The sequence below is a fragment of the Natator depressus genome, chromosome 7 (genome assembly GCF_965152275.1).
Source record: "Natator depressus isolate rNatDep1 chromosome 7, rNatDep2.hap1, whole genome shotgun sequence".
In the NCBI taxonomy this organism is placed as follows: domain Eukaryota; kingdom Metazoa; phylum Chordata; order Testudines; family Cheloniidae; genus Natator; species Natator depressus.
The window spans coordinates 53,862,504-54,134,384 of record NC_134240.1 but is presented as its reverse complement, the minus strand read 5'-3'; the positions used below and the strand labels follow the sequence as shown (position 1 = coordinate 54,134,384).

Genomic DNA, 271,881 nt, shown 5'->3' with positions numbered 1-271,881 from the left:
CCTGGAACTGTCAGTGAATCCCAGCTGGTCACCAGGATGGCATTGGCTGCTGCTTCCCTCCCTTGTTCAAAAGGCCTGGGGTAGCAGTGCCTGAACCAAAGGGTTGTGACTAGATTGTGGCACTAATGCTTGGTATCAAAACCAGCTAGACCTGTGTCCTAATTGCCACTCACCCAACAGTGGGTCCTGTATGATGCAGTGCTCTGCATTGATCCTCCTGATCTCTGAGTGGCTCACACTGCCCCTCATGTGATGTTGGTACCTCTTTTGGTGCTTCCCCATCAGGTGAGTGGCTTTCCAATCGCGAGGGAAACCCCCTTTTTCTTATGGGGGAGGGGAGAAGGTAGAAAACTGTCTTCACAATGTGCTCTCATTGAAATACACTGGTTCCCTCTGCCTCTCCTGTAATAGACAGGATGCTCTACAATGTACAGAGATCTTCACTAAGGCTGTTTGTATTTGAGGGCTGATCTATGCTAGGCTTATTCCCTGCTAATGAAACCCCACTGCCAACTGGTGCAGCTCCAACAGGGGGTGCTCTAGTGTAGACAGTGCAGGTGGCCAATGGTGTCCCTGCTCTGAGCAGTGAGATCCTCTCACAGGCTTCAATGAGAGGGTGGCTACGGTGCTGGTGCTAGTGGTACCACCTGCAGAGCTGCAATGCAGAGCATGGCTTGAGTGACTTGCTCTCTCTTCCAGGGTTCCCCCAGCCCAGAACGGGGAGTGGAGTTCTCGTCCCAATTTCGAAGAAGGTGAGAGTTCACAAGTCATAGTCCGTCAAACATGCCCACCTCTGGGATGTCAGTAACTACGTCTGGTAGTACTAGGGACTCCATGCAGCCTCCCCAGAGTTCAGCTACTAAGAGCCCAAAAAGCTGTCTCTGCTGTGCAAGACCAGAGCTGGACTCTGTTTCAACTGCAGTGAAGAAATTCGTTCTTTTTCAGTCACTTCTCCTGCAACTCTACAAATAGCATAATGGGGACAGCTGCTGGGATGTCCTTGGTAGCCATGGGTAATGCTGAGAGCCCGTAACCTCTCCTGATGCTGTTCTAACAGGCCTGAATGTGCTGACTCTTCCTCAGAACAGCAATTACATGCTGGAGGTCGGGAGTGAAGGGATGGATGCCGCAGCGCAGAAGACTCTGTGGGAAGGGAAGGTGCTCAGGTGCCATGACGGGTAGGAGTCAAATGCTAGCAGTGGCTCCAGACAGACCCTTAGTGCACTGAACCGGGATCTGATGTTCTCCTCCTTTCTCCATCTACTCTCTGGCCTGGGCCTCTGCCTTTCCATAGGGTGACTGGACACATCAAATAGACTTGGCCAAGTTGATTGATTTGTGGCTTCTGCACACACCAGCTGAGACCCTGACTGGGGAAACACCTTCCTCTTCAACTCGGGCTGGGCCTGAGGAGTGCCCAGAAAACCGCCAGGCCAACTGGGAGGAGATGTGCAAACCTACAGCTAGAGAGGGAAGCCACTTGTGTGTTTCTATAGCACTTAGTGTCCCTGGGTTAAAGTCTGCAGTCTATTTCTTTAAATACATAGATCAGGGTTGGAATTGAGCAGGGAGGTCTGGAGCAGAAGTTGGTGCTGCAGGCACTTTATGCTTTCTCAGAGGGGTCAGCAGAATCTGACATGGGTCTCAGCCTCATTCTCTCTGTGACTCTTCACTAACGCCAGCTTGTCTCCATCCAGCTCTGGATGCTCCAAGCCCCAGTCTCCGCAGTGCTGTCCAGAGCCCAGACAGGCTAGCCTGTGCTTCTCCACTCATCAACCAAAGAGACTGCGAAGGGCTAGGCTGCTGCTACAACCCCAGTGACAGGATGAATCTCTATTACTATGGCAACACAGGTGAGTTGGTGTGCAAGCCCTTATACAGACGGTGGCTGTGAAGAGCTTGCTGGCACTTGGGTGCTCGGAGGGGTGCATGGGGCTTACCACTTCACTCGTAAGAGCTGGGTGACTGCAAAACCAACTTCACACTCCACCCTGCCTGAAATGGCAAGGGCTGACTGCCACTCAATGCAGAGGCCATGACCCTTTCCCAGCTACATGGACAACTACTGTGTTGGCCTAACTGGGACTCTGTCCCTCTCCTGAGTCCTCAGGGTTGGAAGAATGAGAGATCCTGGCTCCTTAGCCTCTGGTCTGGGTTCCTAATGCAATGGGGTTCCTATCTGGGGAGCCTGATCCAGCTAGGGGCTCAGCCTGGCTCTCCCAGTGACCTGGCTGGAAATGAGGGGACTCCAGATGAGGTGCAGAGACTGGAAGGTGTCCCTCTCCAGTGAGGAGTTCTCATCCTTGGGCAGTGGAGAGGAAGTACTATCCCATTCAAATGGGCACTAGAACTTGAGTCTCTTCTCCAGTGTCCTGAGATTGGCTAGCTCAGATGACAGGTCAGGATCACCTTCCCCTTTACTCCCTTGCAATGACAGCACAGTGCACTCCAGATGGCCGGTTCATCATTGTGGTCTCTTGAGCTGTGACTCTGCCACCCCTGATCCTGGACTTGGTGTGTCTGGCCAGTGGACACAGTGCTGGCTGTGTCCCTGTGGGGCAGAACAACGCCTTTGTCCTGTTCCGGTTCCCACTCTCTGCCTGTGGCACCACTTTCCAGGGAAGTGGCACGTGCTACTTAGCAGTCTGGGTTCCAGGATGGGAGCCAAGGCACCTGCTTGTCAGTGCCCAGCTGCTTTGTGGGATGAATGCTTAACAGGCTTTCGGACCTGAGTCAAAACTGACCCTTATTGGTTTGGTCAATCTGCCGGTATCTGACTTCTTGCAGATGGCTGGAGACCAGGGTGTGTGCCACCAGCTCATTCTCATAGACAGGGATGTGAGAACCTGGAGTCAGGGCTCTGTCACTTCGGACAGCACCTTCAGGTAACCTGGTGGAGGTCTGGATCCTGCAGAGAACTGACCCAAATCTGGTTCTGCACCACTGATGGGCCACTTCCAGTGCCAACCCCCAGCAGCAGCTGCAGTGGCCGATCCTGGTGGACAGGTAAGTGACTGGGGGTCCAGCTGAGGGTCTCAATTTGGGCCTGGGGTGTGCAGGACACCTTCTTACAGCTGCTCCTCCCCATTCCCAGGTGCCTGTACACAGACAACTACCGCACCCAGCTGGTGCCTGTGGGAACCGCCTCGGGGCTGCAGTTCCCCTCTCACCACCAGCGCTTCGTTGTCAGCAACTTCACCTTCGTGGAGTCTGCCTTCCAGCGGGTGCTCACAGGGCCAGTATGGCTTCTGAACAATACAGGGTCCTTCCACCTATCCCCTCCAGCCCCTGAGCTAGGGAGGGAAACTGGCTCTAAAAAGCCAAGCTTGACTGCCAGCAACTAGAGGAAGAACCATTCTCTTGCTTGCCGCAGTGGATACCTGGGTAACTCCCAGAAATCCGTAGGATGGGCCCTACCTTGGAGATAGCCCTGCACATCAAGCATTGTGCCTGTCTCTGTTCTAAGACCTCAGGCACATGGCATGCTGTGGGAGTCTCATGATGCACCATCCCACTTGGACAGAGGGGAGACTGCAGTGCGTCATGGGAGAGCCAGGAGAGCTCAGCCCACAGGAGGAAGGTGTTTGAGCTATGACTCCCATGAGGCAATGCAGCACCACAGGAAAATACAGCTTCTGTTTGAATCGAAGCAATCTCCTGATTCACTTTTCCAGCACAAATCTCCAATTTTGCAGGAATTGCCCTTCTTGTCCCCAGTGCTGCTCCGGGCCAGCTCTGATACTCCCAGCCTAACCTGCTGTTTCAGCCCAGCCCCCGATATTGCTCGTGTCCAGTCTCCCCATCCCTTTGAATGGGTTTAGGTCTCATTTATCTGCAGGGTGAGATTCCTCCAGTTCTGCCATGAGGCCAAGTCCTGCTCGGGTGAGACCCCAACTCTGTGCTGCTTCCTTGCCTACAAGGGGGGGAGGGGATGGGGACCCTGCAATGCATTGACCTTACTGCTCTGACCCCTGCAAGGCACTCAGCATAGCCGTAATAGGGCTTCCTCCAACTCCTGAATGCACACATGGGTGCCTACACCTTTTGGGGCTCCTGGCGCATGGATACAAAGGCAACCTCCAACCCTGCTACACTTGCCCCAAGGTGGTTGCTTCTGAACTTCAAGAGCTCCAGGCCCTAACCCATGCCCTCTCCTCTAGGTGTACCTGCACTGCACCACTTCCATGTGCTGGCCCTGTAGCCTGTGAGTGTCCTGGCCCCTCTGCCTCCCCTTCTCTCTGTGGGATGGGATAAGAGGGCCTGGCAGGAATCAGCTGTCTCTCTGGAACTGGGTCTGAGAAACCTGGGAGTAGGGTCCTCCTCTTCTCCTTCCTGCCATGAAACTGTGGCTTCTGGGCACAGACTTCCTCTAATACTGGGGGTAACATCGTTCTTGCAGTGAGCAGCTCCATCTCCCAGAGCCTCTTTGAGAAGTCCAAATTCAGCCTCATCCCAAGGGAAAAGGACATGTACTCCTCAATCCCTGAACAATGTGGAGTGTCCTGGCTATGGAAGGTGGGGAGTGCTAGGCAATGTGGGTCTCCTGAAGCAGAGACCTGGTGGTGTGGGAGTACAGGTTTCTTGTCTGTGCCTTGCAATTAAACTCTTGCTGGCCTTATGGGGGGCAGGAGGAGCTCCAAGCAGCACTCTCAGGATGGGCTCTCCCCCACCACCAGCCGGGGGGCTGATATATTCCTCCAGGACTGGATCAGGAGAAGCTGCTGTGGATGGATAGGGTGAGTATCTGAGCCTTGGTGTAACTGTAGTCTGAAGCTGACCTTGTCCCTGAGCCTGGTGTGAGCTGCCCAGTGGTAGAAATTCCCTTCAAGGGAACCGTACATGCTGCTGGGCAATCGAACAAGGGCACTAAGCCAGGGCAACAACTTGTGTACTGGCTGACTCCGCATTTCAGGCTGCGTTCTGGGTGTTGTGGTCACATCTGAAATAGCGTCTGCTGCCTCATCTACAGCTGCCACATTCTCCAGCCCCTGGGCAGGGTGGGAGTCTGCCATGAGCAGGAAAGGGCTGGCAGTGGGAGAGAGAGGATTCCTGTTCCTCCTACCCCTCCCTGGGCCGTGCAGCCTGGGTGTATGGCTAATAACTGCTTTGTCTCCGTCCTGCACGCTTGTCTCGGAGCACCCTGGACTGCAGCTTGGGCCAGCGCAGCAGTCGGGCGTGGGGGCGGGCCTGTCCATGTCACTCCTGGTAACTGCATGGTGGAGATGGAGGAGAAATGCAGCTTGTGAAACCAGAATCGTGAATTAAAACCATTCCAGACATACTGTTTCTCTGGCTCTTCTCTGCCCAGCTCTGCAGTCTCCCCGTGAGAAGGGGAGAACGAACCTGAGATGGGTGTGGGTGGAGCAATGGGCAAAATCCTTGCTAGACACGTTTATGGAAGCTTTCCCTCTACTCCCCTGGCCTCTGCCACAACTCCTGGTTCCCTTGGCATAGTCTGCCCTGTCTCTTCACCTCGATTGCTGGCTATGGCTAAGTGGAAGCTGTTTGTCATGGTGAGCATGTGACAGGTTGGGTCACAGAACCCCCTTGGGACTGCCACCTGATGTGCTGGGACTACCTCCAAGCCAGTTTTCCCTTGCAGCTTGGGACTTCAGTACCTTGCCTGGTTGTGCCAGACATGCTAGCCTGCTACAAACACAGACCCAGGTCTGAACCAGGTCCCCCAAAAGTTGCAGGCTTAACTGAAAACAGCTTAAGAAGTGCTCCTGCCCCTGCTACCCAGTTCCCAATGGGATCTAAACCCCAAATACATCTGTTTTATTCTATATAAAGCTTACACGGAGTAACCTCATAAATTGTTCGCTTTCTATAACACTGACTGAAATATGCACAGCGGTTTGCTCCCCCAGGAATTAATTGCTTGCTCTGGGTTAATAAGTAAAAAAGTGATTTTATTAAATATAAAAGGTAGGATTTAAGTGGCTCTAAGTAATAGAGAGAACAAAGTGAATTACCAAGCAAAATAAAACTCACACGTCTAAGCCTAACGGTAAGAAACTAAATGCAGGTAAATCTCACCCTCAGAGATGTTCCAATGAGCTTCTTTTACAGACTAGGCTTCCTCCTAGTCTGGGTCCAGCAATCACTCACACCCTTGTAGTTACTGTCCTTTGTTCCAGTTTCTTTCAGGCATCTCTTTGGGGTGGAAAGGCTATTTCTTGAGCCACCTGAAGACAAAATGGAGGGGTTTCCCAGGGACTTATATAGTCTCTCTTATGGGTGGAAACCCCTTGTATTTTCCTATGCAGAATCAGAGCTACAAGATGGAGTTTTGGAGTCACATGGGCAAGTCACATGTCCATGTATGACTCAGTTGTTTACAGGCCAATGCCATTGCTTACATGTTAGTTTGACTGTTCCCAGGAAAGCTCAGATATGGATCTCAAAGACCATTTTCAACTTGATTGGGCATTTCCTGAGAATAGTCCTTTCTCAAGAAGCTGACCAAATGCTTCACTGAGGCTACTTAAAATCAAACAAGTACACAGCCAATATTCATAAGTTCGAATACAAACATGATACATGCATACAAATAGGATGAATATATCCAGTAGATCATAACCTTTGCAGAGATATGCTACATGGCATATCTAGCATAAAACATATTCCAGTTATGTCATATTTACACTCAGAAGCATATTTCTATAAAGCATTATGGGGTGCAACGTCACAGAGCAGTTATGGGTTTGAACTCAAGCCTGCTCAGCCTGTGGAGGGAGGCCTAGTGAAGCACCATATGTCTGCTCCTGCCTCAGTGATAGCACCAGGGAAAGGGCTTGCCACTCCTGCCTGTTGCCTTAATGGAGGTGGGCCCAACCCTGCCTACTCCTTGTCTGACCAGCTGTGCAGGAATGGACAATTGTGACCGCCCAGCCAGAAACCAGATGCTTTGCTCATCTGGCAGCAGCACCAAGGAACTTAGCTTATTTTGAGACTTACAGCATATGGAGCACCAGTGCTGTACCTCATCTCAGTGTGATCACTAGTCTTCCTGCTAGACAGGCTTGAATGGGGCTAGTTAGCTTGGTCAACTAGTATCTCTGTATGATCCAAATGCCACCACCCTGGCAAGCTCAGGACTCCCTCCATGCTTCTCCTGTGCTTGGCCAACTCAACCAGTGGAGGATACTAAAGCAAAATACAGGCAGGAACTGTATAAAACCAACTGCTGGTTGAGGAAACTGTTAACTAATCCCAGCGCTCCTCTCTCATGTTTGCTACTGGATCCTGGCTGACCAGCAGGAAGGCAGTGGCTGGTGAGAGAATTAATAGCTGCCCTGGGGAAGTGACATACTCCAGAGTGAGGAGAAGGCTATAGAATTGGCAAGGGGGACAGAGAGCCCAAAGAGCAAGGGAATCTTGTGTTTGTACAAAGGTCAATAACATCTTCTGTACCGGTCTTGGGGGAGATCCTGGCTGAGCTACAGCTTCCCCAGAAAAGCAGGAGAGATGTGCAGAATTAGTCAGCAGAGCTCCAGCAGCCCTGCTGTGATCTCCACTACCCACTTTCTGGAGTCCAGGGTAGAACCTCTGTTCACACAGAGACCTGTTCCAGCATAACCCATAGCTGGTGTTAGGGTATTTTGGGATGAGGGAGAACTATGTTCAAGTCCCTGCTCTGCTGGAGTCAGAGCCTTGACCCTGGATCTCCCCCATCCCTCCTGAGTGCCCCAACCTCTGGGCTGGTGCAATCTGTAGTGCTTTTTCTTTACTGAAAACTTTCGGAAGATCTGTTTTGCCTTAATGCAACCTAGGTCCACTGGAATAGCAGCATGTGTGCATAGCTGAGACAGTTTAAAACAGCCAAGTCAGTTGTGACCAGCTCTGCCTTTAGTGAATGCTGGCCTGATGTTTTCCATTCTAGGGCTCTGTTTTCAGTTGCTCTGAGCCATTTGGGCTGAAGTTTTCCACCTCAGGTGTCTGCCTCGGGCTGAATTTTTTTTAAAGGAAAGTTTCACCTAAAACGGAGCAGCTGTTTGCAAGAATTAATTGGGGGGCGGGGAAGAGAATAGGTTTTGCCCCATTAGAGAGAAAATAGCTGCTTCATTGAGAAGTTCTAGAACCCTCCTGGTGGGGAGCTGGGAGCTGAAACATCCCAGAGTGGCTGTTTTTGATGTTTGGGCTGTACCTCTTGCTGGTCCTGAGAAGCTTCTCCCACATGGAGCCAAGTCACGAGCCTTTGAAAAAATCAGTTTGCTCAGGCTCAGTGGAGGTTTGTTTGGAGCTAAATTCTCCAGTTTCCGTCTCCACTGAGCAGCACTTTCCCTTAAATTTTTTCTGCTGGTCGGGAGGGGACATTGTGGTGTTGAGCACCAAAACTGAGAGCAAGGCACCTGTCTCTCCTGTGATCTCAATGCCCCCTGCTTGGGCCAGGCTGCACCGAGGAGGAGTAAAGGGCCTGACCCACACACAGAGGATGGGGGGAAAATGGAAAGGGACAAGATAGACACAGAGCTGGGAGGGCAGAAGCCATGGTCGGGGTGGGATAGGAGGAGGGGCAGGAGCTAGTGTGGGTGACTACAGGGCCCCAAATGCTATGGTAATATAAATAAGAGCAGTTGAGGGGGTAGAGACTAGGAGGGAGCCCAATGGCAGAAAGGAAAATGACTACTAGAATCACTCCCTAACTGATCCTGGAAAAGAACCCAGGAGTCCTGCGCCACACCAGTCCTTGGCTGTCAGCAAATAGCTCTGAAACCTGCTGGCAAAGCATGCATCTCTCCTCCGTTTCAGCCATGTAGAGTACATCTATGCAGACAGCGGCAACCCATGGCACTGAGTCTCCAAGCCCAGGCTGAAAGATTTGGGCTCATGCTACCACAGCAAAAACAATTGTGTCAAGAGCACTTTTAAGTGGGGGCTTGGCTGGAGCTCATGCCCTGAAACATACCCCACTCCCTAGGCTTCAGAGCCCGAGCCACAATGTCTACCCAGCTACGTTTAGTGCAGTAGCCCAAGTCTGTTGATATGGGCTCGCAGGCTTGGTGCTGCGGGCTGTGCAGACATACCCATAGAGCAGAGGTGGGCAAACTACGGCCCACCAGCCAATTTAATCTGGCCCTTGAGCTCCCACTGGGGAGCGGGGTGTGGGGCTTGCCCCGCTCCTGAGCGCCATCTGGGGAGTGGGGTTGGGGGGAGGCCACTCCATGAGCGCTAGCTGCAGCTCTGCGCAGTTCCTGGAAGCAGCAGCATGTCACCTTTCTGGCTTCTACGTGTAGGGGCAGCCAGGGGACTCTGCACACTGCCCCTGCCCCAAGCACTGTCCCCGCAGCTCCCTTTGGGTGGGAACTGCGGCCAATGGGAGCTGCAGGGGCGGCGCCTGTGGATGGGGCAGTGCCTGGCTGCGGCTCCGCATAGGAGCTGGAGGGGAGACATGCCACCTGGAGCCTGCACCCTGAGTCTCTCCCATGCCCCAACCCCCTGCCCCAGCCCTGATTCCCCTCCCGCAATCCAAACCCCTCATCCCCAGCCCCACCCCAGAGCCTGCACCCCCAGCCAGAGCCCTCACCCCCCTGTGCTCCAATCCCCTGCCCCAGCCCAGAGCCCCCTCCCACACTCTGAACCCTTTGGTCCCAGCCTGGAGCACCCTCCTGTACCCCAAACCCCTCATCCTCAGCCCCACCCCAGAGCCTGCACCCCCAGCTGGAGCCTTCACCCTCTCCTGCACCCCAACCCCAATTTCGTGAGCATTCATGGCCTGCCATACAATTTCCATACCCAGATGTGGCTCTCGGGCCAAAAAGTTTGCCCGCCCCTGCCATAGAGGCTAACAGCCTAGTACTCCTACCAGTTATTCCTCTAGTTCAATGATAGAGGGCTGTGCTGTAACTCTAAAGGACCCCCCTCCTGATGAATGAAGTTGGGATCCATACAGCTCCATGGGATGAAAATTGTTTTCCATTTGTATTTTGAAACTGTCAGGAAAGCACAAGCTTTAGGCACATCCCATACACCCCTCCCTCGACCCAAGCTGCTATGGCAGGTCCAGTTCCTGCATTTGTTCAAAGGAAATAGAGATGAGTTTGGGGTCCCCAAGACTCAATAGACTTGGATAGTCCTGGGTCCCTGCTGGGTTGGGAAGCAACGGTGCAAAGAGAAACCAAACCTAGCTTCCCGCTAGAACTGGATTCTCTGGGCTTGACTCTCCACTGGCCTGCGCCTCATTTACAGCAGAGGGGGTAAAACACTTCCCTTCTGCTTTGGTAACTATGGCAATGGAGACTCAGGCCCTCCCCCTCTCACCGCTCCCTCTGCAAGGGCCTGATGCAGGGAACCTGGCCGTCCTCCAGCCCAAGCCAGCCCAGTGTGTGAACTGAGCGGAGGCCGGCTAGGACTGTGCCCGAGGAACCTCACTGTTCCAGCAGGAGTCTGGTGCTATGGCAGCCCCAAAGAGTGAGTCCAGAGCTGGCCTGGTGGCAGATGCCCTGGCAGCTGCAGATGCCCCCATCATGCAGCAGAGAGCCCTTGGCAAGGGGCCAGGCTGATCCCTCAGCAGAGCGAGGCCCAACACCAGCATTTGGAGAGGAAGGAAGGTCTGAACCCTCCCGGGGTTCCAATGGGAAGGAATAAACTGACCTCCCCTCAGTAACATGCCATGAACACAGACCCATCTTCTGCTTCCTCCTGAGAAGGGCCAGGAAGCTCCATCCCACGCCCAAGGTTTCTCCTTCCTGGGGCAGGGTATGGCCAGACCTCAGGGGAGGGGCTGGGCTCTTCTCCCTTGGCCCTGCAGGAATGGCCACCTGGGCTCTGGCCAATCCCAGCTGCCTGCAGGGTACAAAGGAGGCAGACTGGGGGCAGATGCCTTATGGGTCACTGGCAGGAGAGCAGCATGGCTGGGGTGTGGTGTGGGCTCTATGGGGGAGTGCTGTGCTTCTGGCTGCTGTACTGCCCCTTTGCTCTGGCTCTGGGAGCCCTGGGGGAGCCTAAGGAGCTGGTCTGTGGCCAGAGAAGCTTGCAGTTCATGCTGCATCCTGGCCAGGCTGGGGTGGACTCCCTGGCACTGACTGCTTGGGGTAAGTGAGGCCAGCCCTGTGTGCCCCTCCCTGGGTGTCTGGAGGGAGCCCAGTGTGTGGCTCCAGGGAGAGGGGGAAGGGACTAATTCTGTCCCAGGGATCCTTCTGCTTGTCCAAGCCCTGGCCAGCAGCTGGCTGAGTCCTAGGGAGCCTGAGCAATGGCTGAACTGAGCTGGGCAGGGCTTCTGGGCTGGCCTGGCTTGACCTGGGCAGCCCTTCTGCCCCCCTGCAGCCAGGAGCTTGTCCCTTCTGTGCAGGGAGGCAGTAGCTCCTTCCCCTGCACTGGCTGCTGATCTCCTTGTTCCTCCCTAGATACGGCTGGGAAGCTGCATGCTCTGCAGAATGACTCCAGCTGTGGGGTCTGGGTCTCCCAGGCTGCAGATGGCTCCAGGACAGTTGGTGCCTCCTATGCTGGCTGTTATGTCTCTGAATGGGTGAGTGACCTTCTGGCACCTGCCTTGGGTTCTGTGCTTGCTGCTCTGCCAGCCCTGATGTCTGTGGGTCTCTCTCCCCAGGATGGCGGTCACCTGATGGTGGTTGGTGTTGAGGGGATGGCTGCTGGTGGGCGCAGGGCCCTGCATGAGGAGAAGGTGCTCAGGTGCCCCAGGAGCCTGCCAGGTGAGGGCCTAGTGTCTTATGCTGAATGCCCCAGCCTGTGGCTGTGAATGATCTTGTGGAGATGGCTGCTCTCCTCCAGTTACACAAAGGGAGGCCTGTGTCTCCCTCTTCTCCTCCCTGGGGTCAGGTGGCCACTGTGGGGCCAGTGACAGCCCTTCTTTGCAGGCTGAGCAAGACAATGCCCCTGGCAGAGAGCACTCCCTGCTGCTTGGCTGCTCTCTCACATAGGAGAGCCTGGCATTCATGGTCTTTGTATTGCATTAGCCCCTAAGGGCTCCAGGCAGGGCCTGGGGATGGTGACAGGTGCTGAAGGCTTCCCTAGAGGCCATGTCTCCACGAGGCCATTACCCAAACTGTTCCTGGATTAAACGGTGAGTCTCTGGGCTGAGAGGGCACAGACCAGGTTCCCCCTGGATGGTGCAGATTGAAGCCCCTCAGCAGAGTGTGAGCTGGCAGCAGGATGTCTGTCCTGCAGAACGCCTGGGGCCCTGAGGGAGCCTCAAAGCTCCTGGCCAGGCCAGGAGGGAGCATGCTCTGTAGTCCAGTCTCTTGCCCCACCTAGTCTCTGTTCCTTACTGCTTCCCACCTGTCTCACCCCAGCCCTGGATGCTCCAAGCCCCGATGTCTGTGCTGCCATCCAGAGCCAGGACAGGCTGCCCTGTGGCTCCCCACCCATCGCCCGGGGAGTCTGTGAAGAACAAGGCTGTTGTTACAACCCCAGTGATAGGGTGAAGCCTTGTTACTATGGCAACACAGGTGAGTTTCTGTGCACATGAATTGTCCAGAGCTGACTAATGGTCCCTCGTGTGGGTGTGGGGGGCAGTGGCTGAGATACCTGGCATCAAAGCTGAGTGGGGTTTCCACATACCCAGTCCTGCAGACAGCTGGGTGCTGGGCTAGTTAGTGTGATATCAAGGCCACGTGCAATGCTTTCCATCCAGCCTCAGGCTGAGTGCTTCAGCCGTGACCAATAACAGACCCAGCCCCTTGCTCTGGAATCCACAGCACATGCCTTGTGGCCATTACAGCTCCACCATGAGCTATATTGCCAGGGTCCCTTGCAGTGCCAGCCTGTGCCCTGGAGGGGTGCAGTAGAACATGGTGGGTTCTTATCCAGCTCCGGGACAAGCTGCTGGCTTCTGCTCTAGTGTCCTGGGACTGGCTAACCCAGGTAGGAAGGTGGCCCTGACTTGTCCCCGGCTCCTTTCCAGTGACAGCGCAGTGCACTCCAGATGGCCAGTTCTCCCTCGTGGTCTCTCGGGCTGTGACTCTGCCCCCCCTGATCCTGGACTCGGTGCATCTGGCCAATGGGCGTGGTGCTGGCTGTGTCCCTGTGGGGCAGAACAACGCCTTTGTCCTGTTCCGGTTCCCACTCTCTGCCTGTGGCACCACTTTCCGGGTAAGAGTTGAGCTGGGGGAGGCCAGGATGGGGTCACTCAGCAATAGAAGGGGATTCACTTTTTACTTATTAATTAACTCAGAGTGTGTTAATACCAGCTGTGCATATTTTTTATTAGTGTTAGAGGGCAAACAACGTATAAGTTTACTCTGTATAAGCTTTATACAGGGTAAAATGAATTTATTTGGGGTTTAAACCCCATTGAAAGCTGGGGATTTGAGTGTTAAAAGCAATTTTAAGCTGCTTTGAGTTAAGTTTGTAACTCATTACATGGCATATGTAGCATAAAACATATTCCAGTTATATATACAGAAGCATATTTCTATAAAGCCTTATGGGGGCACCATAACAGCTGCACGTTGTCAGTGAATGCCACCTGACTAGGTTCAGTGGTGGCCTAGAAGAACTGCATCACGCCACTGAAGATGCCAATTCTTGGCTAGACGACCATGCACATGCCAAATAAAATAAGTGATTGCTCTCTCCTTGCAGATGGTTGGAGACCAGGGTGTGTATGAGACTGAGCTGGTGGCAGACAGGGATGTGAAAACCTGGACTCTGGGCTCCATCACCAGGGATAGCACCTTCAGGTAACTCCTGGGGCTGGTATCTCTACCCTGAATCTCTAGAGCTGCCTCTGTCATGTCAGGCAATAGCATGGGAGTGGTTCAGGGCCAGCTGTTCCTCCAGCCAGCTGTTACATGGCAGTGCCAGACTGCAGTGACTCTCTTCCCCAGAACCCTGGGCTCTCTCCACTCATTGGGGAAGATTGGCCATGAGGAGTGAGGTGAATGGGGCTGAGCATGAAGCAAGTCAATAAAGGGGATATTGGTTTGTAACCCTTTCCTGGGCTGGGGTGTCGGGAGGAAATGGAGTGAACTCACCAGCCAGCATGTCCCTCTGCAGCCAGGCCTGGCATTGTAGCAACTCCACATTCAGCCTCTGCTCAGGACTCCCACCCTCTGGTTGGGTCCCTCCTATTCACTCATTCTGGTGTAGGAATCCAATATGCTCAAGTATCTGACCCTGTGTTGGGTCACTTGCCCCAGCCTAGGTTCTGTAGTCACTGACTCTGCTCCCTGTGGGAGGTTTTCCTATCCCCTCTCCTGGGGATGGGAGGGGAACCAGGCCCACCCTCTGCTCTAGCTTCCAGCCCAGGAACTCTGGGATCAAGCAGCTATCACTGTCTCTTCTTACAAGATCTTCCACTTCCTACCTCTGCCTGCCCACAGGTGCCTTTCCCAGGACTTCATCGTCCACTCCTCTTTGGAAGTCTGATTCCTTGTGAGGCTTCCTGCTGGAAGCCTCCTTTTGGCAGTTTCTAGCCGTCCCCTGGCACCTGCCTGGAACCCTGGCTGCTCTGTCCGTTTGGGGCTAATCCTAAAATAGAACTCCCTATGGCAGCTCTCCTCAGTCCTTCCCTATTGCCCTGCAGTCCCTCATCTATAGGAACCACCCACTGGGTTCTCCCTAGATGGGACTAATTCTTAATTGCCTTGCCTCCAGGTGCCCCATATGGGGCAACTCAGCTCCCCTGAACCCTGTCCCTCCCACTGTGGGGTTCATACCCCCCTCTGGTGCCCTTCCCCTCAATGCCATCTCTGCAATGCATGCCTGGCCTTGATCATCTCATCTTCTTGGCACTCTCACCACCAGGTTACACGTCCGCTGCAGCTACTCCATCAGTGGGAACTTCCTCCCCTTGAGTGTCCAGGTCTTCACCCTGCCCCCGCCCCCCGCTGTGTCCCAGCCTGGCCCCCTGATGCTGGAGCTGCGCATTGCCACAGGTAGGAGAGCTCCTTGGAGAGTGACGTGGTGGAGCAGGGGCTCATTCTTACCTCTTGGTGTGGGAATCTGGTCTCTGGCTTAGCTGCCCCTCCAGGCCAGATGAGGCCTTAAGACCCTGTGGAATGGATCTAGGGAGGATGGGGGAGATAAGGCTGTGACTTGACTGTCCTTTGCACTTTGATTTTAGGATTCAATTACAGCTCACTTCTGGCTGAGAGGTTATCTGTCCTCAGTGTATAGAAAGGCAGCCCTGCTCCTGCATTGTGGGCTAGATCTAGCACAGTGGGAATGCTTACCCCTGAACTGGGAGTCAGGACCCCCTGAACAGCTTGTGGGTATTGGCCCCATATGATGCACTAAGCTTCTCTACCTGCAGTGACCCTCTCTGTGCTTATCTGTTCCAGAGCAGAATTACGGCTCCTACTACGCAGACCAAGATTACCCTGTGGTGAAGGTTCTGCGGGACCCCATCTACGTGGAGGTCCGGATCCTGCAGAGAACTGACCCAGATCTGGTTCTGGTCCTGCACGACTGCTGGGCCACCCCCAGCACCAACCCCCAGCAGCAGCCGCAGTGGCCGATCCTGGTGGATGGGTGAGTGACTGGGGGTCCAGGGTAAGGGGTCTCTATTTTGGCCTGGGGAGTGCAGGGCACCTTCTGACAACTGCTCCCCTCATTCCCAGGTGCCCGTACACAGGAGACAACTACCGCACCCAGCTGGTGCCTGTGGGAGCCGCCTCGGGGCTGCAGTTCCCATCTCACCACCAGCGCTTCATCGTCAGAACCTTCACCTTCGTGGAGTCTGCCTCCCAGCGGGTGCTCACAGGGCCGGTATGACCTCCCTTCTATTCCAGTAGGGCCAATTGGTCTCTGTGATCAATACACTCTAGCATTTGGCATGTTTGCACAATGTCTGTCATAGTGGTCCTGCTCCTCAAGCCTTTTCCCCCTTCCATGTTGCTCGTCTCATTCCCTAATGAGACAAGATCATGAGTCAAAGTGTAGGGCAAACCTTAGGCTGGTTAAGATTCTTCATCTCCCTGACCTCCATGGTGGTCCTCACTGCCCAGCCTCTCCAGTGCTCCTACACTAACAGGCCACCCACCCCACAGGTTCAGGACCCTGTAAGGTGGAGTGTAGCTTCACTCCCCTGTAAGCAAAGGCAGGGACATGTCAAGAAGGGCCTGTCCAACCTGAGCCATCATCTCTCTCCCCACTCCTAGGTGTACCTGCATTGCAGCGCCTCAGTGTGTCAGCCCTCCAGGCTGGAGCCCTGCACCCTCTCCTGCCCTGCTGGAGCCCGTGAGTTTCTTCCCATCCTCCTTGCTTGGGCTGTGGTGAAGAGGGAGCCGGTGGGGTGGCTGCCAGGATTCATGGATGTATCTGATCAGCCATGAGCACAAACCCATCAGGCCTGGTGACAGCTGGGCTTCCTGCTCATCAAAAGGGAGTAGTTTCCAACTCACCCTGCTGCTGCTTGCACAGCAAGGTCACCTCTCTGAACAAACCAATGAGGAGTTCTCCACTCCATTTGGAAAGGGAGCTCACTTCCCCTCCTGCTCCAGTGGGTGTGGCTGACAATGCAGCTATCTTTCTCTAGTGCCATGTCAGGGCAATGCCAGATGCTGCAGGGAGCTGGGCTGATGCTCTGCTGCAGCAGATGCCCCACTGACTGGCTTTCCTCAGACATGGGGTGATGGAAGCATAGGTGCTCCTTGGTTAACAAGACTTCCAGACTTGTCTGCTCTGCAGCTAAACAGCTGTTGTCTGTCATAGGGGGCAGGAGGAGCTCTGAGCAGCACCTTCAAGATGGGCTCTCCCACATCACCAGCCAGGGGCCTGTGTTTCTCCTCCAGGCCAGGCTGAAGAGGGAAGTGTCTTCAGAACTTGGTGAGTCTGGCCTAGTATCCTTCTTTGTAGAAGCCTTAGAGCCTAACCTGTTGCCTGAAACTAACTTCTCCACTGTGGGGGAGCTCCCTATGGCAGGGACCTCTTGTTCAAAGACCATTCAGTCTAGGCCACCCTGGGGTGACCCTACAGTGGTAGGGCACCAAACCAATGAGGCTAATTCAGTCATTGACCTGCCCATGGCCAGTTGTAAGGATGACCAGGGAATTCACTCCTGTCTCGATTACATCTCCAACCTGACTGGCTTACCTGGGTTTACAGCCCTATGGCATGGGGTAGTCCTATTTAACTGCTGATCCTCATCCCACTGTGTCCAAATGGACTTTGAGGGAGGGCAGCCTCAACTCATCACTGGGCATGCATCCCTCTGACTGTCCTAACCTGAATAACTCTTCTAGAGGCATCCTGCTTAAGCCTGCAGAGAACGCCCAACCCTGTGTTCTGAGCACACTGGTATCACATTGCCACCAGAAAAGGCTGGGGCCCATGACAGCATGGCCTAGAGAGACAGGACTGCAGAGGCATGCAGAGCTGCTACTGACTCTCCTACTGGAGGAACCACTGGCTGCACTAACCCATCCAATCTGCAGCAAACATGGCCTGTTGGCAAGGGGCTAGGACAATAGCCCATTCTGTCCTCAAGATGGGAAGGACTCTGGATTTATGAGAGAACTGGTCTAGGTACAGCATATGCTGGTAACTACTGTATAATAGGCTGAGCCTATGACTAGGAAAGCTGGAGGAGGAAATAATGGGTGGAGCAGGATGGGGGTCTGATCAGGGCTCTAAAGGCATACTTGCTCCAGACTGAACTTCCTTTCTTTGAATAGGATCTCCAAGGAACAGTGGAGCAGCCTGGATCTTGGCCTTAGCTGGGGTGATGCTGATGGGGGCACTGTGTGTGATGCTCATGGCCATCATGCAGGGCAGATGGAGAAACACAGCCTGTGAGATCTGTGTGATACAATAAACACTATTGCAAGCATGCTTTCTCTGTGCTTCCTGGGAGGGACAGTGTGGCCTGGCCCTGGGGGAGGCAGGGGAAACCACTTGCAGGTTTGGCACAAGTGGAGTGATGGTACTGGAATGCAGAGTCCATCTATGTCCCCTAGGCAGAGCTACCATCCTGTCCTTCTACCACCTGTGTCTGTAGTGGGTGCTAACTGGGAGCAGGACACTGACTAGCAAGACAGCTGTTTGGGGGGGGGAGCTAGCTAGTGTTATGTGCTTCTCTTCAGCTGCCCCCTCTGAGCACACAGCAGGTGTGACCTGGAAGTCTCAAAGCCAAACAGCTGAGCACCAATAGACTCAAGATAGCTGAGGGGAAAAACCCTCTAACTTTGCTCAGCTAACTGATTTTAATGATTGGAAGAGTACTGCTACCCATGTCTTTGCTTCATTGGGGTAGTGCATAAGAACAGCCGTACTAGGTCAGACCAAAGTTCATCTAGCCCAATATCCTGTCTTCCAACCAGGGCCAATGCCAGGTGCCCCAGAGGGAATGAACAGAGCAGGTAATCAAGCAATCCATCCCCTGTTGCCCATTCCTAGCTTCTGGCAAACAGGTTAGGGACACAATCCTGGCTATTGTCCATTTGATGGACATAGCAGTGTGTGGTCTTCCTTTTTGTTTTTAAATCTGCTGCCTAGTCATTTAGTGACCACTAGCTCTTGTGTTATGAGAAGGAGTAAATAACATTTCCTTATGTACTTTCTCCACACTGGTCATGATTTTATAGACCTCTATCATATTCTTCCCTTTCCCCCCTCTTGTCTTTTTCCAAGCTGGGAAGTCCCAGTCTTATTTTTCTCCTCACCTGAAAGCTGTTCCATACCCCTAATCATTTTTGTTGCCCTTCTCTGCATCTTTTCCAATTCTAAGCTTTTTGTTTGGGGGGGAGGGGGAGGGTAGGGCAACCACATTTGTGCACCGTATTCATAGAATAGGGTTGGAAGGGATCTCAGGAGCTCATCCAGTCCAACCCCCTGCTCAAAGCAGGACCAACCCCAACTAAATCATCCCAGCCAGGGCTTTGTCAAGCAGGGCCTGTCATAAATATAAGGGAAGGGTAAACACCTTTAAAATCCCTCCTGGCCAAAGGAAAGCCCTTTCACCTGTAAAGGGTTAAGGAGCTAGGATAACCTTGCTGGCACCTGACCAAAATCTCCAATGAGGAGACAAGATACTTTCAAAGCTGGAGGGGGGGGAGGAAAAAAGAGTCTGGGTCTGCCTGTATGATTTTGCTGGGGACAGAACAGGAATGGAGTCTTAGAACTTAGTAACATAGAATATCAGGGTTGGAAGGGACCTCAGGAGGTCATCCAATCCAACCCCCTGCTCAAAGCAGGGCAAATCCCTAAATGGCCCCCTCAAGGATTGAACTCACAACCCTGGGTTTAGCAGGCCAATGCTCAAACCACTGAGCTATCCCTCCAGTAAGCTACCTAGATATGCATTAGATTATGATTTCTTTAAATAGCTGAGAAAATAAGCTGTGCTGAATAGAATGGATATTCCTGTTTGTCTTTTTGTAACTTAAGGTTTTGCCTAGAGGGATTCTCTGTTTTGAATCTGTTTACCATCCTGATTTTACAGAGGTGATTCTTTTTACTTTTTAAGAAACTGAATGCTTTTTCATTAAGATCCAAGGGTTTGGGTTTGTGGTCACCTATGCAAATGGAGGATTTTTATCAAACCTTCCCCAGGAAGGGGGGTGCAAGGTTTTGGTGAGGATTTTGGGGGGGGGGGAAAGACATTTCCAAACAACTTTCCCAGTAACCGGTTAAACATTTTGGTGATGGCAGCAAAAGCCCAAGGGTAAAATAGTTTACCTCGGAAGTTTTAACCTAAGCTGGTAAAAGTAAGCTTAGGAGGTTTTCATGGAGGTCCCCACATCTGTACCCTAGAGTTCAGAGTGGGGAAGGAACCTTGACAGGGCTGTAAAAACCTCTACAGATAAAGATTCCACCACATCCCTAGGTAATCCAGTCCAGTGCTTCACCATTCTCCTGGTGAAATAGTTTTTCCTGATATCCAACTTAGACCTCCCCCACTGCAACTTGAGACCATTGCTCCTTGTTCTGTCATCTGCTACCACTAGCCTGAGTTTCCAGGTGTGGGGATTTTTTGTTTTTTAAATAAAATTTATCTTTAAGAACAGGATGGGATTTTTGCGTCCTAAGAGGCTTGTGCACATGTTTAATTAGCTAGTGGCAACAGCTGATCTCCTTTTGTGTTTTTTTTCTTTCTTAGCTCTTCCTGGAGTGGGGGTGAAAGGGCATGAGGGTACCACACAGAAGGAATTCCCAAGTGTGCCTTCCTGGATCCTCAGGGGTTTTGTATTTGAGTGGTGGCAACATCTACCCATCCAAGGTCAGAGAAAAGCTGTAACCTTGGGAGTTTAATACAAGCCTGGAGTGGCCAGTATTCTTCTTCTTTTTTTAAGAATCCTTAAGGGCCCCCACGTTCTGCACTCAAAGTGCCAGAGTAGGGAATCTACCTTAACAGCATGGGATTCTTCCATCCTAAGCGCAGGACTCTGCACTTGTCCTTTATTGAACCTCCTCGGATTTCTTTTGGCCTAATCGGCCAGTTTTGTCTCTTACTCTGGACCCTATCTCTACCCTCCAGCATATCTACCTCTCCCCCAGCTTAGTGTCATCTGTGAACTTGCTCAGGGTGCAATCCATCTCCTCATCCAGATCATTAATCAGTGACTGTACCAAGATGTGTGTACCATAGATTTATATAGAGGCAAAGATATTTTCCTTATCTACCCTTTCTTAAGGATTCCTAACATTGTGTGCTTTTTCTTGACTACTGCTGCACATGGAGTGGAAGTTTTCAGAGACCTACCCATAATGACTCCGTTTTGAAAATAGACCATTTAGTCCTACATCAGAAGCAGGAAGCCTGCTACACAATCAGTGGGGCTACTAGACAATCAAGATCCTAAAGGAGCACTCAAGGACAATAAGGCCATTGCGGAGAAACTAAATGAATTCTTTGCATCAATCTTCATGGCTGAGGATGTGAGGGAGATTTCCCGAACCTGAGCCAGTCTTTTTAGGTGACAAATCCAAGGAACTGTCCCAGGTTGAGGTCATGAACTCTGGTTCGTTGGTCAATTTGTTCCTAAACCACCTCTAATCAGCCATAGTGGAAGGAGTAACTAAACATGGGCTTCTTCCTGCTTATCTCAGAATGTGAGCTACTTACTTAGCCTGCAAACGGGGCCTGGATAGCAGTGCCAACAGAGAACAGGCACAGGGATCCAGTTACAGGGAGAACAGGCAATCTTGGGGGAGGGAGCCACAGAGCTGCTTGGCAGTAGCTGATATTTTCTAAGAAGAATGCTTTTGTTTAGGTTTTTAAAAAACCAATGTTCTGTCCAAGTACTCTAAAAAAAGAGTGAGGTCTTAAGAGGGGAAGCTTCCTGCACCTCATGCCTCCTGACCTGGGGAATTGCATGGAAAAGCAGGAGTGGGGGCACTAGGCTGGGTATCAGCTGGTATTAGTTGGCACAGTGCCACTGCAGTCAATGTAGCTAGGTGGGCTAATACCGCTTGGGTTGTGAACCACTCTGTCTAATGGGCCCCACCTCATCTGCCTGCTGCATCATGAACTTGCATTTTCAAAATGATTTAAGCACTTGTGCTCCTATGTCATGACACTCTTGAGAAGCCTACTCCAGCTTACAATGCCAGGCAGCCATCCCTCAACTGCAGGAGCGGAGATCTCATCAACACTTTGCAGAGTGGGCAAGGATGGACGCTGGGCCACTCACTGGTGGGTAAGATGAGCTAGTTCATCCCTTTTAAAGTATTTGCAAACTAGCCAAATGGTTTGTCTAATTAGCAATGTGAGTGACTGACTGGATGAATGAGATGCCCACCTACTGTGTTGCAAAACCGCAGCCAAGGGAACAGGCTTGGCAGAATCAGTGGGGAAAGGAAACTCAGTTGAGCTTGGCTCTAGTGTGGCACAGTGAAGAGACATGAGGGGTGGAGGGAAAGAACCTCTCCTGATTTTTCTTTTCCATTTTCCCAACAAGGGGATGTTGTCGGGAGGTGGGGGAGTCAGATGGGGGCAGTACACCTGTCAAACCGTAACTAAGGTGCCCTGAGGGAAGCTCAGGGAGGACAGAAACCTCCCATGGAGCAGAAGGGCAAAATTCAGACCATGAGGGTGGGCCCCTCTGACTTTTAGAGGGTTTAAGCCAGAGGTGTCAGAAAAGTTACCACAGGGATATCTGGCTTGCAACAGCTAAGCATTCAGCATGACATCACTTTCTGATCCTTTGTCAGCTCTTCCTATCAGCGTGAAGTGGAATTTACCAAACAGTGGATTGTTCACCCCCAATAGGGAACATGAGCTGGGTTTAGACGGACGCAGGTTAGTATGACCCTACTGATGTGATGTCGCAATAGTAATCCTGCTCTGTGTGAAGGGCATTGCGAACTCAGGCACTTGGTGTACGTGCTTGGCAGGAGAGTCAAGGGGGCGATGCTACCATCTGGGGGATTATGACTAAGGGCCTCTGTCAGAATCCCCCTTAAATGTAACAATACAGCAGCAGGGTCTCGATTGGCCCTGGATAGCCAGCTGCCTCCTCTGGGGGAGTAGAGCCAGTGCGAAGAGTGGTGTTAGGATTGGGGCCTAGACAGAAGGAAGCTGCCTCTCTCCTGTAGCACACCATGTGTTCATGGGGAACCTGCTGCTAAATCACTCACAGGCATTGTGGTTCTGGGCCAGGGCTTCATATGTAGCAGCAGCTACCTCACTGACCTCTCTTGAAATTCATCCCTTGACCCAAGCTTTGGTCTTCTTTCCCAGCACCTTGAGCAGAGGAGGGGGCTGCAGGGAGGTGGGGAAAGGTCCACTCAAAGCAGTTCTCACCATGGGCTCCTAGAGCAGGTGAACAGGGCAACCCCACAGGTAGGGTGACCAGACAGAAGGTGGGGTGTAATAGGAGCCTATATAAGAGCCCCAAATATCGGGACTGTCCCTATAAAATCAGGACATTTGGTCACCCTACTCACAGGGCACATGTATTCTTTCTCTTTCTCCCCCCACATCTACAGAACACCTGTTGAAAACAAAGTCTAAGGCAGGAGGAAATCAAGGCATGCAATACAAGCCCTTCCCTGTTGCCTTGCGGGGGTGTGGGGGTGGTGCTGGTGGAGATTACATCCAGTGATTATTTTGTGGGATTTGCTTTGTCTTTTTCTCTCTTTATTTTCCTCCTCCTTATCCCTTTCGTGGTGTATTTATCTTCCAGGAAGCTTGGGTGTTCCGTTGATCAGCTCAATCTCTCTGGAACTAGTCCTGACTGGTTGAAGGATTTAGGGAAATCTTTAATCTCTTTTTAGGCAATTCTGTGGCTTCATTCACCGCCCACTTTGGGAATTGCAGCTTCTTATCCACTGGGAGCAAAATAACTCCCCTCCCTAATTCTGACAGGTTTGTTTTGATAGCCTAGTGACCAGTGTTTTTAAAATCCCCTTTGTATGGCTCCCGCTACCATTGCTGTCTGCATATACACAGTTAAAGAGCCAGCAGGTGCCACTCAAGACTAGGTAACATAGCTTCTCCTTTAGCAGGACCCATGAAACTTGTTGCACACTTCAAGGCAGAGTTGTGCAAATTAGGTTTGGGGTATTTTGGTTCAGTGGCTGAACGGAAGAATCAGCGCAGGGCGTCATTGTGGGCTGACCCAAAATGAGAATTTTTTCAGCAAAACAAAAAAGTAAAATTCTGTTCCAGGTTCAACAGTGTTTTATTTGACTGGAAATGGAACCCCTTTATTTAGCTGTTGAGGCTTCTTACCTTGTGGGCGGGAGGGGCAGTCAAATGAAAGTGAAAGGTGTCATTTAAAAATATGTAACCCAAACCTTGTATTTCTAGGAATTGCTTTTTTTTCTGGCCGACCCCACTCGAGGAATTCAGCTTGAATTTGCGAGATATTTCAGCCAACCTACATATGCCATTTTGGAGGGGAGAGGGGGAACTTTATCCAGCTCTACAGCCGAGAGCTGCTAGAGGAAGCTATTCACAGTGCCCCTGTGGGTAGGGGTGAAAGTAGGATCAGCCCTGCAGTGAGGGGCAGAGGCCCATACGTAAAGCACAGGGCCAAGGCAGAAGTACAGGGACAGCTCTGTGCTGCAACAGTCCTTCAGCAGCCAAGGACCAACTGTCCTTAAGGGATGCCTACGTGAGTTCTAGCAGGGGCATTCCTCTATCTGCATGCTCTACTTATGTGCCTCCAGCTATGGGGATTGCTAAACATAGGCTGGGTTACACAGAAAGAGGGGAATAACAGAATATCTAGCTGTGTTCCTGCTCCCCTGTAAGCATCCCTGCTAGTGCCCTCCCCATCCGTCCCTCTGCTACCCTACCCTTGCTCATTTCAGAAAGGGCTGAGCTCCTGCTGGCACCAATATGATCACTGCTGAAAATCCAGCCTGGGCGGGCATCCGGAATCGGCAGCACTGCTGCAAAGTTGCGGCTGTAGCTTCCCTGTGCCCATCTGTGCTGTGGAGTATGGTGTGTGAAGTGCTGGGGGGCACATTGGCTGAAAGGTGCTACCCCTGTGCAAGTTTACTCTAATCTGTCCTTCCATTGCCAATCCCTGGGACACTGGCTCTTTCACAATCACTTCAAGTATCCCTTTAAAGGCCTGTGCCTGAGGTACGGTGCAAGTACCTAAGCACAGGCCAGGAACCCCTACAGTGTAATGGTGGCTCTGATAGTGATTTTCCCTACAGTCCTGGGCAAGTCACTTTGCTGCTTTCCACCTCATTCACGCCCTGTACAAAATGGGGAGGATAATCCTGAGCTCACTCCCAGATACTGGGGATGATTCATGAGGGAATGGGTGGAGAGCTATAAAACACCATGCAGGACACTGCTGAGACTATGGGATTGTGTTGGGTTACAGGGAAATCCCATAGCCAACAGCTCTCTAGCTAAGTAATGATCTGCACAGAGACCCTCAGGGGCTGAAAAATCTTAGTAGTGTCTGCAGAATGGCTTCCCTGAAGAACTACAACGAACCCAGCATATCTCCAAGATCTAACTGCCTACGCACTCAACCCAGCAGAATTTGTAAACTCCTCTGGAACAGCTCTAAGCAGTGACTCTGGATAAATTATACTTTGTAAGTTGTCATTCCCTCTGAGCTCACGTCTTCCCTTCCCACTTGCCACCCATGCCGTGCTGGGACTTGTTCTCCCAGGGAGCTCCTCTGGAGGGAGGTGTGGATGCCTGACACTGAACACGTCTAGTCAGGCTGGAGTTAGAAACACCTCAATTCCTCCATGGTGGCCCTGCAGCCATGGGACAGCATGGCAGGTTGTGTGGTTTGGTGTCAGCCAGGGCTGCTGCTTCAGCAAGCCCTAGGTGCAGCATCTCTAGGGCCAGGGAAGGCCCCTCTCTCTTCTTCTCTACCAGCCTCTTTCTCTCTTCCCCCACCGGGGCAGATCCCTCGCTTCCGCCTCTCCCCATGACTCCAGCTGGGATGGGTGTACAGCATTGCTTTACCAGAACGGAAGAGAGAATCCGAGTACAATTGCATAAGAGCATAACCTGTGAAATAGACCTGTCAGATTAATTTCATGCTTCCCCTCTCCTGCACCCAACTGGTGCAGGAGGCAGCTTCATGGACACCGCCCTGGCAGTTTGCAGGCGATCCGGACGGCCTGGGGCCTATGACTCACTGTGGGGAGGATGTGCTGATGCTGCAAGTGCAAATGCAATGGTGGCCAAAAGCGCTTTTGCAAGTTGACCCCCTGTGAGACCCAACCCGTCCCACGGGGCTTCAGCCAATGCTCCCCCACAGCCCTGCGCACCATCACTGGGCTGTCAGGGGAAAGGCCGCTCTGATCTCAGAGTGGAGAGAGAACCGGGGGCTGGTGGAAATGTGCTTAGGCGCCATCGCTGGGAGCAGATTGCCCATAACCAGGCACTACAGGGGGTCTTGCCCCTTCCTTTAGAGCAGCTGGCACCGGCCACTCGTGGTGGCAGGACACTAGACGGACTGGACCCAGGCTCTGATCCATCTGGGCAGTTCATGTGCTCCTAGTCGCATGGAGCCCCCTTCTGCCTACCCCTTCCTGGAGTTCTGTTTAGACCCCTTGAAATCTATGGGCCCACATGGAGGGAGGCGCTGCTCAGCCAGACTGCAGGGGCAGCCCCCACCCTAAGAGATAGTCTGGGCCTGTGTTGGGCTGCTCCCTTCTCTGCCTGCCCAGCCCCTGGCTTGGGGGGCGGCTCTCCGCCCTGTGAGCATCTTCCTGGAGCTGCAGGCCCCTGCCCGGGAGCAGTCCAGGCAATGCTGGTTTCCAGTGAAGGCTGGAGGCGGCTGCTGGTGGTTGCCCAGGCAGAGCTGGGCCCTTGGCAGCAGCCTGATGTGTGTGCTGGGGGTAGAAAGACACCGGACAGATGGACAGAGCCAGGCTCTACAATGAGCGCACTGTTCCCCCTCGGATTCATGTGCCCGAGTCAAAAGACAGCCTCACTGCTCTGCGGGGCCGGGCAAAGCGGCCAAGGGTGGGCTGTGAGTTCATCCTTAACGAGAGCAGAAATGCAGTGTCAACAATGCCACCCATTGTACAGCTCTGTTTGTCCACCATGGCTGGGTTATTTCTGCTCCCAGAACGGGGCTGGGAGCAGGGCTAGAGGGGGTGGGGGGGCTTGGAAGTGAGTCAGGCAGCAGGGACTGGAGTGAGCCAGGGGAAAGCAGAGAGATAAAGGTCCTTTCTGATAACCCACCTGTTAGCTCTGCACTTTATAGACGCTGAAAAGATAACAGGGTAGATTGTGGGGACTTTAGCCACATCGAGCACGTTGGCTAGGTACAGCCTGGCACCTGGGTCAGAGCTACTCTCCCAGGGCCCTGCAATGTGGGACTGATGATTTCATCCTCTCAGAGTCACCCCTTATCTAGCTGCAAACCTGACAGGTCTCCACCAGAGAACTGTAGAGCCTTAGCTGCATCCCAAGCCAGTTTGCGGCCTTGGGATCCTGCAGAGGAGTGGGGAGGCTGGGGGAGACGGGAACCAGCTCCTGCCCCTGCACCGGCCCTGCAAAGCCCCTCACAGGCAGCCTCTGCTCGGGGAGCTTCCATTAAGGGGGGTCCCTGGGGACGGTGTCCGCTGGGGAAGCCCTGGTAACACAACTCCAGTGCTGCCATGCTGCCAGAGAGAAGCTGGCTCATGGGAGCCCAGTGGATCTATGGCACTCAGGGCATTAATAGGGCAGCTGTTTGTTCTGTCTAGTGGGGAAGTACGGGAGAGAGTGGCAAAAGCTGTGTTGCCAACTCCTGCGATTTGATAGGAAATCTCATGATATTTGGTGTTTCTCTTAAAGGCCCAGCCCCTGGAGTCAGGAGATCCTGGAGAATCTCAGCTCTCATTAAAAAGTCAGTTTCTAACCCTCATGGCGGAATCTGGAAAATGGGACCCGAGTCCAGCCCAAAGACTCAAAACCCAGAAAGCCCATGAAAAGCCCCCAGCATTGTATTGTGTTTAATAAGCTCATGATATTGTGGGATCTGGCTCATGACGTGTGAATGGGTGGGTTGGCCATACTAGTGGATGTGCATCTATGTCCCTGGAGATACATTCACGGTGTGTGCATAGGTATCTATTGCTCGTGGAATGGACATTTTATTGAGTGACAGTATTGAGTAGTGCATGAAACATCCGACAGGGAGCCAGGAACTTCTGGGTTCTGAGGCCAGTTCTGTCACTGACTGACTGTGCAGCCTTGGGCAAATCACTTCACCGCTCAGTTTCCCCACCTATGTAACAAGGCACTAGGAATAGGCTGTATACAGTGAATAACTGTGCAAAGAAATCAACCCCTAAAAACCAGATAGCCAATAAACTCTAAACTGCCTGTAAGTGGCAATGGTGAGAGACCCAAAGGGCATTCAAATGCTGTGGAAATGGCTGGGCATAGCATGGATAGACAGGATACAACAGAAGGTGTTTCCTTCTTATTTTTACCTTAAAAATACCAGAAAGGTCAAATCAGATCTCCTTGCTTTTCCAGGAGGACTTCTGAGAGTTTTTAGATGTTGTGAGCACTGACACCTCACAAGGGGTGAGGCTGTTGAATCTTTAACCAGGACTTTTCTTCCCAGTGTTCATTAGCCATCAAAGTTATTAACAAAGAGCTTTAAACACCCTGATTAAAAGTCTCTTCCCCTACCTCTCCCCTCCCCACCCCCCCAGCTCAGCTTTCACTCTCTTGCCTCCTGGGATGTCACAACTTCACTAGTTCTCCCTGCACCACAGAGTGTTCCAGGCTAGATGAGATCAGAAATTCTCATTAAAAAAACAATACACTCTTCTCTCTGGTCTTGTCCCCCATCACAATGAAAGGAAAAAGGACACAGGCCCAATTCTTTCCCCCTTTGCTGGTCACTTTTCAATGTAAAGCCAGAGGAGCAAAAAAGTGTCTGCTTTCTGAGGACAAGTATGAGATTTCTTTGAAAAAAAAATGAAAAGTTTTCAGCCAAAAAATTTCAAAAGTTTTTTTTTTTGGTGCGGGGGGGCAGGAGTTGACAAAAAGTTGACATTTTTCAGTAGAAGCCCCCTCCTCCCAAGTTTTCTGACTCTTTCTATTCTGCACCCAACATCTCCCCCCTCCCCCCCAGCTAGGGAGAGTCCTCTGAGAAGTGAGGTAGCTGCTGGATGCTGAGCACATTTGAAAATCTGGTACTGTGAGCCCCAGCACCCTGGAAGGGTTAGCAGGAATGTGATCACATTTCAGTGACCACTGTTTCCTCCTCATAACACCAGGAGATCACACAGGGCAGGGAGAGCCCCCCCACCTTCTCCCCCCAGCCTGTGTTGGCAACATGGCTGAGATGGAAGCTGCAGCTGCAGGCAGATCTGCACTACTGAACCTAGGACAAGCCAAGAATCAGTGGCACAGAGGGGATTAAGTGGCACCACATGTCCTCCAGTCAGAAGGATGCTTCCGCGCTTTTTATAATTTCATGTGACTAAGAGAAAGAATTTCAACTTTTGTCCATGTTAAGCAAATAATCCAGGTTTAATATCTTATTGCTCAACCATTTATCACGAACTCATATGGAACTCCTGACCCCAAATTCACCTCAGCTATGATGGAATTAATAGGGCTGTGGTACTGATTTACACTTTGCTCAATCACCTGCAGCCTTACAATAATTATCTTGATCCTGCTCTTATATACTGTTCTGAAAACCCCTCCTATATACAGTAGACCAGTGGTTCTCAAACTTCTTTTTTCCACAGACCACTTGAAAATTGCTGAGAGTCTCGGCGGACCACTTAACGATCTTTCCAAATGTTGTTTGTACCATTAGCTAACTATTGTAAAGTGCTTTGGATAAAAGTGCTATATAAAAAAAATGTAATAATAATGAACTTTTTTTGTTCTACAAATAAAAGCACACAACTCATATTTTGATATCAGTAGTTTTACCTTTCTAATGCGATGGATGCGCCCTCTCTCCCACACCACAGCAGTCCCCAAGCTGGGGCTGGGAAGGAGAGGGGGTCTCTCCCCCGCCACAGCAGCCAGAGAGCTGAGTCTGGGAAGAAGAGCCGTCCCTGGAGCTGGAAAAAGTCACCTTTCTCTGGCCGCCGCAGCCCTGTACATCCTAAACTCCCCCCACCCCGTCTTCTCTTGGTGGGATAACTCACATGACTGGAGTACAGTCATGGATGGTTATAAACTGTTCAGGAAGGACAGGCAGGGCAGAAAAGGTGGGGGAGTAGCACTGTATGTAAGGGAGCAGTATGACTGCTCAGAGCTCCGGTACGAAACTGTGGTAAAACCTGAGTGTCTCTGGATTAAGTTTAGAAGTGTGTGCAACAAGAGTGATGTAGTGGTGGGAGTCTGCTATAGACCACCGGACCAGGGGGATGAGGTGGATGAGGCTTTCTTCCGGCAACTCACGGAAGCTACTAGATCGCATGCCCTGATTCTCATGGGTGACTTTAATTTTCCTGATATCTGCTGGGAGAGCAATACAGCGGTGCATAGACAATCCAGGAAGTTTTTGGAAAGCGTAGGGGACAATTTCCTGGCGCAAGTGCTAGGGGAGCCAACTAGGGGGGGCGCTTTTCTTGACCTGCTGCTCACAAACCGGGTAGAATTAGTGGGGGAAGCAAAAGTGGATGGGAATCTGGGAGGCAGTGACCATGAGTTGGTTGAGTTCAGGATCCTGACGCAGGGAAGAAATACGGACCCTGGACTTCAGGAAAGCAGACTTCGACTCCCTCAGGGAACAGATGGCCAGGATCCCCTGGGGGACTAACATGAAGGGGAAGGGAGTCCAGGAGAGCTGGCTGTATTTCAAGGAATCCCTGTTGAGGTTACAGGGACAAACCATCCCGATGAGTCGAAAGAATAGTAAACATGGCAAGCGACCAGCTTGGCTTAATGGTGAAATCCTAGCGGATCTTAAACATAAAAAAGAAGCTTACAAGAAGTGGAAGGTTGGACATATGACCAGGGAAGAGTATAAAAATATTGCTCGGGCATGTAGGAAAGATATAAGGAGGGCCAAATTGCACCTGGAGCTGCAGCTAGCAAGAGATGTCAAGAGTAACAAGAAGGGTTTCTTCAGGTATGTTGGCAACAAGAAGAAAGCCAAGGAAAGTGTGGGCCCCTTACTGAATGAGGGAGGCAACCTAGTGACAGAGGATGTGGAAAAAGCTAATGTACTCAATGCTTTTTTTGCCTCTGTTTTCACTAACAAGGTCAGCTCCCAGACTGCTGCGCTGAGCATCACAGAATGGGGAAGAGATGGCCAGCCCTCTGTGGAGATAGAGGTGGTTAGGGACTATTTAGAAAAGCTGGATGTGCACAAGTCCATGGGCCCGGACGAGTTACATCTGAGAGTGCTGAAGGAATTGGCGGCTGTGATTGCAGAGCCCTTGGCCATTATCTTTGAAAACTCGTGGCGAACGGGGGAAGTCCCGGATGACTGGAAAAAGGCTAATGTAGTGCCAATCTTTAAAAAAGGGAAGAAGGAGGATCCTGGGAACTACAGGCCAGTCAGCCTCACCTCAGTCCCTGGAAAAATCATGGAGCAGGTCCTAAAAGAATCAATCCTGAAGCACTTACATGAGAGGAAAGTGATCAGGAACAGTCAGCATGGATTCACCAAGGGAAGGTCATGCCTGACTAATCTAATCGCCTTTTATGATGAGATTACTGGTTCTGTGGATGAAGGGAAAGCAGTGGATGTATTGTTTCTTGACTTTAGCAAAGCTTTTGACACGGTCTCCCACAGTATTCTTGTCAGCAAGTTAAGGAAGTATGGGCTAGATGAATGCACTATAAGGTGGGTAGAAAGCTGGCTAGATTGTCGGGCTCAACGGGTAGTGATCAATGGCTCCATGTCTAGTTGGCAGCCGGTGTCAAGTGGAGTGCCCCAGGGGTCGGTCCTGGGGCCGGTTTTGTTCAATATCTTCATAAATGATCTGGAGGATGGTGTGGATTGCACTCTCAGCAAATTTGCAGATGATACTAAACTGGGAGGAGTGGTAGATACGCTGGAGGGGAGGGATAGGATACAGAAGGACCTAGACAAATTGGAGGATTGGGCCAAAAGAAATCTGATGAGGTTCAATAAGGATAAGTGCAGGGTCCTGCACTTAGGATGGAAGAATCCAATGCACCGCTACAGACTAGGGACCGAATGGCTAGGCAGCAGTTCTGCGGAAAAGGACCTAGGGGTGACAGTGGACGAGAAGCTGGATATGAGTCAACAGTGTGCCCTTGTTGCCAAGAAGGCCAATGGCATTTTGGGATGTATAAGTAGGGGCATAGCGAGCAGATCGAGGGATGTGATCGTTCCCCTCTATTCGACACTGGTGAGGCCTCATCTGGAGTACTGTGTCCAGTTTTGGGCCCCACACTACAAGAAGGATGTGGATAAATTGGAGAGAGTCCAGCGAAGGGCAACAAAAATGATTAGGGGTCTAGAGCACATGACTTATGAAGAGAGGCTGAGGGAGCTGGAATTGTTTAGTCTGCAGAAGAGAAGAATGAGGGGGGATTTGATAGCTGCTTTCAACTACCTGAAAGGGGGTTCCAAAGAGGATGGCTCTAGACTGTTCTCAATGGTAGCAGATGACAGAACGAGGAGTAATGGTCTCAAGTTGCAATGGGGGAGGTTTAGATTGGATATTAGGAAAAACTTTTTCACTAAGAGGGTGGTGAAAAACTGGAATGCGTTACCTAGGGAGGTGGTAGAATCTCCTTCCTTAGAGGTTTTTAAGGTCAGGCTTGACAAAGCCCTGGCTGGGATGATTTAACTGGGAATTGGTCCTGCTTCGAGCAGGGGGTTGGACTAGATGACCTTCTGGGGTCCCTTCCAACCCTGATATTCTATGATTCTATGATTCTATGATTCTCACCCACCTATCCCCTATTCCCCCCCAAGGCCACCTCACCTTACATGTGCATCTTCTCCAGGGTCCCAGCACCTAATGAGTGGAGCCAAGTCTGCGCAGCTCCACTAATTAGGTGGGTGGCCCTTCATTGTTTTGTGGACGGCCGCCCAGGTGCACACCTTAGAGCAGGGGTGGGCAAACTTTTTAGCCTGAGGGCCACATCTGGGTGGGGAAATTCAATACAGTGCCATGCATGTAGGGCTGGGGCAGGGGGTTGGGGTGTGAGAGGGAGTGCAGGGTGTGGGAGAGGTTGCGGTGTGCAGGAAGGGGCTCAGGGCAAGGGGTTGGGGTGGAGGAGGGGTGCGGGGTGTATGAGGGGGCTCAGGGCAGGGGGTTGGGGGGCGGCAGGCTTCTCAGGGCAGGGGGTTGGGGGCTCAGGGCAGGGGATTGGGGTGTGGGGTGCAGGAGGGGTTCGGGGCGCAGGCTCCGGCCCAGCACCACTTACCTGGAGTGGCTCCGGGGTGGCAGCGGTACGCACCGGGGTCAAGGCAGGCTCCCTGCCTGCCCTGGCCCCACGCTGCTCCCGGAAGCGGCCGGCACCACGTCCCTGTGGCCCCTGGGGGATGGGGGGCAGAGGGCTCTGTGCACTTTCCTCGCCTGTGGGTACCTCCTTCAAAGCTCCCTTTGGCTGCGGTTTCCCCTTCCCGGCCAATGGGAGCTACGCGGGGCTGCAGGGATGTGGTGCTGGCCACTTCCCAGAGCAGTGCAGGGCCCAGGGCGCCACAGGGGTGGCAATCCCGCAGGCCAGATCCAAAGCCGTAGTTTGCCCACCCCTGCCTTAGAGGGAACTAACTGCAGACAGCCTGAATGGAGCTTGTGGACTACTGGTGGTCCACAGACCACAGTTTGAGAACCTCTGCAGTAGACTAATCTGGTTTGTTTAAAATAAAGATGGTTATGGGGCCAGATTCTGAACTGGTGTAATCAACATAGTTCAATTGAAGTCAATGGAGCCACATCAGTTTATATCAGCTGAGGAGTTGGCCTATGATCTGCAGTGTTGTTTCTCGGCTCGGGAAACCAAACCAGACTCAAAATTTCATTGACTTCATTGTAAATCTCTTCAATGCCCACAGAAGTCAATTAAAATATTTGTACTGACAGCTTTCTTTTGGAGAGGTCATATACTTTTACTAATGTAACCTTGATACCTCATCATAAGCTATCAGTGCTGAAACAACATTTCTAAAACATATCACCTTCTGAATGATTCATAGACCCGAAAACCTAGACAATCCAATGACAGAGTTCTTTCTTTTCAGATAATAATCTACAGAAAGAGGAGGAGTGCTGCATTATGGACCTGAACCAATGACCATTCAAGTCAATGGAAAGAAACCCATTAACTTCAGTGAGCATCAAGCTGGGTCCCAAATGGGTAGACAACATAGCATTAGCCATAGTACTGACACAAGGGTGGCCCTTTGCAATTCCCTACACAGGGGTTCTCAAACTGGGGGTTGGGACCCCTTGTGGGGTTGCGAGGTTATTACGGGGAGGGGTCGCGAGCTGTCAGCCTCCACTCCAAACCCCACTTTGCCTCCAGCATTTCTAATGGTGTTAAAAATATAAAAAAGTGTTTTTAATTTATAAGGGGGGGTTGCACTCAGAGGCTTGCTGTGTGAAAGGGGTCACCAGTCCAAAAGTTTGAAAGAACCACTGGTCTACACAATTACCCGGTGAGCACCCTTTACTTAGACATTAATTACATCATCTTTTTAGACAAGACCATGGTAATTGTCAGGAGTGAGCTCTTCCACCTATTGAGATCCGGGAGGTGGGCGGGCGGGCAGCTGAAGACCCCGCCCCCAGCCTAAGGCGAGGAGCGACTCTGCAGGTGCGAAGGCATCACGAGCAATTCTCCAGCCGCCTCCTTAGGAGCCAGCTGCAGGGCTGGACACTGATCTGTTAACGTCATAGGAAAACAACAGCCCTAAGACACGCTGCGGGGGTGGCTGCAAGCCCAGGGCACAGAGAGCTGAAATATCTCAGGCTGGGGAGCCGCAGCCTGCCGAGCCAAGGCGGGGAGACACCGCCGGATCGTTTCCCTGGGAGGGGCCCGGGTCCCGTGTCAGCCGCGGGGGCGGTGCAGCGCAGAGCGCCGCTGTCCGCACGGCTCCGGCAGGGGCGGTCGCAGCGCTTTGCGGGCAAACCCGGACAGGTCTGCGGATGGCTGCGCGTTTGGCTCCAGAGGAGGGAAGCTCGGCTCTGGCGTCTCCCCGCAGCCCCGGGCCGGTCCCCTCAGTAAGCGAGGTGTGCGCAACCGCGGGTGTGCGGGGGGCCTGATGGGCTGGGGGCGCCGCCTGGCACGGCGGGTGCTGCTCAGACCCTGTTTTCAATTGCTTTGAACGTTGCCGGGCGGTGGCCGCTTGGGCTGGAATCTCCCGTGCCAGGGGGCGGGCTCGGGCTGAACTCTTCGGGAAAACGCCCCAGCTGTTCGTGAGAACGAGCCTCGGGCAAGTCGGGCTGTTTCGCCCGGGGAACAGCTCACAGGCTGAGCCCCTCTCTTTGAGCCAGGTGCCCGAGCACCCCCGGGCCGGGAGCAGCGATTGGCATGGGGGCGCCGCTGTGTCGGGGACAGGCCTTTTCTCCGGCGCCCTGAAACCCCCCCCCCCGCCCCAAAATCTGACCCCGTGAGGAGGAGGCGCTGGAAAAACCTGCAGTTACCATATACCGGGGAGCGACTACGCAGCTCTGTTTCCGGGAGATGCCTGCACTGGGCATGCTCTGGCCGGGGCAGAGTCAGGCTTCTGCTATTGCGGTTCCCGGCTCGGGGCCAGGAGGCGGGGGTCTGGCTCTCCCGTGCTCTCGGGGACCCTTCTGCTGGGCCCAGCCCCGGGCAGCGCGGCGGAGGCAGCTGCCTGATTCCGAAGCAGAGAGCACACGAGCTGGGGCTGGGGCTGGCTGGGCAAGGAGCTGGAAGCAGAGGAGATTGGGACTGTTTCAGCAAAAGGACTGAGACTGGGGGGCCGGCCGGGGAGGGGGAGGTGGGAGACTGAGATCCGATGAGGAACTGGGGGAGACCGGGGCTGGCTGGGCAAGGAGGCTGGAACTGGGAGCCACTGGGGTGAGGAGAATGAGGGAGGGGCCTGATAAGGAGCCAGGGTGCACAAGGAGAACTGGGCCTGACCAAGGAGCTGATGTGGGGAGGGGAAGGGGTGCACTGAGATTAGACGTGGAGCCCAGGGAAGGAGACTGTGAGACCGAGGGGACAGGAGCGTGGGCATGAGGTGACTGGAGCCCTAGGTGGGGGCGGGAGAAACAGGTCAGACAAGGATCTGGGAAGGGGGAATTGGAACTGGCTGGCTAAAGAGATGGGGACAGGGAGTCTAGGACTGCATGGACAAGTAGACTGGGATGAGAAGCCTGTGGAGTGGAAATCAGGACTGGCGAGTGTTGAGGGGTGGGGCACAAAACTGGGACAGGGATAAATTGGAGGGTATGCAGAGGTGAAAGTAAGCCGGTATGCCCCAGTACGGCGTACCGGTAAGAGCCGGTGCGCTGTTCCAGGACCAGCTTTCCGAGAGGGCAATTTAAAGCCCTGGGGTAGTGGCGGTGGGGCTGCGGCAGGGATTTAAAGGGCCCCGGAGCTCCAGCTACCCCCCCCCCCCGGGGCCCTTTAAATCCCCACCAGAGCCCCGCCACTACCCCAGGGCTCAGGCAGCAGGGCTCAGGTTGGCATTTAAAGGGCCCTGGAGCTCCAGCCGCTACCCGCCCTGGGCCCTTTAAATCCCCGCCTGAGCCCTGCTGCCTGAGCCCTGGGTTAGGGGTGGGGGGGCTCTGGCGGAGATTTAAAGAGCCCTGGAGCTCCAGCCACCGCTACTGCCCCGGCCCTTTAAATCCCTGCCGGAGCCCTGCTGCCAAAGCCCTGGGGTAGGGGGTCTCTGGCGGGCATTTTAAAGGGCCGGGGCAGTAGCAGCGGCTGGAGCCCTGGGGCTCTTTAAATCCCCGATGGAGCCTGGCCACCGCTACCCCAGGGCTTGAGCAGCAGGGCCCAGGCGGGGATTTAAAGGGCTCGGGGCTCCGGCAGCTGCTACCACAGCGGAGCCCCAGGCTCTTTAAAGCTCTGCCAGAGTCCAGAGCCCTGGGGTAGCGGTGGCAGCTGGGAGCCCTCAGGGCTCCTCAGTGATTTAAAGGGCCCGGGGCTCCGCTGCGGTAGCAGCAGCTGGAGCCCGGGGCCCTTTAAATCGCCCCCAAGCCCCGGGGCTCCCAGCCATCTCTGCAGCTGGTAGCTCGGGGGTGATTTAAAGGGCCCCGGGCTCCCAGCCACCACTACCGCAGCTGGAGCTCTGGCCCTTTAAATCTTGATTTAAAGAGCCTGGGGATTTGAAGCCATGCCTCTTCTGGTTGAGGCCACGCCCCCTGCTCAGGACTCCCTTGTACCGGTAAGTCCTCTAACTTACTTTCACCCCTGAGGGTATGGGACTGAAGGGGTTAAGTATGGAGGAAAGACAGTGGGGTCTGTGCTCACTAGAGCACACACCTCTCCAGAGCCTGGAATGGAACCTAGTGTCCCTGCGTCTCACGATTCTTCTGCAGTCAGCAAATATCTCTGGAAGCCACTGGCAGTGGGTGTGTCCCATTCTCTCCTCTAGTGCTAGTCCTCGTAGAGCATGACAACCTACTACTGCTATCGGCTCATTAGGTCAGGTGACAAAGGGCTGTGTGGTGGATCTAAAGATTCCAGTGTTGCTGATGTGAGTGTCAATAGGATGCCACGTGATGGAAATTCTGATTTTTTTTTTCCAGTTTGCTTTTTTAAAAACCTATGAAATTGCAACCTTAATGCTGTTCTTTTAATGTAGTCGTTGTGTGTAAAGTCAAGCATGCAAAAGTTAGGAAATACCAGGACGAAGGTTGCCTGTGCAACTAGAAGAGAGAATGGAGGGAAGAGACAGAGCCCCTTTCTTGAATGCAAAGAAGACAGATCTCCAACCCCACAGCTGTCTGGATCCACTTAAAGCGACAGGATATTTTTTGGCCAGGCTCTTCCTTGTACCAGGGAACGTGTTTAATTCCAAATGGCCGTGGGAGTCGGCAGGGTTTGTAGGGTATGTCCGAGTGAGGTTCTCAGCTGCTAGTCATTGCAGGAAGGTATTCCTGAGCCTCTGGATCCTGCCCCGGGAAAGGAGGAGTTGGTGGTCATGTAAGTTGCATGGTCTGATTTTAATTCCTCCCTCAAGAAATTGCATCACAGTGGCCCCAGCGGGCCAGCTTCTATTGCCCTGCCACCAAAGATACAAAATAGCCTTCTCAGCTGCAGCACTCGGGCGTCCTTGGTATCTGCAAAGATATTGGGCTGGAACCTGCCATTGTGATTGGGTAGTGGCCTTACACCTAGTTTGTACGGGTAGAAATGATTGTGCTTGGTGGAGGGCAGCAGAGGCCCATTGGGGCTGATTCTCAGGAGCGTTGAGCACCCACAACTCAAGTTGGCAGTGGTCACACCTGGCTGAGAGGAGGATCGGTTACTCCAGATTTAATGAAAGGATCCTGCCTAGTGAGGTCACTCATGCGTGATCCTTTCATTCTTCACATGCTCTACCCCTCTGTACTAGCAAAAGTGCCAATCACACGTGCATGATGAATGTTGTGTCACGGTTGCATCAGGGGAACTGGGAGCCAGGACTCCTAAGGTCTATTATTAACTGTGCCACTGACTCACTGTGTGACCTCAGGCAAGTCTCTTTGTCTCTCTGTGCCTCGATTTCCCTTCTCTGAATGTGGAGGATAATGATACTGACCAGCAGCCATGAAGTGTGAACTCAAAAGTTCTAACTGGGAGCACTCAACACTATCCTTATCCTCCGCACTCCTCGCCCAGCGATCTCAAAGCACTAATTCAGAGATTCTAGGTCCAAAGAAGGTTTGGGTTGGACATTAGGAAAAACTTCCTAACTGTCAGAGTGGTTAGGCACTGGAATGAATTGCCTAGAGAGGTTGTGGAATCTCCATTGTTGGCGATTTTTAAGAGCAGGTTAGACAAACACCTATCAGGGATGGTCTAGATAATACTTAATTCTGTCATGAGTGCAGGGGACTGGACTAGATGACCTCTTGAGGTCCCTTCCAGTCCTATGATTCTGTGAGTTTGTGATTGTAATCCTCTAGTCTGACCACCTGTTTAACACAGGCCAGAGAACTTCCCCAAAACAATTCCTAGAGCAAAGCTTTTAGAAAAACAGCTGGTCTTGATTTAAAAATTGTCAGTGATGGAGAATCCACCACAAACCTAGGTAAATTGTTCTAATGGTTGATTATCCTCACTGTTAAATAGTTACACCTTATTTCTAATCTGAATTTGTCTAGTTTCAATTTCCAGTCACTGGATCATGTTCTTCCTTTCTTTGCTAGACTGAAGAGCCCATTATCAAATATTTATTCCCCATATAGGTAAGCTAAATAGATTGGGCTTCTTGAGGAATGTTTTCTAATCCTTTACTCATTTTTGTGGCTCTTCTCTGAACCTCTCTAATTTATCAACATCCTTTTTGAATTGTTGGCACCAGAACTGGACACGGTATTCCAGCAGTGGTCCCACCAAGGCCAAATACAAAGGTAAAATAACCTCTCTGCTCCCACTCAAGATTCCCCTGTTTACGTGTCCCAGGATTACATTGGCTCTCTTGGCCACAGCGTCCCACTGGGAGCTCATGTTCAGCTGACTCTCCACCATGCCCCCAAATCTTTTTCAGAGTCGCTGCTTCCCAGGCTAGTATCTCCCATCCTGTAATTATGGCCTCTATTCTTTGTTCCCAGATGTATACATTTACATTTAGCCATATTAAAATGCATATTTGCTTACGCCCAGTTTACCAGGTGACCCAGATTGCTCTGAGTCAGTGACCTTTTCTCTTCGTTATTTACCACTCCCCCAATTTTTGTGTCATCTGCAGACTTTCAGTTATGATTTTATGTTTTCTTCTAGGTGATTGATAAAAATGTTAAATAGCATAGGGTCAAGAACTGATCCGTGCAGGACCCCACTGAAAACAGGCAGGACCCCACTGAAAACAGATCTCAAAATGTAGCTGTAAATGGGGAATCATCAGATGGCACATATTAAATGGATTAAAAACTGGCTATGTTAATTTTATATTGTTTTTAATCAAAATGGTGTGCTGTACCAAATCAAATGCCTTGCAGAAGTCTAAGTATATTACATCAACACTATTAACTTGTAGTCTCATCAAAAAAAAGATATCAAGTTTGACTGGCTCTGTTTTCCATAAACCTATGGTGTTTTGCATTAATAACATTACCCTCCTTTAATTCTTTATTAATCAAATTCCATGCCAGCTGCTCCATTATCTTACCCAGTATTGAAGTAAGGCTGACAGACCTCTAATCACCTGGGTCATTCCGTTTACCCTTTTTAAAAATTGGCATATTAGCTTTCTTCCAGTCTTCTGGAACTTCACCAGTGTTCCAAGACTTATTAAAAATCAATAATAATGGTTCAGCGAGTTCTTCAGCCAGCTGTTCATAAAATTCTTGGATGAAAGTCATCTGGACTTGCTGATTTAAATGGAGGGTACTAAAGTTACACATTTTTAACATCTTTCAGGGATACTAGAGGAATGGAAAGAATGTTATCACCATATGATGAGACTATATCTGTTTTTTCCTCAAATACAGAAGAGAAATATTTATTGAAGACTTCTGCCTTTTCGGCATTATTATAGATAATTCTACCATTTCCATCTGGTAATGGATCAATACTATTCTCAGGATTCTCTTTGTTCCTACTGTATTTTAAAAACTCCTTTTTATTGTCCTCACTCTGTTAGCCATAGATGTCTCCTTGTGTCCTTTGCTTCCCTTATGAATTTTCTAGAATTCCTAATTTCTGATTTATACTCTTTAGTACCAACTTCCACTCTATATATAAATACACACTAACTCCTCTCTTAACGTCGTCCTGGTTAACGTTGTTTGTTCCGTTGCTGATCAATTAGAGAACTTGCTCATTTAAGGTTGTGCAGTGCTCCCTTATAACATTGTTTGGCAGCGGCCTGCTTTGTCCACTGCTTGCAGGAAGAGCAGTTCATTGGAGCTAGCTGGTGGGGGCTTGAAACCAGGGTGGACCGGCAGCCCCCCGCCCCCGTCAGGTCCCCTAAGTTTCCCTGTGCAGCAGCCACCCAGCAATTGCCAGGCAGTTCAGCTGTCCCTCCCCCCACTGATGTATGCTGCTCCTGCCCTCTGCCTTGGAGCTGCTCCTGGGAGCCTCCCGCTTGCTGTGCGGTGCGGGGGATACTAATGTCAGACTGTCCTCCTCCCCCCTCTCCTGTACCCCACCTCCACAGAGCGTGGAGGGACAGGACAGGGTTCAGGATGGAGGGAGCTTGCTGGCAGCAGCTGCTGTCTCAACTTGCTGATCTACTTAGAGGCAGTGTACTTAGAGTGGGGTCAGCGTACTTAAAGGGGCAATGCGCATCTCTCGCGCGCGCACACACGGTGTGCGTCTCTGTCTCTCTTCCCTCCATTCGTACTGCTTTGCAGAGTACGAGGCTACACTAACAACAATGTGTTAACCCTTGAGGGCTCAACTGAGTGCTAGTTCATCATTTAGCAGTAAGGCATCCCTTGGGAAATATCCTACCCTCTGACTTCACCACCTCAACCAAGCTTCACAATCATCATTGCTGTGTACAGTATTAAATTGCTTGTTTATAACCTAACCTCCCCTCCCCCATTTATATTAATTCTTATGGGGAAATTGGATTTTCTTAACATCTTTTTGCTTAAAGTAGCATTTTTTCAGGAACATAACTACAACATTAAGCGAGGCGTTAGTGTGTGTGTGTGTATGTATACATAGTTGCCTTTACTTTCTCTCTAAACCAAGTTGGTTTACTAATATCAGCCAGTATCAGCCTCCCCACTCAACAGAGAAGGAAAGTAAGGCCGAGAGAGGTGAAAAGGCACCACAAATGGGTTGTGAGGCTTAACCCAGTAATGTCTGAACTGCCCTGAGATCCTCCATTGGAAGGGGCTGTAGAAAGACAATGGATTGGTATTAGGAGCAGCCCCAGGAACAAAGTGCAAATCTCATTCCCTCTGTTGCTGGTTTGCACGATGTAACTTATCAGTGGCTGAAAGAAACGAGCCCAGCCCAAGCTTTTGGGGACCCTTGAGTGATGGATATAAAACACCCATTGACAAAGCCAAATGAGAGCGATGATTCCCTGCACACCGCAAATGACCCTGCGGCTGCTCGAACACCAGCCTCAAGGGGATCTCTACTGATGGTGTGTGGGGGGGGGTGTCTTTAAACACATTCACTCCTACTCTCCATGCCCCCCAAAGCTCCAGGGCTGAGATCCACCCCTGTGCAGGGTGCTAGAGATCCTGAGCAGTGCTTAGGGGTGAAATGGTTTCTGTGCCTCACACTGACCCGGGGTGTGGGGTGGGTTTGCGCCACAGGAGAACAACATGCGATTGGCTGGGTGCTGCTGGGCCTGTCCAGAGAACCCCAGACTGAGTCCTGCTACCACTCAGAGGCAGCTTTCTTTAGTGACCTTCTCTTCCCCCCACACCCTGCTCACAATATGATGCAGGGAGGGCCGGGGGGCTGTGATGGAGAGGCAGTGTCTGAGAGAGACTGCCAGCCCTGGCTCGTGGAGCCTGCTCCTAATGCCCCTCCCCCTTAGGCGATGGGTGTGATGGTGGATCAGCAGCCCAGAGCCAGCCCCTTCTGATCCTTGTGGTGGGGACCAGATTGTAACCATCACAATGTTGTTTGTTTTAAATGTCCCCTCCAAACTCCAGCTCTCCAAGGATCTCCCCTCCTTCACTGCCACTGCCAGGGTGACGAGGAATGGGGGAGCAGGCATGGAGAAGGCCCTGTCCAACCAAGAGGACTTGGGAGGAGGCCGGGGCATGACGGACGATCTCTTCGATGAGAGCTACTGTGAGAAGGAGGGCCCCAAGCCTGCCAGGAGATACGTCTGGAGGAACATCATCCTCATGAGCCTGCTGCATTTAGGGGCCTTGTACGGGTTGTGGCTGATACCTGCAGCAAAGCCTGTCACCTTGGTATGGGGTAAGCAGAGGCTGTGACAGATTAGGGAATAAGTTTGTGTTTAATTATTAATTCCATTTGTGTGTAATTGTAACCATCACTGTGGATTTAATTATAGAATCATAAAATGTAGGGCTGGAAGGAATCCCCAGATGTCATCTAGTCCAGTCCTGTCCCCAATCCCTCTGCTGAGGCAGAAGCAAGTAACCCTAGACCAGCCCTGACAAGTGTTTGTCAAGCCTGCTCTTAAAAACCTGCAATGACTGGGATTCCACAATCTCCACTGATGATTTTATTGCAGTATTTAACTATCCTTACAGTTTTTCCTAACCTCTAATCTAAATCTCCCTTGCTGCAGATTCAGCCCATTACTTCTTGTCCTGCCTTCAGTGGACAGGGAGAACATTGATCACCCTCCTCTTTTATACAAGTCCTTAACATATTGGAAGACTGTTATCAGGTCCTCTCAAGTCTCTCTCTTTTTTTTTTAAGACTGAACATTCCCAGTTTTTTTTAACCTTTCCTTATAGGTCATTTTTTCTAAAACTTATTATTTTTGTTGCTCTTCTCTGGACTCTCTGCAATTTGTCTACATCTTTTCTAAAGTGTGGTGCCAAAAACTGGCCACAATACTCCAGCTGAGGCCTCACCAGAGCCAAGTAGAGTGAGACAATTCCCTCCTGTGTCCTACATACCACACTCCTGTTAATACGCCCCAGAAAGACATTTACCTTTTTCGCAACAGCGTCGCGTTGTTGGCTTATTCAGTTTGTGATGCACAAGAAGCACCAGTTTCAGCAGTATGACCACCACGCCAGTTATTCTCCATGTTGTAGTTGATTTTTTCCATCCTAGGTGTAGTACTTTGCACTTGTCTTTATTGAATTTCATCTTGTTGATTTCAGACCAATTTATCAAGGCCATTTTGAATTCTAATTCTGTCCTCCAAAGTGCAGCAACTCCTCCCAGCTTTGGGTCATCTGCAGATTTTATAAGCGGACTCTCCACTCCATTATCCAAGTCATTAATGAAAATATCGAATGGTACCAGACCCAAGACTGACCCCTGTGGGACCCCATTAGATGTGAATTCTAGTTTGACAGTAAATCATTGATAACTGCTCTTGGAGTATGTGTGGGGGTTGGTTTTTTTTTGTCTTTTTTGTTTTTTTAACCAGTTATGGACCCACCATGTAGTATGTTCATCTAGACCACGTTTCCCTAGTTGGGACTGTGTCTGAAGCCTTACTAAAATAAAGATATCACATCTATTGCTTTCCCCCATCCATTAGGCCACCCACCCTGTCAAAGAAGGAAATTAGGTTGGTTTGGCACGATCTGTTCTTGAAAAATCCACGTTGGTTATTACTTATCACCCTGTTATCTTGTAGGTGCTTGCATGTTGAATAATTTATTCCATTATCTTTCCAGATATCCAAGTTAGGCTGACTGGTGTATAATTCCCTGGGTTCTCTTTGTTCTCCATTTTATAGATAGGTACTCTGGGTGCCCGTCTCCATTCCTCTGGGACCTCACCCATCCTCCGGGAGTTCTTAATGGCTCTGAGATTGGTTCAACTAGTTCTTAAGTGCCCTAGTTCAACATGTTAAGTGCCCTGCCAACATGACTACATCTAGTTTATCCAAATATTCTTTAACCCGTTCTTTCCCTAGTCTGGCTTGTGTTCCTTTTTCTTCGTTATTAATATTAATTGTGTTAAGCATCTGGTCCCAATTAACCTTTTTACTGAACACTGAGGCAGAACAGGTATTAAACACCTTGGTCTTCTTGGTGCTGTCCATTTTAACTGTCCTTCCGCACTAACAGTGGACATACACTTGCCGCCTTTTCTCTTGTTACTCATGTATTTGTAGAACCTCTTCTTGCTGCCTTTTATGTCCCTTGCTAGCTGTAGTGGTGATTTTTGTTCCGACATGCTGGTGCTGTCCTTTTGTGCCGCTCCTGAGCAATTTGTCAGTGTTTCTCCTTTTTGTAGGATTCTATCTTGATTTTTCAGGTCACTGAAGAGCTCCCGTTGCAGCCATCTTGGCCTCTTAGTATTCTTCCTCTCTTTTCCACTGGTCACAAGCTCCTGAAGGGAAGAACTACTGGTGCAGAACCAAGTCGGATCTGTTGCATGGCCGATGGACAGGGTGCTGTAACCCCAGGCCCAGTCTAAGAGTGGGGGAATTGTATGATTCCACCCCAGGAAAGGTGAAGGCCTGAGGTGGTGCTCTCAGGCCAGGAAGAGGTCAGAGCATGCAGCCAGCCCGGTAAATGTGACTTATTGGGGGAAGCCTGCTGGGATGATTGTGACAGTGGTGAATTTCCAATAAGTGACAACAGCGGTAAAAACAAGTATTGTAGAAGGAAAAAGCAAGAGAAAAAGGGGCTTGTGTTTGGGTTGGGAAGAGATTAGGGAAGGGAAGAATGAGTTCTGAATGGCTTGGGGCAGATCAGTTAATCAAGTTGAGCAGAGAGGACACTAAACTCAAAAGAGCTAGGAAGGTCAGAGCTGGTGTCTTTGCTGTATGACGATGACTGGAGGCAGAATGGGGCACCAGCACCAGCCCAGGACCTAGACGAGGGTTCCTGTTCTCTTGCAGCCCAGAATGGCCCAACTCTCAGACCAACAGCGGCGGGGGTGGAGGAGGTGCAGCTGGAGGAGGAGAAGCTGCAGCTTGAAAGAGAAAAGCTGCCCTTGGAGGCCAAGCAACTTGCTGACTGATATCAGGCCAGAGCAGAGCAGGAGAAGCAGCACCAGCATGAGCAGGCGGAACAAGAACCACAGAGAGAGCACGAATTGGACCTTGCACAAGTGAGGAGCCAGGGACCAAGGGATCCAGTAAGTGGGGCTAGAACCAGGAATGCCAGCTCTGCAGGGGGCATAGCTGCTGAACTGTTTCCCCAGTTTAAGGGGGTGGGATATCAATGCCTGTCTCTTGTGATTTTGAATCTAGGCCCCCCTGAAGATTGGCGTAGAGGCCTCCAGCAAAAGGGATGCTGCAGTCTCTGGGGATCATGACCAAATTATAGAGGCCTTGCTCCTTACACTTCAGCTGGCTCCCAGGCTTATGGGTGGGGCCCTACCAAATTCACAGGCATGGAAAAACGCATCATAGACTGTGAAATCTGGTCTTTTGTGTGCTTTTACCCTATACTATACAGATTTCATGGCGGGACACTAGCGTTTCTCAAACTGGGAGTCCTGACCCAAGAGAGGGTTGGCAGGGGAGTGAGATTTGCAAGGTTAATTTAGGGGGGTCATGGTATTGCCACTCTTATTTCTGCGCTGCCTTCAGAGCTGGGTGGCTGAAGAGCAGCAGCTGCTGGCCAGGTGCCCAGTTCTGAAGGCAGTGCCCTGCCAGCAGCAGCGTGGAAGTGAGGGTGGAAATACCACACCTTTCTACCCTTACTTCTGCGCTGCTGCTGGCGGCGGCTCTGCCTTCAGAACTGGGCTCCTGGCTAGCAGCTGCCACTCTGCAGGCAGCGCCACCGCCAGCAGCAGCGCAGAAGTAAGGGTGGCTGTACCACCCCCCCCCCCCCACAATAACCTTGTGACAAACCCCCACAGCTCCTTTTTGGGTCAGGACCCCTACAATTACAACACTGTGAAATTTCAGATTTACACTTCTGAAATCATGAAATGTACTATTTTTAAAATCCTAGGACTATGAAATTGACCAAAATGGGCCGTGAATTTGTTAGGGCCCTACTTATGGGAAAATATTGTGGAAGGAAAAAGGGGATAATTTATATGGAGGTGGCAGCTAGCCGGGGAACCTCTGCAAGTGGGCGAAGGCTGGGACCTTGCTGCCTTAGAAGAGCTGTATGAGAGACGTAGGTTGGAACGGTTTTATGATCTGTGTCCCCGTGACCTTAGAATATGCTTATGGATCAGAAGCCATGAAGACGTGCTTCAACTTCTTGTTGCTCTAAAGTCCTTTTTCTCTCATGTTGTGCTTTGTTCCTGTTGCTAAGATTAAACAACACTTTGGTTTAAGAAGGCTGTCTGGTCACTGTGTTCACCACTGGACACAGCTCCCGAAGGAAAGAACCGCAGGTCTGCCTGGTTGGACCTGCTGGGTAGGCATGGTTAATCCACAGAGTACCGTAGACCAGAGTCTGGTCTGAGGGTGGGGGAATCGCAGGATTCCATCCCAGAAAAAGTAAGGGCACAAGGCCTAGTGTCCGAGGGGGTGAACTCTGACTTCTGTCTGAGGTGCAGTTGTGACACCCCCTCTTCTTGCGTCCAGGGTTCCTGTGTTTCCTGCTGAGTGCTCTGGGGATAACGGCGGGAGCACATCGCATCTGGAGCCATCGGTCCTACAAAGCCAGTTTGCCCCTCAGGATCTTTCTGGCCATAGCCAACTCCATGGCTTTTCAGGTAGGAACCCCTTTTGCCTCTTCCCAGGTTCCTCAGCCTTGGAGGGAAGCAGCGAGACCCCAGCTGCAGCCACACATGCAACAGAGAAGCAGGGGAAAGTCACATTCCCTTATTCTACCATGTCTCCTGTAGAAACATTTCCCTCTGAGAGCTGCATCTCCTAAGCTGTGTTTGAGTCTACATCCTCCATCGGAGGGGGAGACTCGCTGCTGCTGGGATAGGGGAGGGTTATTGGGAGTGCACCCATGCAACTCTGCATACGGCCCCTGTGTATGCTGACTGCAGGAGGCACTGAGGATACTTGGTACCTCCCAGTGGTGGGCTGTAAAGGAGTCAAGGTACCCCAGTGGTTGGAACTGAGGCCTGGCACCCATATCCTTCTCTACCACTAACCTGTTGTGTGTCCTGCAGGTAAATCACTTCCTCTCACTGCAAGAAGGATGGTCTTGTGGTTAAGGCGCTAGATGGGGATGCAGGAGACTTGGGTTCAATTTTTGTCTCTGCCACAGATTCCCTGTGTGACCTTGGCAAGTCTCTATGGGCCTCACTCTTCCCATCTGTAAAACAGGAATGATAACATTACTTGCCTGCCGCAGAGAGGTGGTCAGGAGAAATCCCCCATATTATTGAGATTAAGTTGGTACTCAGACTCTGCAGTGACAGGTGCCATAAATGTGCCTGGATAATGCCTCTGTTTCCCTGCTACAGGATGGGTTGAAATTAAACCAGCTTTTCAGAAGTGCATTGGGATCTCTGTATGAGAGGCAATGTACATGGGAACCATTTTCACTAGTGGTGTTGGTCAAAATAAACATTTTGAATGAAATCATGAACATTTCACCATTTTCAAAGCTGGTTTAGAAATGGACCCATCTTTTGGCTTAAACATAATCTCCTGAGAGAGGTTTATAAATAGAGGGGTTTTTTTTCTGTTTTTGAACATTTTCAAAATTGAAATCTTTCCATTTTGAAAGGAAAAAATGCTGTTTGATTTTAAAAAACAAATCCCACCCTGATGTTAAGCTGACCAATCGGAGTGATTTGCAGTGGTGGTATAGCTGTGTTAGTCCCAGGATATTGGAGAGACAAGGTTGGTGAGGTAATATCTTTTACTGTACCAACTCCTGCTGGGGTGAGAGAGAGAGAGAAGCTTTTGAGCTACACAAAGCAGAAGGTCTGAAGAAGAGCTCTGGGTAGAGTGAAAGCTTGTCTCTTTCACCAGCAAAAGTTGGTGCAATAAAGATTGCGTATTGGATATTACTTCACACACCTTGTCTCTCCAGTCTGTTAGCAGTGCAGCTGAGGAGGGGCAAACCAAATTCTGAAAATGATCAGTTTAAAAAAAAATTTTTTTCAATAAAGGTGGAAGGTTCTGGTGAAAAATGCCAAATACTGTTAAAACAAAACCAAATTTAAATTTAAAAATGTGGTCTAGCTCTAATCCTTGCTGACCCAGTGAGTCATCCAGCCATGTTCATTCCAGAATGACATCTACGAGTGGGCCCGAGATCACCGTGTCCACCACAAGTTCTCTGAGACCGACGCGGACCCTCATAACGCCACACGGGGCTTCTTCTTTTCCCACGTTGGCTGGCTGCTGGTGCGCAAACACCCCGACGTCATCGAGAAGGGCCGGAAGCTGGACCTGTCTGACCTGAAAGCCGACAAGGTGGTGATGTTCCAAAGGAGGTGAGCCGGGTGTGGCCAAGCTGGGGAAGAAAATAGGATGATTGTGGCGCAAGGTGAGGGGCAGGTGTTGTGACCAGTGTATCACTGGGGAACCAAAGGGGCTCTGAGGCATGGCGTCCGGATACGGGAATCTCTCGCAGGGGTAGTCAATAGGTGGACCTGGGCCAAATCCGGACTGCCAGACATGTTTGAATGGGCCTCAAAATCTTTTATTTACTTATCATTATTTTTGTGTATTCTCTGGAATCTGGACCTTGACAAAAAATAATTGACTACCCCTGCTCCAGAGCAAAACTAACCCTCTTGTGAGTCACCTTGGATCCTTTCTGCAGGTGACCAGCCCCAAATGAAGTCAATGGGATGGTTCAGGTGTGTTCCTCATGGATTTCTTCCCAGGTTCGCAAACAAGTTCCATCCAGCACAGCAGTGGGATATATTACACATTTTTCCTTTTTCCTTCTATTTCTATGGGAGAGGAGGAAGTGAGGTCAGAAAAGGCAGGGCTGCTGCCTCGCTGGGAACATCGCTGGCACAGAGGGCCCAGTGCCAACCTCTTGTGTAAAACGTGTCCCACTGCTGCGGCCTTAGCAGGGGTAAAGAGTCTCTCTCTCTCTCACCCCCCCCCCCCCCGTGCAATCTCTCACTTGCTGGGATTGGGTTTCCCTCCTTCTATCCCCTCCCCTCCTGCGCACACACACAGCCTGGTTCCCCGGGGCAGCCGAGCACCAGGCCTCCCCCAGTGTGAGTGACAGGTCCCCTGACGGACAGAGGAGAGGAGTCTGCTGCAGCCCCCAGGGAGGGAGCCAAAGCTCCAGCTGCAGCAGCGTATGCCCTGAGAGCTGGAGGTCCCTGGTTAAATCCCAGATGCCTCCGCCAAGATGGCAGCTGTCGCGCTCCCCCCAGTACAAATGTGACCTGGCAGAAATAATGATAAATGGAGCCCCAGGAAGCCTGGCAGCTCTGCTTCATGGCACCTGTATTCTGTTCCCAGATCATCTGCTGAGTCCTTCTTCTTACCCCCGCCAGCGGGTGTGTGGCTCTTATTGTGTGCCCAGCCTATCCCCTTTATTCTTCTGTGCCCACTTTGTCACTGCCCTTGTTTTTCCTTTTTCTCCAGGGGGAAAACCAGCAGAGGTGGGCTGGTTTTGCACTATTTTCTTTGGATAGTTAAAACTAGCACCTCTCCTCAGCCCTGGTAGATGACCTGAACTGCCCTCACCCCTCAACGCCCCTCCGTGGGATGCGCCCGCCCACTAACTCTCTCTCCCCATTATCTCTTTCCTGGCAGGTTTTACAAGCTTTCTGTGGTGGTCATGTGCTTCCTGTTCCCCACCCTAGTGCCCTGGTGCTTCTGGGGGGAATCTCTCCGCAACAGCTTCTTCCTCCCCGCCATCCTGCGCTACGTGCTGGTGCTCAACGCCACCTGGCTCGTGAACAGCGCTGCACATATGTTTGGCAACCGGCCCTACGATCGAAACATCAACCCCCGGGAGAACCGCTTGGTCACGTTTGGAGCCTTAGGTACGTTGGTGGCACCTTTTAATTCCAAACCACTCCACAAACTGACTGTGAGTGAGACAGGCAGAGATCACTGCACCTGCCACTGAAACGCAGCTGTGTCTGGGGAGGAACACAGCAGCTGTTCAGTAGTGCATAGCAACAGGGCACGAGAGTCTGGGAGAGAAGGGAAGAGGAATAACATCCATTTATAAAACTGTGGGATGGGGGAGATTTTAGGTACATAATATAAAATGGACCAGATCCTCAGCTGGTGTAAATCTGCATTGCTTTGAAGTCCATACAGCTATCCTGATTTACATCAGGATCTGACCCTATGAATTTAGGCAGGCCACTGGGGTTAACACCCAATGTTTCTGCATTCGCGTACAGGAAAGCCAGAAGCATGTAGACTCCAGCTGGGTGATCTCGCCCATGCACCTGCAGACCTGCACGTTTACTGGAGTGTCTCATGCTCTAATCAATAGGTACATAGGGCAGTGGGGTTATCTTCTCCAGTGTCTTGCATGTAGCACCTTCTTGTCTCGGCAATGAGATTTATTTGCCCTTCCTGAAGCTCTCACCGCCTGTTTGTTATCATGAGTTGCCCCCTGCTCTCTCTCTCTCTCTCCACCTCTGGGAAATGATGCTTCTGAAATAGCTGGACACAGGGGAGGCCCAGGCACAAGCAGAAGTGCCGGAAATACCCTGAGTTTTTCTCACCCAATTTGGGAGCCTCAAACGGCCAACTGAGCCCTGGCTGGACCCGTGCTGAGGTTCACCACCGGTCATGTGTTCTCCCTTCCAGCCTGCCATGGCCTCAGCACATGCCCTGTACTAACCTTAGCACCATCCTGGTCCTCCTCTGGTGTTGGACTCCGTGCAGAGGAGACGGGCCTGGTGGGCGATGTTACACATGGGCAAGTGGGGCAGAGGGAGTCTGAGCTGGTGTAACTTGCACACCAAATGTTGGAAGAGAGGAGAGCAGCAGGACAGCCAGCCACCAGGGGCTGCTCAGCCTCTACTCCCCCCTGCCTTTCTCTGCCCTCTCAGGGTGCTGTGTGCCTGGTTCCTAGTGTTGTCCCCTTGTGACTGGCCATTTGTAGACGGGTCCCATTGACAGGGCTGGTATTTTCTGACATTCTCCCCGCCTTGGCCTCTCACCGGTGCATCATCACCAGTCTGTCAATTAGGGTGTGCGCACGTGGCCAGAGTTTCCACCACCACCTTGTTGCACCCTGCTCAGAGCAGGGTCAGTGGCCCAGCGGTAGCAGTGCTCGGGCTCACCCCACGCTGGCACTTCCACTGATGGAACTGGGCCAGGGATAGACCAACACTGGGAGACTTTCTAGAAACCCTCCATGTAGACACAGCCTCGGCACGCTAAGCCTGAGCAGCTCCCAGCGAAGTCAATGGGCTGCAAGTGGAGGAGGATCGGGGGCTGTCCCTGCCCTAAGGGGAGCACAGTCTGCATTTGGCACAGATGGCCCATTCTGGGGACATGGTGCTCGAGCCTGGGGACGGGGGTTCTAGAGCGTGACAGTTTCAAACCCAGGTTCCGGTGCATTTACAGTGTCTTGTCCCTGCTCTTCCATTCCAGGCGAAGGCTTCCACAATTACCACCACACCTTCCCCTACGATTACTCCACCAGCGAGTTCGGCTGGCATTACAACTTCACCACGGCCTTCATCGATCTCATGTGCCTCCTGGGGCTGGCCAGCGATCGCAAGAAGGTCTCCAAGGAGACCATCCTGGCTCGGAAAACTCGGACTGGCGATGGGAGCCACAATGGCTGAGGGCCCATTTTTCCCCTGCATTTTATTTTCCCCCCCGAGTGAGCTGGTCAGAGTTTTATGTTCTATTTACTAACCATTGAATAATGCTACCAGGTTGCTTCAGATGATGATGATGATGATGATTTTAACCCCTTCCTGCACAGTGTGTTTTAAATGTATTTAAAACCTATAACTTGTCTTTCTAGTGCTCGACAGCTTCCTCCCTCTCTTCTCTCTCTCCCTTCTTTTTGTTCTTCGTTTGTTTCTCTCTGGCAGGATCTCTGTCTTTCCCTCTAACTCTTCCATCCTGCATTCTCTCCTTGTCTCTCACTCTCCTTGGCAGGGAGCTGGTCAAAAGCCCGTCCGGGGCAGATTGTGCCACTGGCTGGACAGAGGGAGTGGAGGGGGGGTCTGTACCAGCTGGCTGAAGAGTTGAGCCAAAGTCAGGGACTCTTTCCCTTGAAATCCCCCTTTCTTGCCTCTGGTTCTCCTGCCCTCCCAGAGCTACTGATTCAGGGCAGATGAACAGACTGCTGATGTGGCCACATCCAAGCAAATTGATCCTGTGCATGACCAGCTAGAAAGCGGGGATGATGCTATGTCAGAGACCTAGGGGAGCCTTGTGTCTGTGCAGATGGGCTTCCTGCAGCCAATTAACAAGTACCTGATAGAAACCGACACCAAAGCAGGGGACACTGAGAGGGTTAAAGCCTGAGAAAGTTGCAGGATCCCAGCCCAGTGTCTGTGAGGCCCCTTCTCAGAACAGCCCCCCTGCAGCTGGGGGTGGAGCTACATCTACTGGGCAGATCTAGGCTGGGGATGGGACTGAATTGCCCCACTGTGTCAGGAGTAGGAAAGCATGTTAGGAGGCTCATGATCAACTCCCCAGCCTCTCCCAAAGCAAATCAGAGATGCCCTGGGGACAATGGCTGCCTGTTGCACACACTGCCGTGGGAAGTGCTGGTGCAGCCGCTGCTGCTGGCGGCCGTTCCCATAACTCCCCCAGACACACAGTGGTAGAGCAGGGTGCTGGCTGCTGGGCCGTACGTAATTCATCCCCTGCAGACAGGGCCTTCCCTCCGGCGAGGGGGTCCGCTGCACAGTGCCTGGGCACAGAAGGTGCCTGTTTCACTCCTTGGCAGCACTGACAGCAGAGGCTAATGAGGGGAGGGTTAAAACCCTTGTGTGTTTCACCCCATAGCACTTCCAGATGCTGCAGACAGGCTTGGCAGGGCGAGGCCCCATTCCCATCAGCCACTCACCAGATAGTGCTGCAGTGCTGGGTGAAAGCTCACGAGATGCCCAGGCTGATGGATCCTGGGGCAGAGCTGGGAAGGACTGGGCCAGGGTGGAGGAAAGATGCTGAGATGCTCCTTCCCCTGCCTCAGCAGTGCTGCATATCCTCAAGGGCAGGCTCCAGCCTTCCCACGCCGGCCAAGGTGAGCACAGCACTGCTGATGTCGCAAAACTCTTGCTGTCAGCCAAGAATCATAAAATATCAGGGTTGGAAGGGACCTCAGGAGGTCATCTAGGTCCAACCCCCTGCTCAAAGCAGGACCAATCCCCAACTAAAGAAGTCGTTCCTGGCCTTGTTCCTGTGCATTGCCGTGACCAGAACTGTCCAGCTTTGCAACCCAATGGAGCAGCCTGCCCTCTGACTGGGCTAGTGAGATGCTTGTTCCACCAGCAGATAAGCCAGTCGGGAAGCTTTTAATTCCTGGGCTCTAAACCCGGGAGGTGGGTGGGTGGGGATTCCCCACGGCTGAGATTTATAACTGCCCAGAGGGTGACTGTGGATAGTTTTATCCAACTGGATGCAAAGATACCTGCATATCATAATCCTGGGCCAGATCCATTCCTGGTCCAAACCCCACTGACTGGAGTCTACACCCTGGGTGAATTTGGCCTCCCCTAATAGTTCTTCCCTTACCTCATGATCTGGACGTGTTGTGTGATGCAACTTACCATTCAGATACATGACACAACATGGTATGGCATCCACCATCCTCCTGGGAGAAAAGCAAGGGGTTGATTCGGGCATTGCCTCTAGATCCCAAGAGTACTGATCAGAGCCAAAAATCCTGACACCCTGGGGAAGTGGAGTGGAAGTAACCAAACAGCACTGGTGTTTGCCCAGTCACTTTGGCATACGTCTCTGGGTGCCTTAAGACTTTTTCTTTAATACGCATAAAAGTATTGACAGCTATTTGCAGGATGTTTTCCGTTCTATGATTTATAGAAATTTGATTTAATTACTTAATTGCCGTCATCAAATTGTGGGTGCAGGTGATTTTGAATGTATTGAGTTAGAATTTGTTAGATTAAGGAACAGATGCATCATTTTAAAGGTAACCTTGTTTGCTTTGTATTTCTTTCTTTGGTGGCATGTTTGTATCCAAGTGTGTTCTCTGTGAGTTTAGTTAAAGTGAGTCAGAGTGAGAGGTGGACGTAGACAAAGCTCCAGCGTGTCTAGTGGCTAGAGCAGCAGGCCTCCTGAGCTCGATTCCCAGCTTTGCCACTGACTCACTGTGAGATCTAGGGTCAGTCAGTTAACTTCTCCATGCCTCAGTTTCCCTCTCTATAAAATAGAGATAGCACCCTACCTCACAGGGGTGTTGTGAGGTGTAATTAATACTTCTAAAGCACTGAGAGATCAGGGTGTGGAAGGCCCAATATACCCACTAGTGGTGGCGGTGGTAGTAAATGACTGGATTGCAAACAGTGTTCTCAGCCCCTCTGGTATCCTGGAGACGGGACGTGCGAGTGTTGGATAAGTAGTGAAGGATTGGAAGGTTGAATCTGTGCATTGTCTAAGCTCTGTTGCTATTGAAATGTGAGAGAGAACTTTCCGGGTCAGTTTCTGCATTCTAAGATCTCCATGTTTTGTCTACTGTAAAACTTCTTGAAATTTCTACTAATTTGGAATCAGACGGCTGGTTGTACTGATCTGAACTGCTATTTGTTCATAATAAAAGTTTACTTTAAAACTCGGCTGCCTGACTACAAAGGGCTGGGCGGGCTGGAGTCTTCAGAGGCTGCTGTTCCTCCAGATATTTATTTCCTCCTATGGGGGGTACAGGGAAAGGGAACCTCTTTTTAAATGTGGTGATTTGAGCTGGTTTTAGTGGCACTCGCTCTGGCTTTGCCAGAATTAAATTCCCTTCCTTTATCAGAGGCACACCCTTCCATTTTGAGGGACACTTTTCTAACCATTTCTGTATTAGCTCACTCTTTACTTGCATGTTCTGTAATACTTGCAATCCTTTCTGGTTATTTTTCAGTTTTTTTTCTAGTTTTACTTGTGCCGGGCTGGTTTCTACCACAGGCATAAATTCCCATAATGTTCCAGTAAGTGCTGCTGCTTTGGCGAATTTGTCTGCCTGTTCATTTCCCCTTTGTAATGGGTCTTTCCCTTTATGCACTTTTATTTTGACCATCCTGACCTTGCTAAATTCTACTACCAATCTTTTTATCTGCTGCCAAAGGATTCTGTGTTTAATTTCAAATCCATCAGATCCTTCCAATGCCCATGGATACTAAATCCTTTAGTCTTTTTGGGGGCTCACTAACTTTTGCCAAGAATTTATGGTGGGATATGGAGAGAAGGCAGGTACCTTGTATGAGGTGCTTAAAAGACCACAATGAACCTGAACAGAAGTAGCTGCTACTACAGGGGTAGGCAACCTATGGCACGCCAGCTGATTTTCAGCGGCACTCACACTGCCCAGGTCCTGGCTGCTGGCCTGGGGTACCAGCTGCCGGCCCCCTGCCAGCTAGGGTTCCATCCTCTGGCCCTGCTCAGCCCACTGCCAGCTCTGGGTCCCGACCACCGGACCAGGGGGCTCTGCTGCCAGCCTGGGGTCCTGGCCGTCGGCACGGGGCTCTGCAGCCACCCCCCAGCTATGGCCCACTGGCCCCAGCCTGGGGTAGTGCGGGGTGCAGACAGGGGCAAGAGGGGGCAGAGCTCAGCACCCCCACCTTAAAAATTGTTCCAGCGCCACTATACTGGGATATTTTTAAGTCCTGATTTGCTGCTTACATCACTATCACGCCATGTGGAACAGCACACTGCGTTTGACGTTGAGATTAGAATATACATGCAAGAACTGGAATCAGGATTTTCTGACATTTCCAGCGATTTGGCCCAATGCTTTCTTTTTTAATTAAACCTGAAAAGTTCAACGAAAGTGACTTGGATTGGTCTGTATTTCAGTGGATGTGTGCTGAAGATTTCGAAATGCAGCTGATTCAGTTAAAAAGCTCAGAATTGTGGGCATCAAAGTTTGGAGATCTGCAGAGTGCACTTCAAGCTACTGAGAGAGATCATGGGGCCTCTATTCTGACCTGCTGGATGTCCCTGCCAGTGATATTTAACTGTTTGAAGAAAATTGTATTTGCAATGCTTTCAGCATTTGGATCCACATACCTGTGTGAACTGGTATTTTCACACATGAAATCTGTCCTCTGTCCCTCTCAGAGCCAGTTAACAACTGATCGATCAGAAGCCTGTGTGCAGCTCAAAGTATCAAATACATGCCAGAAAACTCAGCAAGGAAAAGCAAGGATCACACTAAACTGATAAGCTCCATTTTAAAATTAAATTAAAATGCAGATCTTAAACATTTTAAAAACCTTTATTTACTTTACATACAACAATAGTTATATATCATAGACTTACAGAAAGATCTTCTAAAAACTTTAAAATGTATTACTGGCACGCGAAACCTTAAATTAGAGTGAATAAATGAAGACTTGGCACACCACTTCTGAAAGGTTGCCGACCCCTCAGCTAGTACATGGGGGAAGGCCTTCTTTGGCTGCCCCCAACAATGAGTTCCCCTTTATGTTGTATCCTAGTGTTAAATTTCTGTATTGTTAGTGTGATCACTCAAGATACTGATGCTGAGGAAAGACCTGTCACATACCTGTGTGTGTGTGGTGCCCATACTGAGGCATAATATTTTCCCTTTTATCACAATGGAGCCCTGGTCCTTTCAAGTTGTTTTCTAATTGTTGAGTTTTATGGGCGTTTTTTTAATAGTTCCAATCCACTTTTGAGTTATTTGTGGTGTGACATTCAGGGTGAATCGAGGAATTGGTGAGGTGCTATGCTCCATTTCCAATTCTGGGTTCCTGCTCTTTACTCAGTGTTCCTTTTTTAACAGGAATTGATTTAGGTTTTGGTGAAGGGTTTGTTGGTTTGGTTTTAAACCTGGTTCTTATTATAAGGTGCTGGTTGCAGTACAGTAGCCCCTGCCCATGAGCTATTGGATGGTGGCAGATATGGATCATTCCACATGGCCCCAGTGCAGCATCCATTCCAATTATTCCATGTGCCATCTTTTAACTGGGCTAGGTCCACCTGTTTCCATTTTTGTCCCCATCCTTCAGGCACTATAAAAACATTTGAAGTCTGGTGGTAGGTAATGGGGGATGGCACCTCTTTCTTTTTCCAATTTTTTATTCTCCTGCTTTATCTGTTTGAGCATATCATGTATCTGGACTGCCTGCTGCCCTGCTCAAAGAGCTTGGGCTTTCTAGTGCTTGACAGCCTGGGATGCTTCTTCCAAAGCATGGGTTACCACTTCTACTTCCCTGGGGCTTTTTTATTATTTGCCTGGCCAGTATTGGGGCATGTTTAAGACATCTTACTGCTATGGCCATTAATTGCAAGATTCTACACTATTTACTTTTTGTTACTGTTTTTCAAAGTTTCAGTTTCTGCCATTGCTTTACATATTCCAGTCCATATTCCCACACTGGATTCAGTGCTGGCAATGGGTCTGGTGCTGGTTGTTCCGCCAGTTCCGGTTCTGGGACTGACTCTGTCTGGGTCTCTGGGACTGGGTCCACTACTGCTGTTGCAGACATGGACCCGGACCCCAGGCCAATCACCTCTGACCGGGTCCTGGTAGAAGTTTCCGGAACAGAGCTGGGCGTGACGGCTTGCTTAGCCTGGCTGCGGGTGACCATTCCCACTCTCTTGGCTAGCTTCACATGATTGGCCAAGTCTTCCCCCCAACAGCATGGGGATAGGATAATCATCATAGACTGAAAAAGTCCACATTCCTGACCAGCCCTTGTATGGGACAGGCAACTTGGCTGTAGGCAAATTGAAAGAGTTGGACTTGAAGGGTTGAATTGTCACTTGGAGCTCTGGGCCGATTAAATTGGGGTCCACTAAGGAAGCATGGATAGCCAACACTTGTGCTCTGGTGTCCCTCCCCGCGGTGACAATCTTCCCGCCCACACTGTTACCCTCAGAGCTGAGGGTATCTGGGAGGTATCTGGGACTGAGGACCTCTGGTGTGATTCTGGTGCAATGAACTGTAATCTGTTGGAGTTCTTGGGGCAGTTGGCCTTCACATGCCCCGGCTCGTTTCATTTAAAACATCGTCCAGCTGACAGATCACTGGGGTGAGGTGGGTTGCTGGAGAACAGTGTGGCGGGACGATAAGGTGTCTGGACTATTCCTTGGTGTGTAGTTGGGGCCTTGGGCTGCCCTCGGTAGTAGGGTGTGGTCTGAGGGTGTCCCTTCTAGTATCCGCTCCAACTGCAACCAGGGTTGTTCCTCCCTCCACCCATTTTGTTCTGGCTTGCCCCACCTCTCTGGCAGTCTGGGACTGCTCATTTTGATCAGCATAAGAAGCAAGACTTTCTGCTGAGTCAGTTTCCTTATTCCATAAACACTGTTTTATTTCCTTCTTGGACATATTCAGGAATTGCTCCTGAGCTATCAAATCACACATTCTGTTAAAGTTAGTGACACCCCTTCCTTGGACCCATTTATCTAACAGATCCTTCATCTGGTTTAGATAAGCCACATTACTTAGTCCAGGCCCTCTCTTAAGGGTTTGAAACTTTACTCTGTATGTTTCAGATGTAATTTGAAATTGCTTTAAAACCAAATCCTTGAAATTATTATAGTCAGAAGCCTCATCAATAGGCACTTATTGAATATGTCCAGAGCTCTTCCAGTCAATTTTGCGACCAATATGGTCATCTTGTGAGCTTCAGGAATTTTATGGAGAGTGTACGGTCTCTCAAAGGTGAGGAAAATATTCAGCAATATCACTGGATTCATCATACTGTGGACATAGTCACTTCCATTTGTGGATTGTTGGGGAAGGATTGTTAGGATTATCCAGTAGATTCCTCTCAGCCCTTACCTTCATCTCCTGTTCATGCTTCCTCTCTTTTTTCCTCCATTTCTTTTTCCTTTGCCTTCATAGCTCTCCTGTGAGCAGCCTCTTGGTTCTTTTCTGCTTCTATAGCTCTCTTGTGGGCAGCCTCTTGGTTTTTTTCTGCCTCTTTCGCTGCCTCTATTTCTTTGTCCTTTGCCTCCATAGCTCTTCTGTGGGCAGCCTCTAGGGCTTTTTCTGCCTCTTTCATTGCCTCCAGTCTGGTTAACTCCAATTTGTGTTGTGCCTTGGTTTCTGTCATGTTTGCCTCTCTGTTTTTAATTAACTTTACACCTGAGAGTTAGAAATAAAATAAACAAACAAAAAACTTGGCTTGTCAAACAAAATAGATTGTGCTGTAACCGGATACCTGTGTTCTCTGATAGTGGTTGTCAGCCTACAGAAAAATCCTTAAAAAAACAAAACAAAAAAAAAAACCTAACACCTTTGTCTCCAGGCAAATAGAAAACCCCTCTAGTTGCTCTTAAGTTTAAAAAAAAAAAAAAAAGTCTTCAGGTTTGTGAAGACTTGTGAATTTCCCTGCAGGAGGTTAACTACCCTGCCTTTAGGTAGAGAAAACTCCAGCTCACAAAAGACAATTCCCTTTTGTCTCTGCTCTGGCCCCCAAGCCGAGACAAAAAAAAAAACCCAACTAATTGCTTTCAGCTGAAAACCTGCTTTCCAGCAGCCCAAAGGGGGGGGGGATTCCTTTTTAAAATCTGTGCTGCTTGTTCAAAAAATCTCAAATTGATCTCAAAATGATTTCAAATTAATCCCACCACTCTGCCACCATGTCAAGGTTCCTTCCCCACTCTGAACTCTAGGGTACAGATGTGGGGACCTGCATGAAAACCCCCTAAGCTTATTTTTACCAGCTTAGGTTAAAACTTCCCCAAGGTACAAACTATTTTACCTTTTGCCCTTGGACTTTAATACTGCCACCACCAAGCATCTAACACATACATAACAGGGAAAGAGCCTGCTTGGAAACATCTTTCCCCAAAAAATCCTCCTCAAACCCTACACCCCCTTTCCTGGGGAAGGCTTGATAAAAATCCTCACCAATTTGCATAGGTGAACACAGACCCAAACCCTTGGATCTTAAGAACAATGAAAAAGCAATCAGGTTCTTAAAAGAAGAATTTTAATTGAAGAAGAAAAGTAAAAGAATCACTTCTGTAAAATCAGGATGGTAAATACCTTACAGGGTAATCAGATTCAAAACATAGAGAATCCCTCTAGGCAAAACCTTAAGTTACAAAAACAGGAATATACATTCTATTCAGCACAACTTATTTTATCAGCCATTTAAACAAAACAGAATCTAACACATATCTAACTAGATTACTTCCTAAGACTCCATTCCTTTTCTGTTCCTGGCACCAAAAAAAAAAAAAAAAAAAAAGACAGACAGAGACAACCCTTTGTCCCCCACCCCTTGAAAGTATCTTGTCTCCGCATTGGTCATTTTGGTCAGGTGCCAGCAAGGTTGTCTTAGCTTCTTAACCCTTTACAGGTGAAAGGGTTTGTCCTCTGGCCAGGAGGGATTTAAAGGTGTTTACCCTTCCCTTCATATTTATGACAAGCCCTTATCATCCAACCCATTAACTCAGGCTGATTATTAACACCAGAGCTATTGTTTGTTGCTCATATCTAAGTGCTTTGCTCCATAATTAGGACAATTTGAGTTCAAAAATCTAAATGCCAGCATGAAATGCTGAAACTCTGCAACCATGATAGGTTTAGGAGGGTGGGAACTCTAGTAGTTAGAGCAGGTGGCTGGGAGTCAAAACTCCTGGGTTCTTTTCTCATCACAGCTACTCGCTCTCTGAGTATATCACTTAAGCCAAAATTTTCAAAAATGTACTGGGATTTTAGGTCCCTCTCTTTTGGCTTTCCCAGCCTTAGCCCCCCAAATGCCCAATGCTGGACATTTTCTAAACAATCGGGCCCAATGTGTCTCAAATTGGGAACTCAGAAATCAGAGACTGCTCTTGAAAATTTTGGCTTTAACTCCTGGTGCCTTGGTTTCCCCATCTGAATCCTGGGGAGGTAGCTTTGAAATGGTTCATGTTTGAGCTCCCCAGAGGGAAAGTGTAAATTTGCCCTAAGTGTTATTTGAAAACATCATCCACTTCTTGAGTAGCTGCAGCAGCCTGATGAACCATTGCCCAATGTCACAGAATAGACAATAGAACCCTAGTCTCATCGCATTGCAGTAATGGGGCCTCTCTAGTCTTAGTTCTAATCACAGGCCAGGGAATATATGTTGGACTAGCCCAGAATCCTGTTGGTTTGAAGATGCCACTTTCATCTGACCATATCACCCACTCTAGGCTCACCACTCCATCTGTGAGGGGGTGTACAGAGCCCACACCAGTCAGGAAAGGGTTCCTTGGGAGGGGCCAATCAGGCCCGCCCTGCAACACCTGAAGCAGGTATCAGGCTTAGAGGAAGGGGTTAAAAAGAGACAGCCCAGCTCACCTGGGGCATGGCTGGGCTAGGAAGTGGCAGAGGCTGCTGCCTAGCAGAGCCCCCTTGCAGAAAGGTAGGCCTGGTAGATACTTGCTTGTGTGGCTGCCAGTGACTGACCCAGGCTTGTAGGAACCCAACCTGGGCAGAAGCATTTGTTTTCTTGGTGCTCTGCTCAGCCTGGGGTTATGTGGGGGGAGAGTCTCTGGAGGATTGAGGCCAGGAGGGGTGGAACTGTTATGACTGAGCAGAAGGCTATGTCCCCTCAGTGTAGAATTTACTGGAGGCTGGGCAAATCAGCTGAAGGGAAACTGAGGAAGAGCCACTGCCAATTTGTACCATGACACAGGGAGTGCATGGCCACACCATCTCTCCTTGTTCATTCTAAAACTCCAAGCTACCTAAGCAGCTCCAGACACCAAGTAATCAAGCTGTCTGGTGTGCTGTGGAATAAAGATTTGATCAGCCATCCTGTGGAGTGCTTCACGTAAGTCACCCCTGGCCACTTATGCCTAATGAGCCCACCTTATTTTATATATTTATGAGATCCTTCTAGCCTCCCCTATTCCAATCTGGCAGATCCATGTGCAGGAGGGGGGATTCCTGTGAAGAGAAGAGATGGGTTTGTGGCTGAGGTGCCAGCCTGCATCTCCGATCTGCTCAATTCCTGGCTCTGCCGCAGACTGACTGTTTCTGTTCCCTAGCTCCAGCCCTGAGAGAGTCCAAACAGCAAAGACATGATAAATCTTCATGTCAGCTACCTTTATTTCCTTCTTCCAGAATTCAAACTGATGGGACAAGACCTTCTGCACATAGCCTGTGCAGGGGCAATTAGCAAAGCCTTTGTATCATGATGTTCCACAATGGCCCACTTAATTTTGATAGTCCTTCTTTGTGGGAGGGGGAACCATGCCTCCTGCCTGGGTTCACAGGTTCAGAGCAGGCATTTTTACAGTTATAAAACAAAATGTTCATATCTCCTTATAGCATGCGACACAGACATTACAAGTAAGAGTAATGCATGCAGCAACTTACAAGCATTTTATTGAGACTAATACATACCCCAGCCCCAAGTCAAACACCCATCTTGAACAATAGGAGCATACAGGTGAGCTGGTCTGGTTTCCAGCTATGAATTTGTCAGTGCTCAGCTGATGCCTACAGCCTTGGCAAGAGCTGGCACCTGGTCTGCCAGCATCACACCTAGCACAGTGAGGACTTGGTTGAGGTCTCCATGCGCTGCTGTAATACAAATAACTGTAGTGGGAACGTTTTGCATTATCTGCTCTGCCCTGAGGCCCAATTGTGCCTGCTCCCTGAGTGATGAAGAATGAGGGCATGTCCATCTTTCCCTTCAGCACTTGCTTAGGAGCAGAGCGTGCTGGGAGCGCTTGTGCTCATGGGTCCCTACACCATCCACCCATAGCCCTGGAGCAACCCTGGTGGAACCAGCCAGCGAGACAGGAACGGTGAAACTGAATCGCCCTTTCCCTTGAGACACCCCCCTCACAGCGGGGCTTTGCCCATTCTCCCTTGAGGGATTCAAACCAGTTCCAATTACTAGTATAAATATTTAATGCGTTTGAATCATTGGTGGGCTGAGTTATAGGAGATTTTTGTGCCTACTTTATTCTGCTAGCAGGCGTATTGCTGCTCCCTCCTCTGCCTCCCATAGCAGGGATTGCCCATTGCCTCCTGTGTCTGGACCAGGCGTTTTGACTCTCCTGACTTTCCTCTGCCCCTTTGGATCAGCATTTCCAATTCTCAGGGTTTTATCATGATTCTGATGGTGAACAGGACTATAGGAGAGAATCTTGACTTGGCAGTTTTTTTAACAAAGTCTCTTTTCCCTTGTGATTGCAAAAAAAAGCTTGAAAACATGACCTGTAAACACCCAAACTCCCCAAGGCAAAGACAGTGAACCCAGCAGTTGTTATTTGCTACACTCTCAAGTTTTAAGCCAACATCATGATTCCTTGGGGCCAGATTCAGGAGTTTTAATCGCTTGGCCTTGGCCACACTGTTAGCTACATCCCTGTACAGTAACTCCTCACTTAAAGTTGCCCTGGTTAACGTTGTTACGTTGCTGATCAGTTAGGGAACATGCTCATTTAAAGTTGTGCGATGCTCCCTTAGAATGTCGTTTGGCAGCTGCCTGCTTTGTCCACTGCTTGCAGGAAGAGCACCCTGTTGCAACTAGCTGGTGGGGGCTTGGAACCAGGGTGGACCGGCAGCCCCCCTATCATCTCCCCGCTTCCCTAAGTTCCCTGTGCGGCAGCCGCCCAGCAGGCTATCAATTGCCGGCAGTTCAGCTGTCCCTCCCCCCACTGCCATGTGTTGCTCCTGCCCTCTGCCTCTTGCTTGCTGTGCAGAGGGGGTTAATGTCAGGGTGTCCCCCTTCCCCCCTGCACCCCGCTTACCCCATATCTCCATAGAGCGGCGGGGGGGCAAGACAGGGCTCAGGGCGGAGGGAGCTTGCTGGCAGCAGCTGCTGTCTTAACTTGCTGATCTACTTAAAAAGGCAATGTACTTAGAGTGGTGTCAGCATACTTAAAGGGGCAATGCGCATCGCTCTCTCTCTCACACACACACGGTGTGTGGCTCTGTCTCTCTCTGCCATGCTGTCCCCCCTCCCTCCATCCATGCTGCCTTGTAGAGTGTGAGGCTACATTAACAACGTGTTAACCCTTGAGGGCTCAGGCGAGTGCTACTTCATCATTTAGCAGTAAGGCATCCCCCTGGGAAATATCCTACCTTCTGCCACCCTCTGACTTCACCACCTCAACCAAGCTTCACAATCATCAGTGCTGTGTACAGTATTAAATTGTTTGTTTAAAACTTATACTGTGTGTGTGTGTATGTGTGTATATATAATATAGTCTTTTGTCTGGTGAAAAAATTTTCCCTGGAACCTAACCCCCCCTATTTACATTAATTCTTATTGGGAAATTGGATTCGCTTTACATTGTTTTGCTTAAAGTCGCATTTTTCAGGAACATAACTACAACGTTAAGCGAGGAGTTACTGTAAGTGGTTTCCTTCCCAAATTAATACAGACAGACAATATATGAAACAATACAAAGTGAGGGCCTGATCCTGAAGATACTAACAAGCTGTGTGAGGACTGCTCGTGGTATATCCTAGTAGTGCATATTTGCAGTCAGGCACAGCATTTCCCGAGCAGCCCCTACGTTGCCATGCTTTACAGAGTTAAATACTAGCATTGCAGAGATGAAATGCAAATACCTCAAGAAGGCAAGAGAAATTCAGAGGCATGGCAAAGGGATGCTTTCAGACTAAACAGAGGAGGTGGGGAGATGTAGGATGGTTGTTCCAGATGGCAGGCACTGCAGGGGAGAAGGCTCCTGCACCAGCGTTGGGGATGTCGCATGAAGGGGCTCAGGCTCTGCTACAGAGCAAAGTACCGAACAGGTACATGCATAGCTCGTCTCATGCCCTGTAGCTGCACTGGGGTTCCTTTCCATGCATTATGTAGCTGCAATGTACTGTATCTGGTGCCTTTAATGTATAATGCTGTGCTACTTATATCAAGACATCCAGGCCTGATCCTGCAGCCCATAGTCAGATGACTAGTTCCCTTGACTTTAATGGGCCCTCTCATCCCAGGAGGGACTGAAGGATTGGGCCCTCCAACGACAATATAATCCCAGTGTAACTACAGAGTGGATTGGGTAGTGGCCGAGAGTGAGGGGACAAGTGCCAGGGAAGAAGGACAGGCTAGTGGTTCACTAGATGGAGACTCTGGAGACCTGAGTTCAATTCCTGGCTCAGCCACGGACTCCCTATGTGACCTTGGGCATGTCACTTAATCTATCCTATGCCTCAGTTTCCCCATTGTAAATCAGGGCCAATACGTCCCTGCCCTCCAGGGGAGCTGTGCAGATAAATCCAGTGGATGGCTGTGAAGGGGCCTACTTACTGCTGTCATGAGGGCTTGATAAATGGAAGCAGGGTTAGGTTAACTTAGAACCTGAGTGGGTTTGAAATTAGGCTCCAAAAGGGCAGCCCGTCTTCCAGGCTCCTGACACCTAGTTTCCAGCTCAGCTCCCACGTCCCACCTGCTGTTAGGTGTTGATTGTTAGGTTGGGGCGTCTCTTTGTCTTGCTGTTGATTTGAGTCGGTTTGAGTCAGTTCTTTAATGATTCTTAGGGTGAACATACGTCCGGTTTTGGCCGGGACAGTCCCTTTTTTAAGCCCTGTCCCGGGCATCCTGACTTTTTTGGCAAAACTGGGGATTTGTTGGCAAGAGCAAACAGGACAAATGCACAGTTTTGCAAAAAAATTGGGGTGCAACCCCTAGCAGGGTGCGGAGGAACCTGTGGCGGGGAGGCAGGGAGGGGGCATGTCAACACCTGCCCTGCATGGGAGTGGGAGCTTGGGAGAGCAGCTCGGGCTGGGCCAATCCTGCACAGGCAGGGAGACCTCAGGCCAGCTCATTTGCATGGGAGGCAGGGAGGGCTCGGGCTGGCCCAGTGAGGTGTCCTGTTTTCCCTTTGGGAAAATATGGTTACCCGATTCTATTCATTCCACCCCAGCAAGAGCTCTCTCTCACGCGCACACACACACACACCCCCCCGTCTCCTGTGCTGTTCCAGAAGAACGGTTAACCCTTTTTCACCCGCTAGGTAGCAATGCAACATAGAGAGGGAAACAGAGCGAAGCCTAGGATTCATAAAAAGATTACAGAAAATTCCCCCTTTGTCACAGCAACAACCCAGAAGAGTCAATGAAAAAACATAAAAGACAAACACTAAACATTGAAACCACTTGGAAGTGAAAAGGAACAACAGACAGCGAGGGGATTGCCCTGTCTGTGAATAATAACAAAAGATTGATTCACCATATTGCAGGGTGCAAAGACGCTCTGCATCCATTCACTGAGGCAGTGCCTTAAAACAGTAGGGGGTGCTTCATGACAGACTGGCTCCTGGAGGCTAGCTAGTGCTGCAAAAGACTGAACTTTGCGGGTGAGGATGTACTTTATTAGCAAGGAAAGGTAACTATTGACAAGTGCAGGCCTTAGTTCACGTTCTCTGATTTTGGTCTGTGTCTCACCATTTGTTTCCATCACTCACACTTGTTTCTACTTGAAATGCTTCTTTTGTTAAATACATTTCCTTTTGTTTTACTGTAACCAAACTCACGGGCTGTGTGTGACACAGGAGCAGCAGGCTATGGTGAGACTCGGGAACTGGGCACACTTCCTTTGGCACAGAGGATCTGGAATTTCTATGGGCATCCAATGATCAGGGAGGACACTTTAAAAGGACTTGGGGGTTGGGGTGCATCTGTCGTCTGACGGAGGAGAGTACTTGTGTGGCTGACAGGCTGGCTGTGCTGGGGAGCAAACAACCAGCTAGCACAGGCCAGACTCCCGCATGGTGGAGGAAGGTGGCAACAAGGTGATTACAGCTTTGGGTGTCCTGAGACGCGTCACACCCTTTATAATCTTCTAGAGTGTAGGGCCAAAACTGTTATCCAGCCCCTGTGCTTCAGGGAAAAAGCTGATCACTTCCTGGATCAGGAAGTAATTACTTTCCTCTCCACCCCAGCATTGCATAATTGAGCAGGAGCTTTCAGAGGCTGCTTTATAGTCCTGTGAAGCATCTGGTGTTGGTCACTACAAGACAAGGGATTGTGATGCTTGCGGACCAGGTGCCAGCTCATGCCAAGCCCCCTAGGCCTCGAATGAACACTGACAAACACCTGTGTGTTAGTATTGTTAAAATAGGTAGCAGGGTTAGATAAATGTATTTAGACTTTATAGGATGCTTGTAAGTTGCTGCCTGTATTAGGCTATGTCTACACTGCCAAGTTTTTTTGCCAAAAGTTATGCCACTTTAATTAAAACACTGTTGCACGTCCACACTAGCTCCTTGTGTCGGCAGAGTGCATCCACACTAGCAGCTCTTGTATCGACTCAGAGAGCAGTGCACTGTGCGTAGCTATCCCATTGTGCAACTGGCTGCAGGGTGCTTTGGGAAGGGTTTGCAATGCCTCATTGGGCAGGTACAGTGTCACATGATGCAGGTTTCCTACTCCCATTGTTCCATGGGCACCCTACTAGATTGCCAGCTGCTTTTCAACTGAAGTGTGCAGGGGGAGTGTGTGAGACAGGGAGTGTGTGTATGGAGGGAGAGAGACAGACAGTGTGCATTGGGGGACAGTGAGTGTGTCGGCATGCTGTCTTCTAAGTTCAGATAGCTGCAGAAAGCAACCTGGCCTGAGGCAGGGGCCAGTGAGAGGGAAGCCAAGCATGGGAGAAGCATTACCAACTGTGAAATACTAGTTTGCCACAGTAGGTGTTATTTCCTGCCCAACAAAAGAAGGCCCATAGATACCAGACAAATCATTGTGGAACATCAGAGAACAAAAGACTTTGTTGATTGCCTCCTGCCCACCCCCAAGAAGAGGAGATGTGGGACTGAATTCATCCCAACAGCTGAACTTGCAACTCAAAGAATAAGGGAGGGAAAGAATAAAAGGCCCTAACAAGGAGAAACAGTATTTTTTATGCTGGTTGGACTCTGAGGGGCAAGGATGACTAAGCATAAACAAAAGATCCCCAGTGCTTGGCGTGGGTTAGCCTTAAAGGACACAGAGAGTTTGCTTATCATAGAAGCTTCTATTACCTATCAAAACTTCAAATGAACTCATTTTGCATACTTATGTTTACCTGGTTTAACCTTGTAAATAACTCTAATTCCTTTTCTTAGTTTATTATAGGATTGGCTACAAGCGTTGTCTTTGGTGTGAGATCTAAGGTGTGATTGTGGTATGTGGCTGGTCCTTTGGGACTGGGAGTAACCTGAATATTGATGGTCCCTTACACCAAAGATCACAGCTATCACAAAGACAGACTCACCTGGGTGGCGAGACAGATTGGACTACCCAAGGAGACTGTCTGTGACTCCATGTTAAGGCTGTTATAGTGCCTGAGGGGTTCACATTTGATAACTGGTATGGTTGGTGAAATCTACGTATAGAACTCACAACCAACTTAGGCCTTGTGTCCTGCTACATAACAGCCTGCCCTGAGGTTGGTACACATGTGTGACACGTAGCCAGAAAGGGTTAAACATCCTGCAAAATAAATTACTCAAATTCAACCCTTAAAGACATGTGGGGAGATAATGTTTGTGTTTTTGTGTATTTACATCTATATGGGTAGTGGTCGACAATGTAATCAACAGTCCCTGTCTATGCTGTATTCTGATAATTCAGAGATCAAAACAACATCCTAGCATTTAAATGAATTGTAAACACGGGATATCTCTGTATTCATCTCTCTTTGAAATGCATAGCAAATCACCTGTGAATGGTGAAGGAACAAGCAAATTGCCTTATGTTAATTTGTATAGCTAAGTACCGGTGATGGACCTCCTTCAAAGTCATTCTAATTACCTTTTGTTCCCCAAGGGACTCCAAATTGTCAAAGAAGACATGCAACTGTATAAAAGATCCTTGGGTCCTGATCTTGTTCATCCCAGATCTGCTTGATGCTTCATCAGGGGAAGCTTAAGCCACCAGACTGGGATCCCAGTGCTGACTGGTCCGCCCTGAATATGATATTGGACATTGGACTGTAACCATGAACTATTTCTGAAAGAACTCTTTGCAACTACAAAGCTCACCATATCCGTTATGTATCTGAACCTCAAGAATTAAGCTCATGTCTGTATGTATATTAATCTTTTAACCATACTCTCTGTCATAAATATAAAGGGAAGGGTAAACACCTTTAAAATCCCTCCTGGCCAGAGGAAAAACCCTTTCACTTGTAAAGGGTTAAGAAGCTAAGATAACCTCGCTGGCACCTGACCAAAATGACCAATGAGGAGACAAGATATTTTCAAAGCTGGAGAGGGGGGAGAAACAAAGGCTCTCTCTGTCTGTGTGATGCTTTTGCCGGGAACAGAAAAGGAATGGAGTCTTAGAACTTAGTAAGTAATCTAGCTAGATATGCGTTAGATTCTGTTTTGTTTAAATGGCTGATAAAATAGCTGTGCTGAATGGAATGTATATTCCTGTTTTTGTGTCTTTTTGTAACTTAAGGTTTTGCCTAGAGGGATTCTCTATGTTTTGAATCTGATTACCCTGTAAGGTATTTACCATCCTGATTTTACAGAAGTGATTCTTTTACTTTTTTTCTTCAATTAAAATTCTTCTTTTAAGAACCTGATTGCTTTTTCATTGTTCTTAAGATCCAAGGGTTTGGGTCTGTGTTCACCTATGCAAATTGGTGAGGATTTTTATCAAGCTTTCCCCAGGAAAGGGGGTGTAGGGTTTGGGGAGGATTTTTGGGGGAAAGACATTTCCAAGCGGGCTCTTTCCCGGTTATATATCTGTTAGACGCTTGGTGGTGGCAGTAATAAAGTCCAAGGGCAAAAGGTAAAATAGTTTGTACCTTGGGGAGGTTTTAACCTAAGCTGGTAAAAATAAGCTTAGGGGGCTTTCATGCAGGTCCCCACATCTGTACCCTAGAGTTCAGAGTGGGGAAGGAACCTTGACACTCTCTCTCTCTTTTTCTTTTTAATAAATTTTAGTTTAGTTCATAAGAATTGGCTGTAGCGTGTGTTTGGGTAAGATCTGGAATATTCATTAACCTGGGAGGTAATTGGTAGAACCTTTTCTTTTATATGATGAAAAAAGATTTACAGGAATCTTCATCATATTTAACTTGGGTACCTGGATGGAGGCCTGAGGCTGGGTACTTTAAGGGACCTGTATTATTGACTCCTGAATAACCAGTGAGGTAATTAAGAAGCTGTTTTATGCTGGATTGGTAAATCTAAGTATTAAATTATCCACCAGCTTTGGGATTTGTCTGACCCATTCTTTGCAGTTCACCCTAATTGAGTGACCTCAGCTGGCCCCCGCTGGGACCCTGGTCACACTGTGCTTTGAGCCACTGCAGGACAGCTTGCCATGGATAATGCAGGGAATGGACTGGCCTGGTGACGTCTAAGAAGTCACAAGGGGTTTAGGTAGAAAGTTCTCTGTGGCCATATCACTGCACTTGCCCCACAGTAGCCAGCAGGAATTGGAATGGTAAAGCCTATTGCTTTGGTAATTAAATTAAATGCAATGTAAAGAAATTTAAGAGGGTAAGAAGGAGCTTGAATAAGGTGACAAAAAAACACACTCACGCTCCACAAACAAGACAGGGCTTGGGTATGCCAGGGTTTTCCTTCTCTTGCTTTACAGAACCTTCTCCACCTTGTGCCTGTCTCTTACTGAAAGTAGATGCCCCAGCTCCTCAGCAATCACGCTCCCACCCCACCCCCACCAGAACCAAAGCATTCCATGCATTGACAGTCACTCAGAATGGGCCATGTGGCTGGTAGATAGGGCACCGGGTTGTGAGTCCAAGATCTAGGTTCTTATCCTGCTTCTGCCCTGAGCTGCTCTGGGACCCCGGATAAGTCACTTGACCTCTCTGTTTCTCCTGACATTCTCGATTGAGCTGTTTGGGCCAAGGCCTCTCTCTTAACCTCTGTGTGTGTACAGCACCTTGCACAGCGGGGCCCTGAGCTTGGTTTGGGGCCCAAGGTGCTCCTGCCATACAAATCATAATATACTGGGGGGTACCCACCTGAGGTGCCAGCGGTTTGGGGGCCCGTTGTGCCCAGAAACACTGGAGGGTCGATGTAGAATGGCCCAACTGCTGAGATCGCAGGGCAGAGCAGGGAAAGATGAGATGAGGGATCCTTTGACTGAGGCAGCAAGTTCGTTTTCACCCAGGCTGGGTGGCTGACTTGTTTCAGGGAGAGGCAAGAGTGGGGGAAGGGAGAGGAGGGTCCCAACGTTGCAGCAGCTACCATGACGTAGGGTTACTGAGCTCCCTTCGCCTAGGATACCTGCAGCCCTTGGGCTGGTGAGGAAAGTGTCTGGTGTTGGCAGAGACAAGAGGCCCACACAGTTAGAAACCCTGGATTAGCTGTTGTGGCTCCGATCACTGTTTGCTGATCAAACCCCTCGCCACCAACACGCTTGGGATCCAGCTGGTGCTGACAACGGAGCAGAGGCTCTGTCTGTCTGGGCATGTGGGTGCCAACGGCCTCTAGCATCAGACCTGCCACTGCCTCCGTTTCCCGCCTTCCTCCACCAAGGACACTGCTACAAACTGCTTTCAAATTACTCTCCCCTTCTGCGGGCTGAGTTATTAACCTCAACCAGCGGTTCAGCTTTGAGCTAGAACCTCTCAGGCTCCCTCTCCCAGCTCAGCACTCCATTACGCCCCACCCCCACCCCCCGCAGGCTGAGCAGCCCCTCTATAGGCCTTGCTCCTGCTCCTCACTGCAGGTAGCTCCAGCTAGGCCTTTCCCTGTTGCTGGCAGGGAGAGCTTCTTCCCCAGGCCGCCAGGACCCTGGGGCCCCTCGGGATCTCCTGCAAGTGCCCTACTGGATGTCTTTTCTCAGCCGCCCCGAGCCCTCCACCAGATGCTGGGCCCCTCCAGAGATTTCACCCATTGGCCTTTCCCAGCCCCTAGGCTCCCTCTCTCCCACATAACTGGCTGCCTCTTATTGGAAGCCCCGCTCCCAGGCTACCATGATTCTTCAAGGTGCTGCTGAGGCAGTGTTCGGGCTGCTCAGCAGGTCACAGGACTGGGCTTTAGATAGGAGCCGCTCACAGTGGCAGATCACTGAGCTATTAATCCAATTCCCTATTACTGCACAACAGATACACAAAGGTTAGAGGGACCTCTCTGGTTCCTTTTACCTGAGTCATGGGGGCTCTAGGAACAGCTTCAGGGACCACCTTTGGTCTGGTTTTGTACAGCACCTAGCCCAATAATAATACCTGGCTCTCAGTAGATCTCAAAGTGCTTTACAAAGGAGGTGAATATCAGCACCCTCATTTGGAGAAACTGAGGCACAGAGTGGGAAAGTGATTTACCTGAGTCACCCAGCAGACCAGTGGCAGAGCTGAGAATAGTCCTGAGGTCTCCTGAGTCCCAGTCCTGGGTCATGCTACAGCAATACAAATAGTAAATAATAATAATAACACAATGAAAACAAAGGCAGCTATAATGCCACTGTTCTGGAGGCTAGAGTATGAGAATCGGAGCAGAAGGGATAGTACCTAAAGCAGAGATGTTCAGAAGGGACAGGGAAATGGACTAGCCAGAACAGATTTCACAGAAAGTAAATGAACTCAGAAAAACCTCAAAAACAAATTCATTCCCTTTTCACACTTCTGAAAATAGCTGAATTACACCCCACAGAAAAACCCCAACACAAGCCAGGTCATGGCTCTTTGCTCAAACACCAGGTTGGCTCTGAGGTGAAAATGAGTCCATTTCTACCCAGAATTGAGCCCTACTGCATTTTTTGGGCAACATATGTGAAATTGTCAACACTTCTTAGGCCTGTGGAGAAAAAAACTCAGCTTGTATGGAAAAGACACGCATAGTTCAACATTCCAAATGTTTTCACCGTGAAAATAGCCACAAGTTTCACCACACAGGACAATTTCTGGTCTGTAAAATGGCCTGGCGTTAAATGAGGACTCTTTCCAGGAGACACCGCTTTCACATAGCTGTAAGAAATGCTATCAGAGCATCACTGTACAGGAACAGAATTTAGCAGCCTGGGTGAATTTCCCTCTGTGCAGCGAGCACGCAAGGCTTATGTTCTATCCTTAGGGCGTCAGTGGCCTTTAGCGCTTGTGCTGACCTTCTGCATAGTGGCAAAGTAACCCTTGCAAAGGCAACTGGGGCTTAAGCAATAAGACTCAGTTGATTACACTGAGGTTTGGAGCAGACCCTCTCCAACCTGCCTGCACACCTCTCTGACTGACAGTCAGGGCAGTTCTTGCTGGGCTGGAAAACACCCTGTCTGAGAGCGTTGGACCTCAGTAAGGCCTTTCCTGGAATGATCAAACCCGGAGCTGTGGTGAACGTGCATCAGGCTGGCATCAGGCAGTGCTAGGCTAGTACCCAACACCAGGTCTTGGCCAATCTTGCTTATTATTCATGGAACAACAGCTTCCCTGGGCTCTCTGTACAGCTCAACAGGAGATCAAGGATTCGAAGACAGAATGTTCCACAGCAGACATCATTTGTGGCTCTTGTTTAAGATTTCGGAGGGGCACTGGCTCTGACTTTGCCAGCAGTGCTATTTGTAGAGTGTATTTCATAATGAACGTTCACTTTGGTGTCTTCTTCTCACCCTGTGACCCAAACACCAGTCAAAGTCCTCACCAGCTGGGTTTGTTGGAGATTACTGGACTGAATATTTGGTAGAAAAGACCGACTGACTCATCAATCCCGGCTGGTGTGAATGACAGTGGTGAGCCCTTAAACTTTCGTTCATGGTATCACGAGACTCCCATATTAACAAAAGCTCTATCACATGGAGTTAAAAGCACAATATTAACTCTGTATATATGCTAGTGTGTTCTGTTGAACAGGCTATTGTACATGTGTCACAGCTGCCTTTTGCTGGACAGAATACAGGCTACTCAACCATGTGTCAGATGCCCTATTTGAGGCCAGTGCTCTTGGAATAGGAGGATCTGAGCTATTTTCCCATTGCTGTCATGAAGTTCGAGAGGCCAAGTGGTGACACTCAGTGGTTGTCTGGGTGACTATGGATTTTATTAGGGTATGTAGCACTCGCTGAATTCCAGTGGATCGCAAAGCCCTTCCCAGGCTACGGTCTGCTGCACACCACTGAACGCAGCCACTCCCTCAATGAAGAGCAGCAGTCAAAGAGCACATTCAGGCAGAAGGGCAGATCTTAACCAATGACAGCAGGGCAAAGGCCTTGTCTTTCAGGAAGTGTCGTGGGATCTTTCATGTCGATGCCGAGCAGCCAGGATCCCTGCGCAGTGAGCTCCTTGGAGCTCAGTGGGCTCCAATTCTCTTCCCATTGTTGCCAACTCTTGCAATGTTATCGCAAATCTTGTGACATTTGGTGTTTCTCTTAAAGTTCCAGCTTCTCGAATCCTGCAATTAGGTGGGAATCTCAGTTGTCATACAAAAAATAAGATTCTAGCTTTGCTGATTGCAGAGAAAAGGAACCAAATGCATCTGAGAGGCTCAGAAACCAAAGGACATAAGACGAATCCAACATTTATTACTTTTAAAATCTTATGATTTGGAGGGGCTTAAATCCTGATGTTTGATGAAGGGGCTGGCCCTACTGCTCGGCCCTGGGAGGGGTGATGCAGGAAGAACTGCACTGATGTTGCACCAGTGCAAGTGGAAAATGAGATCCGAGTGTATTGACTGTGCGGGGATGAAGGACTGTGTCAAACCTGCTGGGATTTGAATCTGGGGCTGGACCTTGTGCTGCATGTCTGGGAAGCCGGAATCCATGCAGGAAATGTGATCTTGAAAGGCCAGTAAGTGATTGTGTTCCCAGTCCTCCCACCCACTAAAGCCTGTGGGTTTAGGACCATCTCTTCTGCCCTCAGGGGTCCCCCAGCTTGGAGATACATGTTTTCAAGAGTACCTGTGTTACTAGGGTTGGTCACCATCAGCAGAATCAAAGCTGGGGCCTCTGGTTCTAATAGCATGGGCCTCTACTGCCTGAGCTAAAGGGCCCACTTCTGTTAGCCAAGGCTGTTCCAGGCTCATCAGCCCCACTGCGGCCCTGCCACCCCAAAATGGGACTAAGTGCCATCCTGTGTGAGTGCGGGTTACACTTGCTAATTCCGAGTGCCTCTGGTGGGCTCCCACCTGGATACAAGCCAGGATGTCAGGAGCCCTGAGCATCTGCAACACCCAGGGCCTTCAGCGGGCTCCTCAGAAAGTTTTGGCCAGAGAGCATGGTGGCAGCTAGGAGCAGCACAGGCCTGGCGCGCCCTCTGGTGGCTGCAATAGCAATCAGCGTGATGGTAAACATAACACTCCTGTAAAGGCCAGTTCCTATAGAACAGTGGTTCTCAACCAAGGGAGTGTGTATCCCTGGGGGTCTTCAGAGGTCTTCCAGGGAGTACATCAGCTCATCTAGGTATTTGCCTAGTTTTACAACAGGCTATAGGAAAAGCACTAGCCAAGTCAGCACAAACTGAAATTCCATACAGACAATGACTTGTTGATACTGCTCTATATACTATACCAGGGGTAGGCAACCTATGGCACGCATGCTGAAGGTGGCATGCGAGTTGATTTTCAGTGGCACTCACACTGCCCGGGTCCTGGCCACCGGTCCCGGGGGCTCTGCATTTTAATTTAATTTTAGATGAAGCTTCTAAAACATTTTAAAAACCTTATTTACTTTACATACAACAATAGTTTAGTTATATATTATAGACTTATAGAAAGAGACCTCACCCCCTCCCACACCCAAACTCCCTCCGAGAGCCCACACCCCCTCACCCACCCCCACCCCAACCCCCTTGCCGCAGCCCACAGCCCGACCCCTCACCTTCTCCCGCACCCAAACTCCCTCCAAGAGCCCACACCTCCTCCTGCACCCCAACCCCCTGCCCCATCCCTGAGCCCCCTCCTGCTCTCTGAACCCCTCGGCCCAAGAGCCTGCACCCCCTCCCGCATGCCAACCACCTGCCGCAGCCCGTCGAAAGTGAATGAGGGTGGTGGAGAGCGAGCAACAGAGGGAAGGGGGGCTGGAGTGAGTGGGGGGTGGGGGCTTGGAGAAGGGCAGGGTAGGGGCATTGGCTTGGGGAAGGGGCAGGGCAGGGGGCGGGGCAATGGTGTCTGGGTTTGTGCGATTAGACAGTTGGCAACCCTACTCCAGACCCTTCCCGCTTCCCTCCCTGGGCCCCAGGTCCACCAGCAAGCACAGCAGGAAGGGTTTAGAGCCGGACTCTTCTCAGGTGGCCCCAGGCCCAGTGTCCAGAGTCCTCTCGGGACCCAAATTGGGAGCAAGTCCCATGGCAGGCCTATGCAGCCACAGGAGGTTCAGTGCCCATCATACTGTATCTTACCTGTAATGGATTTTTCTCTAGATTGGAAACAGGTTAGACCTGGCATCAGTATCATGATGCTCACCAACCACGTGGGTCTCAGTGGGAACTGCAGGTGCTGGGCACCTCTTAGGACCAAGGCCTTTAGTGTACATGCAAACAAATGCTCTATTTGGGGTTGATTTGCTGGTATGTGATTAATCTACAAGGTTTATCTCCGTAGGCCTCACTTGTCTGAACCCTACTGTGCAGCCATCAGAGCCAGGACAGGCTGTTCTGTGTTTCCTGGGAGGAGTGGGAAGGGCCAACCTGTTGCTATATCCCCAGTGACAGGGTGAATCCTGGTTACTATGGCAACACTGGTGAGTCTGAGCATGCTAAAGCCAGTGACTCTAATAACCACATCCCTTGCAGCCTCTGGCCAGCTGGACTTCAGCTAGGTCTTTGCCTGTTGTGGGAGCAGCTAGGGACCCCAAATTCAGTCCCCAGACAGCCCTATCCAAGGACATCATTGCCTGTGGACAGCATCGGTTTCTATCTAAAACCATGCACGTCTACTACTGGAGCTAAAGAGGCAGTGAGTCCAGAGGCAGTGGTGGACTTACAGACCTGCCTATAGGCTCCAGAGGGGGCAGAGCCACACAATTAGTTCTGTTACGCACATGTCCTGTCCCTGCTGTTAACGTTACTCCACCCCACCATGTCAACATCTCCTCCTCTTCCCATCCTCTCACACCTTGTGGAAACTCAAACTCCTACATGCTCCCCACTGCATACCTGAGGCCTGCATGCCTCGCGTCCTCCCCTGACCAGCCCCTGCCTGGCTGCTATACTTCTTTCTGCGTGGCTTCCCCAGGCATCTACTCGCTTCCCAGTTTTGAAAACACTACATATCACACACACACACACCGTGTGAAGTTCAGGTGCTAATACAATTCTTGTGACCTGTCGCTTTGTCCCTACCTCGTCAGGCATTAACTGTCTCTTCGCGCTTTGGCCTCATCTAGACTGTTAACTGTTCTGGGCAAAAGCGCCATTGCTGTAAAACACCCTACCTAATCCTGGCACTGCACCCACCAAATGGTGACTCGTGGTGCCCTTGGAAATATTCCAGTCCACATGTAGCCTAGGGTCCTGCTCCCTTTCTGCATTGAGTATGGTATGACCCTGGATGGCGAGACTGGCAAAGGCTCTGTACACCATATAAACCTCACTCCAGCTGAGGACCCCTCATCTCCAGACTTAAGTGCTGTCACCTGCCTTTCAGTGACAGCACAGTGCACTCCAGACAGCCAGTGCTCCCTCATGGTCTCTCGGGCTGTGACTCTGCCCCCCCCCCCCCCGATCCTGGACTCGGTGCATCTGGCCAATGGGCACGGTGCTGGCTGTGTCCCTGTGGGGCAGAACAACGCCTTTGTGCTGTTCCGCTTCCCACTCTCTTCCTGGACACCACTTTCCAGGTAAGAGGCGGAATTGATCCTGGATTCCAAGACCTGGAGGCACCAAGGTGATCATCTAGTCTGAGCTGTCTAACACAGGCCAGAGTCATTGGATCATGTTAGATTATATTAAAAGCCTGGGGGTATTTACACTTTATCTTCCTCTTTTGCTCTCTGCAGGGTCTTTGTATGTGCCTGTGACATTAGGAATGTCTTCACTGGGCTCACAGAAATTAGAGTTGGAAAAGGCATTATCTATTATCCTGTTCAGTGAAGGATTTTCCTCAGTGTATTCAGGGAGATTTTTCCAGTTCACTCTTAAATGATTCAGGAGCCGGGGGTTTCACCATTGTTCTTTGAGATAAGTCCACATTCTGATAAATGTCCTTGAGACTCAGACAGTTTAGATATTCAGTCTAAAGTTTGCTTTGTGGCTACCTTCAACTCATGGAAATGAAGAAGAATATGGAGAACCCAGCTTTTACTCTGTCCTTTCTTGTACAGATCTCCATTGGCTTGGGAGTCTTCTCTGTGTTGGGACCTGAAGATTAGTAACACTACTACTATTTCTTTGCTATGAAATGTGTATTAGCGCGCACAGTCTCAATCCCTTCCCCAAGGAGCTCGGCCTGCACAAGACAGGACCCAGGGACAGTTCCACAGAGGGGATGGTTCTGGGAGACTCTGTGAAGGAGGTGGGCTAGAGGGAGGGATCTGAAGAGGGAGGGCATTTGCCAGATTATCACAGGGAGAGTGTTGCAGGCATAGAGGATAGTGTGACAAGAAGCACAATGCCCAGAGCCGGAGGATACATGGCCTGGGAGAAGTGTATCTTATTTAATATACCTCTCAAACACCTTGACTGAAAGCAAAGCTGTCTCCAGGAGGTGAGGGTAATTTAGATTGGTTGCTCCTTAAGAGGAAAGCACATTGACTCCATTATCTCTGTAATTAAGCCCTTTAGGATTAAAGACTGTAAATAACTGGATGTGGCCTTAATTCCACTGCAGACTGAAGGGGAAGATTTGCTTAATGTCCTCTTACATATAGCAGGGGTGTCCATTTAACATGCCAGCATATCATGGCTGAGATCTCTGAGCCTCCCCATTGGTGACCGGACACTAGAGCAAAAAGAGCCAGTTAAATCCCTGATTGGATGGCTTGTGTCCTACAGGCTGCCCTTGAGCTTCTCAGGACATGCAGGAACCAGGTGAGCTAGAAGGGGGCTTCTCCTGGGCTCAAGCTGATTTCCTGTGCTAGAACTGTCTCAGCTGGAGGTCATTCCCTGGGTGTCTTCAGACAGAGCAGTCATCAGTTGGCCCGTTATTAATTTGCCCATACTCTATAACTGTGCCTGTAGAGTTCCAGTACAGTGTCAGGTTAAAAAACGGAATTGTACCCATTACATTAACAAATGTATCAGTTTCCTGTGCTCTGTCCATCCCTGCAGGACAAAGTTGTCTCTACAGAGGTGTCCCGACAGTTTGTCATCTAAATTTGTACTATCTAGATTGAATAAAAGCTCATATTGCTTTAAAATGTTTCTGGGGGAGACTGCCGAGCCAAATGGCTCAACCTTAATATTGCGCATTGCATGACAGTTAACTTTTGCTGTTAATATTCACTGATAGTTTTCTGTAGTGGCTCTTCCATGTAATGATCACTTCTCTCCACTAGATGGCTCTGTTCTAGGTATCTTAAGTAGCCTGTCTAGTGACACCAAACTTGTAGTATCCAATTTTAGTCATCCGCCACCAGCTTAGCCATTGCAACCCTGCTTTATGATGAACCTATGTTGTTAAGGACACAGAATATCAGCTGATTTGATATGGGACCAGATCTCACATGGTGCTGAGCTGTTCCTGTGATGGGGCTGCAGGTCTTCTGGTCCCGCTGCAGGACTTGTGGGACTTGGGGGCAGGAGATGCTCTGTAGCTGTCAGGGCCAGCCCTCGGTTTGTAAACCCTGACTTGCTTTGGTACAACAGGCAGTTCTACCCCTCTCCCCTCATTGGCCTCTCCTTAAAGCCTCAGGGCCCACACCTGTTCCTACTGCCATCTGTGGGAGCAGGATTGAGCCCATGTTCAGAGACTTTCTCTCCTTCCTCCATTCCCACTTCCCAATTGCCTTAACTGTAAACTTAGCATCTCCTCCAGTGTTTTCTATGCCTGCAAACTCCCTGTCAATGCTGCTGCAGCATTTCTCGTGCACACCCCTGGCATGACTCCACCTCTGCTGCGTCCTCCACGCTGGCATTCTCTCCTCTCACTCGGACTACTGCAGTTCACCACTGCTCTCCAAATGGGGCAGGCACCAGGAGGGCCTCAGCCTGTGCCAGGGATTAGGGGTCATAGAAGAATAATGGGGATGGAGACAGTTGCTTGACCCCTCCCCCCAGCCGACCCTCCCAATGCAGCTCTGCAGCTGAGGCTGTGTCTAAAGCAGCCAGTGGTCCTTGAAAAATCACCGGCCCTCTCTCCTCAATCTCCCAATAGTCCCTATGCTAGCTGATCACAGAAGCAGCTCATGTTTACAGTGTTGCAGGGTAAGATGCCAGCTTCTTTCCTTAATTCCCATGCTATAGAGCTAATCTGCAGGAGCAGGTGTAAGTAACCTGGCTCCACAGAGCCACCAAAGGATGCAGCCACCCCAAGCAGCATGTAGCCTTCTAGCCTGTGGGGAACAGAGAAGGGCAGCCACAAAACCTGACAGGGACAAAAAGAGGAAGGGGAAAAAAAGACAGAATGAGAGAAAGCAGATGCAGGGGGGGAGGTAGCATCTGTCCGCCACATGGTGGGAGAGGACATAATGGGGGGGGGGGGGGAGGTTGCCAATCTGTTAATCTATTGCAAGAGAAAGAGGATGCACTAGAAAGAAGTTGAGTGCCAACACCTTCCTTCAAGACCCCTCCCAGCCTTCGGGGTTCCCACAGATGTGGGGTGCTGCTGATTGCCTTCTGACACAAATACAGAAAATCTACTGTGGGAATGTTAACTGGGAATGTTCTGATTTTTGTACAGTTAAAGTCTCAGCATGGCACTAACGTAGCCTTGAGTGTGTCATTATACAAACGTAGTAAGATGCAGGGGTTTGAATAATCAGCTCCTCGGCCTTTAGCTTTTAGCCACGGTGAAATCAGAAACCATTTCAGGTCAGCAGAAAAATCCAGCTGCAGTTTATCTGCTACTGGATTCTGGAAAACTTATAATTAACAAAATGTTCGCCACAGGGAGGTGCATCAACAAACACAAGGAAGTGCCAAGCCCACTGCTGACAAAACTTCCATTGACTTCTCTGGGAATTCTGCCTGCCCAGGGTTTGACCCAGCAGCAGCAGCAGCTAGACCAGATGCAAACAAATATGGTTAAGTTTTATGTACAGAATACATGAGCCCCATGCCAGCGCCTGTGCAAAACAGCCCTTTCTACCATGTAAAATGAGAATACGGAAAGATGCACATCTCATGGAGTAGTGTAGCTGACCTAGTAAAATTGGATGAATGCTTAGAGTGTGCATGCCCCACAAATTGTGTTCAGTAGCCTGTCTGGTTTGGATCTTGACAAATAGATATGAAAAAGAAAAAGCTGAACAAGTCCTATCAGCTGCTAGGAGGTGCCATTGGAACCAGGGAAAGCACCTTCTGAATAACAGATTTAAGAGACAGCCTGGAGAAACTATCACCTCTATGCCTTGGGGAACTCCAGGATTGTTTGACAAAAATATGGGGATGCATCTATAGATACAATCTAAGCACCACTTGCCCATCTTGTGGTGAGAGAAATGGAGCAGCCATCAGGAGCAGCATGCAAGCCCGCAGTATATTCTGTCCAAGTTCTGACTCATGAGCTGTAATACCCTTTTCAGTGCCATATTTTATTAGTTAAGTAAAAATCAATACAAATGCATTTTTAAAAGCCCACCTAAACTAACATGTCAGCTAGAAAGAGGACTCCTGCTATGCGATCACTTGCTTGGCAAAGAACCAAGACTGGGTTTCTGTGCCCAGTATGAATGGACTCTAGGTGCAAGCCCCTGGCAGGAAAAGAACCAGAAGTTGAATGGAAGAAGAACAAAAACCAGCTGAAACTGACTGGCTTCAGGCACTGAACTTAATTTCAATTTTCCTGAGGTGCTAGTACAGCCAGTGCCATGTCTCTCCCAGAAGAGGGAGCCTTTGTCTTTTCACACCGCTAGAACCAACCAAAACGGACTATTTGCTTTGGGGATTCAGCCAGGTGCACACAGACACTTGGGGCTTTATCCTGGGAGGTGCTGAGCTGAGTAGTGTCAACTCCTGCTTGCTGAGGGCACTTAGCTCCTTGCAGGATTGAGCTTTTAGTAACTGCCAAAAGCAAGTGAAATCTCCAAAGAAGAAAATTTGTTCTGCTGGTTTTATTTACACCAGTCAGGTGCAGCTTGTGTGAGAAAGTAGCTGTTCTCATGGGAACGATTGCTAACTGAGCACTGAAGCCATCAAAAACCTCAGAGTGCAGGTTCCATTCCACCATGCTGCAGAGCCAAAACACGGACAAAAGCTGGCCCATGCCAATACAAAAGCCCTTCATCTGGAGCCGTAATCCTTGCACAAGTGTAAACTTCTTTCCTCTTGATGAGCACAGTTCAGGGCTCCACTGTACCTGTGTATATAGATTGTCCTACTCCCAGCAATACACGCACACACATCTGTGAACATATCAAAAGCTCCTTCACATCTGTGTGAGCAGAACTAGGGTCCCACTTCACCCATATGCACTTCTGTGATTTGCAAATACTCCAGAAACAATTTCCCGGTCTGGTGAGACCTTATTCCGTGGCTATGAGACAGCTTTTGTGAGAGCTGGTGTTCCATACCAAAGGGACACTTAACATTGAAATAATACGCTCTTCTCTGGCATAGAAGTGCCTTTAAATATTTTGAGGCATTTTGATTGAGCAAATATTTGTGTTCCAGCAGAGTCAGGTGCCTGTTCCTTCTAGCCTTCACTGGGAGGAAGTCCTTGTCACTGCAGAGGTCACAGTGGTGGCTTTTTAATGGGGATCCCAACCCAGACTGACAGATCCTGGATGTAATGTTTTTAACCTGTCAAGAACTATCTTTTTTTTCCTTCTGCAGTTTATTTTTATTAACAAGATGCAAAATATGCCCAGAAGGAGATTTAGGAAGAAATAAAATCTGCAGGCCACTCCACAAAAAAGTGCACCAGGAGCCTGGCTAGGAGCCCAAGGCCAGTTGATGGAAATCTGGTGAGAGTTGGAAGCCTCAGTGCCTTAGAGTTAGGACAGCTAGTCACTATTTGTGTCTGAGCAGGGACACTGAGTTCTAAGCCTTGCTCTGCCACTGCCTTGCTCTGTGGCCTTGGGCAGGTTCCTGCACTTTGCTCTGCCTCACAAACTACCCTTCTCCCATGGGTGTGGTGGGATTAACAGTGGATGTTTGTGAAGCGCTATATTATCATTACTTAGGAACATTAAAGTCAACGAAATGTACCTTTCCCAGTCTGCTTGACTCGTACCTGTCACATAGGTGAATAACTGAACCCCTGATAAACTGGAGAGTCTAGTTCATGGAGAACTGTAATCCCAGCTACCCTTTTGCTGCATTTGTTGTCTTAGCCTCTGTTTGTAAACAGTCGCAGGGCCTGTCTCTCAGATTGTTCTCCGGAGCCAAATATTCATTTGATGTTTAACAGGATGTATGTGTTAATTAATTAATTTATTTTACTCAGGGTAGGAAATTGCTGCCAATGTTCTTTGAAGAGTCATGCACACTGTGTCTCTCCTCGCATAAACACTCAGGCAGCTTTGGTTAACGTGTTTATTTTTTTTAACAATGCATAAATGTTAATCTGGCTATCTCACAGAGGAAGGGCTATGCCAGCTCCTTTAGACATGACCTTGACATTTTAAAACCAACTCAGTGTTTATACAGAGGAGATGCAGTTCTGGACCACAGGGATTGGAAACAAAAACCAAGATCTTCCATTAATGGAATTTTAGAGTTTAGGGCTGGTGAAAGGTGCTGGCTGGATAGCCTTGGAGAGTGATGGACTATTGGCCTCTACATTTATTCATCTGCAGATAGTGCATGGGCAGTGGTAGTGTCAATATTTCCACATGTGCCCCACTGCCTGTTGTATCTTGGCCCTGATCTGGAGGGACCACTTTTGCCCAGTCCTTGGCTCTCTGCTGAAGCTGCCAGCAGGGGCCCACCAGCTGTGGCAGTGGTGTTTGATGTGGAAGTGGACTGATACAATGAAATGCATTTCATGTAGCACAATGAACAATAAGTTGTCGTGGCCTTTCAGCCACTGCTGAAGTGGGTCAGGTTTGAATCACGGTCCCAGAGGAAAAAGACTCCATATTTATAGCTGTCAAAGGATTATTCCATTTCATGCGTTATATTGGCCTCCTCTGAACACTCCAATTAAGGTTTAGAAAGGGGTTTCTGTTCAAAACCTATGTTTCAGTTAATAACTTTGGCAAAAATAATCCTTTTTTCTCTGAAACTTCTCAAGCTTGATGAAATTCCATTAAGCTAGTTTAGAGTTGGAAGACAGTAAAAACCTATGACTTTTTTCATGTAAGTTATTTAAAAAAAAAATCTTAAATAACTCAATTGCAGTTTAAAATCCCATCGTGGGTATGGGGAATTGGAAATGAATGCAATTAATATTTATTCATGTCTGTTATATATCTGCAAAGCTGTTCACAGCATTTTATAAAACAGATTAAGATGGAGTCTCTGCCCTGAAGAGACAGTAAGATAAGGCCCTGATCCTGCAGTGAGCTCTAGGTGGGCAGATCCTGAGCCCCCAGGGATCTCTACTGACTATGCTGAGGCTCGGCACAAACTCAGGAGTCTGCTTGAACAAAACTCACTGCAGGATTGGGGCTCCAGGGCCCTATCCTGCAAGACGCAGAGGCTCAGATCCTCAAATGATACGTAGGTGCCTAATTCCCATTGAAATAGGCATCCACATACCTTGAAGGATCTGAGCCAGAATGCCTTCAACAGCTGCCTAAGCCAGCAGGAGCTGAGGTCACTGAGCACCTCCCAGAAAGCATTGATCTTGGCACCGGTTTGTACCATAAGTGAAGATGACAATAGGAGGAAGGGGTCAGAGATGGGTTGAGTGAGAGATCTATGGAGCAATATATCTTTAAATATGGGGTTGAATCCAGCCGATAGTGACCCAAACCATATGTTGGTTGTTCAGTGGCCTAAGTGAAATTAGCTGTTTCTCCATGGTTAGGTGTCCACATTACAAAACTTACCACATCTGGCACTAAGTGGAACCCTTTTTATCAATATCTGTTCTTCAGAAGATAGAGTGAGCACACACTGTTAATCATTGACATAACAGCCAATGCATTGGCTTAATCTTGGTACAACAAACAACACGAATCTCAAAATAGGCACTGAACGTTCCATCATGATGGCCGTTTTAAGATGAGTGTTCAGAACGTTTCATGCCAGTATTTCATCACCACTGTACCCTCATCTAGCTGCCATCCAATGGCAAGAGACTTCAGTGTCAGGGCCAAGGCCAGATTTTGGGGCCTTCCACTCCAGAAACACGGACCCTTTCCACTTGACCTAACATAGTAGGAGTATCTGCCTCACACTTGCCCAGCCACGGGATGAGACGGCACCAATCTGAGACTGTGTCCAGTTGAGGGTAATTTTAACACCCACCCCCACAAACTGCAGTGTTATCAGATGAGTTATGATTGGTGTTTGCAGTGTGATATTGTCTTCATTTTATATTCATGTAAATGGTGGCAATGTTTCCTGCTGCTGACTTGATTAACAATTGATACTGACTGTGTTTGTGGATGAGAGAACAGAGGAAGAAGGACTGGAAGCTTGATATCTTTCTAAGAATGAGGAACTTCCACTGGGAATGAGCACTGCTGTAGTCCAGCTGTGCTACGCCTCCTCAGTGTTTTATATAGCTCCTGTTTAAAGTTACCATATAATAAATCAATCAGCTAGGGGAGTGGGATCAATCAGCTAGGGGAGTAGCCAGTGGCTACTGCAGCTTAGGATGCAGGGAGAGAGTAGCGGACAGTCCCTTCCTTAGCAAGGCTGAAAGCTTAAGACAGGGTGCCACGAAGGCTACTCCTGCTGACAGTTAAAGTAGCCTCTCCTGTAGCTCTGTCATGTACCAGTGTGGGAGCCAGATATGGCTGGCTCATACTGTGGAAGGGCTAGATTCCTCCCAAGACAAGAAACATGTCATGAGACTGTCAGGGAGACTCTCACAGCTTTGCTGGTGCCAGCCATGCTTGTATCAGGAATCGAGACCAGACTTTCTGCCTGCCCCAAATGCCCATAAATGACTGTACCTAGGGTAGGGGCGCCACTTCAGATGGGGAGTGCAGGGGCAACTTTAACCATGATTCCAAGGCTACTTAGGCACTTGTAAACTCTAGTTTTCTGGCAGATAACTTAGCAATTAGCTGACAGGAGCCCTGGATCTAATTCCTGTCTAAAAGAAAGAAAATTAAATACATTTTAGACCCACTGAGCTCTAATACTAACATGTTCTGACATCTTGTGGCAAGTCATTTAAGGGACACTGGTTGGGTTTAAAATTGTAATGTATATTCTTACTTTTTTACTGACTCTGTGGAGAGAGAGAGAGACCCCCATCAGGACTCCTGGGTTCTATCTCAGCTCTGGGAGGGGAGTGGGGCTCTAGTGGGTTACAGCAGGGTTCTATTAAAGAACATCAGAATGGCCATACTGCGTAAAACCAATGGTCCATCTACTCCAGTTTCCTGTCTTCCAACAGTGGCCAATGCCAGGTGCTTCAGAGGGAATGAACAGAACAGGTGATCATCAAGTGATTCATCCCCTGTCGTTCACTCCCAGCTTCTGGCAAACAGACACTAGGTACACCATCTCTGCCCATCCTGGCTAATGGCCATTGATGGACCTATCCTCCATGAAGTTATCTAGTTCTTACTGGAACCCTGTTATAGTTTTGGCCTTCACAACTTCCCCTGGCAAAGAGTTCCACAGGTTGACTCTGAAGAAATACTTGCTTTTGTTTTTTTTAAATCTGATGCCTATTAATTTCATTGAGTGACTCCTAGTTCTTGTGTTATGCGAAGGAGTAAATAACACTTCCTTTCAATTTTTCCCCACCATTCATGATTTTATACTCCTCTATTATATCCCCCTTAGTCATCTCTTTTCCAAGCTGAAAAGTCCCAGTCTTTTTAATCTCTCCTCATATGGAAGCTCTTCCATACCCCTAAGCATTTCTGTTGCCCTTTTCTGAACCTTTTCCAAATCCAATATATCTTTTTTGAGATGGGGTGACCACAGCTGTATCCAGTCAATGTTCCCTCTAATTTTTGACAGGACATGTGCACAAAAAATTTCTTCTGTGCAAATTTTTGACAGGCCATGTGTGCAAAAAATTTCTTCTGTGCAAATTGTTGTGCTTCTGTGCAAATTTTTGTGCGCATGGTGTTTTGCTGTGTGCATGGGGTTTAGGATCTGTGTGCACGTGCACACACGCACAGCTTAGAGGAAACAGTGCATCCAGTATTCAAGATGTGGGCGTACCAGGGATTTATATAGAGGCAATATGATATTTTCTGTCTTATTATTTATCCCTTGCTTAATGATTCCCAACATTCTGTTCACTTTTTTGACTGCTGCTACACATTGAGTGGGTGTTTTCAGAGAACTATCCACAATGACGCCAAGATCTTTTTTGATGGGTAATAGCTTATTTAGACCCCATCATTTTGTATGTATAGTTGGGATTATGTTTTCCAATGTGCATTACTTTGCATTTATCAACATTGAATTTCATCTGTCATTGTGTTGCCCAGTCACCCAGTTTTGTGAGATCCCTTTGTAACTTTTCACAGTCTGCTGTGGACTTAACTATCGTGAGTAATTTTGTATCATTTGCAAATTTTGCCACCTCACTGTTTACCCCTTTTTCTAGATCATTTATCAATATGTTGAATAGAACTAGTCCCAGAACAGACCTCTGGGGGACACCACTATTTACCCCTCTCCATTCTCACCATTTATTCCTACCCTTTGTTTCCTATCTTTTAACTGGAGTTCCTGACAATGCTTTCAGGATCATCTAAGGAACCTTAATTTACTTTAAATGAACTCCCTGCTCCAAAGGCTGTACTGCTCCCAGCTTCCAAACTCACTGCATATCACACTCAAGCTGTGTTGCAGTTAAAAGCTCCATCTGGGGCTAGGATGTGCACTGTGAGTAGACCTCAGGTATGAAACTTGGGGGGGCTGCCCCCCCAAATGGTGCCCCTGGCCTCAGGTCCCTGGATATGTGCTGCCTGAGGTCCCACATAGGAGCACTGCTCAGAGGGTGAATTCAGCAGGCTTGTGGCAGCGCAGGGAGCCAAAACTCATTGTGAAGACAGCCATCTCATATGCCAGAATCCAAGCTTCACTTAAGAAATCCAAAGTCTCAAGCCCTTAGGGGTGAGAAGAAAACCAAATTTCTCTTCTTCTAAGAGCCCTGTATTCCAGTCCTTGTAAAAAGAGTCCTGCAAGTCAGCAGGGCAAGGGGGAGATCCAGCACCCAGTGGGCAACTCAGTAGCTAAACGGAGACCCACAGCAGCCAGAGGTGGAAAGACTCCTGAGAGTAGCTGTTAGTCCCCTCCCCATTTCTTTGAGCCCCTTCCAGTGCTTTGCAACACCGTGGTATAGGCATATAAAACAGGGGATGCTGATCAGACATGCCTGTTTTCCTTCTCCCACAACATGAGAACTAATGAGGATTCAGTAACGTTAAAACAGAACACATTTATAGTGTTAACAGATCGTAGTTTGTATGAACCATATAATTAACGTGCTATGGGATATTATTGACTTAAATATCTTTAGTAAGAATCAAGAAAGGATTAGGCATTGACGTGAAACAGAATGGCATCTGCACTGATACAAGATAGGATTAAAATTACAAATGCTACCAATCCTCATGCTTCAGGGCATATTCTGATTAACAGCTGGGGAGGGGACAGGAGGAAATACCCCTCCAAGATACAATATTGCACAAATGTGTAGGTGTGTTGTGTGGGTCTCTTGTTTGTTTGATTTTTCCCCCCTTCACATTTATCATCTAGAATAAGTCTCTAATGGAGACTAGGTACTGAATTAGATGGACTGTTGATTGGTATGTTCTAATATGGTTATTTCTATGATTGCCTCTTTCCAGCTCTCCAGAATCTAGTGAGTTTTTCATGTAAAAATTTTAAACTCATCTGTTTAAAGGTTCCTCTATTTCCTTGCTCACTTCCTTTTGTGCTTGGGGATGTGTGTTACCCACACCTGTGAGTCACTTAGATTTACCCAGGTGAAGATTGTCAGAAGTGAGTAGTGATTTTGGCTGCCTCACGTTTTGGGTATCCAGCCTGACACACCTTAAAGGAAACTGATTTTTCTGCTGGGTTCTCAGCATTTTCTGAAAGTCAAGTTTGGCACCAGAAATGATTAGTTAAGTCTCAAAATCTGCTCTCTATATATTTAGAATCAGTTTTGTTCTGTACATGCTACCTTCTGCCTCATCTGTCATTCCTGGGGAGCTGTGCCTGATTAAGACAGCCCTCCACACTCTTCCTCTGCAAAGACAGATGCAAACTCACTACTTTTCATGCCTCAGTAGATGCTCTTAGCACTCATTTGTAAGATGGCTCAGTATTTTGTATCTCCTCTCTCTGGTTTTATTACAGCGGTACCAAGAGAGCCTACCAAGAGCAGAGCCCCACTGTGTTCGGTGTTGTACAACAGGCCCTGCCCGAAAGAATTTGCTTTCTAAATAGACAGACAACAGGAGGGAGGAGAAACAGAGGCACAGAGAAATTCACCATGGTCAGACCAGGAGTCTGTAGCAGAGCATGAATAGAACCCTGAGTACCTCTCCAGTACTCAGACCGATACACTAAAACACATGTATTTTAAAAACTTTCACTGGTTTTTAGATTTTTTTTAATTGGTTGCTTATCTCTTTTTTTTCTTGGCTCCCCCTAATTTCCCCCCATTTGTTTCTCTCTCTCCATCTTCAGCCTTCCCAGTTTCTTTATCATTGTTAGTGTCATCTGTTCATCTCTTACACAGCTTGGCACCACCCTGCTTGGCACGTTAGTACCTATTGCCCTTTTTGCTTGTTTAATATTACTGGAAAGATTGCTGTGTGCAGCTTCCCTGACAGCTAAATATTGTACTTTCCCATTTTCCACTGTGAGTTGAATTCCAGCCAATTTCCTTTCACTTGTTTTGTAGCCCTGCACTTTGCTTTCCTAAGGTCCAGTGCTTTTATGTTCCTGCCCTTCCCACAGATACTCATCAACATTCCAAACCTAACATTAGGGTCTGGGGGTACCTGGGGCCTGAGCCAAAACACATTAAAATCAATGGAAAGGCTCCCATTGGTTCCAGTGGGCTTTACATAAGGACATAGATTATTTACTTTTTTTTTGTTTGTTTGATCATATCTAACTCAGTGCCAGTTATTAAACCCAGATTAATCCCTGACCTGGCTGACGGTGAAGTATAAGGAAGCAAACCTGTACTACCTCCAGGAACATGTCCTCCTTAGAGTTCCCTCTATTGTTTTCCTAGTTGGTGGGCCAAACTCTGCCCTCCAAGCCAGTGTAAATCTGGAGTACTCCACTACAGGCAATGCACTGTCTCCAGATTTTATATGGGGGTAACTGAGAACAGGATATGGCCCAGTATCTGGTAGTTGAAATCCCCCATGACCACTGAGCAGCCTTTTCAAAAGCCTCCTTTATCTCTACAAATATTTTCTAGTCTCTACAACATAATTCTGTCCAGGCACCATCCAAGCTTCCCCTTTACTGCAGTGTTATCCTTTACCTTGATGCAAGTAGACTCTGCTATGTCAGCCAGAACACTAATATTTCTTTCTGTTGACACAATACTCTCTTATCCATATTGCTTCCCCTCCTCCTGCTTCATTTTGCCTAGATTCCTTCTGAAAACTCTATACCCATAATTTAGTCTGCCACTCGGTACTTGGTTTAATTAAGTCTGTCACCCAATTTATACAGCACTTCTTTCTTAATGCAAACTTCAAAATCAGGAATCTGGTATCTGCTTGGGCAGTGTAGAACACACGTTCAGCTTTTCATTCCACATTTGCTGCCTCCTTTTGTTGTCTCTACTCCCCACTTTTTCTTGTAGCATTTGTGGACACCAAACATCCTCCTTTGTACCTCTCCCCTCGCTATTGTTCATCACCTAGTTTTGTGGGATCAGCACAGCACTCAGTCACTGATTCCCTATTAACTAGATAAGCTTGATCCAAAGCCCATTGAAGTCTATGGAAAAGTTCCCATTGACTTCACTGCAGGCCTTGGATCAGGCCCAACAACGCTCATATAATTAAAAGAAAATGACATTTCCCCTCCCTTGTTTAAAGACACGATTAGTTGTGTGTGATCCCTGGAGTCTGGTATCTCTTCTGTCCCCTTCAAACTACCCTTGGTCATTACAGAAGGTTTGCTGGTTTCTAGTATGTCCTTTGCTGTCAATGGTTGTCCCTTTCTTTATTGAACGGTTGCTATGTATGGGGTTTTTCAGCTCTGGATATTGCCTAGGAAGTGAAGTTCAGCCTGGTTGCTGGTGCATGTGTCCCAGTGTTGGTCTTAGCGAACCTGGCAGGCACTTAGCTGACCAGGAGGTGAAAGATGCAGGTTAGCAGTCTCTTCGCACTCTCATTGATACTCTCATCCCTTCCTTCCAAACTCTCGATAGGTAGGGTCAGAGACAGGGTTTAAAATGGACTCTAACATAGTGCTAGGTCATGAGCTGATAATGGATTTTCAACAAAATCTAGACTGGCAGTTCTCTGGGGTAAGGACTGTCTCTGTGTTTGTTGGTATAGTGCCTAATACAAAGGGATGCTAATACCTCTCTGGGGTCCTCACATGCTACTGCAATAGAAATAATGACATTCTTTAGAACAACACCATTTTCCAACTTGAAGGGAGAGCTTTCTGGCTTTTTAAAAAACTTTTTCATTCTTTATATTTATTTCCATCTCTCCGCCCCCACCCACCCCCTTTTTTTTGTTGCTCTGTATCTCTTGTTCTTTTTCCCTTTTTGGTTATCCTTTCCTCTCTCCCTCTTCTGTCTGTATCGTCCTTCCCCTGAGGATACAGGGGTCCCCATCTCACTTGATCTCTCTTCCCTGCTTGTTCTATCTCTGAACCCAGGCAGGACCCCACCTCTGTTTAGTATTTATTTTGGCTGCATCTGTGACTCAGCACAACATGGCCCACTTTAAGTTCATAAGGTGCTAAGAATTAGGAATCTTTCTCCATCTCTGTCTCTTTTCCCATCTCTCTACCTTTCCTTCACAGTAAGGAAAAAAGAAGCAAGAAGCCTTACTTTGATGTTGGACCCCTCCATCCCTGCATGCTGCTAACTGTCGTGCTGCCCCTCTGCCCAGATCCCACCTGCATTGTTTGGATCTCCTTTGTACATTGTTGGGCTACCACGCTCAGATTTGCTGGCTTAATACATGGTTTGGGGTGTTTTTTCTGCTGCTGTATCCATTTGTGGTGTTTTGTGCCCCTTTTTCCTAAATCCTCTTTCTTCTTCCTGCAGGACCCCAGGACCAACACAAAAGCCCAAATTCTCTCCTCCTGGCCATTCTTGCAGTACAAAGTGGTATGACCAGGCCATAAGTGTCTATCCTAAAATTTGCTTGATGTACAGGAGCTACAAAGTGGCATAACCGTCTCCTCTGCCAACTGCCTCCAAATGCCCTGATGCGGGGACAGGGTCAAGTGTGCCTGTACTACAGCAATTCACAACTGGCATTAGGTCCCATCTAAATTAATACAAGAGACCCGAGCTAGCTGACATAAGTTAAAGCAGCCCCTGAGTTGCTCCAACTTACGTCAAGTGCTGGGTTCAGCATATTTGCACTACGGGAATCAAGTGCTTCTTGCTGGCCCACCTCTTCTGGTCTGAGTGTATATGATGAAATTTAGGCCACAGAAACCCATTCCTGGGTGTGCATCTGCTTGATCCATAGGTGCTGGAACTAGGGGTGTTGCTGCACCCCCTGGCTTGAAGTGGTTTCCATCATATACAGGGTCTACCAGTGGTGGATGAATGAGGCCATAACAGCAACTTCCATTCAACACTAACGGACCTGATACTAGGCAGTCTCAGTTAGGGGCACTGGCTGGTAAGATAATTTGTGGGTCTCTAAATGATTGTTTTGTCAGCAGGTTTCCAGCACGGTCAGCATGGGCACAATAGGAGGTGTGGCATGCTGTGGTTTCTGACTCACCTTTCCGCTGTGTTGTTTTTTTTGTAACATTGTTGTATTGTCCTGTTTTCGCTGCCTGTTTTCCACATTTGCCCTTGCTCTATTTCAATCATTTATGTGGCCTATGCTTCGAAGGCTCAGACGGACTGTATAAGCCCCATACAGACAGACAACTGTTCACTGCTGTTATCCGTTCTTGTTACTTTGCTGAATGATAGAAGAGGGCTTCCTTGCTGGTCCTTTCACATACAGTAATAATACCTAGCACTTCTATAGTGCTTTCAATCTTCAAATCAGTTTAATACTAATGCTTGATACTGCTCGGGAGAGTTGGTCTCCCTGTGTCTGTAACATGCTCCTTTTCCTGGCTCTTTGGAGAGGCTAAAGAACATTTGCCCTCTTCAGCTAGCCCTGCCACTGCCCCAAAACACAATTTCCAAACTAGACTCGGTTTGTCATAAATCAAAGAATAATTTACTGGCAATCACTCAGAGAATCCTTAAACAGGAGAGTTGAAAATAAACTTGTCTATAAAGTTGCTATGGAAAGCATCTCCTGAATGGCACAAACTGCAGAGACAGAATGGAGTCTGGTTTACTTTCCTGGAGAGCGCAAGGCTGGTGCTTTGGTGGGTACCAAGTGGGACCAAGCCGTGTGTATGTGTGTGTGTGTGTGTGTGTACACCAAGTGGGACCAAGGCGTGTGTGTGTACCAAGTGGGACCAAGGCACACACGTGTGTGTGTGTGTGTGTGTGTGTGTGTGAGAGAGAGAGAGAACATGCAGGGTAAGGCTCCATCAGTTTTAAGGCTTGCATGTGTTACTATTCTGCCATTTCACCAGCTGGTTATTTTCCTCAGTTTAGATTTCTGCATGTAACCAACAAGACAAAGCACCCTCTGGCGAACGTTTTTTTCCTCTCTCCAGCATGTGTCTATGAATGCTGGGGTAGCTGCTCAGGATGTACCTATTTTCCAGCTCACATCAGCACTCCCAGTTTCTCTTATCAGAGTGTAGTTCCTTCTCCTTGGTGTCTGCAGCTGGCAATGTAAAGGTGCAGCCCCCCTTTTTAGATGCATGTTCTCCACCTCGCAGGGCATGCAAGGGGTTAGCCCCAATTCACAGGAGATCGGTCAGCCTGCAGTTACCACCTTCTATGTGCAGGCAAGGGTTAAGGGTTAGTTTGCTCCCTCTTAACTCCCCCTTCCTCCCCCGCGATTGGCCCATGGAGAGGGGAAGGGAGAGACTGCAGTTTTCCTCCTCCCCTCTTCGTATGGTGGGGTCAGACTGCACTAGTTCCTTCTCTTGGTGCACGCAAGGGTTAATCTCCTGTAGCCTTATTTATCCGCGCGGGGCTCTCAGCTCGCCCTAGTGCACGCTCCCTGCGCAGCGATCTCAGGCTGCAGCCCTCCCCTTTTCGGTGCATGCAGGAAGTTTATCCGGCCTCACTTCTACCCGCCCCTGTGCCTAGGAGCAACAAGGGGTCAGACCCGTCCCCGGCCCCGTGCAGCCTGCGGGGAGCTCTCGGGCTGGTTTCCTCCTCGCTACCGCTCCCTCCCTTATGTCTCCCCGGCCCCCAGTAGCCGCCCCACCCACGCTCGTGGGACTCTTGCTGAGTTGGGGGTGCTCTGGCTGTGAGTCGGGGGCGCACGCGAGGGGCTCCCGCGCCCCGGTTACTCCGCTGCGTCTCCTCCTGCTCCGTGCTGGGGGGGGTCTGGCTGTAGCCCCGCGCAGACAGGCAAGGGGGGGGCTCTCCAGCTGCAGCCTGCACGGGGCTCGGCGGCTCGCGTGCGCCCCCGGGCCCAGCACCGCCCCACTTGCCCCGAGCGCCAGGGCGCGGCCCCACCCTGGGGCCGGGCGGAGGCAGGGGGCGGGCGGGGGGTGTCTCCCAGTAAGATCTCGCGGTGCTGGCGGGGCTCAGCCTCCTTCTCCTCCCTGGCGAGCAGTGACTGTGCAGGGCGGCGCGGGGAGCCAGGCAGCAGCCGGAGGAGGCTGCCCCGAGGACAGCGCGATCCGCCCGCGCCGGCCGGCAGCAGCCCGCGCCTCGCCCAGCCCCATGCCCGAGTGGCGCTGAGCCCAGCCCAGCATGGCCACCACCGCCCCGTGCACCCGCTTCACCGACGACTACCAGCTCTACGAGGAGCTCGGCAAGTACGGAGCCCGCCCGGCCCTGCGCCCCGGGGACCTCCGGCTGCGTCCCCCCCCCAGCCTAGGAGCCCCCGCCCGCTTGCCTCTTCCCCCACCCCCCAGCCCTGCCCCGGAGCCGCTGCGGCACCCTGGCTGTCCCGCTCCACCTTCCTGTGCCAGACTGGGTGCTGCTGAGCTCCCGGGCTCCTCCCGTTGCCCTGGCCCTGGGACCAGCAACTGGCGTCCTCTACACCCGAGGATCCTGCCACCGCCGCCCCTACAGTGGGACCGGGAGGGGTCTGCTGCACCCTAGGGCCTCCCGCGTTCCCTTCGTCCCCATTCTGCATGGAGAATGGGTGCTACTGCCCCCCAGGGTTACTCCCATCCCAACCCCATGTGTAGTTGCAAGCCAGGGTGCCCCCCATCCCTGCACCATGTGAGGCTGTGCACCCCAGGACTTACTTCCCATCTCTTAGCTCTGCTCTTGAACTGCTTGGGGCTGCTACACCCTGCTCCCCCAAACCATCCTGGTGATAGCCATAACCCGGGACACTCACCCAAGCTGCCCCTGCTATCGCTCCAGCTTCCTCCTGAGATACTCCCCCAGCCCTGCAAGGACCAGGTTCTGCGGCTGTATAGGGGATCTCCCCTCCCCAGTATTGGGATCAGGCACTGCTGCACCCAAGTCTTCCCCCCCACCCCCCCAACACTTAGACCTGCAGTGGGATCTTGTGGGGACGTGGAGGTGATGCAGCAGTATACAGGATGGGATCATTGGGTGTTGATGCATCCCTGAGTACTGCTGCATCTTTCCCTCTCCTTCCCTGCACCAATCTCTGGGCACTGCTGCATCTCTTTACCCCATCCCCACATGGATTCCTAGGCTGCTGCTGCAGCCTGTTTCTCAGCACCCAGCCCTGGGCCAAGGAATGGTGCTTGCAGTGTTTCTGGTTGGTTTATGTGGAGAGGTTGGGGGTGGGAGCAGAAGCTGAGGAGGGGTCAGGACTCTGGAGTGTAAGGAGGGGCCCAGCTGCCTAGAGCCAGATCCTCTCTGATGGATTAAGTTTTCCATTGGGCTGCTGCTGTTTTGTTTCTAGTTCCACTGTACAGACTTCTCTGGGGACTGGTGGGACCTAGTTCCCCACTCAGAGGCTTGGATACTTCCCTGTCAACTTCCCCTTATTCACACTTCTGACCTCCCTGAGTTTTTCTTCCATCAAGCCCGTTCTCTTATCTCTCTCCCCACCATTTTTTCTGTTGGGACCACTTTCCAGGTTTTTTCCTCTTCCCCACAACCTCTTAGGGCTTGGGCTGTCTTTCCTTACACCTTTTTTTCTTACGCTATCTCCCTTTTCTTCTAAGAATCCTTCCCCTTTCTGTTCTGCCGCTCAGTGCAGTTCTCCCTACAGCCCGTCGCAGCAATAATAATTCATATTTATAAAATGTTAACTTACAAACAACAGTTAGCCTGCCAGTCCCCCTGCACCTCTGGGAAGAGGTGTTTATCTCTAGTTCACAGATAAGGAAATGGGTGTAGCAGAGCTAGTGGCTCATCCAAAGTGCTGTGGTGATTCAGTGGCCCAGCTGGGACAAGAATCCAGGAGAACTGATTCCTAGTTGTCTTCTCCAGCCACTAGACCATTATGGGATGGACTTCTTGGCAATGTTTCCAACCTTCTGGGCTACTCCTCTTTCACTCTTCAGCCCCTGTATGTTATGTGTCTGCACTCTTCTCCCCTCCCCACCATGGTGTACTGTTTGTGCTTTCCTGCTTAAGGCCCCTAGGAGGCCTCAGCCAGGCATTTGGGTATACACTTTTCCTCTGGCGTTATTTGCTGACTTGACATGTCTAGGTTAGGGGTGGAAGTCGTTCCAGTTGCATTATTATTTTCAGTTTCACAGCCCCCGCTATCTTTCTTCTAGGGGAGCCTTTTCTGTGGTCCGCCGATGTGTGAAGAAAAGTTCATCCCAGGAATATGCTGCAAAAATCATCAACACCAAAAAGCTGTCAGCCAGAGGTTAGTATCCAGATCTGTCCTTCATCCCATTGCCTTTCTCTACGAACAGGAGAAACATGATTGGAACTTTAGTTGCAGCAAGTTTATGGGCTTTGTAGGTGCTTGTCTTGTAGTTTTGAAGTAATAAGTAGTGATGCAAATGGTAGACTGAAGAAGTGTTGCAAGGATCTCAAGTTCTAGGAGTACTTCCTGTTATCTTTTCTCTTTTTGAGGACCTACTGTGTCCTCTGTGTGCCAGCATTGCTGGAGGTCTTCTGTGCTTTGGGGTATAGTCTTGTTGGATAAAGGATCTTTCTAGTTTCAGGATGTCATCATAGATGGTGTATTCCTCTTGTAGCTAATCCTATGTCTAATATGCTCATATTTGAACTGGATGGAAGGGTTCTCTATAGCTTCTAAAAGAAGCAAATTAAATTTCTGTTGTTCTCCGCTGCCACCTAACTCCGAAAGCCTCTCTTCAAAACCTGTACGTGTCAACTGAGCTCAGAATAGTGGTACAGAAAGGAACAGAGAATCTGTCTTCCCAAATTTATTTGCTGAACTTTTCTTGTGATTTGTCCTGGTTCATTTCACAAGGAAGGCTCTGTATGTATGAAGAGTGAGGTGGCTTCCACTGTGGAGGGACATGGGCAGGAGCTGAAATCGATTGGAAAAAAAACTGAATTGGGTTGCAGTAGGAGGAACTATAAAGAGAGATGTAACTGGCTGAGATCTCCAAGGGAATGAATGTGGAAGAGGAGGCTAAGAGAAGACTTAATGCACTTAGTATTTGTCACTTTTGTCAAAACTGAATGGCCTATGTCCCTGATGAGCTAGATGATCAGCCGGAGGCTGAGAACCAGGTAGTATATTGACCAGCAACTGAAAGGGTGACACCAAAGAAGCAGAAGTGACACCAAAGAGGCGATGAACATAGCTCAGGCTGTCTGACTCCTAAAAAAGAGAAAAGGACGATACACTATCTCCCCAGTGCCAGGGTGTGAAATGTGATGACAAGAGCAAAGTATAGCCTGCAGAGAGGCAGTGAATGTTCACCTAGTGTAGTTCATGTGAAAGCTAATGACAGGCACAAAGGGAGAATCTGTGGATCAAGAATGACTTTAGAACCCTGGGAAGAGTGCTGGAGACTGAAGTCAACATAGGTGATGTTTTGTCTTTCTAGTAACTAGTGCAAGTAAAGTCAAGAGTGATACTGGAGACCAGCTGATGGATCTGTGGATGGCCTAGAAGGGGAAGGCTGTCGATGTACAGGACGGATGCAAATGTCTGTGAAATCTCCACTGAAGCACACGGAATCCCAGTTCTGTGGGTTCAAAATTGGCAGGGCTAGTTACGCAGACTTTAAACTGACTAAGAAATGGGTAATTGGGAGCGTTTGCTTAATGAAAGGAGAATATGATGTAGTGGACATAACTGAAACCTAATAATGCAGAGAACCATCCCATCAGCATTAGTTGGTATAATCCTCTTTGTATGCGGGACAGGGTAATACTCTAAATTAACAAAACCAGCAAGAAACAATTTTCCCATTAACAGAATGGTAGCGAAATAATCTGGTAAGGTTGCAAGAAATGGCGAAGCTGTAGGGCTAGAGGAAAATGAGAACAAAAAATTCCTAAACCAGTTACCGTGGAGTCCAAAATCTCCAGATAATGTGGTCATGTAGGATTTCAAGTACTCAGACAGCTGTTGAGTTACAAATACAAAAAGTGTGGAACATCACTTCTCAGATTAACTAAAGGATAAATAAATGAGCCGGGAAGAGGAGAAATCCTCCTTGATCTGCTTCTTACCAGTAGGAAGTCCTTGATTGAAAACATAAGTGGTGTTGGACACTTCTGTGCTAGTGATTGTGAGCTCTGTTAATTCAAGGTATTGATGAATAGGTTCATAGAACACAGCTGTCCAAAGGTATCTGACTTGGAGAGAGCAAATGTGGGGAGAATTATGAAACTGGCTGAAAGAGAGAAATATTGGGAGGAAGAAGTTGTGGCTGATCAGGCTTCTTGAGGTCCTGCTGAAATATCTGATGGCCACAAGGAACTTGTATTGGAAACGAAGTGGGGAAAGACAAGGCAACAAAGAATTAATGATAGTCAAAAGGGTTGGTGGGAATAGAGGCTCAGATACGGTGGGGCTGGGCGCCATGTAAGAACCTAGATGGATAAACACTGTAACGGCTCTTCAAACTAGAAATGTTAGAGAGATGTTAGGGCTGTTAGCCAATGATAAGGGAGATGAAATCAACAACTGTAAAACGGCGGAGCTGATGAGCAGTTCTTTTTAAAAAGCTGTCTGTTATGGCAGCAGGACCGTGAGTGAATTCTGCAATAGCCTGGGTGTACCTTGCGTGCTACTTCCCATTCCCATGTTAGCTCTTGTCTCATTGGGAGCACACACCCATCTAGCTTCTGCACATATTGGGGTATCCCCCCATTGCCCCACTCCCAGTACCCTCCTCAGACTTCTGTAAGGCGTTTGACTTGGTCCCACACAACACTTTAATTAAAAAAAACTCTAATGATATGAAATTAACACGGTACATGTTAAATAGATTAAAAACTGGATAATTGATAGGTTTCTAAACGTAATTGTAAATGGGGAATCCTTATTGAGTGGGTGTGTTTTTCAAGTGGGGTCTTGCAGGGATCTGTTCTTGGCCATATGCTGTTTAACATTTTTTATCAGTCATGCGGAAGAAAACCTAACATCCCTGATGAAGTTTGCAGACAACACACAGATTAGAAGAGTGATAAATAATGAAGAGGACGGGGTCACCGATACAGAGCGATCTGGATTGCTTGGAAAGCTGGGTGCAAGCAAACAATGTTCGTTTTAATATGGTTAAAAGCAAATGTATAAATCTAGGACCAAAGAATGCAGGCCATGCTTATAGAATGGCAGAAGCAGTGACTCTGAAAAAGATTTGGGGTCATGGTGGATAATCCCAGCGTGATGCTGTGCCCAAAAAAGGGGGTTCTCAAAGTGGGTTGCAAGGTGACAGCCCGAGTCCCTGTTAAATTAAATTAACACCACCCCCCCCATTTTTAATTGAAAAGGGTGGTCGCACACAGAGGCTTGCTGTTTGAAAAGGTCACCAATACAAAAAGTTTGAGAACAACTGAGAGCTAATGTAATCCTCTGATGCGGAAACGGGGATCTTGAGCAGGAGCAGAGAGGTTATTGTAGCTCTGTATTTGGCACTGGTGGGATCGCTGCTGGAATACAGCGTCAAGTTCTGGTGCCCACAATTCCAGGGCATTGATAAATTGGAGAGTATTCAGAAAAGAGCCACAAGCATGATTAAAGGATTGGAAAACTTGCTTTATAGTAATAGTGACAGACCCAAGGCGCTCAAGCTATTTAGCTTAACAAAGAGAAAGTTAAAAGGTGATTTGATTACAATCTATAAGTACCTACATGGGGAACAAATATTTGACAGTGGGCTTTTCCGTCTAGCAGAGAAAGTATAACACGATCTAGTGGCTGGAAATGGAAGCTAGGCAAATTCAGCCTGGAAATAAGGTACACATTTTTAACAATGAGGGTAATTAACTATTGGCACAATTTACCAAGGGGCGTGGTGGATTCTCCATCACTGACAATTTTAAAATCCAGCTTGGATATTTTTCTAAAAGATCTGCTCTAGGAATGGTCCCTTCTGGCCTTGGAATCTAGACATTAGCTTAGCTTCTGCCTTCCACACAGGTCAGCCCAAACCTCCTGACCTGCCTCTTGCACTGGAGGAGGGTCCCCCTTGCCTTGGCTTCTGCATTTCAGAGCTCTCATATTCAGGGGAACCACACACCCCTCACCCCGAATAGCATTGCTAAATTGAACATTTAAAATCTGCTGCTAGCAGGATTTGAACCTGTGTTTACCCAGGGTAGTTACTACTGCTTCAACGAGAGGTGCCACACCATTGGCTAAGAGTATAACTCATGCTCCCTTCACAGGGGTTGACCTGCTAGTATGCTTCCCATGAGGACAATCATAGACTATTAGGGTTGGAAGAGACCTCAGGAGGTCATCTAGTCCAATCCCCTACTCAAAGCAGGACCAACACCAACTATATCATCCCAGCCAGGGCTTTGTAAAGCTGGACCTTAAAAACCTCTAAGGATGGAGATTCCACCACCTCCCTAGGTAACCCATTCCAGTCCTCATCTTCTAGTGAAATAGTGTTTTCTAATATCGAACCTAGATCTCCCCCACTGCAACTTGAGACCATTGCTCCTTGTTCTGTCGTCTGCCACCACTGAGAACAGCCGAGCTCCATCCCAGGGCTTACTAAGGGCAAGGAGCTCTGACCTGCTTCCATGCTGGCTTTATGGGAAGAGGTACTTCCAAAGGAGTCTTCCTCAAGAAAAGCAAAGCAGTGGAGTGTGACTGACTTGGAAGTGATGGAGATCGTGATGTGTAGCTGAAAAGCAGGGAAGGGAATGCTTAGGGAAAATTTAAATGTAATATGAGAGAAATCAGTGAATCCTAACGCCTCTGTTAATGAGCTTAATGAACTGCAAACCGTTGTTTTTATCTTGAAAGTCACGAACTGAAGGGGAACCGGCGGGTTAGAAATAACCCTACGTGGCACCCATACAGTGTTTACCACCCTAAAAGCGTAGAAAGCAAATACTGTCCTGATTTTTTTTTTTTTTTTTTAAAAGGGAAGTCCTGGCAATCACGGTCAAATAAACTCATTCCTTTATAAAATAATGGGACAAATATGAAGGGACAGATCTGTAAGCACCTCAACACAACCCTAAACCAACTTCCTGGCATTATAAAGAATAAACTTTGTCAGACAAATCTGATCTAAATGCAGAGTCAGTGGACGCATTAGACATCATAGTTGGAATCCATTAAGCTACTTGGTATTTGTGTTACGGTGGACTGTAGGAGGCAGGGCCCACTGTGCTAAGCACTGTATAGCAGAATGACAGTCCCTCCCCCACACAGCTTGCAGTCAAAGTCAGGGGTTCTCAAACTGGGGGTCATGACCCCTCAGGGGCTTGCGAGGTTATTATGTGGGGTGTTGCGAGCTGTCACTTCCACCTCAAAATCCCGCTTCACCTCCAGTTTAGTGTTAAATGTGTTTTTACTTTATAAGGGGGGGTTGTACTCATAGGCTTGCTGTGTGAAAAGGATCACCAGTGCAAAAGTTTGAGAACCACTGGTCTAAGTACAAGACAATAGCCAATGCTGGGAGCGGGATACAGTGCTTCAGCCACCTGAAATTCAGGTTGGCTTGGATTCAGTCTGTCACATGGCCTGAGAACTGGCTGGAAGGTCTAAAGGGTAATGATAAACAGCCATGTCTTGACTCGTGGGGAGGTGTGTTGTTGGAGCTGCCGAGATAGTTGTTAGGCCTTATTTTGACTTTAGATCTGTAGAGTGGCTTGGAAGATACCCGTGAAGTAGGAGTGAGTGAATTGCTTAAGGTGAGCCAATGGGTCTGACTAGCAGTAATTGCTTCAGAGGAAAGAATCAAGGAAAATTTAGTTTTACTATTGGAGGGAGGCAGAGACTAGAGATTATTCTGTAGGGAATCCATCTCCTGAGGGGAACGATGGAAGCCCCATCAATAGCTTCTTTTCAGATTAGGCTGCACAGATTCCTCCAGAATAAATGGTATGAAACAGTCCTACATTGGAAAGGGGTGGACAGGACTCTGCTGTGGTTCTTTCATCCCACCAGGCCCATCTGTACTCTTAACTGTCAGGGAGGTTTCTGGGGCAGTTCACAAACAGTAATGGGAGCAGGAGAGGATTTTCTGCTGTTGGCCTTTGCGGCTGTTGTATTTGCCGCTGAATCTTTGGAACGTGACATCCCCAAGGACACAACGAAAAGGGCAGCTTTCTGCCCTCTGCATGAAGGAGGACATTCTTTTAGGCCTGATCTTTGTTTCTGAATCAGCACCTATAATAGGGTAAATGTCTTTTTTGAGATGTGAGGTGGCACCTAATTTGGAACACAGGCACTGCTCACCCCTGACTGGGTGCTGGAGCTGAAGTGTAGCCTGGGGTTTATTGCCAGGATGTGGCCCTTGTGGGGTTCAAAGCAGCAGAAGTTCTGCAACTCTTGAAAGGCTCCCTGGAGGGTCCTGGCAATCACGCCTGCTCTCTCTCTCCTGCCCTCCTGCCACTGGAAACAGGAGATGATGCTCACCCTGTCTTGGGGAGATTCTCTGCTGCACCCAGGCTTGTAGTCTGCCTCATTTGTTGCTCCTGGGTGCGCCAAGGAGGCAGTCTGACAGTTGTCCCTCTCGGGGGTCTGGATGGTATGAAGGCTGGGGATTGCTCTCCCAGCCTGCCTTTGGCTCCGAGAAGCTCATCACCTTGGACTGAGTCCTGTCCCCTGTAGCTCAGTCACAGAAGGGGCTCAGTTCCATGAGGGCTGTGGGTGGGGTTTCACAGTAGCAGTTTCCTGGCCTTGCGAGGCTCGGGTACCAGGTGAGTGCAGAGTGTGCAAGTGCTGACCTCCAGTTGAGCATGGACTGCTTTCAAGGTATTCAACCTCAGTCTGGCAATCCTCAGAGCAGCCCAGGCTCCTCTGTAGCTACAGCATGCCCAGCTGAACTGGGTGCAGGCATCAGTAGTGCACTGCAGCCCAGTGCGTAGGCTCCTCATTAAGGCAAGGAGAGCCCACAACACCACTCGCAGGAGCTTGAAGCACAGATTCTGGGGTGTGTACAAGTGCCTGTGTGTGTGTTTCCTTGCGGAGACAATGCATCAGACCCTGCCTGTCAGGCTGCACTTGGAACATCAGGATGTGTTAGATGGAATCTGGTGGTCTGGGCAGGGAGTGGGCCTTGCTGCTAACTTCTCCCATCCCAGCCCCTTCCTCCTCCTCTGTTAGCTGTCTGAACGGCGGCATGCATAGGAGCGTGTGAGAAATAGACTGCAGTGAGAATTTGGGATTTTTGCTGGCCCTGTGTGTGTGTGTGTGTGTGTGTATGAGACATGGGAAGTGACACTGTATAGGTTTCTGGGCCACTCATTTATTGTCTGATGTGGATAATGTTCAAATGTAAGGGGTGGGAGGGTGGGGTGGCGTTAATAAGGGGGGGCCCTGAAAAATATTTCAAGGGCCCATTTTCTCCATTAAATGTATCGATTGCCACTGGCTAGACTTCTCCATTCTGAATTTTAATACACATGCATGGAGCAGGAAAGTAAGAAGCCGGGGGAACGGGGGGGGGGTATTAATACGCTGACGTCATAAACTGCAGCCTTGCACCTCGTGCTAGCTGCCTTTCTCTCTACCTCTCCCTCCTCCCCCCGGTCTGTGCTCACCTCTTCATCTTGCAGTGTCACTTTTTAGAACACTGTTTTGAATCATGATTATTTATCACTGCAGGAAACTTACTTGGAGAAGGGGGGTGTGCATGTGGGGAGAGAGAGAAAGAGAGACCCTGACCTTGAAGAGATGGGGGAAGGGACTGATGGCCGCATTTCACTTTCACCAACAGCATTAATTGCTCTCAGTGTGGCAGGAGGGCCAGCAGTGGGGGGTGCTGCTTGTGCTGTGGTTTGCAATAGCCGGAAGCTGGTTGCCTGACATGGGTTTCAGTGCTATGGCCAGGGTTACCCCAGGTTGCCTCTCGGTTTACGCTGTATATTTTATAAAGGAGCTGGAGCGGGGCAGGCAGGATTTCAGCTTGCTGTCTGTCTGTCCTCTTTGGTCCCACGGGGTGTTAAATTACCGGCATCAACAATGGGGAGGGGGAAGGGAGGAGAGGCAGGCACACAGATTGAGCAGGCGTTCCTGGTGTGGAATTGTGGCCCCTGCAGAGGCCTGGGAAGGGGGACTAGGGTTTTTTCCTTTCCTGTTCTTAAGACTGGGTTTGTGCACGGCCCACATGTGATGAGACTAATTCTTGCCAGTGTCCCAGAGGTCCTGGGCTCTGCAGCACTAACCCTACTGGAGAGCCTGGTTTGACACATGTCCTGGTGTTCCTTAGGCTGAGCAGGTAAGGGTGGGGGTTTTGGAGCACACTGTGGATTCTTGGGACAGGGAGCATTAACTGTGCTTCTTGTGTGAAAGATGCTGTGCAAAATCAAGTTGCACGTAGCACTTGTGTTGAATTTGGGTGAGTGTGGAAATTTCCCTGCTGCGGATAGATTTAATCTCCCTCTCTGGATATAGCTAAAACTATCCCTGCCAGAGAGAACGCTTATCCCTGGATCATAAAAACACTTCTGAAGAGGGAATTTTTTCCCCTCTTCTACCAAATGGCAGGTTATTATCACAGATGTTCTCAAGGAAGGATTGTACTAGCCTCCTCCCCTCCCCCCATAGGATTTTATTTCCCCAACCCCTGCAAATTAAAGCACTGGCTGTGGGTATTATTGCATATGCAATAACTTGTCAAAGACGCTCTATAAAAGGGGAAACATACAAATATAAAACCTAGGTTAATTTTGTCCATTTTCCCCCCTCCAACCCCTTCACCTGCCCACAGTCTGTTTAGGCATCTTCCCCCTTTCTCAGGTTCTCATGGTTGTCACACATAGTGTGTTTTTCCTTGTGTAAGAGTTAACTTACCAAACATCTTAATGATCATTTGTAAGCTGTAAAAGGAAGGGAGGACACGGGAGTGAAGTAAAACAGCTGGTTTTCAGAGCAGCCTGTAGCTGGGGAGCTGCTGGCCAGAGAGGTGCTTGGGCGCAGGATCACTGGCATGGGAAGGTAATGTGGGATGTTGTAGGAAGCAGTTTGCTGCTCCTTGCCTCGTTCTGCCCACTTGCAAAGCAGCTGGCTGTGGAAGGTAGGAGGGAAGAGAAGCAGCCAGAATGAACTGGTTTGTGATGGGCGAACACACTTGCTCACTTGAGTTTCTGCCCATGGAAGAAGAGAGGAAGTGTAACTCTGCAAGTCATACAACTCTTGTTCCTGCCAGCCATTACCACAACACTAAGCTTAATGCTTCAGGCCATGGGGTTCTGTGAGACAGGTTGACCTCAGATTCTCTTCCATCCTTTCTTAAATTAAATATCTGTTGAAATACCGCCACATACTGCAGTAATGGCTCCCCAAACTCTCTAATGACAGGTTTCAGAGTAACAGCTGTGTTAGTCTGTATTTGCAAAAAGAAAAGGAGGACTTGTGGCACCTTAGAGACTAACCAATTTATTTGAGCATAAGCTTTTGTGAGCTACAGCTCACTTCATCGGATGCATCCGATGAAGTGAGCTGTAGCTCACGAAAGCTTATGCTCAAATAAATTGGTTAGTCTCTAAGGTGCCACAAGTCCTCCTTTTCTTTTTTCCAAACTCTCTAGTGTCATTGCTTATATGCTCATTGAATATTGCAGTAGAGTATTTCCTAGGAAAAGGAGTTGGTAGAGTGGAAAATCTTCAGCAATAAGCATCTTGATTATTGAAAGACTAGTAGGGCATGAGCTTCGAGTCCCTCTTGAGGGAGTTGCTGGACCCTAATCCTGAGGTTTTGTGCTCTGGTGGCCTTTTGCACCTGCTGCCTCAGGTTTCAGTCGTAGTTCCTACTTGGACGCCAAGGTCCTTGTTGGGTGAGTGTTCAGTGTGTCCATCAGTGGCAGATAATTTAATAGTAAAGTAATTGATCGTAACAGTTTGTTCTAGTGTATGCCTTTTAAAAATTTATGCCCCCCCACCCCCCCCTCTGATTGCGTTGCAGAGTTGCTGTTATGTGTAATTCTGAAGTAGGGGGAAGCTGGTGGTTGGTGCACATGGCTGGCTCCAGAGAACTGCAAGCCTAATTTAGAGCTGTCTGGAGAGCTGATTAATGTTGGATATAGTCTGCCAGATCTAGCCTGTTTTGTTACCAGGGGGCAGGAAGTTAAGAGATGCCTGTGGCTCGCTGTGTATGCTTGAAACTCTGTTCTAGCTCATACTGGCAGGGTAGAGTCTGGAGGAGAATTCTCTCTCTCTGAGACAGGAGTTGAGTAAATACACTGACCTTTTGAGGAACATGTGTTCATGTGCCCAGGTGTGATACTGGAGCCTCAGTATTTGTGTGTTAAGCTCTTGAGAGCCGGAGCTACCAATGTCCTAAGTAATGAGCCTGTTGTTTTGGTGGCTCAGTACCAGGTTCCTGCTCTGGGGGTAAGTCCTGTTCCAGACACGCACCGTTCTTTAAGGCCTAGTCTGCACTGTGGCAGGAATCATACTATCAAGGACCATGCACCGATCTGGTGGTTATGCTCCATTTCCCTGATCAGCTGGGCTACTGGTCTCTTTCTGAGAATCCTGTTAAACAAACTGTGCTGTAGGCCAGCCCCTCTTCGCCACCCCACATGCTTTCAAGCAGAGTTGCAACACAGCTCTTCAAGTACACAACCCTTTCTGCACTGATAAGCCCTGGGAGCAACAACTACAGTTAAAAGAAAAGGAGTACTTGTGGCACCTTAGAGACTAACCAATTTATTTGAGCATAAGCTTTCGTGAGCTACAGCTCACTTCATCGGATGCATAAAGTGGAAAATACAGTGAGAATGTTTTTATACACACAGACCATGAAAAAATGGGTGTTTATCACTACAAAAGGTTTTCTCTCTCCCCACCACACTCTTCTGCTGGTAATAGCTTATCTAAAGTGATCACTCTCCTTACAGTGTGTATGATAATCAAGGTGGGCCATTTCCAGCACAAATCCAGGGTTTAACAAGAACATTTGTTAGGTTTCAGAGTAGCAGCCGTGCTAGTCTGTATTCGCAAAAAGAAAAGGAGTACTAGTGGCACCTTAGAGACTAACCAATTTATTTGAGCATAAGCTTTCGTGATGAAGTGAGCTGTAGCTCACGAAAGCTTATGCTCATATAAATTGGTTAGTCTCTAAGGTGCCACTAGTAGTCCTTTTCTTTTTAGTTAAAATGTTGTTATTGCTAGCATGGTTCAATGCTTGGGGCCTAAGGCCTTGTCTACGTTGTAGTTTTGTCGACAAAAGTCAGCTTTTGTTAACAAGACAGCGGAGTGCACACACTGAAATGGTCCTCCCACCGGTGCAACTCCCCTGCTATGCCAACAATAAAACCGCCTCAACGAGGCGACGCAGTGTCTGTGCCGTAATTAACGTGGTGGGTAACCTAACATAGGCCAATTTATCTTTGTAGTATACAAATGGGAGTTCTGGTCTGCTGGGGAAGGAGTGGGTGGGGAGTTGGAATAAAGACCTGGTTGCCTGAACAAAAGTGGGGGAATGGTGGCTGGACAGACTGGCTCAGTGGTGGGCACAGGGATTCAGACAATAAGTGCCAGAAGAGGTCTAGGGATGGCATTGAACCTGCAGTTGTGGAGCTGTTGGATTAGCTTTTGGGGGTATTGCTGTGATGGAGGGTGGGGACAGGGATTGACAGATTAACCAGATGCCTGCCAACCATAGGATTCAAACTACTCACTGGAGGGAGGGGGATCTGCCAGCAAAGCCAAGAGAGAGCACTGCTTTGAGAAGCCCAGCTGCCCCACTCTTCAGCTGCTGGGATTCCTAGCCAGGTGCTGTCTCTGGACTCCACATGTGAGCTCCATTTGCCAGATCTGGCCCTGGAGAGTAGGGGTCTGACAGACTTCAAGTTCTACTTGCTCCTTAGCTCCAGAAGAGTCTCTCCTTTCCCAGAGCCTTTTGGGTGCGTCAAGTTTGCAGTGAGAAGGGGCGGGGGGAAGAGGTCTCTGCTACTCTTCTCCTCTCAGCCTCTTTGCTTTGGTGTGTGTGGGGGTCCTCTCTCTTCCCCACCAGGAATAGCTCCAGTTGTCTACCTTGTACTCAGGGCTTTCCTTGGAAATTGGTGTGATTCTTGAGTTTCACTGGTGCCCACAGGGTTCAGAAGAGCAGGCACAAAGCTAACCAGCCTGGAAAAGTTCTGAGCTTCAGCTGAGGCAGCAGCTTGAGCTGTCTGCCTGCAGATGCTGCATCAGCTTAATCCCGGTTTGTCCCCAAAAGGCTTTCTTCACAATACAAGCTAGAAATTTACTTCGCTTTTTAAATGAGAGCATGAGCAGTTTCTATAGAAACTGTGGTACAGGTCTCCCCACTCATGAGGGGGTTTTCCGCCCCTTTAGGATGCCCTGACTTGAGGATGAGAATCATAAAGTTCAGAGACCTTCTGGTGAGAGCTAGGGACATGGGGAGAGGGGTCAGGGAAACATGCTCTCCCCCCCCCCTTCACCTCCATTTCTCTTTCTGCAAGATGCAGGGGAGCTGATGCTTGCAGTCCTTAGCAACGGACTGTCCTGTGGAGGCTGCCCTGCAGCAGCAGAGCAGGAAGTGTTGCTTTCCCCTCTTACTCCAACCCCCTTCTAGCTGTGGTTTGCAGTATGGGGTTTCTTGACAGGTGATGCTTGTGGAGGGGGAGGAGTCATTGCTTGGAGATGGTGGCTGTTATGGAGGGCAGGGTTCTCCCAATCCCAGGAGATCTCTAAGAAAAAGGGGAGCAGCTGTTCAACACCCCTGGGTAGAGTCAGAGGTGCTGGATGGAGTGGGGAGTGAACAGAGAGGTTCTTAAAGATAATCTGAGAAAGCACTTGTTCCCCCTCTTCTCCCAGGTGGGACTGAACACACTTTAGACCAAGGAGAGGACTTTCCCCTGACTGGTCTCATGCAGCGGAGCCTGGATTATTTCCTGTCACTGCAGTTCTGTTTTTAATGCGCCTTACATTCCAGAGGGGTTTGCAATGGGCGGCTGAGCTTCTAATTGAGGGATCTCCTTATCTGTGCAGCAGAATGTGGTATGGGTGTAAAGTTCTCCCTCATCACGGAGATGATGCGTGTGTTCAACCTTCTGGCTCGCTTGCTGCCTGGGACTTGATGTCATGCACCTGATCTGAAGTATGAAGCATGACTGCAGAAGGGATGGTTGTTCAGAGCCAGCTTTGCTGGGATATGCCTGTTAGAGGCATGTCGCAAATAGCATGCATCCCGTGGAAGCTCTCCTGGGAAAAGCAGTTTGTTAAACCTTCTCTTGTATTGGTCTCCTGTGCTTGCCAAACATGTTTTAGCATTTCTGCTACAGCACTGAAAATTCGAGTACAATTTTCAGTGCTGGAGAGCACTGGCCATCCTTGCCCCCAACATATGTTTGATCTAGGTTTTCAGCTAGCGTGGGCAGTGTCAGCTAAGTCCAGTGCTAATTCTAACGTATGGCTTACCCTGTGTGTGGGGTCCGCTGTGCGTTGTTAGTCTGGGATAACTCAGCTGACCCTCTCCTCCGCCCGCCCAGAACAACAGCGTTCATGGTGGGCGGAGGAGCATGGCAGCCATGTTTGACACCCATTGTCAAATACTGCTGAGAGATGTAGGTGACTCTGGTGGCTGGTCACATCTTGAGCTGCTGCAGAGCAGGTGACCCAGCTTTCTGGACACGTGTTGCCTCCTTAGCTCTTTGTGGCTGTGTGGTACACTTAACTTGGGCTGGTGCCTTTACCATGAAATGGGCTGCTTATCTACGGCACCAGATAAACGTGGAGAGGTTTCTAGGCTTGCAGATGACTTGTTTCATAACTTCCTCTGTCTCCTTTGAGCATTTGGCTGAATACCTCTGCTTTGGAAGTTCACTTTTCATGTACAGAAATACTCTTGCTCTGTGTTGGCATTAAATTCAAGTGTCCTCCACACCTTTAACTTCTCTGGAGAGAGGGAGGGTCCTGGCTTGGAGAGGGACTGAGAGGAGAGCGCAATTGAATGATTAGAACATGGGAGTTTGCCTTCCTCCTGCATCTCTGACTTCCTGGTTGCTGCTTTGCAGTGACTTGGAGCTTTCTGCTGACTTGTCTCTCTGCTGGCACCTAAGTAAATGGATTTGGGTACTAGTAAAGTGCTCCTTGTGGCCTTTGATCTGGCCCAGATGGGTTTCTTCCAGCTGAGGGATGAAATGAAGCAGCGTGGTGGAAACTCAAGAGACACTGGATGCTGTGGGCCTGGTTCCCCTTCTTGTTTAAGAAAACAGGGGTGACTGCGCAGAATTCAGTGGCATTAAACCAGTGCAAAGATATGTGGGAGGAGGATCAGGCCCTAAATGTCTGTATAGGAAAGCGTGACTCTCTCCAGAGTGGGGTAGGGGCTCCCTTGATAGAGGGGCACATTCTGAACTGAACAAATGTGGAGCATGAATTTTCTGAGTGAGAGTGTGGGTCCCTCTAGGTCAGTGGTGCCCAAACTTTAACAGCTCGCGAACCCCTTTCGCTAAATTGTGAAATCTCATGAACCCCCTCCTAAAAATGAATATTTTTCCACGGATTTAAGTTAAAATTTCCTCCACACTCCTTGGGGCTCCTGCTGCTGGATCCCATTGACCACCCTGGTCAACTGAGCTCGGGCTGCAGGTCCTGCTAACCACCGGCGCTCAGGCTGCCAGCCCCAACTGCCCGGCCCCGCTCTCCCTGGGTCTCAGGTTGTCAGCCCCATGCGGAGTGTTGGGGTTTGGGTGGCCAGCTCCCCCGTTGATGGGGGCAGGGCTCGGGCTGCCAGCCCCAACTGCCTGGCCCCGCTCTCCCTGGGGCTTGGGCTGTCTGCCCTGCAACTGGGTCCCACCTGCTGTCTCCAATGCCCGGGGTCCTCTGGCCGCCACTAGTGAAATTTTTCTGGCGAACCCCCTGTAACGTTCTGCGAACCCCAGTTTGGGAACCACTGCTCTGGGTGATTGTGGGTCCCTGCTTAGCCAGTAGCTTTTACCATCTCCTCTGTCAAGCTAGTGGTTGATACGTAATTCCCTCAGCCAAGCCTAGCTCTAATTCATTCAATGGGAGCATGCTCCTGGGGCCTGAAATGAGCTCACTTGGTTGAAGGTGTCTGTATCTAGTTAAGTGCTTCAGGACCCTCTGCTGTTGAAGTGGCAGTGGGCTTGAGGCAGAGGTTGAAGTCCTGGAACAAACAGGTCACTGTGCTTATTCAAGAGAGGCAGCCCACGTATCTGCATCTGTTTCTGAATAGCTCTGTGCCCTGCTGTCTCAGTTGCAGTGTGTCCACTTTAAGAGGGTTCATCTGCAATGCAGCTGTTAGCAGTGAAGTTCTGTAAATCAAGAGGGAGTGAGCACAAGCGAGTCCAGCGCCCACAGTTGCTGTTGGGTCCTTGTTGTGGCAGAGGGAAACTCCTTCAAAGAGAGAGAGAGAGAAGGAGAACGATGCAGATAATAGAAGCACTGAAGGAGGCTTCTATTATGTGCACCAGCCGCTTAGGGGCTGCATGAAAAGCACAATGGGTAACAGCCATGGAACTAGAAAATCCTGTCATGTTCTTCTCCTCTTGCCCCTCCCCCCCCCAATAGTCTAACCAGGTGTTTGCTTTGAACTGACATGTCTTGCTGTCTTTATTGCCTGCCCCCACCCCTTTCTCACACAGGATGTCCTGTTACAGCAAAGGGCCTGGGAGCTTCCGTGTGGAACTCTGATCCCAAACTTGGAAATTCAAGCCAGGCTGCAAGTCTCTAATCTTTCCATCTGCTCCACCATGCGCTGCACAGTCTAGCCGGAGAGTGGGGTGCTGCTGAAGTGGGGACTGTGCTAGGGACCTGGCAGGCAGGATTGAGGTGCTGCTGCTATGCAGGAGCTCTGGGGTGGGAATTGTGTGTCCAGCAAGCAGGGTGCTGCTCATGGCTCCTGGGGAATGAGGTGTGTAGGGCATGGCTGTAGCATTGTAGCTGTGGGGGCTGCACATCCAGTGGGCAGGATGCAGTGGCAGCAGGGAGCTCTTGGACCTCAGCCCAACAGGCGGGGCACTGGTCTGGGGCACGTGCCCAGGAGGCGCACTCAGTATTCAGTTTCCTGCTTAATTCCTTTCCCCATTTGGCACACACAAGGAACTGAGTTACTGAAAGACTTGCCCAGCGGATCAGCGTGGGCTGGTATAACATTCGGAGTGAACTCCCTGGTCTTCCAACCGGAGGCTGGCTGCCTTGCATGTTTGAGGAGGAAAGTGCTCCATGGTTTCTGGACTCAAGGGTGTGTCAGTTCAGAGCAAATGCACCTTTATTCCACCTCGGTGTCCACCAAGGGGACCCACCCTCAGGCTTCTGGCTCTCCAGCTGTTCTCTCCAGGGCGGAGACAGGCATCTCTCTCTCTCTCTCTCTCCTGATCAGGGTATTTCCAGGCTGCACAGCTCCCTGCCTACCCAATGACGTCTCCAGTAAGCTAGACTGCCTAAGCAGGCCAACATCTGCACTTTGCTTTCTCTCCAAAGGCTGTGAACAGTGTACTGCTACAGTTACCACCCAGCTCTTTCTAGGCAAGCACTTATTCTTAAGGTGAAAGCATCACAGAGAAACCAAATTAAAAGAACCTACGCACGTGCTAACAAGCTTACCAGAGGTCACCCCAACTCCAGCCTCAGGCTCTGGTGAGTGTCAGTCCTTCAAAACTCACAGCTGGGCTTTCCCCAGGTTACCAGTTCATCACTATGTAGGTTCAGAACCACTGTGAATAGCTCAGTCTTTCCTTATTCAGCTTCGGCCTTAGATCTTGGCCTCACGGAACAGGTAACCAGCAGACAAAGGCCCCTCCTCAGGGTGTAGCTTCAAAAGGGTGGGTGTTTTTGCATGACTGGAGATGGGGAATTTACATTCACCTCCCCCTACGTATTTCCCAGGAAATTCACTTCACACATATTGTCACCAGGGTCCATTCTAGTCTGGCATGTTGTTCAATATAGTCCTGTATTCATCCAGGCCTTACATCACCTCTCCTCCCAGATAGGTTATGTCCAATCCCAGCCCACAGCAATACATATATTTTGCCTTAAATACAATGGACTCCAAATAAACTTAATTCCTAAGGATATTGTTGTATCTGCCAGAGGGGTTGGGGCTGTTGCTACTTTTAGACTGGACCTGCCTGGAGAGGGAAGAGTTGGGGAACAAGTATGTGCTTCCTTTGACTCTGTCCACTTGACGTGCAGCCAGGGTTGGTTGATTTAAATCACCGATTTTAATTACGATTGAAATCAGCAAGGAGGAAATCTGGATTTAAATTATAGATTTTAATCAAATTTTGCATTTTAATTTTCAGTTATTTTCCTAAGGTTACGTGGTAAACATTAAAGCATGTTATTTACAACAAAATATAGCCTTTCTGCTAAAGTTGATGCTGCTTTTTGCTGACCAAGAGGATGCACTATATCTATATATGTTTCTTTAAGCAGTTATATAGCTTAACTTGTATTTATTCAGATTCTTAATTTTTACATTAGTATTTTAGAAAATGGTGTCTGCATTTCTTATTTACTAGATTAATTTTTTACTTGTGATTTGTGTCACATACTCTTTGGATGGAAATTCAAATAGTGTACAGTATTTTAATTTTTTTATTAAATAAAACTTCCTTAAAAGTGTTGGATATATAAGAAAAGAAACTGTTTATCAAAACATGTTTTGCATTGGAACGTAACTGATTTATTAAACAAAGGAAGCATTATCTGTAGATAACGAATTGAACTGATTTGTTCCTGGTCACAATGTCCTTCAGGAATTTATAACTAATAGATCTTATTCTCACACCTAGTTTTTATTCATAGATTGGAAGAGAAAAACAAGCTTTCCTGTTTTGCAACTCCCAGTTGGTTATTTAACTTTGAATGAACTAGTCATTGAACTGAACTAGCTGAATAAACTGACATGAAGAAAGTATTCTCTCTGCACCTGCAGCAGAGGCTGCTGCTGTCAAAAGCTGGTTCAGCACTTCAGTAAACTCTGGCTCCAGGTGCTTGTCTGGTGACTTCCACCAGTTCAGTTTTTGACTTTCTTTAAAACTTGGCAGCAAACATGTACTACTTAATATTATTGTTTTTTAATTTAATTTAAATAATTTTAATACGTTTAGGCCTGAATGCAGGTTATAGATTTCAAATTGGATTTTAAACAGTTTTATTTTTAATAATAAATGTGGATTGAATTTAAATAAAAATAATCCGTTTCTTGTTTCTTAAAAAAAGTCGATATTTTTCCCCTATCGGTGCAACATTCCCTTGCCTGTGCCCTTCCCACCCCCGTCCTATGGTTAGAAGTGTTTCTGGGAAGGTTTGTTCTGGGTTTTCTTCCTCTGCTTTCTAACCTCCCTCGTGCACTTTTCCTCTAATTAAGTACGAGCATTGGCAATGCAGGAGGGTGTGTTTTGTAAAAGGCCACCCGATCTCCATCCTTTTCCCCCATTAGGCAAACTCTTACTCCTCCCTTTGCCTTCATCATGGGCTTTCATCCTCTTTCTGTTCTTGTCCTGACTGAATTGCTCTGACCATGTATGAACCGTGCCCCTCCTCCTTTGCTGGCGGGCTAACTTGCTGCAAGAAGCTATTTTTAGGGTCTGCTTCCTGGGATATTCTACCCACGTCTGGTTATGGTGATAAAAATGTCACTGAGGCACAAGATGAAAGGGCTTCAAGCCCATCACGAACATCCCTGCTTCTCTGTTGTAATGGTGAATGGCGGGGACTACTCCACTGCCGCCTCCCCCCTCCCATGAATAGGGAGACAATCACTAGGACCCCATAATGCATGCCCCTGTGCACAGACTTTCAGTAGCATCCTGAATTTCTAGGGAAATGCATTACAGTGTGCTGTATTGCATCTGAACCTGTAGAGCAGGGGTAGGCAAACATTTTGGCCTGAGGGCCACATCGGGGTGCGAAACTGTATGGAGGGCCAGGTAGGGAAGGCTGTGCCTCCCCAAACAGCCTGGCCCCTGCCCCCTATCCACCCCCTCCCACTTCCTGCCCCCTGACTGCCCCCCTCAGAATCCCGGCCCATCCAACCTCCCCCTGCTCCTTGTCCACTGACACCCCTCCCAGGACCCCCTGCCCCAACTGCCCCGCCCGGGATCCTACCCCCTATCCAGCCCCCCCAACAGGCCCCCAGGACTCCTACGCCCTATCCAACCCCCCCTGTTCCCTGACTGCCCCCCGGGACTCCCTGCTGAACTGCTCCACTGCTGCGCCGCTGCTGCCCCCTTACCATGCTGTTCAGAGCGGCAGGAGCTCACAGCCCCGCTGCCCGTGTGGCTGCAGGCGAGGGGGGACAGTGGGGGAGGGGCTGGAGCTAGCCTCCCTGGCCCGGAGCTCAAGGGCCGGGCAGGATCTGGCCTGCGGGCCATAGTTTGCCCACCTCGGTTGTAGAGGGAAATGAAAGGCTTGCCATGGTTCTTTTGGCGTTTCTTCCCATCATTCTTCAGGGTTGGTGGAGGGCAACCAGTTTCCGTGCGCTGGGAAGTCAGCGCTTCAGAGTGGTATTCAAGGTTGTCCCAGATTGGCAATTGGCTTCCTTTGCCGGGTGAATTTGGCAGCAATACAGTGAAATTTAAGGTGGAGGCTAGCCTACAAAAGAAGATGCTTTTGAAAAATGTGTTGGCATGTGGCATAGGGCTTGACATTTGTAAGAATCCCTTGGGAGGTTGTGGTCAACCTGTGCTGCTGCGCAAGGGTGACCATGACCAGATGACATTGTCTTAAAGGCATCAACACCTAGTATAGGCACGCTATACCTAGTTTTAAGTCATCCTTAATGAAAACTTGTTAGTTAACCCTTTTTTCTCTGTGCTTTCCCCTGGTCTAGATGAGGCAGAAATGTTTCCAGTGCATGTAAGTGCAGTTGGTAAGGGCTGTGTTGCTCTCTGTGTCCATGGCTTGTCTGTTGGGATGAGACTACTACTCTGTAATCCTTGGAAGTGAGATGCAGCTATTTTTCTTTTCCTTCACTTGTTCTTGACCATTGGCTGGACTGCCCATCTTTCTAATCTCTGCTTTATGGTGTCCTTTGTTGTTTAATATAACATGCATTTTTGGGGGGTTGGTGTGGGTGACATTAAATTACAGTTGATCTGAGGCTTGAGCCTTCTCTCATGCACTCGAATTCCTAGGGAATATGATCTGTACTTACAGGGGTATCTGCTTAATTTAAAACCATCCCATTTCTGCTCAGGGAAATTAGGCCACATTGTCAACTTTTAAGACTTTCTTTAATTGCCCTGATCCCCTGAGACTTCTCTCTGTCCGTTTCTCCTCCTCCTCCAGATCATGCTCCTGCAGGGTTTTCCTTCCCTTTCAGCAAGTGGATGTTTAACAGTTGGCTATAGAAGTGCTTCATCTGTGCACTGGTCCCAAGGAGGGTACATGTCTAACTTACCCTTCCAGTTTCTTTTTAGTTCGCACCCCTTGAAATATTGAAGAGAGGGAGCTTTTCTGTTGGCTCTGTCTCCTTGTAGAAGTTTTTATAGGGGATGTGGTGAGCACTGGCTGTATGTTATGTTGACCACATCTCTGCTCACCCCATCCAGCAAAGCATGTTCTGCTGCATCTTGAGTGTGTTTAGAACATGCAAGGGTTCTCTGCTTTTGTTTCCTTTGAATCCCACTCCCACCGCTTGTCCAGAGCTGCATCTCCTTCGGATAAACAGTAACTCTGAGACTGAAAAATGTCAGGGTCTTTTGGAAAAGAACTCTCATAGCCCCTCCTCTGTGAGATAGCCAGGTTAACACTTACGCATTGTTAAAGATACTTTGATGGAGCCGGGAGTATCTACCCAAGGTTTTGTGATGGATTCGGGATGGCTCTGGAGAGATGCTATCACAGGGTGGCTGGCTCCTTAAAGGGAGATGGGTCACAGTTCACCTGTGACAAGGTTCACTCACATCCCCAGGTGGGGGAAATAAAGGCCATGTAATGAAGGACAGGTGTCCTTCGTGGGAAAGCACAAAATTAGACAGGCTCCTGCAGGGAAGGAAGACCCTGTCACCAGGTAGCCAGAGCCAAAAGGCTGAGCTCCAATCCAGTAAAGCCTTGGGGATAGTGGTTGAATCAGAGGAGGGAAGATAGGTCTCTCAGGAAGGAAGGGTTCGGCCCAGTTTAAAACTGGTGTAAAGGCTTTGATTGTTTTTTACTCTTGGGAGAGACCATTGAGTTCTGTTCATGACAGACTTTGTTGCCAGCCTGAGTGGAACTGGTGAAGGGTGAATCAAAGGGACCAGGGAGGAGATCAGCCCAAGATCTGCGGCCTAGAGAAGTAGTTTTCAACCTTTCCAGGCTGCTGTCCCCCTCTCAGGAGGCTGATTTGTCTTGTTTCTCCTCACTTAAAAGCTACTTGCTTACAAAATCAGACATAAAAATACAAAAGTGTCACAGCACTCTATTACTGACAGCGTGCTGACTTTCTCATTTTTCCCATATAATTATAAAATAAATTGACTGGACTATAAATAGTGTACTTACATTTCAGTGTGATACTTGAGCCTGTCTTTCACATATGAGCCTTGTCTGAAGTCAAAGCCCCACCTCCCGGGGCTGAAGCATGTAAATTAGCAATTGCCCTGCTTGCCACCCCCCAATGTTGGCCCTGCACTGGCAACCCCCCCAAATACATCCCATGACCTGCCTGGGGGCTGCAATCTCCAGGTTGATAAACACTCATCTAGATGAGTTGAGTACCCCTTGAAGACCTCTTGAGTACCCCCAGGGGTACATGTGCCCCTGGTTGAGAACCACTGGTTTACAGGACCACTGGAGACTCTGTGCAAGATTAAATAAATGGGACCACACCCAGAAGGGGTAATCTTGTTTGAAATCATAGAATCATAGAATATCAGGGTTGGAAGGGACCCCAGAAGGTCATCTAGTCCAACCCCCTGCTCGAAGCAGGACCAATTCCCAGTTAAATCATCCCAGCCAGGGCTTTGTCAAGCCTGACCTTAAAAACCTCTAAGGAAGGAGATTCTACCACCTCCCTAGGTAACGCATTCCAGTGTTTCACCACCCTCTTAGTGAAAAAGTTTTTCCTAATATCCAATCTAAACCTCCCCCATTGCAACTTGAGACCATTACTCCTCGTTCTGTCATCTGCTACCACTGAGAACAGTCTAGATCCATCCTCTTTGGAACCCCCTTTCAGGTAGTTGAAAGCAGCTATCAAATCCCCCCTCATTCTTCTCTTCCGCAGACTAAACAATCCCAGCTCCCTCAGCCTCTCTTCATAAGTCATGTGCTCTAGACCCCTAATCATTTTTGTTGCCCTTCGCTGGACTCTCTCCAATTTATCCACATCCTTCTTGTAGTGTGGGGCCCAAAACTGGACACAGTACTCCAGATGAGGCCTCACCAGTGTCGAATAGAGGGGAACGATCACATCCCTCGATCTGCTCGCTATGCCCCTACTTATACATCCCAAAATGCCATTGGCCTTCTTGGCAACAAGGGCACACTGTTGACTCATATCCAGCTTCTTGTCCACAATACTGTGGATTGTGCAGTTCTTAGAGGATCCTGATGGTGGGGACGAAACAGAGGCAGGGCATTGCAGAGCAACCTTTGCCCATAAGGAGATGCTCGGGAGGCAGCTGCCTTGTTCCGGATATCAATATTTAGTTTCTGGATCATTTGTTCTCTCTCAATCGTGATTTCCTTCAGCATTTCCGTGCCCTCCCCCCGAGATGTCTGCTTCTGGCACTGGCCTCTCCCCTTTAGAACACCGAGACATGAGTCCATATCACTTCTTAGCAGTGTCTGTTCTGTCAATAGCTCACTTTCACTGACTACTTAATGCTTGTGCCTTTCATCCAAAGAGCTCAGAACTGCTTAAGAACGCTTTATCCTCCCAGTACTGCTGTTGGGTAGGCTAGTGTTAGCCGCCTTATTTTATAGATGGGAAAACTGAGACGTGTAGCAGTTCTCAGTGACATGCCTGAGCACTCACAGCAACTCATGGACGTTAAAGAATCCAGGACCAGTTTCTCAATATGAAACTGATAAGAAAAATTAAGATTGTAAGGAAAATGGCATCTGGTTAAGAACATATGTAAGTGTGTACGGGGGGTGGAGGAGGGGAGGGCAGTGTAATCTTGTAGCCGGAGCAGGGGAATATTGCTCCATCCTCTTCCTATGCCCTTGCTGGGTTATTTCTCATCACATAAGCATTTGGAATTCCTTTTATTACCCTATTACTGGGATGGCTTACACCTCACACATGTAGCTTTAGACTCTCTTCCACACTCCTCTCTCCCAGATGACAAGAGGCAACACAAGAACAGATTGTTTCTCTCAATATCTTTGAATGTGTGAGGAGTAAAAAGCATGTGGATACGCTGGACCCATGGGATATGAAGGGTTACTGAAGGGGATAAAAGAGACAGCATAGACGCATCAGTCATCACTACAGAGGCTGAGAAGGAAATACCTACCCAGGGCCTACTTTACACGGGTAGTCGAAGGGGACGCCCTGTCTGATGCAAATCATTTTTAAAAAATGGTGGGACAGCTAGCTGAAGGAACTGAAATGCAGTAAATCACCCAGACAGGGAAACATTCATCTGTGAAATCTGAAGGAACTGAACTGCTAGCTATAAGCTTATTTGTCACTAATACAAGCTACTGTACTTGAGTGGGACAGCCATATTCCCCATCCGTATACTCAAAAGAGCTCAGAGGCGTTATAAGCATAGCTTTACCTCAGAACCAGGAAAAGTAGCTGAATCAGTCACAGAAACTTTGACAGCATAGTCAGGGAAACTGGGTTTTATTCCTTCCTTGCTGTGTCTTTGGGCAAATCACTTTGGCCACATCTACACTACAGGGACTACAGTGGTCTAGTTATGGAACTGTAGCTATGCCAGCGTAACCCTGTAGTGTAGACACAACCTACAGTGACAAGGGGTTTTTCTGTTGCTGTAGGAATTCCACCTCTCTGAGCAGTGGTAGCTAGGTCAACAAGTATTCTTCCTTCGACGTAGCTGTGCTTACACCGGGGTGTAGGTCGGCATAGCTGCAGCACTCACGGGGTGGATTTTTCACACTACTGAGCACTGGAGTTGTGTCAGCCTAAATGGAGGGGTAGATCATGCCTTGGTCTAAGGCCTTGTCTACGCTACGAAATTAGGTCGAATTTATAGAAGTCGATTTTGTAGAAAGCGTTTTTATACAGTCGATTGTGTTTGTCCCCACACAAATGCTCTAAGTGCATGTAGTCGGCGGAGTGTATCCACAGTACCGAGGCAACCGTCGACTTCCGGAGCATTGCACTGTGGGTAGCTATCCCCCAGTTCCCACAGTCTCTGCCGCCCATTTGAATTCTGGGTAGAAATCCCAATGCCTGATGGGGCTAAAACATCGTCGCGGGTGGTTCTGGGTACATATAGTCAGGTCCGTCTTTCCTCCCTCCCTCGGTGAAAGCAACGGCAGACAATTGTTTCTTGCTTTTTTTCCTGAGTTACCTGTGCAGACGCCATACCTCGGCAAGCATGGAGCCCGCTCAGCTAACCGTCACCGTATGTCTCCTGGGTGCTGGCAGACGCTGTACTGCATTGCTACACAGCAGCAGCTTATTGTCTTTTGGCAGCAGACAGTGCAGTATGACTGGTAGCTGTCGTTGACGTATTCCAGGGTGCTCTTTTAACAGACCTCGATGAGGTCAGGGGCGCCTGGGCAAACACGGGAGTGACTCAGCCAGGTCATTACCCTTTTAAGTTTCTTCTCACGGCGATTCAGTCCTACCGGCAGTCCTACTGCGCCGTCTTTTAATGAGCAGCCAGGAGATGACGATGGCCAGCAGTCATACTGCACCGTCTTCTGCCGAGCACTCAGGAGATGACAATGGCTAGCGGTCATACTGCACAGTCTGCTGCCAGCAAGATGTATAAAGATAGATGAAGTGGATCAAAACAAGAAATAGACCAGATTTGTTTTGTATTCATTTTCTCCTCCCTCCCTCCGTGAAATCAATGGCCTGCTAAACCCAGTTTTGAGTTCTATCCTTAAGGGGGCCATTCTGTTTCTCGCAAAGCCACCCCTTTTGTTGATTTTAATTCCCTGTAAGCCATGTTGTTGTTCGCCCCTCCCTCCGTCAGAGCAACGGCAAACAATCGTTGTGCGCCCTTTTCCTTGGATTGCCCGAGCAGATGCCATAGCACAGTAAGCATGGAGTCTGTTCAGCTCACCGCAGCAGTTATGACCATTGTAAACACCTCGCGCATTATTGTGCAGTTAATGCAGAACCAGCACCTGAAAAACCAGGTGAGGAGGCGACGGAAGCGCAGTGATGAGGTTATGAACACGCCTTTCTCTAAAACCGCCTTTCCCGCAATTTTGAGATCATGGTGTTAATGGGGCAGGCTCATGCCGTGGAACGCTGATTCTGGGCCTGGGAAACAGGCACAGAGTGGTGGGACTGCACAGTGTTGCAGGTCTGGGATGATTCCCAGTGGCTCCAAAACTTTCACATGCGTAAGGGCACTTTCATGGAACTTTGTGACTTGCTTTCCCCTGCCCTGAAGTGCAAGAATACCAAGATGAGAGCAGCCCTCACAGTTCATAAGTGAGTGGCAATAGCCCTGTGGAAACTTGCAATGCCAGACAGCTACCGGGTCAGTCGGGAATCAGTTTGGAATGGGCAGATCTACTGTGCGGGTTGCTGCGATGCAAATAGCCAACACAATCATTGAGCTGCTTCTATCAAAGGTGGTGACTCTGGGAAATGTGTAGGTTATAGTGGATGGCTTTGCTGCAATGGGGTTCCCTAACTGTGGTGGGGCTATAAACAGAACCCAGAATCCCTATCTTGGGACCGGACCACCAGGGGAGCCAGTACATAAATCGCAAGGGGTACTTTTCAGTGGTGCTGCAAGCATTGGTGGATCACAAGGGACGTATCACCAACATCAACGTGGGATGGCCGGGAAAGGTTCATGACACTCGCGTCTTCAGGAACTCTGGTCTGTTTAAACGGCTGCAGGAAGGGATTTACTTCCCAGACCAGAAAATAACTGTTGGGGATGTTGAAATGCATATAGTTATCCTTGGGGACCCAGCCTACCCCTTAATGCCCTGGCTCATGAAGCCGTACACAGGTACCCTGGACAGTAGTAAGGAGCTGTTCAATTATAGGCTGAGCAAGTGCAGAATGATGGTAGGGTGTGCATTTGGAAGTTTAAAGGGTCGCTGGCGCAGTTTACTGACTCGCTCAGACCTCAGCAAAACCATTATTCCTATTGTTATTGCTGCTTACTGTGTGCTCCACAATCTCTATGAGAGTAAGGGGGAGACGTTTATGGCAGGGTGGGAGGTTGATGCAAATCGCCTGGCCACTGAATACGAGCAGCCAGACACCAGGGCAGTTAGAAGAGCACAGCAGGAAGCACTGCGCATCAGAGAAGCTTTGAAAACCAGTTTCATGACTGGCCAGGGTACTGTGTGACTCTTCTGTTTGTTTCTCCTTGATTAAAACCCACCCCCTTGTTTGCCTCTAAATTCCCTGTAAGCCACCCGCCCTGCCCCCCTTTGGTCACAGCTTGCTTGCAAAGGAAATAAAGTCACTATCGTTTAAAAAACATGTATTCCTTATTAATTGATTATAAAAATAGGGAGATAACTCACAAGGTAGCCCGGGTGGGGTGTGGGAGGAGGGAAGGAAAAGGCCACTTTAAAACTTGTTGAATGACAGCCTTCTGTTGCTTGGGCTGTCCACTGGGGTGGAATGGTTGGGTGCCTGGAGGGAGGGGGGCCCCCCCGGCGTTTTTGGGCATCTGGGTGAGGAGGCTATGGAACTTGGGGAGGAGGGAGGGCGGTTAAGCAGGGGCTGCAGCGGCAGTCTGTGATCCTGCTGCCATTCCTGAACCTTCACCTGATGCCGGAGCATGTTCGTTTGATCCCGCAGTAGCCCCAGTGTTGCCTCATGCCTCCTCTGATCTTCCTGCCACCACCTCTCCTCACGTTCATCAGCCACTGTCCTGTACTCTGCTATTGTGTCCCTCCACACAGCTCTGTCAGTGCCGGACGACTGCATGAGCTCAGAGAACATTTCATCGTGTGTGCGTTTTTTTTTCTCCACCTTATCTGAGATAGCCTTTGGGACGAAGGAGGGCTGCTTGGAACATTTGCAGCTGCTGGAGGGGAAAAAAGGGAGTGAAGTATTTAAAAAGATACATTTTACAGAACAATGGCTATACTCTTTCATGGTGAACAACACTATTCATATTACATAGCACATGTGAATTTGGTACAAGGTCGCATTTTGCATCTTATATTGAGTGCTTGTGGCTTTGGTGTTAGAGATCACACATGCGGTGCCGGGCAACAGAATTTGGCTTGCTGGTGGCCATGGTAAGCCATAGTCTTTCAGCTTCTGCAACCTTCATAATGGCAGCGCCCTCTTTTCCCATACCAAGCAAAGCCCGTTGAGTTGGCCATTTAGTGCTGCAGTTTTTCTGTTAACGTGCAGCAGCAGAAACCAAACTAACCCCCTCCCCCCATCCAATTCTCTGGGATGATTGCTTTTCCCCTCCCCCCACCGCCTGGCTGGTATCAGGGAAGATCCCCGCTAGCCAAACGCGAACAGCTCAGCGCCAATGCCACCCCCACCGCGTGGCTAACTGCGGGGAGGATTTCTTTTCAGCCACAGGCAAACAGCCCAGTAGGAACGGGCACCTCTGAATGTCCCCTTAATCAAATTCCCCTATTTCAACCAGGTTACCATGAACGATATCACTCTCCTGAGGATAACACAGAGAGATAAAGAACGGATGTTGCTTGAATGCCAGCAAACACCGGGACCATACGCTGCCAGGCTTTGTCATGCAATGATACCAGATTACTTGCTGCTAGCACGGCGTGGTAAAGTGTCCTACCCTGGAGGACGGAATAAGGCTGCTCTCCCCAGAAACCTTCTGCAAGGGCTTTTAGAGTACCTCCAGGGGAACTTCATGGAGATGTCCCTGGAGGATTTCCGCTCCATCCCCAGACAAGTTAACAGACTTTTCCAGTAGCAGTACTGGCCACGAATGCATCCCAAGTCCTCAGGGCTACTTAATCATTAAAAAATGCTTGCTTTTATAACATGTATTGTATTTAAAAAGGTACACTCACCAGAGGTCCCTTCTCCCGCTTCGTTGGTTTGGGAGGGTATTTCAGTCAGGGTGATAAAAAGATCCTGGCTGTTGGGGAGAACGGTGTGCTGTGTGCTCTCCCCAAGCTCGTCGTCGTCCTCCTCTCCTCCTCCTCCTCCTCTTCCCCATCTGCAAAATCCTCAGGCATGGCGGAGAGTACCTCATCATCGGAGTCCACGGACGGGGTGGGGTAGTGGTGGCGGCCCCCCCTAGAATTGCATGCAACTCAGCGTAGAAGCGACATGTCTGGGGCTCTGTCCCAGAGCGTCCGTTTGATTCTTTGATTTTCTGGTATGCTTGTCTGAGCTCAAGTTTCACGCGGCACTGTGTTATGTCCCTGATGTAGCCTCTGTCCCTCATGGCCTCTGAGATTTTTTGAAATGTTTTGGCATTTCATCTTTTGGAACGTAGTTCTGATAGGACGGATTCCTCTTCCTATACAGCGATCAGATCCAGTACCTCCCGTTCGGTCCATCCTGGAGCTCTTTTTCGATTCTGGGACTGCATGGTTACCTGTGCTGATGAGCTTGCCTGGCCAAACAGGAAATGAGATTCAAAAGTTCCCGGGGCTTTTCCTGTACACCTGGCCAGTGCATCAGAGTTCAGAGTGTTGTCCAGAGCGGTCACAATGGTTCACTGTGGAATAGCTCCCGGAGGCCAATACCTTCGAATTGTGTCCACATTAACCCTAATTCGAAACGGCAATGTCGATTTCAGCGCTAATCCCCTCGTTGGGGAGGAGTACAGAAATTTGGTTTTAAGAGCCCTTTATGTCGAAAAAATGGCTTCGTTGTGTGGACGGGTGCAGGGTTAATTCGGATTTAACGCTGCTAAATCGACATAAACTTGTAGTGTAGACCAGGCCTTAGTGTGCCTCTATTGCCTGTCTGTAAAATGGAGATAATACTTCCCTATCTCCCAGGGGTGGTTGAAAAGATTTACTTTATGGAAAACTCATTTGAGATCCCAGCAAGTAGCTGTATACTACTAGAAATCACCTTGATCTTATGATACTAACAAACTAGCATGGCTTAAAGGTAAGTCATTCCTTTCCAACTTTGTAATCGTTAACAGAATTGTGGCTCTACTTTATGTGGATTTCTAATAAAATTCTTTCCAAGTAGCTGTTATGAGAGTCTAGTAACCACATGTGAGAAGTCCTGTTGTAAGTTAAAAACTAGTCCGGTGGGAAATGAAAAGTGGGAGGAAATGGCCAGTACTTGGATGGAAAGTAGTAAAGGGCCTCAGGGATCAGTATTTGGGAGCTTTGTTCAGCATGTTAATGATCTGGAAGATAGGATGAGTAGCAAAGGTAGGTGAAATTTGTTGGTTCCACAGTTACTTAGGATAGCTGGAAATTTTGAGGAACTGCAGAGGGACCTAGCAAAACTGGACAACAAGATATGAGGTAACAATCAACAATTTAACTACCAGTGGGTTATGAATTAGTTCTGATTTCTCAAGGAAAAGATCTAGGCCTTGTTGGAGCTCAGTGAATCTGCTCATTATGTGTGGGCTGTCAAAACCCCAAGAATAAGATGCTAAGTGTTACTGGGATGGGGATAGAAAACAATGAAGAAAATATTCTAAAGCCATCATGCACTTTGTTATGTGTGCCTTGGATGCTGCATTCAGTTGGGATTATCTGTTCTAAAACTCCCCATAGAGGGCAGTGGAAAGGCAATAGAAAAAGTAATGTAGAGGTGTTGAGGGTGCTTCCATGAGAGGGAGTTGAATGGAAGGGAGAACAGTAAGAGAAGATGTGACTGAAATTAAGCGTGTTGTGAAAGCCAATTAGTGTTCCATTTTGGCTTGTCCCATAAAGAGTGTGACACCTAATAAAATTTAACTCTTCTATACAGCCAACTTGTAGAACTTGCTGTCAGTCTTTTTGAGGCAGATTCCTTGGATCAGGAAGAAGGATGAGATGCGTCTGTATAACTAAAGTTAATGTGTGCAGCAAAGCAAGTAGAAATGGCAAGGGCTCTCAGTCCTCTCCCTTTGGGTCATAGTGTTGAGGCCAGGAAGAAATCCCCTTTTTACCCTGTGCCATGGTATGTTACCCATTGTGGCTTGTCTGGTTTTTCCTTTGCTTTAAACATCAGGCTCTAGCCCAGAGGTGGGCAAACTACAGCCTGTGGGCCACATCCGATCCGCGGGCCCCTCCTGCCCGGCCCCTGAGCTCCTGTCCTGGGAGACTAGCCCCCGGCCCCTGCGCTGCTGTTCCCCCTCCCTCGCAGCCTCACCTCACTGCGCTGCCGGCGCCATGGGGCTGCGAGCTCCTGGGGCAGGGCAGTGCAGCTGCAGAGCCCGGCCTGACCCGGCGCTCTGCTGCACGGTGTGTGGCTGGCTCCAGCTGGGCAGCGCAGCTGCCTGTCCTGGTGCAGCCGTGTCGCCAGCCACCGGTGCTCCAGGCAGCGCGGTAAGGGGGCAGGGAGCGGGGGGGTGTTGGATAGAGGGCAGGGGAGTTTGGGGTGGTGGTCAGGGGGTGGGAGTGTGGATGGGGTCGGGGCGGTCAGAGGGTGGGGAACAGGGGGGTTGAATGGGGGGAGTCAGAGGCAGGGGTTCCGTGGACGGTCCGGGGACAGGGAGAAGGGGTGGTTGGATGGGGCAGGGGTCTTGGGGGGGCAGTCAGGAATGAGAGAAGGGGTTGGATGGGGCTGCAGGGGACAGGGAGCAGGGTGGGGGAATGGGGCAGGGGTTCCGGTGGCCGTCTGGGAACTGGGGGGTTGGACAGAGGGGGTAGCCTCTGTCAGAGGCACAATCCTAGGCTTAGTAGGCCCTCGGGTCGGTCACTGAGCTCATGTTTACTTCCAAAGCTTTGCCAGCTTTTTCACCTGTGAATGGGAAGTTGCATTTGTCTTCACCTGGCTTTGAGCTTCATTTATTTAATCTCCAGCAGTCTGTAAAGTGCACATGACCCTATTAGGCTAATGCACACGTGTGGGGTTACAGTACACTTACTGACCATTGCTTTTTGGGCTCCAGGCTGAGAGGAATATCTTTCCACCTGGAGACTCCTTTTTTGTAATCACAGGAGCACTCACTCATAGATTCATAGATATTAAGGTCAGAAGGGACCATTATGATCATCTAGTCTGACCTCCTGCACAATGCAGGCCAGAGAATCTCACCCACCCACTCCTGCGATAAACCTCTCACCTATGTCTGAGCTATTGAAGTCCTCAAATCATGGTTTAAAGACTTCAAGGTGCAGAGAATCCTCCATCAAGTGACCCGTGCCCCATACTACAGAGGAAGGCGGAAAAACCCCCAGGGCCTCTTCCAATCTGCCCTGGAGGAAAATTCCTTCCTGACCCCAAATATGGCAATCAGCTGAACCCTGAGCATATGGGCAAGATTCACCAGCCAGATACCCAGGAAAGAATTCTCTGTAGTAACTCAGATCCCACCCCATCTAACATCCCATCACAGGGCATTGGGCCTATTTACCATGAATATTTAAAGATCGGTTAATTGCCAAAATCATGTTATCCCATCATACCATCTCCTCCATAAATTTACCGAGTTTAATCTTGAATCCAGATAGGTCTTTTACCCCCACTGCTTGCCTTGGAAGGCTATTCCAGAACTTCACTCCTCTGATGGTTAGAAATCTTCGTCTAATTTCAAGTCTCAACTTCCTGATGGCCAGTTTATATCCATTTGTTCTTGTGTCCACATTGGTACTGAGCTTAAATAATTCCTCATGCACTAGAAGCTTGAAACTTCAGATTGCCACATTAGAAAAGGATTAATTTTGTTATGGTAATTTAAAGTAACTATCCCTTAATTACTCACCAGTCTGCTCTGTTTTCAGAGTTGTCTGTTGACTTTAGTAACAAGGGGGTTTTTTTGGTTTAGTTTTGCTGGTGGTTTACTGCATGACAAGACTTCTAGGACAGTGTGAGCAGGCATCTGTAGTGGAATGCCAGTCGTCAACAACTATTAGTCAAGTTCCAAACTCAGAATCTGATTTTGGTGGTTATGTATAAGCCAAAAAGAACCCAGCTTGTTTGTCTGCTCGTTCCCAGGGGGATTTTGCAGAGCTAACACTTAGGAAAACTCTCTCTAGCTAGATACTGAGCAGGTTTGACTTGGGGCATACATAGGAACCCACTGTGCCATTTTTGTAGTCACTTCAGGGTATGCCTACATGTGGAGAAACTGTGGTTCTTATTGTCATAGAAGTCTCTTCCCAGCATGGGAAGGTGCTCTCTCCCTGTGAAGGAAGAAGTGAAAAGCAATATTCCCAGGATAAATGTTTGTACAGTAGCTGGACATGATAAATGGATCCAAGTAATTATTACGCTGTGAATATGAACAATGTTCTAGATAATGTGAGCTGTGCTGAAATCAGCAACCTAACCTGTTTTCAGCCATAGGACTAGGAATCCAGTTAGTTTTAATTAGTTTCAGTCTGAAGCATTAAGAGTGCACTGCACAGCTTTTCTGTAAATAAAATAAGACCCCGAATCACTAGCCAGTTCAATATGCAAGCTAAAATTACAAATACAACTAACTATTTAAAAAAATACAGCACCGCCCCCGTTACTCTGCAGTCTCTCTGGGACACCTGAAACCTCTGGATAATTTGGGGAGCCAGCCCAGCTCCTGGATTCTTAAGTGCTGACTTTAAGCATTAGCTGGGGTGACTCCTGTGACTGTAGAGAGCCTGCCAGATTCCCAGGGCCCAGACGCTCTGCAGGACTGAAGTGCTTGCACAGCTTACCACTACAGCGCTCCGCTCAGACCTTCAGCAGAGTGTGTGTTATCCAGGCTCTGTCTGTTTGAAAATGGGCTCCTCCTCTTATTTGCCTGCCAACCCTTGAATTCAAAGGTCTGTGTGCAACTATCAGAAGTGAGTCCCTTGGAAGTTTTTGAACATGTGTCATAGAAGAAAGGTAAAGAAGAAAGTGGTGATTCTGAAATAACTTCAATACGTGAAATATTTAAGCCCACACAGGTATTACTTAATTGCTGATTGGAGACCTTAAACTGTCCCTTTTTAAAAGCCTTTCGGTTACATTGAGTAACTGTGCTGTGGACATGCACAAAATGCAAATAGCACTTGTTCTTCAATTATCAGCCTCTGTCCTCCCATAAAGTCAGTTCTCTCCTTTCTCCTGCCCTTGCTACGGTAAGGGCATTGCATTTGTGCAGTGTCAACTGCATTCAGTAATGGTCATGTGCTTAAGCGCCTCTTGTTAATGAACAGTAATGAAAAATGGGAGTCCTTAAACTGTAGATTTAGTCAGAAAAGTGACTCCCTAAGAATGACATTGTAGGGCTCCGTATTTATTGTCCGACCCCTACTGATCTAACTTGTCAGGGGAAAAAGCCAGTTTTTGACGTGTATACGAATTGCTCTGCAGCAAATGCTATTTGTGATCTGCAAATCCAGCTCTGCTCTCCTGGGCTCCCACTTCACCGGTAGTGAAAAGTTTTGCCTTTAGAACCCAGCTGACAGTCTTGCTGTGTGAAGCAAAATATGCTCGAGCTCCCTTTCCTGTAGCTGTGTTGGTTCTGCAGGACTCCCTGTAGTAAAAGCTAGCTTTCATCAGTAGCGTGAACAGATCTGACTCAGCAACACAGAGCAGTGGTAAGAAGGTGCTGTTTTTACATAATTGCTCATCTGACTACACTCGCGTTTTAATGTGTTGCCACCTCCACATGGTGTGCCGCGTTCGTTGGGAGGGATGTGTGTTACTCGTCAATGAATGAATAGCTCTGCCTGAGGAAAGAGGAGGATTGGCAACCTGTGCTGTACTATACTTCTTAAAAATAGAACATTCCTACTGAGGTATCGCAGAGACAGCTGCACAGATTAGTCTAGTCATGCAGATAATAGTACCGTGTGAGGGCTTCGATACGCCACAGGGAGAGTCTGGAGAGGTGGGAGCACTCCTTTCTACTTTCTCACCCTCCTTCTCTTTGCACTGTGCCCAGATATCCTCTCCAATCTTCCGTGGCCCTTTCTAGACATTGCAGCCTTTTGTGTCACGCTGCAGGCCTGGAATAGCTTCTCCTTTAATAACGAAGCTTTTGAGGAGGATAGATGGAGCTTGTTCTTTCTCTTGTTCCTCTGTCTGGTAGTGTGCTGTATGCCACTCACTGTACCTCTAGATCATAAGCTCCTTAGAACCTGGGGTCAATCTCTATTTGCCCCACCTAGCCTGGTGTAGGGTCCTGTGTATGTTGGAGCTGTTCTAACAAGTGTAGTAATGAGGGTGGCCAAGGGAACAATCCCCAAGTTCTAGAGGGAGTCTGGGGGTCGCTGGGAGGCTCTAGGATGGAGAGTGAGTGTTTAGAGTGAAAGGTGTATTTGGTTCTCCCATTTGGGGGCATAAGCTGGCTCTGCTAGTGAGGGTTCGGAAGGAATGTCCTTCCTCCTACCCCAAACACAACCACATCTGTTGGACTAGTTGTGTTACGTGCACTTCACTTTTCATTGAAGCAAAAGCTATTAGCCACTGCCTGTGGCAAGATGCTGCAGTAGGCAGAGCAGTGGGAAGCTTTATGGCAGCTCCTGCCTCTCTCCTCATTTGGTGTGAGGAGCAGGTAGCCGTTTGCTCCTAATGAAAGACGGACGGTGTCAGACCCCTGCATGGGGATGGAAGAAACCTGAGACACATGAATCCTGACAAACTGTGCCTGTGGGTTAATAAGACTTTGAAACCAGTTCCTGAGGCAATTCCAGAGCCTGCTGCAGTGTTATCCCAGCCCTGCTGGCTTCCCAACTTGCAGCCTTGATAGTGACATTGGGGTGAGGGGGGGCTTTTCTCCCTGAGTTTGCTTTATAAAATCCCACCTGAATTGCGCTCTCCACTTCCCCTCCACAACACAGCCGAAGTCCTCTCATCCTGGCATCCATCTCTTCAGAACTTGTGTGGGTTACTTGGGAAACAGCTGGTGGGGTTGCTGCCTGGTGCTTCCACCATCCCCTGGACCTCTCTGCTGTCTCCTGCAGTGCAGTGTTTCCGTTAACCTGGAAATGAAAGGAAGGATTTTAAGTTTCCAGGGCCCAACCTGTACGTGTGGGCAGAGCGGACTTTCTATGACTTGCTCATCAGTCTAGCTCAGGGGCTGGCAAACTACGGACCGCGGGCCAGATCTGGCCCCTCAGGGCTTTGGATCTAGCCCACGGGATTGCCACCACCATGGTGCCATGGCCCCTGCACCGCTCCCGGAAGCGGCCAGCAGCACATCCCTGCGGGGGAGGGCAGGGCAGAGGGCTCTGCGCGCTGCCCTCACCTGTGGGTTCCACACCCGAACCTCCTATTGGCCGTGGTTTCCCCGTTCCCGGCCATTGGGAGCTTCGGGTATGGAACCCATAGGTGAGGGCTGCGTGTGGAGCCCTTTGCCCCCCCAGCGCCTGCAGGGATGTGGTGCCGGCCGCTTCCGAGAGCGGCCCGCCTTAGTGGCGTGGCGCCGCTGCCACCCCGGAGCCACTCCAGGTAAGCAGTGCTGGGCCAGAGCCTGCACCCCAACCCCCTGCCCTGCCCTAGCCCTACATTCATGGCCCTGCATGCAATTTCCCCACCCAGATGTGGCCCTCGGGCCAAAAAGTTTGCCCACCCCAGTCTAGGTCCCGGGGGATTGCAAAAGATTGATTGGCTCTGCCAAAGTGTTTCAAGCACGGTGAAGTTCCAAGGTACTGGAACATTAAAATATCACTCTGATTGCCATTTTACTTTTTCTGCCCCTTCAGTTCCAACGTGATTTGAGCACTTAATAAATCACTAATTAAAGAGCAATACATCATAGCATGTGAAAAACAGTTCTGCAAGTTTCAGGCTGCATGGAGCATTGGCCTTGTCCTGTTCTTCGGACAGCAACTGCTAAACTTAAATGGAAAATTGTGGGAAAGCAAATATGACAGCTATCAGTCTGACACAGTTTTAAAGTCTGATCTCTTGGACTTGATATGCATAGGTGCTAATACTGTGTGTCATTGGTCCAGGCTTTCCTGAGAAGATTAAAGGCCAGGTCTAGGAGTTCTGTTACATGCCTGACTCTGTGATTGAGTCCCTGGATGGCCTTGGGCGGGAGTACTGTCATGTTTGTAAAGCACTCTGAGATTTTCAGGTGGAACGCACTGCAGAAATGTATATTTATCAAATGTTTCTTTCTAGCCCTTCTGTTTCTGAAGTTCTGATCTGCTTCTCAGATCTTGGTCTATCAGTTTTGGCACTGGTTCAGGGACTGAATAAAGCCAAGTCTTGGACTAGTGTAACTTTAGATTCCTCACAATGGATTGTGTTGTATCACTACACCACCTGGCTAGCTTTTTAAATGTGAGAGCTGAAAATAATAACCTTTCTATTGCCCCCTCTAACACTGACACTCTTGGCCAAAATGTGAAATAAAGAAGTGAAATGTTGTAAGTACATTGACTAGCATCGAATGGTGATTTACCAGTAATAAACAGCTGTGCTATGTTCTAGACCATGCTCGAGGAAATTTTCTGTATATATAGACAGTCTTTGAAACAAGACTCTCCTCTTCTTGGACCCGTTGCGTCTTCCATATGGGGCCCAAGGGCTTTGGAACGTATAACTTCTCAGTGTTGTGTGCATGTACAATTGCCTTTTATGGAAGGAGGGAGAAGTATTTGCACACAGGACACCGCAATCCTACTCTAGGGACTGTGGATCCATCAGAGAGAGGCACAGCTGCCTGAGCAGAAAACACGTCTGTGGTTTGAAGTCTCTCCTTTATGTACGGAAATTAGAAACTGATGGATGCCTGAAGTGTGCAGCCAGATTGGCTGGTGGTTTCAGCTATACCGAAACCAGAGCAAAGCTCTCTGGTGAATTATAGTATGTTTCCCCCGTGGAGCTGAAGGGCAGCAAGAGTATAGAGCCGGAAGTGGCCTGTTGTGTGGAGAAGGAAGTGGCTGGCTGTCAAAGAGGAAATGAACCCCTGTATTAATGTTGTCCAGGACGCTGGTGTGGAGATCAGAAGAAACTAGCCCTTAGAGCAAAATATTCTGTGGCCTGTTAGTTGGGTGGCACAGTAAGCGTGGCTAATCACAGAATCATAGAATATCAGGGTTGGAAGGGACCTCAGGAGGTCATCTAGTCCAATCCCCTGCTCAAAGCAGGACCAATCCCCAATTTTTGCCCCAGATCCCTAAATGGCCCCCTCAAGGATTGAACTCACAACCCTGGGTTTAGCAGGCCAATGCTCAAACCGCTGAAATGTTTCCTCCACTGCTTTTGTGCACACAGTTTGACTGGATCTTACTTAAGTGGTGCCACTATCCTGAGTGCACAGAACCAGGTTTTTGTGAGTTGGGCCCATGAGAATCTTCCAAATCAGAGGATGTTTTTATTCTGTTTCCTCAATTTGTCTTGTGTGAAAATTTGTTTATACTGCAACTAGAAACTTGCTGCAGAATCTTCCTGGGATTTGACTTAAGCATTTTAATATTTACAATAAACACAAAACAAAAATGTCTTGCAAAGTCAAAAGCTTTAAAGTCAGGAAATGCCAGAAGTTGGGAAATCCCAAATTCTGTCACTAGCATAGGCAATTCCGAACACCCAACCCTGTGGTCCGCTCTCTAGACTACACTGTCTTATGACCAGATGCACTGAGCAGTCACAGCTTTAGTTGCAGTTATGAGTGCCCAGCACTTCTGACCATCAGGCCTCAGGCATCCAGTGTGTGACTGTGGATGAGACTGTCATAATGCATCTACACAAGAGATAGAATTAAGAGTGCACAGGCAGCATTATACTTAGCATATCCTAGATTTCAAGTGTTTAACCAACCTAAACGTACTTAACATTGTTTTTTGTATGTAATTTAAAATCGCAGGAAAAAGGTTAAAAACAAACTCAGTGTGCAAATACATGGTCCCAGGGAAGCCTTTTTTTCTCCAACTGTTCATTAAATGTCAGTAGAGTTTGAACCCTGCCTCTTCAGCCAGACATCTACCACTTGAGCTACAGGAATAACTAGCTTGGCTGGCAGCAGCAGGCCTTCACCCCCTTCAGCGAACTAGCCACTAAAGGAGGATGCATAACACACTGAGAGAATGGGTTACCCTGTGCACAAGTAGCTCTGTGTAACAGATAGCATAGGAAAGGACAAAGCTATGGTAAGTTCTTTGAGATGCAGTAGGGCTAAATGGATGGGATTGGGTCTGCTGTAGAGAGCTGGATTCTAATTCCAGTTTGTGTAACCTCTCACTGGGGGGGGGTCTGAGGCCTGATTTAAGAGCTATAAAGAGTAAAAAAAAATCAACACCAGTCATTAGAAGCGAATCTAGAATTCACGCTTTCTTGGTTCCCACTGCCATTATTTTGTCTCTCCTCCCACGCTTCTCATCCCGCACCCCTGGGGCATTTGGGCCGAGAACCCTCTTGCCCTGTGCTGTAGTCTGATGGCCCATCTTCCCCCTTAACCCAAAAAACAGATACATGCCGAGTCCTGGATGAGTCTGGCCCAATTCATCCTCTGCATGCCTGGCCTGGTACACCTGCTCCAGCAGCAGGGGCCCAACTCTAGCAAGGCAAAAACCCTGAACAGTCTCTCAATATAGAGCGGTAACACCACAACCTACAGAAAAGAAATGGTAAAGTTTCAGGAGTTTCTAATTCGGTTGAATCTGAATGGGATTGTACCACACCAGCAAAAGGCACTTTCCTGATCCCAGGGCTCTTCCCCAAAGCCCTGCTACATGTAATAGAGGTTTCTGTGTCGCAGCACGTAGTTTCACGAATCCTTTATACTGGAAAGAGTTGGAGGACTTAAATATCGGGGTCGGGGTCAGTGTAGGCTCCCACATTAGTATTCAAATGAAAAGGGTAAATGTGTCGAAACAGCAAAGAATTCCCTGTTTTGAGTCTAGTCTTTTATTGGGATGTGGTGGGGAGGGAGGAAAAACTGCAGAGTGGTAAATCAGAGCCATTATGCTTACCTGCCACCCTAGTGTCTGCAGCAGACAGATGCCCCAGTCTCTGATGCTTAAAACAGGAAACCAGATTGTTGGAAATTGTGGGGGGAGTTGGGCCTGTTTCTGGCTCTGCCACAGGTTTTCTGTGTGGCCTTGGGCAACTCATTGTTTCATTAATTTTGGGTGCTCTACTTGCACCTAAGGCCTGATTCTTTTTCTAGAGGTGTTGAGCCCCTGTACCTCCAGTTAGTCCATTGGAACTGTTTGGGCGCTCAGCACTTACAGAAATCTGGGCCCAGGAGCATCAGATTGTGCTTTCCAAGTAAATGGATGCTTTTGGGCCTCACTTTCCCCTTCTGTAAACTGGCCTCTTTGTCACTGGGGTATTGAGATTAAATTAAGTAATTTATGGAGCGCTTGTGAGATCCTCAGACGGAAGGTGTCATAGGATGGGCTGGATGTTTACATATGGAATAAGAAGCACTTACACACTCTTCCCCCTCCAGGAGGCAGAAAGTCCAGGGATTTTTCAGAATACTGTACTGGGTGTCATAACAAACCTGACTGTATTACCTTTCCTCCCCCCCCCCCCCTTCTGTAAATACTTCTCAAAGGCCAGCAATTAAGGGAAACGAAATGAATTTGTTCAGATTACAGGGAAGACGCTGCTATTTTCCATGTGACTTCTTAGGGTATGTCTATATTGCACTCACAGAGCAGCTCATACAGAGATACCCGAGTTAGCTTTACTCCAGCTAGCTTGGATACCGAACAGCGAAGCTATGGTAGCACAGGTGAGTAATTAGCTAGCATTCCAGACGGGCTTTGTATAACGCGCAATGCCACGGTCTCACTGCTCCAGTCCTTGAGCTAGTTAAAGTTAGCTTGGGTCTGTCTGCCCTTGTGCCCCGGGATTGCACTGTAGCCATACCTATAGTGTATTAGCCTTGCTAATAGTGATACCGTCTACTGCAGGGCAACTCCAGTCTCAGTTGAGGTAGCTATGCAGGGGCAACATAGTGTGCCTACAGAGCTGCAGTCGAGCAGAATGACAGTCATTGAGTGGTGGGAGCAAATTGCTGGAGCTGGGAATTTCTCTAACATCTTACCTTTACTAGCACGTTTCCTCTTGTAAGATCCCAAAGCACTTCACAAACTAAATAGACCATGCATGTAGCACCAGTGATAGGAGCTGTCTTTGGGAAGGAGCACAGAGCAATGCTGCGTGACAGGTACGGGCTGGAAGTGGCGAGGTTTGGAGAAAAGTCAATTGGCATGTTGGAATCAGAAATGGGATGCTGGAACATAAAACCAAAGGACTCAATAAGGCCCCGTTACTTCCTCTTTTTCAGAAATTGGAGGAGTGACGGCAGATAGTTGGGTTAATCTGCTACAATAAATTTAAATTACAAAATTAAAGTTGCTGGTCTAGGATGGGCTGTTTATTCCTGCCCAGGTCTGGGTCAAACTGTACCCACCATCTTAGCCTGCCTTAATCATCATGGGAGCATGTGGCATCACTAGAGCGGAGTGGTGTTCAAGCAAGCCTTATCCAGTGCAAAGGCGCAAATATAGTGCATTTGCATCATGAGGACAGCCAGCAGGCCTAAAATAAACGCAGCCTCCTGGGTCAGGAGCTGGCTCAGACATGGCAAATAGACATCATGGTGATAGGAAGTAGAGGACACTAGAAAAACTCATAGGAGCTCCAGCCTTGCTTATCTGCAAAGGGCATCCATCCCCATTCCCTGACTTCTAAGGTGGTGTGCAGCCTCAGGGTTCTTCGTAGCGACTCCTGGACATCCAAACTGGTCCAAAATGCTACCTTGCGTCTGTGACAGGCTAGGAGACTGCATCCCTCCCATCAAATGCAGCCCTAGCAACAGTGATCCATGCACTTATCCTCTCCAGCTAAACTCCTGCAGCATTCCCTACCTGGTACTGGCCAGGAAGGCCACACAAGCTATAGCTAGCCTGTCGTGCTGCTGCTTGCTTGCTACTTAAGACTGATGGTGCATGTCACCGCAAGGCTCTGTTCTCTGTGCTGGCTCCTGGTCCTTACCTGTGGAACCCTCAGTGACCATTTCTTGCTCTAAGACCCACTGTGAAATAGCCCTTTTTAACAGACCAGCTGGAGGGAGAGACTTCTGTGGGACCTGTTTCCACTTTCACTGCTCCTTCAGTAAATCCTGCATGACTAATGTCAGCTTTCCTGCATTTGCATTTCCCCTTGTACTAAGGAGGGCTGTGCGCTGGGCTGGTTAATTTGTCTCTACTGCCAGTACCTAATCTTGTATTTTCTAAATCAGTCACTCCTTCAGTTGTTGCTCCCCCACCAAAGCTTCCATCTTTGTTAGTCATGGAGTCCAGTCGAGTGTCATTCTAATTGGTGCGGGACTCCACCTGCCCTTGTAGGGTGAAGGACTGGGAGCTCTAACAGGTCCTTTTCATTTCCAAATTCTGATCTGATAAATTCCTTAAGATCCTGGCCTGTTAATTCTCCTAACCAGCTAGAAGTAGTTAGAAAATCAGTGTGAGTTATAAGTAAGATGAGAGACTAGCAATGTAGGATATGTAAAAGGGGGATCATTGTTTAGGCTCAGGAGTGAGGATACTGTATTCTTGGCTGTACTTGTCATGTGGCAGCAGACAACCTGATAAGGGGTGTGTGAACCCTGTCTGACTGTTCATAGGTACTATCTCTGGTACACTCGGACTATCAGCTGCTATGCATATACTGGGGTAACTTTTGTATTGGAATCACTTATCTTGTGGCTGGCTGACTAGCCCATGTCTAAAGCAGTGAATCCATGCTACATCTCCCTCACATTACTCCAGCTCTCATGCTACATCCTTGGTGTAGGGGACTGAATTTGGGCACAGGAACTAGGGGTTCTTGAGTTTTAATCCTAGCTTTGCCATTTGCTCATTGCGGTTTTAGACCATATAGTACAGAGAGCCAAAAAGTCAGAATTTCCCCAAACGCATCCGAAGAATAATTATCCAAAACATTCCCAGACCCAGTCTAGTGTGGTTTGGAGGCCCCTGCATGGGACGTATTCTGTTTAATTAGGAAGTCGACTGTGTTTTATTGTGCATACAAACTCCATGGCTCTGTTGTTTCCATTTCTATTGATAGAGCCCTATAGCCTCAACGCTGATTGATAGATAGCTGGTACCCAGCTGTTACATTAAGGGCCACACTTTCCCTCTGGTACATGAGATTTGGGGAACCATAGCATGAACTGTGAGGAACCGTTCTTCCTTGCCAGCACCCCCCCACACCCACAACCCATACCTCTCAAGTTCCTGCTGTTTGGGAAATCACTATAGTGAATAATAGTGAAGTGTCTCGTAATTACCAGGGATCCTCCTGTGACCGCCAGGGGTCGGGCCCTATGGTCTGGATTCACCATGGTACAGGCATGTCAAAAGGAGAATGTCTCTTACACAGACACGCCACCTCTAGAAAGTGGAGGCTGAGCTGAGCATGGTTGGGGCCTTGTTCTTCTTTAGCTTAATAGATGATCAAATGTGGAATCAGCATCCATATCTCTACTGGGGAATTTGTACCTTGTATGGGAGGAGTTGATTTGATCTGGTAGGTCCTATTTGTGTGAGCTTCACTTCCGTTGCTGGACTGCTGCTGCAGATACCAGCTGCAAAATTTGGGTCTGGTGCGAAGGGTCTGTTTCCCTAAGGGAGTGGCAGTGGTGGAGCAGGAGACTACAGAGGCTCTGGGCTGTTGGAGTGGTGAGAGCTGTCAGGTATCTCTTGCCCCCTTGGAGAGAGGTTTTGCCACGGGCCTAAAGCTGAGCCTCAGGAGCTGGGAGCAGGTTTCTTTGTGACCCCTCAGTGTAATCGCACACACAGGAAGTCACTGGTTGTGCCTGAGCTCTTATTTTTAGTCCTGATGCTGCCATCAGTCTGTGGCCATTAGCCAGTAAGAGACTTAACCGAAGAGATAAACACGTTAATCTCTCTACGCCTTCCCCCTAATCTGCTGCAACTGCTTCTCTGTGCATCTCGACATGCAGCTCTCCCAGGCCCTGGGGCTGGCCTGGGCCCCCTGGCACAATGTCATTCAAGTCTCTTCTCAGCAAAGTTGCTGGAGCCCTCAAATGTGTGATTTGTAGTGTTCAAGGGGGAATATTTGCCCCCTTATTCTGTCCTCCACGCTAGCAGCAGGAAGATCAGCCTGCTTTCCCCCCATTTGGCAGGGAGCAGCCTGAACTCTCCCCTTGCTTTATCTCCCTTTTCCATGGAGAAATCCCATACAACTTAATGGGGCTGGAACAGAAACCTATGGAATGTAATGGAAGATGGTTACCCCTTTCTATTGGATTTAAAGCATCCTGTAGAATTCTACAGCAGGGAAATCACTCTCTTTGAAATTCTGTAGGACTTTCTGATAAAAAATGTTTCATTCCCCTCCCACTTCACCAGCTGCTTTCCTGGGAGGATGGGGGGCAAGACTGATTAGAGCATCCGTCCCCTAAGTGGCCATTGAGCACGAGTGGAGGATCATTTTCCAGACCCTGGGATTCTGGCTGTCTTTCCTCCCCCACACCTTTCTGATTGCATGCCCAGGTGTGACTTCGTGGAGCCTTTTGCCCAGGGTTATATCACATGGATTTTGGAGAGGAAGTGCATTCCACCTGGCTTTCCTCTGGTTGTGGGGGCAGATGAGTTTTAAAGGCTGTGTGTGTTCGGAGTTTGGTTTTGTTTTATTGGCGGGGGATGAGGGAAGGTCTGAAAGACAGGATATAGTGCTAACCAGCAGAGTGGTGTCCTTACACCTGTGTGGCAGCGTAGGACCCTGTTCTCCCGGGAGCCCCTGGCCACAATGCTCACCTCGTGCTGTGATCCACAGGCTGAGGAGATACTGGGCAGTGTTGTGAGCATGTTGAGGATGGGACCAGTCGTGTGGGAAGGAAGCTGGGTAGGGTCCTGCTTCATATTTCTGGATTCTAATGGCACCTCCCTGTAGAATCAGCCCTATTCAACAGTACAATGTTTTTGCGGCTGTGTCCCATTTGTGTGCCCACGCATGGTGCTTTGAGATCCCAGTGGAGTGGGAAAGGCAGTAAGACTTGTGCGTAGGATGCAGTTAGTTTTCATGCCCAGGTAGCATAGTGATGGGTGCTCGATAAATGGCTGCTATGAGCTCCATACTGCACTGCGCTGCGCTTGCTCGTGGCACTGACACTTGAGTTGGCTGCAGATGAGGGCGCTTGTGCTCTCTTGCCCACAGAGGATTTAGAATGAGCTGGTTCGGTGTTGAAGGGATAGATTTCTAGGGTGACTTCCCCTCCGCAGCTGCTCAGGATTGAGGGTACCTAGTGGGAGCAGGGTTTGACTCTGAAGTTGAGCCTCGTGTTGTATCGAATCCAGAGCCAGACTCAGTGGAGGTGCTGCAGGGGATGGAACTGAGAGCTGGGTCCCTGCCAGGCTTAGAGCGAGGTTGCAAGCCTCCCGTTCAGGACTGATAGTGCCCAGCAGGAATGATGTCAGACATCAGGTGTCTGTGTTTCCTGCCCAAGAGAGAGCGCCGTCTCCAAAGAAGGTTATTTTGTAGCTTGTTTGGCCCTCCCCTCTTTTCCTAGTGTTCAGTTTGCTTCTGCAGTTTAAAGTGACAGTCTTGGCTTCATGAAGAAGAGCTGTCTTTGGTGTCCCCTTGCAGAGGGTCTCGTTCGCTGAAGCTTGGCCCCCGGGAAGTTGTCCACCCACCGAATCTACCAGGAAAGTCCCAGCTGACTGCTTGAGCCATCGTGGGCAAAGCATCCTTGCTAATGCTGGAAACTTTGCTGGCCAAGTGCAACAGAGAATCATAGAATCATAGAATATCAGGGTTGGAAGGGACCCCAGAAGGTCATCTAGTCCAACCCCCTGCTCGAAGCAGGACCAATTCCCAGTTAAATCATCCCAGCCAGGGCTTTGTCAAGCCTGACCTTAAAAACCTCTAAGGAAGGAGATTCTACCACCTCCCTAGGTAACGCATTCCAGTGTTTCACCACCCTCTTAGTGAAAAAGTTTTTCCTAATATCCAATCTAAACCTCCCCCATTGCAACTTGAGACCATTACTCCTCGTTCTGTCATCTGCTACCATTGAGAACAGTCTAGAGCCATCCTCTTTGGAACCCCCTTTCAGGTAGTTGAAAGCAGCTATCAAATCCCCCCTCATTCTTCTCTTCTGCAGACTAAACAATCCCAGCTCCCTCAGCCTCTCCTCATAAGTCATGTGCTCTAGACCCCTAATCATTTTTGTTGCCCTTCGCTGGACTCTCTCCAATTTATCCACATCCTTCTTGTAGTGTGGGGCCCAAAACTGGACACAGTACTCCAGATGAGGCCTCACCAGTGTCGAATAGAGGGGAACGATCACATCCCTCGATCTGCTGGCTATGCCCCTACTTATACATCCCAAAATGCCATTGGCCTTCTTGGCAACAAGGGCACACTGTTGACTCATATCCAGCTTCTCGTCCACTGTCACCCCTAGGTCCTTTTCCGCAGAACTGCTGCCTAGCCATTCGGTCCCTAGTCTGTAGCGGTGCATTGGATTCTTCCATCCTAAGTGCAGGACCCTGCACTTATCCTTATTGAACCTCATCAGATTTCTTTTGGCCCAATCCTCCAATTTGTCTAGGTCCTTCTGTATCCTATCCCTCCCCTCCAGCGTATCTACCACTCCTCCCAGTTTAGTATCATCTGCAAATTTGCTGAGAGTGCAATCCACACCATCCTCCAGATCATTTATGAAGATATTGAACAAAACCGGCCCCAGGACCGACCCCTGGGGCACTCCACTTGACACCGGCTGCCAACTAGACATGGAGCCATTTATCACTACAGAGGGCATTCCCCTGTCTTCTCTATGTTGATGCAGGTGGGAAAGCAGGTGTCTGAGGGTGCTATAGGGACAGCACTGCTGTCAGCTCAGAAGGAAGGAGTGAAGGGGGCAGTGGTGTGTCCTTGGAGGTGATAATGTTTAGCAGTTGGGTAACACTTCCTGTCCTCAGACTCCCCGTTTGTTGAGAGGTGGTATTCTCCCCACTTTGTGGGTGGGGACACTGTGGCATAGAGCTGTGTGCCTTGCCCAGAATCACAGACCACGTTGATGGTGGGGATGGGATTAGAATGTGGGGGTCTGCCTCATTCTGGTTATGTTTTGCATCTTTTCCGTTGAAAGAAATTGTCGTATTTCACACTCCACTTCCTTACAGAACCACTGCATTCAATTAGCAAATCCCTCAATCTTCTCGTAGCCTTGCTAGGAAATAGGGCAGACTTGATTGAGCTGACACATGGGTTTGGCATGGGCCACCACACAGTTGGCCAGGTGACCTAGAACCAGCCTTGCCCCTCTTTCTGCTCTGCTGTGGAGCCCAATTTCTGAATTGGTCCTTTTGCTGCTTATTTGACACCCACACGGTCCTCCTCACTGATCAGTGGCTTAGTGGGGGAAGAGAGAGACCATAGCCTTAGTGTAACTGTGGGGAGTGTCCTCTGGTGCTGAGAAAGACGCAACACGAACTGGAGAGTATGAACTCTGGTCTTTTGGCTGAGCAGTGTCTGGAGTTGCGTTGAAATTGATGTGATGGGGAAGGGTGGGGTTCCGAGATACCGAAGACCCTGAATGAATTTCAGTGTGCCATGACTTCCCCTCCTTGCCTAAACCAAAGGAATTTGAGTTCAGCTGTGGCAGGTTTGTGCTGAACCACCTTTCTACACAGGAGAAACAGCTCAGAGCCATTAGAAACGGTGGCCCTCCTAAATCCCAGCAGCTGCATTGTTTTTTGGCTTGAAGTAGGTATGCGGAGGCTCCACTTTGCTGAAGGCTCCGAGACACACACTCTCCATGGTTTGTACGTGTGCACTCACATACCCCACAGCTCCTTGGGGCAGGTGCTTAGGGGCTGTGTACCTAGCTTTCTCATACCAGGAGCAGGGCTGGGGGCATGCACTAGGGTGTGGCAGGAGAGGAATTCCAGGTGCTGGTGGGGATTTCTTCAGCTGCTTCTTGGGACCAGGGTAACAAACTGAGGCTGTAGTGAAAAGTGGTGGACATGCCACTTCCTAGCACACGGGTGATGGGAAGAGGAAGGTGGAACCAACTCCTCGGGAGCTGTGATTGACAGCTAACCATCTCCCATCACTGGCACCAGTGGCTTAAACACTGAACTGGAAAATGCCATCAGACATAGGGTATCCTTGGCAGATGGCTCCCTGCCCCAGTTCCCCCACTTGCTGCATCCCACTACGATACCGTCCCTGCTTCAAGCTTCTCTGGACCCTCTTGGACTCCCTGAAGCAGGCCATTGGGCAGGATGTGACCTACCCTAAGTCTGCAGTGTGGTTAAGAGATTGGTGCAAGAACCTGGCTGATGTGTTTTGCTGGACTTGTGTAGCCTCTCCCCGGCTTAGAGAGGGACTTGCATGCAAGAGCAGAGAACAGCTTCTACGCAAATTGTTTGGCCAGCCCCCTTCCATGGCTCTCTTGCACCAGTCTAGCTTCCCCTTTTGCTGGGTCCTGCGGTGCTCGGTTTGTGACATCTTCTTTGCTTCCACAGCCACAGACTGCAACATCCCCCGCCCAGGATTGACCTCACTGCAGGCACCGGCTGAGCCCTTCATTTTCCATAACATTCCTGCTGTCTTTGTCTGCCACAGTTCCCAGGTCCCCTGTGTCTGTCCTCCTGCTCCCATCCAACAAAGATGAGGGCTTAAAGCCATAGAGCTCACTCCTGCACTGTTTTCTGGTCCTGGTCTCCATATTGTTTGGGCAGGGGCAGCAGGAGCTCAGAGCAGTCTCTGCCCACTGGACAGGTGCAACAAGAGACAGGAACTGCTATCTCTGCCTTAAAGTGAGGGAGACTGGCCTCTGCTGTAGAGGTGACATGATTGTGGGGCATTGTGTTACTGGTGACAAACAGAAGCAGGAAGCAGGGTTAAGAAGTTCAGGGCAGCATCTGCATAATCCCTTTGCTGTTTTGCCTGAAGCCAGTTGCTCTGCCATGAGTCGGGGAGACAGAAAAATAAACGCTGTTATCAGGGCATATCAGGGCATACCGGAGTGTGCTTCCAGGTTTGGTTTGCATGAGGGAGGAATAACTTTTAATTCATTATTGTAAATGAATGTTAAGTGGGGGGGGGGGTGTTCCACCCCCGGGGGAGATTTCAGGAGCCCTCTGGAGTTCTCGAGAGAAATCAGATTTGAATGTAAGGAACATTTGCAGTCCCAAAGCCCTTGAACAGTGCATAATGAGGCTCACGATTCCAAGGGGCCAACTCTCACTTCCCCCAGTGTCTTGAACCCTCCCCCCCCCCAAACTGGCATGTGCGTGTACCGTTCTGCAAGTGCAGATAGAAACAAAGCCCCTCTGTCACCTCTGCACCTTCTCTGTATTGCACAGCATGGCCTGCTTGCCCATCTCATCCGGCAGGCTGCAGCCAGCTCTCATGTGCGACACGAGGTTTGCAGCAAAAGGAAAGCACAGACTTGTGTGCAGCAGGGAGCTAGAATTTCTGCCTCCTGCCAGAGTCTCATCTTTTGAGGGGCTGGGGAATCTGAAGGAGTACCCATTTTAGAAAGTGTGCGACAGTACAAGCCTCGTCCCAAGCATTCCGGCTTAAAGTAGGGTCACTGCAGTGGTTGGGTCTATTGCTGCAGCATGCTGTTGTTTATTAGGGACACTCTTAGGAGTGGCCTGGCTTGGAGTGCTTCAGAGCTGCCTGCCCCCCCAGCCTTGCCTTCCTCTGTGGATGGATTTTCATGTGAGCTCCAGCAGCTGCTAGAGAGGCTGCAGCCGCAGTAGTTTCCCTGCTTTCCTCAGTAAGGAACTTGCTGTATGTTTTGATGTTTAATAGTCTGAGCTGCCAGAGCCAGTGTAGGACGATGGTGATGTAGGGGGGTCGTTTTCCACCTGCAGCTTCTGAGTCAGTGTCTGTCTGAGAGCAGGAAGCAGTCGCTGGCAGAGGAAGTATGGATGTTACTCTGATACTAAGCACGCTCGGGAATGAGCGTACCATGGGTAGAGATTGTGCTTTTGAGTACAGAGGCCTCCTCTCCCTTGGAAGCCAGAAACACAGAGGCCTCTGGTTCCTCTGGAATGAAATAAGCTGTGTGCTGACTACCATACTTCTTGTATTTATAACTTACCCTATCGGTGACTAACGTGTTTGTTTTTGTGATTTGCTAAAATAAAAAATGTTAGTGTGAGCGCGGGTATTGATGGGAAGTCTTCCCCTCTGCCTCCCTTACCAGCAGTGTGGTCAGGGGCTTCGCGAGGGGCTGCTTGGATGGACTTTATTCTGAGTTCAAATTGTAAACTGTGCCCGCATAAGCAGGCTTTCATTTAGTGCCTGCTTGCCAACGTGATCTCCTGTCTCACGTTCTGATCTCTGCTCCTTCCTATGTTGATTTCTGTATCGTTTCCACAGATGTATGTACTCTCAGGAGGATAAAATCTTATGTCAACTTTCCTGCTAAGTGCATTGACCATTAAGTAGAAACCTACCAACATGACTGTAGTACGAAGTGTTTGGATCATGATCAGATCACTCCTTCCTGGTGGCTTTGTCTGCATGGTGGTAGTGTCGATAGGGAAGCCAGCTGTAGTCAGTCCCTGGGTGCTCTTGCTCCCTCCTGGCTCCTCCACCTGTGAGTGGTGGTAGTATTAGGGAAGGGAAATAGGTTGCAGACTGGTTCCCAGAGCTCTTCCTATTCCTTGTGAGTGATTTGCAAGTGAATCGATGATGGGCTGATTGGGAGGCCAGGGGGGAGAATGGTTTGCTGATTTTAAAGTGCCCTACTGTCCTCCTTCTGACCAGCTTACCGCTAGTGCTGGCAAGCTATCCTGAAGTAACGCAGCCTAGCTGCTCGGGGGATTGTCACCCCCCCCCATTGCCCTGTAAGCATATTGCCACCTCCTGGAAGGTTCCAGGGAGCCCCTGGCTATGGGTGAATCCCACCCCTCTCACCCCGGCACTAGTGATCTGCCTGGAAGGAGCAAGCATCAGTTCAATCAAGTGTTACTGAATGTTTTCATGTGCCATATTCAAAGCCTGTCTGATAGCTCCACCTCCTACACCATTCCGATTGAACAGATCCACCTTCGCCCCAGTCTCCTTATTTCCCTGTGGTCACTACGGCAGTAGTTTGCGTGCAATGATAACGATGGGGAAGAAGTGTTTGTTTTTTAACTTTATTTTATTTGATGCCAGAAATATTGTTCTCTTTTTTGGAAAAACTGAATCTCACCATCTGCTTCAGCTCTCAGCTTCTTGCCGCTCCCTTGCAGATAAGTCCCTGCTTCCCTGGATATGTTGCCCTGTTGCTTTTTTTCCAGGACACTTCCCTTCTGCTGGTTGCCAACGTCTCCTGTCCCCGCAGTGACTCCAGTTCCTAATGGTTGTGGCTTTGCTTTCCTCCTCCTGTGTAGCACTGGCTCATAGCCAAGACGCTGTAGTAGGATGGCTGCCCCTCCTTGCATACAGCTGCTTTATAGGCCTCCAGGATTATCTTTGCAGTAAAGAACTGGGACCCCTTACAAACAGCTGGGAACAAGAACCAGTCAACTTTCACAGATCGTCAGCTGTACTGCTTGGTCCACAGCTCAGGAACCTCTGCGTTAGAGAGCTGGATTACAGCCTGCAACATTTGAGCTAAATTATGTCTCCACCTTGTGGTCAAAAGCCAAAGTAGCACTTGTAGTGCCTGGAGTGCTCCTCATGACTCTTCTGCAGAGTGGCTGAGTACTCGGTGATGCATCATTCAACTGAGGGAAAAAGCTTTGGTTTTGTTTTTTATGTTTAGTAGGAAAGTTAGGTGAGTTTTGATTCTCCTGCAAGTATGTAGGTGTGTGGGGAGAAGCAGAGAACATTTCAGTCTCGTGCTGCTTTGCGAGCAGACATTTAAACCAGACTACCAGAACAAAAGCAACGTGCCATTAAAACCCAGCATCAGTTCCGTGTAGCAGAAGGGCATTGAGCTGCTCCTTGTGCTCAGAGGCAGAGCCTGTTGCATGCAGGCACAGCAGTCTATTTCAGATGGCTTTTCTCTTTGTATGTTTGAATACTAGTGCTCAGGGATGGCTCACGGAGGATTCCTGTGCCCCAGCTCCTGGGGAGCTTGCTTATAGAGGCGCCACTTGCAGATACGACAAATGGTGGTTACAGACAGGACCTCAGCTAGTTGATAAGAATCTGCCTCTAGCCACACAGGTATAACTGTTAAAATGTGGGCAGGGCCATCCTTAGGCATACGCAGCATACACAGCTGCATAGGGCACCATGAAATTTTGGGTCACCAAATTGCCCCAAATTTCATGGTGCCCTAGGCAGTTGCGTGCTGAATACGCGGCAGCACAAGCCCCGCGACCGGCCCTATCCCCTGGCCGGCCCCTCCACAAGCTGCGCCCACTGCAAGGGGCAGGGCCGTCCCTAGCAGCTGGGAGCTGGTGGAGTAGAGTGGGCTGGGGCCGGGCTGCTCCGCTTCCCGCCGCTGCCGGTGAGTGCGGGGGGGATCTCTTGCCTGAGTAACACGGCTGGGGAAGCGGTGCGGGCTGTTCCCGGCTCCCCGCAAATCCCCCGGGCCACTCTGGGCCTGTGGGGCCCCCAAAAGTGTGCCCCCCCGCTCCTGCCTCCCAGACCCGGGGGGGGAGGCCCACACAGCCAAATGTAGGGACCCAAATGGCTAGACACGGCCCTGGATATGAGTTCTGCGCTCCTGAGCCACATGCTGCAGGCAAGTTAAGCAGAGGTTAAATTGGGCTGGGATTGGAGGAGCCAAGTCATCTGACAGAGACCTGTGAAACCTCCTTTATTTCCATGCCCCTTCAGACTTGCTCAGCAGGGCTGTCCCTCCCTGTTCGAGGGCACCGGGACCGTGGCTTTTTAAACGTGGTGGTAGTGGAGACCAGGGAGAAAAAGGGGAAGCTCCCTTGATTCTGGCTCTTCCTTGTATGGAACTGGTGTTCTGAGATGTCAGCCAGGGCTTAGAGGTGGGAACTGCCCCATTTATCTCAATTAGGGAAGGACTCTGAAGCTGACAGTCTAAACAGCCGCCTGGCTAACTTCTGCTGCTGATTTTAGCAGCTTATTCTAGGATCGCAGGTTCCTTTCTTACCTCCCTAGGGGCCAACCCCCTAACCTATCTCTAGAACCTTCAGCTCCCCCCACACACACACACCTGCTTCTATAGTGGACTTGTGTGATTGATTTTTTTTTTTTTTTTAAATCTGTGGCACAGTGAAAGCTGAAGTGTGGAGACAGTGTAAAAACTGAATTGAACACCACAACAAATAGCACAAAGGCCCCTGAATGGAGTATGGTATTTGGGGGGTTAATTCATTAAAACCTTCCAGTCTTAATTTAAATGAAGCTGCTGCCAGATTGGCAGTTTGTGGCACCAGGATCCAGAGATTTGTTCCCACTTTCTGCAGGATAAGCAGGGCCTTGGCTATAAACTGGGTCCCTGATATGGCTGTGTTTGCAGGGCAGACAGATTGTGTGTGTGGTTTAGAGTTGGAGGTTAAATTTTATGCCTCTTCTGCTTTTGAGGCATTTGATGGCCTCACTGTCACCTCCTTCCTGAACTTCTGCTCTGAAATAAGGAATCTGAAAGATCACACCGCTGCCTTGACAACATGGTGGAAGTGGAGAGCAGGGGCTATGAATAAGCTAGTGTCACTCTGAAGGAGAAAGAATGCCCTTCTAATCAGTGTTGATGGCAAATCTTTCAGGATTTCCTCTCCTGCCTTTTTCACCTGTCCCCTCCCTTCTTTAACAGCTTCCCTGCATCACTTCTGCCCCTGGCATGTCCTGCCCTGAAATCCCAGCCCTTGAGAAGAACTTTCAGAAGCTGCAGCAGGGACTTGGGTAAAAGCCCATGGTTGCCTCTAGGTTGTGACTCACTTGTTGGTGCGGAGGCTGCTGTGTGTGATGTGAGCATCAAGCTGGCTGGGAGAAGAGCTGCAGGAATGCTGTAGGCTTGAGAGTTGGTTGGAGGCACCCACCACTGAATGGCAGCAGCACTTATCTGGGCCAGCAGGGATTCAGAGAATGAGTGAGTCACCCTAGGATGCTACCTATCTGTCACAGCTGTGGCTCTGCCACCAGCCATTTGGGAACTGGCAGCTTTGTTTGGTTGTTGCTAGCAGTGGAGAGTTCCTATTGATGGAACTGATGGACATGACAGGTTACCTTATCCTGCCCACAAGCTGGAATTTCTTTCCCTTCACCAGGGGCAGCCAGTCACAGCTGTATTCTGTCCTTACTCCTCATTCCCATCTTCCTCAAACCAAGGATTTTCTTTACTGTCTTTTTCACAACCCATTGTTTCTTTGCACTGCTCTTCCTTCCATATTCCTTCTCTTTCCTGTCTCTTTTCCACTTCTTTCTCCTCTGCTCTGGCTCCGCTTCTGGGACACTCTCCGGTCTCCTTCCCCTGTCACTTTCAAGTGCCTGCAGGTGTTTAAATCTTAGAAGCACACACATTATGTTAATATTTCCAGGGTCTCTGGGGGACAAATTCTGGGTCACCCTCTTGCTGAGTCTTAAGATTCTGAATGTGCTTGGAGGTGTGTTCACAGCCGCAGGATTGCTGTCCTTGGAACGTGAAAACACAGGCTCCACCTCCACTGCCCCTGCCCTCTTGTCTCCTGATTCCTAGTCCCTGTTGGTCTGCTTGTGCTGTAGAGCAACACACCCTTGCATGGGGTACAGAGCAGGGACCTATCTACACTCTCCACTCCGCACTTCCTGGACTTCTGTGGCCCACAGCAAAATGGGACCAACAGGTCTTTAATGGAGAGAAGGGGAAGCAGGCTGGAATGGCTATGGGTTTGCCAGTATTTGTCTTGGAGGGAGACAGCCTTCTCATTTAGCCACCAAGAATGCTAGCAGGGAGCCAGCTGGCTACCAGGCCAGGCATCCAGGTTTGAGACTGCAAAAACAAAGGACAAAGACACTTCTCTGGTGCTTTCTGTTTCTTTGGGTGTTAGATATTCTGGGAACGGCTCTGGTGGTGTGGCCTGGATGAGATCGGTACGTGTTGGGGTATGGAAGGGACTAGATGGCTTGGGGTTGCTCATGGGATACGGTCTTCCCCTCTGTGTTGCTAACTGGAATACAGGTCAGGTGGATAGGAATTGAAGGTTGTGACCAATGATCCTGGAAGTACTTGTTCTAGGGCCGACCTGAGGCATACTAGTGGGGCATAGTGAGGAAAGCTTGCACTGTCGCTGTCCATGTTCTGCTTTTCCTGTAGATAAATAAGACTAATCTCTGGGCCTGTCAGTTGGACACTTCTCTGGAACTAAAGCTCACAAACAACCTAGATAAAAGAAGGTTGCTCAATACTGTGAATAAGTATAAGTGTTTTGCTCATTTCCTTTCTTCTCCAGAGACTTCCCTGCCCCTGTCTGTATGGTATTTGGGGTAGACAACAAATGAAAGGTCTGCTCGCTTACTTGGAGTCTAGCCTAGTGCTGTGTGTCTCGTTCACTTGCTCTCTTCCATCTATCTGTCCATCCATCAGTGCATGTATGGAAGTATTGGCTCCTCACTAAAATCATCCTTCAGCGCTGTGTGTACATTGTTCTTTTATTCACAGAATTCCAACCATTGGTCTCAATAGCTGGCAAATGATTATCTCCTTCCCGATCTAGTCCTGTGGAATTTAATGCTTAAATGCACTATTTATTGGAGCCAAACAATAAAAAGCACCCATGCCAAAAGCTCTAGGCACCCTAACAGGTCATTAGACTTACAATAATACAGTAATTACCATCCGGCAGCCTTAAATATTCCTAGACAGGTGAGATGCTTAGCCAGCCAGCCAGCAGTGTCAACTAATCGTAAACGGGTCACAAATGAACTTAGCTAGCCAGTAAATCAAAGCAACAGAAGAACCCCTTACCCTCCTCCCTATGGGGAAACCCTCAACTTCCCCCAAAATGCCTGCTAAGAGAACTGCAAAAGCCAGTTACCAAGTTTGCACCAGGGGAGGGCAAAAGTTCGAGTCTTGAGTGCCTTGTGGTGAATGACCTGCCAGCAGCTTCCCCTCTGCTATAAGGACACAGACTTCCCGGGGAGATCACCCCACCCAGCCACGGTTTAGCACAGGTTTTTTACAGACTTCCTGAATGGTGAGCACTAGGATACAGACCTGTTAGGTCCCAGAGTAGGATTGTTCCCTACAGCACATTCCCCAGTGTCCTGTCTGACCTGGTCCTTGTGTTCCAGGCTTTGGAGATGCTGCTGTCCCCTTTCACTTTGGGAAACTGTTCCACAGAGTAATGGATCTCATGGTTGGGAGGTGTGGCTTTCGTGATAACCTGCCTGAACACCTCATTTTCTTAGTTCCCCCTCCTTTAGGGGATAATCAATTTACGGGAGATCGTCAGAGTGAATTAATTAATGTTAGTAACTTACTTTGAGATCCTCTGATGGAAGGTGCTTTACAAGTACAATTTATTATTACTCCTAATTATGCGTCCTTGTGCACCCCAAAACCATTCTTCTACATCTGTGTGGTTTGCACCCTTCAGCTATTTGTAAAAGGTCTCCAGAATTTCCCTAAATCACCACTTTGTCAGGCTGTAGGTAGCTCTTCCTTGGCTGATGGAGAACCCCTCTGCATTGCCCTGGAAGTTGGCATGCATGGCTTGTTTTGCATAATTTACTTCCCAAATCATCATTTCCCCTCCCACTCTATTTGCAGGGACAGGCTGGGATTGCTGTTTGTTGAAATGCATACATGGCTGTTCCACAACTGTTCTGCCCCCTGCTTCAGGAACACTTTAGGCCTTTGGCCAAGATACGCAGTTGGGCTCATGGGGGTGAAGGGGGTGGGGTGTTTGGAGGGGAGGTTGGAATCTTTAGTCCAAACCTCATGCCCCACATTTTCCATAACCTATCCCCTTGTCTTCCTCTTAGTCTGGAGAGGGGGGGAGGCCAGATCAAACCTTCTGCAATATGCATTCCAAACCAGCTTCCATTTTAATGGGCAGAGGAAGAGGTGGGAGCCCATTGCAGACTCTCACTAAACCTAGAGAGTCTGCTGTCCTGGGATAGGGGCTCATCTGCGCTGCAGCACTGCTGGAGGCTGTGCGTGCTACTGTCTCAGGTGCCTTCCCTTATTGCCAGCCGCTTGTGAGCAGAGTCTCCCACTAAGCAGAGGGGGGGACTATGTTCAAACACAATGGGAGCCCAGCATCACTCCTTCCCGTCTGCCCTGTCTCTGTGCCATGGTGTTTTACTTTAGTCCTCGTCTCCCCAGGGCCAGGTATCTCTAGTATCATCTTCTCCGTTTTGTTGAATAAACGGAAGGTGCAGTGCAGTGAAAGAAAGGGGATGAAGATTTTGTCCTGTCTGGCCTGAAGCCTTTCTCCCCACGGCTGGCTGGCTGGTGTCAGAGGAGGGATGTGAAGGCTGTCAGGAGGGGCCTGGGAAAGGAGGTTAGCTGGGACAGGAGGGGGAAGTCCCACTCTTGTTCTTGAAGTGGCTGGTAAGCTGGTCACACAAAACAAACCATAAAAGAACCTCTGCTCCCCTCCCCCTACTCATTGGAATGTTTCTTGGCTCTGTACCCAAACTAGCAGCTGAACATAGTGGTCTTGCTTATAAAATGCAGTGTAAAAAGGGGTGGCATTAAAGAGTGGGCCAGGGAGGAGGGTTCAGCACTGACACTGCTGAATGCACAATGGGGCTCTCGGCTGGGGAGGGGGCCTGTACTGCTGGATTGCAGCATGCAGGAGCAGCCCAGCACTGCAGGGGAGGGAAGTGTGCTGTAGGAGTGCAGAACGTTGATGGGGGAACTGTTCTGTGCTGCAGGATGTGGTGAGGAGGGGTGATGCTGCAGAGTGCAGTAGCAGGATGGAGGCTCGACCAGTGCCTGGCACTGCAGGATGCGAGGTCTGGCTGAAGGGAGTACTGGCTCTGCTCTGCAGTGCACTGAGAGGCCTGCGTGACCCATCCGGTGCTTGAGGGGGTGGAGGTGCTTTTAGCAGTAGAGGTTGGGATCTCCTACTCAGGAAAGCGTACACCTTGTCTCTGTCATCCCCCGATCCCATAACCCTCTGGACTGCAAAGCCCCTTCAGCTCCTGACTGTTACTGACCAGATGTGCCCAGCTGATGCTAAGTAACCCTTCCCTCCAACCCGAGAGACGTGGCTGAAACCTCTCAGCCAAAGGGGGCAGTTGCACCGTCTCTGACCACCACCGGCACAGTGACACAGACTTTCCTGCTGAGCCGGCCCCAGAGCAGGCCCCCTGGATACAGGGCCCCTGTCTTTCCTGTGCCTTTGTGCTAACTGGACCTTTGTCCGGCCATGTTGGGGGAGGGGTGAGTGCATGTCTTCCGTGTCTGTATGCTTGTGGATGATGGCCCTAGGCACTGAGGGCCCTTGCCTGTCCCCAGAGGAGCCACACTATGTGCTGCGGCCTTGCGAGCTCCCCGCGCTGCCTAGCCTGGGTCCTGTACTTGAGGGGCTCCCTCTGGAGGGCAGAAGGTCGCTAATTCCCTGCCCGGACTGTCCATGGGGTAGCCAGCCATTGTGAGCCATGGCGGTTGCTTTGGTGGTTGGTTGTTGGGGCTCTTGCTTTAGGCCACCAAACAACAAAGATGGACACAGATCTTGGGTGCTGCCAACCTGGGCCGTAATTAGCGTGCCAGCCTGAAGGGGAAGTGTTCAGAGTCCCATGACTGCCCCACCCAAACGGGGAGATTGCTTGCCTGGCATTTCTTGGGCATTTCTGGAAGCAGAGCATTCACAGCCTAGCTTAGGAGCTCCGAGCTGTGCATGCAGCAGTTGCTTCAGCTATCGAAATAGGAATCCAAGTCAGACAGGCAGAGGGACTTGTTATGTTGTTATGGCAACTACAGTAATTAGCTCACGGGAAGAGCAAGGCACGGAATAGGGGCGTGAGCGTGCGTGAAGGCCACACACTTGGAAGAGACGGGCAGGGTGCAGGGCTGGTGTCACTGGGTGGGGAAAATGCGGAAGGATATCCCCTGTCCCACAAGGGGCACTGGCTTTTTTCTGCGAGGCTGGTGGAGACCAAGCCCCTTTGCAGCTTTTACAGATGATCCACACCCAGTTTAGTTAGCACCCTCTGGTTCCTGTGCCACCCCACGCTGGGCATGTGGCGTGGATCCCAAGGTAATGGTGAAGTAGTCCCAAGTGCTCTCTGCCCTATGGGGGCCAGCCCCCTGAGGTAATTTGACTCCCTCCCGAGTGTGTTTTGGCTTCCAGAGGCATTTCCCTTCCCATGAGTGCTAGGGATGCTCGGACTCTGACGTGAGAGCTTTCCCCCCAGACTTAGTATAAGAAATAACCTCTTCAGGTGGGCTCTGGGATCCATCCTCTGTGCTCCTTGTCCAGGGGCACAGCCACAGGTGACCCTCCTCTTCCCTTTCAGCACCGGGCACGTGCTCACCTTGTGACACACAGTCAGGTGCTCACTAACTTTGTGCCATGACCTCCCTCCAATGAATGTGGAAACGCATTGAGCAGTGAAGACAAATGATCCAGTCTCTGGGGATCTCTCTCCTTCCGTGTCCTGTTCCCCGCAGCATTGGGAGAGCGGCTTTTGTGTTCCCAGAAGTGCCCTGCGGGAGCTGTGAACAAACAGTATGCCAGGCATTTACCTCTTGAAACGTGTGGGTTGCAGCTCCTCTTGGCTGCCCTGCCCTGTTGGTGGTGGCTGCTTTGGTGGCTCGGTACCACTCGAGTGGGCTGTGTCTGTGTGCTGCAGCGTTTCTCCCACCTGTCTGCCTGGGAAGGTGTTTCATGCACCTTTTGATCTGTGGAGACCCTATGCCGGGGTGTGCACTGGGGGGTGCTTTCTCCTCCCTATGTCTCCTCACTGTTGCCCCAGGATCTCATCATCCAGCCTGTGTGTGTTGCTACAGGCCAGCTCTTCCCTTCCACCCTCAAGAAGGGAGCTTGTCCTACGCCACAGCAGTGGGGTCAGGGGGTCTTGCAAATGGGATCCAGGTGTCTGGCACATGGAGAATCTGGCATTTTCCTGGGAGGTGGGGGCAGGTTGGCACTGTGCCCATCAGGCGATATTGGGGAGTGGGGTACCTAAGTGTTGCAGGGATCCCCTGGCCCTGGTGTGTGTGTACTAGTTTGCAGAAGTGTCATGTGAGGTCTCTAATGAAAACCTGTGTCAAGAGGCATGTGGGGATGGTATGTAAGAAGGGGTCTGTCTGTCTGTCTGTCGGCCTTAAGAACATAATTTCCTTGTAGTTAAAGGCAGGTCAGTCAAAGGCAGCATGCCTTGAGGCATACTTCTCCAACACACTTATCTCCCTGGGGGACCACTGTGTATTGTAAAAAGAAAAGGAGTACTTGTGGCACCTTAGAGACTAACCAATTTATTTGAGCATAAGCTTTCGTGAGCTACAGCTCACTTCATCGGATGCATACTGTGGAAACTACAGAAGACATTATATACACGGAGACCATGAAACAATACCTCCTCCCACCCCACTCTCCTGCTGGTAATAGCTTATCTAAAGTGATCACTCTCCTTACAATGTGTATGATAATCAAGTTGGGCCATTTCTAGCACAATCCAGGTTTTCTCACCCTCCCCCCCCTCCCCCCACAAACTCACTCTCCTGCTGGTAATAGCCCATCCAAAGTGACCACTCTCTTTACAATGTGTATGATAATCAAGTTGGGCCATTTCCAGCACAAATCCAGGTTTTCTCACCCCCCCCCCCTTTTTTCCAAAAACCACACACACAAACTCACTCTCCTGCTGGTAATAGCTTATCCAAAGTGACCACTCTCCTTACAATGTGTATGAAAATCAAGGTGGGCCATTTCCAGCACAAATCCAGGTTTTCTCACCCCCCCTCCCCCCCCACAAAAACACACACACACACAAACTCACTCTCCTGCTGGTAATAGCTTATGCAGAGTGACCACTCTCCCTACAATGTGCATGATAATCAAGGTGGGCCATTTCCAGCACAAATCCAGGTTTTCTCACCCCCCCACCCCCATACACACACAAACTCACTCTCCTGCTGCTAATAGCTCATCCAAACTGACCACTCTCCCCACAATGTGCATGATAATCAAGGTGGGCCATTTCCAGCACAAATCCAGGTTTTCTCACCCCCCCCCCCCACACACACACACAAACTCACTCTCCTGCTGGTAATAGCTCATCCAAACTGACCACTCTCCTTACAATGTGTATGATAATCAAGGTGGGCCATTTCCAGCATAAATCCAAGTTTAACCAGAACGTGTGGGGGGGGGGGTAGGAAAAAACAAGGGGAAATAGGCTACCTTGCATAATGACTTAGCCACTCCCAGTCTCTGTGTATTGTGTGTCTCACAATAGAAGTCTATTAGCATACTGAGTCAAATGCTAATGAAGAGCTTGTGGGGACTTCAGAAGAAAATTGACAGGAAGAGGTAAATAGCGTGTGGTTTTCAGGTGAAGATCAAACGTCTGGCCTGGTTTGTCCTGTCTGGGGGTGAACAAGACTCCATAGACTGCTTCACCAGGACGTGAGCAGTGGATTGGCTTCTTGAGAAAGAGCTCTCAGCCAGGCTTGGCTGAAAATGCTCGGAAGAACTTTGGGCGAGAGACTTCTTTAGACAGGGGGATAACTTGTCCCCTGAGCTTAGGCCACAGAAAGCTTGTTATGATTTTGTTTTATATGTGACCCTTTGTCTCCAATAGTTCTGTTTGCTATCATGACCCCGTGGTCTCTGTTAAATAAACTTGTACTTGCTTTCTCTATAAACAAGTCTGAGTGATGTGTGTTGAGCGAAGCTGTGTTCGAAGGGGAGCGAATAGGCAGCGATGTCCTATTCATTGGGGAACAGCAGGCCTGGTAATTCTGTGAGCATCCAGTGGAGCAGGGGCTGGACAGCACAGGGGACGCTTGGAGAGATCGGGGTGTGCCTGATGCTAGCCTGGAGAGAGAGCGAGGCCTGGAGGGGAATGCTTGTGTGGCCGGTAGCTGCTAGTGGTGTCAGGGAGCTGACCCTGGGCAGCACAGGCAAGGTTCTCTCATGCTAAGAACAGGTAGTAGCAAGGTGCCTCCCCACCTTGGGTACCTGCGGGGAGTGTCACACCTACTATCTCCTCAGCTCCCATCTATGCCTTTCTGGCCTAAAGAAAGAACAGGAGGACTTGTGGCACCTTAGAGATTAACAAATTTATTTGAGCATAAACTTTCGTGAGCTACAGCCCACTTCATCGGATGCATGCAGTGGAAAATACAGTGCGGAGATTTTGTATACACAGAGAACATAAAACAATGGGTGTTACCATACACACTGTAACGAGAGTGATCAGGTAAGGGGAGCTATTACCAGCAGGAGAGGAAAAAAAACCTGTTGTAGTGATAATCAAGGTAGGCCATTTCCAGCAGTTGACAAGAACGTGTGAGGAACGGTGGGGGAGGAGGGGAAATAAACATGGGGAAATAGTTTTACTTTGTGTAATGACACATCCACTCGCAGTCTTTATTCAAGACTAAGTTAAGTGTATCCAGTTTGCAAATTAATTCCAATTCAGCAGTCTCTTGTTGGAGTCTGTTTTTGAAGTTTTTTTTGTTGAAGAATTGCCACTTTTAGGTCTGTAATCGAGTGACCAAAGAGATTGAAGTGTTCTCCAACTGGTTTTTGAATGTTATAATTCTTGATGTCTTTGTGTCCATTTATTCTTTTACGTAGAGACTGTCCAGTTTGGCCAATGTACATGGCAGAGGGGCATTGCTGGCACATGATGGCATATATCACATTGGTAGATGTGCTGGTGAATGAGCCTCTGATAGTGTGGCTGATGTGATTAGGCCCTATGATGATGTCCCCTGAATAGATATGTGGACACAGTTGGCAACGGGCTTTGTTGCAAGGATAGGTTCCTGGGTTAGTGGTTTTGTTGTGTGGTGTGTGGTTGCTAGTGAGTATTTGCTTCAGGTTGGGGGGCTGTCTGTAAGCAAGGACTGGCCTGTCTCCCAAGATCTGAGAGTGTGATGGGTCGTCCTTCAGGATAGGCTGTAGATCCTTGATGATGCGTTGGAGAGGTTTTAGTTGGGGGCTGAAGGTGATGGCTAGTGGCGTTCTGTTGTTTTCTTTGTTAGGCCTGTCCTGTAGTAGGTGACTTCTGGGTACTCTTCTGGCTCTGTCAATCTATTTCTTCACTTCAGCAGGTGGGTATTGTAGTTGTAAACACTTGATAGAGATCTTGTAGGTGTTTGTCTCTGAGGGGTTGGAGCAAATGCGGTTATATCGCAGAGCTTGGCTGTAGACAATAGATCGTGTGGTGTGGTCTGGATGAAAGCTGGAGGCATGTAGGTAGGCATAGTGGTCAGTAGGTTTCCGGTATAGGGTGGTGGTTATGTGACCATCACTTATTAGCACTGTAGTGTCCAGGAAGTGGATCTCTTGTGTGGACTGGTCCAGGCTGAGATTGATGGTGGGATGGAAATTGTTGAAATCATGGTGGAATTCCTCAAGGGCTTCTTTTCCATGGGTCCAGATGATGAAGATGTCATCAATGTAACGCAAGTAAAGTAGGGGCATTAGGGGACGAGAGCTGAGGAAGCGTTGTTCTAAGTCAGCCATAAAAATGTTGGCATACTGTGGGGCCATGCGGGTACCCATAGCAGTGCTGCTGATTTGAAGGTATACATTGTCCCCAAATGTGAAATAGTTATGGGTGAGGACAAAGTCACAAAGTTCAGCCACCAGGTTTGCCGTGACATTATTGGGGATAGTGTTCCTGACGGCTTGTAGTCCATCTTTGTGTGGAATGTTGGTGTAGAGGGCTTCTACATCCATAGTGGCTAGGGTGGTGTTTTCAGGAAGATCACCGATGGATTGTAGTTTCCTCAGGAAGTCAGTGGTGTCTCGAAGATAGCTAGGAGTGCTGGTTGCGTAGGGCCTGAGGAGGGAGTCTACATAGCCAGACAATCCTGCTGTCAGGGTGCCAATGCCTGAGATGATGTGGCGTCCAGGATTTCCAGGTTTATGGATCTTGGGTAGCAGATAAAATACCCCTGGTCTGGGTTCTAGAGGTGTGTCTGTGAGGATTTGTTCTTGTGCTTTTTCAGGGAGTTTCTTGAGCAGATGGTGTAGTTTCTTTTGGTAACCCTCAGTGGGATCAGAGGGTAATGGCTTGTAGAAAGTGGTGTTGGAGAGCTGCCGAGCAGCCTCTTGTTCATATTCCGACCTATTCATGATGACGACAGCACCTCCTTTGTCAGCCTTTGGGAAAGATCAGCGATGACTGGGGGTGACATGAAGCAAATCTGTCTCCTCCCTGGAGCCTCCTTCCAGTGTTGTTTTTTAATATTAATTTATTCATACAATTAACCCTGACTGCGCTGTCGGTGTTGGTGCTGCAATTCTGCACTGATTGAAGAATTTGACCTCCTTTGTCCCTAGAGGCTCCTGGCAAGTTGCTAGTGTAGCATTCAGCGTCTGTCTGAGAGCCCCAGACGTTAGTTTCTTCCTCCTCCTCCAACACAATCACATTGCTTTCCCCCTACTCCCAGCTGCAGAGGATGTTCAGTGTTAAGGTTCCTTCTGGAAGTGGAGAGGAGCAGGGTGCCATGTGCAGAATTCTCCTTCCTGTTTCCAATCCACCTCTCTACCCCATCCTAAAGGAAGAAACCTCCAGTGCATCACCTAGCAAGTTTGCTAAGAGAGGAAACAAAAATATACACATGCGTAAGGATGTGGCTTGTGGCATTGAGGTAGCCGTGTCAGTAGGAAGGCTCAGGGAACACCTTTTTGGATCAATCGCTTGATCAGTCTATCTTTAGGTGCTTTATATCCCCCTCCCCCATTTTCCCTCGCCTTCATTCCTAAAATGCCCACCGTTTTTAATGTATCTATCATTGCTTACCCCTCTGTGGGTCTGGGAAGTGCTGTGATTGCCACCTTCCATGTGGGAGCCATGGCACAAAAAGAATAGATGACTTGTCCCAGGCTAGTGCCCGAGCCAGTGGACTATCTTTGCTCCCAGCAGCCATCTTGTAAATGGGGCCAAGGAGGTATTGCTCCTTTCTCTGCATGGTGCAATGTGGCATTCCTATTCGTACAGCTCTCACACCCAACTATGGAAACTGCCTGCTAGCTCTTCTGTTCTGTGGCTTTGTCTTTCCTCAGGCTTTATACTGCTGCGCAACCCTGTAGTATCTGAGCACTTTTCTTGCATAATTGATAAGCAAAAGTGCAGTCCCTAATGGACTTCATGGGGCCTTTTTGGCTCTTTTCCCTTCTTAAGGTATAAAACAGTGCGTGGGAGGAGTATGCTGAGTTTGTTTTTTGGGAAGGGGTGGATAGAAGAGAGTTGTTATTGTCATACATGTTATGGCAGAAAGGCTTTGTCAGAGAGGAAGGTTTTGCAGCATTTCCTCATGAAACTGCTGTTTGAGAGTGGCAAAAGCAACTTCTTTAGTGCCATATTGGTTTTGTTGTTGCAGGTTGTAGCCAGTAGCAGAGGGTACAGTGAAATGAAATCTCACCTTCTTGCCCTCAGATCCCTCTTTGGGTGGAGGGGAGTATGACCACTCGTTGCTCTTGACCAGGCCAGCAGCCCCTTCCCTTCAAAAAAACAAAAACAAAAAAACACTGTGTGCAGGATTGACATGCTGGGAGTGGTCTGATAAGAGGTGGAGGGAAATCCTATGGTTTCCAGAGTCCATTTAAACATGCTGCTCAGTGCCATCAGAGTACTGCATGAGAGACCCTGAAGCTGAGTTTGGTCAGGAGAAGTGGCATCTGCAGTGAGCAGAATTTGCTACTGCTGATTGATTAAAAATAACTAAGAGCATATTTTTGATCCCCAACATTATGTAAGAAATTAGGGAACTTGGGGAAGTCTCTGGTTTCAAGTCCAGAGTGATGGAGCTAGGTCTCAGCGAGTTCGTTAAGGGTTCCTGAGAGTGGGAGTTTAAACTTAAATGGATGAAGAAAAGCATAGAAGACCTGGAGGTGCAGATTAGTCCCTTGCTGCAAAATCTATTTGATGCTAATTTGATTCTCATCTTAAAGTAACGCAGAAGTTATCTTAGCAGCTGGCACAAATTGACTGTCTCCTGGATTGGCACAATGACAGCAACTGAAATGAAATTGCCCTGAGTTTGCTTCCTCTTCTGGACTACTCCCATTCTTTTTCTCAGAAAGGTAATCTAGAATGAAGATGCCGTTCTCCAACAACAACCACAAAATTACATGTATTTGTCTCGTGCAGGAGGACTGGCAATACCCAGACGGCATTGCTGGGCAGCTCAATTATGTACTCTAGTTGGTACCAGGAAGAGTGAAACACTGGTACAGAACAGAGCTGGAAGATTTCCTTGATTCTTTAATCTTTTGGCTGACTTTGGCTGCCTCCACAGATAGGTAGACAGCATGTGTTTTTTAATTATAACACTTAGGCCATGTCTACGCTAGCATTTATGTCAGCAGAATGTACGTCACTCGGGGTGGTTTTTTTCATACCCCTGAGCAACATAAGTTTTGCCAACATAAGTGCTCATGTGCACAGCACTATGATGGTGGGAGATGCTCTCCCACCAACATAGCTACCGCTGCTTGTTGAGCTGGTTTTATTATGTCGACGGGAGAGCTCTCCCATCGGCATAACGCAGCTACGCAAGCAATCTTACGGCTGCACAGCTGTATCAGTACAACTGTGCTGCTGTTCGCTTGTAAGTGTAGACATGGCCTTAGTCTGTGTGACAGAGTAAATGTCAGTCTGATCCTGCCCCTTTCTAGCTTCCCTCCAGAGTATTTGGACTTTGAGAGAAGGGGATGGAGTTAGAGCAGTGGATGACGCTTCATATGCAGAAGCTTTACAAAATATATCTAAACTAACTTGGACCATTTTTCATTTGGTTTTTGGCTAAGATGCTGTTCTGGTGTGCCTGCCCCGTCTACTGCTGCCCGTGAGGGTGTGAGCACCTGCACCTCTGTTAAAGCGGAAACATTTCCAGCACCTATAGCCCTCATTGTAATTATTGGTATTATCGTAGTGCCTGAAACGGAGGCTGTGGTAGGTGCCTACATATACTCTTACATGCTTAGCTTTTAGTCACCCCAGTTTTTGACTATTGGCCTTCCTGGAACTTCCACATAGAGCTCACCGTCCATGGCCATCTTCATAAGTGCGGGTCCCTGACACAATGGGAACTATCTACTGGAGAACAAACTTCTCTTGAGCTTGAGGTTCCTAGTTTGAAGAAAAAAGAGAAGTCACTTTCTTTACAAGAGGTGCCATTTGTTTACTGGATTTACTAGAGGCAGTTGCTACAAGGTGTTTTTTCAGTCGTCGCTCACTGTCGCTGCTATGAAGTTGTTTTAGAATGGTGTTTGCTACTTTCTGGAGAAGGTGTGGGAGCAGACACATCTTCCCCCACACACTTCTGATTGGTATAAATCCTGATTCCATTTCTTGAGGTTACTGGACCCCAGATTCACTCTGGACTCTTTGGGACTTTTAACTGTCATCTCCTCCCCCTCTCTCTAACATGAAAGGAACCAACTTGCTGACAAACTGGCAACTACCAAGAGCTGGGAAATAAGTTTCAAGATGGTCCTGAGCTGAACACTTAAAAAAAACAAAAACAAAAAACAAAAACCCTTGGCTCTTAGATGTTGTTGCTTTGATTTTGAAAGGTTTGGGTTACCTGCCTGGTAGAAAGTTCACACATCATGAGAGAATGGATCTTTATGGTTGTGTTTCTCAGACTAGGAACCAAAAATCCCTCAATCGGTGAACAATGTTTTTTCTTTATTGTGATATTGCATGTGTGTTCTGACAGCAGTAGGCTTCCTGTTTGTCCCCAGAATCTCCTGCCTTGGCTCCTGTTTGGCATCTTCTTGTAGTTGTATGTTGTATTTCTTTATGATTGCTCTGCAAAATCTCTCCTATTCTTTCTGTCCTCTTAATTTTTATTCTGATGGCCTGAAAGAATCATCTAATGGCTTAGCTTTAAATGCCGCCCTTCGCTTGTGTTTGTCAAGGGTGGGAATCCTCGTAAGCTGGCATGGTTTTTGTTTGTGCTTTTCCTAGGACTTTCAGTCGAGAGAGCTCTTGGACAAGTGGGTGGGAATGAGAAGTGTGCACATACTCTTAAAATCTCCTGGGTCAGAGTATATCCCCTTGGGGGCTGTTGGAAAGACTTTGGCTGGAAAGTGTTGTTTGCGGTTACAGCTGCCTAAAGCTGTAATGAAGACCCTCTTTGCGTCTCCTGGGAGTGAGAGGCGGTCAGAGCATCCACAGTTACGGATGAGGCTATTGAGAGGGGAAGTTGATATTGTGCAGCATATGCATAGCAGGAATGTCATGCTGCCGTAATGCACCTGACAACTAAGAATCTCTTCCAATGTTCCCTACGCCCTCCTCTCAAGTTCTTAAACCTCGGCCCCAGCTCAGTTAGGACTCAGCTCCTTTTTAGGTTTATTGCACGTTTCCAAATCATTCAGGTCTGCCTTTTGGAGTCAGAATGAAACACAACAGAGTTGCATCTTTTTGTTTGTGTTATATAAACATTCCTGGTTGACAGCTCTAGACTGCTGTGGCTTGCAGATGTCCTGTGCACTGTGTGTCTGTCTGAAAGTATTCTCCTCCAGGCTCTGATATCCCTGCAAGAAAAAGCTTCCTAATTATAATTCTGATGGGAGGCATTGTGAGCTAGTGGCTGGAGGTGGGACTCCTGGTGTCTGTTCCTAGCTATGACCTTGGGCAATCTTGGGTAAACCTCAGTTTCCTCATCTGTAGTATTTACATATTACTTATATGTAATACAAGCCAGCTGTGAAGCTAGATTGAAATGTTCAGAAGACTGAGAACTTCTAACAACTGGGACTGGGGAAATGCGCATTATAGTTGTGCAGGAGTGTCACTGTAGTTAAGGTTGCAACATGACACCTGTTTAAAGGCTGACCTTTCTAATTTTTCAAATATTGACATGCTTCGTATGCTTAGTTGGATTTCCTTTAAATTTGATGTGTTTCAAGAGGGTGAAGGGTAGGTAGTGACCCAAATTTGGAGTCATTTGAGGCAGGGGTTCCAGAGGTAGTAGATGACAGAACGAGGAGTAATGGTCTCAAGTTGCAGTGGGGGAGGTTTAGGTTGGATATTAGGAAAAACTTTTTCACCAGGAGGGTGATGAAGCACTGGAATGCGTTACCTAGAGAGGTGGTGGAATCTCCTTCCTTTGATGTTTTTAAGGTCAGGCTTGACGAAGCCCTGGCTGGGATGATTTAGTTGGGGATCGGCCCTGCTTTGAGCAGGGGGTTGGACTAGACGACCTCCTGAGGTCCAATACAACCCTGATATTCTATGATTCTATGAAAGGCAGCCTGGCAGAGGGATCTCAGTATTCGCCGTCCTAATGTGCACATTAAGTATAAATAAGTTTTGCCCTTCAGTTTTCAGGTACATGCAAAAAAAATTTTGTGTTAATCATAATATTACTCAACACCAAATTTTGTATAATTTCTGCTTCACCACAAGTAGTCTATCTAGAATGGGCTTTTCCATCAGTGATTGTATAAAGTTGTGCTCTCTGCTTCACGGATTGTGGAGTAGTCCAAAAATCATAAGATTTTGGTTTATGGCTGGAAAACATTTCAGCTGACTTAGAAAGATATTGTAGAGAATACTCTACTTTAGCTTTGTGAGGTATTAGCAATCATTTGGGAGGAGACCACTCTTTAATTTAGCAAAAAAAAGACATAATGAGATCCAATGGTTGGAAAGCTAGACAAATTCAGACTAGATATTAAGGGCAAATTTTTAGCAGTGAGGGTAATTAATATTTGGAACAACCTAGCTGGGGCTGTGGTGGATTCTCCATCACTTGAAGTCTTTACATTATGACTGGATCTCTTCTTAGATCAGAAGTTATGGAGGTTAGACTAGATGATTGCAATGGTCCTTACTGGCTGTAGAATATGAATTCCTCCAACCCAAGTCAGGATGTGTTGCTTCATTTGTTATTAGCTGCAGAATTTACAAATTCCTGGAGATTTGGGTATGGGGGAAGGAATATTTCTTCGCTCGACAGATGGTGTGTGAAAATCTGTGAAGTTTGATCCATGGGAAAAATGACTGGCCTTCTGAACTGTTGGTAAGACAGATATTTGAACACATGGCTGCCTTTCGTCACTCCTGCTGAAGCTACATGTCTTACAAATGTCTCTCCTTGGCTTCTTAGGATTCTATGAATGCACTATTAGTTTAGTTTTTTTCTTACTTCCTTGGTTTTATGTAATCTTGCTTTATTTGTGACCACAATAAACAAGCCAGTAAAAATTGGAAGGAGCATTAGGAAAAGATGCAATAGAAAGCCACGCTGTATTACAGGGCATAAGGTTAGACTAGTTGGGACCAAGCAGGCCTCTTCACCTCTGATCTCTGGTCAGAGATTGAGTGTACTGTGTGTGGCAAGGAAGAGGGGTTTAAAAGGACCGTCTCATCTGGTGGGGCCCTTCTCGAGTCAAGAGTTGAAGGGCGCTCTGCTGTTACCTGGAATCAGATCCGTGATCCTCCAGAGCTCATGTGAGTCAACCTTTCTGTGTTTGCTTGCTGCCCTGCAGGCTGAACAAGGCTCTTGCTGTTGGGGGCTGGAGCAGCTGCACGTGGTCAGGAGGTGCCTTCCCTCTTGGAGCTGTGCTGGAGTTGGCCTGTTTGGTTACCCTGGAGACAGAGCATTGTGGAACGCTTTCCTCGGACCAGAAATAGTTTGCTGTACCTTGTGACTGGAGCGCTCTCCTCCTTCCCTGGTCTGGGGCCAGCTCTTGTGTGTGCTGGGAGATGGGGGTGTCGGGCCATGGCCCCATGTCACAAGCTCTGGTGTGGGTGCGGTCACGGTCACCAGCCTGGTCCCCTGCTCCTGCCCCCGGCAGTGACAGTGTTAGGTTTCAGGGGAGTAATTGCACTTGATTTCTGTCCCCCCTGGTGTTTCAGTGGTTATGTCATATCTGTTGAGGCTGTGACACTGTAAGCTGGCTGTCAGGGCCCAGCAGCTGAGTAGCACGTGGTGAACTCCTACCTCTCTCTCCCTTCTCCTTTGCTCAGCTGTTCGGCCTTTGGCTTCCCTGTGTCCTTACACTTCACAATAGGTTCTCTACAGGCATCACTTGTTCACAAGGGCAGCGAGATCCATGTGGGCAGCAGGGCCTCCTGATCTGTAGGTGCTGCCATGTGGAGTTGGGAGGCCCTGGGTGGGAGGGGGAAGAGTTTATCTTAATCTCTGGCCACTGAGATGAGGCTGATAGGAAAGGGTGCCTGGTGCTCTACTCACTTATGGTTTGAATGGCATCAGGCACTCAGCAGGTGCAATGGGAGTGTGGGGCCTTCTCTGGAGAGAGCCTGCAGCTCTGGAGTGCTCCGCCTTTAGTGTGTCACAGCCTCTCCATCTCATCCCCTGGGGGAGGCAGTAATCTGTCTCAGATCCCTTTGCCTCTTGTGGCCATGATTTTAGGCCAGTACAGTCTCTGGCCATTTGGGCCCTGTTGCTCTCTGGAAATATTCTGGGTTCAGTTCCTTCTTTTTCAGGTGCAGTCAGGCTGTGATACTATGCACTGCTGCAAGGCATTCTTGGTAGAGTTACACAGAACTTAGGAGTCTCTTTTCGGGAGGGCCTTGCGTCAATATTCTTAGTTCGTGTTTTCTCCTGAGGTCCCACGCATTGTTGTGGGGGTACAAGTGTGTCTATAGTCCACCCACCCATCACAATTTCACATAGCTTTGATGCAAAGCTATATCGTGGCTTAAATTTGTTCTAACCCCAGCCTTCCAAGGGCAGAGCTTACAGGGCAATCTGGAAGCAGCAGGTTACTTTCCGGCTGCTTTGCACAACGTTTGCTCTGAGGGATACCGCTACAGGCAGAAGCCAAGCCACTCCTTTTTCAGCAATGCAGGCAAAAGACAGGGGCACTGCACCATCTCCCCACCAAGGCCTTGAGAGTACGGGGCTCCTCCAGGCATTCCTCCTTCCTGCTCCTTATTTTGGGATGATTCTGGAACGGAACAGTGAAAACATAACAACTGCTAGGACTAGGAAGGAGGGAAGGGTAAGAAAAAGATCCTCCCCCCTCCCCAGTGGCAGCAGATGAGGAAGTGAGCATCTCTCAACCCGTAAAGTCAGGATATTTGATACAGTGGAGCAATGAGAAAGTGAAGACAAAAAACCTACTGGTCCTGGGCTGCTGCTCCCATCCCAAGAGTGAGCTATTGTGTGCGGTGCCTTGCTGTGCTCTCCCTGTGGTGCAGCTGTGTTGTTACTTGAGGCTTTCAGGTGCAAGAGGCAGGGTGGTGAAGCCTCGTGAGGAGCCTGTCAATAAAAGCATGGTTTCATTCCTGCCACTGACCACACCATGTAGTCCAGCCAGCCAGCCAGGCCCCTGCCACTCATGCGGCAGTGTTATTCCCAGAGAGAGGGCCAGGGTGGACACACATTTTCAACTCAGCCTGATGGAGGTGCAGAAAGGAAGAAGTGTAGGAGGTGGAGAGGGGGTCAGTGCCAGTTTCCTCCACCTTCCCCTTGTGTTGGTGGGTGGGGAAGAAGGACAACGCTGACTTCTCTGTTTCTGGGGGTCTGCACCCCTGGGAGAGCTGGGGTTTAGCAGCTGTTAAAGTTGCGGCTCTTTCGTGCCCTCTCTGTGAAGCCTTGCTCTCCCCTCACACCCTCAGGTGTGCAGGGCAGGGGTGGGCGAGGGGAAAATGAGGATGGGGAGAACCAAGGCTCAGTCAGGGAATTACACCTCCTTTCTCTTGGCTCCTCAGTGACTGAAAAAACGCTCTGTTCCTTGGCTAAGATGGGCAGAGCCCCTGCAGCTCCCTTCCCGGCTTCCATATGTGTTAAATGTTAGGGGCAGAGAAGCCTTTTCCCCTCACCTTGATATTTTTTCTTTTAATCCAGATGACAGCCCTGCTTGAACTGACATTGCCTGTCTGTTGCAATAAATATGCGTAGCACTTAGCAAGCACTTCTTGAGTGCTTGATCAGCATTCCACCACAGAGCCCATGCACCGGCGCTGAACGCAACTGGCAGCGCTCCCCGCTCTGGTCCTCCGGCCCACGTGACGGCTGTGCATTACTGTAACTCGATTTATCTTCTTGTCTCTTCTGATCGTTCCTTTTGCACTGAGATCTGGCAGAACTCATTTCACATGAGTGTTCCCAGGTATCTACTCACACGCCCCTCCTTGAAAAGAGGGCCAGTCTCAGCCATTGAACTCAAGTTGGTATTTCACATCTGTGGCAGAGACGAGCCCAAAGCATTCCACCCCTGCACTACTCGCTTTAAAGGCAAGTTGGGAAAACCAACCCAGCAATGACCGTGGCGGGCAGGATGTCGTCCACAGCCTTCGCTATGTGCAGATGCGTTGCCCCATGCAGCGTTGCCCCGTGACAGTTGTGAGTTCCTGGGAGACTGCTGCATTCCAGCCATTTCTAGTCTCACTCAGCCTTCTGCTGAACAGCCGATTCACTGTCTCCCTATGCCATCGGATCTAAACATAAGTCTAGTTTTCAGTTTGCCAGCTTACACCCTCTTTCTTGCTTTCTTTCCAGATCACCAGAAACTGGAACGTGAGGCCCGAATCTGCCGACTTTTAAAACATCCAAATATTGGTAAGTACCCCTGGGGGCGGGGGTGGCGGCTAGTGCTTGCTAGACTGTTCCTGGGAATAGATGGTGAATGCTCACTGCTAACCTGCCCAATTCTGGCCTTATTTGCCAGTGAAGCCTCATCAGTTATTCCTTCTTTCTGCAGTCCCTGCATGCAGAGCCATTCCAGTCCCTGCTGTGATGCTGGAGATAGAATCCTGAACCTCCTGGCTTAGGTTCACGCGCATGGTGCTCCATGCCGTGCACCGAACTGTCCCAGATCCGGCTCTGTAGCCTTTTTGTTTTGGCATTCTGCACCTGGAGCGGGCTGCTGTATTCACCCCACTTCCACCTCTTGGTGCTTCGTCTGTACACTCCTGTAAAGGCTGCATTCAGTGAGATCCCCAAGTCTGATGCACAGTGGGCTAAGCTGTCAGCTCTCTCACCACAGCAGTCACTAGCTCTAGGAACAAAAGAGCTGATGCTTTGTTTCTGTTCTTGAAAGTGTTTTGTCTTCTGCTGAGTGTGGCTCACACACGGTTGGTTTCCATGGTTATCCTGCATGCAGGTTTATTTTCTTTCTCTCAGTGAAATGGGGAGATGGAGAGAGAATTGCCTGCTTTGAAGGCTTTAGTGACAGGCTAAAAATAAGTGGTGGAGTCACAGGGACAGCTTTGACTTGAATTACAAGGAGGGGGAAAAAATAACTCAACTTCTAACAAAAAACCACGTTATTTACTAAACTGCGGAAACAGGAACGGGATTGTTTTGCCTTCTAAAGCTCCATGGAAGTTTGCCCGTCAGTCCCTCTCTAGTGAAATTTGCCATTGGTTGCTAGAAACTGTCTTGAGCAAAAACTTTGACCCCTATTCATTGCTTTTATTAATGTATTTTATTGTGATCTAAAGAAGTGTTGGAGCCTACCTCGGAACTAATCTGAGGTGGTTGTGCTTCTCTGGGGCAGAATGTGGAATAACACCTTCAAGCAGATCTCTAATATTGTTCCTGTAGAGCCATAGTGCCATGAGCCATAGGGAAGGCTTACCTTTGTCACAGCTGCCCTAGGGGACGACATGGATTTTCTTTCACACAAGTATCCACGGTAGTGGTATCATGCCCCCCATCCCACCCAAATATTTATAAAAAGTGAATTGGAGCCATGGTACCAGGTTTGACAGCGCCAAAGACTAACCGCTATAGCCTCAGAACAGAGACTGCCTGGGAAGCATCTGCACAAGCCTCCCCCAGGCTGCTGCACCAGGGTGCTTCCATCCTGACCTGGATAGAGCAGCTCCTGCCATAGTTCAGTCTGCATGACCCAGCCAGTCCATGGCCTCTTCGCTGATACTGCTAACAGAGACAACAGGATGGCCCTTGTTGGGACATGGATTTTTATGTCTTAATTTAGATTTATATGATCACTAAAAAAGTTCTTGTCCAAAGCTTTGGGTGCCCATGGCATTTTCTGAGAATACAGAAATAAAAGGCAGCAAGTTTCCCAAAAAGGAAGAGGAGGGGGAAGGTCCCCATCACTAGGTGTAGCTTCTTTCCTTCATGACACAAGTCCCCACTCCCTTCCTAAAGGCCAAGGAAAGGAGGTGGCCCTTGCAGCGTGTTCTGAAGGCCAACAGGTATAGGCTGTTTCAGACCGAGGGAGGTAGTGAGTAAATTCCATTATTCAGGGCCCCTCATCCAAAATGCGCTGCCAGCAGCCTTCGAACAGAGGCTGCTCCAACTCTGCTGACTGTGGCAGTATGGCATAGGCAACAGGTGGGGGGGGTGAGGAGAGAGAAAGAGGGTCCCTCAAATAGACTGATCCCAAGTTATGTGGGGCCTAATCAGCCTAAACAATTTATCCACTCTGAACTGGTGTCACAAACCACTTCAGAGCAAGGCAGCGATTAGTTAAGGATATTCTAAATCTAACACAACTTTTTTCAAAGTCTGTTGTTCCATAGATTAACTGATGCATTTCCCATTTATCAATTGACAGTTGTTTGATACAGTAATCGTAATTCTGGTTTCTTGAGTATAAATGTGTGTGGATGAATAGGGAAGTGTGTAACATTGATTTATGGTGAAAGTATGTACGTATGTGGAGTGGCCTTCGTGGCTGATCAATGTACCTCTATTCCTGTTTTTTGTTGTTACTGAGTGTAGTATTTATTTTGGGTCAAAGTTCAGGTGGTTGTGCTGCACTAGTCATTTCTTCTCTCTCCTTGATCAGTGGGACGTATTTCAGCACCTCTTCAAAATCAGTAGCTCACATTGGGCATCCAAAATTCAAGGCAACTTTCAAAAACAGGCATCCAAAATGTGATACATGTCACTAGTGACAAGTTTGAACAAGCTTTGTTTAGAGCTTTATCACAGGTAAACCCTGAGCTTCCATACTGTCAGGGAAAACCCATCAGGAAACGAATGGAGCAGAAGCTCAGCAGCAAAGAGCCAGATTAGTGATACCAAACTCAGCAGGGCCATCTTAGTACAAAAGCAGCCAAATCAGGGCACCCACTCACAGTTAATACTTGCAGCATGCTTGGGACTGTATATGCCTGAGCCCATCTGTGCATGTCTCTAGAATGCCACCAGCCTGAGGAAATATCTTGGGGAGTTCAGGAGGACTTTTACCCAGAGGGTTTAAAACGTGATCCTTGATCCTGTCTTCCCATCCCACTTTTTTAAGTGATTAGTCTCTGTGAATAAGTTGATCCATGGATCTCTTGCATAGTAATGCAATAAGCTGCAGTGACTCATTTTGGTAGCTAATGTCCAAACTTTTGGTGATCCGCAGTATTTTTGTGCTGAGAATCATGTAGGAGAAATGGCCATCAAGGTTGTCTCAATATCTTTCTCCTAGTGTGAATTTTTCTTTTTTCCTCTCTCCTTCTTTAAATTAATCCATACATCTCTTCTCTTGTCAAGCTTTTAGCAGATTGTAAGGCTGCACTCAAGGACAGAAACACTCTACAAGCAGAGCTGGCTGCATATGGAAACTGACCAGGATCACAGAAACCTAGTCAGTTTCTCTCTGCAGTTTGATCCATGTCCCAGGTACTTCAGCTGGTATTGGGTGTGTCCCAGTCTTGTAATCAATTACCTGGTATAGTGAGCTTCACCAGGCCTGGTGGGAAGACACTTATGGCCAGTGGCCAGCAGTCTTTCGGCAGAGGATTTCTTGTCCTAGAAAGAACTTTTTATTTTTATTTTTAAAGGCAACTAGTAATTATAGAATTAATTTGAAGACCCCAAATAACTAGGGACAGGGTACATTCAGTATACCCCCAGCTTTAAATCCAAGATAGTCGGACCTGCCTGAGCTTAAAGGTTTCTGCTTGTTACACTGCCCCAATATGCACTGTGCTGGTGACATTGCACCACCACCAAACAGTTCTGCAGATTGGAGCCTGCATATAAGGAAGTGGGTTAAGTTGTCAACTTTTTGTTTGGAAACGCCATTCTGACAAGTACTGTGGTACTGTGGTGAGCTGAAGCAGGCTATTACAAAGTGAAAGTTTTAAAGTTGGATGTATGTTTGCTGTCCCTCTTCTGGTTATTTGGGGCATGCAACACACCTTGTTGGCTTTGCAAGTGATCTGTTGGGTCTGAAAAGGCCAGCTCTGGTGTGGTAACTCCAGAGTGCAAATCCATGCCCATAGCATATGTCAATCGTGTACCAAAAATGGCTAAAATAAAGGTTATTTTGGGTATAAAACAATTGTGGGGAGTACAGATGGTGTGTCTATTTCTATTATATTTCTCTTGCTCTTACCTTTTGTGCTGTGACCACCCGTCATTTCTCTGAAAACGCTACCACCAAATCTCAGCACTCGTTATGGACTACTGCTGTGTAATTGGTAGTTCTCTTGCTGTGTCTGTGGCTACACACTGGGGCCGAGGTAACCTCAGCAGTATACGGCTTCAGGGGGCTGAGTTTTTGGTCCAGTTATTCTGCAGTCCAGAGACATTGTCAGCCTCTGGAGGGAAGAGACTGATGTTGAGGCAACTTCCAGAAAGTCTTGCTTTCCAAAGGCAAATTGCTCTAATGCAGTGTATCGAGCGCTGTCAACTGGCTGCCATCCAAATGTGTCTGCCTTTTTGTTATCATCCATTTGTTACCATCCATTGTTGTTTTCAGTGGGGAAGGAGCGATGTCCTCTGGGATTTCCTTCCCCAGGCCTTCAGTTTCCGATGGGTGTAGCCTTGCTGGGGCAGGAAGACTCTCTGAAGTCTATCCACACTGCTTTATGCATCAGAAGGGCTGAATGCTTTGTCTGCAGTATTCTGGAGTTCCTTCACAAACTCAGATTCCCACTTCACCTGCATAGCCCATTGCTCTGTGCTGGCCAGGAGTGGCAGTTAAGTGCAGTCAAATGGGAGGGGGATTAATTGGTGACCAATCTATCTTCATCCTTTGTTTCAAAGGGAAAGCAAATCTGACTGTCTCATAATGAGGGCAAGGAAATACACAAGAGAGGGCCTGGTCCAGTGAAAACTCCCATGGAGATCAATGAGAGCCTTGCCTCCGCAGGGGATGTTGGATTTCTTCTTTCGCTGTCTGATCTGCCATTCAGACAGATCTCGAAAGCTTTGCAGAGCTGTGTCTGCATCAAAGGCTCGCAAAGCCCTTTCACTTCTTTGAAAACCAGAGACAAGTTTTTTAACTTAATGGGAGGGGCAACCAGATACTATCTCCTGCTGTGAGTTGCAGAACCAAGCCTCCCTTGCTGGAGTTCTAGCCAGTCTCTTCAGGAGGGATATTTAGGCTCTGCTCCCTTCTCATCGCTGAACATCGTGTGACTGCCTAGATACTTTTTTAAAAACAAAAACCAAAAAAAACCACCCTGCTTGTTTAACCCATAGCTCAGCTGTCAAACCAGATGTGGAGTTAATCCAGGTGTGAAGTTCATTCTGAGGCTACGACTACACTAGCACTTTGGTCGGCAAAACTTTGTCGGGTGTGAAAAAACTCCCACCTCCCCCAACCAACATAAGTTTCACCGACAAAAGCGCCGGTGTGGACAACGCTGTGTTGGCAGGAGACCCTCTCCCGCCGACATAGCTGCCGCCGCTCATTGGGATGCTGTAATTTTGCTGACGGGAGAGCTCTCTCCCATCAGCATAGAGCAGCTACCCAGGAGACTATACAGTCGCGCAGCCGCAGTAACGTCCGTAGTGTAGACATAGCCTAAGAGAGCCCACTAATTCAGGCACTGTCTATACTCTGTTCTGGGGAGAAGGGATTTCAGCCATTTTCTACCCTTGCTAACAGCAGTGCAGCTCTCTGAGGTCAGGATGCCCTAGTGTATGAGATGCAGTATTGGGGTCCTGGGTGCAGACAAGGCTTCAGGTGGTCACCAGAATCTTTGTGTTGCTCAGGGCAGGTTTCAGCTTCCTGATGCTAAATGTGGCCTTGCCTGCACTAGCACTCCTTAAAGCTATAATGGTGGGAAATTTTTTGAAAGTGCTACCCCAGAAATCAAGGGCTCCTAGAATCTGATGTATCCACCCCTGGACTATTTATAGACTGCTATCATGTCCTCCCCTCCTTAGACAGTGCTTAGTCAAACCACACAAATTTAGCAGGCTCCCCAGGACTCCCACGCTTATCCAACCCCCCTCCCCTTCTTCCCCGTTCCCTGACTGCCCCCCGGGACCCTCCATCCCTTATCCAACGCCCCAGCCCCCTTACCATGCCACTCAGAGCAGCATGTCTAGCAGCCGCGCCCCCCAGCCGGAGCCAGACATGCTGCCGCACTGTTCGGCAGGAGCACGCAACCCCGCCACCCAGAGCCCCACTCAGCAGGAGCAGCAGGCTAGAGCGCTGCCCACGCGGCGGCGTAACTGCGAGGGAGGGGGAATAGCGGGGGAGGCAGCAGGGGCTAGCCTCCCCAGCCGAGAGCTCAGGGGCTGGGCAGGATGGTCCCGCGGGCCGGATGTGGCCTGCGGGCTATAGTTTGCCCACCTCTGCTCCATATGCTTCGGTACTGTCCCAGGCTTACTTTACTCTGCCCTTCCAAACTCCTTTAAACTGCTGTCCTAGGTCCCTTTCAGAACTAGTGCTGTCTAGGTTTCTCCCTCCCTTCAAATATCTGTACTCCTGATTATTTTTCCAAGTGTAACTTTTGCATCTTGTTGCTGTGTCCCCAAGTTCTTCTCCCTCTTGGGCACTTCTATTTTTAAGATTTGGGGAAAGATCTAGAGAAATCAGTTGTGGAAACTTAATTTCCTCTGATCCTGCTCAGTTTGATATTCCTTTATCACCTGGTGTAACACTTTGGAAGTCCATTCCCCAGGGAATCTGATGTTGGTGGCTGTGTAAATAATACTTGTAGTTTCTACATGCTGAGATTATGGTGATCAAATGCGAGGATTGCTGAAGGGACCAGGAAAGAAATTTTTCTTGTGTATACAGCCCTGCACGGTTAGCTGGGAATGTTGTATGGTAGTTTCACCTGCCTATGAAAGGTTAGGCACTGACCACCTCTGGAGGCAGGAGACCAGACTTGAAGGCCTAATGGTTTGACCCAAAACTTCAGGCCTTCTTATCTTGAGAAGCACATTCCTTGTTAACCAGATCCGCATTGATTATGTGCTCTGGAATGTTTTCCCACAACCTTTTTTAACAAAATAACTCCAACTGCCCCCGTTCTAGCAAGAAGAAACTCTGGACAGTGTTTGCCATAAGCAGCAAGTTCAGTTGTTGTGGGCTGCAGAGGTCTAGGCTGCCTTAGAAAGTGGGTTAGAGAAGATATGTGCGTAGAGAATAGTTAAAATGCTGGCCGTGGGTACTTTCCAGCAGCCCAGCCAAATTCACCCCTAGCAGAGCTCAGTTGACTTCCTTGGTGCGACACCATGGAGGAATTTGGCCCTCTGTGTTTAAATGTGTCTCTGCCATGTGACTGCTGCTGCCTGGCGGAGGTGGGGGTGCTGGATGTGTTCCTTGTTCCCCTGTGAACCTGTTGGTGGGGGGAGGAGGGACGGCCTATGTTAAGTCCTTGTAGCAGGAGACTCAGTTCACTGCTTTCCCAGCTCCCAGTTCGAATGGCTCTGCCTTGGAACGGGCTCAGGCTGTTTAGTGGGTTGCTATGGTTCCTGGGAGTTCTTGTAGGGTGACAACAGCGATGCCTCCCCTTCTTCATTCTTCCCACATTCTCCCATCTCCCCACCCCACCCCCAAAATGCAAAACACCATCTCAGCAGTAGAGCTTTTCCCTCCCTTAGGTTTGTGCCAGCTGAGCTGCAGGTTTCCCTTTCTCCGGTTGCACAGGGGTGGTGATGCGTATCTGTGTGCACTGCAGAGGGGTGGGGGTGGGGGTGGGGTGTGTGCTGAGAATTGGCCAATCATCCATCCGTTCATGTTCCTGACTCAGATTCTCTCCCTCTCACTCTTTTTCTCTCTGATTTTTCTCCTCTTCCCTTCATCCCTTTCCCCACTAGTCTTGTTCTTTCATCTTGGGAACTATATTTCCCCATTACCGCCTCATCTTGGGGGCTGCACAGTGACTCTCTTGGTCCCAGCTGGTTGATGTGTGTCCACTGCACAACTCCAGCTTTGTGCTAGTTCATAGAATCATAGAAGATTAGGGATAGAAGAGACCTCAGGAGGTCATCTAGTCCAATCCCCTGCTCAAAAGCAGCACTAACTCCAACTAAATCATCCCGTCCAGGGCTTTGTCAAGCCAGGCCTTAAAAACCTCTAAGGATGGAGATTCTGCCACCTCCCTAGGTAACCCATTCCAATTCGCGGCACTTGCAGCAGCATTGGGAGCGGAGCATTATGGGCAGCTATCCCACAGAGCACCTCTTCCCATTCTGGTGCTGTGGCTTGTGGGAAGGAGGCGTGGGATGCGGGGAATTCTGGATCCTGTCCCAACGCCCCGTGATGCATGGCTTCGCATCCCAGCAGTCGCTGTGTTTCTGTCCACATTTGGCACCATCTTTCAACGGTTTCTGTGCGGCGCACTCTGTCTTCCCTTTCGGTCTGCAGGAACGGAGCCCGAACTGCTGAGGAGGATGCTGACGAGTCTCACCAGCACGTCACGTTTATCATTCGAGCTACTCCTTAAGATCCAAAGTGACAGTAAGGAGTCCGAGGATATTGAGTCGTGTAACGCATAGAACACGAAATTGCTTGTCTCATTCACGGACATGCTCTCCACCATGGAACACCGCTTTTGGGCTCGGGAAACAAACAGAGTGGTGGGATCACATCGTTCTGCAAGTCTGGGATGACGAGCAGTGGCTGCAGAACTTTCAGATGAGAAAAGTCACTTTCATGGGACTGTGAGCTGAACTCGCTCCCCCCCCTACGGCGCAAGACACGAGATTGAGAACTTCCCTGCCGGTGGAGAAGCAGGTGGCTATTGCAGTCTGGAAGCTGGCAACTCCAGACAGCTACTGATCAGTCGCTAACCAGTTTGGAGTGGGAAAGTCAACCTTTGGAATTGTGTTGATGCAAGTTTGCAGGGCCATCCTGCTCAGAAGAACCGTGACTCTGCTTAACGTGCATGACATTGTGGATGGCTTTGAACAAATGGGTTTCCCTGACTGCGGAGGGGCTATAAATGGGACACACATTCCTATTCTGGCACCAGACCACCTAGCCTCCGAGTATGTTAACCGAAAGGGGTCTTTCTCCATGGTTCTCCAGGCGCTTGTGGATTACCGTGGGCGTTTCATTGACATTAACGTAGGCTGGCTCGTACAGGTGCATGACGCATGCATCTTTTGGAACACTGGCCTGTTCAGGAAGCTGCAAGCCGGGACTTTTTTCCCAGACCAGAGGATCACCGTAGGGGAAGTCGAAATGCCCATTGTGATCCTTGGAGACCCTGCTTACCCTTTAATGCCATGGCTCATGAAACCCTACACAGGGAGCCTGGACAGCAGCCTGGAACGGTTCAACTACAGGCTGAGCCGGTGCCTACTGACTGTGGAGTTTGCTTTTGCCCGTTTGAAGGGCCGCTGGCACTCTCTTTATGGGAAGCTGGACTTGGCCGAAGCCAGCATCCCCACGGTTATATCCGCGTGCCATACCCTCCATAATATTTGTGAAGGGAAGGGTGAAAGCTTCACTCAAGCATGGGCCTTGGAGGTTCAACACCTGGAGGCTGAATTTGCACAGCCAGAGAGCAGGGCTATTAGAGGGGCCCAGCATGGGGCTGCATGGATTAGGGATGCCTTGAGGGAGCAATTTGAGGCTTAAAGCCACCAGTAATGTGTGTTGCTCTGCACGGGAGTGAAGTGCAGCGGCTGTGTTTGGTACACTGAATTGTAGTGCTTGTTGCTTTCCTGGGCTAAGGCATATTTTGCTTTATGCACTAATAAAGTATGTTTTCAAAGTGGAAAAACTCCATTTATTGAAAAGAAAATTAATGTATTGAAATAAAAACAAAGTAACACAGCAATACCACAATGGCAAGGGGGTGGGGTGGGAACCGGTTCACTCACAGACTTGAGTATGTCCTGATTTCATACTCTGGACTCCTGTCTGGAGTGCTGTGCACTGAGTGCTGCACTTCAGGATGGCTATAAGGCATGTTGAGGGGGGTTGAGTGCAGTGGGTAAGGGTTGTAGTTTTTGTGGGTGGATGGTGAAGCTAGGGGTATAGGAGGCAGCTGGGGGCAGTAAGAACCCGGATGTTGGGGAAAGTGGGTTAGAGGGGACATGGGGGCACAAGGGAAAGAGTTTTGGGACAAAGGCTGCGGGGGGGCGAGCGCGGTAGTGCTCCGCCTGCATGGTGACGAGCACCTGGATAGAGTCCGCTTGGCGCTCCATTATGCTAATCAGCTGATCCATGCTTTGCTGCCGGAGCACCGCGTTTTGCTGCCGGCGATCCTCATTCTTCTGGCGGATCCTCCTTTCACTCTGCCTCCACTTCTGTGCCTTTCGATTCTGTTCCACAGACTGCCGCATCACTTCCTGCAGCATGTCGTCTTTGCTTTTACGGGGCCTCTTTCTGAGCGCTCTCAGTCTGTTGGCCGGTGATAACGCCAGCGGCTGAGATCTCAAGGTTGCACCTATACAGGCAAAATGCAACACTTAACAGAGGAAGCACTGTACACACCAGACAGAGCAATGATTCCCCCGCACTTAAGGAGGGCAATCACAATCCATACAAAACCATACTTTGCCTGTCCCAAAGCGAGCGCACGTAACCCACATGAGACCCAGAAATGGTGAGTAAGCACAGGCTCCAGGGGGACTGATTGTTTCATGGATGTACTCTCCTCTGGGTTTCTGTGCCTTGGGGAGAGCCAACAGCTGCAGGGGAAACCTACACTGTCACAACGTTCTCCACAGGAGTTCGTCCTGGAAGATATCTCGCTGCTGAGGATGACTGGGGAAGCAAGGGAGGGTCTTCTACTACAATGCAGCTTCTGGCCTGGCCCATATGCAGCTTGCCTGTGTGCAGCAATGGTTCCCCCACCCCTCACAGCACAGTGGCGTGGACACGTTAGCCTGACTGGGACAAGAACCACGTTGGCTCTCCCAGTAAACCTGCGCAGGCGCTTTTCCCATGTTCTGTCTGAGACTTTTGAAGAGATCACCGATGCCGATTACCATGATGTGATAGAGCACATCAGTGCGCTGTTCTGCATCTAGGTGTGCATGCATCCCAAACCCTCCTCGCCCAAAGAGCCCGCACCAAAGAACTTCCTTCCGAAAAAAAAAAAAAAAAGCCACTTACTGGGAACCTCCTCTGGTGTTTGTCCTTCCCCAAGCACTGGACGCCGTGACTGGCTGCCTTCCTCCTGGCTTGAGAAAAGCTCCTGGCTGCATGCATCTTGGGATTCCAGGGTGTCTCCCCCCACCTCAGCACCCTCGCTCGCGTTTTCATCCTCCTCCTCCCCGCTTGCTGTGCTGGGCTCAGAAGCGTCCATGGTGGTTGTTGGAGTGGAGGTGAGGTCGCCCCCAAGTATCGCATCCAGCTCTTTGGAGAAACAGCAGGTCGCGGGGGCAGCACCGGAGTGGCTGTTTGCCTCGCGGGCTTTGTGGTAGGCTCCTTCACTTTAACCCTGCACTGCACAGCGTCCAGGTCATGGCCCCTTTCCGTCATGGTCCTTGATATGTGCCTGAAGGTATTGTAATTCCTACGGCTGGAGCGCAGCTGGGACTGTGCAGCTTCCTCCCCCAAACACTGATGAGGTCCAGCACCTCACCATTGCTCCATACTGGGGATCGCCTGGCGTGTGGAGGCATGGTCACCTGGAAAAATTCGCTGAGAGCACTCCACGCCTGGCATAGCAAACAGGAAGGGGATTTTCAAAATTCCCAGGGAATTTAAAGGGTGGGTCTGATGGTTGGTCACCTGAGGACAGGGCATCAGAATTCAAAAGTGATGACCAGAGTGGCTAGAACAGGCATTGTGGGACACTTCCGGAGGCCAATCAGAGCACATTAGGTGTCCACGCCAGCACAAACGTTATTCCTCTCGGGGAGGTGGAGTACCAGGAGCGCTCCAGCCACAGAGTCAGAGCAGTGTAGGTGCCTTGTCAGTGTGGATGGGTAGTAAGGTAGAGCGCTCTTGGCGACTTTATTGTGCTCACGCACAAGTGTAGCCAAGGCCTAACTTTCTGGCAAGCATACTGTAGGAGATCATATCAAAAGCTTTGCTAAAGTCAAGGTGTATCATGTCCACTGCTTTCCCCATATCCACAGAGCCAGTTATCTCATCATAGAAGGCAATCGGGTTGGTCAGGCATGACTTGCCCTTGGTGAATTCATGTTGACTGTTCCTGATCACCTTCCTTTCCTCCAAGTGCTTCAAAATGGATTCCTTGAGGAACTGCTCCATGATTTTTCTGGGGACTGAGGTGAGGCTGTAGTTCCCCAGATTCTCCTTCTTCCCTTTTTTTTAAAGATGGGCACTATATTTGCCTTTTTCCAATCGTCTGGGACCTCACCCGATCGCCACGAGTTTTCAAAGATAATGGCCAATGACTCTGCAATCACATCAGCCTCAGCATCCTTGGATGCATTGCATCTGGCCCCATGGACTTGTGCGTGTCCAGCTTTTCTAAATACATACACTTGCGCACTCTCTCTCACTGAAAATTGCCAGGTACTGTGCTTAGCTGGTACATGGATAATTGGGAACTGTTGCTAATTGTCATGAAAAGGAATGAGTGCACTTTAACCAGAATGTTTGCTACTGTCCCAGCTAATGTAGACTCGCTTGGCTGGTTCCCTCAGGTTTAGGTGGGAGATGTTGGGCTCTAGTCTGTCAAGACAGAAGTTGCAAAATAAAGACTAAAAGAGGAAATAAAGGCTAACTAAAACTGAAATGTCACGAATATAACTTCTATTCAATGAAGTACGTTTCTCTTGTTACTTTTAAATGTGTCTGTGAAAGGGAACAAATACTTAAGAGGGAGGATATTGTGATGCAGTGGAGTGTCCTGGAAAACAGGGTTCTGTTCTCTGTACAACGTTCTCTTTCCGGAGTCCCTTCATGGCAGGGATAGCATTCTCTTGCCCTCACTGTCCAAGGCTGGAGTTGTTAGGGGTTTCTCTGGCCATAAGAATTACAAGAAGCACATGGTGAAATCTTCCTTGTAGTTTTTCATACTAACTTAGCCCAGCTCATTTTGCTCTTTCAGTGGCGATCCTTTGGCTGCATCTGCAGAGGCTTGGTCCTGTCTGAGGGGAACTGTGGGTTGAGATGGGAATGCACTGCTGTTCTCTGGGGCTTTAAAAATTCAGTCAGTGTGAAATGTTTGGGGCTTGGGGAGTGTGCAACCAGCTGTCACGTATACAGCATCCTGTAACCTCTCTCTGTCAGAGCCAGGAGGGGCGGAGGGGAGATGCCATCATCCTAGGGGACTGCTTAGCAGCAGCAGGAGCTAACCATCCTGCTCCTGTTAGTTACCGCTCTAACGAAGCCGGTCATTAGCTGCTGGAACAGATGACTTCCAGAGGATTATTTGTATTACACACTTTAATGCGTTTTAATAGCAAAATTTTAATTAAAAGGAAAGTCTTTTTGGAAGCAGCCTGAGCAGCTGCAGCCAAATTCTGCGTGTTTAATATAATTAGGGAAACAGCTGGAATGGGAGCTAAGCTGCCTCAGCAGCCCCAGGTTCACCATGAGCTCCTGGCTGGACAGGTGTGTTGTATGTTGGGAGCTGTGCTGGGAGAGTCGATACACGATCCGTTATTGAGGTGGTGGGACAGTTTCTCTCTCAGGCTGTTAGGATGGTGAGCAGGTGGGGAGATGGGGCGTGGGTGGTAGCCATCTGTGTCAGTTCACTTGTTAGTTGCGATGTTGCAGATAGTGCTCAATTTGCCGTCTGTTAAGCCATGTGTATTTGTATTTGTAGCTTCAGCATCCTCTGGCTAATGTGAGAGCATTAGTTTGGGCAAGGGAGTGGGGCAGGTTTTCACAACTCATTTTATTTCACCTCTTCTCCTGGTTTGCTGGCTGCTTGCCTGCAGTGTCTTTCTTTTGCCACCGAGCTCAGTAAAGTTACCACTCCAGTACATCTCCGCTGCTAGTCATGGGGGAGGGAGAAATCCAAGACATCGCTTACTCCTTGAGGGAGGCAAACGCTGCCTAACGCTTGGCTGGAACCTGCCCAGAGGTGAGGCTGCTGCCGATTCGAATGAGCAGCTGATATTTATACAGCACTTTTCATTCCAAAAGATCTCGGAGTACTTCTGAGATCGTACCACTACGGCTGCTTGAACGAGTTGCTGTGCAGCAATTACCGTGACATGGGCTGGGAATCTCCATTACAGTGTATTGGCTCTGCTGTGGGTACTGCGGCAAAGGCACCTCTGGTTCAGCAGCTTGAGTGGTATGTAATCACTGCCCAAAGTCTTGGTTAATGCAGCTAGGGATGACTGGTGGTGCCTCATAACCTCGTAAGCATTGAATGCACTTAAAAGCCAGGAAATAGAGAGCCAAGGTGTAGCCCTACCTTGCCCTACAACCGTCACTCTGCCACCTGGAGCTTGTAACAGCCCCTGGGGGATAGCCTGTGTAGTCGTATAATAAACAGACATGAGGAATTGCTACGGATGTGTTTCGGTCCAGGTAGCGTGTGGTGTCCTACGGAATTGTTCTCTCTCATCTGCATGCGCTCCGGTCACTCTTCTCTGTGTTAGGGTTGGCTGTGGCACGGATTGGTTGCAGCAGGCTGGCAGAGCTCATGCTGCGCTCTGAGAAGTGCATCAGGACCGTTCATCGCAGTGCTGAGTCATGTGGGTTGTGCTAACAGGAGCCCAACGACGTATTGCTGTGGGGCTTTGTAGCTGTTGGGTCGTGTGCATGACAGTGAACTCTAAGGCAGGGGCAAGTGCAGGGTCCAAAGAGAATCTTTAGGGACAGGGTCACATCTGGCAGTGGCTTGTGCAGGCTGAGTGAAGTGATTGAGTGTAGGCCAGGCATAGCCAGCTGGTGCCTGCTCAGCTCACCCTAAACGCAGCTGGTGCCTTAGTGAGGACACAGTCTGGCAGATACACCTACCGTACCTGTGTGCTGCATCCCAGCACTGAGCCGGTTTGTGTTTAAAAGGACCGCGTAGCTAGAATTCACAAAAAAAAGGACGACTTGTGGCACCTTAGAGACTAACAAATTTATTTGAGCATAAGCTTTCGTGAGCTACAGCTCACTTCATCGGATGTCAGCTTCCCGTTCCACAGAAGCTACAGGCTGGGGAGGTGTGAAACGATTAGGCGTGAGAATCTTTGGTTTGTGCCGATCGGATGAATTATTGTAGAAAGGAGAAATTTGGTTTTGTTTTTTTGTGATTGATGTAAATTGTGGTCTCGAGTAAGCAGTGTCCTGACCCTGTCTTAGTCAGTGTCGACCTTACACCAGCCCTTAAAATAGGACTCCCAACAGTAGGTGTGTGTCCGTATGCTTGGCCACCCCTCTGATCGTGCAAACATTTGAGATGGCAGCTACTTGCTTTCCTTTGATCGTACTTGCTCCCAGTGTTCAGGAAAGGGGTGAGGAGCCTGTGGCATGATCACATTACCCTAATAATGCTGTGTACTCGTCGTTCACCTTCTCTCTCCAAGATCCATCTTTTCTCTGAACAACTTTTTTAAAATATTGCTTCCCTGAAGGAGCAATGGGCACCAGATGCTATCTGAGCTCAATTCTGAGCAGATGATATCAGTTTGGGGGGAACAAAGCCATAGTTTGAGCTCCAGGAATGTGTTAAAAATGGGAGAAACATCAGGTTGTCCTGGGGTTGTGTTTTTTTTGTTGTTGTTTTTTTTTTTTTTTAAGGGGAGGTTGTATTGCAGGAACTGTTTGCTGAAATGATCCCAAATTGCCATGAGACAGAGCAATTGAAGGCAGAGTAAGCATGTAGATGATTTTAGAGCACTTTGAAAAACTGGTAAGCTAGTCTCAGCCTTAACTATAGTGGTGCCTGGCAGCAGTTTAACAGCATAGCACAAGGTTACACTGTAAGACAGGACCAGAAGTGAAGAATAGTGTATACTGCAGAGGTACTTTCAGGTGGCAGGATGTAATTATCTGAGCATCTAGATGTCCATTGGAGGGCTCTCCTCCATGTAGTGACCTGTCCAGGCCCTGCCTAGGTTGCTGGATCTGACTGATCGCAGCACCAGGTGGTATGGCTGCAGACAACAGAGTAGCCAGGCATTTGTTACCTGCCCATTTGATTGTGGGTTATATGTGCATCACTAACCTATGGTATTTAGATTGTTGAAGGTACCCTTGGACTTGTGCACTCTACAAACTCAGTCCAGGGACCTGGTTACAATGCTGGTACAATTTATATTGTAGATAAGACTTCTAACTGTATTTAGGAACCAGTGAGTGAGATCCTTTACTGTGTTATGTAGCCAGGTTAATGCCTCAGTGCCTCGTTCCTGTTTTCTTTTCGACCCCACCCCAGTTGGTTCAGTGGTAGGATCATTCACTTGCTTCACCTCTGCTTGTCACTGCCACTCAGGTGTCTCTGGAGCAGTACCTCTGACTTTCTCGCTGCAGCGTGTCTAGCCTGGAGCTGGAGGTGTGATTTCCAGCTCAAGTAGACAGGCACGCGCTAACTCTGATTGAGTGAGCATATGGAAAATCGAAGTGTAGCCGTGATGGTGCAAGCAGTGGGATGGACCAGCTGCCCTGAGTACTATCCCATCTGAAAGGGATGTACTTGGGCGTGTGGCTACCCTGCCTCACTGCTGACTCTGCCACGTCTGCATTTGTTTTTAGCATGCTGGCTTGATCCAAGCTACACAGGTATGTCTGCCTGAGCTGGAAATTACAGCTCCAGTGTAGACATACCCTGAGATGCAATCATGGGGCAGTCTGTGAGCATGCAGCCTTGGCAGGGTGGTGTTTCTCTACAGCTGCAAGATGCAGGCAATCATGCTTCCCCCATCCGCCTCCCCTCCCTTGTTTTGAAAAGAACCTTTGGCTAAAACAGCCCTGTTGGGAAGAAAACCTGGTTTGAATTATCTCTTTGTGGCTACTGTATCTGCCAATAAAAGTAATTGTCCCTCTCTGTTAGCATGATGTGAGGAGCGAGAATGGACTCCTCAGGGAAGTGCTAGGCATTCACTAGTCTGCAGGACTCCGGTATTTCCTGGGTGCCCTGGTTCCTTATTAATGCGACTCGAAGCTCTGTTTATAGAGCATGCACTTGGATAGCTTGCTGCGCTCGATGTAGGAGGCCAAGAGCTGCAGGTTTGCGGTTGTCTCAAAGGGAGCGATGGAAGCTTCATTGCTTGAATAATTAAAGCACCTTTGAATGCTGTGTAGGGAACAATCTTGCATTGCAGGGGGATGGCCTGGATGCACCAATCCATCTTTTCCATCTCTCGTCTATGATATCATGTCTGGAATTTTTTCTTGGCTCTGCCTGCCCCCAGCAGCTATACGTGAATTTCCCCCTCCATCTGCTCTGAGATGCTGTCACACCCCACGTCAGGAATTAGGGAAAGGTCCTGGGGTTTCTGCGCAGCTGTCCCAAGATGGTATGTCAGGCCTCCCCAGTGTGTGGGGGAGGAGAGCACTAGGCAAGGGTGACGGGGCTGGCAGCCTCTACAGGACACCGCAGGGACCTTGTTAGGAACAAGAAAAACCTCCACTCTTGCTGCAACTTTTGTGCATCTGCCCCTTGCCCAGGGAAGTCTGAAGCTGAGAAACTGCTCTGCTTTGGTCCCTCTTGGACACGTTTGGAACTGGTCAGAGCAAGGACCCCATCTCCTGGTATGCAACATCTGCTCTCTAGCAGGCCATGGATATGGAGGAGAGTACTATATGCTGGCTGGAAGGAGGGGGAGTTGGTCAACTGGAGATTGCAAGATGCATGGAAAGTCATGGTGAACTAAGCAGAGGGGATTCAGAGACCCGTTTAACCAACTAACTAACCAACACCCCCCATGCTCTATCTGGAGGGCAGGGGAGACATTTGCCTGTTACGTGCTGAGTGGTGGCGGGAAGGGGAGATAATGTCGTTAAGCTGATAGGCTCTGGTAATTGGAGTTGCGTTGAAACTAAATCATTTAATCTCTACGTCAAAGCAGTAATCAGGCAGGGTGGAGGTTAATAGCAATATCAAAACAGGAGCCTGGCTCTGATGGCAAGACTGCAGAGTACGAGTCAGTTTGGTGGGCAATGCCCAGGACAGAGTGAGACAGGCTGTGTCTGGCTGGCTGGTTCTCTTCCTTCGGATTAGCTCACTGCATTAGCTGACTCCAGCTAAAGCAACAGCAAAGGCTCTGCTTTTAACTCCGGTTAGCAGCTCACGTTCACCCCGGGTCTTCTGCAGGTGTCCACTCGAACTGTGAACCTGAGCTAAAAGTAGAGTTTCTTTGTCTTCATTTGTGTCCGAACTGGAGTTAGCTAACCTGAGCTAAGAACACACTTTGTTTTTTGCAGTGGAGACGGACCTTGAAAGAGCGCTTCTGCTGTTGCATTGCTGGGGAGAAGCAGACTCATTACACACCGGTGGCACTCATGGGCCGGGGGGCAGTACCGGGCTGGGATTGAAGGGGTGGAGAGTTTTCAGTATATTCCCCACTCCTACTCATGGTTTCTTTCCTTTCCTGCTCTTTCCGGAGCCTTCCTCTTCTGTCTCCTGACCATTGCTTGTTACGTTACTTCCATTGTTGGTCAGCCTGCCAGCGTCCAGTCTCTTACAGACCTTCCCTGGCCCTGAGGCTCCAGCTGCCACCCTCTCCCGGAGCTTGCAGCCTCAGCAAACTGCTTAGAAAAGGGTTCTCCTCTCCTAAGTAATCTTTTAGTGACCAGACTCCAGGCTGATTTCCATCTGAGATCCCCAGGGGCCATAGCAGGGAAATGGCTCTTCTCTATGTAGCTAACAACCTGGATGGGTGGGAAGGCTCATTCTTCTTTTCTTCTGTGCAGCCTTTAATGCTGGGCACCATTCCATCTTCCTAGCTGTGCAGGCATCTCTGGTTCCCTCCTGTGATGACTTTACTCTTACTTATCACACTGCTCTTTGGCTGTCTTTGAAGGTGGCTTTTCCACAGCCCATGCTGCCTCGTGCTTCCAAAGCTCCATTCTCGGCCCTCCCTTCTTTCCTACTGTCTGCCTTTGTCACCTGCCATCTTTGCCTTCCCTTTAACCATAGACATGTACACCACACTGTCTGTGTCTTTGAGATGTCCTTGTCCATGTTCTCTGACTGTCTTGGCCAACTGATGCTCCACTTCCTTCATCCAAACATATCAAAGGCAGAAGTGCTGCCCTTCGCCAGGAAACGCATTATGAACCACAAACCTAGCTCCTTTATGTGTGTCCATGACTCACTTCCCAGATCTCTTCACTATCTACATCCTTAGCATCATCCTTGATCCTGAATTTCCTTGTCCTTCCCACTCTCCTGGGTCTGAACACCCATTCGTTGCCACTTCTGCAGCACTGCCCTTGTGTGCCACTGGCTCCACTCCAGCTCTGCTGGAATTTTCACCCCTCTACCTCTCTCCTTGCTTGGACTACTGCAGCACCCTATCGGTGACCGCTCCTGACCCCAGTGCATGGAGACTGCTGGTGCCTGCTCTCCCACACATGCAGCATCTCTGGGGCCCCACCTTTGTCTCACAGCGTCACGAACGGAGCTTTCCTTCTCGTGCCATAATCCCGGCTGTGCTTTGCTGTTTGTAAGATCCTGCCCTTGACTTGCTCCCATTGATCTCACTGCTTGTGGAGTGAGAGCCTTCTCCTCTGCTGCTCTTGCCAGCTGTCCTGTTCTCGTCAACTTGCCTTCTCATGTCCAATTACACGTGGAAATCTCCCACTGGAAATTGCTCTCCCCCACTGTAATTCTTTTGTTAACTCTTTTTGACTCAGCAAAGCACTCTTGAGGCTAGTTGGTCGGACAGATTCTTTTAAAAGCAGGCTTGTATTGTGGTTACTGCATATTTCAGCTTTAGCAGACAGTCTGAACAGATTTTTCAGGGAGAGCAACTGGCTGAACTGGATTCCTGAAACATAAGGTTTGAAAACCGAGATCCCTCATCTTGAGGACCATGGTGTGTCCCCTGAACTCTTTGCTTTATGCGCTCCTCAATAGCACCAGTGTATTGGTTCCAGTGCTAGAGGGGCAGGAAGTGAAGGATGCTCGTAAATTATTTGGGATAAGGGATGGTGGGAGGGAGGGTTCTAGATTCCAGAGTGAGGGTGAAGGGGATGAAGGGAGCAATAGGTTGCCGGATGGGACTGGGGAAATGTGGTCATGGATTTCCAAGGGGGGTGGATCAGATCTGGAAAATGTTAAGTGTCCCTTGTTTCTTGCTTGTGTTTTTACAGTGCGGCTCCATGACAGTATTTCAGAAGAAGCTTTCCACTACCTCGTCTTTGATCTGTAAGTGCCTCCCTTTAGCTCTGGTGCTTCGTGGCTGAGACAAAGCTGTGGGCTGCTGATTTAAGAGCAGAATGAAAGATCCTTGAACCTCTATTTCCCGCCGCCTCCTTTCCCCACCAGGACCTGTATCCCAGTTCCCGACAACAAGGCTATAATCCACTGACAAAGAACCTCCTCCTAAAATAAGGTTTTGGTCTCCTCTCCAGGGATAATAGTCACTGTGCAACAAAATCACAGGTGGTTTCATGCTGGGTCAAGGAGCTGAAGATCAGTGTGTCCTAGAGCCAAAGACTCATTGGACCTGACACCTTTGGAAATGTTGGCTGGTGTACAGTGCTAGCTTGCATGATTCTGTGTGTAGTGTTGAGCCTTCCCAGCTTCTTCTGCAGCGTGAACACTGCATGTAAGGGAGGTGGACAGGGGTACAAGATGTGGGTGTGGAAAGGTGAGAGGGGAATAGATGATGCGGGTGCCTTGTATGAGAGAGGTCAGAAAGTAAGACAGAGAGGTCCAGGGGAATGGGGAGGGGGCATCCGGGGTGTGTGGGGGAATGGATGTAGGAACTGCCTGGCAGCAAATTTAGGGGTGAGAGGTATGTAGTATGTCAGTTTCTGACCTGTGTCTGCTATCTAATTTTAGGGAATGATGCGATAGTTCCAAGGGCAACAGGTGTCCTTTCCATGCCACAGATACGAGAGGCGGAGGGGAGGGAGGGCACCCGGTGTGTTTATGGCATCTGTACTGGCTACAGTTACGTGGTTCAAGATGCTGGTGCCCACCATGCTTGTTTGCCAGGGAAGTGGAACCCAGAGCACTGTCTGTGGATGTGAGTGCAAAGATGCCCCACTGTTTGGGTAATGATCCCTTGATGCTCTCGATGCCCTCCCTGACCTGAGTGAGTACCTGGTGCTCTGAGGTTTCTGGCCCTGGCTTGCCCTCCCTCGGGATAATCCCGGGCAAAGATTCAGGCAGGCTGGCAGAGGACAGCCTGGTACCCCAGGAGCGAGTGTGTACCCCTTGTGCCTCCTCGCTGTGCATGAGTCTCCTAACCTCCCTCGGTCTGTCTCCTCCAGGGTCACTGGTGGAGAGCTCTTTGAAGATATTGTCGCCAGAGAGTACTACAGTGAAGCTGATGCTAGGTAAGAATCTGTGCTCAGACTCTCCCTGTTATGTGCCAATCATGTCAGACAGTATGGCGTGTCTGCACATGGCTGTGTTGTAAAATAAATGCTCCCCATGTGGGAAACCCCTCCTCCGCATCCCATACTAATGCAGCCTTTCAACTGTAGCTGTGACAGACTCAGTGTAGCTGACTCAGTGTGGCGTTAGGCCCTCCTCCCTTGGAGACATTGCTTGTCTCTGGAGGGCCTGCTGCTGGCGTCTGTCTGACCTGGCTGCTGGAGTGGGAGCAGCAGTGTGTGTTTGGAGGGGTAAAGCACAAGAGGAAGAATTGTTTTCAGTCACATTAGAGGACTGGAAACCTGGACTACTGGCTTTTTATCCCAGCTCTACCAGGAACTCATGCTCGCCTTAGGCAGTTCTGTGCAACTGACCTGTGCCTCAATTTCCCCATGTGTAAAATGGGTGTGCTTCTTGTCCCAGTGTGTGTAAAGCATTCACAGCCTCTGCTGACAGGAGCTTAGAAGCACAAGGCACAGTATGGGAAGGGAAGCTTTTGGTTCTCAACTTTAAACGGACTTAAGTCCTGTCCCTCCTCTGTGTGTCCCCCCACCTTCACCCCTGAAGAGTTGGGCTTCCCTAAACGAGTCTGAACTGGGCTCACTCCTGACATCTCTGGCCACCCCTTAATTGTTGGTTGACAGTATCCCATTTCTCATCAGTCCAGATGTGGGCTCTGGATACCTAGTCTGCCTCCAGAAATGGGGGCATTTGAAACGGGATCTTTTCAGCTCTGGTTTGGGGGAGGCAGGAACGGGGGAGCAGAGGCCTACGGTGAAGTTTCATGGAACCCTGCCCTGCCCCTACAAGCTATCCCTGCCTGCCCTTGGCTGGAGGGAGAGCTGAGTAGAGCCTGGCAGGAGACCGGAATAGCAGGTGTGCAGCAGCGAAGGAGTGAGCTCCATTGGGGTGCCTAGATTGGGGTGACGGGGTGTGGCAGTTCTGGTGTGATGTGCACTCCTGGAGCTGCTCTGTGGCATATGTAAAAGAACAGAGCGTGGCCCTTGCAGGCATTTCCAGGGCAATGTTTGGGTGCTCATTTGCCCCTGCTGTGGCTCAGTTAGAGCCTCCACCTGCTCCCTGGCTCTGGAAGTGCAGCATTACACATCACTCTCCCCTGCAGGATGTGCTGCAACAGGCAGCTGTGTGCTGAAGGTGAAGGAAGTCCAGGGGGGCAGGCGCTCTCTGAGGGAGCGGGTGATGTTAGGATCCAGGAGCCCTTGGGATGTGTTTAACAGCTCTGGGGCTGTTGCATGCGTGTTTGTCCCAGACCAAGTGATGTTCCCTGGCTCATCCATTTAGTCCAGTGGGGGCGGGAGGTGATTGGGTTGCCCCTGCCTGCCCTGGAGGGGGATGGGAATGAGGAGCAGTAGTGAGGGACACTAGTGGCAGAGGAGGGGGACCCTGGTTAGGTTAAGGGAAGAGGAGAGAATGTGGCGCTGCTTCTTGTCTGTGCCTATGCAATGCCCTCTTGTCCTCTCCAATTCAAGCTGGGCTGATTGAACCGTGCCCACAGAGCCCAGCGTTTGCTGAACAAGTACAAAGCCCTCCCTTTCTAGCCGCACGCCAAGCTGAGCTGAATTCCAGAGCAGGCTGGGAGAGCGAGGTTCGTGCCAATCCGCCTCGCTTGGCTCGCCTGGGACACCTCGCACTTTTGCCATTTTTGGCCAGAAAGTCTCTCACCAGGCTTGGCTCTGTTCTAATTATACATTTTTTTTGTTTTGGGAGCAGGGAGATATTCACAGAATCTGACCCAGTGGTTTGTGCTGCCAATTCCAGTGGGAGGGGCTGGTGGGGTAACGATATACAGTGCAGCAACTACCTCCCCCCCACCCCCAGTTCACCCATTTCCAATCTGTAAGATCCATAAAGAAACCCCGGGCCTCTGAGACTTGGAAAAACATCTGCTTATTCCCAATGGGGCGGCCTGCTCTGGCTTCTCCGGAGTGAATTGCCAAGGGAGGCCGACCACCCCGACTTCCCACAGACAGGCTCTGACTGCCTGGCCGCAGGAACTGTTTAAATCTGTGCTCCTTTCCACATCAAAGAGGCTTCCTCTCTCAGTATGACACCTATGTAAATGCTGCTGCATCTGCTCCAGCCGGAGAGCTTGGGAACCGCTATCTGGCTGACTAGCCTCCTCCAGCAATCTCAGCTGTGTGCGTGTGTCTGGTGCACACACTCTGTGGGTGTAACATTGACTCTGACAAGCCAAGTGTAAATAACGTCTTGCTCCTCTCCCTGTGGTGTCAGTGCCGAGAATGGCACTGGTTTTCTGCGGGCTGGGGGAGTGCGGCACGGTGCACTCAGCAGGGAGCGAGTGTTTTTCAGCTTCTAACTCCCTAAGTGGGATCTGTACTTAAAAGGCGCCCGGCTAGCGGGTGCGTGATTGGGGGGGGGCGTGCACATTGTGTATGTAAAGTGCTTGAAATGCTACTCTGAAAGCCGTGTCAATTGGCAGGCACCCAGATTCTTCGTCCGGAGCTCGATGGAGTAGGCTGCTGTTTCATGAAAGCTTAGGCCAGGCCTAGCTGAGTGTTTCTGTGGCTTGGCCTTGTTAGCCCAACCCTGAGCTACTGCTTACACACGTGCGGGTGTATGTCCTCAGCTGATGAAACAAACACAGTGCCTAACCCGGGGAAGGAGGTGGACGGGGATGGGGGGTCAGTGGGACGGTAGGAGGGGGCAGTGAGATCTTGCTGTCTAAACCCACTGTTGAGCTGTTTTTGAAACCCTGTTGCTAAGCAACAAAATTCCAGTTGTGGTAGTTTGGTGGCGGCGGCAGCAGCTGGTGGGCGTGATGGGGTTGGAGGAGCCCTTTGGGGGCAGGTAACTGCTGGGCCTGGCCCAGAGTCCCTGAACTCTCCCTGCCATGACTGGGAAGGGTGGGGAAGTGGAGGTTAGAAGCTGAGACCGTGTGTAACCCTGTGTCTCTCTCCTTTTCTCCCTCTGCTCACCTTGAAGCCACTGTATTCACCAGATACTGGAGAGCGTGAATCACATTCACCAGCATGATATCGTGCACAGGGATTTGAAGGTACTCCACTACTCAGGAGGGGGACAGCAGTCGGTGTCATGGGCAGGAACCTCGGTGGCTGATGTCTGCATCTTGTGTTGCTGGCTAGTCGGAATTCTTGCTTGTGCTGGGCATGAAGGTTCCTGAAGCCACCCGTGTTCTCCTTGGGGTTTCCCCAGAGGGCGGGTGAGCTCCCATAGAGCCGTTGCTCAGAGGCAGCCTCTCTGCGAGGCAGCCCCAGGTGGGGGGAGGAGCCAGGATCAGTCTTCGGGGAGGGCGCAAAGAGGCTCTCTAGTCTGCCACTAGAGAGCCTGATGAGGGCCTGGGGCCTGGTGTTTAGTCTGCCAGGATGAGTCTGTTTGTATAGCGCATGGATTTATTGATTCCACATTTGGATTGCCAAAGACCTGCTATTGGGCTAGGCCGGGGTCATGCAACATGAGTCTCTTGTGCTGGTCTCTCTTGTTGCTGGTCAGTAGAGCCTTATAAGTAAGGCTGCGTGTCTGTCATGGAAGTCACGGATTCCATGACTTTCTGTGACCTCCACGACTTCTGCAGCGGTCGGTGTTGGCTCAGGGGCTTCCCGAGCCTGGCAACCCCTGGGCCAGGTAGCAGCAGTTTGGGTGTGTGGGAGGGGGCTCAGGGCTGAGGGTGTTGGGGTGTGTGGCGATGCTCCCTGGCTTCCCCCCAGCATGTCCCTGCAGCTCCTAGTTGGAGGGGCCGGGGGGCTCCGTCTGCTGCTCGCATCCACAGGCACTGGCCCAGGAGTTCCCACTGGCTGTGGTTCCCAGCCAGTGGGAGCTGCAGAGCCAGCGCTTGTGGCAGGAGCAGCTTACAGAGCCCCCCAGCTGCCCCTCCCCCTACAGGGGGAGCTACAGGCACATGCCAGTTGGAGCAGGGTAGGGAGCCTGCCAGCCCTGTTAATCCTCCCCTGCTCCCCCCACCAGCACCAGTGGGAGTCCCTGGCCACGTGCCCCCCCCCCCCCCCCGCTTTCCCCGCAGCACCAGCAGGAGTCCTGGGCCAGCACCACGGTGCCTCCGGCCCGCCCTCCTCGAGCACCCGCGGTGCCCCAGCCCAAGTTTTAGTTAGGGGTATCTAGTAAAGTCATGGACAGTTCACAGGCCGTGAATTTTTGTTTACTGCACGTGACCTGTCCGTGACTAAAACATAGCCTTACCTATAAGTTTAATCAAATAGCTGATCCAGTAAGCACGGGCTGAATCAGGCTTCTACCATGCTACAGCACACTTATGCCCCCAGAGCCCCCTCACAGGGGAGATTTCAGCTCCTTTCCCATGGAGTGCCTGCTGCTGTACTGGGAGTTGATCTGACTCCAAAAAGTGAAAGCTTTGCACCAGGAGGCCTATCTGTCCAGCAGCATACTCTGTTTTACATGGGAATGTGACAGCCAGAAGCTGCTCTGCTAGATTACTACAAGGTGGCGCCCCCTTCTGGCGCTGCTTTGCTGTAGGGTGAGAAGGTTACATGACCTGGGGAGTCTGAAGATAGCAGCCTCAGCAGAAGCATGATATTAAAAAAAACCTTCCAGAGGGCATAATAAACGCGTCTGGAAGCTATACGGTGTCAATGAAGCCAGCATCCTCAAGGATGGAAAAAGTGACCACTGGGCATGCTAATGCCCAAGACCAGGGAGTCTACGGAAGTCCGGGTAGTTCTTTGTGTCACAGGATAGCAGAGTCGTTTTCCGCTGTAGGCCTGTACTGCAATCCCTATGTTGCAGTATGAACACAGTGCTTTCCTGCTCGCTTCTCCAAAGGCCACCAACGGGATGGGCGTGAAAGCCAGGCAGTTCTGGTAGAATTGGCCAGCAGCTGGGCTCCCACGATGGCTAGTTTGTTCCTCCTCACGCCCAGTCCAGTCCCCTGCAGCTGCTCCTCAATCTCTGTCATTCTGCTCTTTAAAAATAAATTACTCCATGCTCTTTGCTTAACACATGGCCCCTAGGGGCTCGGCCCTCATCAGCTGCCCACCATAACAGACCACAGATAGTCTAGAGCTGCAGAGCTCAGGCGTATTTGTTTTTGATATTCTGCTTTTTGCCCTCCTCTATTACAAACCAGTCCTAAGGAGCAACCCTGCAATAGCAAATCAGCAAACCCAGCCCATGGCTTGTGAGCGTCCCTGCAGCTACAGTGTGTTCCAGAGGACCGCAGTTGTGCATGTGGAAGGGGAGACATTTGGCAATAGGTTTCAGATTCTGCAGGGCTGTAGTGAAGAGCTAGGGTGAGATAAGTGAAGTTGATCATGGCCCTTTTTAAAGTAGAACCTTGGGTGTTGCAATGGCATGAATTAACTAATGAGAGGAGAAGCAGGGTGGTTTCAGGAGGTGCTGTCACAGCAGGTTTGTCTTGCCTAGGAAAAATGGTCATGCTTAGGTCTGGCTCCGCTCACTCACGTTAGCTAAGCCCCACCTAAACTCAACCCGTTTCTAGGGTGAAGGAAGGGTAACAGCTTGAGCTTGACTTCAGCCAGTGGGATTCTAGCCTACAGAACATGCAGGTAGATACGCCTGCACACAGAGCTGGAGTCCCGCTGAAGGGGTTTCCCTCTAGGTAGATGTCTGCAGGGAATAGGTGGAGTTTTGGAGGGATTTAACTAGCATGAGTTGCTGAGCCCAGTCTAAGCACAACCACCATCCCTAGTTGAGACACATGCAGTGTGAGTTGTGGGTGAGAGGGAGGTCCTAGATTTCCCAGCAGGCTTGTCTACACTGGTGTGTTTTCCTCTGCGATAGCTGCAGTGGCACTGTTCCTGCTGGCCCAGAGAAACGTGCTGGCACCAGTGTGAAGTGGGGCCTGACTCTCAGGCAGGGATGAGGGGACATGTATTTCTAACTCCCTACCATCTCCTTGCAGCACAGGCAAGGCAGAGGGCGACGCATGCCTGATCTTCCTCTCTGCCTCCTCATCCCACCCTCAGACCATCACATGTACCTAAACCACCTTCTGCGCAGTGCAGGCTGGGGTGGGATTTGTGTGCATGCCTCACCTACCCCATCCCCGCTGTGCAGGTGACTGAGCCACACCCCCTTCCTCATCCAGCAGGACCGCAGTTATAGGTCACCATAGGAGACAGATGCCCTGCTGTGCAAATGACCTCCAAGGAATGTGAGAGTCCAGTTTGTGGATTTCCAGCCTTCTGTCCTGCTGGAGGCCACCTTTCCCACCCTCCCATTGGTGCCTGCTGTAGACTCCAGTCTGTGTAGTTTTATATCCTGCCCAATATAGGAGAGGTTCTGAGCTCCTCCCCCTTCTGCCCTGTCCCTATCTGTAAGTGCAGTGGGAACTCCATTTCCTGCTGAGCTGCTGCAGCCAGTGTCTTCAGGGCATGTGTGTTAGAGGCAGGGTCCCCTTTGCTAGCTGCTCTGGCAGACAACACCTCAGCCTGGAGGAATGTTTTGCAGCCACTTTAACCCCTTCACCGCTTTCTCTTGCTGAAGCCTCCAGAACACAACTGAGTTCCTCGAACGCCTGAGGTTCTATTTGGGTGACATCCTTTTTCCTAATACTTCAGAGGTAGGGGTGTGGGGTCCCATCTCTGGTATAAGGTGTTTTCAGGAGCAGGGAGAGAGCAGCAGCATCCCATCTTTGGCACAGGAAAGGTCTTGTCCCTCATCAGAGGAGAGGGTGATGTAGGAGCATTTAATAAATTCCTGTAGGTGGGGGTTCACCACTCAAACAAAGGGAGCTTTCATTAGCAGCATCAGCAGCACTGCAGTGAGCTATGTGGAAAGGCACTCTCCATAAAGCTACTGCCGGACTTGACTGGGCCTTCCCACATTAGATTTCTCTTTGGCAGCCCTTATTATCGTGTTTGCTTGTCCACTGCCTTAGGGACTGTGTGATGTTCGTGGGGAGCCACATCACTGCAGATTGTTGTATCTGCGGCATCATTTTCTCTCTCTGCATGGATGGGTCGGAATCACATCCTGGAGGGACTGTGCTGTCAGCGCCACCTGGTGTCAGCGCTGGGTGTATGGGTTGGGCTGGGAGCAGCGCTTGCATTGCGTGTGAGAGCAAAGGGAGATGAGATGAGTGTGAGACCGAGGAGGCTCTCCCCTTCCATCAACAAGGCCATTGGCAATTGCTGGGCCTTAGCTGAATGGCAGCTTTCACACAGGGCCCTTGACTGAATTTAAACATATCGAAACACCGAGGAAAGGAGATTAATGTAGATTTCTCTTTCTCCCACCCCTCCCTCCTTTCTCTTCTCTCTCCTTTCCCCAGCCTGAGAACTTGCTACTGGCAAGTAAGTGTAAGAGTGCTGCTGTCAAACTGGCCGACTTTGGACTGGCTATAGAAGTGCAGGGGGAGCAGCAGGCCTGGTTTGGTAAGAAGATCTGAGCCTTCCCTTTTCTAGCTGCCCCTTCCAGCCTCCTTTGTACATGCCAGGCCTTAGGAAGGGTCTAGTTTATTTGGGCTTGACCTCTTCCAGCTAACTATTAGACAGGTTCAGTGCCACACCTTCCTTGCCCAGCACCCCTGCTTCTGGGGCCTTTGGACTGGGTAAAATGGGAGCAAGAGAGAAAATGTGACCATATTTGAGCCTTAAGGCTGAATCTTCCCTCTTGTTTTCCTTCCCAAATGTACAGTAGGAGTTAGTCACAGAGGCTGCCCCAGCTGCAAAGTCCAGACCCTGATACAAACTTTTCCCGCCCCTCAGGAGTGTTGGGATCTGCGGATTTTGTTTCCCCTTTTTGTATAAATGGGGACAGCTGCAAAGTCCAGGCCTTGATCTGGACTCCTCAGGTGTGTTTGGGTCTGGGCTTGTCTCTCTCGAGGTATAGCAGAGTTAGGAACCAGATCTTTTCTGTCTGAACATTCCTGAGAGATGGCAATTGCTGTGGGTCTGTTCACACCCTTTGGCTAAGCCATGAGCCAGGGTTTGTTTTGTAACTCCAAACCACACGGGTAGCCATGGTCTAGATGTGGCACAAGGGCTTGTGCTCTAGAGGGTGACATGATCCCATTCACTGCTCGCTCTTTGCTTGCTTATAGCATTTTGAGCTGGTGGACTGTCAACCCATTCCTTTGCCTTCCCTTTCCTGTGTCCATTGGCTTCCACAGAGGTAACTCAGGGAAGTCTAGGCAAGAGGGGAAGCATGGGCTTGTGAAAGTTAAATGTTACAGTTTTCAGATCATGTGGTAGGAGTCAGCAGATCTTTCTAGCTGGGTACTATGTATGCCCCATGTCGTTCCTCTCCTGACAGGGTTTGCCGGTACTCCAGGCTACCTCTCCCCTGAGGTGTTAAGAAAAGATCCTTATGGAAAACCAGTGGACATATGGGCATGCGGTAAGATCTCATAACAGTGATAACACTTTGCACTGACACTGCATTGTTTACAAACATCAGCCATTCTTTGCAGCCCCCTGTTAGAAAGGTCCTCATCCCCCTTTCACAGACAGGGAAAGGAAGGCACAGAGGGGTTAAGTGACATGCCCAAGGTTGCAGATGGGGCTGATGGAGCGCGGATTGCAATTCAGTTGCTCCTAACTCCTAGTCCTGTGCTCAGACAAGCCACCAGAGCCTTCTGCTAGGGCTAAATAGTCAGAACCCATCCTTGCCTCATCAAGCCAGCGCGCCATTATTTAGCTCTATAATGCTCGCTCTGTAGGTGTTCCTTTCTAAAAAAGAAGCATAAGTGTAAATATAACTGAAGACTGATCAGTTTAAAGCCCCAGGACGTGGGGGATGTTGAACTGTTATGTGGCAGAGACCTATTCCTGCAGGCCTCCTGGGTGTTAGGCTTTCCTGCCCTGCAAGCGTGTGAGGCCAGCATGGAAGAGTCTTGGAAGCGCCTGTAGAACCTTGCTCTCCAGTGTCCTCACTGGGCTTGGTTTCTGGAAGCAGCTGGGAGCTGTGGCTCACTAGTCATCATGTATGGGGAGGTAGAAGGACAGCATGCGCCTGCTCTGTCCTAGGAGCTGGGGATCAGAGCTGATCTTGGTGTGCCAGGACCAAGTCCAGCAGCTGAGGGGAGATGGCTCCTGGGGCTGCTCCTGCTCCTTGTTCACCATCACTTTCAGACCTCCAAGGTACTGAAGTCTCAGCCCAGACACTGCTGGAGAAGGAATGTTGAGAGGGCAGGAAGGGGGGGTCTCCTCAGCTCTGAAGTGGGTGTACAGATGGAGGACAGGAGTGATCAGAGCCAATGAACCTAACCACAGCATGTCTGTCTCTCTCTCCCAGGAGTGATCCTGTACATACTGCTAGTGGGTTACCCTCCCTTTTGGGATGAAGATCAGCACAAACTCTATCAGCAGATCAAAGCTGGAGCGTATGACGTAAGGACACTTCATCGCTGAGTACCTGCATGGTGTAGAAAGCCTGTGCCATCTAGCCAGCCAAAATCTGGCATCATTTCATGTGCTGACCGGTGGCAGCCGCACAGCTGCTCTGCCAGGTGGTGCTTGGAGTGTCTGCCTTGTGTTCGTTGGGCTTTCTTTTTGCTGCATGCTTAGCATGATACTGTGTGGGGCTACCATTGGGGTCCGGGGTGGCAGGGGCATGGTTGTGGGTACAGGGAGCTAACTGGGTCAGGAAAAAACTACCAAACTCAACTGCTCTAGGCTCGTGGGCTTAGTGCAGTGAAGTGCTGGAGGAGATACAGATACTGACTCTCCAAGGGGGACATAAGGAGCGTGAACTGGAAGGATCTCGTCCCACTAATGCCTTATAGAACAATGTGGGGAAACTCTCTCTAGAGACAGCTTGACCTGTGGCCCATGGCCTCCTGCACCCCACAGTGGAATTTGCCTGCAGCTGTGGAAAAACTGTCCTGATCTGCCCAGCAGTGAGTGTTCTGGTGGACGGGGTGGCACTGGGGAAACTGGGACGGGCATGAGGGATCAGATGCTGTAGTGAGAGTGAAGGCTTCAGCATGGAGCTGCTCTTGGGACTGTGGCTAGACAGGTGGTCATAGGGTGCAGCGTGATGTCTGACCAGACTGAGTAGCGACTTGGTGGGGAGGTTAGAGCCAGAGAGGTTAAGCATTAATGACTGTTCTCTGACTACAGAAGTTTGAACACTTGGAATAAATCTTCCTGAGTGAGGGGAGCCTGTTGGAGTGGGAAATAAACCTGGAGCTATTGATCCAAGAGTGGCTGGCATACGCATTGCAGGGAAGCTGCGGGGTTTGCTCTGTGGGCAGTCACAGTGCCCGTACTTAACTCAGAGCAGCCGGAGATGGAATGGTGGGAGTAGGATGTTTCTGCTGGAATCCAGTAACCTCCCCTGCTGCCAGGTGCTACTCTGTCTTATTGCTCCTTTTGTTCATAGGCTCCTTCTCTTCTGTGTTCCTGGTTCTTATGCTAAATGTTACATTTAGAATGTGTTGCCGCAGGAATGCAGAGTGGGATTCTCAAAGCACCTAAGAGGTTAGACACCCAACTCCTCTGGCAGGTGACTGGGAGTTAGGTGCCCAACCCCCCCTAACTCCCGTTGACTTTCAACCCCCTTCAGATTTTCAAAAGTGTCTAACTGTCATGAACTAGTTCCTGCAGCCCACTTCTGTGCCGTGTATGGCAGGGAGCAACTTCCACTTTAATAGGAATAGAGAATATCTCCTGTAGTCCACCCCGTCCGGGGCAGGGGGTGTGTGTGTGTGTTGAAGTACTCCATTTTACCTCTTGACTGAATGGGAAGTGGCCATTGTGAATTTCAGTCTCCAGAAAATAGGACGTTTGTACTTCAGAGAAGGCCCCTGGGGTGCGTTTAGACTCAGCACTTGGGTTTTGTGAAATGTGACCAGGAATCTTTTTTGGTTTGGAAATAACCTCCAGATGAAAGCTCAGGGTTTTCTGAAGGTTTTTAAGCACTCCTCTGCAATGTTTGCAGCGCAGACATTGCAGCACTGTGCCTGAGACCAGGGATGTGAAACTGACACTCAGCAAGTGTGACCCTGACTAGTGCATTTTTGTGGTCTGTGTTGAGAGGAGCACAAAGCGTAAGCTAATGGTGTGAATGGGAAAAGTCAAGGAGCTCTTTACGCTTTTTTCAGCTCTAATACTTGGAGGAAATATTCACAGCACAGGGAAGGACATCTTATTTTAAACACAGGTGACTTAAAGCGACCATGACCCTTTAACTGCCCTCTGGGTCGTCTCTGTGTTCAGAGGCTGTGTGTTCCGCTCAGGTGGCCGAGCTGTCGTCCACTTAGGGTGTGTCCGGGACCCCAGCTCAGGCGGACATGCATGCTCTGGCTCCGCTCCGGCTAGCACTTTTCAATTAGCATTATAGCTGCGGCTACCCGGGTGGCAACTTGGGCTAAGCGCCTGAGTACAGTCCCACCTGACCCTTGAATACATACACAGCCAGCTGGCCTGAGCTGCTGCCCATACCCCATGGCTATGCTGCTATTTTTAGGTGCTAGTGTGAGCAGAGTTACATGATCTGGGGGTTACACCTCCCAGGTGCTGTGAAGATGTGCCTGTAGTTTCATTGTGCTTTCATTTGTAACACCCCAGAAGACCTGGGGCACTGTCCTCATCTGTACTGATGTGCTGAACTGCACATGGAGTGGTGTTAGTTCACGGACTTCAGATCTCTGCCCTTCATCTCCATACCCACATGTTGCCAGCCTCTGACATGTCTCCCATTCCCCAGGCAACAATTTCTGATATTACAAACAGGATTACAGCTTTTTAGTGTGTGGGGACAGGGAGTGGGAGGAGGAGGATGAGGAGGAGGAGGGTGGGTTAAAGGAGACCGGGCATCTGTTTTCTCATGTCTGCACCAAATGCTCAAGAAGGGAAGCTACAGATCTTTGAATGGACTTACAGATTTGAGTAAAAGCCCAAGGCCTGACTGAATCCTGAAAGGCTCCTTGAACTGTTTGGCTGCCCCGTGGACATCCATTGTACAGCCATCAAAATGGTGCATGTATGGTCTTCAGCTATTTGTCAAGTCCCGTAGAATTTTCACACTGTGGTTGTCACCAAAAAGTGTGTGTCCCCTGGGTGCAAACTAGCTGTGATGGTGCCAAAGGGGTTAAAGCCTGAGCAGGGCTCGGTGTGGTGGAATGGATTTCCTCCAGCGGGCAAGGAGGGTTGTGTTCAGCATCTCATCTCTTCTCCTCTCTCCCTCCTAGTTCCCGTCACCTGAGTGGGACACAGTGACTCCTGAAGCAAAGAACTTGATCAATCAGATGCTGACGATAAACCCGGCTAAACGCATCACGGCTGATCAAGCACTCAAACACCCATGGGTCTGTGTAAGTGTCTCCTTCCTCACCTGTTAGGAGGTCATGCCATGGTGCATGCTGAAGCCATGTGGTGGGAGGACAGGCTACTAGAGCAGGAGGACAGAGCTAGGGGAAGAAATCAGGTGCTGTCTAATCAAGCATGTTTGTATGCTTTGAACTGTGAGCTTGTAGGTGCTGGCATGGGAAAAGCCCACCTGGTTTATATCCTTATTTAACCACTGGTATAGTGAAGAGATGCAGAACAAATGGCTTTTAATTTCAAGGCTATTTTATCCAATAGTCATTGATTGCCAATGCAGATCATCGTCATGTGCCGTATCCAGGGAGATGTCCGCTTGAATAGCCTGGCACCTGGGCATCCTGAATGCTGCATCCCAGCCCCAGTTTGTTGTAGTGCCTCTTCATTTTTCACAGGCACACGTGGAAGTGCTTCTGTAGCTCCTACAAACATTCCATATTGCCACTAGCCATACTTGTAATGCTAGTGGCCATGAAGCAGCTTTAACTAGTTCTCTCCCTTGAGAGCTGTCTTCTTTCCAGACCAGGAGCATGGTTGTTCTCCCATCTTCTGCAGAGCTGGTAAGAGGATCCTGAAGTATAATTGGGAGAGTTTCTCTCAATCACATAAGGAAGGAGTGTGCACTAGAGACAGGCATGCCTCCGCTTTCCAGTGTGTTCATTGTGCATACCCACCTTCACAATTTGTTCTTGACAGGTGGCGATTTCCCCCATTCCCCAAGAGAGATCTCATTAGCGATTCCAATTGATATGTGGTGTACACACTGTATACATTATAAATTGGCATAGTTCCAGAGACGACATCAGAGCTATGCTCATTCACATCAGCTCAGGCTCTGGCCCTTCCCTGTTTGTGTGTCTGTACTCTAATAACTGTGTTTCATTTTGTGAGCCTTGCAGCCCCAGTGCCTGTGACTGGCACTGTCTGAGAAGCAATAACTGCCCACATCGCAGGATTAATGTGAAATGTCCCGAGACAGTTTCCCTCTTCGCCCGTGTTGGCTTGGCTGGCCATTCTGCAAAGTGTAATGGTTTCATTCCATAAATCACTTCAGTCCCCACCCACTTTCCCCTATGTTAAAGTTGTTGTCTCCGAGTGCCCGACATGCTCCGTGTATGTACCCTACACGGATTCCCTTTCTAGACACTTGCTGTGCTCACCAGTAGGCAGCGACTGGTCTTGGCTGTGCATTTCCAGTGGCAGTACAGGGCACTCCTGTTCTCCTAGTGCCAGTGACAGTTGTGCTTTGTGGTCAGTGAAGATGTCTACAGAGCCAATAGTGTATTTTCTGGCCCATTTAAGGCCAAACTAGCAAGAGACCTGGAATGACTTCAGGCTTCTCTGGCTTCACAGGAGACGGTGTGAACTTTAACAGCAAGAAGCTCTTTCAAAGAGGACGGTCCAGCCTTTCCACCCCCCACAACAGCCAGTGCAGATTGTAGCCAGCTTTGAGAGCAGGGGTGGCTAGGTTTGAGGTCACAGTAGAGGTTTCCTACGTAACTTTGCAGAATCTGAGCACAGTGCATGCTGTTCTCCCAGGTCTTAATGAATTTGTCTGAACCAAGAGAGAGCTGCTCATGGCAGATCTGTAATGCCTACGGGTCAGCATGATAGTCCTTCGCCCACTGTTCTTGTAAAGTGAATGCAGACTGGTAGGTCTGTGTTAGAGCAAGAGCCAGTCTGGCATCAGCCTCCAGTTTCCAAATGTTCCCTGACTCTCTGGCAGCACTTCTGGGAAGTGCTCCTCTTGCAGCTGATGTGACCCCAGCTGAGTGCTGGTGACAAGTGCGCCCCACTGGCTGGACGCTGCACTCAGGCTGTCGGCTGATGTGGTAGAACTATCTGACTGAGCCATATGACTCCCCAGCGGTATGCTGAACACCATATTCTGCATCTGATGCCAGGGTGCTGAGGGCTGGCGTCGTGCTCACAGGTTCGAAGAGCAGCCTTGTCCAAGAGGCATCAGGATAGCCAGACACTGGTCTTCACTTGCCAGCTCAAATTTTCCTTTTGAGATTTAGTAACAAGATCCGCCTCTTTCCCTCCCCTCCTCCCACCCAGCGTAATTGCTGGTTGTGCACTTTTGCCTCAAATCTGTTTTTGTTCTTTGGTGTCTGAATGATGGAGAACATTGCTCTTTAATGACTCAACTTTCTCAGGCATGGGTCTGTGATAACAACCCACCTTGTTTAGAACTTCTCGCGACAGGGGGTGGTTAATGTCACCTTGCAGTTGGTTTCTGCCGCCAGGTCTCTGCGGTTTGGAGCCAGGGTCCATTAGGAGCAGGGCACCCAGAGCTGAGCTGCTCAGTCGTATTGGCTGTAGCGTGTGAACGGAGAGCTGGAGGGAGAACTCGACTTGGTGATTTGTTTACAATTATTTAACAATCCTTTCTTGTTCCTGTCTTCCAGCAACGATCCACCGTGGCCTCCATGATGCACAGACAAGAGACTGTGGAGTGCTTGAGGAAGTTCAATGCCAGAAGAAAGCTGAAGGTGAGTAGGTGTTTGCCTTTTTTGGGAGCTGGGATTGGGGAGGGTGGTGGTCTTGCGGCTGAAGCACAAGGCTGAGAGAGCTGGGATTTCTTCCAAGCTCTGCCTCTGACTTGAAGTGTGCCCCACATCACTTCCCCTATCTGTGCCTCAGTTTCTCCCTCTGTGCCGTGGAGCAAATACCTGCCTTGCCAAAGGTGTACTTGAAGATTAGCTCACTGTTTGTCAAGTGCTTTTTGAAATCCTCTAATATAAGGTGCTCTAGAAGTTTTTTTGCATGTTGGGAGATTTCTGTAGGTACAAAAATTAGTTTCCCATAGGGTCTGTTCTCTCCATGCCCACCTGGCCCCCACTTAAAGAGAGCTGAAATACCCAAATGAGCACTCCATGCTTAAGAGCTGTTGTCTACCATGCTGATCGGTCTCCTGGCTCCCGGCCTCCTGGCTCCCAGCACCAGTAACTGTTGAATAGCAGCTGCTGGGAGGTGGAGAGGACCCCAGCAGCCTGTCTAACCCTGAACCACTTGGGTTTCTGCATCCCTTGTCTGAGATAGGCAGCGCTATTTATCCCTGCTCTCTCCTTCTCCCCCACAGGGTGCAATCCTCACAACAATGCTGGTCTCACGGAACTTTTCCGGTAAGTTCTACCTACCCTCATCCCTTCCCCCTTATTTCTACATAGATCTGGATGCACTTTAACCCTTTAGGGGTGAGTCAGAGAAGAGAGGGGTCTTGTTCTGTTTAGCATTCCAAAATCCATTAGCTTTGCCCTGGCCAGTGACCAACAGGGAGAAACATTAGACTGGTTGGGAGAGGAGCCTGCATCTGGAACAAGAGGGGAATCCAGTCTGCTACCAAAATACACTCATGTTTTATTGCAGGCTTATGTTTGGGATGTTCTAGTCGGCATCTGTCAGTTTTCCCTTTGGAAACCCTAGTTATCAGGGACTATAACTGCCACAATGGTTCCCTCAGACCTGAGGACCTGGCTCCACCACTGGATAAGTAATGATATTTGCAGGGGGGAGTAGCCATTAGGGTGCTGGGTATCCCTGGCTCAACCAGAAAGCTATTAGGCTTCTCAAACATGCAAGCTATTAGGTGTTTCCATCTCTGTCTCTGAAGTGGCTGTGGTCATCTGAGACTCGGTGACCATTAGTTTGGCTGCCTGCTGAGCATTCTGTGCTGTGCCCTTACTGAAAACACAGATCCAAATGTTTCAGTCAAATGAGTGTTTTGAAAGGTACATTTAGTTTGTTAAAATTGCCAAGCTGCTGGTTTGTGCTATCATTAGTGTTTATCCCCAACTGATACGCCTCTTCAAGCGGGTGGCCTTTCTGTGCCCATGTGCCTGTCATAGCTTAGACCACTCGCTCACCCTGAGTGATGTTTTCCTCTTTAAAAGGTAGTGTCTGGGCAGTAATTCAATCCAAATTTTACTGAGCCTGGCTGTATTACAGTCCATACACCAATTCTCCATTTGGAGCATAATTTAGGGATGGTTAATGAAAAGCAGCCATAATGGAATCTCCTCCATCCCTTTTCCCTTTGCTAAATGCTTTAATGGTGGGCACCAGTACATACTATCTATGGTATAATGCAGGAAATTCCTAATTACGCCAACAACAAAGGGCGCACGTGCACTCACTCGTGAAATCCAGGTGGCATCTCCCTTCCAGCTGGGATTCATGTCATTCTGGTGGTGGTGTTCAAATAGAAGACCTGTGCACCAAACCCCAAACTGTAGCAGGGCAGCCCACTGGAGCTTGAGAAGTGATCCTTGGTCCCGCTACACGTTAAGTCTGTGCAGGCATGTCAGGACGTGGAGAAGGATCAGGCTGGCTGTAGCAGCAGTTTTTACACATGCTCCCTGGTCATTGTGCAAAGGGTCCATCTACACTGCAGCTGGGAGGTGAGATTCCCAGCGCATGGAGACGGACGCATACTAAAAATCGCAGTGTGGATGTTGCAGCATGGGCAGTTGGCTCAGACTAGCTTTCAAAAATCCAAGGCCTCTTGATCCCCTGAGTCGGTGCTCTGGTGGCCAGCCTGCATCCCCGCCCATGCAGTAATGTCCACACTGCAGTTTTTAGCGTGCTAGCGCCAATCCGTCTACTTGTGCTGGGAATTGCACCTCCCAGCTGTGGTGTACACATAGCCCCGGGAAATGTGTCTGCAGGAGCTGAAAGCCATACCTTGTGGACCTAGAGTGATTCTAAAGCAGTTTAATTGTTAGGAGGGCCTGTGTGCTCTCATGCAGCCATTGCATCAGCTAAGGGTTAAAAACCCTTTCCCCTATAACCGTCCTCAGTTCCCCTCTTCCCACTGGTACAAGCGGTCGTGGGTCTGTTTTCCTTCGCTCAGTGACACAGCTGGGTTTAGTTTAAATGTTAATGTAGTTGTTAATTCTTAGGCTAGTGTTTACAATAAATAATAGTACTGAATTAATTTTTTGTAAGACTAATTCTGCACTCTACTTATGATGCGACTGGGAAAGGGTTTGGGTTTGGAACACATCTCTTTGGGTCGGAAAATGTCCCTTGTAGACCAGCATGTTGGGTACTTGAAATGCCTGGGAGAAGTCAGTGGTGCTTGGATGTGCATCCTTTATTCCCAGACCTAGAAGCATGCTGGAGGAGGCTTGGTCTGCTCACTCGTCTGTATCTCAAGAGCCAGTAGTTGGATCCAGGAGTTTGTTTCATCACTAAAAAGAGGAGGAAATATTTGGGTCTGGTGGCCTATTCTGAGCCCCTGTACTACTCGATTCAGAGACTTGGAGACACTCTGAGAAAGAGGCCTGAAAGAAGTGCTATGAACCTACAGAGCTGGTCTCCTAGTTCCAAACCTCCCATGCTCATTGATGGGGGAGACTCCACAAAAACAAACTTTCAGGGGCTGCTGTAATGTGAGATTTCTCTAAAGAGCTTTCAGAGCCAGCCTGGGCCACTTTAATACTTCTGATACAGAGGTCTCCCCTTCATGTGCAGCCTTACAAATCTACAACCAAGTCCAGTATGTGGTTAGCTTTTGCTCCTGTTTCCCCTGCTGATAGCTTACCTACTATATTTGCCTGGTCAGAGGTCAGACCTCTAACATCTCAGTGAAAGTGGGGATGCCAAGTCTTGGGTTGTATGACCAATTGGGCCTTATGGCTCTTGGGGCATGAGACCATCTCTTGGCAGTGGCAGGCTCGTTTGAGAGGTGACCTCTCTGCATTGGAGGAGGAAGAGTAGATGAAATTTAGTTTAAGTTGGTCTCCTCGCTGTGATGACAACAATAAGGCATTACAGGAAATGATGCTAAGCTGAGCTTAGCCCTTGGACTTTCCAGTTGCTGCAGTCCTGGAGAAGGTGCACAAACTTGCTGGCCTGCTGGAGAAGAAGGAGAAGGCACCCTGCTTATAAACAAAGGATTGATAGATCCAGCCAGGGAGATCTGGCTGGCAATGCTCAGCTTAGTCCTCGCCAGCCAGGAAACCTGACTGTATGTTTCACACAACGAGGTCTTGTTTTTCTTCCGAACCTCCAGTCTTTGGTCTAGAGAAGGCAGGGTCACCTGATAGTACACTTCTCAAAGCAAAGCTTCAGGTGCCTTGCACATGTCAGACCAGTCAGGGGTCCTGGATTTGCTCGGAAAGGGTTCCAACTGGAGTCACCCTGTTCCCCATTCCCATTGGAGGGATTGAAATGGGACAGGGCTAGGTGTCATGGTGTGACCTGCCTGTGATGTCTCAAGCCTTGGCTAGTCCTACTACTCTCAAAGGTCAAACTCTCCTCCAGTTCAGTCACGATGCTTGGAGGCCTGGGTCTTGAGCCCTTAACGTCTGGTAGGGTGGTGTATTCAGAAGGGGTGAAGCAGCAGGCTTGTCGCAGTTGCATGTTCCTGCCACCAGAAAATCATGTGTTTGTAAATGGATACATTTCTTTTCTTAGGTGTGTAGTAGTAGTAATGTGTTATCCCTCACACTGCTTGGCTCCTCTAATCCTCAATCAGTTACTAGAGATATCTTGGTTTGATCCCTTTCCACAGTTAAGGTACAGTTAACCTGAACTCAGCATTTCACTATTCTGTTTAAAGGACCTTGTCTTCATTCAGCCATACACTGTTATCCATCAGTTCAAGGTACCAGGCCTATGATTACGTCCCTTAAACCACCTGGGAGCCACTGTTAGCTCCCTGGTAGCTATCTCCTCTGCCAAAGGGGTGAGTGAAATCCAAACTCTGACACTGAACCTTCTTTACGAAGCAGTGCTGTATTGCTCACCTAAAACTTTTGCCCAAATTGACTTCAGACGTTCATCTGAAGCAAACCATCTCTCTCTTCTGGTCTCATCCCCTGCAGCCTCATAACACACTCATGAGGGTTTGGGGGAGTGGCTAGACTGCATATATTAGATGTCAAAAATGGAGTTACTACTTTTGAGAGTCATCCTGTTTGTTTATAGCCTTTGAGGGAAGTGAGATATATCCAAAAATTATCCAGATGGATGAAACTCAGTAGCCAAGCCGAGTACAACCAAATGAGCTCTAGACTGGAGGAACTTGGAACTCATTCTATCAGTTGAGTGGCCATCTACACAGCTTGTCTCCATAATGTATCTATCACCAAGATTTGTAAGGCTGCCACTTGAAGTTCAAGTCACATCATTTGCCAGCTCTGGATCTAAACTGGATGATCATTTGTAGAGCAGTTGTCATTCAGGATGAAATTCACTGCCATGCAGTGGGCCATCGCCAGTCTTGTGCACCACTTAAACTCTCAAAATAGACCATTAGTGGGATTTAAGTGTGCTTAGACCTTGTGCTTGATCCTCCATCTTTAACCACTCACTCCTCAGCCCTGTTGTTGGGAACTGCTATTGCTTGCTCATCTATGGGGAGGAGCAGCAGAGGCAGCTTTGTGAGGGAGAAAAGAAGCGAACCTGGCAATAACTGGAGTTCTCCACATGTTGCCTCTACAGATTCAAGTTGACCCGCCTTCATCCTCTCATCTGAAGTTTTTATAGCTAGTTTGGGTGAGGCGAGCAGGGGACAGCTCTAAGAATAAAGTCCTTTATACCTCTGACAGGGAGACTGGATCTGCAGACAGTGTGTGCGCCCGTAAATGTTAAGCCGTAGACCTGAGCGAATAGTAATAAATAAATATTCAAATTCCAAAACCAAATATGATTATATACTCCCCAAGCCTATTGTGTTTGCCTTCCATGAAAGTTTGAGTGGCTGAGCTTTTCTAATAGGAATACTTGGAGGGTGAATTTTAAACTCTGTTATTTAGCAAAGGCAAAGTTTGAATTGTGTACGTGATTAATATTTGAAATTCGTACCACCCTGTGTTATGTAAGCGTCCATTCATGGAACCCAAATGAGACCACATGTCTGAAGTAACTCACCAGCTCAGGTGACTTTTGAAGGTGGATTATGAAGTGGGAAATTGGCCAAGAAATTCTTAAGCAATTTTGAACAACAAACAAATTTTGAGAGCTACGTGATCTATTTGAGGATACTTCCCAAACAGGAAATGAGGTCAAATTTAATGAAAAATTAGACAGTGCTATGAACTGTTCGTCCATCATTATTAAAATGCTTTAGAAAGATTCAGGAATGGCTCGGGACTCCTAGAATGTGGATCTGCTATGGTAACGTACTCTGAAAACTCCACTTACTGGTGAGTAAACTTCCTTTTTACTCCCATCTCTGGATCCTGTCAATTTAATTATTTTCTTGACTGTGCATTTTTTCTGGTGTAAGAGTGAAATTATTATGCTTCGGCAGAGCAAATGAAATTATGTGAAAATGAGGACCACCACTGGCCTTTGTCCTTCTGTCACACCAACCCCCAAACTTCTCTGAGGTTCACAAAAAGTCCGTTTAAAACTTTTTTTGTTGGCATCTTTGCATTCATGTCTCTTCCCAGCCTGCTTATGGCAGGAAGTGGGGGGTGCTGAAATGCTGCAAAAGGGTATTCTTGCAGCATCCTCAACCTACTGAATGAGGAACATGCTGGAACACTCAATGGGTCTGGCTAGAACTCCAGCCTAAGGGGCAGTCAGACCATCTGAACCTTATAAGTCTCAACACTCATGTTGCGTGCCACACAAATGCACTGGAGTAGGTGTTTTAGGAGGTGGATTTCTGCAGAAGTAGTGAGATATTTGAAAATATCTACTGAAACAGACTTAGGTCCAGATTTTTAAAGCTGTTTTGGTGTTGCTGTGCTCAGCGTTGTAATGCCTAACCGATTTAGGAGCCTAAATGTCATTTTCAAAGGGGATTTAGGCATTTAGTCAATGGAATTTAGGCTCCTACATGCCTGGATCACTTTTGAAAATGACACTTAAGCTCCTAAAATCAGTTAGGCATTGCAATACTGAGCACACGAACGCCTAAATTCCTTTACAAACCTGGCCCTTAAAAACTAACTTTCTATCTTCCCTGTCTGGTTTCCTGTGTTAACCTGGCTTAAGGATGTTTGATTCTGTGTGGGGTCGACAGAGGCTAATGGAAAAACCACAGGGCTATCTGTCTGCTCCATACACCTTCTCCAGTAACAGCCACACGAGAGAGAACCAGGGTTTATCTGGTTGATGATGACAGAAGCCAAAGAGGATGCCCCTGGGTTGAGTACTTGAGGATTGAGCCTCAATGAATTCTGCCTCCCCTCCTTTGTCCCAAAGTGGGGGAAGCCAGGTACATCTGGGAGACGGAAAGGCAGTCTCAGATCCTGCCCATGAGACTTTCCTGTGGAGCTGAAGCAGGTTAATTCCTGTGAAAGTGCCGTTTGATCTTATTGCATTGCAGACCTGTGCGTGCCTGGGACTAGGTGTTCGGAAATTTGATGATATGAAGCGTATGGGCAAAATGCAGGTGCACGTTTTTCCCCTGCTAAGTGTAGTGGCCTGTGCGGGGGGAGGGGGGGGAATCCAAATAAAAGGGTTAACTTACCGTATATACTCGTTCATAAGCCGAATATTTTTGGTAAAAAAGTGACGCATCAAAGAGCAGGGGTCGGCTTATAAATGGGTCTACACCAAAATTTGATGATTTTAAACTCTATGAAATCATTGAATTGAATATCTAATACATTATCGTTTTGTTTACCTGGAGCGTCTGCAGGCAGGGAGCCCCTCAGCTCCCTGTGGCCGCAGTTCGCTGTTCCCCGCCAATGGGAGCTGCGGGAAGTGACGCGCCAGTTCCCGCAGCTCCCGTTGGTGGGAAACGGCGAACCGCGGCCACAGGGAGCTGAGCGGCTCCGTGCCTGTGAACGCTTCAGGTAAACAAAACGTCACGACCCGCCAGCATCTTACCCTGACGGGCCGGGAGCCAAAGTTTGCCAACCCCTAAAGTATAGGGTCGGCTTATGAAAGGGTCATACAGGTTTTACTATTTTTACCTATCCATCTTGGGGGGTTGGCTTATACTCGTTCATTAGCCTTTTCGTTTATATACGGTATATATTAACAGAGACGTTTGCTCCTTTTTAAAGCTGCTTTTCCTCCTTTCCCCCTCCCCTTTTCTCTCCCTCACTCTCTGCTTGTTTATCCTGTCCATTCGAAGTGACTGGCTGCTTTTCATGTTCTCTCTCACCCACATTAGTTCATTCTACAGAATGAATGTAGTAGTACTGAGGAATAAATGCCCCCCTCATCTTTGCCCTCACAGGGAGGAGGGAGCTGTTGAGTGCAGCTCTTTCCGTCTAGCTGACTTTTCCTGGCGAGCTTGATGCTTTCCTAAGCGCTTCAGCGTTCTGGTCTAATGCGTGAGTATGTGACTGTTACAGCAAGGCTGGAGTTAGAAAATACCTCTTCATAACTGGGAAGAGTCCCACACAGATAACTCAGCCCCATCCGGCAACTTGTCAGCACCTTGGGAACATGAAACGCTAAGCTATCAGTCATATGACGTGATTGGAATAACAGAGACTTGGTGGGATAACTCACATGACTGGAGTACGGTCATGGATGGTTATAAACTGTTCAGGAAGGACAGGCAGGGCAGAAAAGGTGGGGGAGTAGCACTGTATGTAAGGGAGCAGTATGACTGCTCAGAGCTCCGGTACGAAACTGTGGAAAAACCTGAGTGTCTCTGGATTAAGTTTAGAAGTGTGTGCAACAAGAGTGATGTAGTGGTGGGAGTCTGCTATAGACCACCGGACCAGGGGGATGAGGTGGATGAGGCTTTCTTCCGGCAACTCACGGAAGCTACTAGATCGCATGCCCTGATTCTCATGGGTGACTTTAATTTTCCTGATATCTGCTGGGAGAGCAATACAGCGGTGCATAGACAATCCAGGAAGTTTTTGGAAAGCGTAGGGGACAATTTCCTGGCGCAAGTGCTAGGGGAGCCAACTGGGGGGGGCGCTTTTCTTGACCTGCTGCTCACAAACCAGGTAGAATTAGTGGGGGAAGCAAAAGTGGATGGGAATCTGGGAGGCAGTGACCATGAGTTGGTTGAGTTCAGGATCCTGACGCAGGGAAGAAAGGTAAGCAGCAGGATACGGACCCTGGACTTCAGGAAAGCAGACTTCGACTCCCTCAGGGAACAGATGGCCAGGATCCCCTGGGGGACTAACATGAAGGGGAAGGGAGTCCAGGAGAGCTGGCTGTATTTCAAGGAATCCCTGTTGAGGTTACAGGAACAAACCATCCCGATGAGTCGAAAAAATAGTAAATATGGCAGGCGACCAGCTTGGCTTAATGGTGAAATCCTAGCGGATCTTAAACATAAAAAAGAAGCTTACAAGAAGTGGAAGGTTGGACATATGACCAGGGAAGAGTATAAAAATATTGCTCGGGCATGTAGGAAAGATATCAGGAGGGCCAAATCGCACCTGGAGCTGCAGCTAGCAAGAGATGTCAAGAGTAACAAGAAGGGTTTCTTCAGGTATGTTGGCAACAAGAAGAAAGCCAAGGAAAGTGTGGGCCCCTTACTGAATGAGGGAGGCAACCTAGTGACAGAGGATGTGGAAAAATCTAATGTACTCAATGCTTTTTTTGCCTCTGTTTTCACTAACAAGGTCAGCTCCCAGACTGCTGCGCTGGGCATCACAGAATGGGGAAGAGATGGCCAGCCCTCTGTGGAGATAGAGGTAGTTAGGGACTATTTAGAAAAGCTGGACGTGCACAAGTCCATGGGGCCGGACGAGTTGCATCCGAGAGTGCTGAAGGAATTGGCGGCTGTGATTGCAGAGCCCTTGGCCATTATCTTTGAAAACTCGTGGCGAACGGGGGAAGTCCCGGATGACTGGAAAAAGGCTAATGTAGTGCCAATCTTTAAAAAAGGGAAGAAGGAGGATCCTGGGAACTACAGGCCAGTCAGCCTCACCTCAGTCCCTGGAAAAATCATGGAGCAGGTCCTCAGAGAATCAATCCTGAAGCACTTACATGAGAGGAAAGTGATCAGGAACAGTCAGCATGGATTCACCAAGGGAAGGTCATGCCTGACTAATCTAATCGCCTTTTATGATGAGATTACTGGTTCTGTGGATGAAGGGAAAGCAGTGGATGTATTGTTTCTTGACTTTAGCAAAGCTTTTGACACGGTCTCCCACAGTATTCTTGTCAGCAAGTTAAGGAAGTATGGGCTGGATGAATGCACTATAAGGTGGGTAGAAAGCTGGCTAGATTGTCGGGCTCAACGGGTAGTGATCAATGGCTCCATGTCTAGTTGGCAGCCGGTGTCAAGTGGAGTGCCCCAGGGGTCGGTCCTGGGGCCGGTTTTGTTCAATATCTTCATAAATGATCTGGAGGATGGTGTGGATTGCACTCTCAGCAAATTTGCGGATGATACTAAACTGGGAGGAGTGGTAGATACGCTGGAGGGGAGGGATAGGATACAGAAGGACCTAGACAAATTGGAGGATTGGGCCAAAAGAAATCTGATGAGGTTCAATAAGGATAAGTGCAGGGTCCTGCACTTAGGATGGAAGAATCCAATGCACAGCTACAGACTAGGGACCGAATGGCTAGGCAGCAGTTCTGCGGAAAAGGACCTAGGGGTGACAGTGGACGAGAAGCTGGATATGAGTCAACAGTGTGCCCTTGTTGCCAAGAAGGCCAATGGCATTTTGGGATGTATAAGTAGGGGCATAGCGAGCAGATCGAGGGACGTGATCGTTCCCCTCTATTCGACACTGGTGAGGCCTCATCTGGAGTACTGTGTCCAGTTTTGGGCCCCACACTACAAGAAGGATGTGGATAAATTGGAGAGAGTCCAGCGAAGGGCAACAAAAATGATTAGGGGTCTAGAGCACATGACTTATGAGGAGAGGCTGAGGGAGCTGGGATTGTTTAGTCTGCAGAAGAGAAGAATGAGGGGGGATTTGATAGCTGCTTTCAACTACCTGAAAGGGGGTTCCAAAGAGGATGGCTCTAGACTGTTCTCAATGGTAGCAGATGACAGAACGAGGAGTAATGGTCTCAAGTTGCAATGGGGGAGGTTTAGATTGGATATTAGGAAAAACTTTTTCACTAAGAGGGTGGTGAAACACTGGAATGCGTTACCTAGGGAGGTGGTAGAATCTCCTTCCTTAGAGGTTTTTAAGGTCAGGCTTGACAAAGCCCTGGCTGGGATGATTTAACTGGGAATTGGTCCTGCTTCGAGCAGGGGGTTGGACTAGATGACCTTCTGGGGTCCCTTCCAACCCTGATATTCTATGATTCTATATAAATTGCTGGGAGCCATTACTCCTGAGCCGTGTTTCAATAGCAAGTCAGTGGCCGTTTCCAGAGGAAATGTCCGAGACTTTCAGATAGAATGATTGGAGTGCAGTGGAGAATACTTCTTCTTTGAAATAACTGCAACTTTACATGGCAATTACTAGAGTAATTGTGCCTCAGTTGCCATCATGCCAGATGGTTACACAAGTTATTTCAGTTCAGTCGTGGGATGCCCCGGTCATTGTGTTCCGGTGTCCGACGCATGGAGGCCTTGGGTTACTGATCCCAGTGGCAGAAGGGATATTCTCCCTGTGAATCCAGGAGAAGTGTTAAGAGTCTCTGCGATAGGCTTGGGTGGCACACCCTGGTTTATGCTGAGCAGTGGCGGTTGAGGTGAGATTGGTATTAGTGGGCATCTTTTGAAGGTTGCTGTCATCCTATGAGATCACAGAAGGTGGTCCCCTGACCATCTCTTCCATAGTCACACTTCCTCAAATGCATTCCACCATCTATAGTCACGGAGGCTCTGTATTCCTTGGTGGAAGTCCTTCCGGAGTTAAACAGGTGTACAGAAGGCAACACTCCCCTCCACTTCTCCCTCACTAATTTTCCTCTCAAGGAGGATGCTGTCAAGTAGTTTAGGCCTCAGATATTTGTATATATTAAGATCTAGTGAGAAATGGCCTCTGGATTCTAAATACAGTATCTCTGTTTTAAAGACCCCTTTGCCCCACTCCATCACAAAGGAGTTTATTTTAAAATAAACTTTTATAGGATGGACAAATAACAAATGTCTCCTCCCTGTCAGTGCAGCAGCAGTTAACTAATACATATAGCTTCCACATCTGAGTTCCCTGCAGCTGCTAACATTGATGATCCTAGCACACAGATAAAGAACTGAACCAGAGAATCTCTAGAGCCCTTCCACTCTGTTTGAAATACAGGGAGATAAAATACCAGTGTTCACCAAAGGGAGAAATTATTATTTATTTGTATTATTGGAAGTACATAGGGAGCCTCAGGCATGAACCAGGACCAATTGTCTTCTCCATCACAAATGTATCTTCATATATAAATATTATTGGAGAGTGCACAACCTCTTGGAGCTTTGCAGTGGAGTCAGTGGTGTTTATACGCCTTGACATGTGTTACACAAGTGCACTACAGGGCAAGGTCAAAAGGGATCTATAAAGAGGTGCTGAAATCCCCCTCGTGCTTTTGGTTCCTGTTTTAGTGCTGGTCTGTCAAATTTGGAATTGCTTCATCTCTGACAGTCTTTGGGTGAGTTTTTATGGGGGTTTTGGTGGTTTTGATTTATAAAAAGCTGCTAAATTAACTGTCCATTTGACAACTTGTTTTCAAAAGAGAAGAGATTCCCTGTTTGTAGAATTTCTGGGTCTAGAAGTTTCTTACCAAGATTCCTTCCTGGCTCCTTTAGAAAACCAGTGCTAAAACTGAGAGGTGAAAAAAGTATTTCTACCACCAACATTCACTGTGTCTCCTTTCTTTGAGGTGGGCCTGTTCCCTATGAGCTTATGGACAAATTTCTGAATATTCCGGGTGGCAGGACGGAGGGAAACAAATGTCTCACTCCTCTGTGAAAGTGTATTTGTTCCCAGCCTGTCTTTCCTTTTTCCCTCTCCCTTGACGTCAGAGGAATTTGTCCCAGCTCCAAGTGATAGGCAATTTGAGATATGAGGCAACCTCCATATGCGGGGGGAGAGCATCTTTGAAGCTCCTTCATTTAGACAAGTTGTGGTGCTGGTGCTGCTCAAAACCATGTTTAAATACCAGCTTGTAGCCCCCATCTTCACCATCACCTCCTCTTTCACAGACAGAGTCTGTGCCAGTGTTTTTATGGTTTGAGGCCAACACCTTGATTCTCATGGTCTTCCTTTGCATCTGGTTCTTGTGTACAGGTGTAGGGCCCCTCTCGATAGCATTCATAATGTCATTGGAAGATCTTACTTTGGAAGTACAGGTCCTTCCTTACTTGGAAGTTCAAATTCCAGTTCTTCACCAGAATCCTTTGGCATTTGAGCACCCTGCTTTTCAGTGCTTACGTTTATCCCAAAATTGGGGTGGGGGAGTTTCTAAGGAGCCTTTCGAGTGATCCCAGGAGCCTGCATATTTCTCTTGGGTCCTCAGTAAGGTACAACTTCTCATACTTTATAGTTGTGTGTCGTCTTTGGTAAAACAATGTGGAACCTCTTCTAAAATGCCAGGTTGAAAAAGTTCTTCTAATTCTCCTCAGGCCTGTGTTCCTGCTTCTCTAAGTGTGTAACTGGATGATTCTTTGTTCTAAGGGGGACTGGTCGATCCTGTGTTCGTTTCTCCAGAGAAGATTTCTGTTTCTGCCCCTTCTCCTGTGGCCAACAGAATGATTCCTCAGGTAGCTAATGATTTGGATGGGCATTTTTCTTCTGTTAAGCCCCTTCTTCAGATTATCTAGTGACAGCAGCTGCTAACAACATGGCTAGAGCTCCCAGGATCCTTCTGCTGTCCCTCTTGATAAAGTATCCAGGGAGCTAGTGTGTCGGGGAAGGGAAGTTGCCCTCTGAAGCTTGGCCACGAGTAGATAATTACCGGACCCTGAAGACGTCATCGTTACTCTGTTTGATCTAAAATGCAGTCAAGATGTGAAGGTTTATTGGAGTCTGACAGGTGATGCTTGTTTTGAAAGGTGGTCAGAATATACAGTTGCTGGCTTCTTTCATGTTCGTTTGAGAGAGAGGAGCTAGTTGCCATGTGGCAAAAGATGAGTGTGGATGGAGTGAGCCCAGAAGGAATCAGGGAAGCCCTTTTAGCAGCATTCGGGGCTGCAGAGACGTAGGGAGGGTTTCATCGGCTGGAGCTCAGAGCCATCAGATTGGCCCTGCTGGCTGGAGCTGAGTTCTTGACAAACGCGTCTTCATCTAAACTGTCAGAGGGTAGGAATTATTTTTCCTTTGAAATCTTCTTTGTCAGTAGCTGAGCTTTTTCTTGCTTTTTCTTCTGCTGCTTCTCTCACGTGGCTGTTCTCGGACTACTTTGCGTTAGTGTGAGAGCCCTCTGTTCTCTGTCTGCAACCAGAAGGAGCTCTGCCCCCTCTTCCATAGGGAAAGGGGAACAGTTTCTCCTACCGGGAAACGGCTTTGCTTTAGGGGTGCTGTTAGTAGCTCTTTCAAAGGAGGTAAATCCACTCTTCCTTAGAATTCTATCACCCTTTGGCCAGGAAAAATTGCCATCTGTCTGGGGTAAGAATAAAGACCTGGTTCCTTTTTAGTTCCTGAGTGACTGTGGTTCTGAAAGTCTGACCCACCTTTTTGTCTCTGGTTTAGCGACTCTTGTCCATTAGAGTTCATTTGGTCCTATTGCTGCTCACTATGATTTGACAAATAGCTGTCTGCTGAGCCACAGAAAGCATCTTCTCAGGATCTGTCGTCATCTTTATCAATTGGTTAGACTATGTTAATATATTTTGGTAAGATGATTTCCCCTCCTTGGTTTTGGGAAGCCCATCTCTGTGTAGTGTGTCCCCAGATGGCTCGAGGATCGTTTGGAGATTAGGTATAAGGTATCAAGTTGCTTGTTCCAGAAGTTTTCATGGGCTAGTTTAATCAAGTCTTCCATGGCATTATAGTTCAGACTTGGGCTAGGCAAGATGTTAGGTTTTCTAAGGCAGACTTTTAGTCTCTAGGAGCTCACTGCCAGGGAGACTACTCTTTGCTGACCTCCAAGGACAGGGGAATGTAACACAAGAATGGCTGTAGAAAAACCTGTGAAGCTGCAAATGGGGCTGGATGCCAGTACCTGGAGTCCCCTCTGGATGTTCTTCCCATAAAGACACTCTCTCTCTTTTGCTCTCTCCTCTCCCACTCCTGCTAACTACAGGAGAAGGATTTGGGGCAGCAGATTGGGAAGGCTGGGTCTACATATCCCATTCTATAAATGCAGCCTTGTAACCTCCCAACTGTACATGCATTAGGACATGTGGTCACTAGCTCAGCTGATTCCATCCATGTGCTGGAGCACGTGATTCCCAGAAGGGTGGATGTGTGTGAGCACTGTAGTCAGACAAACCAGTCACAAGTGACCTCATTTTTATTCCAGCATCTCATGTGGTGTTATAGGGCAGTGCTGTGTGTACATAAAATAATTTAGATGGAGTTAAGTGTGTCCTGAGTGGTATTTCCCTCTTATGTGATGGGTTTGATCATTTTGTCGATGAGTGTCAGCATTAGAAAAAACTTGCAGAACCAGAACTCTGCTGAATTCATGGTCCTGTGAATAATGGATAGGTGACTGGAAGATCCTAGGTTCTCTACATCTCTTGAACAGTCTGCATTGCTGCATAGTGACCATTGATTCACTGGTACTTGGACAGATCCAGGAAAAGCATTGGGCAGGTTAAGAATGCATTAAATCAGGTTTCTTCCCAACCTACAGTACAGAGGGCCAGATTACAGTCCCGGATCTGTGTCGCTGGATATGCTGTGTCTGAAGAGTCTGACTTCACCTTTAAGCACCCCTGACTCTGGGTGAGGCCAGAGCTTTTCACTCCCAGACTCTACACATTTGGGGATGAGAATTCCAGGCGGCCAGAGGGTTGGTTGTGTTAGCCATTCTTATGGAATTTAGTTCTTCTACCACAGAAAGATTTGTTATGGATGCCCTCCAGCTTGAGAGGTTTCTTTCTTCCTCTATTTGATGTTTATCTAATCTTATTCCTGTTCGGTTTTGTTGTATGTTAATGCATGACTTCATGACAAGATTTAGTTGGGGTCTGCAGCCTCCTCCAAAGCCTTTCCCAAAACACTTCACTACAGGCTCATTGACTTTAAAATAAACAAATCAGACCAGAACCCCACTGTTTGTTCCTTCCGGCTTTGCTGACATCGAAATCCATAGCTTGCAAATTGATTCTCAAAACTTTGTTATGACTAAATCCATGGCTTTCCAAACGTCATTCCTGGGTCCTTGGAATCCACCCAGACTGTCTCTGTAGCCCAGTTTGGTTTTGTCTTTGTGTTTGAAGGACATAAATAAATTTTAATTCAGAACTTTACATTCTTTTCTCCTCACCTTTCTTTAACACTAATTTACTTGCATCTTGCTCTCTTGTTGCTGATTGGTCTTTATTGCTTTACTACGGCTCCTCTTACTGAATGATTCTGACCAATCAGTTGGCAGGCAGAGCTCCGCCCCTGCTTCGGCCGCCATGAGTGCTGCCGGCCTGGCTGAGCAAGGTACGTGGCATGAGTCCTGTTATCTCCTGAGTGCCTGAACCTAGCCCACACCCACTCACTGCCAGTAAAAAAACCAGCATGCAAGTGCCTGCGCACCCAGTGAGACGTCATCCATGCTTGCTGGCTGAGAAATTGGCATGCAGAACAGATTTCATCTAATCTGGAACCATCACCACGTTGATCTTACTGAATTACTAACCAGATTTGAAGGCCAGACATGTATAGGGCCCTGCAGCGAGACCAGCACATGAGTCGGGAGGGGGAATTGATGTGTGTGTGGCTAGTGCCTGCTATTTCAGCAGGTGGGGCTGAGCAGATTAGCCAAGAATCTGAATTTAAAACTTTGGGAAGCCCAGACTAAAGGGCTTTATTTGCATATGCTCTTTAGAACCCTGTTGAACTGAGATGGATCAGGTTGATTGTTACCCTGCAATAGCAGGTTGCTCTGAAATAAACAGCTACTGTGTCCTAGGAGAACATGGAACTGGGTTCCCCTCTGCTTCCATTTCTTCTGTAAAATGGGGTGAATTAGGACAGTAGAGAGCCTTGGGTTTCTGTTCCCAGTACAATATTGTCTTAAAGCAAGAAGAAAAGCTTTCTGTCGGGCTACTGTGGAGCAGTCAGATTTCACAAAGCTGAATTCAGTGCTCTTCCTTCCCACCACCCCCCAAAAATGCCTGGCAGCTTGAGACCGTAACAGTGTCTCAGCACTGTACTGCTGCAGGGCTGAGAGAGCCAGTGTTGGTTAGTGAACTAAGTATAGGGATGGAAGTCATGAATTTCTGGGTGGCCAAATTGGGAATGGCAATCACTGACGTGTGGCATGGCCTGAGGCCTGCCACCTGGAGGTAAGGCAACTGCAGAGTCCACAGACCAAAGGACTGTCGTTGAGAAAGAAGAGTGAGAGGAATGGGGCTCAGAGAAGCATTCCGTGGCATTGTTTGGAGTTGGTATTTTGGTCCCATGTGAAACGCTGCCCCTCAGCACATCCAGAGTGTCCAGTGTTCATTGCTGATGAGTTCAGCATGATGGGTTTGTGACTCTTAATGCCAAGACTGTGAGCCTAAGGGGCTGCCTTTCATTTTCGTCAGAGGCTAAAACAAGATGTGCCTGGCCGGCAGAGGGGGTGGGGGACAGAGGTTGTGCTCTGTGCTTCTCATCAGAGATTAATGAAGAGATGTTAAACCAGTAATAGAAATACATGTTAAATTATAGGACTTTCAGTAGGGGCTCTTAACAGCACTGTGGAGGGAACAGGGTTTTGAATCTCCTTACATAGAGGAGGTGGGGAGGGATGCGGTCAGTGTCCCATGCTTGGAAACCAGCAAAGTATGGGTGCACAAGACGTTTGCTAAACTTAAAGGGGTCCCCCACACATTTCCCTGATGTCTCCTGTGTTGAATGCTGAGGATTACTTGTCTGCTCCTCTCATTAAAGAAGTAAGTCCTGTCTGTCTGTTGTTAGCTGCAGGAATCCCACCCACATCCTCTGATTTCTGTCGGATAATGTGTACAGATTAACCAGTGGGTAAATTACGTAGTGTCTGCTTTGCTTGGGATGTCTGCCGCTTCTTTGTCACTGTGAGAGTGTACATCTCCTGTATCCTCGGCGTATCCTTACAAACCATGATGATGCATGAGCTAAATGAGCAACCAACTGAATTTCTTTCTTCACTGCTGAACCAGTAACTGGACTGTGAGAGAAATGTATGTAACTGAAATGCTGAGATCACAGTTGGTACCATCAGAGGGGTGAGAGGGGAAGCTGTGTCTTCCAGGGCCCATGCCTGGTATTGCAGGGTGCTGGGCTGGGTGGGAGGTGTTCTCTGCTAGAGGCTAGGCTGGCATCCAGAATGCCTGGGGCAGGTGGGAAGACTATCTCCACCAGAGGCCCGGCTTGTGTAAGCAGGTGGGGAAGCTGTCTGCGGAAGCCGTGGTCTCTGGTGTAACTTCATAATGTTTTACCTGTCTACAGAGATAAATGGGAGTGTTGGGAAGGGTGGAGAGTGAAGAATCAGCAGACTCCCAGCTTGTTCCTGGGTCGCCAGGACATGGGGCAGTAGTGCAGGCCTGCTCTGTGCTGTTTTTGGGAGCTGGAGCTTTAAGGCAAATTCCAGACGTGAGATGCTTGCATTATGGAGTAGAGTTAGGACCAGCTCAGCCATGGCAGTTGCCAAGTTTATGGTGTTATTTTCTTGGTATTGGAGAGAAGCAGCTGTTGTCTGCACCATTTCAGCCTGAGCTGAGCAAAAAGTTTTGTCCCAGGTGTTGTCTAACCAGTATAAGTGATGTCTGTCGGCCATGTGGGATAGCTGAGGTGTATGGGTGTGGAGTTGAAGAGTTACACAGGTATTTCAGTCTCAAGGCCTTGCAGCTGCTGGTTTGTTGCAATGCCTTCTTGTCTAATTGTGGACAAATCCAGAGAAAAGCGTGAGTGCCAGTTTACCAGCACATCTTCTGGGAGTGGTAGGACAATGGAGTGTTTCATCAGAGGTTCTAAGCAAGGCAGATTTGGTGTTGCACATTCTGTCACTTCCTCTTCCTCTCTCTTTCTGTCTTTGTCCATGTCCTCACTGTGGTTAGCATCCCAATCTGGTGCCTGCTCATGCTGATGAGGCCACACACTTTTAAATAGCTGCTTAGGAAAGGCATGTCAACTCCTTGTCACAGCAGCTTCTTGCCAAGGGAGTGGAAACAGCTGGGCACCGTCCACGAGAGTTAACCAAACTGTTCTGTATCCACTGAGACTGGAGGCAGGGAGGCCCATTGCAGACAACTATTGTTAATGTGTCACTTTCCTGTTGCATGTGCAAGCCCCGCCTACCCTGATCATGAATATGTGCACATGGCCAGACGCACACACTGTGGGTGTGTGACTCTCTCTCTCTCTCGTGCACTGCCAGACACTCCTCCTCCCTATGTGTGTGTGTCTGTCTGTCCTGTCTGTCTGTTGGTTTCTCAGTTCTATTCTAGTTGTTCAGACGAAGCATGGCAGAGCTTCCATCACCGTCAATGAAGAAATTCAGCCTTCCCTTCTCTTCTTTTTTCACTCTCTCTCTCTTTACAAACTGGCAGTGCTGCTTTCGCTCCTTCCCCACCAAAGTCCTCGATCCAATTTTATTACTTGCGATTATCCCAGACATTCCTCTGACTAATTTTGCATCTTGGCAGTGATTAGGATTTCTTTGCATTATCGACACCTCCCCCCGCCACTTCATAAATAAAGTCTCCCTTATGTAAATGGCTGTACTTGAGGGAAAATCTCTGTCCGGATACTAGAATCTGACAGATGTCTTCAGCTTTTTCTCTGTAATGGCTGTCACCTTTGGAGGAAGGGGAAGCTGTGAGAGAGTAGAGGACTTGAAATAAAATCACCTTGGGAGCTCTGCACTGTTGGACACTGGATCTCAGTGAGGTTATGGAGGGTGGGAGAGTTGCTGGCTTAACACTAACTGTTGAATAGAAAGGACAGGCTACCTTCCCTCTCTCGATCTGATTGTGATGGGTAGCGACACAACAGTTTGACCGCTGCTGCTTTCATCATTACCAAGAGAAATTAGCAGGGGGTTGTCCCTTTAATTCTCATGCAGTCTGGAAGGGAAGGGAAGAGAGATTTAAAACCAAACCCTCACCACCTTGTCCTGTTTTTCTCTGCAGCTACCAAAAGCCTATTGAACAAGAAGTCGGATGGAGTGAAGGTAGGTCCAAGCTTTTCTACCTCCCTGCTCCTTTTCAGTCCATTTACCAGCAGGCAGCTGCCTCAGTACTGGGGCAGTCCTCTGAAGAATGGGTTGTTAGGGAGCTGCTGGGTCAGATCCCCACACCTCTTACCTGCACAGCATACAGCTAGCAAGGTGTGTTATAGGATTTCCTTCCCCCTAAGCTTTGGGTACTGGCTGTTGCCTGAGGCAGGACACTGGGCTGGAGGGACCAAAGATCTGATCCCGTCTGGCACAAGCCCTGGCCTGTGCAGTTCGGCTCCTGAGCATGGGAAGATTTTGCTTTTTTGCAAAGCTATTGTCAGAGGATGACGAAGGCCAGCAGCACTCATGGAAATCTCCCCATCTCACCCCTTCGCTCCGTTGACAGGACCTGGGGGTTGTGGGGAGGGGGAGTTCCACCCATTGGGGATCTGTTGGGTCAGAATGTGACCATTTCACTGTGTCGGTTACATCTGAGTTGCGAAAGGGCAAGCAGTACTGCTTTCTCCACCCTCACAGGCCAGGGACTCTGTGCTCCCTGTTCAAGGAAATCACCGTTTCCTTAGTTCACTCTCCTTATGTGTGTTGTAGCCTGATCTATGAATCTGATATTCATTATGTTGGTTACTTAAGAATTTCCAGTGATCACTCTGAGGTTTGACAAGTTCTTGTCCCGAGATGAGGACCAGTATTGTTAGAATTACTGTTCAGTTGGGAACCCCGAAGGGCACAGCTGCAACGCTCACACTTTAGGAACCTGTGTGTATTTATAATAGTTTATTAATACATTTAGCAAAGTCACAAACACTCTAACCCAGCAAGGTAGATAGAGATAATATAGAACATGCATCAGAACATCCATTTACTCATGCCATCCCTTGCAGAACAAACTGAAATGTTAGCCATCATCTTCCTCATCATCACCACCACCAGTGGCCATCATCCTGGCACCTCCCAAGGGCTGTATCTCGCTCTCCTCTTGCCCCCAGGCTTGGATACAACTTTTATAACATGTTACGCTGACACCACTCTGTCTAATGCATATTCAGTCGAGGTTTCTCCCCTCTTCCTTATTTGTATTCCTCACATTACTAATGTTGGGGGGCCCTTCTCCTATAGGTTAGGATGTTAATGATCTCAACTCATTATCATATACGTCAGTTCGTTGCCATGGCACTCTTGTGGTAACACATCTGTAGACGTTCCCGTCCTAAAATATCCAAAAGCCAATGTTAGCTCATGTTCCTGTGGCTGGCTGGTAGTGTTATGGACAATCCCCCCTCTTAAACACTCTGTTCCCAGTTCCCCCAAACTCAGGGATGACCGTCAGGCCATTCATGTGTGCCAAAGTGTGTAGACCTCAAGCCTATATTTGTGTGTGTCTGTTTTGGCACACAAGAGACAGGCCTGTAGTTTTCCTTGCATTACTGCTGAATAAAATAAACGCTAACGCTAGCTCTATGGGCTACAGTGTGCAGCCTTTGGTTCTGGAGTTCAGAAAGGAGCCATTCCCCAGGACATAGGCCATGACTCCAGGTGGCGACTTACACCTGGTAACTAGCTGTTTAGAGCAAGGATGAGTAGAAAAGTCCAGTAAATGAGGAATTCCATGCCTGTTGCTAAGTGCAACTCTTCTCCTCTCGCAGGAAGGGAGCACTTTATTCATCCAGGTTTGTGCTTTCAGTTGAAGCCCCAGACTTTCCCTGCTGGTTAAATGACAGGAAACAAAAGGTAGGAATAAATGGTCATTTTTCAGAATGGAGAGAGGTAAACAGCAGTGTCATAGAATCATAGAATATCAGGGTTGGAAGGGACCTCAGGAGGTCATCTAGTCCAACCCCCTGCTCAAAGCAGGGCCAATCCCCAATTTTTGCCCCGGATCCCTAACTGGCCCCCTCAAGGATTGAACTCATAACCCTGGGTTTAGCAGGCCAATGCTCAAACCACTGAGCTATCCCTCCCCCCCGGTGGACATCCCCCAGATGTCCACCAGGGATCTGTACTGGGACCTGTCCTATTCAACATATTCATAAATGACCTGGAAAAGGGGGTAAACATTGTGGTGACAAAGTTTGCAGACTATACAAAACTGCTCAAAATAGTTAAGTCCAAAGCAGGTTGCGAAGAGTTACAAAGGGACCTCACAAAACTGGGTTACTGGGCTACAAAATGGCAGATGAAATTTAATATTGATAAATGCAAAGTAATACACATTGGAAAACATAATCCCAACCATACATACAAAATGATGGGGTCTTAATTAGCTGTTGCCACTCAAGAAAAAGATTTTGGAGTCATTGTGGATAATTCTCTGAAAACATCCACTCAATGTGCAGCGGCAGTCAAAAAAGGGAACCAAATGTTGGGAATCATTAGAAAAGGGATAGATAATAAACTAGAAAATAATCACTTTCTTCTTCAAGATGTGTTGCTCATGTCGATTCCATTCTAGGAGTGCGCGTGCCCACGTGCGCGGCCATCTGAGATTTTTGCCTTAGCGGTATTTGTAGGGTCACGCTCTTGAGTGCCGCGCTCACGCATCAGTATATTAGGCGCTGCCGGCCCTACACCCTCCCAGTTCCTTCCTACTGCCCGTGGTGGTTAGTCAGAGCGCCTTTCCCTTGCCTCTCAAGGGCTCGAGTCTTAGGCCTTGTAAATAGTTTACAAGTAGTTAGTAAGTAGTTTTAAGCCCTGCTCTGACTGCAACAGGCCTATGACCCCCATAGCAACTGCCTCAAATGCTTGGAGGAATCGCATGTGAAGGAAAAGTGTCGCATCTGTAAGAACTTTCGTCCCAGAACTCAGAGTGAGACCATCTTTCTCATGGAGGCTGCTGTCCGCCCGGCATCTGAGCCTTCTGGCTAGACTCTGCCCCAAGCACCTTGGTACACAGCGCACCCCTGGCACCAGTGCCTAAGAGGAAGTCGAAGAAGGGTGACTCCCTGGCACTGAGCAAGAAGGGCAAAGGACCCAGTTCAGGCCAACAGCCCACATCAGAGCCACATGGGGACACCCCACGCCGATGTGGCCCCTTAGTCCCCCAAGGAATCTCCCACTGACTCCAGGGAACAGTAGGGGACCCAGACTGGTGGCAGGGTCGATGCCTTTCCAGGCTCTCCCAGAGAGCAGAAGCCTCTATCAGGACCGCATGTGTCGCAGGTCACAGGCAAAGGCTCCTGGTGAGGGCAAACCAGCCGTAAAGACCGCCCAGAGGGTGGGCGAATGATGCCAGTCTCCAGAGATGAGACAGTGCTCTCCATCTGCATGTTCCAGGTCTCTGTCTTCTGCGGGAAGACCTAGATCTCTGACACCGCACTCGCCGTCTCCACCTTCTCGATGCGGGTCGTCTAGAGGAAGGCACCAGTCACCATATCGCCAGCACCAATCATCCTTCCACCAGCTGTCTCCTCGGTGCAGATCCCGGTCTTCTAGACCGCGGGAGCGCTCTGCGTCACAGTACCGATCCCCCTGTCCCCAATCCACCTACTTGAGACACCGGTCTCCTGTGGCAATGGTTAGCCGTCAGACGCAAGCTTCAATGTCCCCTCCGTGGTCACCAGAAGGTGATTCCTCTAGTTCAGAAAGGAAATTCAGCACTTTAACACTACAGCATCAGCACGATTGGGCACCTGAGGCTGCATCAACCTCCGTGATGCCGTCAGGGCAGCGAGGCCAGTGGTTGGTGCAATGGACCTACTGGGGTGCATGGGGCATGCCTGTGGTGCTGATGCCTCAGTCAGTCCATTACTTGGCCACCGCCTCAGAGCTGCAACCAGCGGCACCGAGCTCGGTGCGCGAGGCGCATTCGGAGGCTGGGGGAGAGGAGCAAGCGCCCACCCCAAAACCCTCTTCCCCTTCCCTGGTGATCCAGTTGTTGTCGTTGTCCCCAGATGAGGGTGTGGCAGGCCCCTCCCACACCAGCCCGCCGGACGATTTTAAAGAACATCAGGCCCTGCTTCATAGGTGGCTACGAACTTGGGCTTGGAAGTGGAGCAGATGGCCGAACAGGGGGACGCCCTGTTCTATGTGCTCTCGACCTCCACCCCCACCTGTGTTGCATTACTAGTACATGGTGGGGTCCTAAAAATAGCAAAAGCCCTTTGGCAAACTCCTCCTTCCATCCCTCCCACTTCCAAGAGGGCAGAAAAAAGATATTTTATCCCTGCCAAGGGGTTCGAATATTTGGCCTTGCTGGTCATCTTGGCAGCCAATGAGAAGGACAGATGGGGGCAAACCACTTCAGCCCCCAAGAATAAAGAGGCCAAGAGGCTGGACATCTTTGGGAGACAGATTTATTCAACTGCCAGCCTTCAGTTCCGGTTGGCCAACCCCCAGGCTCTCTTGGAGAAGTACAGTTTCAACTTATAGGACTCCCTCTGTAAGTTCAAGGACTCAGTGCCCCAGGACTCGGTCCAGGAATTCGGGGCCCTGGAGGAGGAGGGTATGACGGCTGCAAGGTGCACCATCCAAATGGTGTGGGACGTGGCCAATTTGGCAGCTAGGGTGGTCGCATTGGCGGTGGTCATGAGGCGCAGATCCTGGCTTCAGACCACTGGCCTGTCCCAGGAAATGCAGACCTCGATCCAGGATCTTCCTTTTGATGGGAATGGTCTCTTTGCAGAGCACTGACAAGAGGCTGCACAGACTGAAGGACACTCAGGCCACCCTTTGCTCGCTGGGTCTGCATACGCCGCAGTCAGCAAGGAAGCAGTTCCGGTCACCCCTGCCACCAAGGCCTTGGCAGCCTCAACAGGGGCCTACAAGGAGAAGGGATAGGGTCACGAGTTTTAATTGTCACTGCCCTTCCTCCTCCCACTGCCCTGCACAGCCTATCCCATCAAAGCCTCACGAGAGCCAGAAGTGCTCATTTTGAGGGTGCACTCAAGGGCGATGCCCCAGTCATCTCTCCGGATCCGCCTCATCCTTTCCTTAACCGTCTTTGCCCCTACCATTCGGCCTGGTCACAAGTCACCTTGGACCGTTGGGTGCTAGAAATTGTATCTTGGGGCTACACCCTGCAATTCTTGGCTGCTCCCCACCTCTTCCCTGTCCCTCTGCAGGGACCCTTCTCACGAACAACTCCTCGTTCAAGAGGTTGAGAACCTCCTGTAGCTGGGGGCAGTGGAGGAGGTCCCCTGTGATAGGAAAGGAAAAGGGTTCTAAGACCCATTCTGGACCTGCAGCGCCTCAACAAGTCTCTCAAAAGGTTGAAGTTCTGCATGGTCTCTCTGGCCTCCATCATCCCCTCCCTGGATCTGGGAGACCGGTACACCGCCCTTGGTCTGAAGGATGCTTTATTTCCATATCTCCATCTTCCAAGGTCGCAGATGATTCCTCCGTTCTGTGGTGGACAGGTGCCATTTCCAGTTCACAGGGCTGCCCTTTGGTCTCTTGTCTGCCCCGAGGGCCTTTACAAAAGGTATGGCACCAGTGGCTACTTACCTCAGGCATTGAGGGGTTCAGGTCTATCCATATCTCAACGATTGGCTCATCAAGGGCAGATCTTGGGGACAGGTGCAGAGGAGCCTTGAACTGGTTAGTTCCACCTGCCACGATCTGGGCCTGTTGACCATAAACTAAGGGTATGTCTACACTACCAAATTAGGTCGAATTTATAGAAGTCGTTTTTTTTTAAATCGGTTTTATATATTTGAGTGTGTGTGTCCCCACAGAAAATGCTCTAAGTGCATTAAGTGCATTAACTCGGCGGAGTGCTTCCACAGTACCGAGGCTAGAATCGACTTCTGGAGTGTTGCATTGTGGGTAGCTATCCCACAGTTCCCGAGTCTCCGCTGCCCATTGGAATTCTGGGTTGAGATCCCAATGCCTGATGGGGCTAAAACATTGTCGCGGGTGGTTCTGGGTACATATCGTCAGGCCCCCGTTCCCTCCCTCCCTCCGTGAAAGCAAGGGCAGACAATCGTTTCGCGCCTTTTTTCCTGAGTTACCTGTGCGGACGCCATACCACGGCAAGCATGGAGCCCACTCAGGTAACCGTCACCGTATGTCTCCTGGGTGCTGGCAGACGTGGTACTGCATTGATACACAGTAGCAGCAACCCATTGCCTTGTGGCAGCAGACGGTACAGTACGACTGGTAGCCGTCATCGTCATGTCCGAGGTGCTCCTGGCCACGTCGGCCAGGAGCGCCTGGGCAGACATGGGCGCAGGGACTAAATTTGGCGTGACTTGACCAGGTCATTCTCTTTAGTCCTGCAGTCAGTCCTATTGAACCATCTTATGGTGAGCAGGCAGGTGATACGGATTGCTAGCAGTCCTACTGTACCATCTTCTGCCAGGCAGGCAAGAGATGAGGATGGCTAGCAGTCCTACTGCACCGTCTTCTGCCGAGCAGCCATGAGATGTGGATGGCTTGCAGTCCTTCTGCAGCGTCTGCTGCCAGCCAAAGATGTAAAAGATAGATGGAGTGGATCAAAACAAGAAATAGACCAGATTTGTTTTGTACTCATTTCCTTCCCCCATCTAGGGGACTCATTCCTCTAGGTCACACTGCAGTCACTCACAGAGAAGGTGCAGCGAGGTAAATCTAGCCATGTATCAATCAGAGGCCAGACCAACCTGCTTGTCCCAATAAGAACAATTACTTAGGTGCACCATTTCTTATTGGAACCCTCCGTGAAGTCCTGCCTAAAAATACTCATTGATGTAAAGCCACCCCCTTTGTTGATTTTAATTCCCTGTAAGCCATGTCGTCAGTCGCCCCTCCCTCCGTCAGAGCAACGGCAGACAATCGTTCCGCGCCTTTTTTCTGTGTGGACGCCATACCACGGCAAGCATGGAGGCCGCTCAGCTCACTTTGGCAATTAGGAGCACATTAAACACCACACGCATTATCCAGCAGTATATGCAGCACCAGAACCTGGCAGAACGATACCGGGCGAGGAGGCGACGTCAGCGCGGTCACGTGAGTGATCAGGACATGGACACAGATTTCTCTGAAAGCATGGGCCCTGCCAATGCATGCATCATGGTGCTAATGGGGCAGGTTCATGCTGTGGAATGCCGATTCTGAGCTCGGGAAACAAGCACAGACTGGTGGGACCGCATAGTGTTGCAGGTCTGGGACGATTCCCAGTGGCTGCAAAACTTTCGCATGCGTAAGGGCACTTTCATGGAACTTTGTGACTTGCTTTCCCCTGCCCTGAAGCACAAGAATACCAAGATGAGAGCAGCCCTCACAGTTCACAAGTGAGTGGCAATAGCCCTCTGGAAGCTTGCAACGCCAGACAGCTACTGGTCAGTCGGGAATCAATTTGGAGTGGGCAAATCTACTGTGGGGGCTGCTGTGATGCAAGTAGCCCACGCAATCAAAGATCTGCTGATATCAAGGGTAGGGACCCTGGGAAATGTGCAGGTCATAGTGGATGGCTTTGCTGCAATGGGATTCCCTAACTGTGGTGGGGCCATAGATGGAACCCATATCCCTATCTTGGCACCGGAGCACCAAGCCAGCGAGTACATAAACCGCAAGGGGTACTTTTCAATAGTGCTGCAAGCTCTGGTGGATCACAAGGGACGTTTCACCAACGTCAATGTGGGATGGCCGGGAAAGGTACATGACGCTTGCATCTTCAGGAACTCTGGTCTGTTTCAAAAGCTGCAGGAAGGGACTTTATTCCCAGACCAGAAAATAACTGTTGGGGATGTTGAAATGCTTATAGTTATCCTTGGGGACTCAGCCTACCCCTTAATGCCATGGCTCATGAAGCCGTACACAGGCAGCCTGGACAGTAGTCAGGAGCTGTTCAACTACAGGCTGAGCAAGTGCAGAATGGTGGTAGAATGTGCATTTGGACATTTAAAGGCACGCTGGCGCAGTTTACTGACTCGCTTAGACCTCAGTGAAACCAATATTCCCACTGTTGTTATTGCTTGCTGTGTGTTCCACAATATCTGTGAGAGTAAGGGGGAGACGTTTATGGCGGGGTGGGAGGTTGAGGCAAATCGCCTGGCTGCTGGTTACACGCAGCCAGACACCAGGGCGGTTAGAAGAGCACAGGAGGGCGCGGTATGCATCAGAGAAGCTTTGAAAACCGGTTTCATGACTGGCCATACTACGGTGTGAAAGTTCTGTTTGTTTCTCCTTGATGAAAGCCCCCGCCCCTTGGTTCACTCTACTTCCCTGTAAGCTAACCACCCTCCCCTCCTCCCTTTGATCACTGCTTGCAAAGGCAATAAAGTCATTGTTGCTTCACATTCATGCATTCTTTATTCATTCATCACACAAATAGGGGGATGACTACCAAGGTAGCCCAGGAGGGGTGGTGGAGGAGGGAAGGAAAATGCCACACAGCACTTTAAAAGTTTACAACTTTAAAATTTATTGAATGCCAGCCTTCTGTTTTTTGGGCAGTCCTCTGTGGTGGAGTGGCTGGTTGGCCGGAGGCCCCCCCACCGCGTTCTTGGGCGTCTGGGTGTGGAGGCTATGGAACTTGGGGAGGAGGGCGGTTGGTTACACAGGGGCTGTAGTGGCAGTCTGTGCTCCAGCTGCCTTTGCTGCAGCTCAACCATACACTGAAGCATACTGGTTTGATCCTCCAGCAGCCTCAGCATTAAATCCTGCCTCCTCTCATCACGCTGCCGCCACATTTGAGCTTCAGCCCTGTCTTCAGCCCGCCACTTACTCTCTTCAGCCCGCCACCTCTCCTCCTGGTCATTTTGTGCTTTCCTGCACTCTGACATTATTTTCCTCCACGCATTCGTCTGTGCTCTGTCAGTGTAGGAGGACAGCATGAGCTCAGAGAACATTTCATCACGAGTGCATTTTTTTTCTTTCTAATCTTCACTAGCCTCTGGGAAGGAGAAGATCCTGTGATCATTGAAACACATGCAGCTGGTGGAGAAAAAAAAAGGGAGAGCAGTATTTAAAAAGACACATTTTATAAAACAGTGGCTACACTCTTTCAGGGTAAACCTTGCTGTTAACATTACATACATAGCACAAGTGCTTTCGTTACAAGGTTGCATTTTGCCTCCCCCCACCGCGTGGCTACCCCCTCAACCCTCCCTCCTCCCCGTGGCTAACAGCGGGGAACATTTCTGTTCAGCCATAGGCAAACAGCCCAGCAGGAACGGGCACCTCTGAGTGTCCCCTGAAGAAAAGCACCTTATTTCAACCAGGTGACCATGAATGATATCTCACTCTCCTGAGGATAACGCAGAGAGATAAAGAACGGATGTTGTTTGAACGCCAGCAAACATACACTGCAATGCTTTGTTGTACAATGATTCCCGAGTACGTGTTACTGGCCTGGAGTGGTAAAGCGTCCTACCATGAGGACGCAATAAGGCTGCCCTCCCCAGAAACCTTTTGCAAAGGCTTTGGGAGTACACCCAGGAAAGCCGCAAATGCCAGGGCAAATTAATCCTTTCACATGCTTGCTTTTAAACCATGTATAGTATTTTAAAAGGTACACTCACCGGAGGTCCCTTCTCCGCCTGCCAGGTCCAGGAGGCAGCCTTGGGTGGGTTCGGGGGGTACTGGCTCCAGGTCATCATAGAATCATAGAATATCAGGGTTGGAAGGGACCCCAGAAGGTCATCTAGTCCAACCCCCTGCTTGAAGCAGGACCAATTCCCAGTTAAATCATCCCAGGTCCAGGGTGAGGAACAGTTCCTGGCTGTCGGGAAAACCGGTTCTCCGCTTGCTTGCTGTGAGCTATCTACAACCTCATCATCATCTTCATCCCCAAAACCTGCTTCCGTGTTGCCTCCATCTCCATTGAAGGAGTCAAACAACACGGCTGGGGTAGTGGTGGCTGAACCCCCTAAAATGGCATGCAGCTCATCATAGAAGCGGCATGTTTGGGGCTCTGACCTGGAGCGGCCGTTCGCCTCTCTGGTTTTCTGGTAGGCTTGCCTCAGCCCCTTAAGTTTCAAGCGGCACTGCTTCGGGTCCCTGTTATGGCCTCTGTCCTTCATGCCCTGGGAGATTGACAAAGGTTTTGGCATTTCGAAAACTGGAACAGAGTTCTGATAGCACGGATTCCTCTCCATACAGCGATCGGATCCTGTACCTCCCGTTCAGTCCATGCTGGAGCTCTTTTGCGATTCTGAGACTCCATCATGGTCACCTCTGCTGATGAGCTCTGCATGGTCACCTGCAGCTTGCCACGCTGACCAAACAGGAAATGAGATTCAAAAGTTCGCAGTTCTTTTCCTGTCTACCTGGCTAGTGCATCTGAGTTGAGAGTGCTGTCCAGAGCGGTCACAATGGAGCACTCTGGGATAGCTCCCGGAGGCCAATACCGTCGAATTGTGTCCACAATACCCCAAATTCGACCCGGCAAGGCCGATTTAAGCGCTAATCCACTTGTCAGGGGTGGAGCAAGGAAATCGATTTTAAGAGCCCTTTAAGTCGAAATAAAGGGCTTCATCGTGTGGACAGGTGCAGGTTTACATCGATTTAATGCTGCTAAATTCGACCTAAAGTCCTAGTGTAGACCAGGGCTAAAAGAAATCAACCTTAAGGCTGGAGCAAAGAATAGAGTTCATTGGGGCAGTTCTCAACTCCACGCAAGCCAGAGCCTTCCTTCCAGAGGCATGTTTCCAGGCCATGTCGGACCTGATCTTCCATATGGAAAAACTACCTGCTCACCACTGCTCACACCTGCCTGTGGTTGTTAAGCCACATGGCCGCGTGTATGTACCTGGTCCAGGAAGCCCACCTCCATCTCTGGCCACTGCAAGCGTGGTTGGTGTCGGTCTTCATCTCCAACAGACGCGATTTAGATTGGGTGGTATGGGTGCCGGTTTACATCTGATAGTCCGTAGATTGGTGATTGAGCCCCAAATTGGTGTGGGAGGGAGTTCCCTTCGCGACCCCGGCCCCGTTGCTGACCCTGGTTTCTGATGCCTCGGACCTGGGCTGGGGAGCCCACTGGGAGCTCAGCACACAAGACTGCCTTGTCGTGGGACGATCAGGGAGCTCAAAGCGGTTTGCCGGGCCTGCTAGGCTTTCCTGCCCTATGTGAAGGGCAAGGTAGTGCAGGTTCTGACAGACAATACTGCGGCGATGTGTTACCCTTTGCCAAGAAGCTCTCCACCTTTGGGGCTTGTGTGTGTGGCATGCCATCCATCTGGTGGCCACGCATCTGCCTGGGGCCAAGAACGTGGTAGCAGATTGCCTCAGCAGGACCTTCTCGTCTCATCATAAGTGGTTGCTCCACCCGGAGGCAGTCAGCATTATCTTCTGGAGGTGGGGGACTCCCCAGGTGGACCTGTTCACATCCCATCAGAACAGGAAATGCCATGCGTTCTCCTCATTCCAGGGATTGGACAGGGGCTCCCTGTCAGAAATCTTTCTGCTCCCATGTTCGGAGGCTCTGATGTATGCCTTCCTGCCGGTGTCACTAATCCACAGAGTCCTCATGAAGAGTAAACAGGACAGGGCAAAGGCTATTCTGGCCGCTCCTGCGTAGCCTTGGCGGCACGGGTTCAGCCCGCTGATGGACCTTTCAGTGGTCCCCCCACGGCAGCTGCCTCTCTGGCTAAATGCAGACGAACAGAATGCTCAGCCCAGGCCCAGCAGGTTTTGCTGGGTAGCAGAGAGCCCTCCACCAGAGCAACCGACTTGGCCAAGTGGAAGAGGTTCACATGCTGGGCCTCAGACCGGGGTGTCCGGACTGAGTAGGCCTCACTGCAGGTGATCCTGGACTATCTTCTGCACCTCAAGCTCCAGGGGTTGTCCCTATCTTCAGTCAAAGTCCACTTGGCTGCTATTTCTGCCTTCCACCCTCTGCTCCAGGGCAAGTCAGTTTTCACTCACAACATGACGGTCCGGTTTTTGAAAGGTCTGGAGCATCTCTACCCAGGGATCTGGTCCCTCCCTGGGACCTGAATCTCGTGCTGTCATGGCTCATGGGTCCTCCCTTCGAGCCTCTAGCTTCCTGCTCCCTTCTCCTTCTCCTCCTCCTCCTGGAAAGTTTCTTTCCTGGTTGCAATAACGTGTGCCCATAGGGCCTCTGAGATCAAGGCGCTTACTTCAGAGCCACCCTATACAGTGGTCTACAAGGACAAGGTCCAGCTGTAACTGCATCCAGTGTTCCTCCCAAGGTGGTTTCACAGTTTCATACCGGCCAAGACATATACTTACCTGTCTTCTTTCCGAAGCCTCACAAATCAGAAGAGGAGCGCAAATTGCACGCCCTGGACATCAGGAGGGCGCTTGCCTTCTACATCGACAGCATCAAGCCATTTCGTAAGTCAACGCAGTTGTTGGTTGAAGTGGCAGACAGGATGAGAGGTCACCCAGGGTCTTCACAGAGGATTTCGTCCTGGATCACAGCCTACATCTGTTACTACTATGACCTGGCAAAGGTGCCTCCATTGGCGACCGTGACTGCCCACTCGACTCGGGCTCAGGCTTCGTCGGCAGCCTTCCTGGCCCAGGTGCCATTTCAGGATATCTGCAGGGCCGCTACCTGGTTGTCTATACAGACGTTTACGTTTCATTGTGCACTCACCAAGCAAGCCCAAGACAATGCTGGCTTTAGCAGAGCAGTGTTGCAAGCCCCATGACTGTGAACTCTGAGCTGCCACAGGGATACTGCTTGTGAGACACCTAGAATGGAATCGACATGAGCAAGTACTCGAATAAGGAAAAACCGTTACCTACCTTGCATAACTCTTGTTCTTCAAGATGTGTTGCTCCTGTCGATTCCATTACCCATCCTCCTGCCCCTCTGTCAGAGTTACTGGCAAGAAGGAACTGGGAGGGCGTAGGGCCAGCGGTGCCTGATATACCAATGCATGAGCGTGGCACTCCAGAGGGCGCCATTGCCAACCCTACGGATACTGCTGAGGCAAAAATCTGCTGCTGCACATCTGGGCGCATAGCCTAGATGGAATCGACATGAGAATGGAATCGACACCTAGAATGGAATCGACATGAGCAACACATCTCGAACAACAACAGTTATGAAAGGTAGGTAACCGTTCTATATGAATCCATGGTATGCCCACACCTTGAATACTGCATGCAGTACTACTTCACACAATGCACAGACAACTTGTAGAACTCATTGTCAGGGGATGATGTGAAGGCCAAAACTAAAATGCGGTTCAAAAAAGAACTAGATACGTTCCTGGAGGCTAGGTCCATCAATGCCTGTTAGCCAGGATGGGCGGGGATGGAACCCCATGCTCTGGGTGTCCTCAGCCTCTGATTACCAGAAGCTGGGAGTGGACGACAGGGGATGGATCATTCGATAATTGCCTGTTCTGTTCATTCCCTGTGGGGTACCAGGCACCTGCTGCTGTCGGCAGACAGGACACTGGGCTAGATGGACCATTGGTCCAACCCAGTATGGCTGCTGCTATGTTCTGATGCTGCTCTGTAACTGGAAGAATTTCCCTCCTTGTTTTACCCTGTGACTGTTTTTTGTTCTCCTCCTGCTGGGGGTTTTATGTCATGCATGCTGAGGCAATAATTATCCTGTTCTCTCTTACTGACTGAGCCTTACTGAGGTAGTGGTGAGGCTTGGCCCCTGGAAGGCTCCATGGCATAAAGGTGCAATTACCCAGAGCAGGCTGGTGAGGAGTGGAGATACGTTTATTTTTTCTGTTGCTGTAGTAGGTGCTCTGGTGTAATGCAGCATTTCTGTGGCTGGGGGTGTCCTCCCTGATGAGATTTGAGTGAAATACTAGGCTTCTTTCCCCCCAGCCAAAAAGACATGAAATGTGTAAGTCTTTCCTCTAGAGCGCGTGCTTATGAAACCAAGTATCAGGGGTTAGCTGTGTTAGTCTGTATCCACAAAAACAACGAGGAGTCTGGTGGCACCTTAAAGACTAACAGATTTATTTGGCCATGAGCTTTCATGGGTAAAACGCCACTTCTTCAGTTGCACGCATGCATGCATGCATCTGAAGAAGTGGTGTTTTACCCACGAAAGCTTATGGCCAAATAAATCTGTTAGTCGTTAAGGTGCCACCAGACTCCTTGTTGCTTATGAAGCGTCTCCACGTGGGAGTCTCCTTGTCTGAACACAGGCTCTTGCTTCTGTTACCAGACACATGTCTATGCACCAGCTCTTCTTGTTCAGTGATGCAAGGAGGCTGGTTACTAGCCTGAGGAGTCTCTCACTGGCTGCTTCGTAAAACATCATAGCAAAATGGAGGAGGCAAGGCTGGTCCTGGAAGGCTGTGGACTTAGGAACAGCAGGTCTCTGCTTCAGCGTCTCCCAGCAGCTAAAAGAAAAAGTTGAAAAGAAGCAGATCACGCAACTGCACGTCTTATTGGAATCTTCCAGGCTTGTGAAATGGTGCTGCCCTCAGAGACCCCAGGCTCCCTGGGGAGGGTGGGTGAATATTATTACTCTAGATCAAACCCTTGCAGAAGTGGGACCTGTGCAGTCTTTGACATGCAGCCTTTTGCTTGGAGGCATTGTGGTAGGGAGGAGACCTATATTTGGAAGAGATTTTACTCCTCCGTGAAGTGTACATGCTGAGCAGGTCCCCGAAGGTGTTGGGTACCTTTTTCCCTGAAAAGAATAAAGCTGGATTCACCTTTGACAACTACAGAGCGTTCATCAGCCCTGCAGAATAACTGTAACCCCTAAAGTTCAAATGAGCTTGTGTGGAAAGGCAGAGAATGAAGCCCCTGGAACGTGCAGGAGGGGCATTTGTTCTCTTGAACAGAATGCTCTGTATGCACAGAAAACAGGTAGCCTCCTTTCTGCCGCTGTGTCATATTTGGGGACTGTAAGCAAATGGCCACATGTGAACTCTCTCCTCCCAAACACCAGCACGCTCTGTTCTCTTCAACAGAAACAAAGCTAAGATGCATTCTCCTAGCTCTGAAGGAAGCTTAGCAGTCCAGTAGTGGGGAGGGGGTCAGAACTGAGGGGAACAGTAGAGCAGTGCACTGCACAGGATGGGCAGGACTGAGATGACAGTGGGTGCTCTAAAGCAAGATTGAAGGGCATCTAGAGAGCTGTTGGAGTCTTCACAGCCCTTTCCCAAAGGCTGTCTGGCTCTAGCTGGTGCTTTCCGTTCCTTGCTTCCCTGAATTCTGAAACTTGCTAAAGAGAGAGATTTCAGAGTAACAGCCGTGTTAGTCTGTATTCGTAAAAAGAAAAAAGAAAAGGAGTACTTGTGGCACCTTAGAGACTAACCAGTTTATTTGAGCATGAGCTTTCGTGAGCTACAGCTCACTTCATCGGATGCATAGCATATCGTGGAAACTGCAGAAGACATTATATACACACAGAGACCATGAAACAAAACTTCCTCCCACCCCACTGTCCTGCTGCTAACAGCTTATCTAAAGTGATCATCAAGTGATCATCAAGGAAGGCCATTTCCAGCACAAATCAATGTTTTCTCACTCTTCCCCCCCCCCCCCACAGACACACATACAAACTCACTCTCCTGCTGGTAATAGCCCATCCCTCTTTGAAACCTCTCTTTATAATGCGCATGATAATCAAGGTGGGTCATTTCCAGCACTAATCCAGGTTTTCTCACCACCACCCCCCCACACACAGGAGGGGGTGGTGGTGAGAAAACCTGGATTAGTGCTGGAAATGACCCACCTTGATTATCATGCGCATTATAAAGAGAGGTTTCAAAGAGGGATGGGCTATTACCAGCAGGAGAGTGAGTTTGTATGTGTGTCTGTGGGGGGGGGGGGGAAGAGTGAGAAAACATTGATTTGTGCTGGAAATGGCCTTCCTTGATGATCACTTGATGATCACTTTAGATAAGCTGTTAGCAGCAGGACAGTGGGGTGGGAGGAAGTTTTGTTTCATGGTCTCTGTGTGTATATAATGTCTTCTGCAGTTTCCACGATATGCTATGCATCCGATGAAGTGAGCTGTAGCTCACGAAAGCTCATGCTCAAATAAACTGGTTAGTCTCTAAGGTGCCACAAGTACTCCTTTTCTTTTTTCTTTTTAAAGAGATAGAGAAACAAATATTTTTGCTTGGTGATGTATTTTACTTGTGTGGGTCTAATGCTAAATATCATGGAAGCTTTTCCATTGACCAACCCATATCACTTCTTACTCGACACTGTGGTTGGAGGCACTCGGGTTAGGGGCAGACCTCTCTCTCTCTCTCTCTCTCTCTCCCATGTTACCTGGGTGTGAACATTCTTCTCCATCCTAGGGGTTTTGTTGCTTCTCTCTCTGTCTTCCAGTGGTGTCCATGACTGCAATGGCTCTTCCCTTCAGCTAACAGGCTGGCTGAGTGAGGCTACTTTGCCATCTGTGTCCTGCCCTCAGAGCTGAGTTGGCACATCTGATTGCCACGCAGTTGCACCGTTTCAGAGACCTCTGACATGAAAGATTTAACCTATCTTCCCTTGGCATGCCATCCTCATCTTGGTCTTAGTGGAGGCTGCTTCTTGGGTCACCTCAGTGCTGCTATATTGATTGACCAGCAGCTGGCGCCTTCTCATTGCATACTCTTCTGTCTTCTAGATCAGTAGTTTTCAAACTTTTTTCTGGGGACCCAGTTGAAGAAAATTGTTGAAGCCTGCGAGCCAACAGAGCTGGGGATGAGGGGCTCGGGGTGCTGGAGGGTCTCAAGGCTGGAGTAGAGGGTTGGAGTGCGGGGTGAAGGCTGCAGGTTGGGGCCAGGAATGAGGGGTTCAGGGTGTGGGAGGGGGCTCAGGGCTGGGGCAGGGGGTTGGGGCCCTGGAGGGGGTCTGGGCTAGGGGTGCAGGCTCTGGGGTGGGACCAGGGATAAGGGGTTTGGGCTGCAGGGAAGGGGTTCCAGGTTTCGGGGGGCTCAGGGCTGGGGCTGGGGATTGGGGCAAGGGATAGGGGTATGGACTTACCTCCGGCAACTCCCGGTCAGTGGCACAGCCGGGGTGCAGAGACTGGCACCGTGGACTACACTGTGCCCCGGAAGCTGCCAGCACCGGGATGGATACACACACACACACGGCAGCACACGGAGCCCCGTGGCCTCCCTGCCTAGAAGCTGGACCTGCTGCTGGCCACTTCTGGGGCGCAGCACAGTGTCGGAGCAGGTAGGCACAAGCCTGCCTTAACTGGGCAGCACTGCTGACAGGACTTTTAATGTCTTTACATCCACCAGCCTAAAGATGGGTTCCATTGTCGCTCTGCTTGCCTCTCCTGCTGCTGCTGCTTAGTGTGGTTTGTAATTTTAGTCTCTGGGTTGGCCATCCTTGCCCATTTCTGATCTGAGCTGGAGATAGGAATGCATAGAGGGTCTGTTCCTGGATCCTGGTAGCTGACTGTTTATCATTCAGTCCCCTATTGTGATAGCTCAACTTCAGCTCTGTCCTCTTTATTATCTAAATATCCTGTCAGCTTTGGGGTGTCCCTCCCATGTCCCCCTCCCCCTAAATATCCTGTCTGCTTTGCGGTGTCCCTCCCATGCCTTCCCTTCCCCTTAAATATCCTGTCTGCTTTGCGGTGTCCCTCCCATGCCTTCCCTTCCCCTTAAATATCCTGTCAGCTTTGGGGTGTCCCTCCCATGCCTCCCCTTCCCCTAAAAGAGACAAGTTTCAGATGAGCATTGCTGAGTCTGGCACATAAGATGCAGGTTTAGAACAGGTGTGAGCAGGCAGAGTACTTTGTTTCACGTGGTTACTTGGTGAAGTTGGGGTGCCTAGTCTGGTGCCTGAATGTCCCTCTTTTAGGCTGCTTCTCACACTTCCTCAGAATGATGTTGCCCTCACGTTTCCACCCATTGGGAAGCCTTTGCCACTGGATTCCTTGGGAATGTATCATTTTCTCTTTTATTAAGTGAGAGAGAAAATCTCTGTTTTTCCCCTGGCTTCCAGTTTGCAGTGACCAGACTCCTCCAGATTAGCAACAAACCTCCACATGCATCTTTGTGAAATGTACAGTGAGGCCATTAGCACAGAACTAATGTACTCTGTTTTAGGTCACTGAGCAAAAGCAAGATCTGGCTGAGCAAAGCAATGTGATATTTCAGTCCACCCTCCATTATTAAACAACTTGAACAGGATTTGAACTCCTGTCAAGGCAGGCACTTTATCCCTGGGGCATTGGTCAGCCAGCAGAATTTAGAGCTGTGACATTGGCCATCACCAGGCACCTTCAGGATTCCACAAGGGCAATAGAAACATATGGCAAATGGTGCTCGCCACACTGAAATAAAGGTTGTAAAGTTTCAGGTGGGTTCCATAGCTCCTACCCACAACTTCAAGCATAGTAGTGTCGGTGGCCATAAGATGTGCCATGCCCCATGTTTTGCTGCTTTAGCAAAACTGAGGTCAAGGGAAAAGAACTTTTTGCATTTCAGCTATGTCAATGCACTCTTTGCCTCTTTTTGTGTGCTGTGGTTGTGATTGGGGGGCTGAATTCAGGGCTTGAACGGCAATAGAGGTTACACAGCAAGTAGAACTTGCACTGATCGAACATTATGTGAAATGATGCTGTGGGAGAACTCAGAGGGAAGCAGAGAACCATTAATGTGGAATCCTGCTCTCCTGGGCACACAGCGGCAGGCAGGAAGAATGGGCCTCTGCTGCTGGGGGGGGAGGGGAGGAAGACTGCTGTGCAAAGCCGGGGGCTGATGTGGGTGTCCCCCTCTCCCCTGTCTCAGGATTGGTTGCTCAGGTGGCTGTCTGAACTTAAAAAGACAGCATGTTGACACACACTACCCAACGCACACTGTCTCTCTCACATATACACTCCCCCCCACACTTCAGTTGAAAAGCAGCTGGCAATCTAATAGGATGCCCACGGAACGATTTGATTGAGAAACCTGCATCAAATGACACTGTACCTGCCCCATGGGGCATTGCAGACCCTTCCCAAAGCACCCTGCGGCCAGTTGCATAGTGGGATAGCTACCCATAGTGCACGGCTCTCTGTGTCAATGCAAGAGCTGTTAGTGTGGATGCGCTCTGCCGACACAAGGAGCTAGTGTGGACATGCAACAGCGGTTTAAATTAAAGCGGCATAACTTTTGTCGACAAAACTCTAGGGCAGACAAGGCCTTAGATTGTAAAGCCCTCTGGTAGCTAAAGTCCTCCTCCAGCCGAAGGGGATTTGCAGAAGGCCACAGAGAGTGTACTTTCAGGCCTCTCCTGCCTCTCCTGCCCCAAGCTCCCTCATGGAACTGGGCCCTCATTTATATTCTCCAGCTGGGACTCGGACCCAGTCACTGGGTTAGCTGGGTTAGCTGTTTCCCAGCGCCTCCCTGCTGGCCACCTCTCAAGAACAGGGCTAGCTGCTCCCAAACCCTTGAAAGGAGTGACCACCCGGTTACAGGGTAATATCAGTGTGATAAATTGCAGCACCATGTAATATAAATGGATCGTGTACTTTCGAGTGTCTCACCTGCCCTCTGCCAACCATTGGATTGCATCTCCCCAGGGCTTGTTAGAACATCCCAAACAGCTGCTGTTTTTAAATGTACCTGCCACACTAATGCATCTTTCTTCTCCCTTCTTGTACAGAATCCCCCTCCCACCCCCCCCAAAAAAAAAAAAACCACTGGGCTCAGACCAAGGATAGTCCTGATTCTCTCCTGCATCAGCGATTATCTTTGTCTACATAAATACATCACAGTTTTAAAGTTGATCATGTCACTGCCCATGGTTACAAACATTAGCATTCCCCATTTAGCAAGGGAAGTCCCATTGATTTGTCGTGGTCCAGCACTCATTCCTAGCCCTAGAGGGCCCTGGGAGACCTGATTACACATTCATTACATTTTTATGGGCAGAAGTGCTATTTTAGGTATTTTAGCAGTTTAAAATGTATTATTTATATTTTTTTTGCCTCTGAGCTCTTTGCATTTGGTTTCATGGTAACAAGCACCTTGCTTTCTGGGTGGGAGATACCAAAAAATGGTCCCAGTAACTTTTAATGAACACACTGAACCAGTCTGAAAACAGTTTCTCTGTCGCACACAGCATATATGGGATGGTGGGGGCGCTGGAGGTTTCAGCGATGCTCAGAATGAGCTACGTAATTTTTATTCCTGGCTCTGCCACTCATGCATACTGCACCCATCCCAAACTCACCACACCATCATTCAGATCTCTCACACGCACATCTTCCACTGTCATCAATGGCAGCTGTGTATACGTAGCTTAAGAGAGAACTGGGCTGGAAAGTATTAAAAGTTTCAGCATTTGGTGTGGTGAGGTTTATGCTGCAGATCCAAACTCTCCTCTGTTCCTTGGCTGGGGTAAATGGTAATGGCTCCATTGGCTCCAGTGGAGCTGTGACAGAGTACAAACAGATCTGTCCCTGGGGGAAGGAGAAGAGGTGTCCCTGCTGGTTGCCAGTGTTCTTGGTTCTGGTTGCCCCAGGGTTCACTGTCATGTTGCACAAATTTATTTGAGCATAAGCTTTCGTGAGCTACAGCTCAGCTCACGAAAGCTTATGCTCAAATAAATTTGTTAGTCTCTAAGGTGCCACAAGTACTCCTTTTCTTTCACAGTAAATAGTTATCAACGTCTGGGAATACTTGCTTCCAGCCATCAATGGGGGAAACTGTTACTCCACTTTCTTATTTATTTGTATTACAATAGTGCCTAGAGGCCTTAGCTGAAATCAAGGCTCCACATACGCATAGCAAGAGAATCTTGGCTGCATAGCTTCCAGTCTAAAGACACAGGCAGACAGAGGGTGAGGGAGGGAAACAGGCATAGAGAGCTGAAGTGACTTGCTTGGTGAGCTTCTCTGTCCCCAATATCAGTGTCATGATATTCCTCCACCCTTTAAACCCCAGAATAACCATACTTTGTGCAGCGATGCGTTTTGTAGCAAGTGCGTTAATACCCAAGAATGCTCTTTCCAGTCTCACATTGAGAGAAAATTCCCTGCAGATGATTGCAGTTTCAGAAGCCGTGTACAATACTTGTGCTAAGACCCCAGAACCCAGTTTGCTTCTCCAGAGCAGGAACTACTCTTGCTAACTTGATTTGAGTCACTGTTTACTTCCTGCAGCATCGTCTAGTCTGCTTTTTATTTTCTGTGGGGTTTAGAACGATTTCTGCCTGCCATTTCTAAGATTACTGCTGTTGTGCTCGGGGGCGGTGAGGGGGGGCGGGTGTGATGATTCATAGGGAAGTGTTGTGTTTTCTGCTCATTTGTTTGTGGTTACCAAAGGCAAAATTCTGCACTCCAATCCCAATGTAGATATTCTGCTCTCCTTTCATGGGTGGCTGCTTGTTTTTCCTCCCTAACTTCTCCTTCCCATCACAATACAAGTGTTCCTGTTCATCTCTCTCTCCTATTCCCAAAGGCCAACCCTTGGCCCCACCACCACATCATCCCCAACTCATCAAACACGCTGGGTAAACCATTTCCATAAGTCCCTCTGCTTGGTATAGAACCCAGGTCTCCTAAGTCCCGTGTCCTTCCACAAGACCAATTTTCTACTCCAGTCATAACCTGTATTGTGCTCCCGCTGCAAGTGTTGATACAAGGGATAAGGCAGTTGCCAACTGGGCCCCCTTACCTTTCATCCTCCCATTGAAAACTCTCAGCCCACCTAAAGCTAGGCAAACGTGTCAGACTTCCGATGGATAGTAATGTCTGTTAGGTGTGATTTTTTTTTATGACATTTTTATACTAGCCAAAGCCCTAATGTAAAAAGTGCTTTTGCAGGTATAGTTTTTGTTCAGGGAACCTGTATAAAAGCTGTGCTGGCAAAAGCAATCTTTTGTTGATATAAACTGTCTCTCTGCTAGGAGAGTTTCCCGGTATAGCTATGTACTAGTAAATCTTTTCTAGTGTAGACCATGCCAACACATCAGGTCAAAAGGCAGCTGCTAAGATCCTCCTCTCTCCAAGTCTGACCACATCCTCTCCCTCTGAATCCCCTCATCGTTTCTAGTTTTCACCATGTAAAGGTGGAGCTTCTTGTTCTGCTCTTCAAGGACCTTCACGTTTCTTCCCCTCCCTACTTATTCAGTCTTCTCCCTTATCCCATTGCCTGCCCCGGCATAGAATCATAGAATCATAGAATATCAGGGTTGGAAGGGACCCCAGAAGGTCATCTAGTCCAACCCCCTGCTCGAAGCAGGACCAATTCCCAGTTAAATCATCCCAGCCAGGGCTTTGTCAAGCCTGACCTTAAAAACCTCTAAGGAAGGAGATTCTACCACCTCCCTAGGTAACGCATTCCAGTGTTTCACCACCCTCTTAGTGAAAAAGTTTTTCCTAATATCCAATTTAAACCTCCCCCATTGCAACTTGAGACCATTACTCCTCGTTCTGTCATCTGCTACCATTGAGAACAGTCTAGAGCCATCCTCTTTGGAACCCCCTTTCAGGTAGTTGAAAGCAGCTATCAAATCCCCCCTCATTCTTCTCTTCTGCAGACTAAACAATCCCAGCTCCCTCAGCCTCTCCTCATAAGTCATGTGCTCTAGACCCCTAATCATTTTTGTTGCCCTTCGCTGGACTCTCTCCAATTTATCCACATCCTTCTTGTAGTGTGGGGCCCAAAACTGGACACAGTACTCCAGATGAGGCCTCACCAGTGTCGAATAGAGGGGAACGATCACGTCCCTCGATCTGCTTGCTATGCCCCTACTTATACATCCCAAAATGCCATTGGCCTTCTTGGCAACAAGGGCACACTGTTGACTCATATCCAGCTTCTCGTCCACTGTCACCCCTAGGTCCTTTTCCGCAGAACTGCTGCCTAGCCATTCGGTCCCTAGTCTGTAGCGGTGCATTGGATTCTTCCATCCTAAGTGCAGGACCCTGCACTTATCCTTATTGAACCTCATCAGATTTCTTTTGGCCCAATCCTCCAATTTGTCTAGGTCCTTCTGTATCCTATCCTTCCCCTCCAGCGTATCTACCACTCCTCCCAGTTTAGTATCTTCTAGTCCACCAATGATTCTCGACTTGGCTGGCCACTGTCTGCTTCCTCGCATATTCCTTTGTTCATGGAACAGCCTGCCTTTCAACAGGGCTGTAAGGCCAGAGCCCCCTTCTTCAGATGGCTCTCAGTACTCACTTCTCCTGGAAGTCCGATAAGGAATTGACCGGCCCAAGACTTGGTAAAGGCATTGCTGTGTATGGCTGATAAATCCCTCTGTTTTGTAGAAAGGAGTTACCTAACAAGCTTAGCTCCTACCATCCCCATGGCCAGTTTGCTGTAGGTTGTATCCTGCTCCTCCTGCTGCTGGCTATGTGTCATCTTAGATGTTAAGGTCTTTGAGACAAGGACTATCTGGTGCACAGCACCTAGCACAAAGGGGCCCTGATCCTGACTGTGACCTCTGGAGTTAGGAAAAGAGATTTGGGGTTACTTTATGGCAGTCTCTTAGGACGTGATGTTGCCTCATTAGAATACTCACATGGTCAGGAAAACAGTAAATACAGTGAGATCTGTTTCCATCATCACTGGCTCAGAGGCATATTTCCAGCATCTGGAAACACACTTTTTTTTTTGCTGTCGTTAAATAAAAGAAAGCACCTTTAGCTGTTGAACAAGGAATCTCTCCCTGCTTTGTATTGTCTGTTAATATACAGGTGCTCTTCCTCTAGTAACTTCACTAATTATCATTGGAAGGTTTGTTCTAATCGATACCTTTAGATTAGATGGTCGGGATATTTAAATGTAGAATTTGCTGTGGGCTGCCAGCTTTCCTCTATTGGAGACTGCAAGTATTTTATCATTTCTGGAGGGGTTATTTGGCTGTTTTAAGAGCAATTTGATTAATAAGTTAACTTCCATGGAGAGCGCTCTCTACCATTAAGGTTTGTGTGTGCTAATACTACTGCAAGGGGCCCTCTGGAAGTGCCTGTAAATGGAGAATGAGTGGTTTGGGGTTTGGATATCATTCTGGCCCTGCTTGAAGTGCTTTATTGCACTAGGGCAATTTGGTGTGGCTGTGATGGGCTGCATTTCTCTCCATGGGTGCCAGACAGTATTATCAAGTGCCGTCACAATCTCAAGTATATTTTGACATGGATGCTTTTTTTTTTAAATGTTTTTGAGCACTGATTAGTCGTGTAGTATCTAGTCGTAAGATATGCCTAGGTCTGTCTTGTGGAACAATCTTAGCCCTGGTCTACACTGGGGGTGGGGTCGACCTAAGATACGCAACTTCAGCTACGCAGATAGTGTAGCTGAAGTCGGCATATCTTAAGTCGACTTGCCTGCCTGTGAGGACGGCGGTGAGTCGACCGCTGCCGCGCCCCCGTCGACTCCGCTTCCGCCTCTCGCGAGCTGGAGTTACGGAGTTGACGGGGAGCGTGTTCGGGGATTGATTTATTGTGTCTAGACGAGACACAATAAATTGATCCCCAATAGATCGATCACTACCCACAGGTTTCAATTAGTTTCCTTACCTTTTTTGTGTGTGTTAAAATCTGTTCATCCACTTCTTATTGTTTATCTGGTATTTTTTTCCTGTTATATGGGGTGGAGATTATGTGGTGTCCAAAACTTCCAGAGGCCTTCCTGTTCGGTTACTGGTGTTTGAATTTAAGCTGTACTTTGATTAGTGGGTTAACATTCAAATCTGCAGAGAGCTTGAGATTTCCTCTTCCCTGTATAATTCCTGGGGAGAGAGGTAGAGGGTGATTGTTTCTGTATTTTTTGTATGACTTGGTTGGATCCTGCGTTGATACTGAGATCTGACAGACAACTGTTTCTTAGCTAACCATTTTCACAAGCTAGTTATTTAAGTCTGTTGTGCCAGTGCTCTTGCTGATGCTGTATAGATGGGAATCGAATATAAATTGCCCTGAAAGATCTGTATGTCTCATCTCTTGTGTCTCTCCTCTGCACCCCCCCCCTTTTTTTCTTCTTCTTGGAAATGTATCAAAGCTCAGAATGAGATTGATTCCCCCCACCACCCCCCGTGGAGAAGCTTCCCTGTAGCATAGGGGTGCAGATCAGACTGTGTTCTGTCTGTCATATGCTTCCGTAGATTTGTAGAAGACGGTGAAGCCTAAAGTTTGAGGGGTGGTTCCTTGGCTGGGGTAAATGGTAATGGCTCCATTGGCTCCAGTGGAGCTGTGACAGAGTACAAACAGATCTGTCCCTGGGGGAAGGAGAAGAGGTGTCCCTGCTGGTTGCCAGTGTTCTTGGTTCTGGTTGCCCCAGGGTTCACTGTCGTGTTCCACAATGATGCTTAGGTCATTGCTGCTGGCTTTCCAACCCAGCCCATCGCTTTGCTCTGACTTGGCCTAAAAGGAGACTGGATTTGGCTGGCTGACCTAGCCGATGGACAATCCCTGTTCTGAAGCCCATAATGTGGTGTGTGGGTGTTCAAAAATGGTCCTTTGAATGCTCTTCCCTGGGGGCTATATCTTCATCGAGATCATTAATTGCAGCCCTTTGGGTGGCCCTGCAAGTTTCAGAAAAGCTTGTGGAGATGCTAACATTCCCTGGGAGAAGGCTGGTGGAAGTCCTGGAACATAAGCCGGATGAGGGCCAGTCCCTGCTGTCTCTGTGAAGATTGGTGCATGGTGGGCCACATGTGAGAAGGTCTGCAACTACTCGAGCCCCAAACTCTCACATACAGGCTCAGAATGAGGCAGGAAATAGATTTCTGTTTTGCAGTTGTTCATACCCTGCCTGCCTGGTCCCAAACCATGCTGAGTGTCTGAGAATGCATCTGGTGCTATGTGTGTGTGTTGAGGGGAGCATCTATTTCTCTGAATGACACTGTCTGTATGACTTCCTCTGTACATGTGTGAGAGCACTGGCAGAGCAATGGATTAAGGTTGGATTCATGCCCAGGCCAGGTGGGGACCCATAAGCTAACAAAACGGGGGGAGAGACGTCTTCGAGGACCAAGGCCCTTTGTGCCCCTTATCCCACTTCTGTGTGTGAGAGGCTCTCTGAACACCGGGTGGGGGGGTTGTCACCCTGCAGAAGGGGTGGGTATTGAACAGTTTAGCTGACCCCTGGGGGTTAGCTCCAGTGACGGTACAGGGAGGGTTTGCCCCCAGGCTCCCCCATAGCCTGAGTTCAAGCTGCTCACGCAAGGTCAAAGCAGAGTTGCCATGCCTTCAGTGCTATTTTAACTTGGGTTAGCTGACCCAAGTTAAGGACACACCTTGTTTGTAGTGCAGACAGACCCTGAGTGTGGGCCCCCCCCCCATCTGTGCCTGGCGGTGTGTATCAACTCCCCTGCCCCTCCCCCTTTCTGTTTGGGAGTGCCTTTTGCTTCCCCTGTCTGTGTGCATGGGGAACCCTTCCCTGTTCTCTGCACCCGGAGGTGCCCCAAGCCCTCCCACGTGCATTCCTTTTCCTGCCCTCTGAGTGCTTGGCACCCCTCCCTGTCATCTGCATGCATGGGGGCGGTCTCTGCCTGCCCCTTTTCTGTGGGAAGCGGTGCTTCTCCCTTGTCCCCAGTCTGGGTGCATCTGCAGGCACCCCTCTGCATGTGAACATTCCCCTCCTCCAGCTCTGTGCATGTGGGTACCTCCTTCCTCGCCCCCATCTCTGCACATGTTGGGTGTCTTCTCCCTGGTCCGGTCCTGTCCCTCCCCTCCCATGTGTGGCAGGGTGTTCTTTGTTAACACTGCCTGTACTTTGCACCCTTTCCGTGAGTCTGCATTTCTTCTGCTTCTCCTTCCTGCCCCAGGGGAGTGTTGGTGGCACTAACGTGTGAATAGTTTCTGTGCTTTTCTTCTCATCGCCTCTCTTCCTTCTTTTTCCCCCTCTCTCAATGGTGTGTCCAGAAAAGGAAGTCGAGCTCCAGTGTGCATTTGATGGTGAGCACCTCCCGTAAGCTGCCTGTGATCCGTGCGTCCACCATTCTCATGCCATGCACGCTCAGCTTATGCTCATCACCCTACATAGCATGTCTGTGTGGGGGTTGTGGGGGGAAAGTCATCTTGCACTGTAAAGGTCCATGTCCTCACAGAAAAGGCCACGTGATTGGTCAGGAGCTGGCCAGTCACCAGCTTCTATTATGTACAGAAAACTGGCTACTTAAAATGCAGTTTAATATATCCTGCCATTGGCGGCTGATCCAAAGGAGAAACAAATGGAGAAGTCATCAGCTCCCCGGTGGGTCTCGGCAAAGCAGAGCTGTGTCTTGTCTGAACATGAGCTTGTCGTTCTGCTGTAGAAGTGCCAAAAGAAGAGCAAGTGGTGGTAGTCCTGCAAGTGTGGAATGAATAGGAGTCACCCTTGGTATGGCAGAGGCCTCTTATGGAGCTCCATGGCACACAAAATAAAAGGTGCAGGAACAGCACCACCTGGTGGCTCAAAGCGACCCTTAATTTATTTTCTTTACAATTCTATACTGAAAAGCTTTGTCAGCCCTGTAATCCAGAACTCCCTGTTATCCAGATCTCAGTTACATCTCCCAGCATGAATCAAGTACCCAGTGACACCTTCCCCACTGTATCCATTCCCCCTTCATGCATCCGAATGTGATTGCTTTCTCTAGAACATGTTGGATAAATGGTGATGCGCTGATATCTCGAGCGAGCAAAAAGAAAACCACCCAGTGCCATATTCCAGGGGATGATCTGCAGCCTAGTAGCTACTGCCCAAGTCTCTGTCTCAGAGATGTGGGTGGTAACTAACATGCAGGAATGTACTGTATCATCGTCTGCTGCGTTGCAGCCCTTGCCTCCTTTCAGACAGAACAGGGGCTCCCTAAGGCAGGAAGGCAAGCAATGTTGAGTGATGCAGAGCAGAGGAGTCAGCTTCTCTGTTACTGCCTGGGAATTCTGCCCTCCCTCGGTCACATTAAAACTTTACAAGTAATAAATCCCAAAGTACAACTTGGAATACCCCAGGGCAAAATTTGACTCCTGGGGCTGCAGCCTCTCCTTCTCTCAATCCCCAAAGTATTAAATGTAGGGGTAGGAGTTCTTGGTGTCTGTCTGTCCTCTGCTCAACATCAGCACCTACCCTTACGCTCCCTCTGCTCGTTGCATCAAGGCAGCTGGGAAATGAGAACCAAACAATGTCTCGGATCACTGGGGCAGTGAAGCTTGGAGAAACAACCAGTGAATACAGGGCAAGCCCAGGTGGCCAGTGTTTGCTTTCCTTTCTTCTAGCTGGCTGGCACCTGTGTCCTTAGTGCTATGGTCACTGGTCTGTTTTCTCTCTTGCACCCTCTGTGTTGTCTGTCTGTCTCTCATTGTCTAGCTCAGAGAGCACTTTCAGTGGTTCTGCCAAAACTGGTCATATCAAGTAGCTCTTCTCAATGGGCCTGATGCTTTCCTATGTGGACCGCCTTCTTTTAAAAGTCAAGATCTTCATCTGTACTGCACGAATCTGTAAGGATACTTGGTGCCCATGTGGGGGCAGGGGTGTGCATGCACGTGGCTCACTTGTTTGCTTACTGAGCCCACATGTGGAGTGCCTGCCTGTGAAAGTGAAGAGCAATTGGTTAAATGGCCACAGAGGCCCAAAGAGCAGAAGTCACTAGGTCAGGCATCTCCCTACAAGGTACAGAGATATGGAGCACGCCAGTCACATTTTCTGTGTCCTTGGTTTCGTAATGGCTTCATTCGGGAATTAAGGACGATGCTGTGGATCTGGTCAGCTGGCGAACGTCCGGGACCTTGATACGCTGTGCAGCACTACCTCTTCCTTCAGTTCTGTTGGGACAGCAGTGGGGTCAGGATGGGCAGCCAGGTGTTCCATGCAGGATGGAGAACGGGTCTGCTGCATGCGTTTCAAAAGCTCTTGTGGGGCTGAGTTGAGTGAGGTAGCCAGCCTTGAGACCTAAAGGGTGATTATCAGCTGTTCTGCAGTGAGGTTTGGGGTTGTAGTGGTTCCCTCGGAGGTTCTTTTCAGTGAAGCCGCCCCCTGTTCCAGAGCTGAGTCAGGTGTCCAGCCACACGGCAGCTCCCCCCACATGTCTGCACCAGCAGGCTAGAAGCACCCCTGCCGAAGCAGTGTACACGGAAGGCCGGAGAGCAGGATAATGTGTGGCCAGACTGAGATGAAGGGAGTGTCTGGTGTGTGCATGGAAATGCTGCTCTTTTCCTAGCTTTGGGGGCTGGGCAGGCCCACCATGCTCTGTCCCCATGGGACCTGAATGGAGCTCCAGGAGGACGTGCGGCTGTGGAAGGAAAGCCAGAGGAGAGGGGAGTGGTGCGGGGCTGCACAGGCACCTCAGCCCCATGTTATCTGCTTGCAGTGGGTGTGTTTAAACTCTCGCCAGGCCTTTTCTGATTTAGCATTTGAATTCGAAATCCCCCAGCCTTGGTTTTGGTTCCTGGGTGGTGAGGTGGTGGATGTACTAGGATCCCCTGAGTCACCCTCTCTGTGCTGCTTTTGAAGGGTGGGGAAGAGGGTGCAAGGAGGCCAGCCAGCTCTGAAGTCTGAGTCCCTACGAGTCTGATTTGTAGCCAAGGGATTGCAGAGAGCCTGCGGTGCTGCTGGTTTTATCTTGTTGCTAACATCGGGTAGAAGGGAAGACATAGGGGAAGAGGGGTGAAACTGTCTCAGTCACAAGAGTCCTGCCTTCTGTGTGGGGGACAGGCCTGTTCCCCCAGCATTGCACCGCGGGCCCTTGGGAGACTCATGCAGGGTCATGGTTGGATTCCCAGGCGAGGCAATGCACCATGGGAAGCAGCCTTGGTGCATGCTGGCCTGGCCTGCACTTTCTTGATTCAGCAGGGCCACTCTCACCAAACAGAAGGTCTTCGTGCTGCAAGCAGGAGGGGGGTTGGCAGCTCTGCCTTGCCCTTGGGCTGTGTGAATGAGGAGGACAGAGGTGTTACTCACCAGCCCTGTCTACGAGAAACTCACTGGGGAAAAACACAAACCAGCTAGGCAGCCTGCAGGACTCACTCACCCCTGGCAGCTTCCTTCATGCTCTGGCCCTAAAGTCACTCCACACATCCCCATCATCCCTTGTCCCACCTGAGCACCTTCTCTGGGGCCCTGCCAGCATCATCCCATGCCTGGGTTCCCAAAGGCACAATCCCAGACCAGCCATATCTGAGATTGCCCCACTCATTTCCTGTATCTATCACACTTGTAGTCTGTCTGTACGCAGTCCTGGGTCCTCATCTCCTGGAGTCACCGCCAGCTCCCAGCCCTCCTGCCCCAGAGGTTCTTGTTTGCACCTCTCTCTACCTCCCTTCCCCCTTTGGACTGCTGCCTCTTTTGCTCTCCTTTCCCATCGCTCTAACCATCCATGTATATTTGGGTATGGGTACATCTGCTTGCACCTGGTCACCCCCGGGGGAAGGATGGTCTCTAGCGACCAGGGATGGGTTCCCTTGTCCTTATCTCTTGCTGCAAGATGAGTGTGTGGGGAGGGGGGCTGAGGAGATGGTGGGGAGTTACAAGGACAATACTGTAAAGATTTGCTGACTCTGCTACCCAGCAGAGGAACTAAAACAATCTGTTTTTCTGTCTCAGCCACAGAGCAACAACAAAACCAGTCTAGTAAGCCCAGCAAAAGAATCTCCCCCAGTGCAGACGTCCATGGTATCTTCCCTGACTACTACTACTTCCTTGTCTTTCCTGTTTGGGTTACTTTTGACTCTTGCCTCCCTGAGTGCTGCTTGTTCTGCTCTGTCTGAGCTTGTGTTTTGGCTTAGTTCTGTCTGTCCCTCTGCTGCTGTGGGGTCTAGTCACAGCCGTAGGGGGCTGCGGAAGCTGAGTGGAGTGGTGGTTGGATGTGGGGACTGCAGCCAGCCTGGACTACCCCCTCACCATCCCTGTGTAATTTTCATCTCTGACTTGGGGGAGGCTGGTTTTGAAGAAGATAACGATGGAGTCACTCTCCAACACCCAGAGCATGGACTTCAGGCCACCGTGAGTGGATGGGGTGGGCAGACACGTCTCAAAGGAACCCCTTTGTGGCCCTCTCGCACTATTGGCTGCGAAGTTAATCGCCTTCTGTGCTGTCATCACCCATTCATGTTCTGCAACATGCAGTGGGGTTGTAGGGCATGCTGTGCCTGGTATGTTTAGCAGCCCAGGCCAAGTGCGTTCTACCTGGGTACCTTTGGAAGATCAGGCAGCAGTCAAGTAGGTAGTGGAGGTGGATGGGTGAGTGTGCATTGTACCATCGCAGCCCCTGGTGCCCTTGCCGATCTATCCAGAGGAGTGATGTAGGTGGGTGACATGGGGCAGGATCCCACGTGTTGTCTCCAGAGCAAAAGGATAAGTGCAGAAACTAGCTTGTGCTCCTGGAGGCCTGGCGGCTGCTTTCTGTAACATTCCAGAGAGTTTTTTCCCTGGGACATTTCATAATTTTAAGCTTCCCCTGCATTGGCTTTACCTGCTCCTCTTTTGGTGCTGAAGGCACCTTTCTGATGCTTTTTTGTGTTACAAATGTCTCATTTGGGAGACGTTTGTTTTAGCAAATTATGCATTTTCCTTTGCAGCCCAGTTCCCTGAGCAGTTCCTCTCTGGGACACACAGTCTTATTTTATCCCCTTTTTTCTTATGGAAATTATGAATGTCCCTTTTCAGAGTAAAAAAATCTGGCAAACTCAATGGAAAGCTGGGAGACAAAGGCCCTTGCCCCACCCACCACCATCCCCCTTGCCCCCCTCCCCCAAAAATCTGTTCTCTGAGAGAGAACCTGCTGAGGGCTCATTGCTTAGTCAATTGCCTTCTAGAGGGTGGAGATTTATACTCCCAGCTGCTAGCTGGGCACAGGTTTAAGGTGTGTGTGCCAACACCGTTCTCAGAAGGCAAATTGGGACCTAGTGGGTGTCTGGGGGCTTTGTCTCCTTGCGAACGTAGCTGTTAGTTGAGCATCTCTTTTCAAGAAGCCCTTGGAGCAGAAAGTGTGTGTTTGGACACACATCAGCAGCTTGGAGTTTGTTTGTTTGTGATTTGTTTCCATGTTGGTCACTTGTTCTGTGCTTGTTGGAGAGTGAAAACAAGGGGAAAAGGTTTGAGAATCTAAGTTTAATTCTTTTCTCCTCTCCTTTCCTAGGAGCCTCAAACGACTGTTGTCCACAATGCCACAGATGGCATAAAGGTAAGGGCGTGTCCCTATTATTTTTCCTTAGAGAAACCTCCGTGACCCTAGTTCCTGCCCCTTTGATGTTGCATCGCAGGATGGTTGTGAACAGTCGCTTTGGCACTGGGAGGGTTCTTTTAGGTGACTGTGGACCTCTAGAACACTCGGGCAGGGAGGGCTAGTAAATTCCCAGTCAGATTTCACTGTCCCTTTCCTGACCCAGTGGGCAAGATCCTCACCAGGTACATACTCATGGTGGGCTCGAGTTGGAGACCGGTTCCTTTCAGTGCACTCTAAGGTACAGTTGTAGGTGATCCATATTCCCTCTTCTCTCACCTCATAGGAGAACTCTCCTCAGGGTGAGTGCGGAGTTGTCCCCTGTGATATATACTCCCAGGGCTTGGTGCTGCCTTCTTGAATGGCCCCAGCTTTGAGGGCTTGTGCCACTTCTCATGAGATGCTACTCCAACGCCTAATTGATCTTGCTGCTACGCATTGACTAATACTTTGCCCAGTTTCATCCCACTCCTCTTAGTAGTACTCCTTCTATCATCCCGTTCCTGTCTCTTCCTTTGTTTTGCCCTTCCCCCATAGACAAACGGAAGTGTCTTCAATCTACTGACTTTGCCATCTAGTAAAATTCTCTTGTGCCGTGCAGGGTTCCACAGAGAGCTGTAACACCACCACTGAAGATGAGGATCTGAAAGGTAGGTGATATTGTGGGGCTGTGGGCAGGAGACTCTGGAGGTCCGACCTGCAGAGTTCAGTCGTCATGGTTTAACATCCCCAGAGCTGTGCATCTGATTCGGTTCTTGAGTTTGCCATGGCTTTGTCTGCCAGGCCTATTGCAGAGGGGTCATGGGTATGCACCATTCAGTCTGCTTTGAGGAAGTGGCCAGCCTGGCTTTTGGGGCATGTGAACCCTCCATGCCCCAAGTTGTGTGTCTTGTTAGTCTCAAGGTGGGAATTCTGTCCTCACGGGCATTGGAATCTCTCCATTCCCAACCATTTACAGGACTGGAATCTCTCTCTTTTTTCCCCTCTTCAGATCTGGAATCTAGCTGTTCCTTTCTGTGTTTCGACACAGCTTGCAGGGGATTGAGATCTCCTTGTTTCACTCCTGTCCAAGGAGCTCTCTTGTTTCCACACCCATGTCTTTTGGATGGATGTACTGTCTCTGGTCCAGGGCAAAGGGACTCTGCTCTCTCTGTTCTGTTTTCCCTTTGCAGGTGGAAATGGAATTCCCCGGCTGCCCCAGTATTGGGGCATGTTAGAGGAGAGAGATGTTAATAAAGGGGGGTGAAATTGTATACCTCTACATGACCACATTGTACAATCCTTTCTCCTTCTTGTGATGGACTTACATAAGTCAGACCTGCCTGGCCTGGAGTGCAGTGTTTCAGCAGCTGCCCAGTACACTGGGAAGTGTAAGCAAGTCAGGGAAATTCTAGCCACACTGAAGAGGAATGTGGTGGAGGAGACAGTGCTCTCCCTGGGAGCAAATTCTGAAGTCTCTCTCTCGGGTGGGGGAGAGGCAGTAGGAAGCAGTGAGGCACAGGTGTATTCTCCCCCGTTATAACCAAAGCCTGTTCTGTCAAACACCCAGGACAGCACTAGTTCTAGCCCTGCCAGGCTCAGGGGGCTGTTCTTACTGATACCACATGAGTCAGCTGGGATGATTCATGACTCGCTGCACAGTGAGCTGCTGGTAGCCGTTCTGAGGAGTCATGGGGACCAGAGAGAGAGACAGCTGGTTGGACAAACTCTCTAATACAGGTCCAATTTCAAGGGGAGACCTGGCCTCATCACATGCTAATGCTGTAGCCCTCACTTCTGTCCAAAGTGAGGCTTGAATGAAGCCAACTTGAGGGTTGGGGACTGGATGACTCAGGAGATTAGTAATGGCTAGTGGAATATGTAGCCTCTGATCCCTGGAGACATGGGTCAGAAACCAGTTTGGACTCTTTAATCTCGAATAGATGACTGTCCACATTCTGAAGTCACTCTTCATTGAAGCCCAATACCATTGGCAATTTGTGCTTGGCAGAGGCCCAGAACTGGAGCAGTGCGTGCTGCAGGTCTGGAGTGAAGGGCATTAGCAGAGCTGTGAAGAAAGAGGAGAGGGTCGGAACTGGCAAAGCCAGGGGACCATGGGCTGGGATAAGGTGTATTGAAGGGCTATGTAGGGAACCTAAGGCTGGAATGGCAGGGATACTGCTGCTCAGAATTGGCGTTTACTGACTGAGCTGTGGGGGTATCTTCTTAGGACTTGGAAGAGCAGAAGATGCTGCGGTGAGGGGTGGTGGCAGGGAAGAAGCTTGCACAGTTACTGTCTGCACTATGCCCAGCTCTGGCTAGTACTGTTATCCCTTTGCTTCTAGGAGTGCCAACACTCACCAAATGCTTCCTGATTTAACTCCTCCCTCAAAGTAGTTAGCTAATCAGAAGTTGAAATCCAGTGAGAGGCTCAGAAGGAGGACCCCCTTTTCTCTATCACACACAGACACACTGCGGGTATCTTTCCCTGGTTACAATGTGCTCATCACTCGAGCCAAGAAATTCATCCTCCCTCCATTGCTATGCGAAGCTTGGAGTCCTCAGCTCCCTACACAGCCAAGCCCTGGGGAACGAGGAGCTACTTTGCTGCTGCTGAGTTTGCATGAGACAGACTAGGCAGGTGTACAAGGACAGGCCAATGCCAATGGAGCAGTAGACAGCTTTAGGTATGTGGTCAGTGATGCCTCAGTGAGCCATTGGTTGGAGTGTAGCAGGGCTGAAAGGAGCATGCAGTTCTACATTGCACTGAGGGACCATGCCGTAGTGCAGGCTGCTTGCCTTTGTGCTGGAGGGTGCTCTTGCAGGTTTCTGTGCCCATCAATGTGGTTTCTTTAATGTTCTCCTTCCTTTCTCTTTTTTTATTTACTGAACTGCGTATTTTGTTTGTTTTTGTGTTTTTAATTCCCTGCCATGCTAGCTCCCCCTCTCTCCACCGGGGATGGCAGCTCAGTGCTTGAAGGACGGAGGCACAGTGAGAGCAAAACACAGACTGAGTCCATGCAGTCCCAGCTTTCTCTCTGTTTCTCAGCCAGTAAGTCCAGGGGTGCAGCGCTCCACAGCATCCTTCCTCCACCCTCCCCATGACCTTCCTTTCCCCAGTTCCCTTCCAGAGGGTGGATTTTCATTTCCAGTACTTCAGCATATAAATAAATCCATCTCCCCTCCCCCACATGCTGAAATTCTCCAGAGCCCCCTGTAAAGTGGACCCTCATCCTCGCTAATTTCATTCCCCTGCTTCCCTGTGGATAAGGCGTGGCATTCTCTGCAGTGACACTCGCTGGGTGACGTTGCACAAGTCATGTTGCCTCTCGAGCCTCAGTTTACCCAGCTGTAAAATGGAATTAGACTGGCCTGACACTCAGAGGTGGTGTGAGGCTGAATTGTTTCCTGTTTGTGTTGAGCTTTGAGCTCCTCAGATGGAAGGTGCCATGGAAGTGCTGAGTACCAGTAGTAGAGTGAGTCACCTCGCAGGGTTCTCTGGGAGTAGGGCTGTGGCAGCTGGAAGACCCCTTCCCTGTGCCTTCTGCCGTGTCTGGAGCTCTTTGTGAAGCCTTGACTCTGGAGGCACTTTCCCTCTGCGTGTGCGTCTCTGTTGTGTGTCTCGCTCAGTGCTTCAGTGGGTTTGGACCTGAAAAATCCCGTCACTTATTGCGTGTTCTCCCAGGTCTTCCCTGAATCTATCAGCTCTGTAGCATCCTGGCAACAGAGACACTGTAAGAGCATGTGGTCCAGCTATCCATGCCTCTCCCTGTAGGCATGTCCTGGAACAATCTGTCTGGGTCTGTTCTCCTAGTGGCCTCACGGCCTACCCAGAGGGGACCGTAGTGGAAAAGGCCACAAGTGTAGTGATGCCTGGAGGTATTGGGAACCCTCCTATCAAGCTGTCTATAACGGGTGGGAGGGAACAGCTGCCCTCTCCTCTTGTCCCTCCTTTGCTGCCCCCCATCAGACCTCCTTGTTAGCTCATTTGGTGAAGTGGTTGCGCCTCCCATTTGGAAGCATCTTCAAGAATGTGTGGCTTTGATAGGCACAGTGACTGGGGAGAGGGTCCTCTGGGCCAGATGGGAAGGGAACTGATCTGTTAACTCCAAACCGCTGTGCCCCCTGCAGCACTGCTTCCTACCTTGTCCAGCCGCCCTGGCCGTGGTGCAGTGCGATGTGCCGAGCCCCCTCTCCACTGAGCGAGGAAGCATTCTCCCCTCCCACTCCTCCTGTCTTAGATTTGCAGTGATTTGGATCTCCTGCTCATTCTCCCCATTCTCCCCTGTGCTGCTCAGTCACTGACCTGAGAGGGTGGGCTGCTTCAGGGCATGCTCAGGCCAAGGCCTTTGGCATCAGTGAGATTTCCGCTGTGCTCCGAAGGATTTTCCCCTGGCCTTCTGAGCATTGTGCGGCCCACACGGCATGACAGGAGCCAGCCTGGAAGATGGGGGTTGAAGGGGTGCGGGTCTGTGTGGAGATGGGGGCTGGGACTGTGTGGTGTGCTTCTTTGTTGGTTTTATTTTGCATTCTGTTGTTGTTGGGTTTTTAAATATTATTTTAATGCTTACGTTTGTTTTGCAGCCACGCAGTCTTGTGAGGAGAAGCTTCTTGCCTGGGACAGCCCAGGGCAGACACTGGAGTTAGAGCGTGCTCAGTCGGAGCCTTTGCTAACTCCTGTAGTTCCGTTTGTACTTAACAGTGCAGCGTGTAAGTTAGTGGTTGGCTAGCAGTAGTGGAGTAGTGCAACTAATTCTAGACGTCTAGTTACCCTCCTCTTCACCCTTATGCACCCTGTCCTCCTGGTCCCTGCTCGAGGGGGCCAGTTGCCCTTTCATGCTACAGCTACAGGGGTGACCGTTGTAGTCGGCTAGAGGCACAGTCACATTGAGTAACATAGCTCAATTCACGTCCACACACAATCGTTTCTCCCGTTGCAGCCGTGCTACCAACTGCACTTGTGAGAGTGCATTCTGGGAGACTCCAGGCAGCTGCCCCGTACTTCCTCAGCAGCGGATGCAGTGCCTGAAGGACATGCACACGGAGCGGCACGAGCAGCATGTGGGGCCACGTGCTCTGGAAAGAGGGTTGGCCCAAACCACTTACACAGGCATGATTATTGGGTCCCAGGTACAGCCATGTGGTGGAACACGTGGTCACTAGCCATGTGTGAACCATGCTGTCTGTGTGTACACAAGCCATGTTTAAAGCCAATCATGCCTGGAAGTTGCTACAGACTTGGTTAAAAGTTGTAGTGTGGGCAGGGCCTTAGTTACTATGTTGTGTTCCTCACTTGTGGAGATACTACCGGGCAACACTAGGGAAGATACAGCCGTGTGAGCCTCCCACTGGCAGCTCCCAGACAGTATCATCCAAGGTGTGTGAGACAGTACATGGCGGGGAGGGTTTCAGGGACTGCTGTTGGTTGGTCCTCGATTACCCTTCCTAGAAGAGAAAGCAGGGGAGGCCGTGTTGACTTCCATCTTGACTGGGAGGCAGGAGTGCCTTGCTGTGTGAAAGCCAGGGGGTGCCCACCCTCGGAGGTAAGGGGTACACACCACCTCTGTTGCTGTGGTAGCTCAGTGCGTACAGTAAACACCGGGGCAAGGCACAGTGTTGTGTGTTGGCTTTGTGTCTGACCTGTGGAGTGGATGCTGCCGTGCATGTTGAGCTGGAGACCCTCTGAGATGAGCTATCCCAAGGCTCTTGTGGCTTTAGGCCTCTTCACTCATTCCAAAGAAAATCTTTCTCTGCTCTTCCCCCAGCCCCTGGGGTTCCTTCTCGAGGTGCTGAATGTATCTGTACCCTCTCCACGGGGTGGGAGAACCCATTTGCCACTTATCCTCATAGGGAAGACCACATTGCTCATGAATGACTTGCTCATGAAGCATCATTTCGTAGCTAACGTAATCCGGTGCACCCCCTTGATCCATTTCCCATGCCCATCGGTGCACAAATAACACACTACGCTACAGTACACCAGCCCCACTGCCAGGACCTGCTCAGTTAGTGTGACGAGCTCATGCTACTGGCCGAAATGTATCTGTGGGGAGCTGCATAGCAAAACGTTCTTGGTGGATTACAGAAGTGGGTGTGGTCATGTCTCTCACCAGCTGAGATTACGCTTTTGCACCCTAACCGGGGCCAGTTGGTGTTAGAAATGTGGGGGGGGACGGGGGGGCTTCAGATAGCTGGTGACAATAGCAACACTTAGGTTATTTATTTCGTAGCTTTACAGATACCACCACAGATAGCACATCCTAGATAGTGCCCGCAGTTCATACAATACCTTCACTTATTGAGCGTGCGCGGGGGGGGGGACAGATGTAGGACGCCTTGGGTCTATACGTAGATGCATGCGTGTGTACGGTGTATACGGATGTAGCACGTGGATCAGTGTGTACTCAGGTATGCGAACTGCAAAGGAAAGATTAGTTCTAGCGAGCCCCTAGGGACTGCTACTGAGAGTTGTAATAAAGCCCATTCATTGTGCGCGCTTTGCTGCAGGGTTAGCTGCTTTGATATCAGAGGTAAGGATGGCAAGACGAGGGGAGCTGGGCTGCCTACAGCTGACCGGAGAAAATAGAGAGGACTGGGACAGCAACAGGCAGTAGATCCAGCCACGTGAATGTCAGCTGAGCAAAACTGGGTGAAGTGGCAGTGCTAGTCGAGTGCTGAGTGCCCCGAAGCCAGTTCCAGGGAGCTGTGTGCCAAGCATGGGCTACTGCGGGGGGGATGAGGCCCAGCCCCGTAGAGCCGGCAATTTGTTCTGCTTTAGTTGCCTCGCTAGCTTGTGGAATCTGTCCCTGCGGGTGTCCCGATGGCGTGTTTGCAGCACTCGCCATCTGGGGAGTGATGGTGATAGGTAAATTGCTGAGGGATTCTTTGGCTGCCTTGATCTTGTTGTGGCCACTGCTATATCTGGATGTCGTGGGCGCGGGGGCTTCACTTCCGACAGCTGGTGCCAGGTTTTACTTTTTCCTTTGTGTTGGCCTGTTCAGTGACCGGGGCCCTTCCTTGCAGTCCCTGGAAGCAGCCCGGGCTGTCAGGGGACGATGAGGCTCCTGGGACAGGCCTGCTTTTGGAGCAGAAAATGAGTATGAGACGGTGTCTTTATTCCCCTTCTCCCTGCATCCTGGGGTCACCATTTCCCTTTCATACCACCGACCCCGTGCCCTTGAATAGATGGCTGCCATTATCACATATCTCTGGAGTGCAGGGAGCTCCTCCTGTGAGATCAGGGTCAATGGCGTCCTGCAAATTGTCCAGTAGGAGGCGCTCGATTGTCTCACTTCCTCCCAGTCAAGGCAGAAGCATAGTTAAATTGCCTTTACTTCTCGTCCACAGTGCGCAAACAAGAGATCATTAAGATAACAGAGCAGCTGATTGAAGCCATCAACAATGGAGACTTTGAGGCCTACACGTAAGTACAGTGTCACTGGGCATTCCGTTTCTACATGTCAGCCTGTGGGCAAGAGGCAGAATGGCCCCTGCCCACGAGCGAGTCACGCAGGCTGTCCAGTGCAGTGGGGTGGGGAGGGTTACGCTTCACTCTCTGACAACTGCAGCTATGGGAGTTAGAGCCAAGGGGGCTCTTTAAATGAACACTTGGTACCAGGAGTAAGGCAGTTACCAGGCAGCAGAATGGGTGACCGTTAAAGGAGCACATCTGGAAGCCCTGCGATGCAGGAGCAGAGGGAGATGGGGATGATCAGTGCGGGATGGAAGGAGATAGGATTAAGGGGCAGACTGTGTGTGATACATGCTTGGATGCTTGACTGGACCACAGAACTGAAGGAAACACACCAGCTCCAGGTAGTCAACATGGGTCTCAGTCCCAGGCGAGGGGTGTGTCTGAATAAGCACAAGGAGCTAGCAATATGGCACAAAATAGCTCCTGGACTTCGGGGCTGGCCCAGGAGAGGGTGACGGCTCTGAGAGGTTTATAAGGGGGGAAAATCCCTGGGGCATGAATATTCCTTTTTCTTTGCAGGAAGATCTGTGACCCAGGCCTGACCTCATTTGAACCCGAAGCACTGGGGAACCTAGTCGAGGGGATGGACTTCCACAAGTTTTACTTCGAGAACTGTGAGTGGGCAGATTCCAGCAATGCCAACAGCCCCCTCCTCCACACCTCTCTGCCCTATCTTGGGAAATGGCTGCAGTTCTCTCAGACTGTCCATGGACACCAGGGTTTAATGTGGGTGAACTGTGAAGGGTTATTAAGATCCAGCACTTTCTCTCCTCCCTCAGTGAGGTTTCTGTTTCCCTCATTTCTCTTCGCCCTAGGAATGGGGCTAGTCTGGCACAAAGTATGTTGTCGGAGTGGGAACCAGTGGTTCAAAGGGACCAAGACACTGGGTTTCCAGTCAGTGTAAAAGGGGAAAGAGACGCTAACCCAGCTCAGCTGGAGAGCCCTGCCCAGTCATAGGGGTGGGAGGGGTACTCTCTGTCACACATGCCAGGACGTAGCTCTTTGCAGTGTACTGCTCTCAGAATTTCTCCAAGTTGAGGTCCCACATCCCTGGTTCAGATCCCAAACCCATGGTGAACCCTTTGGTAACTGGGTCAGAGGGGGGACACCTTGTCCGTGTGGCTGGGAAGGCAAACCCAGCAAATGCCCTTGTGTGGGGTTGTCCTTCCCTTAAATAACACCCCTGTGGTTTCCTGTCCCGCGTCCATCCCCCAGGAGTCACTACAGTGTGTGGCGAGGGAAGTGAGCTGCTATCCTGAGCTGCCGCATGTGGCTGATCTTGGGGAAAGGGCCCCCTTAGCACACACTGATCCTTGGCTTGTGAGGTGAAGGGGGCCCGCTCACCTCTTTCTCATTGTCTGCATGACAGCCCTGGAGTGCCTGTCACTCACTGTGGCCTGCTGGCGCCCAGGGAGGTCCTGGCAAGCCTCAAAGGGCCCTCGCACACGGCTGTGCTGCAGGTAACATCTGAGAATGAGAATGGCCCTGTAATTGAGGCACTGGCTGCACTGATGCCTGGAGTGTGGAATGTGTTCTGTGCAGAGCAAATGGGAGCTGAAGGGTCAGATAACCTGAGGGGTGAGGAGGTTGAATTCGGGGAGCAAGAGAGGTGGCTGGGTTGTGCCTCGGGAGTGTTGGGAGCAGAGATGCTGTGGCCTAGGATGCAGGTGGGAGGGTAAGGAAACGGGGACAGTAGATGTAGTGGTGTGCGAGGCCTTGATCTTCTCAATGGGGACATGAAGCTGATGGTTTTGCATGTCCCCCCAGTATTGTCCAAGAACAGCAAGCCAATCCACACCACCATCCTGAACCCCCACGTCCATGTCATTGGCGAAGACGCAGCCTGCATTGCCTACATCCGCCTGACTCAATACATCGATGGCCAGGGCCGGCCCCGCACCACGCAGTCTGAAGAGACCCGCGTCTGGCACCGCCGCGATGGCAAGTGGCTGAATGTCCACTATCACTGCTCTGGGGCCCCTGCTGCTCCGCTCCAGTGAAGATCGAACACAGGTACGCTCCAGCAGGGAGGGCAGATGACATGCCATGGGGGCTGTATGTGGCAATGAAGTATCGGAAGCCCAGAATGTTGAGAGGCCATTAACCGGGCTCTGAGGGATGGTCATTTACTATCTGGCTGCAGGCAGAGTGGAGCTAAGATAGTGAAACATTTCCCTCAGCCCTCTCTCCACCCCACGTGTCCCTTTCCCTGAGTGTGCACCATAAGGAGGTGATGAGCTCGCTCTGTTGGCAGATGGGAGTCGCACTCTGCAGGTATAGCCCCTTACTGAGGATTTCAGAGTGCTACAGCTGGATACACTCCAGGGGATACGCTAGTGCTGGCTCAGTCTCCGCAGGGCCGCCAGGCACTAACCTGGGGCACTTGGGTCAGGTTATGCACTCTGGCCTTGGACTGCAGAGGAAAGCCATATGCCTGGCTCTGGGGTGGGGGTGGGATTGGGTCCCTGGCTGTAATGTGCTGGCCTCCACCTCTCTGGTCCTGGGGTGCAGGCGGGTCCCATTGCCTGGCAGAAAATGTAATGAGGTCTTGGGAGATTATTTAAAGTAGGAGCGTGGGGAGAGTTGCCTGAAGAGCAACTAGGTCTGACATGGATCTTTTCTAACAACGTCAATCACAGAAAGGCAAGGAACCTGGGAAAGAGCAGACAGAAATTACAGCTGAACAGGGGTGGGCAGATTGAGATCCCAGAGGTAAAATTGCAGGAAAGTAACAGGGTGTTAGACTGAGGTGTTGAATACAAATAGGTATCCAGCCCCACATGCAAACTATAAACGTCTGCATAGTGGTGAGGAGCATAAAAGCAAACATATGTGAATGAGACTGCATGGCAGTGCAAAAGAGCTTGACGTGACAGGTGCTCCAGTAGCATAATGCAGTGCTAAGTCAGTGGGGTACTCTAATACCTGCCTATAAACAATACAGGGAAGGACAGATGAGGTTGGAGAGGTAGGTGGGAAGTTGCTCCAGAGTTTAACAATTCCCTAGGATTTGAATGAGGCAGTGTCAAAGTAGAGAGAACCATAGACTACAATCTAGAAGGATACAAATCCCAAGCCATAAGAATACAAATATATTAGAATGTTAATACTGGCCTTCTAATCAGCAAAAGGGTTTTGAACATACCGAGAGAGAGATCAAAGGCAAATAAAGCTAATGGAAATGGTAATATTGGGCAACTTAAACTAGCCATATACAAAATGGCCAAACATCACAATGGAGCAAAGTTTGACTAAACAATTTGTTGACACCGTCAAACAATTGCTTCTTGGAACAGCTGGTTCTGAAGGATACCAGTTTGGCTCAGATAACCTCTTGAAGCTTATTATTTAGCCATGGTGGTTTACTTATCTCCTTGCTTTCTCTTGTGTTGAAATGTGTGCATGCCTTATGCATCCGTTCTTATGTGTGCCTACGTAGCTGTCATGCCGAGTCCAAGGATTTAAGTTTCCTAATGTTAGAAACTTTTTGCCTAGATTCTTCCCTTTTTTAAAAATGCCTTTTTCTAAATTGAGTGTCACCGGATGAGGTTCTGTATGATTTCTTCCCAGAGGATGTTGAACTTCATTATACTGTAGTCACTGTTACTAAGTGGCTCAACTGCAGCGATGTCTTGAATGTAGTCCTGTGTATTGCTTAGGACTAAGGGCTTGTCTAAACTTACAATGCTACAGTGGCACAGCTGCACTGCTTCAGCTACCTATGCTGATAGGAGGGGCTCTCCCCTTGGTGTAGGTACCCCACCTCCCTGAGAGGCGGTAGCTAGGTTGATGGGAAAATTCTCCTGTCGGCTTAGCACTGTCTACACTGGGCGTTAGGTTGGTTTAACTGTATATTTGGAGAATTCCCTCAGGAGTAAATGAAGAGATTGGGCTATTTCTCACTAAAATCAGCTGCTGGGCTGGAGGGTAGCAAATGGTATAGCTATCTTTGGAAAAGGTGCTTCTGGAAAGGATAGCCCTGGGACCCTCCCTTTGGTAACAGGTCACGCTGGCTGAAACAAATGATAAACCAATGTAAACTGCTTGTGCCCATTGCTGGGCTTTACATTAACTGTAACCCCCCAGGATAAAGGCTGCAGAATTGTGGACAGCTGTCCGCAAACGTGCTCAGTATGGAGCAGTGGTCAAAAGGCACTGAGGTATTAAGATGGAGAAGGAACGGGATGGAGGATAATACTAAAATACCATAATATACATCAGTGGTTCACTCTCTCCTGGAATACTGAGTTCAGTTCTGCTCACTCCACTTTAGACAGGATATAACAGAATTACAGGGAGTCCAGTGATGAGCATAATTTAGACATATGAGAACCTCCACGTGAAGAGCGAGGCAGAGAAGAGTCAGACTGTTACCATAGAGAGGAGTCAGAGAGGACGTGATAAAGGTATCCAAGGTGGGGAGTAGTAGAGAGGAGGTAAATCAGATAGTCCTAGTTACCTTCTCATGATACAAGAATAAAAAACGGCAAATTTAGAACTGCTGAATGGAAATCCTTTTTTTAACACAACACACAGTTAGACTTTGCTAACAAGACATCATTGAGGCCAGCAGCTTAGCAGGACCCAGAAAGAGAGTGGTGGTATATACAGATAGGGGAAACATCCAGAGTTACATTAGACAAGATTAAATAGAAAACAAAACTGTATGCAGGGTTATGAACCCACCTCCACCAGGGCAGGAGCTGACCTGTAACTTACAGTGAGGAAGCAACTGTCCCTATGGGCAGGTCATTCCATAACCACGTGCTTTGGGGTGGCTTGCACCCTCCTCTGAAGCATCTGGGGCTGGACTTTGGACCTCAGGTTTGGTCTGGTCCAGTCAGACAATTCCTTCCACGCTGTCCCCTCTCTCTGGAGTGCTGGGATTCATCTTCCCCTCCTCTAAAGCATGATGTGAGGAGAGTTTTCCTCTGCTATAACTGAGCCCCAGAGCAGAGCAGCGACTGCAATAACAGTGTCCCTTCTCACCGTACCAGCGGAGATTCGTCCTCCCAGCCTGGAGAACAGGGCTGGGTGGGAAGAAGGGTCCCGTCCTGGTGTGTTGCGGGGGTGCACCTTCCCAGCCCAGGTCTGGGGCGCACTGTGTGTGGTGAGGTGTTCCTTCCTTTTGTATCACTTGTAGCGTTTTCTCCCTGCCTGGTATGCTGTGGGAGAGTTTCTGTATAAATTGTGCAGCTAACTTTTGGCTTTATTTCCCTTCCTTCTCCCACCCCATTCTTTTCTCTCCTTTCTGGGTGGACATTGCCGCCTCCTGGTTGCAGCAGCTTTTGGAGATACTCAGCTGGAGGGCAATATCTTCTTAGCAAGCAGCTCTGGAGTGCCTGAGTGACAGCGACGGTCATGTCCGTTTTGACGTTTAAAAAAAATTACAAATTACAAACCGGCAGCAGCCAAATGCACGAAACCCTGCATGCATCTGATGCTCCGGGCGCTGCCGCCTTTCTGTTGTTTTCCATGGATCCATCGTGTCTGTTTCTGCTGTACGAAGGTGTTTTTTAAATCTAAGAGAGACATGTTGTTTGTATTAAAAAATAAAATAAACCGGAATAATGATAAATAAATGACAGACTATCCAACACCCCCTCCCCCAGGGCTGACGAAATGGCATCAACTGGAGCATCTTTCAGAAACCGAGCGAGGGGGAAAGCAAAAGGGAAGGCGAGAGAGCACGAGGAGGAAGAGGAGAAGGCAGCTTGAGCAGCGGATTGCTGAACTCTGCTCCACAAAGGCAAGGTGGAAGCTAACATTGCATTCAGGCTGTGCTGTGACTTTAATCAGTGAGCGGTGGCGAGGAAACACTGGAGGGGCCTGAATGAAGAATGGGAGGGAAAGGTGGAGGAATGACACTTCTCCACTTCCCACTGCCCAGCGGACTGATTTCAGCCCGAGTTTCTTCTTAAGTCTTCAGCGTGGTGCGGATGCTGCGGAAAGCTGGCTGCTCAGCCGCCAGAGCCCACAGACTTCCTAAAAACAAAACGGGATGTCGAGTAAAACCAAGGCTGGAAAAGGGGACTATAAAAAATGGCTTAAATAAAAATATAAATAGGAGCTTGCTCTTGAGAGATCCTGGTTTTAGAAGTGGCCACTCCCTGGCCAAACACGAAGGTTTGCGGCCTGCTGACAAAAGAAGTGTTAAGAGCAAAGGTTTTAGAGGAAGAGGGTACATGTATGGGATTTCTTTTATGGCTTTTCTTTTTCTTGTAGCGTAGCTGAGATCCGCAGTGCTGAAGAACACATGTTCCTTAGGAAGCAGATGAGAAAACTAGTGTTATGTTCTTTCATGAAGACTCACGCATCCACCTCTATGTGATGCATCATTAGCTTGTGTTTGATACTGAAATATATGCACCCATAGAATTAAGGGGCTCACCGGCTTCCAGTTTGATTATTTTTTTGTTTTTTTGTTCTCTGGTAAAATAGTAGAGGGAGCCAGCAACCCAAGGCAGGTGCGTCTCCCCTTCCCCCCGCCATCTGTTTTGTAAGTGTCATGTGTCCTGGTGTTTTTTTGGATAGCTTTTCTGTTTTTTTAATGGTCATGATGTAACTCATAAAACAATCCGCTCAGAATCTCAGCAAACTGTAGATAGAGGGCTTCAGGCCTCATGATACAGAGGGGAAAGGTAGTTACTACAGACCTTCTGATGCTTGTCCTTTGGGCAAATTCATCTTCCTTCCTTTGTTGGGGGATGCTGTCCGTTTCCTTTATTTGCTAGAAGGGGAATGTTGAATTATTTTGTTGACTTGTCTGAATTAATCCTGGCCCAGAGAAGCAAAAGGCCTTTTTTTTTTTGTAGATTCTCTTAGCACTAAGAGGCCCCCTGATTTCTGTGTCCTGATCAAGAGGAGGGCAGGGACTTAGTCATTATTGTGGGATATTGGCATGAACTTTTAGCTGAAGTCCCTCCATCTACAAATCACTAAATTTGGTCCTGGGACTTTACAGTATGTTATCCCTACACTCCTGAGGGACAAAGTAAACAGTATATTAAAAGGAAGGCAACGCTGTAATGGATTCTAAGGAAAAAGGAGGGCTAAATTATATCTTGATCCTTTTTCAGTGGAATGATGGGAAGGACCCGTAAGCTGTAGCATTGAGTGGAGTTACTGCCTTTCTCTGGAAATCCCTCCACTCCCCTTTAAAGGAAAACTCTTAAGTCAATCCCACACCATGATTAGAGCAGCTAATCCATGATGCAGGAAAAGGCCATTCATACTTCCCAGGGTTTGTCTGGACAAATAGTTTTCTTCCTTCCTCCACCATCCCAACTGCATGTGTGGGTGTGGTGGGGACTGAGACAGGAGGGAGTGAACACTGTCTCTTATCATTTCGGAACATTTTTAGGAGGGCAGTAAGCTAGTGAGTCAGGCGGAGAGGAAAAGCTTTGATATTTTCAGATTTTTTTTAAAAAAAGCCACGCAGAGAGCAAACAGGACATTACAATTATGCAGTTTTAAAAAGAGAAATACAAAAAGTTATGCATGCCTTCTTCAGGTCTGATCTTTCCTTGTCTCTTTACCTATTGATTATTAATGTTTAAAAAAGACCCTCTGTATTTAGTAACTGCATCTTTCAGAGAAAACTTAAAAAAGAAAATGGTTGGGTTGTTTTGGTTTTGCACAGTCTTGGAGACAAGCTCTCTGTTTGTTCTTTTAAGTTAATGAGAACCTTAGCTTGGTATGGCCATTATCAGACATAGCTGTACACCTTTAGCATTCTTAATGTTCTCTTACGGGGCTAATATAAGCATCTATATAATATATATTATAAATATCACATTTTAAACAGGAAATGGAAGCGTTTGA

The 271,881-nt window shown here is 49.3% G+C and overlaps 3 protein-coding genes and 1 pseudogene across 37 annotated transcripts; all 4 read left to right on the top strand.

Moving 5' to 3' along the window:
- The first annotated feature begins 1,171 nt into the window (after positions 1–1,171).
- LOC141991322 (zona pellucida sperm-binding protein 4-like) lies at positions 1,172–5,327 on the top strand (annotated as a pseudogene).
- Positions 5,328–10,960: 5,633 nt separating this feature from the next.
- LOC141991554 (zona pellucida sperm-binding protein 4-like) lies at positions 10,961–17,719 on the top strand. The gene is made up of 12 exons (XM_074959883.1): positions 10,961–11,036; positions 11,349–11,470; positions 11,552–11,654; positions 12,255–12,410; positions 12,866–13,053; positions 13,546–13,643; positions 14,710–14,840; positions 15,246–15,435; positions 15,525–15,672; positions 16,065–16,143; positions 16,618–16,731; positions 17,580–17,719. Exons 1-12 carry the CDS (start codon positions 10,985–10,987, stop codon positions 17,717–17,719), a joined length of 1,521 nt encoding a protein of 506 aa, XP_074815984.1. The 5' UTR covers positions 10,961–10,984.
- A 16,360-nt stretch (positions 17,720–34,079) lies between these two features.
- LOC141990817 (acyl-CoA desaturase-like) lies at positions 34,080–69,234 on the top strand. Of its 4 annotated transcripts, XM_074958503.1 has the most exons (7): positions 34,082–34,464; positions 41,983–42,256; positions 46,491–46,621; positions 48,105–48,310; positions 49,599–49,831; positions 51,408–51,642; positions 68,677–69,234. In XM_074958503.1, the coding sequence occupies exons 1-6, from the start codon at positions 34,381–34,383 to the stop codon at positions 51,602–51,604; spliced, it is 1,125 nt and encodes a 374-aa protein (XP_074814604.1). In that variant the 5' UTR covers positions 34,082–34,380; the 3' UTR covers positions 51,605–51,642; positions 68,677–69,234. The 4 variants fall into 4 exon arrangements, with proteins under 4 accessions (XP_074814605.1, XP_074814604.1, XP_074814603.1 ...); XM_074958504.1 differs by lacking the exon at positions 68,677–69,234 and having other exon boundaries at positions 34,080–34,455; positions 51,408–68,639; XM_074958502.1 differs by lacking the exon at positions 68,677–69,234 and having other exon boundaries at positions 34,088–34,464; positions 51,408–68,639.
- A 25,581-nt stretch (positions 69,235–94,815) lies between these two features.
- Positions 94,816–271,056, top strand: CAMK2G (calcium/calmodulin dependent protein kinase II gamma). Of its 32 annotated transcripts, none has more exons than XM_074958470.1 (24): positions 94,817–95,032; positions 96,932–97,026; positions 169,328–169,387; positions 189,126–189,180; positions 190,254–190,319; positions 193,324–193,396; positions 197,624–197,726; positions 198,607–198,690; positions 199,588–199,682; positions 202,487–202,609; positions 205,031–205,114; positions 205,705–205,747; positions 220,931–220,993; positions 224,650–224,690; positions 251,329–251,361; positions 254,987–255,055; positions 256,521–256,565; positions 257,206–257,254; positions 259,522–259,635; positions 261,168–261,293; positions 263,931–264,006; positions 264,577–264,671; positions 265,825–266,070; positions 269,670–271,056. In XM_074958470.1, exons 1-23 carry the CDS (start codon positions 94,968–94,970, stop codon positions 266,055–266,057), a joined length of 1,890 nt encoding a protein of 629 aa, XP_074814571.1. In that variant the 5' UTR covers positions 94,817–94,967; the 3' UTR covers positions 266,058–266,070; positions 269,670–271,056. The 32 variants fall into 32 exon arrangements, with proteins under 32 accessions (XP_074814577.1, XP_074814580.1, XP_074814571.1 ...); XM_074958469.1 differs by having other exon boundaries at positions 269,343–271,056; XM_074958467.1 differs by having other exon boundaries at positions 269,340–271,056.
- Positions 271,057–271,881: the final 825 nt, after the last annotated feature.

Bases quoted from the DNA above. Each gene is read 5' to 3' on its own strand.
- CAMK2G (XM_074958470.1), top strand. From the start codon at position 94,968: ATGGCCACCACCGCCCCGTGCACCCGCTTCACCGACGACTACCAGCTC. The intron at 190,320-193,323 runs GTAAGAATCTGT...CTCACCTTGAAG, and splicing joins TACAGTGAAGCTGATGCTAG to CCACTGTATTCACCAGATAC. The intron at 193,397-197,623 runs GTACTCCACTAC...TCCTTTCCCCAG, and splicing joins TCGTGCACAGGGATTTGAAG to CCTGAGAACTTGCTACTGGC.
- LOC141991554 (XM_074959883.1), top strand. From the start codon at position 10,985: ATGCTGCATCCTGGCCAGGCTGGGGTGGACTCCCTGGCACTGACTGCT. The intron at 11,655-12,254 runs GTGAGGGCCTAG...GTCTCACCCCAG, and splicing joins GTGCCCCAGGAGCCTGCCAG to CCCTGGATGCTCCAAGCCCC. The intron at 16,732-17,579 runs GTGAGTCTGGCC...TTCTTTGAATAG, and splicing joins GGAAGTGTCTTCAGAACTTG to GATCTCCAAGGAACAGTGGA.
- LOC141990817 (XM_074958503.1), top strand. From the start codon at position 34,381: ATGGCTGCGCGTTTGGCTCCAGAGGAGGGAAGCTCGGCTCTGGCGTCT. The intron at 46,622-48,104 runs GTAGGAACCCCT...TGTTCATTCCAG, and splicing joins CCAACTCCATGGCTTTTCAG to AATGACATCTACGAGTGGGC. The intron at 49,832-51,407 runs GTACGTTGGTGG...CTTCCATTCCAG, and splicing joins GGTCACGTTTGGAGCCTTAG to GCGAAGGCTTCCACAATTAC.